Raw genomic sequence first — 288,358 nt, 5'->3', positions numbered from 1 at the left:
TGCGCATTGGAATAACATAAACAGTAGTATCGACGTGGAACTGGCTATATTCCAGGCCTCCACTGACTATGCTAAACTTAATTGGGTTGTGTTACCAACTAGCTCAGAGGTCACTGGAAACTTTCTTCTCTGCATAGGAAGTGATCAGCTTCCTTGGCACAGACAAGAAGGGATTCAGTTTTCCAACAACCGTGCAACATGACAACTTTGCTCCTCAGATCAAGAGTCGATCTCTAGGGTCGTGTGAAACAATAGACATAGATTTCACTCAGTCAGTCTAGTGCAGTTTACTTTCACGGTATGTAGAGAATATAGAGACGGGCGTTTATCAATAAAGGGTTAACATTTATTGAACAGTCTTTCTTCTCATACAAGAGAAATGTATTGCCACAATTGCAATAACTGTTATTATAAAAAGTACGTACAGTAAGATAAGAATTGCGAAATAGAACTGTAAAAGCATTGATATGGTTTCTTAGCCATACAATGGTTTAAAAGTAATAAAACATATATACAGTCATATATACATTAGGCTAACATACTCAACTGGTGCTTCTAACTAAGCCTACCCCGGTGTGCCTGACCTAAGCCTAACACGTGAAAAGGGGAGTAAGTAAGTAGCTTAAGTTAAGTTGGTTTTGCCAAGGTTTGTTTCAAGAATTCTCGTCTAAGGGTTTAGTCAACACCATACCTCTGAATAGAATGATGGAGGATTGGTATCTCCTTCAGGGGTCTCTCTCGATATCCCAGTCACCTGCGAGGGTAAACCGGAAGCGCCGGGACTGGATTTCTCTGCACGAGAAATGCAGCGGCTTCTCTCAGCGCGTCGGGAGGAAGGAGGGGTGACAGCGTCCGCGGGCAGCTGGGCTGGATGTCTTCGCAGAGGATGGCTGCACGGCTCCTCAAGCGTACTGAACCACAGTTCGCGCTGTAGCGGCGATAATGGTAATCAGTAGCTTCACCACCACAGGATAGCAGGCTGCAGCGACAGAGTGCTAGTTGTTACCAACACGGGGTCATGCAGGCAGCTGGCATCAGCAACAGGTTCGCTCGTTGCTTAAGGCAACGTTGGTAATATTTATACCTGACAGGTGCCGGGTTTGACGCAAGTTTGCTGGACATAAGACGTCAATTAAAGATGTCACTAGGAAGTGACAGTTATCAGTTGCTCATTAGAGTTCCATTACTAATCAAAACATAGCAAGCGGGGATTTCCAGGTTTGCTAAGTTTTTATCTTGTTGAAGAACTCGGAGTGTTATCTAGGAATATCAGATAGTGACTGCTGCTCTGTCATTGCACTAATTGGTCGCAAAGGAAGTAGCAGAGAGTCATGCTGGAATGTGGCTCTGTTCGTGTGAGGCCAGAGATGACTTTACAGAAAATCGCACTTGAACGGTTATGCCAATATAGGGAATAAAGGGCTTTATAGCCGAATAGGGGCATAAGGTCACAGTATCGATCAGGAACCTAGATAAGCACATAACACCCACTCCACGTATTCATGTCCATCAAAATTACTAAAACTAAGCAATTAGATGCATGTGTAATATTGTGTAACATAGCCCACCCCAAAATACATAAATGCATTCGAAATAGGCGTACTTGTAATACATGGAATTTCAGGTACTGTACGTTTTTTAAAGCATAGTAATCATTCAAAAGGTTATTGCATATAAAATCAATGAACGATTATGCAAAAAGAATTACACATGAAGTATCTCTGACAGAAGAAACGCGAGATAAATCATCACATAAAAATGCATTGTAATAACATGTGTGCTAGAGGCTGGTGTAATGTTGTTATGTCTCTAGATGTGTTTAGAAATAGAAGTGTGAAGCTTCTGTTCTCTAAGAATAGTTTTTACGTTAAGCAAAGAATTGTTCGTGCCAAAAAAGGTCAATATTAAAAAAAATTGTCCAATTCAAAGAAAATAGATTTCCAAAGCTCCTGGCAGTTTTTGTTGATCAAAACTGAAGGCCGAATTCAGAGTTCATGGGAACGCTGTGTGTCGGAAAAGCTTCTCAAAAGTTTAAAAAGTTATTGTTTCTCTATGGGAGAGAACATCGTATCAGACAGGCTCGCAAAGAATTGGTCTACAAAATCAGGTGATAGTTCAACCAAATTAGATAGCGCTGTAACTTGGCAGGTGTGAGAATGATTGCTGTCATCGAAGGCAGGACCAGCAATGCTCACAGAACGTTGTACCTGGATGATGTTGCTTTTGTCACTCACTCCACTGCTACCACTTGGCTGTAGTACAGGAGTCTCCACGAATGCCGTCATCAGGATTGGTAGCCGCTGGGGACAACACAATGCGTGAGCCGTTATTGGACTTAGCAAAGTATCGACGTCCATTGGTACTGCTGATGGAAGTGAAAGACAGATGTCCAACACGCATTCCTCGCCGCAAAGCATACACCGTAGCACAGGTAAAATGCAATTTTGCCATATCGGTCTGAATGAAAGGAACCAGGTCATGTTTAGATCTCTCAGCCTGGCCAATCCGAGGACGTTAGTTATCCTGTCCCTGTAGCGCATTGCTAGGATTGTCTCTTCCATTCCCATGGGAGCTATGTCTGAGCCGAGGCTTGCCATAACGTAGCAGGATGGTCAAAAATAGAATCCCTGCGATGAGTCCCAAAAATAGTGGAATACCACCAAAGATGGAGTGCACAAAATTAGGAAAGATTCCCAAAATTGCCTGGAAGGGTGTTAGCAGTCCCGTAAAGACTGTCTTAAATATGCCTGGGATGCTTGTTGCACTAGACATGTTAAGGAGTTGGCTAAACATTTCTACGAAATGCACGGGGCAATTTGTTGATAAAAGGTCATGGACCTCAGTAGCCGTCCTTGCGACTAGAAGATCATACGTCTCTTTAGATGACGTTATAGGCACTGTTGTCTGTAAAAGCACAGATTTCATTTTGCTTAATGTATCAATTCGTATAGAATAGAGATTCAGACGAGGCCAGAGGGGAGTCACTATGTCTGGAGGCCCGCTCGGGAACAATGCTTGCATACAGCATTTGACCATGGACGTTACTTGTACTAGATAACTTAGTCCGGGCGCGAGGCCACAGCACCTGTGATCCGTTCTAAGAATGTAACTCCCGTTCGAAAGTTGCATAAAGAAGGGCTCTATCTGAGTTGCAGGTGTGACTAGCTGGTGGCATGAGAGGTTGTTTGAATTTCCATCACATGCTCCGTGTAAATTAATACCCTGACACAAAAGTATACCGCTTAGTGAGTGTTTACAGTTGTCACCACTAAGAAATACATTTTTGTCGCTGTCACTATAGCAAGAATGAGTGTATGGTAATTTCCATTCGGATTTAATATATCCCTTACCCAATTGTTCATACTGGCCAGCAGGTATGTACTCAAGGCATTTATGAAATCGGAAAGTTGTTATCGGAATTGTGATAATTCCGTGTATTATCCATTCAATGACAGGGCTCTCTGACATTGTCAATGGTAATCTCTCGAGTTTCTCGATGCTCAAGATTGTATAGTCTGCTCCTTTCTGTGCCAAACTGATCTGTTTATCAGTAAGGTTAAAAATGGAAAATAATGACGTTGTGTTTATCAAACGCCAAGGCACATAGCCTGAACGAAGATTTTGCAGCGTCCAGCCTAGTTCTATAATAGAGCGTAATTGAGACTGGCCATGTTGTAACATTAGCAAATCTCTGTCTATCACATCAAAGGCAGAGGATACAATATTGTCCAAAGAATATATTCTGGAAGACAGAGTCATTAACCCATTGTCTACCACAGAAAGTGATTTCTCCAAATGAATACGATCAATTTCTCGTATTTTTTCAGCAGTTTCAATTTGCTTTACTTTCCAAGCCTCGTTGTAAGCAGCATAGATACTGGTCGCTATGAAACGCTTTTGACGCTGTTTGCGTGGTTCAAGAATGAAATCGCGCAAATCAGCACCATCTTTTAATAAAGACAAGTGTTGCTTAATTTCAGCCAGTGTGGATGTAGTTAGCCATTCTAGGCAGAGTTTCCCTACACTGTATGTTGTTATTATTCCTGGATGTTGTCTCTGGGAATATCTTGAGTCTAATCTGGTCATTATTAATCCCTGTGTTTTATTCAGGAACCTATCTTGACAGTTATTTGTGTCTGTAGGCCAGATTAACCATTTTTTCCAATCAGGATGTGTTCTGTTGAAATGTAAAATGTGTGACACGTCTAAATCATTATCTGCAGTTGCATTCTCAGCTATTGGCTTTGGTATAGACGGTGTTTTAAGGTATTTGATCTTAGCTAGGCCAAGACAAGATGTTTGGTGTACAGTGTCATTTAAAAATAACATTTGTTCTGGTATCATGCGGGTTCTAAACAGTGCTTCTAAGCCTTGCACCTGCCAATCTTTTGTACCCCAAATTGTTTTCGTTTCAATATTATTTTTCCAATAATCAAAACCAAATGTCATCATTTTATCATAAAATGCTTCTGAATATATCAATTTAGAATTTGTCAGCATTGTTTTCATTCCTGTTTTATCTAACAGTTTATAATAAAACGTTTCTGCATCACTTGTGTTAAACCCTGAAAAATATTTGAATTTCTCAAAAAATGCTTTAGAACTGCTTTTAGGTGGTGTAGAACAATGTTCCCATTGATTATACATAAAAACATTTCTAGGCTGTGCAGATTTATGCAAGTAATGATCCCCATAGTGGGTGTAACAGAATAACTGCTCATAACTAGATGAACCTTGTAAATAATCATGATCTGTGAATCTAGCTGACATTACTAAATCAGACATCATGTCATTAATACTGTTAAAGTCCCAATCATCAGAGAATGTACTTGGTGTCACAAAGTCACTTAAGGAAACCTTTAGTTGATGAGGATACTTCAGGATTTCGACCGGACCATAGATCTCATAGTCTGTTTTCTCCCATACTACCCCACCAGATATTGGAATTGCTGTGACATTTACTGTTGACAGTTCTCTTTTCTTCACGTGGGATGATCTGTGTGGTTTCAGGACTAGGTTGATGTTCTGACTTGCTGTGTCCATTGTAATATATTTTCCTTCAATGAATTTTCCCAAACACAGTACCATGATGAGCCAAAGCAGGAGGAAAAATACACCTAGACCGAACCAGAACTCTAACCAAGGGGAAACAAGGTAGATTTCCTTCAGCTGATGAAAGAGTTCTGTTGCTTTATCTTTAAAAGACTTTTTTGTTTCTGGCATCACTTCGGGGTCGTTAAAATCTTCAGAGAAGTTGTCGAAGTTGATGAAATAACCAGAGGCAGTTCTGTCAATTGATGGGATTGTTCTTTCAATCTGTCTCTCGGTAGCACTTTCTGATGCCACATCATTGTAGACTGGTGTTGTTTCCTGACGAACTGTTTCAATCTGTGTTTCAAGAGGCACGAGTTCCATAGCATTATTGCATAGTCCTTCATTGTGCACTGCAGGCTGATCGAATGTGATGAGTCTTTCAGTTTGAACCTCTTGTATTGTTGCAAGTTTGGGTATTCTGTTGTTTCTTGGGAGTCCACTGGGCCTACTGTTGATTATAGGCCACATGCTTGTGGTTTTACCAGATCGATGGACACGATTCTGTTCTCCTTTTTACCAGCAAGGGGCGGTAGCACGACTGATCTTGTTCCGGTGACTGCTAAGACAGGTACTGCTTTTCTGTAAGAAGGCCCAAATTCCTTCTTCACCGCGATCTTTTCTCTGACTAGATCCCCAATCTTTGGAATCCAGACAGGCCTTGCTGGGGCTGTTGCGGGTGGTGCCTCGTCAGTGGTACTTGGCTGTTGCTTTAACTTTATGTTGCTTAATGATTTTCTTGTTTCATTCAGTTCCTGTAAAACAGCCAAACGATCTTTTACATCAAAGGGCTTTGCTTCTTCTTGTACCACTGACATCTGACTATCGAGGTCCTGAACGTTCATTCTAATTCCGAACAATAGTTCGTATGGGCTGAAACCTTTTAGAGAATTTCTTGGCATGTTGTTAAGACTAGTCTGGACACTTATTAAATGTTTGACCCACCCAGCGCCTGAACCTAATACCTTCGCTGTTATAGATTGCTTTATGTCCCGGTTTTTTCTTTCTACCACACTATTCCCTTCGGGATGCGACGGACAAGAATACCGCAACCCAATTCCCATGCTGGCCATGGCCTCCCTATAAGCTCGAGAGCTGAAAGCAGGACCCTGATCAGAATGGAACGTGGTAATTGCGTATGTGCCGATAAAGACTCGCAAATCTTTTATAACTGTTCTAGCGTCAGCCGAGCGCTGGAGGCCTCATTATTTAAGTGTATTTCGTCTTAAACGTTGTACACTGGGACGCGCTTCTCTTCTTTGATTGCGCAGATAGACCGGCTTATGATGTCTAGAAGGGATCCTGAAACTACACTGGCCTGTTCATTACTGCGATCTCTGTTGCAGTCTTCACAATTTTGAGCAAAACATTGAATATCTATACTCATTCCTGGCCACCAGTACTCTGTTTGCAATTCATTCAGAGAGGCTTTGATTGTTTGGTGTTTCAGACCCAACCCCATGTGTGCTTCCAGTAGGAGGAAGCCTCTCCTGCTCCTGTTTGGAATTACTCTGTCCCCCACTCCAGGGATTCGAGCAAAAGGAACGGAGTTTGCATCGATTATGTATGCATAATTGAGTGGATAGTTTACGGGTAGTGCTGCACAGTCGCCTTTTACGGTCGTTCTTACTGCCAGCATGGTTTCCCCGTCTATGTACTTATCTGTACGCTTTTTTGTGGCTACGGAAGCCGGGTTAGTTGCTTCCGCGGTGGCTGTATTAGCCAATGAATTCCCTGCAACGTGAACGCCATCACGTTGAAGACTCTGTGCGTGAATTACGTGAGTCTTTTGTAGTTCTTTGTGTAAAAGAGCTACTTGTTCCCAAAGCAATTTATGCTTTATTGTGGCACCTGTGTCATCTTTGTAGTCGTTTTCGATCCAAGTCTGCAGCTTATTGTTGTAAGAGTTGACGCAAAAATGAGAATCGCACACTATAAGTGTCGGGAATTCACGTTCTGCATTTTCGAGCGCCATCTTTAAAGATCTGATTTCAGTTCTTTGAACCGAACAGTACTTTACTGATTCAGTTTTTGTTACTTTCGGTCTGAATTTACCGCACAGCCAACGACCTTTAATAATCGCACATGCTGCATCGTAGGATTTTCTCTCTACGTTGAAATGCTGTACAAAGCTATCTGTATAGATTATACAGGCGTATTGTGGGAGAGGCAGGATTTCGATTGGCAGAGGATATTCTTCTTCATATTCTAAATCATTCAGTTCTTCGTATTGAGGGGCAAAATAGTATTTCACATCTTCCGCTCCTAGAGAATCTATACACTGTATCCATTTCGGATCCAATGACACAGTAGGCAGGTTTACTGGGCTGAATAGCGCCTCGAAGGCGGATTCCGCTGTAAGGATATTAATCCGTTTGCCGTGTGCTAGTTCTCGTTCATTTGCTAATGCGATCTGCACTGCGTTCACAGTTCTTTCTGTGTGACTGAATGTTTTTTCTGCTTGTGTGTACAAGTGAGATTTAATTGAAATTGGTACCTTTTCTCCCTCATTAGAGGTTAGGTACGTGAATCCGCATCTTCCTGGGATGACTCGGATTACAAGATCACGTGTGTTGTCACGTGTATCTAATTTTGTTTTTGCTAACATGTCTGTTTGCAGTGATCTCAAAATTTCTGTGTGTTTTTGAGTCCAATTGATTTGTTTTAAATCAGGTTTTATTAGTTCGTAGAGAGGTTTAACCCTCTCTGCGTAATTTAGAATGTAAGTTCTTCCGAAATTCAGAAAACCTAGTATTGATTGTAAATTCTTTAGCGTTTTTGGAGCTTGGAGTACAGCGCACTTCTCTAAGAAGTTGTCCGCTAGGCTTTTCCCTTCACTTGATAATTCGTACCCTAAAAACAGTACTGTCAGATGGGCAATTCGGGACTTTTTAAAGTTGAATTTGTAACCCTCTGCTGCGAACCCAAGTATGATGGTGTTCACTCTTTTCAAGTGAGTATCCAAGTCGTCGTCTGTGAGATAAATATCATCTACGTAAGATAATGCTTCATCATCATAGATTTGTAGTAACTCTGTTACCCTAGCTGAGAATAGTCCTGGGCTGTTCTTGAACCCCTGTGGGAGTCGACAGAATTTTTTCTGCGACCCAAATGCGGAGAAAGCGGTCAAGTATCTGCTTTCTGGTGCAATGTTTTGACAAAAGAAACCATTAGAAATGTCTAATGTCGTTTTGTATTTTTTCCTAACTATGTTATTCATTAGGGCTGCACTATGCGAGTTTTGTACTGCAAAAGTTTTGCAACATGTATTAAGATGTCTGTAGTCCAAAACTAGACGATATGAATTGTCTGGCTTGGAGACAGGAAACAAAGGATTGTTCATTTGAGAGGTGCATGTTTCAATCACCCCCTGGTACTCAAGTTGATCTCAAATCTCCCTGACCTGTTTTTTAGCTTCTTGCTTTATGGGATACTGCCGTTGGGCAGTTGGTTCACTTTTTAGTTGGATTTTGTGAGGAGGAGAGTCCTCATCCCATCCTACATGATTTTTATACAATGCAGGTGCCTGGGCTACTGCCCATTTCCTTGCATATGTATATTTTTTGTGAATCGGTATGTGATTCGAGAAGGCAGGCATAATCACTTCTTCGCCACGAGGGCACTCCCTGACAAACTCCGGGGGCCAATCTTTTTCAGCTAACAGAATATCATAGCCTTTCGAGAGCTTATCCCAAAATAGACCCTTAATTTTCCTAGTCTTATCACCCTCCATACGCAATGTTATTTCGTATATTTTATGGGGCTCGCTAAGTCTGGTGTCTGCAGTTTCAACCTGAATGTACTCATTCGTGTCCACTGTCTCCAGATGACTCATCAAGATCTTGCGCGCTATACTGATTTCTGCTGCACTGTCCAACATTGTCAATGCCCACTCCCCGTTTTTCAACTGTGTCCTCAGTATTCTCGGCATGGTTGATTACTCTAATACTAGCTACCTTCTTTTTAGGAAATTGAGATTTCTTATTTTGAGCAGGTTCCTTGTCTTTGGACTTGGTGTGCTCTCCTGGGTCTGACCGTCCTCTTCTTTCCGAATTCTGTGGAGAAGATCGAGAGGGACGTGTATCAATACTTTGATATCTATCAGGTTTTTTTATATTATCCCTATTTCTAAGATTATATCTTTTCTCAGAGTGCTCCCGCTGGGGAGACTGGCGTTCTCGAGTCGGAGTTCTTTCCCTCCGTCGAGGAGACCTTCCTCTGGTCTGGAAAACTTTTTCCTTGGGAGTGGATTGTTTATTTCCATCCCAGCTCTTTTTAGGAGTGTTTAAATTATTTTTAATAAATAATTTTTCAGGATTTTCGAGCAGTTGGGGCTTAACTGGTTTTCCACCCAAGCTGTCTCTACCTAATTCTTCATAGCATTTCTCTATGATTTTTGCAAGCTCAACAGGATCTTTTATATCTGTTTCCTTCAACTTCTGGCGGATCGCCACAGATGCTGCTTCTCCCTTTACGTTGGCTAATAATATAGCCGTGACCTGCTTGAAGTCTTTCAGTAATTTCATACCTAGATTTAAAGCGGGCTCTGGACCGAATTCATTTTGAATCTGTTTTAGCACGTCTGGTATTACCGCCATAGACGGAACACCGTGTGTTTTTGTGTAAATGGAAGAAAAGACTGTACCCCAAGTGTCGCAGTCCTCCACGTGTGGTGCGATTCCCATAGGAAGGCAAATGGTCAAGATTCTGTGTTTCTCAATAGGGGTAGTATCAGGAAATACTGCCTCTATTTGAGTGATTTTCTGGGCTAACCAGAAAGGAATTTGTTCCCGTTTTACGGGTGTTTTACCAAGACATGACTGTATGTTCTGTGGTGTAATTTTATTTGTGTTCCCCTGATGAGGGGTCAGCTGGTGTGAATTAACAGCTGGCTGGACTGTTGCAGTCCGTATTACATATTGGACTAATTGCCTATGTATTTTTATTAATGTGTTTAGCTGTGCTAACAGCTCTTCCTTAGACATTTTTGCAATGTCAGTATGTGGTGTGTAGCTGGCTAGAACCGGCCACGTGGCTCCTGGTCTACCTAGTGGACCGAGCCTGGTAATGTGATCATTGTGTTTTAGGGCGCCATTAAACCAGAGCAGGTGCTCTTGAAATTTAAGTGGAATTTCAACCTCCTCGAAAGGGGCGTACTCATCCGGAGGTTCCTCTATTTTGTAATAGTGAAACTCTTGTGTTATAGCGTTTACCGCTGGAAAGTTTATCCATGAATAGAATACCTCTGTCTGCCGATACTCGTGAGCCTCTATCACGAAAATTACTGTACCACCTTGAGGTGGCAGACCGTTATCTATAAGTTTTAAAGTTATAGATCTTCTTAACTGGACCGGGATGATAATAGCATCCGGGTCTGTGTATTCGGGACCTTGCTGAGTCGCATCTACTGCGGCCCCAGAGGTGCCGTTTTCTGGCATTGTAAAAATGCGAGGTTTGCAGAGTAGGTCTCCAAGGAGACAAAGATTAGGTGCACAATATTTTGGAACACTGTATCCTTCAACGTTGAATAAACCAGAGCTTTACATAGGAATCTCTTCCTACTAAGGTCGGGCGGATTTTAACCTTTCACCCACTCCAGACGTCTATTGGAGTATTTACGGGAGAAAGGGGTGTGAAATATGCACGACTGAGTTACTCTACAAGTCTTACGTTAGTTTATCGCCTTACCAAACGTTGGGCGCCATGTAGTGTAGTTCCTAGTTTCCCACTAGGCCCTGCGCATTGGAATAACATAAACAGTAGTATCGACGTGGAACTGGCTATATTCCAGGCCTCCACTGACTATGCTAAACTTAATTGGGTTGTGTTACCAACTAGCTCAGAGGTCACTGGAAACTTTCTTCTCTGCATAGGAAGTGATCAGCTTCCTTGGCACAGACAAGAAGGGATTCAGTTTTCCAACAACCGTGCAACATGACAACTTTGCTCCTCAGATCAAGAGTCGATCTCTAGGGTCGTGTGAAACAATAGACATAGATTTCACTCAGTCAGTCTAGTGCAGTTTACTTTCACGGTATGTAGAGAATAGAGAGACGGGCGTTTATCAATAAAGGGTTAACATTTATTGAACAGTCTTTCTTCTCATACAAGAGAAATGTATTGCCACAATTGCAATAACTGTTATTATAAAAAGTACGTACAGTAAGATAAGAATTGCGAAATAGAACTGTAAAAGCATTGATATGGTTTCTTAGCCATACAATGGTTTAAAAGTAATAAAACATATATACAGTCATATATACATTAGGCTAACATACTCAACTGGTGCTTCTAACTAAGCCTACCCCGGTGTGCCTGACCTAAGCCTAACACGTGAAAAGGGGAGTAAGTAAGTAGCTTAAGTTAAGTTGGTTTTGCCAAGGTTTGTTTCAAGAATTCTCGTCTAAGGGTTTAGTCAACACCATACCTCTGAATAGAATGATGGAGGATTGGTATCTCCTTCAGGGGTCTCTCTCGATATCCCAGTCACCTGCGAGGGTAAACCGGAAGCGCCGGGACTGGATTTCTCTGCACGAGAAATGCAGCGGCTTCTCTCAGCGCGTCGGGAGGAAGGAGGGGTGACAGCGTCCGCGGGCAGCTGGGCTGGATGTCTTCGCAGAGGACGGCTGCACGGCTCCTCAAGCGCACTGAACCACAGTTCGCGCTGTAGCGGCGATAATGGTAATCAGTAGCTTCACCACCACAGGATAGCAGGCTGCAGCGACAGAGTGCTAGTTGTTACCAACACGGGGTCATGCAGGCAGCTGGCATCAGCAACAGGTTCGCTCGTTGCTTAAGGCAACGTTGGTAATATTTATACCTGACAGGTGCCGGGTTTGACGCAAGTTTGCTGGACATAAGACGTCAATTAAAGATGTCACTAGGAAGTGACAGTTATCAGTTGCTCATTAGAGTTCCATTACTAATCAAAACATAGCAAGCGGGGATTTCCAGGTTTGCTAAGTTTTTATCTTGTTGAAGAACTCGGAGTGTTATCTAGGAATATCAGATAGTGACTGCTGCTCTGTCATTGCACTAATTGGTCGCAAAGGAAGTAGCAGAGAGTCATGCTGGAATGTGGCTCTGTTCGTGTGAGGCCAGAGATGACTTTACAGAAAATCGCACTTGAACGGTTATGCCAATATAGGGAATAAAGGGCTTTATAGCCGAATAGGGGCATAAGGTCACAGTATCGATCAGGAACCTAGATAAGCACATAACAACCCACCCTCTGCTTCATGCATAATCATGTTAACTTGTACACCACCACAGTAGATGAACCTGATAAAAAATGACCTAGCTAATGTTAAAAAGCGGGGACTGTTAAAATCGATGAACTTTAGGTGTACATAAGCTGTGTTCATTTATGTTCACCACAGCCATATTGTTTAAAGTTAAAAGACGATTGTGAACATTTCCTGTGCCATCTTGTTTAGTGGGAATTTCTATGTGCACGTAAGCTGCAGCTATTTTATCCATCACAGCCATTTTGCAATTTTGTATTCTGTTGGTCACCTTTGTTTTACCCTGCCCATACTAGCATCCCTCTGACCAACCTGGTATGTGAGCTGGGGGCTATAAACTCTATTGCCACAACGAACATCAACACCACTTGCTGCCATAAACTCGTTTTTCCTCTCATCTCTGTTTACAGGCAAACCCTTGGACATTCTTACACAAACAGGTTCCAAATACCAAACAGACTCTTGCAAACATAGTTTATTGCACTGCAAACAGCAAGACTTGTTTTTGCCAACAATGGGACCTGTTTTTATCAACAGAACAGACTCTTAGATCTGGCCGGTCTCACATGTTTTAGACCCTGAAGCAAGGTCCAGCTGCAAGATAAAATTGTCTGTTTGGCCTGGGTGGGATGATGAAACAATGTTGGGCTTGTGTGACAACCTGCCCGGGGTGGGGAACTCAAGCTTGTGTAACCATGTTGATGAAAACAAATACATTGTGTCAAACCTGTATAAAAGGAAGAGCCAAAGGTGTTGCCGGCAGAACACCTCCCTGAGACATCCCGGTGTCTGCAGTTGGCGTGGTCTCCTCTTGAGAGTAATAAATCTTTTTCTTGCCTTCCAGTTCCAGCGCATGCCTCATTATTTTGTTAGAGAATCCAAAGTGAATTGAAGGTGACCCTGCGCCGGGCAGCTTTGGGGGTCTTAGGAGACTCGCTGCTTTTCACAGGCTTTTGGCAGTCCTGATAGACTCACACATAAAGTTCCCCATTAGTTATTTATTTTATTTTTATTTAGAAAGTTTTATACAGCGTGAACATGACCCATGACACATGTACAAAAGACAGAGGCAATGGAAATAGATATTGTTCTCCGGTAGAGATGGATGCAAAGATAAGAGCATAAAAACTCTAAATAAAACACCCCTCAAAACAATGACAGCAAGCAATCATCATGCGAGTAGTAGAAGAGAACAAATGGAGCACAGGGGTAGAGATCCTAAGAACTAGGGCAAACATTTGGTCATGAGTAAAGACTTCACTTCTTTCTTGAAGGAGACCGTTAAAGGATTCAGTCTGGTTATTGGGGGAAGTGAGTACCAGATCCTCGGGCGATCCCAGAAAAGGTTTGGTTGTATGTTTTTTTTTTGGAGAATCTCTTTGTAGCAGTAGAGTGCTGGAGTGTCTGGAAGATCTGTCGCAACCTGAAAGCACCAACTTCTGAGCCAGATATCTTGAGGTATTGAAGTGAAGGGCTTTATGGGTCATGCAAGCGATTTTTAATTGAATTCTTGCTTCATAGGGAAACCAGCTGAGAGTTTTATGGTCGAGGGAGATGTGACAGTTTCTTTTTGATCCCATGATAAGTCTAGCAGCGGAATTAAGGGAGGCTGTTATAGGAGCCATTGTAAACCTGGGCACCCCGCAAAGTGTTGCACTACCATAATCAAGCCTAGGGATTACTAGGTATTGCACTACAGATCTGAAATCATTAGAGGGGAGGAAGGGTTTTAATTTCCTCAGTATGTTCATTTATAGGTTCGCTCCTTTGGTTGCTGCACTGATAATCTTCTGCATGTTAAGGTTTTTGTCAAGAGTTATTCCCAGAGATCTTGCTGAGTCTATAACTTGGAGACGACAGTTGAGTACTGTTCTTTGTTCTAGCCATTCCTCAATAATGGGTGACTGGTTGGGTGGATTAATTAGTAAGAATTCAGTCTTGAGGGTGTTTAGTTTGAGGTGGTTTACAGCAAGTCAGGATTGGACTTTTTGAAGAATTGAATTAGGGATCTGGGGCCAGATGTAGGTAGCCCAATACCAGTCGGTAACGGCCCAAAATCGGTAAAATCGGCCGTTACCGACCGGTATTGGGAAAAGAGATGTAGGAGACAAAAAAATACCGATTCGGAAAATATGAATCGGTAAAATATCGAATCTGTATTTTCCGAATTCATAATTACCGGATCGGTATTTACCGATTGTGAGAAGTTGGCCTGATATGTAGTGTTTCCAATTCTGGAACCACTGGGTATCAGTCCAAACAAACCCCAAAGATGTCTGGTTGTAAGTCAACCTTGTTAGACAAGCTATCCTAGTGGTAGCATGGACTAAGCAGCCTAAAGGCTAAACTTAAGAGGTCGTGTTAAGCGAGCTGTTTTACCACATACAATCCTGTAATCAAATGAAAGGACACCACACAAGTATATATTGTAAAAATATATGTATTTATTTCTAAATTACTCCCCAGTACTCTTTATGAGGAAAGGGGCACAAGCGTTAAATCAAAAGCACTGTTAAACATATAAAGTTGGCACAATTATGGCTGAGGGCGGGGGGCCACTCAGACCATATACTAAAAAAATGGTATAAGTAACACTTATCGAGCAATGGTTAGGCCTAGGGCCTAGAGATTCGCTGGGAGCAGTCAGGACAAGCAATGAAGAAGTCGGGAGTAGCCCACAGGATACGGGTGCAGCACGGAAAGTGCGGCGCGCACCAATGTAAAGTCAATGGTGCGTAAAAGTTAGTTAAAGTGAATTAAATGATACTTCCGCTGAACCTAGGAACACAAAACTTTAGACACAGACCCTAGAGGTGTGTACCAGTGTAAGGACACCGGCGTTGCAAAGTTACCTCACCCACAGGCCGTGGATGCATAGGGTCGAAGTGGCGTCGGGTTCTGTCACGCAGGTTCTTGGTGCTTGGAGCTGTTGCAGCTGCAGGCGCTGTGAAGCAGAAGTGTCCGGTGCGATCCAAGGGTGGATCGAAGCAGAAAAGTACCTGAAAGCAGAGGGGACAGAGTCTGGGTCACTCAGCAGTGACCAGGGTGGAACCAGGACGGAACCAGGCAATGTCGGGCGCAATCAGGCGGTTGTCGATAGGCTTCTCTCCGCTGTCACGTGGGCTCTGGGGCATCTGCGACGTCCAGGAGCAGGTCACGATCTGTCCCACGTAGGCTCTCGCCGTCAGCACCGTCGGCTTTAAGATTGTAGCAAACAGCACTTGGCAAAAGCAATCCACGCAGAACCGGGAGATTGCTTATCACTCGAACCAGGAGGGTCAGAGTGGGTGCTCCTTTTCACAGGAGCTGGTGCAGATCTGGAGCAACCAGAAAAGCAAGTCGGATTTCAAGTTTCGTCGGCACAGGGGCCACAAGCCAGCTGGCAAGTGACCGGGCCAACGCGTCGAGCACACACAGGCAGAAGGGCCCCACGCAGCACTCGTCGAGTGTGGAGGGGTGAGCTTTGGTGCAAGTGGAGCTCGGGGCTGGGGCTTCTCAAACCCCGGTGTACAGCTTCGAGGGTCACTCGTGGGCTGCACGGTCAGCGTCTCGTGGCCTTTTCAAGATGGCGTGCCCCACGCTTCCGGTCGCCTCCACGGGTCTCAGCTCTGCAGGGACTGTGGATCGGGCAGGTAGAAGGCAGGCAAGCTTGATCTCGTCGATCTCTGTCGCTCGAGTTCCGGCGGGAACTGCAACAAAGCAAGGGTCGAGGGCTGGATGGTGCCTGTTTGCACAGGGTGGTCACTCCTTGACCACAAGGGAGATTCTTCAGTCTTCTCACGTCGTGTAGAAAGTCGAAGGGTCCAGATTTCGTTTCTTATGTTTCTTCAGGATGATCTGAAGTCCGTTGGGACTGCTCCCCCTCTTATTCGAATCTAGGGGGTTGGACATCCTGCTAGGTCCCCTCCTATGGGTGGGACCCAGGAAGGGGGTGGTTACACCCCTCTCCTTTGATCCTGGCCGCGCTGGGACAGGGGCTGGGAGGCCCCAGAACCGGTTTGGCCGGATCCTGCAAGGGGCAGCCTTGTGCTCCCCAGGCAGTGTCTGGTTTCTTTGAAACCTCCCTACTCCAATCCACTATCTCCTGTCTGGGGTGGTTTGACACCGCCCTGTGACAGGAAACTCTTTGTCCAGGCCTCTTCTGCCGGGTTTCGGTCAGCAGCAGGAGGCCAGACCCGTGTCTGTGGCAGGGGCATCCATTTTGTGGATCTGAGGCTCATTTTAAATCAACCGCGTTTCAGTAAAGTAACATGTCTTCTCCCTCTAGAAGGGTGGAATGCTACCCCCGTCGCCAGAACTGGCGAGGGGGTAGTATTCCAATTCGTATGACACCTTACACGACATGTTTTGATAAAGCCAAACCAAAGTTGCTATATAACCGCGAGGATTATAAGGCGCTTAAGAGTATATGGTATGGCATTATCCCGGATCAGCTTAGGGAGTGGTTCCCGACAGCTGCAGACAGGCTCAGCTCATGCCAGAGCTCCATCTCACATAAAACCACGCACTCTGCCTCCAGGATTGATGGGGCCTTCCATAGGAGTGGCTCACAGGTTATATATGTGTCCAGATATAGGTTTAGATATAGGTATACTATATCTAAGCAAGGGGTGATTACACCCACTTGCCCCAGCTGAGTGATCAGCCAGTTGTGTCAATTTAGATAGCCAGCCAGGGGTGGCAAAAGATATGCTGCAGCCCCTGGTAGGCCTTGGATGCACCTATGCCCTGGGCACCTATAGTGCACTGTACAGGGGCTGATAAGGTGCCCCAAGCCAATCTAGTTATGCACCTAGGGTACATGGAATCCATTTTACAGAGAGAGCAGATAGCCTGGGGCCCTGATTAGCAGGGAACCAGGCCAACTAAGTCGAAAACCAGCTAAACACAGGGCAAAAAATCTGGGGTAACCATAGTCAGGTAGCCACCTTCCTACATAACCCCCCCCCAAACGAAAGGAGATAAGGCTATCCTTGGCCAGGTAAGCCTATATTGCCTGAGTGGCCATATAAGGAAGTACCTGCACTAGCATGGGTACCCCCTGTCTCATGGTCCACTAAGCAGTCCCTCACCCTAGGGGTATTAGAGGGTCTCCACCATAGGGAATCACTACCTTGGGTGTGTTTATGCAAAGTTAAAGGCTGGTTTGGATATGGAGTATTGAAGTGAGGCCCCACTATTTTTGGGCTCAACTTCCTCCAATTATCTTCCACCATGTGTGCCTTTCTTTCTTCAACTGAGTTGCACTGAGCTCTCAGGGTCAACCTCTGGCTACCTAAAGCTGGAGGCTGGGTCCCTCTGTTTGGCTTGCTGGAGGGACAGTTCAGGTTTGGGCCCTTTGGGTCCCAGGTTTGGCTGTGCCCAACAGAATCCATCTGTGGGAGGTCCCTAACTGTTTTTAAGGGGGCTCCCTCAGGAGTTTTTAAAGTTTTCACCTTACTAGGCCTACTAGTTTTGGTGCCCCTAATCTGTTGATGGGGGTGCTTTATTTGACAGGGGGCCCTCTGGGTCTCACTGTCCTTCTTGTCCTCTGCAGCCCTGGGCTGACTAAGGCAAGGTAGAGAGGGGCAGGTTACCTGCTCCAGACTGGATCCCACCTGAGAAGGGTCCACTGCCATCAGAGGCTCTGTCAGGCCAGGCCTAACAACCTCTGGGGCAGTTCCTTCATCAGGGGTAAGATCAGTTCCCTGAGGAGGCTGATCCTGTCCTACTGTCTGGTGAGGGGGAGATTTCTCTTCCTCCTCCATGCTCTCAGTTTGGGTGGAGTGATCCATCATTTCAGGCTTCACAACACACATATCTGTTTGAGTTTGGGCTGTGGCCATCACAGCCCCACCAACCTTTTCAGGAGGAGACTCAGTTTGGGTTTCTGCTGTTATCATAACAGCTTTGCTATTCTGCTTTGGAAGAGCTTCTGTTAAAGATGGGGCAGAGAGTTGCTCAGCCCTACCAACCTTTTCAGGGAGGACATCTTGGATTGGGGCTATAGCCAGTACAGCCCCACTAACCTTTCCATTGGAATTTACCATTCTAGAATGGATTTCCTGTTCAACCTCAGCCCAGGCTGAGATTTCCAAATCATTACCCAGTAGACAGTCTACAGGCAAGTTTGGTGACACTGCCACTCTCTTTGGGCCAGTGACACCTCCCCAGCTGAGGCTTACTACTGCCATGGGATGATTTGTTTGGATGCCATCAATGTTTGTTACCTGGTATGTGGCACCTGGTAAAAGTTGCTTAGAGGGGACTATACAGTCAGCCACCATGGTGATGCTAGCCCCTGTGTCTCTAAAAGCTTCAACTTTCAAACCATTGATGATGGGTTCCTGTCTATATTTGCTCAAGGTATTTGGGCAAACAGAGAAGTTGGCAAACCCCATGCCAGTCTCATAGACAAGATCATTTGGGGATGGAGACCTGGATAGGCCAGGGTCCCCTTGGGCTCCAAAAGTAAACCCACCCAGATTCCTGGGTGTGCTCCCACTTCCTGGGGGATTACTGCTGACAGTAACAGGAGGTGTTGGAGCTGGCTTTGGAGGTATGTTTTCTTTATTGCCATTTTTGGGACAACAGCTGTCTGTTTTGTAATGCCCAACCTGTTTACAGGCATGGCAATAAGGCTTTTTCTCTGTTGAAGAAGTGTCTTGGGACCCACCCCCCTTCTTGGAGTTTTGGGGCCCTGGGGAAGTGTTTTCTTTACCTTTATCCCCACCCTTATCTTGAGGCTTGGTAGACTCCTTCTTCTGGTTATTGTCCTGATTCTTAGGCCTAATCCTGGTTCTGACCCACTTATCTGCCCTCTTTCCCAATTCTTGGGGAGAGGTCAAATCTGAGTCCACCAGGTGCTGGTGTAAGAGCTGGTTCTGACAATTACTAAGGATCTGCTCCCTCATAATCAAATTATACAATCCTGTGAAGTCATGTACTTTGCTGCCATTCAGCCAACCCTCCAGAGCCTTAGTTGCACAATCAACAAAATCAGTCCAGTCCTGAGTCTGTGTCTTCTGGGTATCTCTGAACTTTAACCTGTACTGTTCAGTGGTTAAGCCAAACCCATCTATCAGAACACTCTTCAGGACTTTGTAATTGCTGGCATCCTCATGTCTGACAGTGAGGAGCCTATCCCTCCCTTTCTCTGAAAAGGAGTACCATAAGATTGCTGCCCACTGTTCCTCAGGAACCTGCTGTACCATGCAGGCTCTCTCCAGAGCAGTCATCCATTTGTGGATGTCATCCCCTTCCTGATAGGGGGGCACAATCTTTGTCAGGTTTCTACTATCATAGGACCTGGGTTTTTCTTTAGGAACTTTGCTGCCACCAGTGGCATCTAAGCCACACAATTTTCTTTCTCTTGCTAAAGCAAGTTTAGCTTGAGCCAAGGCTACCTCTTCCCTTTCTATTTGGAGTTGGACAGCCCTCATTCTGGCCCTATGCTCTTTTCTCTGGGAGGAAGTCATTCCTCTTTGAGATTCTCTTGAGGCACTAGAAAGGTGAGAGTCCCCTGATAGAGATCTCTCCCTCCTATTACCTGGGAGAATTTGGTTATGAGATCTGGGGTGGTGCTGGCCCCCCCCATTCCCATGTAGGTCCAAGTTGGCCTGGTTAAGGCTGGCAACCTGTACCTGGTTTCCCCTCTGATCCTGATCTTCAGGCTCTTCTAAATCAGAGCCTTCCTCTTCCTCTTCCTCCTCTACTACATCATCATCTGGAAGATCCTCATTCTCAGGGGAGTGTATCCCTTCACCTGATTCTAAGGGAGCCTGACTCACCTTATCTAGGTCATCCTTTTCTAGGAGAGCTATTAGGGAAGGAATGGTAGGGCCTCTGCCCTTTTTTAGCCCCCTGGCTGTGCACAAGGCACTCAGGTCTTTGTGGCTAAGGTTGTCATATCTGGATGTTGTCCTTATAGGATCAACTTCTACAGGAGCAGAGCCTGAGGCTCTATCTGCATCAGACATGACTGCTAGTGAGGTGTAAGTGGTGCACTTACCTACACTAAGTGGTTTCCTACTGTACCTTGCTAGTGAGTTGTAGTCAGGGTGTGCTAATCCCTTTAATCTACAACTACTAAGTTCAGTAGAACTTAATATGCTAAGCTTTTGATTTATATGTACCTAGAGGTACTTGATGTGATCTTTCAATTTGATAAAGATTGCAATGGTAAAACAAACAGCAAGCTCAAATCCGCACCGCTGCACACCAATGTGAGAAGTTGGCCTGATATGTAGTGTTTCCAATTCTGGAACCACTGGGTATCAGTCCAAACAAACCCCAAAGATGTCTGGTTGTAAGTCAACCTTGTTAGACAAGCTATCCTAGTGGTAGCATGGACTAAGCAGCCTAAAGGCTAAACTTAAGAGGTCGTGTTAAGCGAGCTGTTTTACCACATACAATCCTGTAATCAAATGAAAGGACACCACACAAGTATATATTGTAAAAATATATGTATTTATTTCTAAATTACTCCCCAGTACTCTTTATGAGGAAAGGGGCACAAGCGTTAAATCAAAAGCACTGTTAAACATATAAAGTTGGCACAATTATGGCTGAGGGCGGGGGGCCACTCAGACCATATACTAAAAAAATGGTATAAGTAACACTTATCGAGCAATGGTTAGGCCTAGGGCCTAGAGATTCGCTGGGAGCAGTCAGGACAAGCAATGAAGAAGTCGGGAGTAGCCCACAGGATACGGGTGCAGCACGGAAAGTGCGGCGCGCACCAATGTAAAGTCAATGGTGCGTAAAAGTTAGTTAAAGTGAATTAAATGATACTTCCGCTGAACCTAGGAACACAAAACTTTAGACACAGACCCTAGAGGTGTGTACCAGTGTAAGGACACCGGCGTTGCAAAGTTACCTCACCCACAGGCCGTGGATGCATAGGGTCGAAGTGGCGTCGGGTTCTGTCACGCAGGTTCTTGGTGCTTGGAGCTGTTGCAGCTGCAGGCGCTGTGAAGCAGAAGTGTCCGGTGCGATCCAAGGGTGGATCGAAGCAGAAAAGTACCTGAAAGCAGAGGGGACAGAGTCTGGGTCACTCAGCAGTGACCAGGGTGGAACCAGGACGGAACCAGGCAATGTCGGGCGCAATCAGGCGGTTGTCGATAGGCTTCTCTCCGCTGTCACGTGGGCTCTGGGGCATCTGCGACGTCCAGGAGCAGGTCACGATCTGTCCCACGTAGGCTCTCGCCGTCAGCACCGTCGGCTTTAAGATTGTAGCAAACAGCACTTGGCAAAAGCAATCCACGCAGAACCGGGAGATTGCTTATCACTCGAACCAGGAGGGTCAGAGTGGGTGCTCCTTTTCACAGGAGCTGGTGCAGATCTGGAGCAACCAGAAAAGCAAGTCGGATTTCAAGTTTCGTCGGCACAGGGGCCACAAGCCAGCTGGCAAGTGACCGGGCCAACGCGTCGAGCACACACAGGCAGAAGGGCCCCACGCAGCACTCGTCGAGTGTGGAGGGGTGAGCTTTGGTGCAAGTGGAGCTCGGGGCTGGGGCTTCTCAAACCCCGGTGTACAGCTTCGAGGGTCACTCGTGGGCTGCACGGTCAGCGTCTCGTGGCCTTTTCAAGATGGCGTGCCCCACGCTTCCGGTCGCCTCCACGGGTCTCAGCTCTGCAGGGACTGTGGATCGGGCAGGTAGAAGGCAGGCAAGCTTGATCTCGTCGATCTCTGTCGCTCGAGTTCCGGCGGGAACTGCAACAAAGCAAGGGTCGAGGGCTGGATGGTGCCTGTTTGCACAGGGTGGTCACTCCTTGACCACAAGGGAGATTCTTCAGTCTTCTCACGTCGTGTAGAAAGTCGAAGGGTCCAGATTTCGTTTCTTATGTTTCTTCAGGATGATCTGAAGTCCGTTGGGACTGCTCCCCCTCTTATTCGAATCTAGGGGGTTGGACATCCTGCTAGGTCCCCTCCTATGGGTGGGACCCAGGAAGGGGGTGGTTACACCCCTCTCCTTTGATCCTGGCCGCGCTGGGACAGGGGCTGGGAGGCCCCAGAACCGGTTTGGCCGGATCCTGCAAGGGGCAGCCTTGTGCTCCCCAGGCAGTGTCTGGTTTCTTTGAAACCTCCCTACTCCAATCCACTATCTCCTGTCTGGGGTGGTTTGACACCGCCCTGTGACAGGAAACTCTTTGTCCAGGCCTCTTCTGCCGGGTTTCGGTCAGCAGCAGGAGGCCAGACCCGTGTCTGTGGCAGGGGCATCCATTTTGTGGATCTGAGGCTCATTTTAAATCAACCGCGTTTCAGTAAAGTAACATGTCTTCTCCCTCTAGAAGGGTGGAATGCTACCCCCGTCGCCAGAACTGGCGAGGGGGTAGTATTCCAATTCGTATGACACCTTACACGACATGTTTTGATAAAGCCAAACCAAAGTTGCTATATAACCGCGAGGATTATAAGGCGCTTAAGAGTATATGGTATGGCATTATCCCGGATCAGCTTAGGGAGTGGTTCCCGACAGCTGCAGACAGGCTCAGCTCATGCCAGAGCTCCATCTCACATAAAACCACGCACTCTGCCTCCAGGATTGATGGGGCCTTCCATAGGAGTGGCTCACAGGTTATATATGTGTCCAGATATAGGTTTAGATATAGGTATACTATATCTAAGCAAGGGGTGATTACACCCACTTGCCCCAGCTGAGTGATCAGCCAGTTGTGTCAATTTAGATAGCCAGCCAGGGGTGGCAAAAGATATGCTGCAGCCCCTGGTAGGCCTTGGATGCACCTATGCCCTGGGCACCTATAGTGCACTGTACAGGGGCTGATAAGGTGCCCCAAGCCAATCTAGTTATGCACCTAGGGTACATGGAATCCATTTTACAGAGAGAGCAGATAGCCTGGGGCCCTGATTAGCAGGGAACCAGGCCAACTAAGTCGAAAACCAGCTAAACACAGGGCAAAAAATCTGGGGTAACCATAGTCAGGTAGCCACCTTCCTACACCGATACCTTATTTACAGAGTCCTTATTCACCGAATCGGTAAATAAGAAATCGGAAAAAATGCCCATCGAGATGTAGGAAAGGTAAAAAATACCGAATTCCATGAAATTCGGTATTTAAGAGTCGGTATTTACCATAGACTGAAAGCAGGTGGTAACCATGTGCAGGCTATAAAAAAGGGCCCAAAATGCAACAGTGTTGCAAAAATGGCGGCACTCTATGTGATTGCGATGAGGCGAAGGCTACAGGCTGCAGGTCTGAGGGTATGGCTAAGGGAGGAGCAGGTGTACAGGCAGAGGATCACTCTGTTCCAGTTGACTGAGCCTGAGATACTCCAGAGGTAGAGGCTGCACCCCAGAACCATCATGGACCTAATAAGGGACCTCCACCCATACCTGGACCACCCAACACCCAGGGCCCACGCCATCCCACCCCATGTCCAGGTGCTATATAGCTTACACCTGCTGGCCTCTGGGAGCTACCAGAGTGTGATAGCTGCAGTAGGAAGTGTATCCCAGAGCTGTCTGTCGTGATTTTTCAGGAAGTTCCTGGATGCCATGACGCAGAGAATGGGACATTACATCCAGTTCCCTGACACACCTATGGAACTTGCAAAAACAAAAACTGACTTTTATGGACTGGCACACTTCCCGCATGGGATAGGCTGCATAGATGGCATCCACATTCCCCTATGCCCACCTGCAGCCACCGAACACATATACAGAAACCGTAAGTCTACGCACTCCATCAATGTGCAGGTAATATGCAATGCAGGCAACATCATCACCGACATAGTGGCCAAATTTCCTGGGAGCACGCACGACTCCTACATTTTCCAGAACAGCGGAATATACACACGGCTAGTTGCTGGAGATTTTGGAGATGGATATCTGCTAGGTAAACAAGTGTAATACACCCTGCAATGAATGGCAGCTGCATGTGCAATGTAATTGTAACTCATGTACCTCTCATTCCCTCCCAGGTGATAGTGCATATGCCCTGCGTTCCTTTGTGCTCACACCGAACCTCAACCCAACCAACAGAGCCGAAAGGCGATACAATGTGGCATACAGGTCTACTCGCAACGTAGTGGAGCAAACATTTGGACTCCTCAAGAGCAAGTTCCGCTGCCTCCACAAGAGTGTAGGTGCCCGACAGTACACCCCCATCCTGTGTTGCAAGATAATAGTGACCTGTGCCATATTGCACAATCTTGCCACCAAGGAAGGCACAAGATGGAGGTGACACATCACGAGAACATCGATGATGACCAAGAACATGCAGAGCCACAGGCAACTGGACCAGCAGCACTAGATGGTAGATTAAGACGGACAGAAATCACACTACGATATTTCTAGGTAATGTATGACACATAGACAGGTGTAGTGTCTGACAAGTGTAGTTTAATATTCACTACATCATCATTGTCACATCGGAAAAGGCTTCATACATCAAAGTCAATGTCTCTGGCTGCTCCTGCTCAGTTGCCGTCACTGTGTGCAGTTGTGTCAATCTGCAGCATAGGTCAGTGCTTACGTCCACGCACTACATTGCGCGATTGTTGTGCCTGGCTTTCAGATTCTCTGCTGGGGCCTGACTCAGCATGGCTGCGCCTGCCGCCCCTGCGCACCTCCGGTACAGGTGTGCTTGAGCCACTCCTGCTGCTTGACCCCTCTGTCTCCTCCACACCCGTGTCACCAGCATTGCCTGTGTTAGTGTTGAGCATCAGCTCCATCGCAGAGGTCACTCTTCCCATGCCCCGTGTCAAGTCTGTGCAGCAATGCACAATAGCATCCTGCATGGAAATAGAGCGTCGGCACAGTAGTGACGTACTTGTAGCAAATCTATTCATTGCCTTTGTTTGCTGGCGCATGTTCTGCCGATCCCTGCCACGCTGTAGATGATCCCTGTCCAACTTATCCGACAGTACTCCCATGTATGTGGAGATGTCAGTAATCCCCTTTGATATTTGTCCAGACTCGATGCAATGTGGCCTATGCCCTTGTCCATGTTGGACATTTTATTGTTCATGCTGCAAACCTGCCTATGCATGGCTAACAGTGCTTTGGCCTGCTGGTGCTGTACCTTTACCATTGTGCCCTCCAGGCCACAGAAGACGCTCTCCCCGTCCTGCCCCTCTCCACCCTCACGTGCCCTCCTGCCAAGGACACTGGTGCGCGCAGCGCCTGCTGTGATTTGTGGTCTAGGCCTGTCAGCCACAGGTGCATTGGTTAGAGCAGAGGTCTTCAAACTTTTTTGCTCTGAGCCCCCCCTAAGCAAAATGTTTTACAGTTAGGCCCCCTCCAAAACTTTACTGTAAGGACTGGGTGAACGGGAGGGATAAGGCTGAAGGCAGGGGGCATGGCTTATGAGGTCATTTCAGGAGTACTTTTACTATTGCTCATAAACCACACTAAGGGCCTGATTACGACTTCGGTGCTGCAGCGCCGGGTCCGTTCCGTAACAGCACCGCCAAAGCCGTGGTTGGGCTACTGGCCAGATTACAAGTGTAACTCGTGTCTGGTGGTCTTTTATTTTGATGTTCCCACGGTGATGCCTGATAATGGGCACCGCAATAGGAAAGCCAAAAACAGTTCCCGCACGGCATAGCCTGAAAAGTTCATGCTGTGCACGAACCAGGGTGCATGCACACAGGGGGCACATGTTGTGACCTCCTGCATGCATCCCTGGGTTACAGAGGCACAAGCAGGGTCCTATAGAACCCCTTATGTTTCCTCTCCACCAAGGTTTTTATGGAGGAGGAATCGCCATGAAAACCATGGCAGAGAGGAGACTCCTAATATATTTGGCAGAACTGGCGGTCTCACCAATTATATGGATGCCTCCTAACTGCTGCACCACTGCCAGGGAACAGTGGTTCCCTGGTGGCTGCGGCGGGACGATGGCAGCCCAACCCCCCTAATCATAATAGGGACCTAATGCCCGAAGGATAATACACAGCCATCATTAATGTTTAGTTGGTTCCTCGTACCTCTGGTTCATGGTGCCACTGTACCCTCAGTACTAATGATTCTTTCTGCCCCATTGTGTTAAAGAGAAGCAAACGTTATCTAGGCTCTAATGCTAACTAGGAAAATGGGCACCCACTCCACGGTAAGACAGCTATAACTGTGCAGCAGTGGCGCCACTTACACAGCGGACAGCATTACCTGCTGTACTAATGGGGCCATTTGTAACCATAAAAAATGAAGCCCCTACCCAGTGCTTCCTCTTCTGGACCATCTCTTTGAGTATATTTATGAATCTCATTATTTTTCTCCTTCTCCTGGACCATTACTCTGAGGTCCTAGGGGTCAAGAGGATCAGGGGTCTGCATCTGAATGGAACTCTGTTGACTTCTTCCTTGCCATCCCCTGGACTCACCTTTTACAAAAGCAACTGCCCCTGAATGTTCAATGCTGATTTTGTGGTGCATCTCCCTGAAAGCAAATGTGGAGTGGTGGTGCAGACAGTTAAAAACAGAAACAAGAGTTGAAAAAAAAAGTTTTATACAGCGCAAACTCGACCTGAAGGTATCAGAGCGCTTTACATGAGCACCAGTTGCATTACAGATGGACACGTTAATCTTTTTTCAGGCAAAGGGAGATTAAGGGATTTGCCTAGAATTACAGGATGCTTGAGCCTCCCGCCAAGACTTGAACATGGTTCCCCAGCTTCGAAGTCAGGCGCTCTGGCTGTTAAGCTACATCCTCTTGCCAGCCACGAAATTATTGAGTCACTTAAAGCCAGGGCCACTGGAATTATGAGTTTCTGAGGTAGCAGCGCTTTCCGAATAGTTATGGGTTTACCACATTTGCTACATAATCCATCATCTGCTGCATAATCTGCAGATTTAAACTAAAACATTTGATTCTAATTCAAACTAAGCAAAAGTTACTTAAAAAGTAGCTGGCGACATGTGTTCCGGAGCAGTAGGCCTTAAGGCCCTTTATAAAGGTTGATTGGTCATCTTGCAGTTGCTTATTGATGGATTTAGGTGCTAAACTGGTAATGATGAGGTATAATATTTCCCCTGACAGTGTTACCATTAGTAAAAATGACAAAAAATGTAGTAAACCAAACCACACAATGTGCTGGATTACGCCGCTTAATTTACCTTTTCTCCTTGCATAATTGAGTCAACCTTATATTTGGTAGGAACGTGTTTTTATCTCAAACAGTGCATCATTTTGCAGCAGCCTTTGTTAGACTGTGTGTAATGCAAGGATACAATTATTACGTACATATGCACAGTGCTTTCTGTCACAGGCTGGGACCACGCAGAACTCTCAGTACAAAGGTCACTATTCCCCACAGTGTCAACTCTGGTCCAATTATGTGTTGCTCAGATTTCAGACTCAGGCATCTGCAGTGACAGTATTTGCCAACTACAAAATACTTAATCTACTTACTTATTTTCTTTTTAGCCTTCTTCTTGACACTTGGTGACCCCTCTTCATCCGAATCTTTTTAGTCCCATTTTAAAGGACTGCATGCAAATAAAGACAGCCTGGAAATGCGGCAAATGAACAAGGCAGCAGTTCCAGGCAATCTTCATTTGCATGTAACTGCAGAGGCATTCGTGCCCCCGTTGGAAACCTTTCACGGACCGCTAGGGGGGCGAGCCCCACCGTTTGAAGACCTCTGGGTTAGAGGGACAACATCCTCATCCTCCGATTCAGAGGTTTGCAGGATCCTCTGAGGGGGCTCCTCATGCCTACGTGCCCCTCCCTGCATGGACACCTTGGACATTGCAATGGGTGTGCTTGACAAGTCAGGAGTACCAAACAACAAAGGGGATAGTGGGACAGGTGTTGTGGGTCGGTCTGGTGATGAGGCTTCCTGGGTGGTGTCGTTGCCTCCTTCTACAGTGCTGTGACCAGATTTTCTCTTCTCTTTCTCCCCTCTCTTAGTTGCTGGTGCCCTCTCCTCCCTTGCTGGTGCTGAACTGCGTGAGGACTCTCAGGGAATGAAATTAACATAGGGTCAATGTTGTTGTTCATCTGTGGGTAGTTCTTAAATAAATAGTCTACACACCTTTGCCCAGTGCACATTGTGAGTTTAGAGATGTGTGTGGCATGCCTTGCAGAGTCATGTGGTGTATGCTTTGCAACTATGTATTCATGACTACGTCTACCATGATGCATTGCTGCCACCAAGTATGAGCTGTTATGCAGTGTGATGATTCTACACAGTGGGGTAGGGGGTCAGGTTGATGGTTGTGGATAATGGGTACATGCCTCTTACCTTGTTTCTTTGTAGCTTTTGCTGTACTGTCCAGGTCTCCTATCCCATGGATGCATTCTGGCTCCATGGTGGTTTCCACTAGCTCCTCAATCGCTGTCAGCTTTGGTGCTTTGCTCCTGCCACCTCCAGTCACACCAGCATCCTTTTTTTGGGCTGCAATCTTTTTTTTTGTAACGATGCGCAGGTCATACCACCGCTTTTTTATGTCCTCAATCTCCCGGTGGGTAACACCAATGGCATTCACTTTGCCCTGTATTGAAATCCAAATGTTCCTCTTCACAGTCTCTGCAACATGCAGTGACTGTCTCCCGAATATTTGGCTGTAGTGGCTTACAATTTCTTCAACAGCCACCTGTAGTTCTTCTGGGCTGAACTTGATCTTCCTTTTTCTCTCCCCACCATCCTTTTGGCCTTCATGTGACTCCATTCTGTAGCACTGCTTGCCTGTGGATGCTCTGCTCCTCTCAACTCTGCTAAATTGTTTGTTCTGTTGGTTTGCACCTGCATGGGTGTGGCCACTCCCAGGTACTGGGGTGGGGTGCTTCAATCCGATTGGTTGGAATCTCTGGTCCTTGGTTGTGGGGTGTGTAGGGTGTCCCTGATTGGTTGGCAGGCTCATATGGCGTTTTTCAAACATCCGATTCGGTAATTACCGAATCGGTAATTGCCGAATCGGAAAAATCCGATTAGGATTTATCCGATTCGGTAAACCCCATTCATTCCTATGGGCCAGGAGACCGTGTCACTAATGCCGGCATTCAGGGCGTTGCCCTTGATTGGGTCCGATCTTTCCTCGACGGGCGCTCTCAAGCAGTTCACCTCTCCACCTTTTCTGCTCCCCTTTCCTCCCTCTCCTGCGGTGTCCCTCAGGGTTCGGCTCTTCCCCCCTTCTTTTTAATTTATATATGCAACCCCTTATGGTTTCTCTTCATCATTCCCCTGCTACTATCTATAATTATGCAGATGATCTGCAGCTGATCTTTCCTCTGGATACCTCTCCCTCTTCTTGCACCAATTTTCAAACCACCATGCTATACATTTCTGATTGGATGGCCCACAGCCAGCTCAAGTTAAATCCATCCAAGACGGAACTTGTCCTGGTGGGTGGACCGGCCAATCCGTGGAATGACAACTACTGGCCCCCCTCTCTTGGTGCCCCCCCCTGCCCTGTCAGCTCTGTGAAAAGCCTTGGAGTAGTCATCTCTGGTGATCTATCTATGAAATCGCAGATCTCGGCAGTAACATCATCCTGCTTTTTCCATCTGCGCAGGATCCGCAAGATCTGTCGATTCCTCACCAGAGAGGCACTCATTTTAGTCATCTTGGCTCTAGTCATCTCCAGGGTTGAGTTTGCAAACATCCTATATGTGGGGATTCCTGCTTACCAGCTCCAGAGGCTCCAACTGATACAAAATCAGGCCGCCCGCTTGGTGTTCCACCAGCCCAAACACCAGCACGTCTCCCCACTGCTGAGGAGCCTCCACTGGCTCCCAGTGGCCAAACGGTGCACCTTTAAACTCGGATGCACTATTTTTAAAGCACTTTACAATTTGGCACCCGCTTTTATTTCCTCCAAGTTAAAGCGGTATTTACCAACTCGTAACCTATGCTCCTCCGCCGACAATCTTTTGTGCATCCCCCATATTCACCGCAAGAAACATGGTGGTCTACGCTTCTCCTTTTTAGGCCCTTCCTTTTGGAATTCCCTTCCCCCCTCCTTTCGTCACTGCCCTTCCTATGAGATTTTCCGCAAGACATTAAAAACGTTTCTTTTTAAAGCTGCCTTCGAGTAACCATTGACCCTTGTCCGCTGTGTTTGTTATGAGCGCCAAGAAACCGTTTCGGTGAACGTGCGCGGTATAAGAATTTTTTTAACATAACATAACAAGAGGAAAGCTTGGGTTTCACTGAGTCGGAATTTACCGACTCGGAATTGTCCGATTCGTTATTTACCGATTTGAGTTACCGAGTCATACCGAATCGGTAACGTTTATCGATTTTTTCCCTACATACCATTTACCGATTCAGAAATACCGATTCGGTATGAGTCGGTATTTATGAATCGGTAAATGGGATTTACCTACATCTGGCCCCTGATGTCTTCAGGGGAGGCTTCTTTTTGGTACAGTTCGGTGTCATCCGCATGCATATGATACTGAATGTTGGATGAGCTCAGAAGTGCGGTGAGAGGCTCCATGAATAGGTTGAAGAGAGTGGGTGAGAGGGAGGAGCCCTGAGGGACTCCTAGAGTGACAGGGAAGGACATAGATATAGGTTGATTGACCTTGAATCTTTGAGTTTTATTTTGGACAAAGGAGGTGAACCAGCTTAGGACGGATCCTGATAAGCCCATTCTATGTCTCAGGAGAACTAAGCTGTAGTGTTTACCCATGTAGAATGCCGAAGATAGGTCAAGCAGGATTAGGAGGCAAGATTCATTTTGGTCCAGCATTTTAAGTGCATCATTCACTATGTGAGTCAGAACTGATTTGGTGCTGTGCCCCAGGTGGATGCCAGTTTGGAAATGGTCCAAGAGGCAGAATTGTTCGATGAAGTTGCAGTATTGGGTGTGCACACATTTTACCAGGAACTTTGCCAGAGTTTTAATATTAGTGATTGGGAGGTAGTTGTTTAAGTCTGTGTGGTCTGCTGATGTTTTTTTCAGGATGGGGACGCCTGCCCCAATTTTAGGCAGTCAGGGATGAGGCCTTGAGTAGCAAGGCATCAACAATCTCGGTCCATAGTTGTAATATCGATGATTTTATCTTTTTGAAGAGAATAGATGGCAGAGGATCGCCAAAGTGGTTAGCGGGTATCAATGCTGCAAGAAGGAATTTTGAGGATTTTGCCTTCGTTAAAAGCTTTGAAGGAAGTCCATGAGGTATTGTTTTTGAGAGTGAGTCTAGATGGGCTGGTGGATGAGACCCTATGGGAGGTGGAAAGGATGGCGCTGTGAGAGAGAGAGTATGCTGCTCCAAAGTCCTCTACATGTCGCTCTTCATATTTTCAGTCTTCTCGAGGGTAAAGGAGGCAAATTACTCGCAATTTGGTAACAAACTGGATCCAGCTTGTGGAGGGTTGAAAAGGCCATTAGATTTTAGGTTCAAATAGTTTTTTTGGTCGGTTTTTAGCTTGGCCTAGTTGGTTTCTAAAGAAATTAGCTTTCGACCGTCTGATATTTTTGTAGTAAGAATTCCTAGTTGTTCTTAAAAGCTTGAGGTGATCGAGGGACGGAGAGGATCTCCACCGACGTTCCACTAGTCTTAGGGTATATCTTTTAGGATTGAGCCTGCCTTCGTACCATGGCTTGGAGTCTTTGGTGGATGGTCTTTTTGTAACGGTGCAATGGAATCTAGAATAGTCGTCATGGAGCTGAGGTAGTGGTTTGTGAGAACCCGTACATCTAATATATGCATGGTCGAACTGATACAGTCAACCGCATTCTCAAAGGTCAAGTCAATCTTGGACAAGTTATTTGGTCTAGTCAGCTTGCCCAAAGAACTGAAAACAGATAACAGGCCTCCGTTTCAGGGGCAGGAGTTCCAAGAGTATTTGGCGCCCCTTGTAATCCGGCATGGGAAGGTGACTCCCCAATGGCCCCAAGAGAACGGTGATGTTGAACGGTTCATGAGGACCCTGAACTGAGAACTCTGAATAGTGGTAGAACAGGGGAGAAGACACAGAGTGCTGCCTGCATCGCTTACTGAGGGCCTATAGACAAACACCGCACAGTACCACCAGTTGTGCACCAGGGGATCTCCTGGCCAAAGACCCACAATGGACAGTCTTCTGACTAGCCCGAAGTGGCAACCCCCCATTTTATGCATCCAGTCCACGCAGGAAAAGAGAAGAGCCACCGGAAACCAAGCGAGTCTGGGCAGAAGGTCTGTGGCCCCTATTCTCCAGGTGGGAGATAACGTCATCATGCGGAATGCCATCCATCCTGGAAGCTCCATACCCCCTTTGAAGCTGACACCTGGCAGGTGTTAAGAAACAGTGGCACAATGGTCACTGCCCAGAGGGGATATCATACCACTGTGAGGAATGTGGTGTGGTTCAAAAGGGTAAACAACCCAACAATAGTGTCCGATGAAATGTTGGGTGAAAGCGAAGATACCAATCGAGAAGGACTATTTTGCCAAAGTCGCCAATGGAGGGCACACACGTGAGGGCCCGAGATGCTAAAACCTGTCTGAGTGGCCGCACTTCAGCAGCTCCCAAATACCCTGGCAAAAGGGGGCCTGGATGTTCCTTGTCTGGCGAGCGAGAGTGAGGAAGGGGTCAGAGCCATGATCTTCGCCCCAACCTTGTACCTAGCTAGAGATTGTCAGACTATGTCTGCCAGAAGTGGGTGTCTGGGTAGCCGGGCACATGTGATCGGAGACTGCCACCCGGCACCTACTATAAAATGTTGCCCCATGCAGTCCGATGGCCGTGCACAGCCCACGGATGTAAGGGGACGCACGTGGCCCCTGCTGAGACCCAGTCCGACACAAAGTATGTGTGGAATTATTTATTGCAGCGCGCTGCATCAGCAGTAAACCGATTCTGTGTCCACCAGGCAAAGGACACGACACATAGGACTATATATTTTAAATTGCGAACCAGTGTTTTAACTGATTATTGATGCTATTGTTTGTACCTCATTTTATGTGGGCTAAACTGATCTGCAACTAATTTACCACCTACCTTGGGATCAAATTCCTGCCTATATCCTGTGCTTTTTTGAGATGCCCCGGTCCACCGCAGCCATTCTGGCTGACTGTTGTGGAGGGCGCCCGAACGTTTAGTGGGAAGTCCTCACTTCTGGTTTTCCGGCCAGCCGCCATCTTGGTCGGCGATCTAGTTGATCGGCCCTTCCTGTTTACCGAGTATTTATTCAGACTCAGGACTGGGATCAGGTTGATACTGGTGAGGTGCGCCTGCCTATTGGCGTATTTTAAATTGCGAACCCGTGTTTTAACTGATTATTGATGCTATTGTTTGTACCTCATTTTATGTGGGCTAAACTGATCTGCAACTAATTTGCCACCTACCTTGGGATCAAATTCCTACCTATCTCCTGTGCTTTTTCGAGACGCCCCGGTCCACCGCTGCCATTCTGGTTGATTGTTGCGGAGGGCGCCCCGAACGTTCAGTGGGAAGTCCTCACTTCCGGTTCTCCGGCCAGCCGCCATCTTGGTTGGAGGTCTAGCTGATTGAACACGGGTACCAGGAGCATTTAAGAGGGTAATGGCGCGGGAGCGCAGCGGACGCACGCAGCGGGCGCGCTGGCGACGCGCCAAAGGCAAGCCCATCTGCGCTCGTCCGTGTCCAGGGGACACGCAACATAGCCATGTCATTACTTATTCTCCCGCGAAGCTTAGATCTCTAATACATACCTGTGCCCCCTGCCTGGACCCTGTAACACTCAGCCGTGGCATTCTCAATCACCAGGCGGGCTCTGCTCCCCCTCCCGCTTATGAATCCTTACGTCCCTCTAGCAAACAAGCCTCAGTGACAAAGGACTCTGTTGTAAATAAAACAGCGATAATGTTAAGCATTCGCTGAAGACATGTTATTGTGTCTTCGTTATAGTTTTCCCGCCCATACTTGGAAGTACGGCCGGACTCCATTTTGTTTTCCGGCATCCATCTTGTGGGCTGCGTTCTGCCACGTGCTCGCCACGAGGCAAGTCCTACCTCGCTGACCGTCACCCCTGGAGTTTGCCCAGCAACAGGCTATAAATAGTTCCAGCTTATCTAGCGCATGCCTAGTACGTGTAACATCTGTTTCTGCTTAGAAGGATTTGAATGTGCATTCGGGGGGCTTCATGAACCGTTAACTCCACCCATGTATCGATCATGTTCGAGAAATGACCTTATATGGTTGTAAATCATACTTTTTGAGCTGTAACCGTCCACTTATGAGCCCCTTCTTTGTGTATAAAAGGGGACCGCGTGTTCGAGTTCTTTGTGCTACCTTGTACAATACTGTAGAGTGTTGTGTGGGCTGTAGTACCACCTTTAAACTTTGTTTTTGTATTTTCCAGTTTCCGTGCCAATATCTTATGTAGTCTGAGGACTTATCGTATAGAAGGGCGAACCCTTTTCGCACTCACAGGCCTTGCTGAGGCCTGAACTCATCAATTGGCGCCCGTCACGTGGGGCTCATCGGTGACTCGGATGCTCGAAGGACTGGTCGTGATGAAGGATTGGAACCTTGCCGGGGACGTGATCACTGCCAGCGGCGCCTTTAGTCCTGGCATCCCGAGGTATTCTTCCTTCCCTTCCGATCTGACCATCTGGGTGGCGCCGGTCATCGACTGAGACCTCTTCTGTCGGTTTGCCGCGTAGTGGCCGTTTGGGCGAATTCGGAACTTGGCAGTTGGAATCTGGACGCTCTTGATTGGTAAGAATCGTTGTGCGATCCTTGCTCCGAGCCTTTGATAGTCTTGTTTGGCAAGGCAGTTTTATACGCTTGCATGACTTATTTGATTGATTGTTTGGTAATGACTAGTCATATTATTGATCCTGTGTAAGTTATACGAGTTGCAACCCATATAGGCAGGCAATGTGGGGATATTTCTCCTAATCTGTGATTTTGAGCGGCGCAATGTTTTAAGTGCCATTTAATTATAATATTGCATATTCTGCATTATTTTTAGACATGCCTGTTTTTAGCGCACTCCGTAAGTGGTGCTGCTGCTTTGGAAATGACCGGTTGGTACTTGAAGAATCACAGCCGGCTCCCCCAGAGGGGACGCCGAATAGGGATATGTATGTCAAATTTGGTCTTTCCCCCATAATGTACAGCACGTTGTGGAGGAAATATACAAAAAAGGATCCTGAGTTGCGATGGCCTATGTATGGATCGTTTGATTTGAGAAAGATTGAGTATGTGGAGAAATGTATGTGTAAGCGAAGAGTGAGGCAAGATATGTTTGAATGTATACGAATGTGGGTGAAAGAGGTGCGAGAGCGGGAGAAGCGGGAGCAAACGCTGATTGAGAAAGAGCAACGAAAGAGTGAGCGTGAGAAAGCGCATGAAGCGAAAAAACGCGAAGCGAGAGAACTAGAAGAAAGGCAGGAGAAAGAACGTCGGTTGCAAATATCTGGCCAGTACCCTGTTCGTCAGCCTCTTTATACTGTCCTTAATAAATCTGATGATGATTTTTCGTTACTAGATCACTCACCGCCTCCGTACGTTGGTCCGTCTGCCCCGAGTGGAGGTGACCAAGATTCTGGATCGCCCGGAAAGAAAGTGGATACGCGGTCTATGTTATCAACCGACCGTATGACCGAGCTTCGTAAGATTGCTCATCGGGTTAATAAGGATTCTATTACTCTCGCTGAATTGTTAACAGAACTAGAGTCATGGGAAGATAGGGAGAAATTATACTTCACTGATTATCTCTCTAATGAAATAGTGTCAGCCTTTCGGAAATATTCACATGTTCTAGAACCAGCGGATGTGATAGCTGATGCAAAGGATTTGCGTAAAGGTCTTTTTCTCTCTTCCCAGGTACCCGGTGCAATCCGACGGCTATTTGCGTTACGGAATGAAATGTTTCAACTACGGGATGAATCACAGAAACGGAAATCTGGCGAGGAACAATCAAATCTGAGTGGCGGCGGGAAGCAGTCGTCCATCTTTTATTCAGATAAGATCGATGCAGTGCATGCTAAACCAATGCGGGAGGCGGCGCCTTTGTATGTTCCTCCTAAAGGAGCGGGTACTAGTTCGGATAAAGGGTCTCCTGATGCTCAAGGGTATTTTATCTATAACTGGGTTTATACTCCTTGGAATAGGGCCGATGTTATGGCATTAAAGGCAGCATTACCCGATCCGCAAAAGAATCCTGCAGCCTTTTATGAGGAAGTTGAGGGGGCTTTAAATTCCTGTACCATGACTCTGGCCGATATTGATTTATTCTTTGGGCTTATATTACCCCCAGAAATGTGGAGGTCAATACGAAAGATTGATGACCTTCAGGCATTCAAAGCTCGATGGGTGGATCTTGAGGATGAGGACAGGGAGAGGAAACCACCACAGAAGCCGCCCCAGGCCATTTTACATCTTCCCGCTGCTATTTTAGCTAAATTAAAAACGCTTATTCCCCCTAAAAAGATTGATTGGACTATGTTAGCGTCCTGTAAACAGAAAGTAGATGAATCCGTTTCAGACTTCTTTACACGATTTGAGGAAACTTTTCATGATTTTAGCAGTCAGTCGCTCACGGACGACACGCGTCGACATCTTTTTGTTGATAAATATGTTTCAAATTTATTGCCAAGTATAGCAGCTCGATTGAAAGCGAGTGAAAGTTCTTGGACGACTTCGACACCAGCATCCCTCCTGACGATGGCTCAGTATTACGAGCGTCAGGAATTAGAAGCGAAGGGCAGTGAGGAAAAGAAATGTAAAGATTTGAAAACGAAGGTTATGTTAGCGCAAGTATATGGGCCGCCTCGCAGAGGTAATGATCGGGGCGGCAGGAATTTTCCTAACTCTCCTTCGGGTCGTACTGATTTGGCCCGGGATCAATGTGCATATTGTAGGCAGAGAGGCCATTGGGCGAATGAGTGCCCGTTGTTGCGTGCTCAGCGACAGGAGCGTGGGCAGGGGTCTATGAGGGGTAGAGGAAACTTTTCAGGCCCTAGAAACAACACGAATGACCGAGCTAGATTTGATTCTAATATACGACTCCAAGATAATAATAATAATAATAATAATAATAATAAGACATTTATAAAGCGTCTGGCTGCACAAAACTGTGTGTCCCCACGCTAACTGCTGATACAATACAGATCCAGAGGAGAAGTGGCATGGAGCTCAGAAGAAGAATTACTTGCTAGGGAACAGATGAGTTTTTAGTTTTGCCCTAAATCTCATTTCGGATGGCTCCATCCATAGGTAGAGCGGGAGTGCATTCCAATACTTGGTGGCCAGGTATCAGAAGGACTTTCCTCCCATTTTAGCTCTTGTGATTCGGGGAAGTTTAAATAACATCGTACCCGATGATCTTAAATCCCTAATCGGGCGATGTATGGTTAGGAGATTTTTTAGGTAATCAGGGCCTTTGTTCTGAGCGATGCGGTGGGCATAGCAAAGGGTCTTAAATTTGATTCTCTCCTTAGCAGGGAGCCAATGGAGTTTGGATAAGGCAGCTCTAGCAGATGTTCTTCTTGGGAGACCGAGCACCAGACGGGCTGCTGTGTTCTGTACACATTGTAATTGGTGAAGGCCCTTCTGGCTGAGACCAATCAGGAGGGCATTCCCATAGTCCAAATGGGGTGTTATCAGAGCATGGACTATGGTTTTCCTGGCTTCGGTGGAAAGAAGGCCTAACACCTTACGAAGAACTTTTAATATGCCAAAGCATTTTCCCGTTATCTTGTTGACTTGGGTCTTACCGGAGAGGTCGGAATCCAGCATAACGCCTAGATTTCTAATCGTCTCTGCGGGAGTAGGCAGCTTGCCCAGTTCACTAGGCCACCATGCATGAGACCATGCAGAGACATCTTTCCCCACCACCAGAACCTCTGTCTTATCTCCATTCAGACGGAGACAGTTGTTGTTCATCCAGGCCGCTACCGCCGACATGCAGTCTGAGAAATTGGTGGCATATTCTCTTCGGTCAGGGGTTAACTTGAACACCAGCTGGGTGTCGTCAGCGTAGCTGACAATGCCCACCCCAAAATCCTCTACAATGTGTGCTAGGGGTTCCATATAGATGTTAAATAGCGTGGGGCTCAAGCTAGAGCCCTGTGGAACCCCATGGCTCACCTTCCGAGGAGATGATCTGAAGGGTGGGCAGTGTAGCTGGAAAGTTCTGTCTAATGTTTTTGATCGACGGAATCAGTATCAAATGTCTGACTATGCACCTCCCGAACAGCATGATTCACAGTATGCATAGGATTGCGTAGGATGGGGTAAGGAACCAGTTGAAGTGCCAGTAGATCAGAGGGGTCCGTATGTTACAGCACATGTTTTGGGCTCTACTGATAGGTTCCTGGTTGACACAGGAGCTACCCATAGCGCTTTGTCCAAAAAATTGGTTCCAAGGGCTCCCCTGTCTGGCTCAACGATTACGTCAATAGGGTTTGATAGAAAGCCTTCTGTTAGCCCACTGTCACAACCTCTTGCACTTTATGTAGATCAGTTTGCTGCACCATGTCCATTCCTACTCTCCCCAAATACTCCTGATAATATAGTGGGCCTAGACATGCTCAAATATTTTCGGGCCACGATACGGTGCTCCCCTGAGGGAGTACGTGTTATTTTGAATGATAATTATCCACCATCAGAAAGGGTGTACATGATTACCATAGAGGCTGCACTGGCCTCTTTGCCTGAGTCTTTATGGGCCACGTCTGATACCGACGTGGGACAGATGATCATCCCTCCGGTGCACATCAGTGTAAAGGAGGGAGCTGTGCTGCCACGCCTGCCTCAGTAGCGGATATCACAGGAGGGGGGGAGGCGCTCATACAGATAGTGCAGGACTTGATTAAAGTAGGGGTGGTTGAAGAAGTTCCATACAATGTGTGCAACAGTCCTATTTTACCGATTTTGAAGAAAGGCACTGATACCATGATTTATCGATTCATTATTGATTTGAGGGAGGTTAACAAGATAGTGATCCCTCAATACCCAGTGGTTTCTGATATTACGATACTCCTTACTTTGGTTCCGCCAACTGCAACGACGTTCTCTGTTATAGACTTGAAGAACGCCTTCTTTTCGATCCCTATTCATCCTGATAGCCGATACCTTTTCGATTTCACGTTGAATAATAGATCGTACAGATTCTGTAGGGTTCCTCAAGGCTATACTGAGAGCCCTAGCATTTACAGTCAGGCATTAAAACGGCAATTAGATTCTTTTGTGTTACCTGACGGTGTGGCGCTTATACAATATGTCGATGACATCTTGTTGGCCGCCGACATCCCTGAGCAATGTGAAGAATGTACTTTGTCCTTGCTTACCTTCCTGGCATCCCACAATCACAAAGTATCCAAAAAGAAACTGCAGTATTGTAGACCAAAGGTAACCTACTTAGGTCACCTTTTGTCTAAGGAGAAGCGTGCACTTACACCTGATCGCATTCAAGCCATTCTAGATACGCCAGTACCAACTACACAGAAAGAAGTACGGGCCTTTCTTGGCCTTACATCCTTTTGTAGACAGTGGCTATTGGGGTTTTCATACATAGTTAAACCATTGTTAGGCCTGTTGACAAAGGATACCCCAGTCCCCCTTCCATGGACGGATGAAGTTGAGAGTGCTTTTCACCAATTCCGTCAGGCCCTTTGTTCAGCACCAGTGTTAGGCACCCCTGACTACACAAAGCCCTTCACATTGTATGTACATGAGAGAGATGGATGCGCGTTATCAGTGTTAGTGCAGATGCACGGCGATAAGCAGCGCCCTTGTGCATACTTTTCGGCAGTACTTGATCCTGTTGCCCGAGCATTGCCTGGGTGTTGTCGCTCAGTTGCGGCGACAGCTCTGTCAATACGCCAGAGCGAAGGAATAGTCTTATCTCATAAGCTGTTGGTGTTGGTCCCCCATGCTGTTGATGCCCTTTTGAATCAAACAAAGACACAGCATTTAACTAGTGCCCGTCTGACAGGTTACGAGCTGACATTATTGGCTCCTCATATTACATTGAAAGATGTGCAACATTGAATCCAGCTACGTTGTTGCCCTTTCCAGCGACCCAGCCAGAGGCGCAAGAGACGCATGATTGTGTCTTTGTGACCGAGGAACAGACAAAGGGTCGTATTGATTTACAAGACACGCCCTTTACAGATGTGGATGGAGAACTGTGGGTGGATGGGTCCTGTTTAAAGCTGCCAGATGGAACCACTTCCGCAGCATATGCGATTACCACATTACACACGATAGGGGAGACAGCACGCATTCCACAAAAATCAGCTCAGGCAGCAGAACTGATAGCGTTGACACGAGCTTGTGAGCTTAGTGCAGGATTATGTGTGAATGTCTACACAGACAGCCGCTATGCTTTCGGAGTAGCGCACGATTTTGGCCTGCTCTGGAAGGAACGGGGCTTTTTGACATCACATGGAACTCAGATAATGTATAGAGAATTAGTACAAAATCTCTTGACTGCACTGACGCTCCCTAAAAAGATAGCTATAGTGAAATGTAGTGCACACAAGAAAGTGACAGACAAAGTGGGACAAGGAAATGCCTTTGTAGATCAAGTGGCACGCGAAACTGCGATGCAGCCCGGCTCTACTTTGATGTATGTCGTGAAGTCACAAGCTGAGCGGTGGCATGGCGCTAGGGAGAAGGTATTAGAAATGCAAAAGACTGCTACTAAGGAAGAACGAGAGCAATAGTCCAAAGATGGAGAATTGGACGATGAGGGTTGTTGGAGGAATAAGCAGATGGATAGGTGGAAGTTACCTACCGCCTGTGTGCAATCTATGGTTCAGATGGCACATGGGCTAGCACATGTTGGAGCTTCGGCAATTGTGAAATTGCTTACCCAAGTTTGGGAGCATCCAGAGATTGCTAGCACAGCTAAGAGAGTGATACAGACCTGCATGATTTGCCTTAAATATAATCCAGGGAAAGGGACACGAACTCCAGCAGGAGGATTTGCAACACCCACTGCACCTTTTGAAGTATTGCAAATGGATTATATTCAGCTGGAATGCTGCAATAATCTGAAGTACATCCTGGTTGTGGTTTGTGCATTTAGTAAATGGATTGAAGCATATCCTACTAAGGACAATACTGCAATGACTACTGCTAAGGTGCTTTTGAAGGAATTGTTCCCTCGTTTTAGTGTTTGCAGATTGTTGTGGAGTGATAACGGGCCCCATTTTGTGGCGGACGTTATTAAGTATGTCCTGAAGGGATTAGGCATTGTGCAAAAGTTTCACGCAGTATTCCACCCTCAATCAGCTGGATTGGTGGAAAAGTACAATGGCACGCTTAAATTGAAGATAGCGAAGATTCAGGCTTCCACTTCTCTGACTTGGCCAGATGCTCTGCCGTTGGCGTTGTTGTCTATCAGATCGGTACCACACTCTCGGACTGACTTAACGCCCTATGAGATAGTTTTCGGGCACCCCATGAATATATGGGGGGTGCCCAAACCGAGTTCAGTATATGATGTACCTTGTGTTTAAATGAATGACTATTTGGCACAATTAACTGATAGCTTGGTTTCCATTCATCAACAGGTTCGAGAAGCACTCCCTGATCGGTCCACAGGAGAAGGTCATAATCTCCGGCCTGGTGACTCCGTTCTTGTGAAATCGTTCGAAAGGTCGAACAGTCTGGAACCGAGATGGTGTGGCCCCGAACAGGTCCTTCTGGCCACAATAACGAGTGATGAACCGCAGGAACTGGATCCATTCTGTTCACTGCCGGAAAGTGCAACCCGATCTGGTGGAACCTGCTGTACTGACTGACCATCAAGATATCCTGACTACGGAGAGAGGCTGTGCTGTGGTACCTGACGATACTGAGGAGTTCTTCCCGGACCAAACAACGCCTGCATCGAGAAGATATAATCTGCGACCAAGGAAAGAAGCTGCAATTGTATGAGAAGTTGTCAGAACGGTCCCTAGGTTTGTGAAACGGAGAGCCAATGAGGCAAGAGGGGGGATCAGCCATGCATTAGAGTAGTGACACCCGTCTTGGCCCGATGGTGAAGAAAACAACGGCAACCTAGGGGTAAGAGTTCTGACAACACTTTAGTTTCAGGAAGATACTGTGTACTTTGCTCGAGATGGATAAGAGAAAGATTTTTGGTTCTGTAGGGTTCATTCCCGTTATAGCAGTCATCGCTACAGTCATGTGGTTTGTTGAGGAGAAAGCTCCTGCCCGTGAACTGTATGTTGTTTCTACTCCAGTCCCTGATGAGCACTTTTTCTATACACTCCCATATCAAGAGTTGAAGCATCGGCAGTCATATCTGAATAACACTTTTATTCAGATGTTGCATCATACCCACGTTGCTACAAATGCCACAGATTGCTGGATATGTGGGATGATGCCAGCTCATCAAAAGAAAGGGGGAACACCGTTCATACCACTTCCCTTTTCTCACAATGGTTCTTGTAGAGCGTGGTATACTTTGCTTTTTGCTACAAGGAAGCCTACCGTAGGACGACTGATTTTCAAACTGAACAAGGAATGTCATCAAGATAAAGACGGCTATCCACAAGCCAACGGAACTATATGGGAGTGGGAAGAATATCGACCGGACAATGAATCGACCCCTTATATCTTCACGAACACTAGAGACACTATTGGACAAGAGAAGTTTGTGATCTCTGTGGCCCAAGCACAAGCTGATTTATGTGTACAAAGTGTAGGTCACATTCCTGTAGGTGTTAGCGATTGTACTGTTGTATTGAACATTGAAGGCTTGAATAACAGTACTTTCCTTGCTTCACATAACACCTATTTTGTGTGTGGGAATAAGGGGTATTATCGATTGCCAGCCGGTTGGTCTGGAGTATGTTATGTATTGTTTTTATTGCCACCTGTATTCTTGGCACCCGCCTCATATCATAAAGACTTGAAGTTATTGAATAATGTAACTGTGAACAGATTCAAACGGACCTTATCCATAGATGATGTTGATCAGACGGACACTAGTCTGCAACAATATGTAGATTTTAATTTGGGACTATTTTTCTTTGTGGGAGCTGCTCTGAACAGCAGAAAGATACGGCGACTGACAAGAGTAGTAGAAGCTGTCACTAATCAAACTGCTGCAGCTCTTGGGAACCTTACTGAAGAGCTGCAAATTACTAGAATTGTTGCGTTGCAGAACCGAATGGTTCTCAACGTTATGCTAGTAGATAGAGGTGGAGCTTGTAGAATTATTGGAAGTAGCTGTTGTGTTTTTATACCTGACCATACTCCTTCTGTGTACAAAGCCATTAACAAATTGCACAAAATTGCAGCTGATATTCATCAAGAAAATGGATCTTGGACATTCTCTGGGTGGTTCTGGACCCTGATTTCCACATGGGGTTGGAAGGTTCTTACTGGGCTATGCATAATTGTTGCTATTTTATTCACCTGCTGTGTATGTATTCAATGTAGCCCTATGATATGCTCGTTGTGTGTTTCACTCTGTGTGCCTAATAAACAAGCTGTTGCGGATGCTGCCCATAAGAAAACTATAACTAGAGAGATAGCGGATATGATGAGCATCGATATAAACGATGAGTATTTAGATTATCCAAGGAAACCGAATGTCTTCAGCAAATGCTGAAAGGGTCGTCTGTTGTAAATAAAACAGCGATAATGTTAAGCATTCGCTGAAGACATGTTATTGTGTCTTCGTTATAGTTTTCCCACCCATACTTGGAAGTACGGCCGGACTCCATTTTGTTTTCCGGCATCCATCTTGTGGGCTGCGTTCTGCCATGTGCTCGCCACGAGACAAGTCCTACCTTGTTTGACCGTCACCCCTGGAGTTTGCCCAGCAACAGGCTATAAATAGTTCCAGCTTATCTAGTGCATGCCCAGTACGTGTAACATCTGTTTCTGCTTAGAAGGATTGGAATGTGCATTTGGGGGGCTTCATGAACTGTTAACTCCACCCATGTATCGATCATGTTCAAGAAATGACCTTATATGGTTGTAAATCATACTTTTTGAGCTGTAACCGCCCACTTATGAGCCCCTTCTTTGTGTATAAAAAGGGACCGCGTGTTCGAGTTCTTTGTGCTATCTTGTACAATACTGTAGAGTGTTGTGTGGGCTGTAGTACCACCTTTAAAGGTTTATTAAACTTTGTTTTTGTATTTTCCAGTTTCCGTGCCAATTTCTTATGTAGTCTGAGGACTTATCGTACAGAAGGGCGAACCCTTTTTGCACTCACAGGCCTTGCTGAGGCCTGAACTCATCAATTCCACTCTCTGTTGTCTCTACCTGAACACTCGTTCCTTTGTAAAACAACAACTGGACATCCTCAAGCTCCTTACCTTCGATAAACCTGATGTTCTTCTCATTTCTGAAACGTGGCTTACTGACGATTCTTTGCCGGATATTCTTGCAGCCCCCCCCCTCTGATTACTACATAATGTCAGTCAACCGGCCTTCTGGGAAGCTGGGGGGTGGTGTTGCAGCTATCATTCACAAGGAACATAAATGTACCACTTTGCCCTCCCTGGCTCTGCCTGAGGTGGAGAATCTAGTTGTAAAACTTGACCCAGATGCTGGGACTCTGGTGTTGGTACTTATTTACCGTCCCCCGCATGCTATGCTCACCTTCCCGATCCTTCTCAGCGAGCAGATGGCCGCTCTAGTTGTCAACTATGCCAAGGTTCTACTTGTTGGAGACCTGAACTATTGGTTTGACGATCCTGTAGCCGGGCCTCAGGCCATGGAACTGTCTGAGCTTCTCTCTAACCTGAATCTCCCTCAGCGCGTTCGGACTCCCACCCATGATAAAGGACACATTTTTTACCATATATGGACCTATAATGTCTCCTCTTCTACACCTTTGACAACTCCGTGTATTTGGTCAGATCATCATTTAATACAGTTCTCGCTCACTATGCAGGGCCAGTCAAAGACCTCCATCCCAGCGGGAGGATTGACCAGGAAGTGGAGACTATTAAACAACCAGCACTTTATTAGCACCTTGGCCAAATCAGTACCCATCCTTTGCCATAATGTAAATTCGATGGAAGAGAAACTGTCGGAATGGCTTCTGGCAGCACGTGATGAACATGTGCCACTTGTCAAGTTCTCCCGTGCTCATCAATCTGACGCTCGTAGATGGTTTTCTCTCGACCTTAAAAAACAAAAACTGGAACAGCGTCAATACGAGAGGAAATGGAGACACAGCTACTCCGTTGAAGGCAGGGAGCAATATACGATTGCTCATAGAGAATATAAATATAAAATAGCCACACTGAATACCAAAGCGGTTTACTTTTCTGAGAGAATTTTAAAAGCTCAAAATAAATCTAAGGAAATCTTTAAGGTTGTGTATGACTTATGCAATGACGACAGAACAGCTTCAGCTCAAGTATCCACTCAAGAGCTCTGTAACTCCTTAAATGACTTCTTTTGGGATAAAATAGCCACTATCAAAGAGAGTATACCTAAATGCACTAACCTGGACTCTCTGGAAGACATGCCTGGCAATCCCTTCACATTAGATTCTATCCCTCCCATCGACCCCCCTATATTAGCTGAACTTATGACCCGGGTCAAATCGGGCTCACCCAATGACTGTTGCCCCCCTCATGTCTTAAAAGACATTTTTTCAGCTCTACCTCAAAGTGTACTCCCCCTTCTTAACAAGTCACTTGAGCAGGGTAAGGTCCCTGGCACCTTTAAAAATGCAATGGTGGTTCCCCTTATCAAAAAATCCGGGGCTGATCCCTCCAACCTTTCCAATTACCGGCCTATATCTCTCCTTCCGTTTGGAGCTAAAATCTTGGAAGCACATGTGGCTAGGTGCCTTTCCAACTTCACAGAATCAACAGACTATCTGGAACCCAACCAAGCTGGCTTCCGTTTGGCGCATTCAACAGAGACTGTGATCCTAGCAGTCCTGGACACCATCAGATCCAACGCTGACAGGGGTATACATCAAGCCCTAGTGCTCCTGGACTTGTCGGCAGCGTTCGACATGGTTGACCACACCATCTTATTGCACCGTGTCGCACAGGCCGGCCTGCGTGGCTTTGCACTCAGCTGGGTCAAATCTTTCCTGACTGACCGTACCCAGGCTGTTAGGCTTGGGAACTTCACTGCCCCCAAGCGTGTCCCTACTTGTGGGGTCCCTCAAGGCTCCTCCCTGTCCCTGCTCCTGTTTAATTTATATCTTAAACCCCTATTATATTCTTTAAAAAACAGAAAGGTCGTAATCTTCAATTATGCCGACGATCTGCAATTAATATTCCCTTTGGACTCCCCGGATTCTGTCTGTGAATTTCAGGCCACACTGCTTATATCCAGGGGTGGATGGATCAGAACCACCTGAAACTTAACCCAGGCAAGACAGAGTTGGTGCTCCCGGGGAAAAGCGAGGTTAGCTGGGGCCTGCACTTCTGGCCAATAGAACTAGGGCCACCTCCCTCGCCTTCTTCCTCGGTGAAAAGTCTGGGGATTATCATTAACGCAGATCTCTCACGCAGAGGACAGGTGGGAGCTGTGATCTCTTCTAGCTTCCATCAATTGCGCAAAATTTAAAAAATCGCCCACCTGCTGACCCACTCGGCTCTCATACAGGTGGTGCTCGCATTGGTCCTCTCTCGGCTGGACTTTTTGAACTCCATCTACCTGGGTTTACCGGCATTCTTAACAAGGCGCTTACAAATCGTTCAGAATCAAGCGGCCAGACTTATTCACAAGCAGCCCAAATGGCGTTCGGCAAGACCATTGCTGGTTGATCTCCACTGGCTACCTATTGCCCAACGGGTTGCATTTAAGGGCGGCTGCCTGGCCTTCAAAGCCCTCCATGGGAATAGCCCCAGGTTCATTAACAGTATGATTGTGAAGTATGAGCCTACTCGAAATCTCCGTTCAGCCTATCTTTATTTACTTACCATTCCCTCTTTTAAACGGCAGCGACAAGGTGGCTGTCGCTTCGCCCATCTTGCCCCTAAAGCCTGAAATGCCCTTCCTCTGACAATCAGAAGCTGTGATAATATTTTGGTATTCAGGAAAGCTTTAAAGACCTGGCTTTTTAAGCAAGCATCGGCATAGGTTAACTGTCGGCAATTTTCCTCACCAATAGCGCCATGAAACCCTTGGGTGCCCGTGCGCTTTAGAAGTTGTTGTTAACATAACATATCATATAAAAAGATACAATATATCCTGCTTCTCACAAGCTTTCCTAAAAATAGTAAAACATGGTACATATCACGACTAAAAAGCTATGTACTTAATTTATTTGACTGTGTGTGAAGAATTCGTGGGAGTCGATTAAAAAGGGGATGGTATTTAATTTTAACCATGAAAACATGCTAAGGCACTGATTTATAAAACTCGTATTAAATAAACACATTTGTGGCTGTAAATAAACACATTCGACAATAACACGCATGGGCATAGACTGGAAGCACGCACAACTGAAGGGGAAAAGTCTCTTGGCTACCTAGGATGCAAGTAGACTGGCCTGTAGGTAGCCCGAAGCTTCATCTATCGGCTTAGCGAGTCATCCGTTTGTAAACATTGAGCATTGTGTTAGGAGTGCCGCCTCATCGCATTCTGTGCCTGACTCTAATGTGGACGTCTCTGAAGACTTGCCGCGCTCTCGCTTCTGCGCAGTCGCAGTTCGGCTGGCGGACCCTGAGTGTAGTCGACGGAATGAAGAGGCTACGGTTCTCCGTGATCGGGGCTTTCTCCGCCTCGGGACCATGCCGTGCAGCGAGCACCACGGCCCCTGCCCCTCATGCCCCCGGCGTTCCTCCTCGGCCGCGCACTCTGACCCTGCAAAGCATGAACCCCTGCGTGCGCGCCGTGGAGTACGCGGTTCGGGGTCCCATCGTCTGCCGAGCCGGGGAGCTGGAACGGGAACTGCTTGGGGTGAGTATGGATTGCCCCCCTATCTAAACCCGTAATTCATAGCTGAACACATATCACTCGCCCCTGTGCATGCTGGTGTAGGGACAGAGAGCTGGACGTGTAATGAACAGTGTGTGCTCGCCTTCATTCATTCTTCGTCAGCTGCTCATCACTCCCTGGGTACTTCCTCCGCACGGAGAAATAAATAACATTTGAAAGGTGAATGCGAAATAACATGCGATGTACATTTTTCCCTTCAGCTTTTACTTATCACACCATCACGATTACTAACTAGTTCACACACGTTAGTTGTGGTTAGAGGGGCGTGCCAGTATGGGGAGGGTCCTGAAAGTTGTGCTCTTTTTATGGCCTGAGCACGGATTTGCTGTCACACGCTGTGGTGGTTTCATCATCCAGGCCTCTTGCGCATCCCTTGCTGCGCGTAGGTCTCTGGTGGTATGCAGCCACTGTAGCTTCACCCCATGAGGCTTCCTAAAGGAAGTCAAACGCTCATCAGTTCATCCACATTTTAAGAATGTAAGCGCCATCTATGTCCACAGTGTGCGCTCGCTAGCCCAGTGTATTCTGTCAATTTTATGTACTAGTGAAACTCACTTTTCAAACTTTATGAAACTGTCAAACATTGTACTAGGTAAGCTTTTCCCTGGCAGATCTGAATCCTTTACCGGGAATGAATTGCATGACGGTGCAGACTAGCTCCATCTCTACCGCTATGTTTTTGCAGGTCATTAATAATTTGGTTAATGTTGCAATTGCCAACGCCGTCGTACAAAATACATAACTGACTCTTACTCGATGGCTTGATATCATTAGGGAGGGTATCCACGGCCTACCCTCGGATGTGGTACAAGGAGCAGAAATCCATTTTCAAGTATTACTAGGCGACCGATTTTGACACTGTCTCTTGCAGGGCTCAAGTCCTAACAAGCATTGGCATAGCCAATAGGTCTCGCTTTTGGGACCTTATAAGTGTTTAGCCATGCAACAGTTAGTGTTGTTGCACCAAGGATATTGTGCTGCATAACTAAATACTTTATAAGGTCCCAAAAGCGAGACCTATTGGCTATGCCAATGCTTGTTAGTTTAATGCTGCTGCGATACAGATTTGCCATTAATTGCCCTTTAATTCCTTTGTTGTCATTTAGTAAGACTTGTAGTGGGAGGAAGTTAAAGTATGCTGCCAGTATTGTGCCATATATTTTAAAGACTATTTTTAAGCATTAGCAACTTGGCATGGCTAAATCAACTCTGATTGCTTTCCTAGAATTCCTGAATGTGCTCAACCATTCCCAGATAATTGTTCCTTTGCGTTTTGTTATTGGCAAGTGAAAGGCCAACTTCTGAAGTTCTTGTATGGCATGTGAGTAGTGCACACAACAGTGTATGGAAAAGGTGCTCCAGGGTACAGAAGCATTTAGATAGGTCTCCGTGGAACCGTTGATCATCCACGAGGAAATGCAATGTGTATTTAGAGACATGCAACAACGAAAGCTTTCACCAGTCTAGGATAGCACTAATGTTTTTTATCATCGAGTTTGCATAAACATGTTGTGTGACTGGGAGTTTCTGATGGCATCCATGTGTATTATATTTGTTTATTACGCGCTTATGCCAAGGTGCTTTACATAACAAAGTCAGGTGGAAAAAGGCAGCGTGGGAAAATACAAATTAAAAACAGGTGGAACTATCTCAAGGGAGACTTTGTCAAGGAAGTAGCCCACCTTCCTATATGTGTAATTATAGAAAGTGTTGGGGGCGCAGTTTAGGCATGACCAGCAAGGATTCTAGTATTGGGGTCCTGTAAAGGAATGCTTGAAGCGTAGCTGACCAACTGCAACGAGGAGGGGCACGCACATGGTAAAATGTGTTGTACAAGTGTGGAAAGATGATGAGATGGGCTAAGGATACGTTTAAGAAGCATACATAACAAGATTAGAGTAAGAAAGTGATAAGAAGTGAGCAAATATAAATGAAGTGGGTTCATGAACATGGAGACTGGAGGAGGAGTTTTAAGAGTTAGTGTTCAGTTTTCTGCCACTGAGATCTGCGTGTTATGTACAATTAATGTTTGAAACAATATTTGTATATGTATATGGGCATATGTAATGTACTAAGACATTGAGGCACTCAGAATGAGTATGAGGCCAATAACTAAGGGAAATATGGAGTATTAGGATTAATACATACAAGTGCCTTTTTTAGAATCACAGAGGCCTCTTGGGTGTTTGTTGAGGCTAGTGGTCCATCCAGTACAGAACATAACGCTTGTGACTCTAAAATAATGGGAAACAGTAAACTGTTAACTCCCTATGGTTCTCAATTACAACGGTCAACTTTCTTTGTTGTTACTGTCCGCCTTTAGTGCAAGCTTCCTATCCCTTTCCTGATTGTTGCATCCAGATTTCCGCACCGCGTGTCTGGCCCAGGAGTGAATGCCATGGTGTTCAGGAACATGGTGCACCTATTTTCCGGAACTGTTTTATTGTTTGGGTAGCAGTTGTTTACATGAGCAGCACACCTGTGTGTATGGCGGTTTCTGTGGCCCATTCTTTATCTGGTGTAGCTTTGCACAGCTGCTGCGTCCTGGGTGTTATGCCTGCTGCGTCCTGGGTGTTAGGCCTGCTGTTAAGTCAGGTACAATTTAAGAGTTCAGTAATGGACCACCTTGGCTGGTGGATATCTGTGTTATGGTGATTGAATGCTGTGGTGGCTTACTGCAGATCTTTTAGACTGACAAGTAGTGCCTACAGGAGAGCAGTATTGGCCAAGGAAGAATGGATTAATTAACAAAAGGAGTAAGCTCATACCAAGGAAGAGGTTGTGTGTGGATGTGAGAGCTAAAATCTACCTACATATCCGTGATGATAGGGAATGTCCATTTTAATTGCTGTGCATGAAATATGTGTGGCACGTAGATAAACCTGATGCTTTGGAAACACTGATATTACCGCTTCAAATATGTAGTCGTGAAGATGCTCCTTTTCCTTTTGTCTTTTGCAATGGAAAATATGTTTCCTGTATTATACAGACCCCCCCAGGATATAGCGGCATGGATTAGCAAATTTAGCGGCACAAAAATGAAAATTTAGCGGCTCAAATATGGAAATTTAGCGGCAATTTTACAGCATTTTATGTGGCCATTTTTCCTACAACAAACACAGATATCTTAGTTTTTTTAGTTATTTAACAACATGAACCTATGTATATTTGGTTTATTTACAATGTAGACACTTTGTTTCCCTCGAGCGTGTGCTTCACAATTATGGGCTGCTGTGCATTCTTTTTATATTTCAGACCCTACCATTAACCCCATTGCCAGCGATCCTCCGTAACCTACAACCAGTAATTGACAAGTCGCCTTTCAACAACACTGAGTTCTGTTCTGCAAAATACAAATATACAACCTTGTGATACAATTGGCAAAGTCCTATAGTACGTGCACGTCCTACACCTTCACCAAACTAAACATAGAACAATCCCATCTTAACCTGATCGACAATTAAATTGAACTTAAACCACAATAGCTGTGATCAGACAGACTCCTGATATTCTGTAAGCGCTATGGGGGTCTTCAGTTGGTATCAATGCACTACGTAAAAGCTGGTAACATTGGCAGTGGAGACAAGAAAGCAGACTAACACTGCTTCTTTCTTTCTACCAACCTATCCCTCCTTCCTTTCACTTCCCCTTCTTTTGATGTATACACACTTGTCTTCATTCCTTGTCTCTCATCTTATCTATTTCCTTTGGTATTCCTTCTTCTTCTCGTCTTTTTTTTTGGTGCAACCCGTTTTACTTCTGTCTCTCTTCTTTCACACACTTTCCCCTGCTTCTACTCTCACATTCCTGCCTCTTCCCTTGCACCTTTTTCCATAGTAATACAATCCCATCCTTGGCCACACCTCTATGTTCTCATTTCCCTTGTTCCTCTCTCTCTCCTTTCCATCTCCTTGTCCCCCTCTTCCCAGAGCGACATTCCTTTTTTTTTTTCTATCTTACTTCCTGCCTCTCTCTGTTTTTTATTACGCTTGTCGGCTTCTTCTGCTCCTTACTTCCTTTGAGAAATTGATTTATTTTCCTTTCTTCCCCTATTCAGGCCTAAACACCGAATGTTTGATATTTCATTTGAAGCCACTAATCGCATTACTGTCCTAGACGTTTTACAGATATCATATTATAGGCGCAAATTTGGCAAATTATTAACGGCGTAATGTATAGCTTGTCAAAGGTATTTAAGACGCTAGGAGCCCTGGGCTTATCGGGGGTTAGCAGAGAGATGCTCTCATTGAGCTTCGTAAATGCAGAAAGCCAGTTATAAAACATTATTCTCTTCCCAGACCCTCCCAGGATATAGCGGCTTTTGTAAAAATGCCGCTCAATTTCTACAAAAGTGCCGATTTCGCGGGCACTTTTCTAAAAATCACGGCATTTTTATAAAAGTGCCGATTTCGCGGCAAACCGCGAAATCGCGATATCCTGGAGGGTCTGATTATATGATGTTTCATTTGTGGGGGTGGGATGCCCACCATGTAATCCATGCTTTTCTTTAGTTATCCCAGTATTCCAAGAATGCATGCAGAATGGTTAAGTGACATGCCCAAATACCACATAAATAACAACTTCATGATGTGGGGGCAACCTCTTACCCCAACCAGACGCACAGCTGTATGCCGCCATATTGGCGATCATGTACCTTCAATATAAATGTGTCACTTTGTTAGATTTGAATATTAGTTTGCACTGTAAAATGTATACTCACGATGAGAATATTAATTGGTAATTGTTGTTGTTATCATTTATAGTGACCCCTGATGTAGGGCGCTTCGCAGCCCGAAATGCATTGGGATTTTATTGCATAAAACACTGCTTGTGATGATTTTTGCATTTATCGTATTTTCACAAGATGTCCGGATGGGCACAGTTTAAATACTAGAAACCTGGAAAAAGGCGTAACACTCCGAATGTGGAATTGAATAGAAGAAAAGGAAAAGATGAATAAAGAAGAGAAAATGGATATAAAAATGAATACATGGATTATATTGAAGGTACATGATCGCCAATATGGCGGCATACAGCTGTGCGCCTGGTTGGGGTAAGAGGTTTCCCCACATCATGATCCTGTATTATATGAAACATAAAACATATGATTTGTAAATACGTATTATATGAACATGACTGGTGGTTTTATGAACCTTTTTACAGCAACCTATGTTGGTCACTGAAGATGAGGCAATTCCGTTCTTGATATATAGCAGATGTTACAATGCTTCTAGTAGGAATTCAGTGATTGGAGAGGAGCAACCACAGTGGTGTTGGAATGAGGAGTCTTGAACGCTGAGTCCCAAGAGTTTATCTATTTTTGAATTCTCAGTTTAGGAGGATAAAGGGTATATATATGGGCTTTGTACGCACAAATTATGTGTGTGCGATTTTGAGCAGCTTTGACTAACCCAATAGCATTTCTTAACAGCGTTTCTCAGACTTTCATGTACGATAGGAATTGTCAACGTGGATATTCTTTTGTCAAAAAAGTTAGCGGGGCTTCCATTAACTGTTGAATCGTTGACACCTTCTACTATTTGCTAAAAAGATGTACATCCTGCGGCATGCATGGGTTAACTAATAAAGCTGATAAAAAAAGAATTATGACTTACTTCGATCACTATAATCTATTTCAATATTTTCTGTCTCACTGAAAGCTTCTTGAGCACATAAAAAACAAGGAAGCTATCGGCCTCGGGAATGTGCAAGAAAGCTCTCGTATCTTGAAAGCGGATGACCCATGACGAGAGAGGAAAGCCATATGGCCCCTCTGCTCGTAAGCGCGCGCTTGCCCGCACACATGCACTCAATGTCTAGGCCACAGTGGTAGCATTTTCTGAAGCTCTTACTAAGAGTCTCGCCAGACCAGCGCATGCGCTGGTTCAGACGAGACCTAAAAAACAGAAGTGGGGGGACTCACCAAGTTAGGCAGAATGGGTGTGACATTACAGGAATTGACATCACAACTCATGACCTCACAGGAAGTTACATCAAATCTTAAGACCTCACATATGTTGAGCAGGTCTATCATGAGTACATTTTAACACATTACAATATTTGACAAATTAGATCTTGCATTGGACTTGTGCCAAAATATTGTCAATAAATCAATCAATCAGTTGTTTGTTAAGCGTGACTACTTACCCGTAATGGTCTCAAGGTACTGGGGGTGGCGGGGGTGGGGGGTTAGCAGGCTCCAGTCCATCAAAGTAGGGGTTCTGTCGAAGAGCCAGGTTTTGAGGTTTCTTGCGAAGATGGGGAGCGATGTCTGTCTGAGGTGGAGCGGCACGGCGGGCGTTCCTTGCTCGGGCCGCGAGGAAGGAGGAGGAGCGGCCTCCCGGTCTGGTCTTTCTGGTGTGGGGGACCACAGCGTAGGAGAGCTGGGCAGATTGTAAGGTCCTCTGGGGTGCGTGGAATTTGAGTCAGCTGTTAAGGTATGCTGGTCCGATGTTGTGGAGGGCCTTGTGGGCGTGGGTCAGCATCTTGAAGGTGACTTTAGCTTCGATGGGGAGCCAGTGGAGTGTGCGCAGGTGCTGGGAGATGTGGCAGTGTCTTGGCTGGTCGAGGACCAGTCTTGCGGCGGTGTTCTGGATGTTCTATAGCTTGGGGTGAGGTTTTTATTTATTCCAGGGTAGAGTGCGAGCCGTAATCGAGTCTGCTGGTGACCAGGGCGTGAGTGACAGTCTTTCTGTGTTCAAGGGGGATCCATTTGAAGGTCTTGCATAGGAGACGGAGGGTGTGGAAGCAGGAGGACGAGACGGAGTTGATCTGGCGGTCCATGTTAACCGCCAGAGTCCAGGATGATTCCCAGGTTGCATGCATGGTCTGTGGGGGTGGGCGGGCTTCCGAGTGCAGGGGGCCACCAGGTGTCGTTCCATGCGTCAGGGTTTGGGCCCATGATGAGTGCTTCTGTTTGGTTGGTGTTTAGTTGTAGGCAGTTGTTTTTCATCCATTTGGCGACGGCTTACATGCCTTCTCGAAAATTGTGTCTGGTGGTATTGGGTTCGTTGGATAGGGAGATGAGTTGGGCGCCGCCTGCGTATGACACAATTTTGAGTCCGTAGGTTCTGCCGATTGGGGAGAGCGGAGCCATGTAGATGTTGAAGAGTGTAGGGCTGAGGGAGGACCCCTGGGGACTCTGCAGGTGGTTGGTGTAGGGTCGGAGAGGAAAGTGGTGTAGGGTCGGAGAGGAAAGGGGGGTGTCTGACCCGCTGCGTTCTGCCGGAGAGGAAGGAGCAGATCCAGTTGAAGGCATTGTCTTGGGTCGTGGAGTCTGCGTATTAGGGTGTGGTGAGAGACTGTGTCGAACGCCGCTGAGTTGTCACAACCCCAATGCAAAATCTAAGCCTCAACTTATACATTTTTTGAAACCCCGCCACAATATAATTAAAATGTTTTGAGATTTGTGATATTGGGTACTAAGTGATACATGATTTGAATAATTTCCGTTGGGATCAACTTTGTTCTGTACCAAGTATCACCCAGGTCGTACGACCTACTGGGTTACCCCATTGTTTTGTTACAATGAAATTGGTAACCAGGAGAAACGTAGCTGTTAATCTTTTCTGCTTAATTGGTTGCAATGTCTGTGTTTTAAAATCTCTTATGGGGTTAAGGCACCTGCTGCAGGGATCTTTGAATGGCAGCTAAGTCTCAGGGAATAATAATAATGGTAAGATAACTTTGGAGGATAACGTATTTATTGGAGAGATCTGTGTTTTGCCTAGTCTTGAATGAAAATAGCATAGAGGGTTAATTGGTTAATATGTGTTGTGAAAATCATATTATGTATGTAAAACACAGATGATCGATTTTTATTTTATGGAAATGGGTTACTGCTCTTAAGACACAAATCTTTTTGTTACTTGCAGTTCATAAATTGTAATCTTTCTAATGTAGCACAGTGAGGTATAAAGGACATGTGCTCCTACACCTCAGTACCCACACATGTAAAACATCCTTGTATTGATGTACACACATGTGATGTGAAGCGCTCTGACACCCTGAATTGGTTTGAGTAGTCCTAAAGCTCTGTAAAAGCAATAAAACAAAATACTGGTATTTAAATTGTTATTTGTGTAATACTAGGGCGACCAACACATCTGACATTCGTACAGTGTATGCATGCATGCATACATACAGAAACTGTACAAAATCAAAAGTATTTCTCTGTTACTACCTGTGAAATGATAAGATGTGAGGCTTTGTTTCCCCTCCATTGTATCTAGGTGTGAGGCTCCCGATAGCTCCCATCCAGGATACTCCAATAAAAAGAGGCCTAATGGGGGCGTGGCCAAGATGGCGGCGGAGTAGGACGTGTTGTGAGTCCCCTCCGGCGCCAGGCCCTACACAGCTACGAATTGCATCGACCCCGGGGTCTCCCTTGGGCTGGAGGCTGCTCCGGAGTGACCCGAGAGGCGGTGGCCAACAGCAGGGAACTCTCCGGGGCATCGGAGCTGGTCCGCGCCGCTTGCAGCTGACGGCGGCATTCGCAGCTGGTTGGGCCACTACGCAAGCCCGCGGCGTCACAAGGCCTGTGGAGGCAGGGGAGCGGGGGCTGGAGGAACTGCTCTGGGCGACGTGTCCGGTGTCGCGGAGGCCGCTGGACCTCCGGTAGTGCCCAATCGCTGCCCGGACCTCGACATCCCGGGAGGAGGCGGAGCCTGACGGCCGGGCAATTTTACCGCTGCAACGTGGCCGGCCGGCTACTTGAGGCCGGGGTCTGCTGCCTAGCACGGAGGGTGAAGGAGACGGCCCCCAACCCCACACAACTGCTTGGACCCCTGGCGTGGGATTGGCCCCTGGAACGGTGGACCGGTGCACGCAGAGAGCGTGTCTCCTGGGGGCGCCGGTGAGTGAGGCGGCCCCCGGTGGGGTCCAGAAAGAGCTTGGTTGGCCCCCCTGGGTTGCTGGTGCCGGGCACTGAGGCAGGGGACGGCGCTGGTGGCTGAACCCCCGATCGGGGTCCTGGTTGAAGATCACGGAGGAGCGCAGTCTATGTCGCAGACGCTGAAGGGTCGGTACAGATCACGAGGCATGGTGGCTGGCCTGGGGGGGACACCATTGGCAGCGGGACGGAGATCCCTCACGTGAGCTTGACCCTTCCTCCTCCCCCTTTGGAGCGGGCACAGCGAGCTGGATGGAGTACCAGCATTGAACATTGTGGCACATGAGGTGGTACAGAGTGGTCGACCGAGGGTTGGGAACCGGACAGCGAGGAGCCTGCACGCATGGTGGGCCGTAGAGGTCTGTCAGTCACGGACTCTGCGTGTCTCATACTGGCGCTACTCCTGCATATTGCCGTTTGGATTGGAGCTGCGGAGGCACCCTGAGCTGGGAACGACCTAACTGCGCAAATTCTGGTGCACCGGCACGGTCCCTGGAACCCAAGCTTGGACTAGGATCGATTGGCCTACGCAAGGGCGCAGTGCTGTCCAGTCGCGACGCTTTCTCTGGCGGGGCACGCCTGCTGCACTATCTGGCCTGACTCTGTTCGCTGGGCTTGGCGGCCGACCTGCCTGTGTCGCTTGCCCTGAGCTTGGGACGGCTGAGGGGGAGACCCTGCGCTGTCTTTGTACGCCTTGCCGGACTTAGCTGGAGAGTGTGGAGCACCTTGCCTCGTGCCACAACTGCGGATACAGGATGTCTACCACGCTACGCAAGGGGAGGCCGGGGAAAGACGGAGCCCCTAAATCTTCGCAGCAACCAGCTTCTCCGGGAGCCAGTAGCTCGTCAAAGCAATCGGATGACGAGGCGCCTGCCACTAAGGCCTTTATGACAGAGCTCTTCGCCTTCATTAAAGAGGACATTTCAGAATTGCGAGCGCAGTTGGCGTCCGATCTGAGGGAAGTGCGGAGAGATGTGGATGGCATCGGAGAGCGAGTGGCAACGCTGGAGGATCACGACCTGAGTGTGGCGAACGATATGCATCAACTACAACAAGACATCATCCGCCTCACAGAACAGAACTTGGATCTGCAATCCCACACCGAGGATTTGGAAAATCGTTCCCGAAGGAACAACATTCGCATCCGGGCGGTGCCTTGGGACGGGGAGGCGGGGGACCTGCGTGGCTACGTGCAGGCCCTGTTCTTGCAGATCTTAGATGAGGAGGATGTGCAGGACATAAGAATGGACAGAGTACACACAGTAGGGCTGCCCAGGCGGGGGGGGCCCCCTCCGGACATCCTCGTGTGTGTTCACGACTTTCAAGTGAAGGAGCGCATCCTGCGGAAGGCCAGAGCTATCTCGTCTTTGCAATTTAGGGACCATCGCCCGCAGCTCTACCAGGATCTCGCTGCCACAACACTCCGGAAGCGACGGGAATTTCGTCCCGTAACCTCCTTTCTGCGGGACCGTGGCATCTCCTACTCCTGGGGTCATCCTTTTCGTATCATCTTCCGCTGGCAGAACAGGTTGGCGCAGATTCGCTCCCTCCAGGTGGCAAAGGATCTCCTTGGCCTGGATGACATCGCACCCTCCCAGGAGGCAACCGCATCGCCATCAAGGAGGCGCCATCGCTCGTCTTCATGGCATAGAGTGGGCTCGTCTCCCGGACGTCGGCAGCCGGACCGTCCTGCTAGCCTGCAGGAAAGGGGAAATGCAGTGGCCTCGGTGGCTTCAGTGACGTTAGCAGATTCCCAGCAAAGCTCTGGAGCGGCCTGATTTTTGTTTCTCTAGGGTCTGGCGCAGGAGGGGCTATGTCCATAAGGTACAGGGCTTCGGTTGTACTTTTGGAGAAGACGCCCCGGACCGTGGCCCTGGGGGTCACCGAGTTGGTCCCCCTGCCCCGCTTCCAGTCCAGGAAGGTCCTGTCGAACTATGGTCTACTGGAACTGTTTGGTGATTGGTTCAGGTTCAGTGACTTGCGTTATTTCTTCTTGTTCCTTTTGTTGTGGGGTGAGTTGGGGGGTGGGGGGCGAGGGGGGAAGGGGTTGGGGAGGGTCCATGGTGGTGACAAGGATGCTATGTGGTGTGTGTGGCTGGGATGCGTGTTGATAGTACGGTGTGTTGGGGCGGAGGGGGTGTACCCAAGGTTCAAGATGACCTGTTACCCGGCTGGTGGCGTAGGGGGGGGCGGCGGGCAGTTCCTCGACACTGCCTTTGGAGGGCAAGTTCAGGTTTGGGAGGGGGAACTCACAAGCTGGTATTAGCGGGTGCTGGGATGTTATTACGTGATGCCTGTTAGCATAGGGACCTGGAATGTTAAAGGGCTTAATTCGCCGCAAAAACGACAGAAAGTATGGAAATATGTGATTGATCATCAGCTGGATGTGGTGGGTCTCCAGGAGACTCATCTAGCGCGCAAAGACGAGCTGCGCCTTAGGCATAAGGCTTACCCTCTTATTTACAGGTCTTCTGCTACTACGAAACACAGAGGGGTGGCTCTCCTCTTCCGCGCTGCGCTGCACTTCCAACCTGTGGAGGTGCGCAATGACAAGGATGGCCGCTGGTTGATGGTGAAAGGGGTTGTTCAGGGACGACTGTGTACCTTTGTAGTATTGTATCTTCCTAATGCTGGTCAAAATAAGTTCCTACAGGACTTGCTGCAGAAGGTGGGGGATTTCGCTGATGGGCACTTGTTCCTCATGGGGGATTTTAATTTGGTGTGGGATAAGGTTGTGGATAGCTCTAGGACTCACAGGGCTGATACAGGTGTGTTCTCGGTCACGACACAACAGTTGGTGGGAGATTTGGGGCTGATTGATGGATGGCGATTTTACCACCCTACTTCTCGAGACTACACATTTTTCTCCTATGTACACCACTCCTACTCCCGATTAGATTATGTTTTCCTCAGTCAGGCACTTAGGGGAGATGTCCTGGACTCCACCATCCTCCCGCTTTCAGTCTCAGACCACAGTTTGCTGGTGCTCACCCTTCGCTGGACAACGTCCGGTAATGGACAGCGGAAATGGTACTTCCCAGCCTCGGTGGTCAGGGATGACGCATCGAATAAGGCACTGCGGGAGGCCATTAGGGAGTTTTTTTAACTCAACCCCACAACGGATACCTCGGTAGTTAATACTTGGGACGCCTTTAAGGCATCTGTCAGGGGCACATGTCTAGGCCTTAATGCCAACCTTAATAGGTTGCGGCGGAAAGACCGGGAGGATTTGGAGGCCGAGGTGGCCAGACTCGAACAGGCGCACAAGCTCAATCCATCGAGGGCGACCCTTCGACCGCTTACGGCGGTTCGGGGGAAACTGAGAGCCCACTACAATAACAGGGCTGAACTTACGATGTTGAGGCTGGGGCGACAATCTTACTCCTCTGGGAATAAGGTGGGTAGACACCTAGCGCGTCAGCTGCGTGACAGGAGGGAACGTGAATATATCGGCGGGATTAGGGATGAAGCGGGCGTGTTACAACATAGGGATGAATTGAAAGCGGGCATTTTTGGCCGCTTCTATGCGGACCTCTACGCATGGGACGGTCTCGATACGGAGGCACAGAGGGAGTACCTGCGGTGCCTGCCACTCCCCCAGATTTCGAAGGAGTGGAATGAACTGTTGGAGGCCCCGGTCACCAGGGAAGAGGTACTTGAGGTCATCAAAAATCTGAAACTACACATAGCACCCGGGCCGGATGGCTATACAGCCATCTTTTACAAGGCATACGCCACCAAACTTTGCGACTTCTTAGTGTCCCTCTTTAATGACATGGCCACCTCTGGTTCCTCGGCCGGATCTCTGGCGGAGGCGGGAATTACGATTTTGCCGAAACCGGGGAAGGACATTGCCCAATGTGCCTCATTCCGCCCCATAGCGCTACTTAACATAGACGCTAAGCTCTATTCAGCGATTCTGGCGCGCAGGCTACAAGACCTGATGCCGGCAATTAGTCATCCTGACCAGTCCGGATTCATCAAGGGGCGCCAGACTCACGACAACATGCGGAGGGTGGTGCATCTAATTGAAAAAGCAGATAGGTTCCGCATCCCGGCGGTCCTTGTTGGGTTGGATGCCGAAAAGGCTTTCGATCGTGTGGACTGGGGCTTCCTGTTTAACACAATGTCGGCCTTTGGCTTTTCGGAAAAATTTATTACTATGGTGAAGGCCAACTTTTGCAGTCCCAGATCGCGGGTGGCGGTGAATGGCCATTTATTGGCGTTCTTTCCACACTCCAGGGGTACCAGGCAGGGTTGCCCTCTTTCACCCCTTCTGTTCGCTCTGAGCATTGAACCCTTAGCACTGGCGGTACGAGAACACGAGGGGATTCAGGGCATACCATTCACGGGAGAACAACATAAAATCACGCTATTTGCGGATGACATTCTGTTTTCGGTGGCGGACCCGGAACACTCGCTACCCTGTATCAGGGAGGTCCTGTTGCAATATGAAGCAGTGGCCGGCTTCAAGGTCAACTATAGTAAGTCATATATCCTGAATCTTTCCCTATCGCAAGCGGAGGTGGAGCGGGTCCATCTCTTGACGCCCTTAGCATGGGCCACTGGTTCGATAGTCTACTTGGGGGTCCATTTGACTCCGTCGGTGGGCAAGCTGTTCTCGGCCAAATTCACCCCCCTATTAGCGAAATTACGAGCGGAATTGAATAGGTGGAAACCTAAATTCTTGTCCTGGATGGGCAGAATCCACGCCATAAAGATGGTTCTCCTTCCTAAATATCTATATTTATTTCAGGCGCTGCCCATTCCATTGGACAGCGATTTCTTTCGACGCCTCAGGACTCAGATATTGCGATTTGTATGGCAGGGGGGACGGGCGTGTTTTTCATTTGTGGTTTTGCGTCGGCCAAAATCTGAGGGTGGAGTAGGACTTCCGGACCTGCAGCTCTATTATAAAGCGGCACAATTGAGGGTATTAGTGGAGTGGTCGCAGCAAACGTCGGAAAAGCACTGGCTCCACATGGACCGGAGCGTATCTGGCAGATCGGTATGGGATCTGGCGTGGAAACCAAAGAAAGACGTCCTCTAAACGCTTACATCAGCACCCCTACGGGTACAACATTGGAGGTCTGGGACACACTCGCCTCAGATGAGCGGTGGACTACATTCCCTTCACCCTTAACACCCATACACTTCAACCCAGCTTTCTCACCGGCGCTTCGAGAGGGAGCCTTTGATGCTTGGAGGGAGGGAGGCTGTAGGGCATTGACCCATCTGTTTCATGGGCAAGATCCTCTCTCCTTTACTAACTGTATGAGGGACTATGGGATCCCCCAGACTGAACGGTATCATCACGTGCAGTTGCTCCACTGGGCCACGTCGCCTGGAATACTGGAGGCAGCTACAAGACCCCCTTCACCATTCGAGGCCTTCTTACTGCGGACATCTACCATGAAAGGAACTATCTCCTTCTTGTACCAGCTCTTGCTTCAATCGGCTGTGACACCTAGGCCTCGTTACATGGAACAGTGGGAGGAAATGGTAGGGAGAGATATCTCTGATAACGAGTGGTCTGCACTGTGGCGGGATCTAAATGCGTTTAATCACTCATTGCATCTACGGGAAGCACATCTTAAGACACTTATGCTATGGTATCTAGGCTCCATCGCATATATCCGGCCACGTCCGACAAATGCTGGAGGGGTTGTGGGCTCCTTGGTGACTTCCGCCATATTTGGTGGGACTGCCCAGGGATTCGGCCTTATTGGGAGGAAATTCTCTCGCATATCAGGGACAATCTTCACTACCCCATCGAGAACTCCATCGCCTCTGTCCTGTTGGGCCTGCGGGAACCCGGTCTGGAATATCAGACTCGGGCGGACAAGAAGATTTTGTGGCTCTGCCTAGGAGCTGCTAAGCTCACGCTGGCTGCCGCTTGGAAACAGAAGGGAGCACCGGCGATCTCCCTGTGGCACGCAAGGCTATGGAAGCTTTTGAGTATGGAAAGAATGGCGGACATCTTCCTGGGTAACTTCAAGAACTTTCAATTTCAGTGGGGTCCATTGGTTGCCTTTCTTTCTAAAGGGTTACCCTCAGCTGTTTGTCCCGCATCCATAAGATCACTGCACCTCTTTCAAGTCTAGCGTGAATGATGGAATGTCAGTTGGGGCGTATGGAATCGCCACCATGGGGGGGGAGGGGGGAAAGGGGGGAGGGGGCATGTTTTTGTTCTTTTGTTCTTGGGCCTACTGGGGTACATACAGCAGGGCTTACTGCCCTCTAATTTAGCTGTACAGGAACTTGGGCCTGCATGTCGCTGAGTGGTTTTACTTTTACAATACCATCACCGAGCCAATCGGACTGCTGATCTAAGAACTCTGACCCTGCTTACATCAGCCTGAACTTGACGTACTTCTGTCATTACGTGTTATCAACACTACCGATTTATAATTGTGCCCCTTGCGCGGGGAAATGTGTGGCACCTCGGGGGCCCTTATCCTGTTTCTTATACTGTTTAACTCAAAATAAAAATTTTACAAAAAAAAAAAAGAGGCCTAATGGCCTACTTTTGTTATGTGCGAAGCTGGAATCTGATAAGCCCCTCCCTGCCTGCACGTTGCTGCTTAGAACATAAGCAGACAACATGCAGGAGCTCCTGGAAGTGTCAGGGCACCGATGACATCCGAGCCCTGATGGACAATGGAGAAACAGCGGCCCTCATCCTCCTAGACCTCTCCGCGGCATTCGACACGGTCTGCCACCGCACCCTAGTACGGCGCCTCAGCAACATCGGAATCCAGGACAAGGCGCTGGAATGGATCATCTCCTTCCTGGACGGAAGAACACAGAGAGTCCGCCTACCACCGTACAAGTCAGAAGCCTCCAAAGTCATCTGCGGCGTCCCCCAAGGATCATCCCTGAGCCCCACCCTCTTCAACGTCTACATGAGCCCCCTCGCGGCCATCGTACGCAAACACCACCTCAGCATAATCTCCTACGCCGACGACACCCAGCTGATCCTCTCCCTGACCAACGACCCCGCCGCCGCCAGAGCCAACCTGCACGAAGGGATGAAAGAGGTAGCCGAGTGGATGACGACCAGCCGCCTGAAACTGAACTCTGACAAGACGGAGGTCCTCATCCTGGGCTCCTCACCCTCCGCCTGGGACGACTCCTGGTGGCCTCCCGCCCTGGGCACCGCACCCAAACCGACAGACCATGCACGAAACCTGGGCTTCACCCTGGACTCCTCCCTCTCCATGACCAGGCAAGTCAACAGCGTCTCCTCGGCGTGCTTCAACATCCTACGCATGCTATGGAAGATCTTCTGGTGGATCCCCACAGAGACCAGGAAGACCGTCACCCAGGCCCTCGTCACCAGCCGACTGGACTACGGCAACGCCCTCTACGCCGGGACCACCGTCAAGCTCCAGAAGAGACTCCAGCGGATCCAAAACGCCTCAGCCAGACTCATCCTCGACATCCCACGTTCCAGCCACATCTCCGGACATCTGAGAGACCTTCACTGGCTCCCCGTCAACAAAAGAATCACCTTCCGCCTCCTCACCCACGCACACAAAGCCCTACACGACCAAGGCCCGAGCTACCTCAACAGCCGAGTCAACTTCTACGCTCCCAAACGCCACCTCCGATCAGCCAACCACGCCCTCGCCGCCGTCCCCCGCATCCGAAGAGCGACTACAGGAGGAAGGTCCTTCTCCTACCTGGCCGCCAAGACCTGGAACTCCCTCCCGTCCGACCTGCGCCTGACCCAAGACCACCTCTCCTTCAGGAAGAAGCTGAAGACCTGGCTGTTCGAGCAGTAGCGGCACCCCCCCCCCCCCCCCCCCCCCCCCCAGCGCCTTGAGACCCTACGGGTATGTAGCGCGCTTTATAAGTGTATTTGATTGATTGATTGGGTGTCAGAAAATAACAACAGGATGAGTTCAACGCATTTCTGTGAATTCCGGGAGAAAGAGGAAAGAAATGTGCACTCCGCTGAGTGGCCAGCTTTTCAGCGGGGTAGATGGCTTCTACCCTTTGAAAATAGTGGGTAGACAGCGTCTACCCTTATTTTGAGCCCTGGTCTCTTGCTTTTTTCTCAAGTTGTTTCATTTGCTGTTTCTTGTTGTCTTTTACACATTTTGTAGTTTTCATTGACAGTTCATCTAAATGCAGATTTGCTCAATTTAGCATACAAATATATTGTAGCACTTGGTCATTGTTTTTTGTACTCTAGATAGCAAGCACATTGACTGGTGTGCTACAGGCATCCTGTGGCCTTGTTTAAGAATTTAGGATGAGCGCACAAAATAGCGGGCTCTGCCCACAGTCATTGCAGTAATTTTTTTAAACTAAGTTGCAGATCTCCATTTTGTTTTTAGTGGTACCACTGAGATGTCATCGTTGTAAGCTCTGTCTGAGAAACATTGAATCTTATCAGATTTCTACTTCACTACGCTGTTGGATCTTTGACCCGTTGTGTTCTGCATCTCAGTCCTCTTAAGTGCCAAAAATTGGGGCACTTAAATCCGGTAAAATTGTGCTCTGTAATTAACCGGATAGTCACACCGTTTTGGTAATTTCCTAAATATTATTGTGGTGTTCAGTGGTGCTGTTCGATTTACCTTGTTTCTGTATGGTTGTAAGGAGGTGATTTTGAAGACTAATGCATTTAAGAACTCTGCAGAAAATCTAGAGACTCATTGTATCCTAACGTGTTTACCTCAAAATATGGCCTAGTTTGTTGGCCTTGTATTGCATGTTAACTAGTACCAGTGTTCTTAGTGTTGGACACAATCAATTTTCCCTCTAATTTTTTTCCTCTGTGTGCGGCAGTGGAGGGTCTCTGTGCGCTGCAACCATGGCTATGTGGGCCAGGAACCAAACCGCTCGTGCCTGCGGCGCAAAAAGGCACTCAAAACGTTTACTTTAAAAAATGAAAAGATGGTGCATTTTCACACATACAGCACCGCAATAAGTGTCTTAAGGGCAGTTTACAAAGTTATTGTATTGCCTGTATTTTGATTGTTCTGTCTGTGACTGCTGTTGTCTGTCTACCCCGCTGCCTGTACGTGGTCCGTGCCCCTTTTTCTTCCCTCTGTTCCCCTCACTGTCCCCGTGCTCTCTCTGCCCGGTCTTTTCTTCTGTACCCCTCACTGCCCGTGTCTCTGCCCAGTTTTCCCTTCTGTTCCCCTCGCTACCCCGTGCCACTCTGCCTGTTCTGTCTTCTGTTCTTAGCTGCCCCTGTATTTCTGTGTTCTGTATTTTGTCTCTGTACCATTAGTTTTTTGTGCCCGTCTGCCATCTGTGCCACTCGTTTTTGTGCCTTTCTGCACTCTGTTCCACTCGTTTTTTGTGCCTTTCTTCCCTCTGTTCCACTTGTTTTCCCCTCGTTTTTTGTGCCTTTCTGCCCTCTGTTCCACTCGTTTTTTGTGCCCTTCTGCCCTCTGTTCCACTCGTTTTTCCCTCATTTTTTGTGCCCTTCTGCCCTCTGTTCCACACGTATTTTGTGCCGTTCTGCCCTCTGTTCCACTTCGTTTTCCCCTCGTTTTTTGTGCCTTTCTGCCCTCTGTGCCACTCGTTTTTTTTCCTTGTTTTTGTGCCCCTTTTGCCTTCTGTTCAGCTCGTTTCCCCAGCCGCTGTGCCCCCTGCGGCCCCACACCCTGACTGCCCACTGTGGCCTTATGTTTAAGTATTGCTGTTAATCCGAGCCCCTTCACGGGCTCCGATTAACAGCAATACTTAAACAAAAGGCCACAGTCTGCCCGCGCTTTAATAACAAAAGCGTAGAGACAGTTTTCCAAACACACCGTGTGCTAAAGTACGCGCTGTGTTTGGAAACTGACTACGCTTTTGTTAGTAAAGTGCCGGGCAGACTGTGGCCTTTTGTTTAAGTATTGCTGTTAATCAGAGCCCGTGAAGGGGCTCTGATTAACAGCAATACTTGAACAAAAGGCCACAGTCTGGCCCGCGCTCCCACATAGCCACAAGTCCCACTAGCCCCCGCCTCCTTACCTGCACTCCTCACGACCGCTCCGCCGCATGGAAAAGTGCCTCATGTTCGCGCCGCTTGCTACTTTAAAGCGGCCGGCGGCGCGACTCTCTCTCGCGCGCGCTGACGTGAGGGGAGGTGCGCGTGCCCTAGATGGAACGGTGGTCACAATATATTTTTGTAGTTTTTGGTTGGTACATAACTGCCTAGAACTCCTTTACATGGAAAAAGACTAGAGACCTTTCTTTTTGAAGAGCGTCCAGGCAGTTTGGGGTATGGATCAGTACTTCCAAGTTCATGTGTTTGCGTAGTATCTCAGAATGTAAGGTGTCATGTGGCCTTCTTGGTATGTTTTAACCTTTCGCTTGGACATAGAAGACTCGGGTTCTGGTGTTCCATTAGCATGTTACTGTTTGATTCTTAACAGGATCTGAGAGAAGTTAGCTGTTGTGTTGAATGCACTCACACGGGTGGCTTGTCTCCATATGGCTAAAATAAACTGTTTCTGATGAACTCTTCTCACAAGTGGAGATCAGAACTTTGCAAAAGGAGGCTTAACCTTCCAAATAGTTGCATTACAGGCAATGAAATTTGTAAAACTGCACCCCTCTTAAATGTCGGACCTATAATTACAATGGTACCACCAAAAGTGAGTAATTCAGGACATATTTCTGTTAAAGAGCAGAGAGAGGGGGCCTGGGCTTCACAGTGCACATTTACAAACCCCTCTCTGCAGACTTCCTCGTTTTACCTTAAGAGAGAGCTTTGCTAGCTTTGCACGCATTTAGTAGGTGGAATGTATTAGGAGCATCCTGCTGGATCTTGAGGAGCGCCCTCATGCAGTTGGAGGCCATTGTTGCATAATCGTGCACACGTAATTGATACTTTTGCCACACAGGTAATGTTATTATAACCAAATGCCTATAAAACATATGTAACAATGAGTCACAGGCACGGATGTGTGTGGAATTTCAAGGAGTAAAGTACAGTACAGGTACTAGAATGGATACTGTGTACTGCTTTCTTAGAGACAAGCATTTGCAATGCAATAGATCTCGCATTTGAAATGCAATAGGTCTCGCATTTAAGAGAGTTTGAGCTATTGGCTTTGTAAATGACAATGCCTTTTATTTATGTGTTGTTTTTAAAACAAATATAACAATGAGTCACAGGCACTGGCGTGTGTGTGGAATCTCAAGGAGTAAAGTACAGTACCGGTACTAGAATGGATACTGTGTACTGCTGTCATAAAAAACAAAACGTGTTCACATGAGGCTTGACATCCTCAATTGCTATCTGGTTCCAAACCAGCAAGCCCACCTCTCTCTACCTGTAGGTCCATCTGTAAACTGCAAAGAACACACATTTTAAAGGATCTCTTGGTACCAAAGAAAACCTCAGAGCATCATACTTGTGTTCACTGAGCTTCACCCAGGAAGGTTTTGTCATTTGACTAGGGTTTAAGGCCCGAATGAAACGGAATGTCTCAAACTTTGGTAACAGAGCCCTGCAATGGCATCGTACGGCATGAACAAGCTAATTTTTGAACATTGCTTGCTTGCTCACTGAGCCTAGTTAACAACAATAGAGTGAGGGGTTGTATAAATGACACTCTTGGTCCCCCAAATGAAGTAGTATAAACAACAAAAGAGTGTAACTTCTTTTTATGAAGAAAAAGTGAGAAGAGCGAGCATGAGAAATCTTACTAGATTTTAACCCCTTGCCTGCGGGGCTGATTCCCCCGCTGTGCTGGGGGCACGCACAGCGCCCCTGTGCTCGTGACGAGCTCAGCTCGTCATGAGCCACGGTGGTCGTGTGCTCATGATGAGCTCATCTCGTCATGGCCACACCCGTTTCTGTAGAACGCTCGCACAGCAGGGAAATTAGCCCCGCGTGTGAGCGTTCTAACGGTCATGACGAGCTGAGCTCGTCATGAGCACACAGGAACTGTGGCTCATGACGAGCTGAGCTTGTCATGAGCATGGGAGGGGTTAAAGAAAGCCCACACTCACCAGCCTAGTTGGTGACATGCTTCATCATAGGGCCCCACCGGGAGAGGCTGAATGCCTCCCCGGTGTGCTTCGACGCCAGAATTACTGCGGAGCTGGATTTTTTGGTGATGGGTGAAAGAGTGATAAAGTGGTTTAAAAATGTCTGGATTGTGTCCAAAATAACTTTATGAAATGGCCAATCAGACACGCTAAAAACATAGTGTGGGAAAAGGAGCTAAATAAATTGTTTGCACAAGGTTGCGCCTTATTATCTCCTCTAGGACGAGGTCTGGGTTAACAGTGGACAATTTCCTTATTAACCTCTTGTTTTTAGTATAAGACAAAGGTGATACACTTTCTGACATAGTTGGCTCATAGGTTGGAACCGTTATGTTCAATATTAATGGGTAGTGATCACTAAAATATACTTTAAGTATCTTAAAAGTAATTATTTGTTAAAATAAAATGATCAGAAAAAATAATACAATCAATCAGAGTGCTTTGCCCTTTACCAACGAATGTCACCACATTATTTTTTGTCAAATTTATAAAGTCGAGGGTTAAAAATTGTGAAATTTCACCAACAGAGAGTTGAAAATATTCCCGCATGGACTGTGTTCAAAATGATAGCCCCCCCCCATTTCCCTGGGCAAACGGTGACAAGCCCCAAATTTAGACAGAGAGCATAGTTTACAATTAAAATCAACCCCTCCCCACAGTACTACAAAATACATTTTTATTTCCTCTATATGCTTTGCTAATGCAGTTTCCAGTTTCTGTGCAATAGTAATATTTGGATTTTTAAAATTATTATGATAAAAATTAACAACCACAAACATCAGGTGTTTTTTTAAACAAAATGTTAACAATCTGAAAATGTGGAGACTCCAACTTCGTTTTCCCTATACTGCCATTTAATGTAGTTGAGATTAAAGTTAATAGTCCTTTATTTTGTCCACCTATGGGAGCTCTAGCTGGTGTTTGTATGGAATAAAAACCATTTAAATAAGCTGCATCATAACACCAGGTTTCCTGTAAGCAGACTATATTATATTTCATAACAAAGTCTAACCAATCTAGTTTGCTTTGCAGTCCTGCTATATACCAGTACAAACTGTGCAATAACACTGGTCTGGCGGTGGTGGTCATTCTCTAAACAACAAATAAAGGTATTAACTGGGACATCACTCACTTCCATCAACTTTCTAGTAACGTACTGAGATCCTGCGTTTCGGCCAGTAATATGTCAGAGCGCGCTGACAATAACTCCATGGCATTCTCATGGGTAGTAGTAACAAGATCAGGTACTATCAAATCCACCATACCATCCAAGATCTCATGATGGATTTCACCTATAAATTGTGTTCCAATATTACTACTAATATTGGATAAAACCCTTGGAGTTACTATTGGTGCATGATAAGCAGCTCCATCTATTAATGCTTGTACAGGCGTCAATGGGAGTTAGATCATATTTTGTGCATGATCAGTTTACCCATTTTGAACGTCTCTTGCTATGTGGTGCATACTAGTTTCCTTTTCAGCCTAATGACTGGATTCATCACATATTGACTATATATAGCTATTGTTGACAGATGATGGCTTTCAAACAAATCCAGCCTGTCGGTTTCTTATCTTGCTTATATTTTCTGTGAATCTTAGTTGGCCTTACATTATGAAGGGTAGATCTGATTTTTGTGCCTGGTCAGTGACCCCTTCTGAGTGTTTCGTGATGTATTTTTATGTGGTGCATTCTAGTATGCTTTTTACACGAGGAGTGGATTCATAACATTTTGACTATATATAGCCAGTGTTGACAAATGATGGCGTTCAGTTACAGCCAACCTGCCAATTTCTCTACTTGCCCTAACACTGCAGATTCGGCTCGGTTGCCAAGCCTTGCTTTGCTTTTGAGTTCGTCCCCTTCATTTGCTGCAGGTTTTGCCTTAACATGTGACCACCTTACCTTGACAGAGGCTTCTGCAGGCATAGTGAGCCTTGCTTTGTTATAGGTACTCCTGTAATACTTCAATATACTGAATATCTCTACTCTAGATTGAATTCTGCTTACTTAGGTGCTTACATTATCTTTGAAATGCAACCTCCAGACAAGGATGCTGAGTAGGTGAAGCCATTGATTATTGTTCAGGCTCGATCTGCACCCAAACTTAAACATGGCTTTCCACAATGACCTACTGTTCCTTGAGGCTATTGGCCAGATGAATTTCAAGATATCTTTCCAGTTCACTGGTCTCCAATGCCCTTTTTATTTAGCAAGACCCTAACCCGGACTGTCTTCCGTAATCAGATTGGCACATTGGAGCCTAGTCCTAGCACACTTAGCTTGCCTCTGACTTTTCTCTGAGATACACTCAACGCAATGGTCTGTTCCTTAAAGGATAAAGTGGTGTTTAAAAGTAATAGTCTTTATTCAAGTTCTTGTATGTGACTTTGGCTTCCACAGTCTTATACCTCCAACCTTTTTAGTTTCATTCTAGCGTTGCAAGCCCTTTGAGATTTGCTCCTTTTAAACCAGTGTGGTTCATAACAATAGCTCCGCTTCTTCTCCCTTTTCATGGACTTTTCATGAATCCAGCTTTGTTTATAGTTAATGTTTGTGACACTTAACATGAAAGAAAAGGACCAGAATTTGCTTTCCGAAACGTAATTACGCTTTAGAGCAAGTTGGCATTTTTGTTTATTACAGATGGTGACCAGAAGTTAACAAATTCTCCAACACCCACAATTGTGAACATTTTAATAAGAGGGATGTTGCATGCTTATATGAATCTTTTCCTTTGAGTCATTCTGTTTGACTTCTGGTGTGCATCGCTCACCTTTTTGATCGTTAGTTGATTTTTGCACTGTGAAGGCACCTATTCTCGTTCACTATATGGATGTTATCATTGTGAAGAATGTAAAAACGTGAGAACTAGGTCGCTTGAATTAACCTCTGCCACTGGCACTTACATGGGGCGGCATCCTAGTGCACTGTGTTTTTGTTCTTTGTTTTGTCCCCACCGTGCCATCCCAGAGTGGACTTTGCCATATGCAATTCAGCCTTGGTTCTGCTGCAGTAGGAAAAGTCCTGCCTGAGCACCAAAATAAAGTCCTTTTTTGACTGGAACACAAGCAACCCCAGGCCAGTTTAGGCCTATTTGGGCCTCTTTATACAGTTGCAGCTTGGTTTCAGTGGTACTTTGAGCGTATTACCCACGTCTAAACATCCCCGCCACCCATGGAGGCTTAAACCAGTCAGCGCTCCATGTGGTCCTACTCAGAGATGATCTAGCCTGGCCATTGGACTGGACTGTTCCTAATGAGGAAGGACCTGGTCTGATTTGCTTATAGGTGTCTCCTGTATGGGGTGGCATGGTGGGCAGAAAAACAATGGACTGGATTGCGGTCCAGAGTAATTACCAGTATTTGAGTTGCATTCAACATATCACGAAGAAGGGAAGGGGAAGAAGCAAGAGGCAAGGACGAAGGCCCACTAATTCATATAATCACGCTAAGAATACTCCTTGATAAGGTGTAGAAATTCTGATAACTTATCAAGTGTATCAAAAGGTGTTGTCATTTTCAGGAAGGAAAGCCTATATCTACGTGATGGGTGGCATTAGGGCTCAAATCGGGAGTACACACAGGTACACAGCGTCCCCCCACTCTTTTCACTGGGTGGACGCCGCCCCCCTGCCAAGAAGCGGGGCCCCACAGAAATATGCTGAATGTGTCCCGGTGTAATTTTCAGACACCGGGACACGTTCAGCACGTGACGTCATGAGGTCATTTGCATATTGTCAGCCCCCCCCCCCCCCCCCCCCACTTCTTTTTATAGGACTTGTACCCTGGGTGGCATGCTTCATCACTGGGCCTTTTCTTGTACCGGTCTATGATGATCAAGGAGTGAGCTACTGTCTTAATATAGGGGAGCTTCTGGTGTGTTTTTTGAGTTTAACAGGATGGGTGATGAACTCCTATGAGTTGTAGGGTGTATGGCCTGACTGCAAAGGACAGTAAGTAGAGGGATCCAGGTTGAAACTGCCTATTGTTGGATAAATTCACTTTTATTAGGTCCCCAATATTGGTGGTAAAACGAGGTGGGGATCAATCCAACCCACTTTGAGAATTCAACCTGTTTCTATCCTCATTGCACTCTCAATTGAGGTGTAGGGGCATTTCTAGAAGATATTGCCTTCTCTGCTGTATAATTGTAAAGGGAAAGAGTAATTATTAAGTAAAGTTCATGTTTACAGCCAGATATATGAAAATGATCTTGAAGATCCACCTGGTTGATGCCCAACTCAATATGGGTTTAGCGACCTGTATGAAATAGGAATATAACGAGTTGTAATTGCTAGATTCCATTGTAGCTTTGTCTAAAACCAAAAAAAACATCTTGTATAAACTCTGGTGACAAACTTAGTGAAAGTGTGTTTGTAAACATTACACTTTGAAAACATGCTTAGTCTGTGATCTTTCTGTCTCATCTCAAATGGAGGATTAGGAAAGCAAGATTGCCCAAAGTAATCTCCTGACTAAATCCGGTTAAGAACAATGCTTATGTATAATTTATTTTTCTATTATTTGTAACTATCTATCAAGACCCTGCTTACTGACTCCTCCATATAAGCCGAGCCAGTAGAATAATTTTGGTTTGGTAAGATCACAGCCTGTGTTGTTTATGGTGTGAAGCCAACAGTGATGGCTATACACCTTAGAGGTTCATTGTGAAAAGTTACATAGGATTTCTTAGGAGTGATGTGTTGCTAAAGAAAATTTATGAAAACGCAACTAGCCCTTATTTACTTATTGTGATAAATCTGTATTAAAGAGAATTGGCTTTTTAGGAGTAAAATTACAATGTGCTAAAGGCCGTAGGCAGGTATTTTGTAGGGGTGTACAAAATGTGCATAATTTGCTTTTGCGCAATAACTCATTGTCTCTGGAAAATGGCAGGAAGTTCATTTAGCACAATATTTTAGCGAAAATATGTACTTGTCATTTTTCGTATTTATTTGTATTTGTGTGTGTGTGGAGGGGATGTAAGTAGGGCCCCCTCCCTAGCCCATTAGGGTCCCCGGGACCTCATTTCGAGGGCCGCATATATCGCGGCCCATTTGCCCTCCTCCCCAATCTGTTTTTAGTGCCCAGTCAATTTTTTAAAGAGAGAGAGAGCCACCCACAGTTGTAAATTCCTTGTCTAGAAAGTCATTTAGATGGTGCATCTTCAAGCTTCTGCAGATTTCCATCTCAGGCCTCGTTTATTCATGGCTGGGGCAGTTAAATCTCATACAAAGGACTAGAAGCTACAACAGTCCTTTTTAGTACTAAGTGGATATATGCAAGATTTGCCCCAGAAGATTCATTGATTACAAAGCCACAAAGCTTTATTGAGATAGGGGGCAATATTTGTGTTTGAGTTATTCCATTGAATGAATTATGTAAAAGAAAAATGTATTATTGGCGCTCTTTTTGCAACCTCATCAGACATCAGACGCATAAAGTTGATGGGAGGAATGCTTGCAAGTAGTCGAAACTCTTGGCAATCGCTCTGGGTAGTGTTCCAGCCCATAGTTTTTTCACCCACTGTGGCACTTTAGACAGTGATCCACCTTATGCAACTCAATACTGACCCTCCTTCTTATGGGAACAGTCTGTCCCGAACTGCTAGGCAAGGGCCCCTCCAGAAGGAAAAGCAAGGAACCAGAGACCTATTTCAGCATTGCCACAGATTGAACATGGACTCAAAGTGTTGTGATAGTTGATAAAGACCTCGTGGCCTGTAGTTAGTTCTCTCTGTACAGCTGGCTCACTATACTACTATGGTGTTAACTTTTAGAACTTTGAAAGATGCTAATAAGTGTTATTTTGCGTTTGAGAGGGAATTGTCGGCATGCAGTTGAGTATTTTAAAAACATTTTGGGGGGGTGCTATTTGCAACTGGAGACAGACACGTACTGTGCAGCAGAAGTGCTGGTAAAGACTGCACAGCTTGCAAGGTTAATAAAGAAATTGTTTGAAAACTATTTTTGGGTTAAACCTGTGATGAAAGGAAGTTATGTGAAAATCGACTTCTTTTTTGTGAAGCCAGTATCTGTTGTGAAAGTGTAAAAGATGAAAAGTCTATTTACTTGTGTGGCTTTTTTTTTTTAGAAGAGTTCCTTAATGTGGGGTTATGTGATGAATGGGTGGCGGTGGTCAGAGTTTGGTGCAATGTGGTTGTGATTCGTACCTGCTTCTATCATGTTCCTTCAGCTGTTATTTTTTCACATTTTTATTAGGTTTTATTATCATTTATACCTAAATTATGTATTTTTATCATAATATATTCTGTGTTTGTTTTCGTGCATGGTATTAGTATTCGTACTGTTTCTGAATTTTGTCTTATATACATGTTTTTCAATTGCGATTAGTACAGTTTCGTATCTATATGCCACACGTGTATTTAGAACTAAATTTTATTCGTCCATTGTAAGTTTCAAACATTATATTACTAACAAAACTTTTAAAAACAAAGAAACTAAACTTTAACTAACACAGCAAGCTTTGTGTGGGTGTCTCGGGAATATTTATTGATTTTATTGTTGTACCTTTTGTTTCATTTTATCTTTATTATTTTTTTAGCCCTTTGTAGGTAGAAGCCTTCTAGACAGCTCAGCTATCTGGTTTGCTAAAGACTTTTTGGGGTCATTCTGAAAGCTTCCCTGGAAAAGCATTTCGCTTACCATTGGCTTTGTGTTTTGTAGATCACATTTACTTGCTTTCTATTTGCTGGCTCTATTTTTTTTAGGCTGGCCAGCATGTCTTTGTCCCTCCTGTGGAAAATAGCTTGTTCACCACCCGTCTGACTGACTCGTTGTATTCTTACACATTGCTCCTTTTCTGTAAACCGGCCTTTGAAATTTGTACTTAACTTGTCACTTTTGCGGTGCACTCAAAGAGAGAGGTCAAATGTCATATTCTGTCTTCCGAGGGAGGGTGGTGTTTACGTTTCCTTCTCTGAGTTCAGAGTGAGACGATTTATGTGACAATGCTGCTGAGATAAGGTGGGAAAGGAAAGGCTGTTCTCTCATACACAGAAAAATCTAAATCTCTGTACATGAACTGTGCAAATATTTCTGAATATACCAGAATCAGGAAAGCACCAATGAAGAATTTTTTGTTGTTGTAATTTTGAGGTGTGGTGAAAACAAATGTTTTAATGCAAGCAAAACACCTCAATACACTAGGTGATGCCATTTCCATACATTGTTTGTGTGCTGTGTAGTTTTATCGGTAAAACTATGTCTGTGCAAATGTAATGGCCATTTCAATTGAAGATGTGTTGTTTGCAATGGCTAGTGCGCTACCACACCATGCATGCTCCACTCTACACCCCTCTATGACACTTTGCTCTACATCACTCTAGGCCTCTCCTCCTTTTTACTCTACGCCACTCGACACCACTTCCTCTACCATACTCCACACCACTCCTTCTTCGACACTCTATGATAACCCATTCTGTACCACAACAGTAGACTATACTATCCTCCACTCATTTCCACTCTCTGCCACTCCACTCTACGACACTCTATGCCTCGCCACCGTACAACATTCTTCTCCGTTCTACTCCACTCCACGACACTGTATTCCAATCTACAACACTCCACTCTGTTCCACTCTACTCCGCTCTGTGCGGATCCACTCTGCGATACTCTACTCCACTCAATGCCACTCCTCTGTGCCACTAATATTTAGCCATGTTGGCTTACAGCATGGCTAAAACAGATTGGCAAAACCAATAGCTCTGGCATAGGCAAGACTTTTATTTGCCAATGCATATTCCTTTTTAGGTCTCGCTTAGTGACGCAGCGCCTGCGTTGCTCGCCTTGGCGAGACCTATTTTTGTCGGTTTGGTGGGCGAAGGGGGACAGGACATGTGCTAACGCAGCAAGACGTGCGTGTGCAAAAGGGACAGCAGATGTGCGCGGGCTCAGCTCCCTCAACGCGCGCAGGACAGGAGATGTGGCTCAATGGTTAGAGGAGAAGTGTGGCTCAATGGTTAGAGCGGCAGACCCTGATGCAGAGGTCTGGCCCGGGACCAGGGTTCAATTCCCCGCCTCAGCGGGTCTTGGGCTCAAAATTCCACGGACCTGATCATTCTCGCCTTGGTGCCTATTCCAATCATGGAGTCCCACTCTGCAACTCTGGGCAATAGCTTGCTTAATCTCCACAACGGCCCCCACAACGCTAAGGATGCCTGGCCTCCACCTTGGGGGTGCCCAGGAGTGGACGCCTCACAGGGAAAGCCAGGATGGGTTCCACAGCGGTATTCGTACAAGCGCCTTGAGACCCTTGCGGGTGAGTGGTGCGCTATACAAGTATCAATTTACAATTTACATACGGCTCGGCTCCCTCAAAGCGTGCATGGCATGCTTTCACTTTCCCCTGGACACAGACATGGCCTCCGAGACTGAGCGGCAGGTAAGGGCTCATTCCTTCTCTGTGTCATGGATGTGCATGTTTTTATTTTGCTGAGGCATTTTTCAAGATCTTTATCAAAGGTCTACCCCTAGGAAGTCTCATATGTCAGCATTCCTGGAATATATCAACAAGTGTAAGAGGCGTTTAAGGATTTGACGTATTTTCATAACAGTGCTTAGAGCCGGAGGCCAGGGGGTGCCTTGATTATTTTGACTGTTCATACAAAGCTAGGAGAAAGCTTCGCTCGGATGACCTTCATCTCATCGCAACCCCCAGAATAAAACGATCTAGAAGTGGCGGCAGACTTTTTTCCTTAAATGCAGGCAGACTTTGGAACGCTCTACCTCTCCATCTCCTAAACGAACCGAGTCACTTCTCCTTCAGGAAACAGCTTAAAACCTTTGTATTCCCTTAAATCAATCATCCTGCTCTGTCCACTAGCTCAGTAGTTTTTGCCCAGCGCTGGGAGGCCCCCAGGTAGCCATGCGCTTTACAAATGCCCCTTTCATTTCATTTCATTTCACCCTGCACGAGGGTGTAGAAGCTATGTTCGCTCACACTGGTGTGTTCCTCTGTATGTCACGCATGAATGCAAGCATGTAGTGCAATTGTGTGAAAATCGCTTCACTTTGTAGCAGCTCTTCAGCATGAGATGGCCTCACGGGTCAGGCCAACAGGAAATGTGTGGCCAAAGTGAGGAAAATGGCCACACCTATGTACAAAAGTAAACAGAGAGCAATAACGTTCTTAGCGTATTGTGCTGGTTCTGGAAAGAAAAGAAGCCCTTTGTAAATTAACCATACCAAGCTCTCCAGTTTAAACAGATTTTACATTTACAACAAATAAATAAAAATGTTACATTTGTAATTCTACTGGAGCCCTGCGATTTCTAGAATCCAGATTTAAAAAAGCTGATGTAGATGGAACTTGTTTTCAGTGGGGACATATGCACTACAAATCTGAGACTCTAAAATCATTGTATACATATTTCCACATAACGTTTAGATTTGTAGGCACTGGTCCGAACATAACTAGTTAGAGAGCAGCAGAGTTCTAATCAATGAACGATTTATAGTCTAATATTAACAATTAAGTACTTTCTGAGTAACTCAAGGGTGTTTCACCCCCCCCTCCGAAATCTATTCATGTCCCACGTGATATAGAATAAAATAAAATAGAAATGTTCAACATTTATTTATGATCCCATCCCCAATACATTTCAGGCAGTTTGTAATAAAAACTGATCATAGATTTGAGTGTGTGTACGACATGCTTAATGACGACACTTTGATAACCTGGGGCTTCATAACTGAGCAATATTTTATGTGCATTACCTTTCTACCAGGCCTTTATGTGATAAGGTCACAGATTGTTCAGGGAAACTTGCCTATTTCTTCTTTCTTCTTCCCAGACTTCTATGTCGTAGGTGTTTTGAATCTTTTGTTAATAGTGTAACTTGATGTGGTTGCTTGTTTCATGTTCTATGTTGATGGTTAATTATAGTGAGGGTTCTGTGTGGTAAGTTGCAGTTGGCTGGCCTACAGTTAACCACCACTCGCTGTGGCTGAACAATGGTGGAGAAGTGTGGTTCAATGATTAGAGCGGCAGACCCTGATGCAGAGGTCTAGCCCGGGACCAGGGTTCAATTCCCCGCCTCGGCGGGTCTTGGGCTCAAAATTCCACGGACCTGATAATTCTCGCCTCGGTGCCTATTCCAATCATGGAGTCCCACTCTGCAACTCTGGGCAATAGCTTGCTTAATCTCCACAACAGCCCCCACAACGCTAAGGATGCCTGGCCTCCACCTTGGGGGTGCCCAGGAGTGGACGCCTCACAGGGAAAGCCAGGATGGGTTCCACAGCGGTTTTCGTACAAGCGCCTTGAGACCCTTGCGGGTGAGTAGTGCGCTATACAAGTATCAATTTACATTTTTACAATAAACATCCCTGCACCTTTGCCGTGCCCATCTGTGTTTCTTCCCCATATGCCTTTTACCCAGACATAAGATAGAGGCAAAAATATTCAGTGGATTATTCACTGTGCAATCTCTACATAGATAAGCAATAACATAGCTATGTTATTCCATCATTTCAGTCCGACCCTGAGAGAAAGTGCAATTGGCACATGCCGACTAAACAGGAGCCAGCAAATAAAGCGGACCATGAAACCAACGAAGGGCAAGCAATGGGCGGGCTCCGAACCCCATTTTAATCAACAAAATGTCTTGGAAGTGACAGTGCATGAATATTCTCAGAAGAAACCTAAAAACGAAATTAAATACACCAAATGGTCTAATGCTGCTGCTTTATTTATGTATTTTCAGTTTTGTACAGCTTTGGAGCACTTTAGAGCAGTGGTACAATAAAGTAATTATTTTATACATATAGGCATATAAATAAAAGGCACTGTAGTGAGCATATGGGGAAAATGAGATACAATTGAGTACCCCGAATACAGACAGATTTACACAGTAAGGGCACTTACCATCCTCAACGAGTTTCATATTGTTATAGCATCTCAATCATAACCAAATAACAAGCATTTGCAATGTAATAGGTCTCGCATTAACGCACGTTTGAGCTATTGACATTGCAAATAGCAATGCCTTTTATTTTAATTTTCTTTTTTAAAACATAAATAAAAGGCATTGTCATTTACAATGCCAATAGCTTAAACTCGCGTAAATGTGAGAACTATTGCATTGCATATGCTTGTTGATAGTGGTCCTGGTGGATGCAATGGATTGATCTATATCATGAGCTGCTTCGTGTCAGGTACCAGCTCAGTGGGTCCATATAAGACCATCTTGGGTCTCACCAAAGGATTGATATATGTCAGTTGTGAGCATGGCACAAAGAGATGCGTGACGTAGGATAGTCAGCAGCTATGTGAGGGCTGAGGGGGGCCGCGGAAGCACCAAAGCAGACCGGGTGCACCACTGTCTAAGACATCTTGCCAAATGAAGGCATGCTTTGTAAGGGTGGAGCGTAGAGAGGCATAAGGTAGAGTACAAGTGGGCATTTATGGGCTGAACATGGGGTCACTGCCAGGAAGGCAAGACTCAGGCAGCTGCAGATTGCATATTACTGACTGTTAAGAGAGTCTGGTGTCTTTCTTACTTGTGACCCCCTACAGGGTTCATGTGGTGCCCCTTGACCACCTCTGTGCAAGCTTGTACCCTCAGCCTCCACCCACCTCAGCACTGCGCACAGCCACTGCCGTACTGAAGGGGGTGGTTATTCTTCCAAATAAAAGACATAGAGTGCTTGGCAAACAAGAGAGACCAGTCCAGAAATTTGGATTTCCATTGCAGAATTTTTTGCATTTGCAGTGGCCCAGCAGGTTTCGCTTGACGGCTATGGTGCTTGACTTAACACCAGAAGTTGTACAAGCGTGGGCAGTTCCAGAAGATATGCAATTGGTCGGCATCAGGAGCACTGCATCTGGGGCACTCTGAGTGTGCAGAAGAAAACAACTTTATCAGCTGTTTGTGCGTCAGCTACTCTCAATTGAATGTATTGAAAACCTGACTTGCGTGACAGTTTCAGGGGATATTGTGCGATCTTGATCAACTCAGGCTAATTAAAGGTCCTACCCCTTCGTCCCTGAAAGATCTGCTCCGCTATGAGTTAGGATACCCTTGTAGAGCCAAGTGATCAATTGCCTGCCATTTCCCAAGGTGTAAAGAGATTGTACAAACTAGTGCTCATGTGGCTTGGTGTTTGTGATAGCCCATAGTGTCTTAAAAGCCAATGCCAACTGTATGCATGCTAGGAAGTGGCCCCTTCGGAGGCCATAGATCTGCATGCATGATATGAAGGGGATCAGGGGTCCCTCCTGGAAGAGATAGCCCAATATGCACAACTCCAGTTTTTCCCTTGCAACAGTGATGTTCGCAGGGATTCCCTGCTCAGAGTTGCGGATGCAATAAAGCTGGATAACCTAAACCAAGAGGATGGGTGCCCAGTGATGGACAAGCACTGGAAACAGCAACATAGCATGATACAAAGCAGGTAATGAGGGGCTCTTAGGAGGAGGTTTGCTGAGCCTGTCAAAAACAGTCTCAACTTCTATAGTGAGGACTGGAATCTTCACTAATAGTCTACTAGCCGACCAGCGAGAGACCCATTGTAACTGGTCTACCAGATAGTAAACTTCAAAATTAGCAGCTCCGAGGCCCCCCTGTTGGGCGATAGCCTCAGTTTCGCTGGGAGACTATATGGCTACCTAAGCCCCGGTTAAGTTCGCCCAACAGTTTGTCCAGTGATTTAAAAAAAAAAAAAATTAGAAAGCAGAAGAGGGAGGTTCGAGAAGTCATGAGTAGTCTAGGCAACTTCTTAGCTTTAGCGATTTTGCCAATGGTGGTGATGGAGAGTGAATTCCAGACTCCTACTTGTGCACTCAAGGCTACTGCCATTCTGTTAAGGTTGGTTTTCAATAATGCACTGTAGTGTATGCTGATGATTCCAAGACACTGGAACAAGGACAGTGTCCAAGGAATGCCCCCCCCCCCACCATATGTCCAGCACATGGACATACATGGCTCAATTATGGGAGAAGAGGAAAAGAGTAACAGAGTTGACTTAAGCCAGTTAACACCCAGGCCTGACACTTCATGAATGATCCGAGATCGCAAGGAGAGGTCAGCACATATGCATCTAATGTATACAAGCAAGCCATCGGCTTACAGTATGACTGCGTGTGTGACATCAGGCAACGGGATGCCATTCTCCTAATCCATTGTGCACAATGACCAACCCAGTGGCTCCATGGCAAGAGCGAACAACCGGGGAGAAAGCAGGCACCTCTACCACGTGCCCCTATGGAAAGGAAATGCATCAGAAATGCGTGTGCCAGTTGTGACCCTTGAAGTAGTAGTGCGAGGGTGGTGCATTTCTTTCTTTATTTAGAATTGCAATTGTTGCATTACATGTTTGTGTTTTGTATTAGATCTCAACATTTTGAAAAGAAAAATAGATATAGGATTGTGCAACAATTGAATCCAGTGAGTCATCCTGTTGCCCTTGCTGAATTATTTCATCACCACAAACGGTTAGGGTTTCTGTAGAGTGTCAGACTCTTTCCACAGGTCCGAAACTAAGTAAACGTGGTAGAGCCACAAACAGAGAGGCGTCAGCATAAGGCAAAGTAACCTGCATATGTCAGAGGTTGAGGAGTTAATATGACAATCCAGCACATTTGATGCGGCTCCCCAGAATTCTTGTGTTGTCTGACTGTAAGTTCCAGCATTTCTAAGGCTTCCAGCTGCAAAGGCAGTCTGTGCGTGCACTGCAAAGTTGGCATGGCACTGTCCGCTAGGATGTTATCCATCCTTCGTTTTTAGGGCTCGCCTGCTGATGCGCATGCGCATAGCTGGCGAAGCTCTATAGTGACTTAAATAGAGTTTAAACACTGGCGATTCCATGGAGTGCATGTGCGCTTTTTAGGTCATTGCGCAAGCGCAAGCCCTAAAAAGCGCATGCACAATGCCACCAGCCACCTGCCTGCCTGCCTCGCATTAACACATCAAAGACAGCCCAGCCTCCCTCCCACAAGCTTATCAGCGTACGCTCATCTCCTAATTATTCACGGCCGGCCGGCCGTACTTTCAGTTTCACGGCCGCCGGCCGTGTCTCCTTTTATGCATCTACTTTGGTTTACATTTCTCTTCTCGTGTTTCCCTTTGCTCCCCCTCCCACGGAGCCTTGTCCCTCTCCTCATTCTCCACCTCGTCTCTCCTTTCCTCCCTCACAATTCCCATGCTCACTCTTGCCCCTGTCCCCTAAACCGCTCCCTCCGAATCGGCGTGCTCCCTCTGCCCCTTTGCTTTTCAGCCTTGTTTTACTAGCACTTTCCTGGCTGATTTGTACTTTAGCACTCCTTGAGCTCGGGATAGCCGAGCAAGCTTCGCAAACGTCACACCTAACATCCTGATCGCGCCCACTGCGACCGGAACACCTTGCTTATCGGGCGGCCGACACCGTGGGAACCGGCTCCTGGCAGAGACCTGATTCATGTTTATCTGCGAGGCCATCCTCTCCAAAGGCCACCAGTCGGGCCCAGAATCCTGTCCTCTGCGCCAGCCCATGCCCACCACCACACATCAAGGTTCCGCGTGTAGGAATATTCCATGGGGTGGTTTGTTTTGTTGCTCTTTCTGGCCAGAGTGCAGCAAGCTGCGATTAATCTAACAGATAACTTGAGGTCAGGCCAGGCGAGTGCAGACTTCCGGTACATGCTGACTGCCAATCACGAGTGCTAGCACACAATCTTCGATCTCGTGCCACGTTGAGCAGGTAGGGTAGCTCTGTGGACGGAGTGTCTACTGCAGAGATTGTGTAGCCGAGTTCACTAGATTATGCAATACGAAAAGACAAATAATGTGGCACATTCTGTGGTTGTATTTGCTATTGTTTATATTTTAAAACACAAAAATGCATTTTTGGCAAAAGTGTCACCTCCTTACTACCATTTTAACACCTGCATGCATAATTTTTAAGGCGACCAGTTCGTCTTTGATAGAGGCCTACCATGGACGGCATTCACATAAGTTACACACTTTTAAGTAGCGTTTGATCCGTTTGTGCGCAAAACCTTTTTGTTGATATCTGAAAGTTATGCGGTAGATGATGGATTACATGGCAATTGCAGTAAATCCGTAATGATGCAGGGAAGACCTCGGTTGCAGAATGGCAGATGCCTATTGGCCTTGTCTAAAGGTCACAGGTTGGCTCCAGAGTTCATGTTGGTAATGCAGAGATTTGTGTCTGAACTTCTGCCCACAGTTGGAAAACCAACCCAACGAGACCCCTTAAGTAGTCTACTAGATGAGTCTGCTAGATGAGGGTTTTGTGTAACTTTCTCACTGGTTCGGACCATGTGAAGTAAGCCAGCGAGTTAATGCACCTGCTGCAGGGATGCTCGAGTATTCTTCACTCACTGATCCCATTAAGATAGCACAGAGACCAGTGCACCTGTGGCAGAGATTTCTGTCATACATTTGCTGCACAGGGTCCCATCACAGCAATATAGCTAAATGGTTTGAATGCCACTAGCAGAGATCTGTATGTCCAAGGAAGATAGTTCAGGTATTTGTAAACCCGTCTCTGCCCTGTAGGTTCCAATCGCTGGTGGCTTGAGTGTCTGTGGCGAGGACCTGTGTATTATCTGCAGAGCCCAGTTTCTAATTTTGGGAACTTCTGTCGGTTAAAACACCTGCTGCATAGATCTGCGTGGTACTTGCAGGTCAAAGGTTCCTGTCCTAGAAACGTATCTCAGTTGGTAATCACCTGAACACGACTGTGAGCGGAAGTCAGTTTAATAAAATCCAGATAAGTCTAATCGCTGTATTTTTCTGTGATTTTTATCCATCCTTTAAATAAAGGACTTGATTGTATTGAAACTGAGTTAAGGAATGCATATCTGCATACAATTAAATAAATGTTCAGCATATCCAACCCATTGCCTTACAACCAATCAGTGTAAGTATGCCTGATTGTCAATCCTCTCGCCTATCTCTGTAGTATATCAAGTAGTTTCATTTTTAGGTACTTTGCTGATGTTTTGTTTTACATTTATTGGCAGAGCGCCTTTCCACTCTTCGTCTCCAGTTTCAAGCTGGTTGGGCAGGGACTGAAAGACATAGTTTAATGACTGCTTGCTGGTCGTCATGAATTCTGTGTGGTGGTCCTTTTTAGGTTTTGCCTACACAGCGCTTGTGAAATGTCTTGTAACAGGGGAAAAAATCTTAAAAGGGACTTAGATCTCACCATTACTTACCTTTACTTACCATTAGTTGGCTCCCATGTCACTCTCCTTTTTTTTCTTTTCACATCTTTGCCCTTGCTGTAGAGCATGGACCAAGTACTGATTGTAACATACTTTTTAGGGCTCGCCTGCTGATGCGCTTCTGCGCAGAGCTGGCAAACCTCTATTGTGGCTTATCCAGAGTTTAACCACCACTGGCGATTCCACTGGCGATTCCTTGCAGTGCATGTGCTTTTTAGGTCATTGCGCAAGCGCAAGCTCTAAAAAGCGCCTGCACAATGCCACCAGCCGCCTGCCTGCCTGCCTGCCTCGCATTACCACATCAAAGGCAGCCCAGCCTCCCCTCCACAAGCTTCTCAGCGTGCGCTCTGCTTAAGGCCGGCATTTCTCCTCCCCTAATTATTCACTGCACGGCCTGCTGCTCCCCGTGCGTCTCGTCACCCCTCCTCCCTTGTAATTATTTACCTCACAAAGCAAGCCCATGTTTACTCACTTCTTATTTTAATTCTAAACGGCAACGCTTTGACTTTTAGAGTGCCTTTAATTGTTTAAGATCGGAGTCGCTTTCACTACATATTTGCATTTCTTTATTTCACAAACCAATTGATTTGCTTTTCCAAAGGTGTTGAACCAACAGCCAGTTCTCCCGTACCCAAATTACCCCCCTCCCGCTGTTCACTGTTAATCCAACTTGTCTCTCCTGTCCCAGCTTCTCATCTCCCCACCCCAAACGACTTCCCTTGCCGCAGTCTCCTAAGCGCTGATCGCTTGATTTACAACCACAATAAGTATAACTCTAATTTCCTCGGAAAAATAAACAAAAATCCAAACTGAAAACAAAATATCACATGTAAAAACATTACCATTTAAAACACGAGTACCTCTAACTTTCATCAATACAACACTGATTGCATTGCAAATTCTTGTATCTCAAGCATTCAGTCTCTCCTGACACACCCCACCAGTACTTAAAGCCTGTCTTTCCCCCTCTCCTTGACACCCTGTCCCATCTTTAACCAGAGGCTCTCTGTTTCTCAGCCCCTCACTCATATCATCTCAGTCTTACAGTCTCTCCTTGAGGCACACCCCACCGGTATTTCACAGCTATCTCTCCGGTCTCCTTGTTACCCTGTCTCTCCAATCATCAGTCTTTTTCTTTCTTACTCGATTACTCATTTCATCTGTCATTCGCTCGGTCCTTGTGGTACCCCCATCCCGCCCCCAACTGTACTTCACAGCTGCCTCTCCGCTCTCCTGGTCATCCTGCCCCTTTCAACACTAGAGTCTCTGCTTTGCCAGACTCCTCCTTTAATCTCAGTCTTTCAGTCTCTCCTCTCTCCTGGTCATCCTGCCCATTCCTTCACTAGTCTCTGCTTCTCGCCGGACTCCTCCTTTCACCTCAGCCTTTCAGTCTCTCCTAATGGCATTCCCCATGGGCTGCCTCTCCGTGTCTACTGTCCCTCTTTTCCCCACATGGCCTCAGTTTTTATCACCCGGCCCCTCTTTCATCCCAGACTTTTCACTCCCCTCCATCTCATCCATTCCTTCTCATTAAGGCTCTACCACCGGTACTTCACTGCTCTCTCTCAGCTTTCCTGGTCACACTGTCCCTCCTTTCACCAGAGGCTTGCGACTGCTTACTGGACTCCTCCTTTCACCAGAGTCTCTGCTTTCACGCTCTTCTAATAGCCCCCCACCCTCCCCTCCGGTACTTCACGTACTATCTCTCCCCTCGTCATTCTGTACCTCCTCTCACCAGAGGCTCTCCATTTCTCACCCAGTCCCCTATTTCATCACAATCTTTAGGTCTCTCATTGTGGCACTCTCCACCGGCATTTCACGGCCTCTCCTTGTCATCCTGCACTTTCCTTCACTAGAGTCTTTGCTTCATACCGGACTCTTCCTTTCACCTCAGCCTTTCAACTCTCCTATAACACTCCCCACCGGCCGTCTCTCAGCTACACCGATTCAGCCACCACATAGCTCCACCGATGCAGCCACCACACAGCTCCACCGAGGCAGCCACCACACAGCTCCACCAATACAGCCACCACACAGCTCCACCGATGCACCCACCACACAGCTCCACCGATGCACCCACCACACCGCTCCACCGAGGCACCCACCACACAGCTCCACCGAGGCACCCACCACACAGCTCCACCGATGCACCCACCACACAGCTCCACCGATGCACCCACCACACAGCTCCACCGATGCACCCACCACACAGCTCCACCGATGCAGCCACCACACAGCTCCACCGACACAGCTCCACCGATGCACCCACCACCGATGCACCCACTACGCAGCTCCACCGACACAGCTCCACCGATGCACCCACCACACAGCTCCACCGATGCACCCACCACACAGCTCCACTGAGGCACCCACCATACAGCTCCACCAAGGCACCCACCACACAGCTCCACCGATTCACCCACCAAACAGCTCCACCGAGGCACACAGCTCCACAGATGCACCCACCACACAGCTCCACAGATGCACCCACCACACAGCTCCACAGATAGTTCCAGCATTTCTAAGGCTTCCAGCTGCAAAGGCAGTCTGTGCGTGCACTGCAAAGTTGGCATGGCGCTGTCCGCTAGGATGTTATCCATCCTTCGTTTTGTCTCATGGCTGTAGGCCCGTATGTACCCTGCAGCGGTCCTCTGCTGTGTCTCCCCAAGGGAGTGGTCCAATCCACTGCAAGCCCAACCGGTATAACCTGTCCCCATGAGGCCGGTCGCACGACAGGAGCTGATCGCCAAACCACCATACACCTTTAATGACTCAGCCCAATATAGTGCAGCCGTTGCTCTAGCCGTGACAGCTACCCACTCATTTTGAAGCAACAATGGGTGGCTCTCCAGGGTAACATACCTCATTCATCCCTCAGCAACGCTGTGATCTCAGAACACATGGATGGGAAGGCCTCAGTCTAATTGGGGCGTAAGATCTCCTTTAAGGAGGTGCTTTTCGGTGTGCTTGGATCAGCAGGGTTTGCTCTAGATATGTAGGGCTTTTTCTGCCATGTTCATGTATGCTGGTTGCCGGATTATCCTGGATGGTGGGCTCTGGCCTCAGGAGCTCAAAGCAGTGCAGCCATGTTGGTCTGCTGTTATGTGGCACCTCCAACTACCTATTTTGTTAATTGATCTCTAGACCTCTGTATCTGCCTTTAAGTACTCAGACTAAAGACTACTTCTTGGTAGTTTATAGCAATTTACAAAACCCCCAAATAAAATAAAATGAGCTATACATAAACCAAATATTTTGGCTTTGTTAGTAATAATATTTCGCTGCAATTTGGGAGCAATGTTTACCTTCCTTCCTGAAAACTCCCCATCCCTTGGACTCTGCTGAGGGCATTTCTAGTGTATGGATTATTTCAAGCCCTCTCCTTCAGTGTGTGGGTGTTTCTCAGATCGCCGGATAGCTCGCACGATGCTGTAATGTCTCCAGATGAGCTCCACAGGAACATGACATTTAAAGCAGTATTTTTAGATCATTGTTTCACTGCACCATGTTCTTGCTCAGATTGTCACTTGTGGATATGCAGTTATTTTTCATCCAGTTTCTCCTTATATGGCCAGACTCCAGGAGAGAGGAAAACGGTGCTGCATCTTTATTGTGATCTTTTGGAGTAGCCTTGTTCTATGATTTAGAAAATTGTGTTCTTACACCGCTGGGAATTGAAGGGAGCACAGTGAACTGCATGCATGTCAGTGTGTAGCATCAGGATGGGAGCTCTTTCCAGGAGTAGCAGATCTGTCTGCATCCATGCATTTCTTTCTTTATTTAGAAATGCAATTGTTGCATTATATGTTTGTGTTTTTTATTAGATCTCAACGTTTTGGAAAGAAAAGAAATACAAATATAGGATTGTGTAGATACCATCTGTAGAGAAGGGATTCTTTCCAGTTTTCGAGATCACGATAAACTACATTTGATGCTAAGCATCTAGTTTTGATGTCAGATAGAAAGCTCCAAATGTGCAGGCCAGATCTCAGAATGGGAAAATGGTGTGCCCTCTACAAGCGTAGGCGGATCAGTGTTTTTCCCTCTAATCCCAGAATGCTTGGTTGTAGATGTGATGTTAGGTAATTTGATGTATGTTTGATATTGCGTCCAAGATGGTTGAGAAAGGCGAAATGGAAGAGAGATCTAGAGAAAGGGATGGTGGGGTCATGATAGCGGGATTGCCAGTGGATCCTTGTGGAGTGAGTGGTCTTTTCAAAATACTAGTCTCTCGCTTGGTGAGGGGTAGCTGCTTTCAGCCATGTAGTTGGCCGGGAGGGAGAAGGCAGGGAGGGAGAAGGCTGGGAAGGGGAAGGAGCAGGAAGAGAAATGGGGGAGAATCCAAGAGGGTGGGAGAGAACTTGAGATGGAAGAAGCTAGAAGTCCAGCTAGTTAGTGAAGTTACCGTCTCAAGAATTTGGGTATGATAAGTTAGAAAACTTGGTATATTCTATTTGAGGTACCCGGGTGGATGAGGGAGGGATGATCGTGTCTGTAAATCACTACTTTTAAAATGCTCTATACAGAGGGTACACTTTTTCGATTCTCGGCTACTAAATCTGTAAGCTCTGTTAGCATGCTTGTTCACCTTGTTCTATAGGACCATATATATATATATATATGGGTAAAATTTCTTCATGTAGTCGTAAATTTGTTTTTCTTTCTAGGGCCCTGGTACTTTTTGCTCCCTTTTAGTATTGTCACTTTATTGCGTAGTGTCTAGGAGTCATTTCTGCCAAACCTTTCTCCTCCTCCATTGCCAGACAGAGCATGATGTAACTTCCACTGCTTACTTAAACTGAGACGAGTAGCTTTCTTTGAGGTGGAAGAAAGTATGTTTTAGGTTCTCATACTCGGCACACATGCACACAGAAAGGGATCCGCCTCTAGGCTCCTGCTCCACCGTACAAAGTTTCTCCTTGTTCCCCATAGGAAGTAAGGATCAGGGACATCCTGATCCCCACAACACTTTAGATGTTCCAGCTCCAGTCAGCCTGGGCTAATTAATTTAACATAAGTCACCACCCCTCGTGTGGTAACTACACTCCAGAACCTTTAAATCCTGCTATGAGTCAATGACTGTGCAGAAGTCGGAAATGAGCACTGGAACCATTTAAAACAGTGACAGAAGTAACATGAATGGAAAGCCAGCAGAATTAGCTTTATAAACTGTTACATTTAGGGTAGCACATGATTATGCATACCCCTTACTCCCGGGCATGGTTACGCATACCCCATACTCCCTGGCATGGTTACCCATACCCCTTACTTCCTGCACATGATTTTGCATACCCCTTACTCCCTGGCATGGTTACCCATACCCCTTACTCCCTGCACATGGTTATGCATACCCCTTACTCCCTAGTTATGGAAAACAAGGGTACCCCATTGTTCAAACCAGGGGTTGAAGTACATGTAAGAGAGACAATGGTTCAGGGGTGACCTAATAGGTCCAAGTGAGAGCAAGGAGTTATTTGGTCTAGAAACTAAATCAAGAGGGAGCAGGATAAGTAGGGCAACATGTGTAGTTTTAATCATCGCATTTAAACAGTCAATTTACGGTTCAGGTGTTCACATAAGTGACAAGGTGTGTAACGTGACTGAGTGGAAGTGAACAATATACGAAATATATCACATAAGCAACAAAAAAAAATCCACAAGTAATATATACAATGAGGGGATTTTCATTGGGGGTCGACGACGTTTCGATCTTTACTTAGTTAATATCATCATCAGGACAGGGTGAGCGGTCTGAAATCAGGTTACAGTTGAGGGAGTAATTAGGAATGCAAGCTGGGTCGGTTTTCTAAGTTAGATTCAGTCCGATCGCGAAAAAGGCCTTAACGCATTGACAGCGTCGGAGGAATTCGCCGCGAATGCCAGGAAGTCAATTGCTGCCGCGTAGCTCGAGGCTCAAATTAAAAATACCCGTGATACAATTTCGCGATCTGACTGAATCTAACTTAGAAACCGACCCAGCTTGCATTCCTAATTACTTACTCAGTCACGTTACACACGTTGTCACTTATGTGAGCACCTGAACGTATCTTCGTAAAGTTACTTTATTTAAATGTGATTAAAACTACACATGTGCCCTACTTATCCTGCTCCCTCTTGATTTAGTTTCTACCCCTTACTCCCTGGCATGGTTACGCATACCCCTTACTCCTTGGCATGATTACGCATACCCCTTACTCCTTGCACCTGGTTAAGCATAACCCTTACTTCCTGGCATGGTTAGGCATACCCCATACTCCCTGGCATGGTTACACATACCGCTTAATCCCTGGCATTGTTACGCATACCCCTTACTCCCTGGCATGGTTACACATACAAAGAAAAACCAAAGGGGATGATGGACGGAGCGTTGACAATACAAACACTACCCCCAGTCAACTGATCTGGGTTTAATCCATCATTGTTCTTTAGCTCACTCCGACACCCCAGTTCAGACATGGCCATATGCAAATCAGTCTGACCCTGTGCCTCATGGGAACAGTCCAGCCCGAACTGCCCGCTCCATCCATCATCCCCTTTTGTATCCCCATGGCCATGTCTGAACTGGGGTGGTTGAGTGAGCAAAAGAATGGTGATGGATTCAACCCAGATCAGTTGACTGGGGGTGAGTGTTTGATTTTCTCAAACGCTTCGTCCATCATCCCCTTTTGTATCGCTTTGTTTGCCCTAAGTTGGCAGGGTATGCTCAGACGTGGGTCCCTTGCTTACTTGGCCACTGGATTCAAGATAGCCTCGCTGATGAGCATTATGAATCCGAAACCGGTCTCAGGATGCTTGTTTCCGGTCCAGGGAAAACATGGCTTGGCAGTTCGGGCTGGACTGTTCCCATGAGGCACAGGGTCAGACTGATTTGCATATGGCCATGTCTGAACTGGGGTGGCTGAGTGAGCTAAAGAATGGTGATGGATTCAACCCAGATCAGTTGACTGGGGGTGAGTGTTTGATTTGCTCAAATGCTCCGTCCATCATCCCCTTTTGTATCGCCATGGTTACACATACCCCTTACTCCCTGGCATGGTTACGCACACCCCTTACTCCCTGGCATGATAAGCATACCCCATGCTCCCAGGCATGGTTACCCATACCCCTTACTCCCTGGCATGGTTACGCATACCCCTTACTCCTTGGCATGGTTGTCCATACCCCTTACTCCCTGGCATGATAACGCATACCCTATGCTCCCTGGCATGGTTACCCATACCCCTTACTACCTGGCATGGTTACGCATACCCCTTACACCCTGGCATGGTTACGCATACCCCTTACACCCTGGCATGGTTACGCATACCCCTTACTCCCTGGCATGATTACGCATACCCCATGCTCCCTGGCAAGGTTACCCATACCCCTTACTCCCTGGCATGGTTATGCATACCCCTTAATCCCTGCACATGGTTACGAATACCCTTACTCCCTGGCATGGTTACGCATACCCCTTACACCCTGGCATGGTTACGCATACCCCTTACACCCTGGCATGGTTACGCATACCCCTTACTCCCTGGCATGATTACGCATACCCCATGCTCCCTGGCAAGGTTACCCATACCCCTTACTCCCTGGCATGGTTATGCATACCCCTTAATCCCTGCACATGGTTACGAATACCCTTACTCCCTGGCATGGTTACGCATACCCCTTACTCCCTGACATGATTACGCATACCCCATGCTCCCTGGCATGGTTACCCATACCCCTTACTCCCTGGCATGGTTACGCATACCCCTTACTCCCTGGCATGGTTACGCATACCCCATACGCCCTGGCATGGTTACGCATACCCCTTACTCCCTGCACATGGTTACGCATACCCCTTACTCCCTGCACATGGTTACGCATACCCCTTACTCCCTGCACATGGTTACGCATGCCCCTTACTCCCTGCACATGGTTACGCATACCTCTTACTCTCTGACACGGTTATGCATACCCATTACTCCCTGGCATGGAATCACATACGTGTAAAAAGATTGAGAGAGACCCCTTGACACACCATCGGAATAGGGTACTTATCAACAGTGAAATCAAGCGACTTCCCTTGGCAGAGGTGCTGAGAAATAAAGCCCAAATACTAGTATTGGACATAAAGCTAATTAAGCATAAACATAAGTGTAAACATTTTTGTATGTAAAATATATGAAATTTATTAAAACAAAACCTCTAAAACATATAAAAATACATTGTCATTTCATAAAATTCCTATACAGTGTAATCACAGTCATAATTCATCTGAAATTCACAAATTCTCATACTATAGTCAATCATCTAAATGAGAATCATCAACTAAATTAAAACAAGAGATGCAATTAGAAAAAGGGGAGAGACAAAGACAACAACAATTTGTCATAAAGATTTGCACATCAAAGCCCTCATTTGAAGCTCAATCCTAGACCCGCTTCATTTATGTTGTTCTCAGGATGAGCTAGATTATTTGATTGTGCGATATTGAGCGTCGACGCGTTTCGATGGACTCTTTCAATAGTGTGCCATCTTTGTCAAGACTAGAAAATATGTCTCCTATTTTGCGGCACTGGATGGTTGCCTCATATATGGAAGTCCTGTTGGTAAACATATTGAAATCAGTGTATTTCATAACAACCACAGGGTATCATCTTTATGTTGCATCTGTTCACAATTGGGGCTTTACAGATTTCCAATTTTGCTCACAATTCGTGCACAATGTCAACAGTACTACTGCTTATTACCAACTATCCACTCTTTCATATGTACATTTCATTTTTCTTCAACCTCTTGATACTGGTTAATTTTAACTGGCATGCATTATTTACAACATTGCTCTTATTCACATCTCTAATCATACATGTTGGTAAGGTACTAGTATGTGGGCTTCTAAACTCGTATTTACAGCCACGTTAGAGAACAAACCTCCCATTCCCATGAATTGTTATATTAGGGGTTCTGGTTTTATTGCTGCATCTCCCCTGGAAGCCCATGAACTGGCCTAAATTTATATACCCTCGGATGTTTTGATGTTTTACCTTATTACATTTCCATTTTATACTGCTCTGGATCTATTTCCGTTTTTGTATGTTCGCATCCCTGTTTTTAGTTTGGTCTGAAAAATAAGTTGATTTGTATATTTATGGATAATCGATCTGTTTTCAAGTTTTTTCTACATTTATTGTATTAGTTCATTACCTGAGGGTCTTTTTATATTTCACTCTTTGGTACCCTTGTTCATATTCTTCCAACTTGGCATAAACGTTTTTTTCCTTTTTTTCTCCTGTAGAACAATATGCAAAACGTTTGGTTTTATTTAAAATACACTGCTTAAAAGCTCCACAACCTCATTTTATCCTCCTATTGGGTCTTGTGAATATACCTTGTTTCAAATGATAATTCTTCCGTATTTTCAAGTGTTCTACACGGCAATGGGGCACGACATCCTCCACCTTGTTGGTCACCTTTGTTCTTTAATCTAAATGTCCCACTGGCATCGTTTCATTGATGATATAATTTTCATCTGGAACGGTGCCAGTGAGGACTTAGTGTCCTTTCTGGAGTGGCTTAATCTAGGCGACAGGAACCTTAACTTCACAGCACACTACAGTGCGAATAGCGTTAATTTTCTGGACGTTTAAATTAAAGAATCGGACGGGCAATTAGAAGTAGAGCTCTTCACCAAACCAACGGACAAAAATACCCTTTTACAATATCAGAGCAATCACCCGCGATCCCAAAAAGATAACATCCCCTTCGGGGAATTTTTGAGACTACGGCGCAACTGCACAAATCTAACTGATTTCTACAGGCATGCAGAAATTATGGGAAACAAACTACGTGAGAGAGGGTATCCTAAAAAATTGGTAAAGCAATCTCTGAAACGTGCAAGGTTCTATGATCGAGATCATCTGCTAGATATGAACAAAAAGAAAACGAATAGAGTACAGCATAGGATTGTCTTTGTATGTCAATATTCCGGTTTGAGCAATAAAATCAAAAATATAGTGAATTGGAAGATCATTGATAGTGGTTTGACTGTACCATTACCAAAACCGCTATTTTCATTCCGGCGGAACAAAACAATTAAAAATGCCTTAGTGAGCACATATAAAAATCCTGCTACTACTGTCCAAACAACCATGACTGGAAACACAAGGGCAACAGGGAATCACAAATGTGGTGCATGTTCCATCTATTCGAACTGCATTGTGTCAAAGAAACTAATCTTCAATGGGAAAACATTGGTCCCCAAGAGCCTAAACAATTGTAGAAGTAAAAATTTAGTTTACCTGCTCGTTTGCCCCTGTGGTCTAGGCTACGTGGGGGAGACGGGCAGGGAGCTCCGAATTAGACTTCTGGAACACAGATCATCAGTCAAAAATAAAAAAGAAAACACGCCCCTTACTCAACACTACCAAGAATGTAACCATGGTTGTGATGACTTCACTTGGTTTATTCTGGAAAAAATAAGCGTGAGTAGAAGAGGGGGTAATCTGGAACTAATAAGAAAAAAGCGTGAACAGTGGTATATGTGCTATCTGGACACTATAGATACTTCACCCCAAATTCAAATATCATCGATCCACCCAACACTCAGACAAAACTGAACTTTACAGCTCTAACGGAATTCACTAGGATACATCCACAATACATTCATAAACTAATTCTGTCAATCAAATCTGGTTCCCCATTGGACCCTTGTCACCCCTCTATACTCAACACTATTCCAGATATCATTACTTTACCATTGACACACATTTGTAACATTATGTTTTCAACAGGTTCATACCCAACTATCTGGAAAAACACTGTAATTAGGCCACTTCTTAAAAAACCATCCCTTGATCCTGCATTACCTTCCAGCTACCGTCCTATTGCATCTCTGCCGTTCCCAGCTAAGATCTTTGAATCTGTCATGAACAAACAACTGTCTGACTACATTCAAATTAACGACCTTTTAGATGACACCCAGTTCGGTTTCCGACAAGGTCACGGAACAGAAACTGTCTTGATTAAGGCTGCAGATGAAATTAGGACCACGATGGATAACGGCGGATAGGCTGTCCTGATTCTGCTGGACTTATCGGCGGCTTTCAACACGGTCGATCATTCTACCTTGATCGGCCGTGTCGAGGCCATCGGTATTAAACACAAAGCCAGAGATCTCATTACATCTTTCTTGGCTGACCGCAAACAGGCAGTTAAGTTAGGTACATTCACTTCTCCTACCTTCAGCCTTCCTTGTGGTGTTCCACAGGGTTCCTTGCTAAGTCCGACCCTTTTTAATATCTATGTTTCGGACTTAGCGAGGGTAATAAAAGCTTATAACATCAACCTAACAACATACGCCGACGATACCCAGTTGGTAATATCCATACATAAAAATGGTTCCAAGATGGCAGCTAACTTCAAAGACGGCATTAGGGCCATTAGCAGTTGGATGGCTTCCAACTGTCTAAAACTTAATTCATCAAAGACGGAGGTCATGCTCTTCGGTAAGATTCAGCCTCTGTGGTCCCCCTTATGGTGGCCGGAGGAAATGGGAACTCCACCTCAACCTGTCAGTAAAGTCAGAAACCTGGGAGTAATATTTGATGATAAACTCCTTTTCCATCATCATGCGAACGCTGTAGTATCATCATCTTTCAACATCTTAAGGAAAATAAAGAAACTTCTCCCATACCTTCCTACAACTACAGGAAAAACACTAATATCTACACTGGTGTTTTCACGCACTGACTACTGCAACGCCCTCTTCCTCAACGCACAAAAAAAGGTTATCTCGAAACTACAAATGATACAAAATGCCTCTGCCAGAGTTTTATTGGGCATCCCAAAATTCAGCTCTGTCTCTGGACATTTGGACCAACTGCACTGGCTTCCGGTCAGAAGTCGCACGAAATTCAAGGCCCTTTGTATTGTCTACAAGGCAATAAATAACAGGGGACCTAAATTCCTTAGAAGTTCCCTTAAGCCTTTGGCAACCCCCAGAACGCTTCGTTCCAACACTGCTCATCTGCTTCATATACCGAGAACAAGGAAAGTTAACTGGGGAGACAGATGTTTTACCATTGCAGCTGCAAAACTATGGAACTCCCTTCCTTTTAATATAAAATCCAGTCCATCCCTGATCATCTTTAGGAAACAGCTAAAGACATGGCTGTTCTCCCAACAATATGACTATCCTTAAATCATGTGACTACTGCTTCAGAGATCTATTTTATTGGTATTCAGCTTTAGCCTTCAGCGCCGAGACACCTAAGGGTAATTGCAGCGCTTTAAAAATTGCATAAATAAATAAATAAATAAATAAATAAATAAGGGCTTGAACTCGAGGGAGGAATGGATGAAGCTAATAGCCAGTCAGTAGAATAAATCGGATAGATAATCTAGTCTGTGAAATCTGTGAAATTGATAGAGCATAAAACAATCCAAACAATGAAAAAATGATGCTCTTTTTTAATATTAACAGTCAAGGTAAAACCAAGCAAAGAAATAAGATGTACTGTCATACAAGTCTATGTAGCATAAATGGGCCAATCGCATACCGACGATTGCAAAAAGCAACAATTACTCGCTAGGAGAATAATGGTTGCCAGGTCGGGTAAATATGTTACCGAAATCAAACCAATTTACTCCCTGCACATGGTTATGCATACCCCTTACTCCCTGGCATGGTTACGCATACCCCATGCTTCCTGGCATGGTTACGCATACCCCTTACTCCCTGGCTTGGTTACGCATACCCCTTACTCCCTGCACATGGTTATGCATACCCCTTACTCCTTGGCTGTAAATGGCTTTCTCTGTGCTGGACTTCTGTTAGTTCAAGATTCTGGACAGCAGATTAAATATGTACGATCACGAAATCCTCAACTTGAAACATCGTTGGCGCATTAAAAGGTAACTAATTAACAGCCTGACAGTGCTGATGACCTTTTGCTATATAGTTGTGTACAGTGTGCAAAGCTGTGCCAATAAAAGAAAACGCTTATTAATCTACAAGGTATCTCTTTAAAGAGTTCAAGACTGTCCCTAAGAGCCATCTACTAATCTAAACGTATATTAGCGAACTATGCTATTTCGGGTTTATTTTCTCTGTTTGTGGTGTAAACTTTTAGAAACTTTGACTCTGTCTAATGTGTATTATTCACTCGCTGTTTAAGTTCTATTATGTTCCCCAATATGTAGAGCAAATTGGCCCCCAGCAAGAGTGAAGTGGTGTATACAAAAAAGAGGAAGTATTCCTTGAGTCCATGGATTCGTCCAGCCACCAATCCTCATTTATTCAAGCTTGACATGCAGAGCATCTGGGCCATCCCAGCTGGTGGATTGACTGACACAACTCATTGATGCATGTATCAAGAGAGAGAGAGAAGACTAGAAAGCTAGTCCGAGTCCCCGTAGTTTGTATGTGTTATCAAAAGAGACTAGCTTGAATATGACCAATATTGTTAGGACTCTGATTAGATTTGTTATGGGCACCTCGTTGGTGAGTTCATGAAGCCCTCACCCACCAACCTGGTTGGTGGCATGCTTCATCATCGGGCCCACCCAGTGACACCTAATGTGTCCCGGGTGTCCTGCGACGCCTGATTACAGTGGAGCTGGTATTTTCCTGAGAGTGCAGTGTGAGGTGTAAAGTGAAGTGTGAGTTAAAACGGCTTGGCGAGGGTCCCAGTACCCGAGGGTAAATTACATTTTAATAACTGGGCCCCCGTCAGCGGTTAAAATAAGGCTTGGGGATGTTTAAGGGAGGCGAGTTACTACCTCCTACATCCATCAGTTGTTCTACATGTTTTAGCCAGTGCCTTAAACTAAATCTGGCTTTCCTCCTTTTTAACAAGCACTGGCGTTGCCAATAGGTCTCGCAGTAGGAAAGTTGGAGCTATTGGTTTTGTGAGTGGCGTTGCGTGTGTGAGTGGCGTTGCGTGTGTGAGTGGCGTTGCGTGTGTGAGTGGCGTTGCGTGTGTGAGTGGCGTTGCGTGTGTGAGTGGCATTGCGTGTGTGAGTGGCATTGCGTGTGTGAGTGGCATTGCGTGTGTGAGTGGCATTGCGTGTGTGAGTGGCGTAGTGTGTGTGAGTGGCGTAGTGTGTGTGAGTGGCGTTGCGTGTGTGAGTGGCGTTGCGTGTGTGAGTGGCGTTGCGTGTGTGAGTGGCGTTGCGTGTGTGAGTGGCGTTGCGTGTGTGAGTGGCGTTGCGTGTGTGAGTGGCGTTGCGTGTGTGAGTGGCGTAGTGTGTGTGAGTGGCGTAGTGTGTGTGAGTGGCGTTGCGTGGGTGAGTGGCGTTGCGTGTGTGAGTGGCGTTGCGTGTGTGAGTGGAGTTGCGTGGGTGAGTTGTGTTGCGTGTGTGAGTGGTGTTGCTTGGGTGAGTGGCGTTGCGTGGATGAGTGGCGTTGCGTGGATGAGTGGGGTTGCGTGGATGAGTATGAGTGGGGTTGCGTGGATGAGTGGCGTTGCATGTGTGAGTGGTGTTGCTTGGGTGAGTGGCGTTGCGTGGTTGAGTGTGGTGTTGCGTGGATGATAGTGGGCTTGCGTGGGTGTGAGTGGCGTTGTGTGTCTGTAAGTGTTGCTGTGTGGGTGAAAGTGGCACAGAGCCTTTGATGTGACATTTCAGGTGCAGAGCATGAGATTGATGCAAGGAGCAGGCATGGGAAACAAAACCTTCCTGATGTGAGAGACGATAACGGGTGCATATGCATAGGAGGAGAATACAGGTATATGGCATGTGAAGATATCAGGTGGAAAGATTGGGTAGGGAAGATAATAGGTTCAGGGCTTGCAAGGCATGAGTAGAGTAAAGCATGACAAAATGGTGCAAGGCATGAAAAGAAACTAATGCCAGGTGTGGAAATTGAGGAGTAAAAATAACGATACGGCATGAGATGTCCAGCAAGAGAATATAAAATGTGTGCCAAATTCAGGTGGCATGGGTAGGTAATGTAGTTCAAGCAACTGTGATATAAGTGACATCACAGGCTTTGGTGTGCAAGGCTAGCGAAGGGCCGTCACTGATGTAAGGCTTAGGAAGAGAACATAAAACGTTGAAAACAAGGACAGCGAAGAAGATAGCTGTCTGACCATAGCTGATCCGAAAGTAGCCTTGTTTGCTATGATTACAAGTGCAAAGAATGTCCCGAGAAGGTAGGGAGTGCAAGGCATGATACAGGAAATTATGTGTGCCTTAAACCATGGTAATGTAAGCAAACTGATACAAGTTGATCGGCCGGGAAGCGGCCAGGAAACACAAGTACGGACGGCCACATAATTAGGGGAGGAGAAGCCGCACAGCACACGCTGGGAAAAGCCCTTTGATGTGCTGTGCGGCCGCGATGCGCGCTCTGTGCTGGGGGAGGGGGGAGGGCCATTAGGAACAGGAACAGATGGCCATGAAAGTGTATGGGCCAAATGCGCGTGGCTGTACGTGCACTCGAAGAAAACGCCACGGAAAAAAGCGGTGGTTTGACTATCCGATGGAGCACATGAATTCTCCCCCATTTCCCATTGCTTCATTGTTTTGTTTCAAATATTTACGCACAAACAAGAACCAAAAAAAAAAAGCGAGGTCATTGAAACCAAAGCGGTCATTCGTCTGCACGTGATCAGATGACTCAAGGGATCTGTTTTTCATTTGTGGCTCTTTTTGACTGTTATTCAAAGAGACTGGCTCTTTCTGTGCAGTTGGCTCGGCGCTTCGTACATCTGCAGTTCAGAACAAGAACAAGTCGGGTTGGGGCGGGGCGGGAGAGTGAGAGAGTGGGAGGGAAGAGCTGGAAAAGCCCAGGCTCGGCTGTGCAGCATGGCTGTGATTGCGTGGAGAGAGAGGGGAGGTGCTGGTGTGGGAGGGGGAGGCTGTGATTGCGTGGAAAGAGAGGGGAGGTGCTGGTGTGGGAGGGGGGAGGTGCTGGTGTGGGAGGGGGAGGCTGTGATTGTGTGGAAAGAGAGGGGAGGTGCTGGTGTGGGAGGGGGGAGGTGCTGGTGTGGGAGGGGGAGGCTGTGATTGCGTGGAGAGAAAGGGGAGGTGCTGGTGTGGGAGGGGGGAGTTGCTGGTGTGGGAGGAGTGCTGCTAGGGGAGGAGAAGCCTGATGCCGGATGGGGGCGGGAGAGGCTGGGCTTGCATGCGATGCGCGTGCTTGTTCACGTGAACTTCATGAAAACCGCGGGCTGAAAGCCCTTTGGTTTGACTTGTGTTTTGCCGACATGAATTCTCGCTCCGCTCGATGCGCTTGCGCACATCGATAGGTCGCGAGACCTAAAACTAAGTGTAGTGCAGAATAAAAAGGAGTGTAATCTAGGCTATGTGTTACACTCACTATGGTGTTTCTCCAAGTGTGAGAGGGGATTCCCTTCTCATATATGCGCTTAGATTTTGCAGCCAATGTTTCCAGGAGTGAAGCAGTAATGGGTTGACCAGCTTTTCTGGTCAGAGCCTGCCTTGTACCTGTTGCACCGTCCTCGTGCTCCGGTGTACAACGTGCTACACGTCTTTCCTTATGTGTGTTTTCTTTTTGCAAAGCGCGCACAGTGGAATATCTAAGCTCCAGAAAAGCCTAAATCCCACACCCTAATTCTTTTTCCACTGACACATCTTTCATTTCTTTTTTCCTTACAATCAGTTGTATTCCCTCTGCTTGCCACTGTCAAACAGATCTAATTTGGATGCAGCTCAACTACCTGTGAGATCTTGTAGTGCCGTTTTCCTTATTAACAGGCATATTCTCTCTTTCTAATAGGGTATAAAAAAGCCTTTCAGTGAGGTCATCAAAGCAAACATTGGTGATGCACATGCAATGGGACAGCAGCCAATCACCTTTCTCCGCCAGGTAAGAGTGTCCGTTCATTCCTGGCTCCTGGTGTTGCTTTCTTCGTGTAGAAGTAAATGTTTTTTGTACTCGAGGTCTGCTCAGGATTTATTTGTACACATGATTTTTTCACCCAATAAATAAACCATTAAGATGGGCTCTTTTGCTACAAGTGCTTTGTTTCTTTAATGGTGTGCAAAACCTTTTTTCTCTGAAACATTTGATTCTGATTTTAGTAAACTGACTGTTTCACAACTGGCAAAAACCTCATGTTTGTAGATGAAAATTGGAATTCATTTTCGTCATTTTTGTATGGAGGGTGTACATTAATGTACTTTTAACCAATGTAGGGGGGAGCTTTTGCCTTACCACCCACTACCCATGAGTTCACATTTGTTCTGAAATTGTTATTAGGGCTGGGTGTAGTTTGCGAAGTAGCACTACGCGAACTGCTTAGTAGCATGTTCGCACTGTGCAAGATGCCGTTTTCAATGCACAGTGCGGACAAGCATCTGGCACTGTGCAATCATTGAAAACAGCATCTTGCACAGTGCGAGCTGTAGTTTTCTGCCGCTCGAGGAGATTTTTACCCGAGCGGCAGCTTTCTCAACGCGGACTGGTAGTTTCTCATCGCGAGCGGTCGCGAGCATACGCGACCACTCGCAATGAGAAATCAGACCTCCCCGCGTTGAGAATCTCGCAGGGAGGTTTATTTTCCACGCTTGCGATCAGCAACTTAATGTTGCTGATCGCGAACGCGGAAAAAGTCTCGCCAGGATGTCATTTTGCTTGCTCGCGGTCGCCAACTTGACGTTGTGGACCGCGAGCAAGCGTGTTCGCACTATGCTACGTGCAAACTTCGCAAACTATGCGAGCGTAGCTTAGTGCTTTGCCCAGGCCCAATTGTTATGTCTATGCTGATTCTAATGTGCTAATGACTTTTGTTGTTTTTGTTTAAATCCACTCCCCATGACCGCCCATGTAACATACCCTTAAAATAAGGGTCTTTAATTAATTTTTTAATTCTAATGACATTGGTGCTGTCCAGAGAGTCAGATGAAGCTTATTTCAAGCGTCGGAGGCTCAGAAATGAAAAGCACTGGGTTCTGACCTCTGGGGTACGGAGAGATATTACACGTAGACTTTGCTGCGCCAACCTTCAGGGGCAATGTTATAAGGGAGAAAGGAACTATACACTTTAAATCGTACTGTTTGTGTTGAGGCTTGACCAATCAGGTAATGATCTCAACTTCTGAGCTATGGAAGCTTTCGAGGAAGAATTCAATTTCCTTTAACCCATACGCCTACAAGGTGCTCTGTAAGTGATTGACTTATTTCAAGAATGAATATATCCAACAAGAGCAGTATTTGCGCTACCTGGCCTCACATGCGTTATTTCCATAGTATAAGTACAATTGCACTCAACCGTCTAATGGTTCTACTGCTCAGAAACCATGAATTCAAATAAACAAATATACGTAAAAAGGGAGGGCTTAGAGGAAGTCCAACATTTTTTTAATCTAAATTTAAATGAACTCAATACAATTTCAGTCAAATTCTTATTCCAGTCATGCAACTTCTTTCAGGTCCAGCCAATGCCATGGGCTGCTGTTGGATTTTGTAAAGAATACGTTTGCTTTGAAATATCAGTCATTGGCTTCTGCATTATATTGAAATCTATGAGAAGAATCTCGGTATTTGAATGGTCACTACATCAAGCCAAATTTGGAATAATACTTACTTAGCTTCCCAAGCAATTTTTGTGCATTGTCTGGACCTGAAAGAAGTTGCAGGATTGCAATATTAATTTGGACTGACATTGTATTGAGTTAATTAATTTTTTTGGGACTTCCCAAGTACTCCCTTTTAATGTATATTTCATTTCAAGAATTACTTATTTTGTGTTGGAGATAGAACAAGACCGTTCCTCTATCGTCACCCATCTACAGACAAACTAACGATGATCTGCTGTGCAAACAAATATTGGGAAAATAGACTTATGTAGACACTGCCTAATGTGTATGCTGTTCTGTGAAGAGGATCCTTAGTTTGTTTATTTCTCATGTTCATTTGTATAAAAAAAAGTTTGGTAAGTGCCGCCTCCCCAATTTAACCTACTAAAAAAATTATCAAACATTGTTGTACGAAAGATTAATTTAGGGCCCTTGCAGAGGCACTGGTCCTATCACTCACTTTTAGATTCTGAGTGATCCCATTTGCCAAGGTTTACCTGTGTTCTAAATAAACGCAGTTTTCATGATTTGCAAATATCTCTGCCCAAAAATTAAATTTTCGCTGGAAGTTATTTAGTCAAGGTAGGAACAGTAGCTTGTGTGTCATTTCCTAGCCATAGTCAAATTAGTGTGTAGTAGCTTAGTGTGCTGGGTACTGTGCTTAACTCACCTTTATCCATAGGTCTCCTATGTTTACATGAATTTAGGACTACATTTACAGCAACTGCCAGCAGTATATTAGGTGTCAAAAGGGAAAGGTTTTCATCAATTATGTCTGCAGAAAGTGTGGACCATCATTCACTAGGCAGTTTGTTCCCATTGAAGATTGGTCAATGCCTACAAGGGTACCTTAGGACTAATCATCCTTCTGGGTTGTGGAACATGTGAGTATTATTGAATGGTAGAGGCCTAGCCATGAGTAGAGCTAAACTTCATTTCGTGGAAGAGTCATTTACATTATAGTCCAGCCCAGCCTATAATCTTCAATACCTGGCAAACGCTATTCTAATGTACGTTTTATAAAGTATAGTCCAATCCACATCTTTATAACTTGGTAAATGCATTATCTTCATTAGACAACCCATCCATTTAATATACCTGATATTAGGTTCACCTTCATCAAGACTAGCAAGTGTAGAAAAGTCCTATGTAGAACATGTTGTTAAGGGAGTTGTACATTAGGCAGAGAGATGCAAAGAATTTCATAGATTGTTTGCAGACTACAAGATTAAGACCCTTGTCTAAATAAGTTCTTGCTGTAGAGATCATTGGTTAGGGATCATTGGTCTATAAGAAAAACATTACGCCATGAAAATTCATAGGTCAACAAGTGGCAAAACTTGCAGTCAGTGAACCATTGACATTTGATGTGGAAGGTGGTGACCAGGATGATGTTATATGGTTCATACGAAAGTAATAGGACTGGGTAGTAGGTCAACCAAAGTTCACAATATAGAGACTGAGTCTACTCACATCATCAGTAAATGTTGGTTCAGCTAGCTCACAATACCACATCTAAACTTCCAGAGTTATAGATCTGTCGGTAACCTCGAACGTGACCACTCTGATTCCCAACAAATTTATGGAAACGGATCTAACCCTTTAGTTTGCACTTCTGCATGCCCAAATGATTACGAAGCAAAGAAAGCGTTAATACATTTTTAAAATGTTTATTGAAAAGATCTAATCCTTGTAAGTAAAACATGAGCTAAGAGTATTATACAGATGAGACACATCATTGTTATAAGCATTGTTAGAATATGAAAAAACATGAACAATTCAACCATATTCATTGTTCCCAAATGACTCCTATCCATCACTATTAGTCTTACACTTGTGAGAGCGTTGTGGAAGTTAACTTCACTGCCAGACACATTTGGAATAATCTAACCACATACGTTGGGGTGATGTCTCAGGAAGCCTTTCTCAGTGCATTAAAGAGTGTGCCGCATATGAATGTGCAAGCCTGCACATATCTCAGCTTGCGCAGCTATCTTCGTTCTTAGGATGAAGGTCGGGGCCTGCAGGGCTGAATCTCAATCGCTGGTCTCTGCAGCAGTCAAGAATACTCTGGTGAGAAGTGCCTCTCATGGGCTTCAGCACGGGCATGATTTCAATAATTAAACATCAGCCTTATTGCTTTCTCCTGGACATGCAGAATTTATTTGAGAAGCTTTTTTGAGAAACTTATTTGAGAAGGAAGAGTTGCCTCCTACGAACCCATAATAAAACAAGGACATTGCATTCTGTTATGTGCGTCCCTGAAACTAACGGTGCAGACTACAGTACAACAATGTCTACTAAAAATAAATGCTTGCATGCATGATACATTCTCTCGTGTTAGTGAAAAGTATGTGCAAACCACCAGAGCCAAGTTAAAAGGGAAAACTAGATTGGAGACTACATATAATCCCTAAAACATTAACACTGTTGCATTCCTGTGGTCTGTGCTTGTAAATGGATCCAAAAGATATGGTCTGTCTTGGGGGCCAGCCCATTTGGGCGGTCTATGTCTCTAATTTTTACGAGAAGAAATAAGTGTAGCGATACCGGTAAATAGGATATTAAAGCCCTCCATTTTTTAGGTCTAGCCTAGCGTTGCAGTGCGCATTTGTTGCTCGCTCTGCGAGACATATTGATAGAGAGGAGATTTCAGAAGGGGGCTTGAAGCCCCACCCCTCATTTTCTTTGGAGGGTGTCATCGGTTATGTAAAACGGTGGCCTCCGATTCGAACGGAGGCTTTTTGGTTGCCGCCCTTTCCCCTTTTCGTCCGGCCCATCCGGACTGGATCGTCTGCCTTTCTCCTGTTGTGAAGCACTTTCTTATCCTCAGGAGGCGTGTCCTGCCGGATCATGTTTCCAACAGCTTTTGTTTGTTTTGGATCAAGATTTTAGGTCTCTTTTCTACCAATGAAGTGTTGTTGGATAACTTGTATATTAACTTGTATGTTTGTATTGGCTGAATGTATGTATTTTTATGATAATGAACAGTTTTGTATTTTAATTAATGCACACGTCCTGAGGCTTACTGCTGTGCTTTATATATCAACACCTTTGCTGACGCGAGTCGCTTGGCTTCCTGGAAAGCATTTCATGGAGTGGGTAAACCTGATATAACGGGGTCGGGACAGGTCTGTGAGGCGCTCGACGGGGAATAGCATTTTTCTGTTCAAATATTAACTTCTAGTCCTGTGTTTTCACCCTTAAAATATCAGTGGTACCAGCACATCCCAGCGGACTTGCAGGGGGCACTGTCCTTAGCTGCAAGCAAAGACCCCTGTGCACCATCATTACTCATGGCGGATTGAGAGTCCGTCCTTCGTAAAGCCATGCGCTGTCATTTGCGCCTCACTCGCTGTAGATTAGGTTTTAACCGAAGTCAAGCGAGAGACCCGCCTTCTCCCCACCCCTCCCTTGTCGGAGCTTCGACCGAGTCCGGTTCTGCCACTGGCCCCCTTGCCCTGGCGATGACCTGAGGCAGCGGCGACGGATAACCGATCTTCACTTCTGAGGGGGCTTACTTAGGAGGTTGGATCAACACATAGCTCTGTGTTGAGGGGGGGGATGACACTGTCCCTTGCTGGAAGCTGGACTCTACCTAGCAGCTGTGGAAGTGTTCATTAGGCTGCGGTGAGGTGGAAGACGGTTGCCAGAAAGGAGTGGGCTTGGTGGGAGGCGAGGAAGATGGCTATTGGGGAGAGGCATTGGTCATGCAGGGGAGAGGGCTGGGAGGAGAGCGAGGTTCGGCAGACCCAGCCGTGAAGGAGGGTGCAACACGAGACGGACTTGTTGCAGACTGTGAAGATGGGACTGGCGGGCAGGAAGCGAGGAGTGAAGGGTGTGTGCTCAGTGGAACGGAGAGGGCTGGGGTGCGACTGAGGGAGAAGTGTAGGGGACGTTGCTTGTGGACAGTGGGGATGGCCCCAAAGCTGTAAGAGTAGAGGGCGTGGGTGGTGGTAAAAAGAGACCCTGGGCAGGTTTGGCGGGTGAGCTAGGATGTGGAGTGGAGCACGGTAAGCAGCAGTGGCTGGCGAAGAAGGGGGTCGCACTGGGTACTGCCGGTGCAGGAGGTGGTTTCCAGTTCTGCTGTGTGTAGCCAGTCTCTAGATAGGAGAGGCGGCTGGGAAACCGAGGAGCAGCAGCGGTCTGTGGTGGAGGAGTAGGAGCTTCTTAAAGGGGCAGTGTCCGAGTGGACTAGCACTGTATGTTGAAGGAGTGAGGCAAGGGGGGGCAGTGGGGGCACAGACTCCTCCCAGCACTGCAGACCAGTAAGTGCCTGTGGTAGGTATGTCCGCCTGCCTTCATGGAACTCTGGAGAGGAGGACACACCAGCAGATGGAGAGGGGTATCTCACCCCAAGGACATCGGGGCGTTTTCCTCTCTGATACAGGAGATTGGGGGGCTGTTTCATCATCACAAAAACTGCAGGGTGGGTGCCTTTTTCAACTCCAGGATATGCGGGGCAATCCCAACACATTTTGGGGGAGGGGAGGTCTACGCTACACCAGCTCATGGGGATGTTTGTGTACTTCTCGGCCCCTGCCATTTTGATACTGGGTATCAAACCAATAGAGCCTGCGGGGACCTAGGGATGGGCTATGTTTTTATATGGAGCACAGACATCGCTGAGCTGATGGGAACGGTCCCCCCCACCCCCCACCCCAGTGTAGGGCGGTGAGGGGTAGTGGGAAGAGAACCTGTATCACACTGGTTTAGAGTGTTACCGTAAATCAAGATTATGTGGTTGGGAGAGGAGCCCTTCACCCTTGCACCACCCAGCACAAGGGGGACCATGTTCTGTAGTAAACTCTGGATGGAAGGGGGTGGGCTGGTTTTTGTAGCCTCGCCAGCCTGCTGCATTCCCCCCATGCAGGGCAGAACGTGGGCAGTGGGTTGTAGGGTGCAGCTTCATCCCTGGTACACCATGAAGGAGTGAGGTAAAGGGCGGGAGGGCGGGAGAGAGGGGCCTGCCTAATTTTGCTAGTGAGCCATCATTTTCAGGCCATTTAATTTTTACAAACTTCCTTGGTAGCTGACTGGTGCTGGTTGTTTTTTTTCTCCTTCTCTTCTTGGCAAAGACTAATTTTCTCTGTTTCCCAAAATAGCTGTGAGGAGTGAGAGGTAAATATGGGGGAAGGGGGAGGGGCCGTTTTGGGAAGTTTTCTGCTCACATATGCTGCTAATACAAAGCAAACAATACGTTCCAGAAATGATGAGTTTTAAACTAAAATACTCACCAAACCCATCACCGGAGTAAACAAAATCTTCAAGCGTTTGTCTCCTGATCTCATTGGGCAGTGATATTGATCTCACACCTAAATCTGCAGTGAAGGTAATCTCACACCTATATCTGCAGACATAGTGATCTCACACCTATCGAAAGTAATGGTAACCTCACATCTATATCTGAAGTGATACTGATCACACCTGTATCTGCAGTGTTAATAATCTCACACCTATATCAAAAGTAATGGTAACATCACACCTATAGCTGCAGTGACCGTAATCTCACTCCTATATCTGCAACAATGGTGATCTCATACCTGTATCTACAGTTATAGTAATCTCACACCTATCTAAACTAATAATGATCTCACACCTATACCTGCAGTAATACTGATCTCACACCTATATATACAGTGATAGTGATCTCACACCTATATCTGCAGTGATAATGATCTCACGCCTATATCAAAAGTAATGTTAACATCACACCTATAGCTGTAGTGACAGTACTCTCACATCTATAACTGCAATAATGGTGATCTCACACCTGCATCTGCAGTGATTGTAATCACACCTATCTAAACAAATAATGATCACACACCTATATCTGCAGGAATACTGATCTCACACATATATATATGCAGTGAAAGTAATATCACATCTATATCTGCTGTGGTAGTAATATCACACCTGTAACTGCAAACATAGTAACAATACATGGGCATATGCAATATCCACTCAGAGTCCTTATTCCAAAATGAGTAGGCATTAACATCTTTTATGAATTACATTAATGTGATAAAAAATAAAAAAACATTAATAAAAGCCAGTACCATTTACAATACAAAACTCATACCAGTACAAAGGCATTGCAATAGATTTCACAATTACAATAAAGTAGGCTATTGCCATTTTGCATTACACCATTTGATTAATGCGTCACGAAGGGGAAAATAAAACAATGACATTTACAATGCCAATATCTCAAAATAATGTAATTGCGAGACCTATTGCATTGTAAATGCTTGTTTCGTCTTTACGTCAGTAGATGTACTAGACTGTCATTGTGAGAGGTGGAGTGCCAGCCTTTAAGTACGTTGATATAGGCACCTTCAATTCATGTTCTTGACATAGTTGAAAAGGTGCAGTATTACCTTGTACGTGTCTGGGATGCATTTTTCTCCAAGTCTGGCACTTGAAAAATGGTCCCTTAAGTTGTGACTTCGGAAAGCTAGAAGGTCACATTAAGGGGTCTATTACGTATCACACTTGGTGTGTGAGCAGGTACCTGTAAAAGCTTCCCCTTTCTACCCGAGCAACAGGTCTTCCCGCTTCTTGCTGTTGCCTTTTGCCTGCTTGACTGCCTCCTTATTCCCTGTGTTTTTGTTTGCGTGTTCTGCTCACTTTTTTTGTATAATTTCCTGTATTCTCTACTTGTTTAGCATGTTTTGCTTAGTATTATGTCCTGTGTTTCTGCTTTTTTCCGGTTTTGCTTAGGTTTGTAGCATTTTACCCACATTGCCTCCTTTTGCTGCCTTCCAGCTTTCCCTCCCGTTTGCCAGCACTCTCTCGCTGCTTCCCGCTAGCCCACCCACTGGCACCCAGCGCCCCTCCCTCCTCCCAAGGCCTACTTAATGGAGCCACAGTAGGAGCGCCAAAGGCAAGCCTTTCTGCGCCTGGTCCAGACCAGTGCCAGGAACCCTGATTCTCCTGCCTTACACAGATACACCGCCACCGAGCTCTGAGCTCTGGTCTCAGGACCCCGCAACAACAACTGCTGCAGCACTTCTCTACAATCAACGGGTAGGACCTTTTACCTGCCGGCTCTGTCTCTTCTCCTGGAACACCAGAGCACCTGCATGCACAACGATCACCATGACTGCTTCGGAGCAACTAGACTGCCTCTTCCTCAAAACGCGATCGTTCTGCAAGCATGCCACAGAGATCTGGGGCATAATCACTGCCTCCACCCGATTTCCTCTTCCTCACCAAGACCTGGCTCACCCCAGCATCCGCTCTCGACATTACCTCAGTAACAACAGGTGGTTACAAGATAGCACACCAGGACCATGTCAGCTAACACGGAGGCTAAATCGCCATCCTCCACAAAGAAAACATCCACCGCACCACCACCCCATCCTGATCATGGAACGCCTACATTTTAAACTCTCAAAAGACTGCAAATCTACCATCAGAGCCACCCTCTCCTACAGACCTCCAGGACCACCCACCAGCTTCTGCAACACAATTCCCGACTTCATTACCCCACTCACCATAGACTCCAAGGGCTACATATTCTTCTAAAACCTCAATTTCCACCTCGACAACACCAACACAGCCAACCTTCTCTAAAGCATGAACAACATCGGCATCACCCAACTAGTTACCATCCTCACACACAACACAGGAGACACGCTTGGTCCGTCTTCAATGCCAGCGACGGAGTCCATCACACTCACACCACAGACCACTCCATCACCTACTTCATCATCACCAATGCTTCCAGCGCTGCCCTAGCCACCCAGCACTCTCCACTTCAGCTGGAGAGCCAGCGAACAGACACCATCAGCACTTCCCATCCTGACACTGCACTCAACCTGGAACAGGCTGTCAAGAACGTCACCTCCTGGATCACAGAGTGTGCCAACAGAGTCGCCTGTTCAAGCCCAGCATACATAAAAGATCCACCAAACAGGTCAGATGGTAGAACCATGGAGATAAGAACTGCAAAGCGCAACTGCAAGCAACTAGAAAGAAAGTGAATTGCCATAATGGATTCCGCAGACAGAGCCACCTTCAAGACCACCCTCAACCAATACCACCAGCTCCTGAAGGGAACGAAAAAGTATGCCCCGCGAACCTTATCAAAGCCAGCTCCAACCACAGCAATAACTCTTCAATATTGTCCCAGAGTTCTCCAACCCCGCAGCCACCGAAAACATTGTTACCCCTTCCCAGGAACTTTGCGACTCTCTACCAGACTGGAGATCTCCACCATCTACAAGAACTTCAAACCTCAGCCCACCCTCACCGACTAACTTGCTCCCACAAAAGCAAGACCCAACCACCTACTCACCAATTGGGAGCAGCTTACCACACAGAACACCAAAGCTATCCTGAACTCCGTCCACTCAGAAGACCCCTAAGACCCCTGTCCCCAATACATCTTCAACCTTGGGAGCAAGAAGATCGGCAACAAGCTCACTCCCCTCTTCAATGCCTTTATCACCCCTACCACGTTCCACAAATAATGGAAACATGAATAAGTCAAATTCCTTCTCAAGAAACTGTCAGTCGACCTTAACAAACTCAAACTCAAAAACGAATGCTCCCCGCCAAAGTCCTTGAAAAAGCCATCAACTCACAAACCACTTGGAGAACTACCATCTTCTGTACACCTCCTTATCCAAATTCTACACCAACCACAGCTCCAAAACCACCTTGGATCACTGCCATCGACATCAGAACCCTTCTAGACCAGTGAGAAATGGCAGCCCTGATCCTCCTCAACCTCTCGGCAGCGTTTAACACGTATTCCATCACATCCTGATCAAAAGACTACATCGCATGGGAAACCAAGGAGACACCCTCAAGTGGTTCGCTTCCTTCCTTACCAGAAAAACCCCAAAAGTCCATCTACCACATTCACCTTGAAACCCAAGAACATCTGCGGTGTTCCTCAATGCTCATCCCTCAGCTCCACGGTGTTCAACACATAAATAGGCCCCCTGGACCAACATATAAATTCTCCCACAAGTAACAGATAAAAATATTTAAACCAAAAGGTGGAAGATGTGATGTTCCTCAGCGGGGCCTGTGCTTAATCCATGGGCTCCCTACCGGGGGTTCTTATCTCAAAGGGTAAAATCCATCAGATAGTAATCCTATTACTGGAGGTTCATTCCGTCTTAGATTTTTGTTGCTATAACTAGTAGCCAATAGATAGAGGTGTTTCTCTGGGCTAAAAAGAGTAACGTAGGGAAAATGTTTCCTCCTTACGATTTTAAATGTAGCCTCTTACTTTAATTTCCAACTTTACAGGAGCAGCCTGTTACCTTCAGGGTTTGTGCTGTATGGACACCAATATGTGTTGCAATGTTTACATGGACTTGAGCCTCCGAGATAAGCCTTATGGTTTAAATAGTTGTATCTGTTATATGAAAGAGAATTTATATATTGGTCCTGAAGAAGGTGGTAAAAGCTAAAGAGATCCATCGGAAAGCGTCGGCGAAATTAACAGAACTGAATCTGTACAAATTCTTGATACAATAGATGGTGATTTTTTACATTACGTCAAGTATCTTGTATTATGACCGAACGGATTGAGCAAGACAGTAAAAATAACTACCGATTAGTTAAAAATGCTTTAGAATGGATTTTGCTGAAGGACTCTAGAGTGTTCTAAATAATCATGTTACGAATGACTTGTTGAGCTTCTACAGTCTGACTGCAATGTTGGATATGCTGAAAATGAACTGAATATGGGGCTCCCGCTAATGAGGTGAAGCACTTACTGGTGTTTGGCTAATTCGCACCTGTTTGCTAAACTGATCTGCCTTAAATTTACATCTGCTTGTTCACTGATCTGTGTTGCTGTACTCATGTGCAAACTTACTACTTCATATTTTTGTTGCCCCCTGAGGATTGCTGTCAAGAGATTGAAAAAGTTTTGTTTATAATTTGGGCTATGTTGGACAGGGTAGTACAATATCAGCTCCAGGATGATCATGGTGCATTGAAAACCTATCTGATCGCAACAGTGTAGCTCAAAGGACTCCCTTTTTTTTACAGGCCCCATAGATAGACTGGACCATTTTTAAGAAGCCTTCTTAATTGGGAAGCTCAATCATTGTTGGAGATGGATTGTTAGCTGGCCCAGTCTGCTAACACAAGATATGTTACACAGGCAACACAATATAAACTGGTCAGGCGGGATAATGATAGATTGCACCTCACTGCAGCAATAAGCCAAGAGGTGAAGAAATATTCAGGAAAAAAACTATATTTGTTGAGAACATTATCAAGATCTGTATGGATCTCTTCCTATATTAAATCAGAAGACGTTAAGAGACTATTTACCAGGGGTATGCCTCCCCACACTGTCTAATGTGAGTCAAGACCATCACATATTCGCTGCACCTTCCACTTCTCTGAACTGCAGAATGGGCTGATGCGCTTGTGGCATACCTACTTGCTCACATTTGGACCTGCTCCCTTCCTTCTGTTTCTAGCTCCTGAATCGTGAATACCTAGTTGACACTGGGCATGCTATTTTTTGCCTCTGCCTGACTTTCGCACTCTTTGAGTATACACTCCTTTGCACACTTGTGAACCCACTAGGTTTGCTTCATACTACTACTCCACTTTGTTCCTCTTCTCTTATTTGACTGGTAGCTAGGGGTGTAGAGGTGTACAAGGTGATCTGGTGGTTTGCGGGTGAGATGTGTGGTGTGGTCTAGCCAGGCAGTGGTGTAAGGGAGAATCGAGTGGCAGAGTGGCTTGCACTGTATAGAGCACAAAGGTCCTTGGGGGTAGTTGAGATCAAGGAGCCAAAATTGTCATACAATAGATTGAGTTGGCAGTGCTACACAACTTACCGCAACAACCTGGAAAACCATTTTATTATTTGTAAAAGTAACCGCAATGTTGGGATCTGACAAGATCGGAGCAGTAGAAAAGCAGACCACAGGATCTAAAAAGCAAATGAAGGAAAAGTAAGAAAATGTCAATGATAAAGGCGAGTTAAAAAAAGGAACTGATATAAGGCACATTAGGTAGTTCTATAGTTGTGCCACTGAAAACATCCAGTAATGTTTTTTATCAAGCTTAACTATGCTAACGAGCTTTGGGGTTACAGATGAAGAAAACCATATTCCTTAGGAATCTCTTGACCCCCAATGCTGATAGTTTTGTCTATTTAGCTAAATATTGGGAATATACCTCGCTGAATGAGAGCTTTATCTTTAAAAGTTGAGCTGATTCTTGAAGGGACTTAGTTAACTTGATTGAAAGCAACAACTCTTTAGATGAAAAAGGGTTAAACATTCCGAAGTCTGTGTATTTGAGGGATCAACTAATAGTAGATACATTGACCTTGCAGGCATTGATGGAGACCTTATACTCAATGCGAGGATATAGTTGTGGCTTTCAGAAACCTTGATCGCTGTGGCAAAGGGACAAACAATTCATACTACTTGACTGACTACTATTGAAAATGCTGTAGGGAGACCTTCTGTAGAGACTATTGACTCTTTCCAATGCACTACCCTATTTCTCACCCTATATCTCTATCTATATACCCTCTACATCCACTCTCTCATTCATCCCAATCCCTATACCACTACTATGGTCCCCAAATTAACCCTTTCTGGACTCTCCCCTACTCTACCCCTCCTTGCATCATCTAACACCTCTTTACTATACCGATCCCCCAAAACAAGCCTTTCTAAACTCTTCCCTCTGACTATTCCCCTCCACATCCCTTTTAACTCATTCCAAACCTCAACCTACTGCTATGACCTCCAAAACAAACATACAAAAAAGTATAAATCATTCACTTTTTTATCCCTCCACTATCCTTTTCAATCAAAATAACAGACTAACATGTCCACTTCTAAAATTTCATATTTCACTATTCACCACTAATTCTTTATGGGTTCCAGAGCAGCATGCTATTTGATGAAAAGGCACATCAGCACCTCTTCAGGGGTAGAAGCACTATATAAATGGATCGGTTTCCCCTCTTCTATTCCTTCCCTACCATTCTCAAGCCAAATAACTGACTAACATATCCACCACTCAAATTACTTTCATATTTCACTATTCTAGCGTGCTACTTGCCAAAAAAGCGCTTCAACAAACCCATCGGGGGTAACAAGTGCTATATAAATGCAAACCTTTTTCCCTCTTCTAACCCTTTCCTACCCTTCTCAAGCCAAATGACTGACTAACATATCCACCTCTCAAAGTACTTTCATATTTCACTATACTAATTCAACACTAATCCTTTATAGGTTCCGAAGTAGCGTGCTACTTGCCAAAAAAGTGCTTCAGCACACCATCAGGGGTACCAAATGTTATATAAATACAAACCTTTTTCCTTCTTCTATCCCTCCGCTATCCTTCTGAATCCAGATAACTGACTAACCTATCCACCACTCAAATTACTTTTATATTTCACTATACTAATTCAACCCTTATCCTTCATGGGTTCCGGAGTAGCGTGCTACCTGCTGAAAAATCGCTTCGATGCCTTGTAAGGGGTAGTAAGCGCTATATAAATGCAATTACAATACAATACATGTCTTTTCTTTATGGATTGGTTCAAAAGGAGGCGGTCAGTCGTGCTGTGAGGTGGAAATCAAAGACTGTCTGGGAAGCAGGCTGCTTTCCCAGCTGCAAAGATAGTAATCGCTGTAGTAAACAACGTGTTATGGATTGTAAATCAGTTCTTTTAAGTTAGCAAATCATGTAAACTGCCTTTTTTCCCTAGTCTAGAAGTGAACTGTTGATGAAATCTGTTTAATTTATTTTTTATTCCCATTAAAATCTGCTTCGGCACAGTCCTCGCACTAAAATATTTGTGGACTCGCTCTTCCATTGTAAAATAACAATCCCCCCAAAAATGCAGCTGTTTCCCTTGTGCTTTTTTTAATTCAAAATATTTCGTCTAATTTGCTATGCAGCAGCAAAACCAAACATCGCAAAATTATAATAAAATACCTAATGCAGCCGTTGAGCAGGGCATGTATGTATTAATTAAGGTAACTTCGTCATTAAAATTAGCTGAAGTATTAACACGAACGCATTGCTGTAAATGCGAGTAGTTTAAAAGCTCAAACTTTAGAAAAACAAAACGAACTACAAGAAAAGAGAAAACTGAAATAAATACATTAGAACGCAAGAAAATCAGCACGCTGCCAGACAGAAACCTAAATAATCGCTTTGAAAAGCAGACACACAAAGAAAGGTAACTACAGTGTCTCTACAAGCACTTGCAGGAAAATAAATCTCAATTTGAATGCAAAATATTTATAAGCTTTACTACACACGCTGCCTTGCGGGTACGTGTTTTAAAACCTTACAAAACGCAACACAAAATAAGTAACTGAATAAACTAAAGTAATTTATTTAGAATGCAAAAAGTTTTACGTTCTAAAAAGCCTGCATACGGTGCGGCTATTAATGAACAACAAACTAAAATAAATCGATTATAATTACGGCTCCCGGTTTTATGGTATTTATTTTTTGCCCATTTCTGATTGTATTTATCCATATTCATTTTGTGGCCATTTTATTTGTATTTAGCCATATATATTTTGTGTTTTGCGTTTGAATGAAGTTGTAAACCTGTACATTTCCATATCTATTAACTGATTGACATGCACTCCTACTTTGATGTCTGTCGTGTTTTAGCTAAATAAGCTGCCAAATGCTACATAACAATACATCTACTGGTAAATACTAGCATTATACCATAAATGTATGTTGACTATGTCGTTTTTTAAAGAATTTCATCCTGTTTTGTAACTTCCCATGCTGTCTATCTGCTCAGCTGCTGGCCTATAATTCATGAAAGACCGCTTGGAGAGTCACTTAAAAGAAGCACAATTTTCTGTATCTATCCACTTTTAAGATTAAATGCAGACAGAAAACACATTGTTTCTGTCTGTATTCATCTGTAAAAATCCATAAAAACTGAAAACAGAGCCTTAATTATAATGCAAGAAAGGTGACATACGCTGCCAGATAGAAACTAAAGAAATAGCTTTGAAAAGGCAACACATGAACTACGATGCTTCCACATCAAAAATACCACCATGGGCCACTGATCCCCCCCCCCCCCCAAACATCAGAGAGATTCCTAGCCTTTCCCCTAGCTCGTTAACAGGCTGTGTGCTGCAAAGAAGTTGTGTGAAGTGGAAACTGTACAATGTAGTCACAGCCCTGCGAGTCTGTTAACATTCTGCTTTTGAAGATGCCTTCAGGACCACTAAGATGAGAGGTAGCAAGTGCAGTGCCCAGAGCACGGAAGGGCAAGCAAAGGAAGCCTGCAACACCCCTGTTCGATTGATGGCCAGGCTTAAGCACTAATTTGCCAGTGACCTAAAACATTAGGTTTTGTGTTAAGGTAATTTCAATGTGAAATATTTGGGCTAGAATGGCGTTTTCGTGCCCTAGTCATCGTCATACTGATGAGCAGCAACCCAAGTGTGCTAAACTTCTCAGAACTAATATTTTTAACAAACAACCAAGCTACATACAAGCTCCATCTCCAGGGGTACCCAGACTTATATTACGGACTGTCCCAGCCAAATACTTCAATGCCACATGCACTTGTGCTTTGTGGCTCCAGCTCACTGCATGCTTTCCAAACCAAGACGACGAACGCTGTTCTTTACAAAATTAATCTTTGACAAAAGGAAGAGGCACGCTAATTCATGTATGGCATTCATTTATACAAAAAGAACTGATGATGGACAGAATGCTGAACAAATCAAATATTCACCCCTATTCAAAGATTTGGGTTAAATCCATAGATTTTTGCTTGTCATTCCATTTTGGACCCAGCCATATGCAAATCACTTTTGACCTTTTCTCCCCATGAGAACAGTCCAGCCCGAACTGCTAAGCCAGGTCCTCCCTGGACCAGAAACAAGTATCCTAGGACCGGTTTCAGGGTATTGCCTCTCATCAGCCAGGTTAGCTTGAATCCAGTGGCATAGCGAGCACTGGCATTTCTGTATACATCACGCACTGCATATTCTCGTGAAATATTTCAAGCACCTGCCACTTTATCTAACATCCATACATACAAACAAAAACAGACCATTCAAGTCTACTCTACCCAAAATTCATACCTCATAAATTTACTTTTGTGCAGGTCAGCAATCCTGTAAAGTATACTGCAGCACTACATGCTTACTCATGCATGTCTCCCCATGAGAGTACACATTAGCAGAGCACAGTGCCTGCAGACAGCCAAAGCTGTGAATACTGTTAACATTCAAATGCACCGCCATAAAGCATGCAGGCTCAGCCTAAAAAAGGAGCAGGAGGCAGGGAGCTGCAAGGTAGTCAGAATAGACCCTCCTAGGGAGGCTCCATTTCAACGGGCTAATGCTACTTGTCATTTCACCAACTTCTCTTTCTCGTTTGAGTTTTAATTATGCACAGCATGTGCTATCTGAGCAGTACAATTTATAAAGCATTGTGGTAAAAGCCATAGATGGCATGAAAGATTAAAAAAACAAATATTCGTCACATTAGGTTAGCGCAAAAAACCCAGCTTTGACTGGAGGCAAACACAGGGCAAACAGCGATGACTGAGGGGGTGGGGGGACGGGTTCTCTCACTTTGAAGTCGGAGAACGAAGAAAAGAAAACTGGAGCCCCCGGGGAAACAGTGTCTGACATTTGATCTTGGTCTTTTAATTAACAACAAATGCAACGAAATAACAAGAATTACAGCCCTGTTTACAGAAAAGCTGAGAGCCTGTGATTTCGTAGAGCGCTTATTTGAACTGCTGTTAAACAAAGAAAAAAAAAGTCCAGTAAGGCTACAAGTAATGTGGCAAGCTCAGTGATAGGGACCAACCCATAAAAATGAGCGACAAATATGAAAGAAAACCACTTGGAAGCAAGGCTTTAAAAGGGCACTCGAAGAAACAAATGACAAGCAATGGGTGGGCTCTAAGCCCACAAACTAAATACAGCATGTCTCGATTAGACAGTGGATACCTAAAATGCCGTTGTAAGTGCAAAATCTTACATAAGCAGAACTACAGAGGTGCTGCCTCTGCCTCTGTAAGTTATTGAATGGTGGGCACTATCCAGTATTGTATGTATAGACTGCTCCCTAGTGTAGTAGTACTGAAATTATATACAAATATTTAGCTATTTGTTTTGCAAGAGAACGAAAATAAATAAGAACAATTTGGATGTAGTCCGATGTAGGAGCTTAATAGAATATATTGGTGATGCTATTGGAAACTTGGCGCAAGTAAATGAGATCCTGTGAGCTCCCATCTGTATTTGAGGTAATGCTATTGAATGGTTTGCATGAGAAATGACTAATTGCAACTGTATTGGGTCAGCAAACTTTAATCTGAGTGACAGAGGAGAAATACCTGGTTTGAGCAAAAGTGCCAACAGAAGCATAAAGACTCTAGAAAAGTTTAAAAAAATGAATGTTGAAGAACCACTTTAGCAAAATAATGGGTCAACATACAAAACCAAACAGAAATCTTAAAAATGCTTGTCCTGGAGGAAAAAGGGAGGTAGCCTAAAGCCTGGGCAAAGTTGGTGTACTATAAAGTGAAAGATTGAAAGTGCTTCAGGTAGGATTGGGTTGACTGATGACTAAGCTGATTAGTATAGACTCTAAACTGAAGACGGAAAGTCGAAGCACACTTTATGCTCTGCATGTTTATACCAAGTCATAGAATGTAGAATATGAAATAGATGAGTGGCTGTTATAAAATTACTACATCACAAATTATTGGTATAGTTAAGGGTCTTCATATAACATGTGTATTTGTAAAGTGCACGTTCACCCAAAGGTATCTTGACGCTGAATGACAGATGTTTACTGTTACCCAACTCAGTGGTACTAATTTTATCGACCTCAGAAGGATGAAAGACTGTGTGGAACCGCTGGTTTTGAACCTGTGACAATGAGGTCGAACTCAGGCCCCAAACAGTGAACACATTGGTCCACTAAGACACCAGACCGAGCTTTTAATAATAGCCAAGCACCAGGACTGGATAGCATATGGAATGTGGTCCTTTAAACAAGATGCACAGTTATGGGCACATACTTTCTCTAGGTTATTTACCTCCATTCTCGAGAACAAAAACCTAGCAGGGCACCAGTATACAAAATAACGAAGGATAGCCTATTTGTTTTTAGGTGAATATTACTTTTGGATACTTCATTAAAAGTTTTTGCCAACGTTTTTTACTGTCACCTTAAAGACTGAGTGGTTGAAAAGAATCTAATCCTGATTAAGCAAGCAGGTTTCCCGCCAGAAATCGGTATGCTGAAACAACAAACAAGGTGTCCAGGGAAATTATTAAATTCGATTCACCTTAAACCTTAGACCATTAATTCTAAAGTTTATAAGCTTTATTCAGCTTAGTTTAATATTTTCAAAACGACATTCAAAAGTCAATTAAACATGTCTTTTAAAAGGAATAACACATTAGTAAATCATACAGTAGGACATGACTTTAAAACATAATCTATCATAAATACATGTGACAAAAAACGTTTTTGTGAGAAAATTACAACGCATAAATGGTGACAAACAAAAACAATACCTCCTATGTACAAGCCTGAAATTCAACCAGTCCCAAGTTCAAAATGATACACTGGGCGGACACCTACTCAATTTTAGACACATGTCTGCTGTCCTGCCTGTGAGAGAATGGGGATACAGATACCACTGCCGGGTGTTGTCAACACTAGAGAGGGAGATTTTATTTAACCAATTCCCTCGTGCCACACCCTATCGACGTTCCCCCCATGCTCAAAAGGCAACACGTTTCGAATCCCTTGTGGTTCCGAGATTCTCTTCAGGACTCGGACTCGGTCTTAGGCTCTATGAAATTAAAAACAAACATTGCTGTGAAACCTACCCCACCGTGTACTACAGTAGTTAAGTGCCAAGAAAATATATATTATCTGTACCTTAGTCGAAGTGTGGAGTAAATCTAAAAGGGGATATTGTCTTTGCTTCTACTCTTTTTTTGGTAATGAAGCTGCAACAGGTTAGACATTAGGGCATTAGATTTACAATGTACTAAAACGAAACAGGCTCATCACAGTGAACATGAGACAGAGGACTTGGCTATTCCTACCTTGGAACAATCAAGCGTATTGGAGCTCTGTGAGATGTTCTGATGCGTGTCCAATTTCTAAAAACATTTGCAGTAATTGTAAGGGCTCTATGTGGGTTTTAAAACCATGCGCGCGTTGTTGTGCGCGATGCTGAAATGCAAGCTTGACTACAATGTTATCGAAATTGGTATGCAGCATCATGTATTTAGTTTAAATAACATTGTATGAAAGTCCACCCAACAAATTGCTCACTGCCCATCTTTTATGATAATTTTAAGTATGCTTTCAATGAAATCACTGTAACTTGTACTGTAACTTGCTCTGCAAAAACTAGTCTCAGATGGCTTCCCTGGGGACCTTTTCTCAATAATTATCTCCCTTCATAAAATCACTTGAGCAAAGGCGTTACTTGGTTTTAATGGTGAGTTGAGTAAAAAGATCCCCATTCTTAATGATCTCAAACAAATGTGCCTCCTTACCCTCTTTATTTTTCTGCATAACTTGCCTGAGGCTTTGAAGAAGGCAAGGAGTTACCCTCCAAAAATCAATGGGCAAAAATAAACACTCTATTTAGTCTTAGGTTCGATATTGCTCCCCTGCTGCAGTTATTTCTTGTGATGTTTCTTGTTTTATCTATGGACACATCCCAGGTCTCCGTTTGTGTGGTGGATGCTGGGCTTCAACAGCTGACATCAGCCATTGTTTAATCTACAGCTTTATGCTTGGCTCTAGCAGATGTGGTGCTCTTGTGGGAAAACATCGTTTACATCACATGGAATATATTGCATGCCATTACAAGGCGGTTGTTACAACAACCGTGTTGGTACACCGCATACCATTATAACGCAAGTCGTTACAACGATTTACTGTAGGGGGCAGAAGGTGTTGGATCTAAAATCCAACACCTCTCCTACTGTTGCACTGGTATACCATTCTACAAGGGACTTGCAAGTAAACTAAATATGCCAGGCATGCATGCACCAATGTCATCATGTTTAGAGGGGAAACACATGCACTTTAGCACTGGCCAGCATTGGTAAAGTACTCACAGTCCTACGGCCAACTAAAGAAATCCGCAATAAAGGGACGTATGCAGTCAAAATGTTTGGGGAAGACCACCCTAAGGATAACAGATCTTCATATCACTGCTAGATTCAGGGTTTGGTCCCCAGTGAGAACCTGTGTGTAATTAAATGTGCAGTTTTTCATGTCAGTTCTAGAATTTAGATGTTGCTCCAAAGTGCTTTTATTTTATTGTTAACCTGTTTTGGAGCATTAAATCCAGAGCAGATCACTGTTCCATCAAACGTATCTACAAACTGTCATTTGTTTATATATATATATGTTCTCTCGACAGGTGGTTGCTCTTTGCACATACCCAGACCTTCTGGATAACCCACATTTTCCCAAAGATGCCAAGGAGAGGGCGAGGCGGATTTTGCAAGGATGTGGCGGACAGAGCCTAGGTAAACCTTATGATTTTTAGTTTGTATTGTTTTCCATTCATGGGTTCCTTTCCCCTCTATGGTGCTTCACTCATGCCCCTGTTTCTTGGGGAGCTTGTACATCCTTTGGATGTACAGCACAGTTGTAATAATGATCTAGGACTTGTCAGTTATCCACAAATGGTAGATTTGGCAAATTTTTGGGGGATGGAACAGGACTTGGAACAAACAGCACCATAGAAAACAATTTTCACACCAGCTCAAGTTTGAGGCACTCTTGAGCTGAACAGGCGTATCCTTCAAAGAAAACTTATGAAAAGTTCAAGCCCAGCAGTGCTTTTTGCCGCACAATTTTGGGTCGAGGACCTAAAGGCTGCGCTTGTGCAGTCTCCGGTCGGAGAATTAATATTTTTGAGTACGGGGCTTGAACCCGCCTCTCTCCTCCATCTCTCCTCCATTGGCTGGCTTCCTAAACGGAAGCCAGCCATTGGAGGAGTCACTCCAATCAAGCCCCGTCTCTTTCGGATTCGGGGGCGTATTTTTGGCGTTCTTTCCACCTGTGACGTCATCCGCCACTCAGAACGCCAAAACACGCCCCCGATTCCGAAATTGTTTGGATGTTTGCGGCCGCCATTTTTTTTGTGCCGTTCACTTTCTAGTACCGCTCTGCTATTTATCGGAGACTCACTTGGTCCCGACGCGCCTCCGGCACCGTCCCCGGTGTGCTTCTGAGTTTGGGTGCACTTTAAAAGATCAACGCCGGGCTCTGGGCTGCCTGTGTGCCATTTTGGATCCATTTTGGATCCAGTGCACATTATGATGTGCGGAGGAGAGAGAGGGGGGTCGGGGAGAGAGGGAGTCAGCTCCACAGTCCTCAGGGAGACACGTCTCTCTGCCTTCTCATCAGCCGGCAGCAGCTAGCAGCACTCGACTCCTCCGCAGCATAATCTGTTTCCTAGAGTTATTCCGAAAGAGTCTGTGCGTGGCGAAAAGGCATTTTGTGCAATTTGTTGCTCGGGTTTCCCGCAGCCTGGCTTCCTTCCCACGATAAGTTCACTTTGCCAGTTAAAGAATAATATCGGATTAACCTCTTGGCTGCTGTTCGGCAAAAGCTGTAAAATAAACTGCGGGGATACTGAGAATGAATGGGCCATTCCGGAGAGAGGACATATTTTGAATGGAGCACAGAGCTGCCAATCCCGCCCACCCCGGGAACCGATCCCTCTGCATTAAAGACAGTTTTGGGCCCAACGAGAAGACCAGGACTTACATTTTACTCCTACAGAGAGGATTTCAAGTGGGCCTCGGTGTGCGTATAGTGAGGAATAGAGAGGGATGGCACTACTGAGTGCCAGGTGGACAGGTAGGCTGCTGCTCCTGTCTAAGGTGAGCTACTGCACCTGTCACTAGAAACGTTACTTTGGGGAGAGATACGTAAAAATCACTTTACTTTCATGCTGTGCAAGGCACACAGCAAACAACCGCCGCTATCATAACCACCCTAAAGAAAGGAACTTCTTTAAATGTATTTGTCTTGGGGAGGGTTGCATATTGCATTTTGTTTACTTCGAAGAGCTACGAGATATAACACAGTCGGAGCAGCTTGATTTCTGTCACAGGCGATAGTTCAGCTGTAGGTATTGTTAGGTCACAGTTTGCATTGACAATGCATTAATTATACTGAATAACTATGGTGCCCTTCAATTAATTTGCACAAAGCGACCCCAAAAAAGTACATCTACTTTGAGTTTTCCATGATAATTTTGAGCAGATTCAACAAACTGATCCTTAAAATAAAGGGCATTTCAAATGTGACATATTGTGACTCCCATAGGATATTCTGATCCTTGATAGAGAAAAGCAGCTGAACGGAATTGCATTGAGCATGGCATATAAACAAAACGTTACACACATGAGTTCCTTTGCGTAGTTTGGTGTAAATCTGTTCAGTAGTATTGAAATATGAATATTTTAAAAATGTTCCAGTCTGGGAAGGAAGAGGTTTAATTGTACAGACATCTGGACCTTTACTTCCAAAGAGGATTTGCAAATCCAATAAAAAAGGCATGCCCTAGGACGAGTTAATGTTTTTCCCACCCTACATTGTGGATGTGTGAATCCAGCTAACAAATCTACCACGCTCTGTATGGCTGGCCTTCAGAAAAATGTCCTAGTATTCACTGAACACAGTGTTGGACAAACAAAGACAAACATTGCCAATGCTATTCAGTCTCACTGACTTTTTATATGTATCTTTATTGATTTCAAACATAAGCAGTTACCATATAAGAACATCAATAAAGAGGGGGCTGTTGTGCCCAACCGGCTACCCTGAGCACGCTATCAGGTAGCCAGCCTTGCACTCATATTGTAATGAATCAATTTCTGCAGAATGTGAAAGCCTCAGGGCTCAGTTCAGTTAATGTGATGGCCTTGTAGTGGAATGTGTGTGGCTCTGTCTGTGTGTGTGTGGCTCTGTCTGTATGTGTGTGGCTCTGTCCGTATGTGTGTGGCTCTGTCTGTATGTGTGTGGCTCTGTCTGTATGTGTGTGGCTCCTTCTGTGTGTGTGTGTGTGTGGCTCCTGTGTGTGGCTCTGTCTGTGTGTGTGTGGCTCTGTGTGTGTGTGGCTCTGTGTGTGTGTGTGGCTCTGTGTGTGTGGCTCTGTGTGTGTGGCTCTGTGTGTGTGGCTCTGTGTGTGTGGCTCTGTGTGGGTGGCTCTGTGTGTGTGGGTGGCTCTGTGTGTGGGTGGCTCTGTGTGTGGGTGGCTCTGTGTGTGTGTGGCTCTGTGTGTGTGTGGCTCTGTGTGTGTGTGTGGCTCTGTGTGTGTGTGTGGCTCTGTGTGTGTGTGGCTCTGTGTGTGTGTGGCTCAGTGTGTGTGTGGCTCTGTGTGTGTGGCTCTGTGTGTGTGTGTGTGTGGCTCTGTGTGGGTGGCTTTGTGTGTGTGGGTGGCTCTGTGTGAGTGTAAATGCAATAGGTCATGCATATGCGAGCAATTTAAGCTATTGGCATTGTAAATGACAATGTCATTTATTGAACGATTAAGTTATTGGCCATGTAAATGACAATGCTATTTATTTATGTTTAAAAAAAAAAAAGTCATGAGCAATGCCAATAGCTCTACCTTTAATAATGCCGAGACCATTGCATTGAAAATGCTTGTTTAAATAGATGGGCTAAAAAGCTCTAGGGTTTTACAGAGGTTTCTAAAGAGGAGCTAAGGAGTTGTTCCAGTGCTTCAGACTCCTATATTTCTCAGTAGTGTATCATGCAGAGTTCCATGGGAAAGCTGTGTGCTCAACACAAAGTGCTAAATGCACTGCAGGTCACAACGGGTTGCCATGCAGTTCTGGAAAGATCTACGCTGATATCACTTTACTGATACATTTACAGAGCTCTCGCAAGGCACTTCTATATTGAATTCATTCATGCACCACTGCATTACATCCAGGACATCTACAAAGCTTTCAAGCTGTTTATCTTGCAGCATTTACCAATATTCCAGTGTTGAATCATTTGACGATCTCTCACAATTCACACCAATACACATCTGCCACAGCCATCACAGGTCTTCCAATGTAACCTATTCCTGCCTTGATTCATACATTATTTTGCCAGTACCTGAACTTCTACTGTGCTCCCAGAAGACTGCAAGAATCCTAATTTGTATCTACACTGTTAACAAAGTAATCTAACATCAGAACATTCCTTGCACAACAACTCTGTCTTTGGCCGAAAAATGCAGTGATGTGTTGTTTCGCACTCAAAGGCTCAGTGCAAAGCTGTACTGGTCACCCATTTGTTTTTTAATGCTATATTCGGGTATTCCCAGTGACACTGCCCAGCCATAACTCTGGCCTTTAATGGCCAATCCGTCGGCAGCTGGCTGTAACGCCAAATGCAGTCCTGTTCGTTTTTTTTCTTCTTTAAAGCAATAGCGCTGGCACCGCGTGATAACTAAGGCACTGTAATAGCGAGGAATTACTTCCTGCCGTGTGTCTTATACCTGGGTGTTCTGATAGTGGGTTTTTACTGTTAGCAAAGCTCTGCTTGGGTTGGTTCTGAGTATCTGCTTCTGAGCGAGTTGTGAATGCTTCAAGGACTGCTAACTGCTAATGGAGGGTGCGTTGCAGAGAGGCCTGCTGCTTGATGTTTTGGACTTTTGCGAGGTTAACAATAGTGCAGAAGGTTTAGTGGCACCGGCGATTAGGAGACCTCTGAATCCCCATGAAGACTGTATTTCAGCACCTCAGACGTTGGAGCGAGTGACATTGTGTTTTACCTTCTGTTTGCTATGCCACATGTGTGTTTGTGAGACCACGCCTGATGCAGATGGTTTCTTTGTAGGCTGGCCTGCTAATGAATGAGCTGTGAAGGCGGGACTGTTCGTTTAGTAAAAGGTGCCTCGCGTGAAACGGTGGTGAACCCAGGCCTCCAGACATGTTGCGTGAAGAGGGGGGGACTCCTTTATCTGCCCTGAGAATGCGTCTTAAGAAATGGCCGCTTTATAAAGTGAGCTCTTAGAACAGCATTGTTCGGTGAGGGCGTGCTCAAATGATATGGTAAAGACGATGTTGTTTCTGTAGATGCCTGGGTGCGAGCCCAGCCGGCCTTTAACACCTTGGCTGCTAGGGAGATTTTTCTCCTGTGCTGGAAAATCCCTGCTGCCATTGTTTCATGACGAGCTCAGCTCGTCATAAGCACACAACCAGTGTACTGCATGACGAGCTGAGCTCGTCATGAGCAGGGAAGGGGTTAAGGTGGGCGTGTTCAGGGAGACGAGCCCTGGGTGCTGGTGATGATGGAGTGTGCCCCACAGCCATGCCATTGGACAGCCTCCTCCCCGGGCTCGCCGGGCCTTCTTACAATGGCCTGTTTACTCTTCGCACTGCTTCCCTTGGCGGAACTGGCTCTTCCCTGCCAGATCTGGTTTACACCGCTCCTGGAGCCTGTTTGCGAAGATTGCGCACAAATGCAGCTGTTTATGGCGCCAGCGTGGCGTAGATCGCTTATAGTCAAAACTTTTCTGATCACGATGCTTACCAAGTAATATAATATTGTATATTACGTGGTAAGCATTTCTTAATTTCTGCCTATATAAAAATAGCGAAATACACTTACCCTCCGTGTAAATCCTGTAATGACCCATACGTACGAAACATATAGACTGTGTCTCAAAAATCCAGTTTGTCAACACAATAGAAAACAAAAACTCGGCGAAAAAGACGATTTTTGTTTACTATACGAACTTTGTAGACTACAAAACCATACTACATTCGCATGAATAATAATCGACTCGTTTTATAAATGTTTGGGTTCCAACTGTTCCCATTGCTACACATGGTAGCGTTAATGTCAGCAGTGACTGGCAACGGCGTGCATGCTCTTTGAGTGTAGGCAGTATTCCAGTAAGAATAACTATAATTTAGTTTTCAATATATTTTTTGCTTCTCAGATTCTTTGCGTGCTACACGAGGTCCTCTATCAGAATGTGGCAAAACTCGGCATGATGCACGTCACACAACACAAATAAATATTGTTTCACTATGTATTCCTAATAAATATTAGACTCTTAGAAACTTTGTTAACAAATATTCCAGACGCGGGTTGGGGCGCTCTGGGGCGGGAGGCGCGGTCAGTCAGAGGGGGAGGGGTGGCAACACCTGTGGGCTTGAAACGCGAGCATGTGAGAAGCTTTTTGTAATCAGGGAGGGAATTAAACTAAATATAATTTTGCAGAAGCAAGAGGGCTCAGTAATGTCGGGATGAGTTGACAAGCATGTTCTTGATTAGAAGAGGGGGCGGGGCATTCATTAATTTTCGTTTAAAATATAATTTCCTCACTACATAAACAAGCATAATAGCACGACCAGCTAAAGCAATCTCGGCACAATATAACAGCTAATTGCTTAAATCTTTGAAAGTCTCAACAACAAGTTCTGCAGGACACGTTTGCATTGTTCTGTCAGATGTAGGGAGGGGGTGGGCAGGCTGATTAGCTGCGGAGCGGATCTCTTTGAAGTAGCTCACGGCCTTGAGGCCGTGAAAATTAAAGCAATTAGGGGGGAGGTGGGAGGGAGGCTGATAGGCAGAAGGCTCGGGGAAGATGTCAGATTAGAGGGAGGGGGTGGGCTGCCTGCAACTCGAGCGACCATATGGAGAGGGAGGGGGTGGGCTGCCTGCTGGGAGAAGCTTTTGTACCTTTGATGATCGAATACAAGCTCGTGCACGAGGAGCTTGTGGTCACGGGATTCACGTGAACTGTTGAAAATCCTCATCGTAAAAAGTCAGCTTTGTGGATGGGTGGCATTAGGTCTCTCTGCGAGACCTAAAAAGGAATAGCCTCGGGCAAAGTAGAATACCAAGTGTGCCAATTGATAAACATTAAGTAGCATATAAGGAGTGAGACAAGATTACAGCATACCTCTACATAAGATGGCGGTACATTACAGAGCTATATATTCTCAGTAGAATAGATTCATGGTGGTTCAAATGATAGTGTTGAGGCATCTAGGGATTTCCACAGTTTCCGATGGGAATTGCGCCAAGGGGAGGAGTGGAGAGCCAGGTTGTCTGCACCTCTTAGAAAGGTCAGAAACTCCTGCCAGACATTAAAAGACACGTTGATAGCATTTTTCCAATTGCACAATATAACCTTACACGGTAAGGTGAGCAAGAGGTCCATCAAGCGACGGTCGTTGTCATTGACCAGTGTAGGATCCAGGACTCCCAATACAATATATGAGAATTCCCTGGGGGGTTGAGTGTTAAAGATATGACCTATGCATTTGAAAATTTTATCCCAATATGACTGTAGAGTGGGGCAAGTGAAGAGCATATGTGTGAGATCGCCAACAGCAGAATTGCAGTTCCAGCAACTCGGACTGTCTCGTAAATGGAGTTTGAAAAGTTTTTCTGGATTCCAGTATGACCTATTGAGCAACATGAATTTAGTCTGTGATAAAATTGGGGCTATTTTATTCGAGAAGGCTGTGTTGTAAATTTTTCCCCAGTCAAACGTGATGGTAGTGGTATTAGGTTCGGATTCCCATTTAGCTTCATTTCGTTTATATGCTGTCCTTGGGTTAGGTGACAGGAGCTTGTATATCTTGGATACGGTATGGCCAAAATTCAATAACAGTGGTAATTGGGTAACTAGCGATGGGACGTAGGGTTTAATTGAACGCGAGGAGATAAGGGCTTTCAATCTTAGAAATTCATAGAAATCCATGGGGGTTAAGTTGTACTGGTATTGAAGAGTTGAGAAAGGTAGCGGTTGTGTACCTGAAAAGAGGTCTTTAATTAAGTTAATACCTTTATGAGACCATGATTCCCAGTACAGCATACTACCTTCGATTCGTAGCAGATGGTTTTTCCACAGAGAGGTCATGCAAGACTTGTTTATTTTGAGCTTAAAAAGGTGGTCTAAACGTAGAAGGGCTCGTTTGGTGTTGAGGCAAACGTATTTTGAGTGAGGAAGGTGGGATAGGTCCATGGTGAGGAGAGCAGATAGTGGTATTCTGTTAATGAGTGACCTTTCTATTTCCAGCCATATTGGCGTATAATCTAGATGCCATGTAAGCCAATTAGCCCCTTGTTTACATAGAAATGCCGTTTGATAGTTCCCAAAGTTGGGCAGACCCAGACCGCCTTTGTTAGAAAGATGTGGCTTACTCAATGATATTCTGGGCTTCTTACCCTGCCAAAGGAATGAGTTAAAAAGTTTATATATTTTGCTTAAAAAATCAGAAGAGAAAGACATCGAGAGCATGCTAGCACGGTAATTGACCAGGGGGGTCACCATAATTTTTAGGGTTTCGGGCCTACCCCACCATGAGAGGTATTTGGGTGACCATCCTTCCAGTAACGTGGATATCTTTTTATAGACCGAAGCTTCATTGACATGGAGTGTGGATATTAAGTCTTTCTCGAAGTCGAGGCCTAGCTATTCAAAACTTTTGGGTTGCCACGTCAAGCCGGAGTTGCCCATAATTTCTTTACCTCCGCTATTTTTAGGAGTTTCACTTCAGTTTTATCCTTATTTAATTTATATCCCGACACCCGTGAGAAATTGTCTATTGTGGACATCAGTGCAGGGATGGCCTTATCAGCCTCCTCAGAGACAACTAGGAAATCATCGGCGTAAGCCGTGATCTTGACCGTGTAGTAATTAAAGTTAATCCCAGAGATATGTTTATTGTCCCTGATGTGGCACAGGAACGGTTCAATGGCAAGTAGGAAAAGTGAGGGGGAGAGGGGTCAGCCCTGTCTGGTTCCCTGTTTGAGTTGAAAGGCGGACGAGATCGCGCCGCCGGCCCGGACCCTGGCCGAGGAGCCGAAGTAAAGTTGTAGTGTAGTTCCTAGTTTCCCACTAGGCCCTGCGCATTGGAATAACATAAACAGTAGTATCGACGTAGAAGTGCGGCTCTTCCAGGCCTCTACTTACTATGCTAAACTTAATTGGGTTTGTTACCAACTAGCTCAGAGGTCACTGGAAACTTTCTTGACTGAAATAGGAAGTGATCAGCTTCCCTGGCACAGACAAGAAGGGATTCAGTTTTCCAACAACCGTGCAACATGACAACTTTGCTCCTCAGATCAAGAGTCAATCTCTAGGGTCGTGTGAACAATAGACAGTTATTTTGCTCAGTCAGGTTGGTGCAGTTTACTTTCACAATATGTAGAGAACAGAGAGACGGGCGTTTGTCAATAAAGGGTTAACATTTATTGAACAGTCTTTCTTCTCGTACAAGAGAAATGAATTGCCACAATTGCAAGACTTGTTATTATAAAAAGTACATACAGTAAGATAAGTATTGCGAGATAATACTGTAAAAGCATTGATATGGTTTCTTAGCCATACAATGGTTTAAAAGTAATAAAACATTCATATATACATTAGGCTAAAATACTCAACTGGTGCTTCTAACTACGCCTACCCCAGTGTACCTGACCTAAGCCTAATACTTGGGAGGGGAGTAAGTAAGTAGCTTCAGTTTAAGTTGGTTTTGCCAAGGTTTGCTTCAAGAATTCTCACTAAGGGTTTAGTCAACACCATACCTCTGAATAGAATGATGGAGGCCTGGTATCTCCTTCAGGGGGACTCGGTATCCCAGGCACCCGCAAGGGTAGACCAGAAACGCTGGAGCTGGATTTCTCTGCAGGAGAAAGGCAGCGTCTCTCTTCAGCGCGTCGAGGAGGAGGAGAGGGGACAGCGTCCGCGGGCAGCTGGCATCTGCTGGGCTCTTCGCAGAGGGACGGCTGTTCAGCTCCTAGTTTCACCACACCATCGTTCGCGCTTTAGCAGCGATAATGGTATCAGCGGCTTGCATACAGCAGCTTCATCGAGCGACGGGCAACAGGCGGTATTGCTTAAGGCAACGTTGGTAATATTTATACCTGAAAGGTGCCATGTTTGACGTAAGTTTGCTGGACATAAGACGTCAATTAAAGATGTCACTAGGAAGTGATAGCTATCAGTTGCTCATTAGAGTTCCATTACTAATCAAAACACAGCAAGCGGGGATTTCCAGGTTTGCTGAGTTTTTATCTTGTTGAAGAACTCAGAGTGTTAATCTAGGAATCTCAGATAGTGACTTCTGCTCTGTCATTGCACTAATTTGTTGCAAAGGAAGTGGCAGAGAAAACTATTCTGGAATGTGGCTCTGTTCGTGTGAGGCCAGAGATGACTTTCTGAATATTGTACTTGAACGGTTATGCCAATATAGGGAATAAATGGATTTATAGCCGAATAGGGGCATAAGGTCACAGTATCGATCAGGATCCTAGATAAGCACGCAACACCCACTCCACGGGTTCATGTCCATCAAATTACTAAAACTAGAGCAATAAGATGCATGTGTAACATTGCCCACCCCAAAATACATAAATGCATTCGAAATAGGCGTATAATGTAATACGTGAAATTTAGGTACTGTACGTTTTTGAAGCATAGAAATCATTCAAAAATTATTGCATATGAAATCAATGAACGATTATGCAAAAAGAATTACACATGAAATATCTCTGAAACAGAAGAAGGGCGAGATAAATCATCACATGTAAATGCATTGCAATAAATGTGCTAGAGGCTGGTGTAAGGTTGTTATGTCTCTAGATGTGTTTAGAAATAGAAGTTTGAAGCTTCTGTTCTCTAAGAATAGTTTTTACCTTAAGCAAAGAATTGTTCGTGCCAAAAAAGGGTCAATATTAAAAAGTGTTCAATTCAAAAGAATTATTGCCTGAACGGGGAAATAGAGTTCCAACGCTTTTAGCAGTTTTTGTTGATCAAAACTGAAGGCCGAATTCAGAGTTCATGGGAACGCTGTGTGTCGGAAAGCTTCTTCCAAAGTTATTGTTTCTGTTCGGGTGAGAACATCATATCAGACAGGCTCTCAAAGAATTGGTCTACAAAATCAGGTGACAGTTCAACCAAATTCGATAGTGCTGTAACTTGGCAGGTGTGAGAATGATTGCTGTCATCATAGTCGGGATCAGCAATGCTCACAGAAGGTCGTACCTGGGTGATGTTGCTTTTGTCACTCGCTCCACTGTTACCACCTAGTCGTAGCACAGGAGTCTCAACGAATGCCGTCATCAGGATTGGTAGCCGCTGGGGACAACACAATGCGTGAGCCGTTATTGGACTGAGCAAAGTATCGACGTCCATTGGTACTGCTGATGGAAGTGAAAGACAGATGTCCAACACGCACTCATCTCCGCATAGCATACATCGAAGTACTGGTAAGATACAGTTCTGCCATATAGGTCTGAATGAAAGGAACCAGGTCATGTTTAGATCTCTCAGCCTGGCCAATCCAAGGACGTTAGTTATCCTGTCCCGGTAGCGCATTGCTAGGATTGTCTCTTCCATTCCCATGGGAGCTATGTCTGAGCTTTGGCTTGCCATAACGAAGCAGGACGGTCAAAAATAAAATGCCTGCTACAAGTCCCAAAAATAAGGGTATGCCGCCAAAAACAGAGTGGACAAAATTTGGAACGATTCCCAGAATTGCTTGAAAAGGTGTTAGCAGTCCCATAAAAATCGTCTTAAATATGCCTGGGATGCCTGTGGCACTAGACATGTTAAGGAGTTGGCTAAGCATTTCTACGAAATGCACGGGCAATTTGTTGATAAAAGTTCATGAACTTCAGTAGCTGTCCTTGCAACTAGAAGATCATACGTCTCTTTTGATGACCTTATGGGCACTGTTGTCTGTAAAAGCACAGACTTCATTTTGCTTAAAGTATCAATTTGTATAGAATAGAGATTCAGACGAGGCCAGATGGGAGTCACTGTGTCTACAGGCCCGCTCGGAAACAATGCCTGCATACAGCATTTGACCATGGATGTTACTCTTACTAGATAACTTTTCCCTGGCACAAGGCCACAACATCTGTGATCCGTTCTAAGAATGTAACTCCCGTTTGCAAGTTGCATAAAGAAGGGCTCTATCTGAGTTGCAGGTGTGACAAGCTGGTGGCATGAAAGGTTGTTAGAATTTCCATCACAAGCTCCGTGTAAATTAATACCCTGGCACAAAAGTATACCCCTTAGTGAATGTTTACAATTATCACCACTAAGAAATACATTTTTGTCGCTGTCACTGTAGCATGAATGTGTGTATGGTAATTTCCATTCTGATTTTACAAATCCTTTACCCAATCGTTCATACTGGCCAGTAGGTATGTATTCAAGGCACTTTTTAAATCGGAAAGTTGTTATCGGAATAGTGATAATTCCGTGTATTATCCATTCAATGACAGGACTCTCTAACATTGTCAATGGTAATCTCTCAAGTTTTTCGATGCTCAGGATTGTATAGTCTGCTCCTTTCTGTGCCAAACTGATTTGTTTATCAGTAAGGTTAAAAATGGAAAATAATGACGTTGTGCTGATTAAACGCCAAGGCACATAGCCTGAACGAAGATTTTGCAGCGTCCAGCCTAATTGTATAATAGAACGTAATTGAGATTGGCCATGTTGTAACATTAGTCTCTGTCTATCACATCAAAGGCAGAGGATACAATATTGTCCAACGAATATATTCTGGAGGACAGAGTCATTAACCCATTGTCCACTACAGAAAGTGATTTTTCCAAATTAATACGATCAATTTCTCGTATTTTTTCAGCTGTTTCAATTTGTGTGACTTTCCGAGCCTCGTTGTAAGCAGCATAGATACTGGTCGCTATGAAACGCTTTAGACGCTGTTTGCGTGGTCCAAGAATGAAATCGCGCAAATCAGCACCATCTTTTAGTAAAGACAAGTGTTGCTTAATTTCAGCCAGTGTGGATGATGTTAGCCATTCAAGGCAGAGTTTCCCTACACTGTATGTTGTTACTATCCCTGGATGTTGTCTCTGGGAGTATCTAGGGTCTAGTCTGGTCATTTTTAACCCCTGTGTTTTATTCAGGAATCTATCTTGACAGCTGTTTGTGTCAGTAGGCCAGATTAACCACTTTTTCCAATCAGGATGTGTTCTGTTAAAATGTAAAATTTGTGAAACGTCTAACTCCATATCTGTAGTTGTATTTTCAGGTATTGGCTTTGGAATAGACGGTGTTTTAAGGTCCTTGATTTCAGCTAGGCCAAGACAGGATGTTTGGTGTATTGTGTCATTTAAAAACCTCATTTGTTCTGGTATCATGCAGGTTCTGAATAGTGCTTCAGGGCCTTGTACCGGCCAATCTTTTGTACCCCAAATGGTTTTTTTTCAATGTTATTTTTCCAATAATCAAAACCAAATGGCCTCATTTTGTCATAAAATGCTTCTGAATATATCAATTTAGAATTTGTTAGCATTGTTTTCATTCCTGTTTTATCTAACAGTTTGTAATAAAACGTTTCTGCATCACTGGTGTTAAACCCTGAGAAGTATTTGAATTTCTCAAAAAATGCTTTAGAACTGCTTTTAGGTGGTGTAGCACAATGTTCCCATTGATTATACTTAAAAACATTTCTAGGCTGTGCAGATTTATGCAAGTAATGATCACCATAATGTGTGTAGCAGAATAATTGCTCATAACTAGATGAACCTTGTAAATAATCATGATCTGTGAATCTAGCTGACATTACTAAATCAGACATCATGTCATTAATACTGTTAAAGTCCCAATCATCAGAGAATGTACTAGGTTTTACAAAGTCACTTAAGGAAACCTTCAGTTGATGAGGATACTTCAGGATTTCGAGCGGACCATAGATCTCATAGTCAGTTTTCTCCCATACTACCCCACCAGGTATTGGAATTGCTGTGACATTTACTGTTGACAGTTCTCTTTTCTTCACGTGGGATGATCTGTATGGTTTCAGGACTAGGTTGATGTTCTGACTTGCTGTGTCAATTCAATTGTAACAAACTTTCCTAAAATTAAAACTAAAATTAGGCATAGTAGGAGTATGAATACCCCTGAGATAATCCAATGCTCAATCAACGGTGAATCCAGATATAATTCTTTGATTTGTTGAAGGAGTCCTGTTGTATTTTCTTTAGAATACTTTTTTGTTTCTGGCAATACTTCGGGGTCGTTTTGATCTTCAGAGAAGTTGTCGAAGTTGATGAAATAACCAGAGGCAGTTCTGTCAATTGTTGGGATTGTTCTTTCAATCTGTCTCTCGGTAGCACTTTCTGATGCCACATTATTGTAGACTGGTGTTTCTTGACGAACCGTTTCAATCTGTGTCTCAAGAGGCACGAGTTCCATGGCATTATTGCATAGTCCTTCTCTGTGCACTGCAGGCTGATCGAATGTGATTAGTCTTTCAGTTTGAACCTCTTGGATTGTTGCAAGTTTGGGTATTCTGTTGTTTCTTGGGAGTCCACTGGGCCTACTGTTGATTATAGGCCACATGGTTGTGGTTTTACCAGGTCGATGGACACGACTCTGTTCTCCTTTTTACCATCAAGGGGCGGTAGTACTACTGATCTTGTTCCGGTGACTGCCAAGACAGGTACTGCTTTTCTGTAAGAAGGCCCAAATTCCTTCTTCACCGCGATTTTTTCTCTGACTAGATCCCCAATCTTTGGAATCCAGACAGGCCTTGCTGGGGCTGTTGCTTGTGGTGCCTCGTCAGTGGTATCTGGCTGTTGCTTTAACTTTATGTTGCTTAAGGATTTTCTTGTTTCATTCAGTTCCTGTAAAACAGCCAAACGATCTTTGATGTCAAAGTCTGTTGTTTTTTCTTGTACCACTGACATCTGACTATCGAGGTCCTGAATGTTCATTCTAATTCCGAACAATAGTTCGTATGGGCTGAAACCTTTTAGAGAATTTCTTGGCAAGTTATTAAGACTGGACTGGACACTTATTAAATGTTTGACCCACCCAGCGCCTGAACCTAATACCTTCGCTGTTATAGATCGCTTTATGTCTTGGTTTTTTCTTTCAACCACACTATTCCCTTCGGGGTGCGACGGACAAGAATACCGCAACCCAATTCCCATGCTGGCCATGGCCTCCCTATAAGCTCGAGAGCTAAAAGCAGGACCCTGGTCAGAATGGAACGTGGTAATTGCGTATGTGCCGATAAAGACTCGCAGATCTCTCTTATAACAGTTCTAGCGTCAGCCGAGCGCTGGATGCCTCATTTTTTAAGTGTGTTTAGCCTTAACTGATTAATAGGATGCTGAATGAGGTGTAGACAGCGTTACGCTGTTTCTGATCGGTAGCCGGTAGTATGGTTCACCACTGCGATCCCTATTGCAGTTTTCACAATTGTTTGCATATATTTGGTGTTCTACACTCATTCCCGGCCACCAGTATACTGATTGTAATTCAGTCAGGGATTCCTTGATCTGAATGTGCCTTGGACCTTCACCCATGTGTGCGTCTGCTATTAATAATATTCTCCTGTTCATGTTTGGAATTACTCTGTCCCCCACTCCAGGGATTTGAGGAAAAGGAACAGAGTTTGCATCGATTATGTATGCATAATTGAGTGGATAGTTCACGGGTAGTGCTGCACAGACGCCTTTTACGGTCGTTTTTACTGCCAGCATGGTTTCCCCGTGTGTCTTTTTCTGTACGCTTTTTTGTGGCTACGGAAGCCGGGTTAGTTGCTTCCGCTGTGGCTGTATTAGCCAATGAATTCCCTGCAACGTGAACGCCATCACGTTGAAGACTCTGTGCGTGTATCACGTGAGTCTTTTGTAGTTCTTTGTGTAAAAGAGCTACCTGTTTCCAGAGCAATTTATGCTTTATTGTGGCACCTGTGTCATCTTTGTAGTCGTTTTCAATCCACCTCTGCAGTTTATTATTGTAAGAATTAACGCAAAAATGAGAATCGCACACGATAAGTGTCGGGAATTCACGTTCTGCATTTTCGAGCGCCATCTTTAAACATCTGATTTCAGTTCTCTGAACCGAACAGTTTCTTACAGATTCAGTTTTTGTTACTTTCGGTCTGAATTTACCGCACAGCCAACGACCTTTAACAATCGCACAGGCTGCATCGTAGGATTTGCTCTCTACGTTGAAATGCTGTACAAATCCATCTGTATAGATTATACAGGCGTATTGTGGGAGAGGCAGAAGTTTGTTTGGCAGAGGATATTCTTCTTCATATTCTAATTCATTCAGCTCTTCAAATTGCGGAGCAAAATAGTATCTCACATCTTCTGCTCCTAGAGAATCTACACACTGTATCCATTTCGGATCCAGTGACGCTGTAGGCAGGTTTACCTCGAAGGCGGATTCCGCTGTGAGGATATTAATCCTTTTGCCGTGTGCTAGTTCTCTTTCATTTGCTAATGCGATTTGCACTGCTTTCACAGTTCTTTCTGTGAGACTGAATGCTTTTTCTGCTTGTGTGTACAAGTGAGATTTAATTGAAATTGGTACCTTTTCTCCCTCATTAGAGGTCAGGTACGTGAATCCGCATCATCCTGGGATGACTCGGATTACAAGACCGCGTGTATTGTCACGTGTATCTAATTTTGTTTTAGCTAACATGTCTGTTTGCAGTGATCTCAAAATTTCTGTGTGTTTTTGAGTCCAATTGATTTGTTTAAAATCAGGTTTAATTAGTTTGTAGAGAGGTTTAACCCTCTCTGCGTAATTTAGGATGTAAGTTCTTCCAAAATTCAGAAAACCTAGTATGGATTGTAAATTCTTCAGTGTTCTTGGAGCTTGGAGTACAGCGCACTTCTCTAAGAAGTTGTCCGCTAGGCTTTTTCCTTCACTTGATAATTCGTACCCTAAGAATAGTACTGTCAGATGGGCAATTCAAGACTTTTTAAAGTTGAATTTGTAACCCTCTGCTGCGAACCCAAGTATAATGGTGTTCACTCTTTTCAAGTGAGTATCCAAGTCGTCATCTGTGAGATAGATATCATCTACGTAAGATAATGCCTCATCATCATATATTTGTAGTAACTCTGCTACTCTAGCTGAGAATAGTCCTGGGCTGTTCTTGAACCCCTGTGGGAGTCGACATAATTTTTTCTGCGACCCAAATGCTGAGAAAGCGGTCAAATATCTGCTTTCTGGTGCAATATTTTGACAAAAGAAACCATTAGATATGTCTAATGTCGTTTTATATTTTTTCCTAACTATGTTATTCATTAGGGCTGCACTATGCGAGTTTTGTACTGCAAATGTTTTACAACATGTATTAAGGTGTCTGTAGTCCAAAACTAGACGATATGAATTGTCTGGCTTGGAGACCGGAAACAAAGGATTGTTCATTTGAGAGGTGCATGTTTCAATCACCCCCTGGTATTCAAGTTGATCTAAGATCTCCCTGACTTGTTTTTTAGCTTCTTGCTTAATGGGATACTGCCGTTGAGCAGTTGGTTCACTTTTTAATTGGATTTTGTGAGGAGGTGAGTCCTCATCCCATCCTACATGATTTTTATATAATGCCGGTGCCTGGGCTACTGCCCATTTCCTTGCATATGTATATTTTTTGTGAATCGGAATGTGATTCGAGAAGGCAGGCATAATCACTTCTTCGCCACGAGGGCACTCCCTGACAAACTCTGGGGGCCAATCTTTTTCAGCTAACAGAATATCATAGCCTTTTGAGAGCTTATCCCAAAATAGACCTCTTATTTTCCTAGTCTTATCACCCTCTTTACGCAATGTTATTTCGTATATCTTATGGGGCTCGCTAAGTCTGGTGTCGGCAGTTTCAACCTGAATGAATTCATTAGTGTCCACTGTCTCCAGATGACTCATCAGGATCTTGCGGGCTATACTGATTTCTGCTGCACTGTCCAACATTGTCAATGCCCACTCCCCGTTTTTCAACTGTGTATTCAGTATTCTCTGCATGGTTGATTACTCTAATACTGGCTACCTTCTTTTTTGGAAATTGAGATTTTTTACTCTGAGCAGGTTCCTTGTCTTTGGACTTGGTGTGCTCTCCTGGGTCTGACCGTCCTCTTCTTTCCGATTTCTGCAAAAAAGATCGAGAGGGACGTGTATCAATACTTTGATATCTATCAGGTTTTTTCAGATTATCCCTATTTCTAAGGTTATATCTTTTCTCAGAGGGCTCCCTCTGGGGAGACTGGTGTTCTCGAGTCGGAGTTCTTTCCCTCCGTCGAGGAGATCTTCCTCTGGACTGGAAAACTTTTTCCTTGGGAGTGGATTGTTTATTTCCATCCCAGCTCTTTTTAGGAGTATTTGAATTATTTTTAATAAATAATTTTTCAGGATTTTCGAGCAGTTGGGGCTTCACTGGTTTCCCACCCAAGCTGTCTCTACCTAATTCTTCATAACATTTTTCTATGATTCTGGCAAGCTCAACTGGTTGATCTGTTATATCTGTTTCCTTCAACTTCTGGCGGATCGCCACAGATGCTGCTTCTCCTTTTATATTGGCTAATAATATAGCCGAGACCTGCTTGAAGTCTTTCAGTAATTTCATACCTAGATTTAAAGCGGGCTCTGGACCGTATTCATTTTGAATCTGTTTTAGCACTTCTGGTATTACCGCCATAGACGGAACACCGTGTGTTTTTGTGTAAATGGAAGCAAAGACTGTACCCCAAGTGTCGCAGTCCTCCACGTGTGGTGCGATTCCCATAGGAAGGCAGATGGTCAAGATTCTGTTTTTCTCTATAGGGGTAGTATCAGGAAATACTGCCTCTATTTTGAGTGATTTTCTGTGCTAACCAGAAAGGAATTTGTTCCCGTTTTACGGGTGTTTTACCAAGACATGACTGTATGTTCTGTGGTGTAATTTTATTAGTGTTCCCCTGATGAGGGGTCAGCTGTGGTACATTAACAGCTGGCTGGACTGTTGCAGTCCGCATTACATATTGGACTAATTGCCTATGTATTTTAATTAGTGTTTTTAGCTGTACTAACAGCTCTTCTTTAGACATTTTTGCAATGTCAGGATGTGGTGTGTAGCTGGCTAGAACCGGCCACGTTGCTCCTGGTCTACCTAGTGGACCGAGCCTAGTTATGTGATCATTATGTTTTAGGGCGCCATTAAACCAGAGCAGGTGCTCTTGGAATTTTAGTGGGATTTCAGTCTCCTCGAAAGGAGCGTACTCTTCCGGAGGTTTCTCTATTTTGTAATAGTGAAACTCTTTTGTTCTAGCGTTTGCCGCTGGAAAGTTTATCCATGAATAGAATACCTCTGTCTGCCGATATTCGTGTGCCTCTATCACGAAGATTACTGTACCACCTTGTGGTGTCAGTCCGTTTTCTATAAGTTTTAACGTTATAGACTTTCTTAAGTGGACCGGGATGATAATTGCATCCGGGTCTGTGTATTCGGGACCTTGCTGAGTCGCATCTGCAGCGGCCCCAGTGGTTCCGTTTTCTCCTGGCATTGTATAAATGCAAGGTTTGCAGAGTAGGTCTCCAAGGAGACAAAGATTAGGTGCACAATATTTTGGAACACTGTATCCTTCAACGCTGAATAAACCAGAGCTTTACATAGGAATCTCTTCCTACTGAGGTCGGGCGGATTTTAACCTTTCACCCACTCCAGACGTCTGTTGGATTATTTACGGGAGAAAGGGGTGTGAAATATGCACGACTGAGTAACGTCTTGCGTTAGTTTATCGCCTTACCAAACGTTTGGCGCCATGTAGTGTAGTTCCTAGTTTCCCACTAGGCCCTGCGCATTGGAATAACATAAACAGTAGTATCGACGTAGAAGTGCAGATCTTCCAGGCCTCTACTGACTATGCTAAACTTAATTGGGTTTGTTACCAACTAGCTCAGAGGTCACTGGAAACTTTCTTGACTGAAATAGGAAGTGATCAGCTTCCCTGGCACAGACAAGAAGGGATTCAGTTTTCCAACAACCGTGCAACATGACAACTTTGCTCCTCAGATCAAGAGTCAATCTCTAGGGTCGTGTGAACAATAGACAGTTATTTTGCTCAGTCAGGTTGGTGCCGTTTACTTTCACAATATGTAGAGAACAGAGAGACGGGCGTTTGTCAATAAAGGGTTAACATTTATTGAACAGTCTTTCTTCTCGTACAAGAGAAATGAATTGCCACAATTGCAAGACTTGTTATTATAAAAAGTACGTACAGTAAGATAAGTATTGCGAGATAATACTGTAAAAGCATTGATATGGTTTCTTAGCCATACAATGGTTTAAAAGTAATAAAACATATATACATTCATATATACATTAGGATAAAATACTCAACGGGTGCTTCTAACTACGCCTCCCCCAGTGTACCTGACCTAAGCCTAATACTTGGGAGGGGAGTAAGTAAGTAGCTTCAGTTTAAGTTGGTTTTGCCAAGGTTTGCTTCAAGAATTCTCACTAAGGGTTTAGTCAACACCATACCTCTGAATAGAATGATGGAGGTCTGGTATCTCCTTCAGGGGGACTCGGTATCCCAGTCACCCGCAAGGGTAGACCAGAAACGCTGGAGCTGGATTTCTCTGCAGGAGAAAGGCAGCGTCTCTCTTCAGCGCGTCGAGGAGGAGGAGGGGGGACAGCGTCCGCGGGCAGCTGGCATCTGCTGGGCTCTTCGCAGAGGGACGGCTGTTCAGCTCCTAGTTTCACCACACCATCGTTCGCGCTTTAGCAGCGATAATGGTATCAGCGGCTTGCATACAGCAGCTTCATCGAGCGACGGGCAACAGGCGGTATTGCTTAAGGCAACGTTGGTAATATTTATACCTGAAAGGTGCCATGTTTGACGTAAGTTTGCTGGACATAAGACGTCAATTAAAGATGTCACTAGGAAGTGATAGCTATCAGTTGCTCATTAGAGTTCCATTACTAATCAAAACACAGCAAGCGGGGATTTCCAGGTTTGCTGAGTTTTTATCTTGTTGAAGAACTCGGAGTGTTAATCTAGGAATCTCAGATAGTGACTTCTGCTCTGTCATTGCACTAATTGGTTGCAAAGGAAGTGGCAGAGAAAACTATTCTGGAATGTGGCTCTGTTCGTGTGAGGCCAGAGATGACTTTCTGAATATTGTACTTGAACGGTTATGCCAATATAGGGAATAAATGGATTTATAGCCGAATAGGGGCATAAGGTCACAGTATCGATCGGGATCCTAGATAAGCACGCAACAAAGTGACATGACCATGCAAATGAAATTTTCACCTAATCCAAATTTATTCAGCGTCGCTTCTAGATACGTCCAGTCCACTTTATCAAATGCTTTTTCAGCATCGAGTGTGATGGCTACTGTGGGCGACGTGGTTAATTTAGCTTTTTCCAAAACATGTGCCAGGACCCTAGTATTGTCGCTAGATAGTCTATTCTTTAAAAACCTCACCTGAGATGGATGGATCAGTTTAGGTTAAAAAAATTGTAGGCGGTCGGCTAAAATCATGGCATAGATCTTACAGTCTAAGTTAATGAGGGAAATCGGCCTATAATTTTTGGAGAGTGTAGTGTCTTTCCTTTCCTTCCTTTGGAAGCACTGCGATAATAGCTTCGGCCAGGGTACCCGTGACTTTGCCTATCTCGCTGAATTCGTGGAATATGTTCAGGAGGGGAGGAACCAGTAAGGAGGGGAAGCATTTATAAAATTTTGCACTAAACCCATCAGGGCCTGGGGCCTACCCACATTTAAGCTTCCTAATAGCCTTTTCAATCTCCTCGGCGGTTATTAGACTGTTAATTTCCAATCGTTCGGAATCTCCCAGGGCAGGAAGGTCGCACTCATTGAGGTAGTCCTGAATTTTACTCTCATCAATATATTTGTTCTTAGAGTATAAAGTATTATAGAATATTTTAAAAATATCCGCAATTTTATCCTGTTCTGAATGAACCTCGCCCCTATGGTCTCGTACACTATTTATCATATTTTTCTGGACTTAAAACTTAAGATATGCTGCATGACTTTTACCAGCCTTGTTGGACTCACAGAGCCTGAACTTCTTCTGTTTATTAAGCCACACCCCAGCTCTATCGCTTATTATTTTATTATATTCATATTTTTTGTTCACCAGATCGTTCAAAATTGATGCATTTCTGGATGCTACATGTTGGGTTTCGAGGGCTACGATCTCCTTTTCTAGTTCGTCAAGTTTTTTATTGTAATTCTTATTGATGGCTGATCTGATTTTGATGATTTCCCCCCTGATTGTGCTTTTCATGGCCTCCCAATGGGTCAGATCTGATGTGTCATTCCGTTTGTTATTCAAAAGGTAATTCTGGAGTGCTTGCTCAATGGATTTCCTATGTTGCTCTTTCTCTAGTATCTCATCATTGAGTCTCCAGAGGGACTCAATGATTTTTCTCTGAAAAAATTGCTAGAATAGAACAATCCTTCCTCCAGACTCCGACCCCTACCTCCATTTTGGACATCTCCCCTAACTCTCCCGCATATCTCCCACCCCCCATGCTCCCTCCATGATCGTACATAAAACTGATCTCCCGTTCCCCTCCGTTCCTTCAACCCTCCACGATTCCAATCCCACTAACACTCTCCTTAAAAATAACGCCGCCTGGCATAATTTCCAGCCAGTTACTGAAAGAGATGTCTTTGACATCATTGCAAAACTTAAACCCTCCTCCCACACCAAAGACCCCCTCCCCTCTAAACTTGTCCAAAACCTCAAACACATCATTACCCCTTCCTGGACCTCAATCATTAACACTTCCCTAGCCACCGGCTGTGTCCCCACATCCCTACAACTGGGCCAAATCACCCCCATTCTCAAAAACCCTACTGCCGACTCTAATGACCTCAACAACGGCCGTCCTATTTCCAATCTGCCCCTTCTCTCGAAAGCCCTTGAAAAATGTGTCCTTCAGCTTGACAGACACATTGAACTTTTTAACTTACTTGACCCCTCCAATCAGGCTTCAGGAAAGGTTGCAGCACCGAAACCGCCATGCTTAACATTGTAGATGACATTCACCACTCCCTCGACAATGGCGAATCTAGCCTATTGATCCTCCTCGATCTCTCCGCAGCGTTCGATACCGTTAACCATTCTGTTCTACTCAAAGTCCTTAGAGAACGATTCGGCCTTAATGGTATGACTCATAATTGGTTTGTCTCTTGCCTGCAACACCGTGCTCAACAAATTAAAATCCACAACTGCTTATCGAACCCATCCCCCATTTTTCTTGGAGTTCCGCAAGGATCCATACTCTCTCCCTCTCTCTTTAACTTCTTCATGGAACCCCTCACCCTCATTCTCAAACAAGCCGGGATCAACTACCATCTTTACGCTGACGATACACAACTCTACCATAAGATAAAATACCCATGCTGACATCCTCCACCTCAACAACACCCTCATCAAAATTCAAGCCTGGTTCCACTCGAACCACCTCAAACTTAACCCTAAAAAACTGAAATTATACTTTTCTCCCCAAAAAACAACTAGCTCCCCATTCAAAATTGGATCACAGACCTTAATGCCCTCAACTGCCCCTTGTCTCTAGCCACCTCAGTCAAATCCTTGGACATCTCCTTGACAACCGCCTAACTCTCACCGTACACATCAAAAACTCTGCCAAAGGAGCCATCTTTACCCTCCGTAACCTTAACAGGGCTCGAGAAATCTGAAAAATGGTACCAGTCCTGCAGGTCTAGTACTTTAAAAAAACTCCTCGACCTAACAGTAACCTACTTGACCTCCGTCTCTGAAAGCGGAGCAAATGTGACAAGATAACAAGATTTAAAGGCATCTTTATTGCTCATTTGCTTTGTGAGCAAAAAAAGACCTTTAAATCTTGTTATCTTGTCACATTTGCTCCGTATTCAAAGACGGAGGACAAAATATAGCATTTTTTCCTACTCGCCAGAAAGGGCGAGTAGGACCTAAAAATAGCTCGACCTCATAAAATTTGCCTCGCAAATGCGAGCGGTCGAGTGGATTTGTCGAGCCCTGCTTAAGAGAATTAAGCCCTTCATCCCAATTGATGATTTTAAACTGGCAGTTCAATCTCTTGTTCTATCGGTCATTGATTACGGCATTGCCATCCTCACCGGAATTCCCAAAACCCACCTGGCACCTCTAAAATCAGTGCTCAACCTCGGTGCTAGGCTTATCACAGACTGCAAATGATTTGACCACATCTCTCTCGCCCTCAAAACCCTCAAATGGCTCCCCATTGAAGGCAGATCCACTTATAAAACCACCTGCATTACTCACAAAATCCTCCACCAAAACACACCGACATATCTTGCTAACAAATTGACCAAAGCAGGCTGCACGCGATCCCTGAGAAGCTCGAACACCCTCCTACTTATCCCCCCCCCTTCAGAAAAAGAATTCCACTCAGTCGCACTCCTTTTCAGGCAATGCCCCACTTATTTGGAATGCCCTCCCAACAAAACTCCGTTGTAACCCGTCCTACCCCAGCTTCAAAAAAGAACTCCAACTTCTTCTCCTTAATAAATACGGGGGCTTCTAATCCCTCCCGAGTGGCCACGCCCTCTCCCCATCCCCCCACCCAGCAGCTCCACCTACGGCTAGTGACCCTCCTCCTGCCCCTCCTCTCCTTCCCTTCGCCTTCAATCTGATCACCTTACCTCCCCTCCTTTACCTCCCGTTCCTTACTACACTTTGACATTCAGTTTTCTTTCACGTTTGTATCCTTCCTGCTCCTAGGTATCCTATATCGAACCTTCCCACCAAACTGCGACCTCTATATTGTATATCTTGTTGTGTTTAGCAATTGTTTTTTACTTTTTCATCTAATTTAACCTTTATCCTATGTGAACTGCTCATTTATGAATCAACTTTCTGTACTTATACACACTGTACCTATATTTAAACACCTTTCTGTTACAATTGTAAAGCGCTCTGATACCTCTGGGTCCAGCCAGCGCTATATAAAACCTCTAAAATAAAATAAAATAAATAAATAAAAGATAAGGAGATGCAGGAGTGGTCTGAAATTACTCTAGGTTCTATTGTCGTCTCTGTTATTCTAACAGTGGCATTACTGGTAATAAATAAGTAATCTATGCGTGAGTACGAGTTGTGAGGTGGGGAGTAAAACGTGTATTCCCTACCAGTGGGATTTTGTAGTCTCCATGAGTCCAACAGGTTGAATCGGGAACAGAGATTAGTAAAGGCCCTGTGGGAATTGCTACAGCGATAGGAACAGCGGGAGTCCCTGCCAAGGCAGGGTCAAAGGGTAGGTTAAAATCTCCCGCCAGTATATGCATCTGAGAGTCTGGAATAGTTTCAATCTGTTTGGAGAGATCACTCCAGAAAACTAACTCACTAGTGTTATGCGCCTATACGTTGGTAATAAAAAATTTGGTGTGGTCTTTAAGCAATTGGTTGTGACCCACCTCCCATAAGCATCAGCCGTATGAGACGCTATTTCAATGTTTGATCTTTTTGCAACTAGTGTTAGGACACCATTTTTCTTGCCTACCGCCTCCGAGCCAACAACTTCGGTGTAATATCTATTCCTGAGTGTGCTGAATTGTTTAGCATCAATTTTCGTCTCTTGTAAGAGAACGACATCCCCTTTCAATCTCTGTACGTAAACCAAGATCTTTCTTCGCTTAACCGGATGATTAAGACCTTTTACATTAATCGAAAGTATTTTCAAATCATTGAGAGAGGAGGTCCCCGTCTGGGACTTGCGTGTAGTGCTTGACATCATAGCAAGTATCCTCACTTTAACTTCAAATAATGATAACAAAAACACTGCCTACTTTTTAATCCGTTCCAAGAATTCCAATTTGGTCCGACCACTTTTTCATTCTTTTTAAAATCCTGATATTAATGCATCTTTCACCTACTAACCCAGAGACTGAAATTGTAAAACCTAGAGACTTCAAACAATTTGACAACAAGCATTGACAAAACAGATCTTTAATGTGCTTACGCCCACAAATACAGACTCCGGTTATGTGTAGTTTTTCCAGTCAGCCTGTCTTTTTCTGTCATCCCATGTCTATCCCCTAACTTTTAATCCTGACGTTTGCAAATTTTGATTTTCTTTATTTCCTGCGCTTACAGTGCTGATGTTCGAAAGCACTGCAAGCCTGCGGAAATAAAAAACAAAATAAGGCACACAGTAAGAGGAAGGTTGCACAGAGGCATAGCACAAATAGCCTGTGCGTATTTGTCCATTCCTTTGTTTGTATATGTTTGCATATTGAAGCCAGTTATATTGGCTTTACCGGTGATTGTTTTTATTGGTTTTAGTTGAAGAGGATTTGTCCGAGGGATGGTCAGAAATGAAAGCTAGGAGGTCGTATAGGTTGAGCAATGGTGGCAAAGGTTTTATTGTTATTCTCAGAATAGGATGGCGGGTAGTATGAAATGGGTAATACACCGTGAAAGTCTCAAGGTCGATGTGCAGTCCGTCAATAGTATGGGAACTTCAACTTGCTGTCCAAGGGCAAAGAACTTCCACCTTCGGTGTCTTGGATTCTTCCTCGTCGGTGGTGATTCCCCAGGATACGCCAATGCCGTAACTCTCCTGAGTTACGGCGGCAAACTTGTGTCTCCCCGAGGTATCCACCAGTCCTCGCTCCACGTCTCCGCTTCTTCTTTGGCCGCGGCGTGGTCCGTCCTTGGGGTTCCCGGTTCCTGTTCTCCTTGGGTCTCTCCGCGTCCAGGATTCTTCCCGATTTTCCTCCTTGGCGTCTCCAGATGCACCGTCTTAGTCTGCTTCTGGCCCGTTCTCTCGCGAGAGGTTCCTTTTCGTCGCCCATTCCAGCTCTGATTGCTCTTCCCCGTGGGTAATCTCTGCGTCATCCTGTAGAGGAGAGGGTGTGAGGAAATCATTAACCCTATGGATGCCGGACCCTTTTTCCTCCACAGTCACGGGCCGAGCACCAGGGTATACAATACTCTGTTCCCATCCGGGCTCTTCCAGACAGGATTACTTTTACTACATTCCTAAACGGCATCCAAGGACCTCTAAAATCCTCTTTGGAATATGTTCTAGTAGTTCCCTCTACATGGAACATAGCAGGGATATACTGTTTGCCTAGGTTCAGTGTTGTCTTAGTATATTGCAAGATCATCCAAAGGTACAAGTTGGGATGACCTTCCTTCATTCATTTAATTGCATATCTTTCTACATGAAGGGTGAAAAATCGTGTAGCAGTAAAAATTCCACGGTTCTAGAATCTACAAGGAGATGGAAGCCAGTCCGTTCAGGATCGTAGTTGGCCTGCATAGATCTCAAGAAGGTGACCAAAGTCATCATGTGCTGCATTGGAAGATGCACTTAAATAATCTTCTAAAATGTAAATATGACAAACCTTGTCACTTTTCATCAAATCTCCACATCTAGAATTCTATGCTTTTTTTTTTCAGCGTCTATACCTTTCGGTTTTTTTTTTTATTAATGCAGGTAGGGCCACGCGCATATACCACCGTTTAAAAAATATATATTTGGTTGTGGTTTCTTGACAATTTTTTTTATCCTCAGCATTTTGTGTTTGCACTTGTAGAGTCCAATTTGGTCTCCTTTCATAATGTTTTTTTCTCACTTCTTAGCGCACATTTTAAAACTGTCAAAAGCAGAGTCATTGGACATCCTTGTAAAATGGTCAGCAAGGCTGAGGAAGGAACTGGGTTCAATAGCCAACCCAGAAAACAGTGCATGCAGCTGCTTCCTTTATATTCCTTTTTCTGTGCATATCATTATCCACTTCTAGCTCCGTTTTACAATCTGTGCAGAAAATGTGTGCTGCAGCAGTAATGTACTCCAGTAATAGCCTGTCTCTGAAACTGAGAGCTTTCTGCCAGGCCTTTTGTAGGGCTTGACCTCATTTCTAAAGTGAGGACTGAGTTGCTTGAAAGGTGTAAAGAAGGAAGCAGTTATCGGATCCCCAGCTACTCTTCTCCTGTTCCATGGATGCCATGGAGCTGCCGCTTAGAACGAGGATCAGCATGCTTGTTTCACTTGCTGCTGGCCGCCCTCTGTCTGCTGAGCATTTGGCCATGTCGTTGTGTCTGCATTCCCAATGAAAGTGCTTGTCGTTGTAATGCAGGACAGAATAACACTCTAGCTATATTTTTGGTTTCTTCGTGTAGATCTCTTAACTACTAATGGTGGAAAGCAATACTCTATTGAAGCCTTAATAAAGTCATGGCAGCCTTGAATAATTCCTTGACGATTCACGCTGTACATGTCTCATGAGTATAGTGTGTCATAGTAGTGATGTTGGCCAGAATCGCTCTCCTGGGCGGTCTAGTATGAGGCCGTACTGCTCTTTCATCACTCACCACGAACCAGGTTGGAACGCTCACCGGTTCTTAGCACTTTTGACGTCTTTGATGGCTCTAGAGCATTGCTGAAGGACTATACACGTTCACCTTCAGGCCAGCCGGGACGGAATTACAACCGGCTTAGAGATTCCCGTTGTCCTCGATTTGTCCAAGCACTGATGAAGTCTTGGTTTCATTTCCCAGACGAAACACGTATTGGCCGGGCAACCTTTCAAGATTAAAGCAGAATATAAAAGAACTTCTGAAATGTCTGTTGTTTCTTAAAGTATTTGCATGACTTACATTTATGGTTTGGAAAGCCACATATAGGGTACTTACTCAACTAGAGAGTTCAGACGTGTGTACAGGCTCTTTCTCAAAAGAAATTGCAGTTCCACCCTTCACCCCTACCATTTACCAAATTACAGCTCCTAAGAGGAACTAATCAGCAGCTTTTGCTAAGGAAGTCTTCATGGGCTTTTTAAAAGTAACCTGGTCGTCATCCTCCTCACTTCAGTGTCTGGATCTCACCCAAAGAATGCAGACAGTACATTTCAATTTTCTGGAGAATCTGTTGTCATACACCAATTTAGCTATGCTTAACCATGGGCATCCAAAATGGATTACAATGGTTTCAGTACAAAAACACTCATACATACACTACACATGCCATATGCAAAGAATATAGGCAAGAGGTTCTGGATTTTCATGTAAGAGCAGAATTTTAAATGAGAGGCTAGTAGGCTAAACTCTCACTGAGACAGGTAAAAAGATCTGCCCAACATACTAGCTAGCAAAAAACTGTATGCTGCCACCATCGTCATATGTACTAAACTCAAGCATGAGAAAATCATTTTTATCCTCTCCGAAATTATACTTGGTGCTCCAAATCCTAGATCTCCTATTGTCATGGACAGCCTAGACCTCTGTGCTCACGCTAGATTAGCGTGACTCCATGGTCAAAAATAAGTCCGGATTTAAGGACACACATTTAGTTCGGCACTCCGTGCAGGGGTTCCCGCCTGTATACTATGCAGAGGACATTCCCCTCTCAACAATGACCATTATGTTTCTCTAATGATTTACACCATAATAGTTTTCCTTTTTTAGTTTTACTTATTCTTAACCCACAACATGTGCACAATCCAGATCCCCGTAATCAACCCCCTTTAGGTTATGTTGAAGCTCGTTGTGGCCAGGGCGGCCACTACTTTGCCCTTTCCCTCATAAAATGAAGGGCCGCCACAGATTGATTTCTCGACACAGCTATCTTCTCACAGTGCATGTTCAGAGGTATGTCACATCATCGACCCTGCCCCACCATATTAATTTACATACATATAACAGTCAGGATGTCACCTTACAAAATATTGTTAAAGTAAGTGTAGATTTACTGCAGTTGCCTGTGACATGGTGATATTTCAAAGTACATACACAGTACACATACTGTATATGTTTAGGTCGATATTTCATCCACAATAATGTGATACAACGCCATGGGACCATTGAGAGGCAAGTAACTTTCTTTTTGCTTTCTCTTTTTTTCTGTTCCATTGTCTGCTTTTGCTGTAGATCAACAATAGACAACAGCCAACACCTGCAGATTCGTCCATCTGAACTTTTACCGGACTAGTAGTTTCAATTAGCTACAATATTTTGTACAATTGACCAAGTCCACTGGAAAACAATGCGGTCAGTTTGTAGTGTTACGTGTAATGAAATCGGTATTTAACACCACGAATGCTGCATCAATGTCTTTACATCAGAGGTGTTGATACAGTAAGGCGAGTCATGAGTTTCAAAGTACCTTCTAGTAGTGTCCCTTCTTAAAGGCAAGCAGGCTGAAGTGACTGAATGGTTCCATTGCAGTTTTGAGGGCAGGAGTGTTATGCCCATGTGTTTGCAGCGGTTCTTCATCTTGTCTTTAAGTGAACAAACTCTCCAGCATGCGTTTATTACAATTTGCTATTTTTGGTACATCTGCATTAGCCTAGTTGTACACAGTATTTTCTATCTTTACTGTTCTGCTTCACATGTGGGTAATCTTTGCCATCTGCTCTTCCACTCATGTATTCTTGTGTTCTATAAACACATGGCAGATTTGAATCATGCATGTACTTCAGATAACATCATCCAGTCGTTTACCTTTGTTAGTCTTTTTACATCTGTAGAATTCTTCAAATTATAAACAAACGTTACGGGTGACGTAGGGTGGGAAAGATGTGGGTGGGTGCTGGCTGATCTGTAAGGGTCGAGAGCACCTGGAGAAAGTGTGAGGTACACCCCTCTGCCTCCTGGCCCCTCCCTGCCCCCTCTTCTCTTCATAGCCACGCTTTACCGATTATATGGAAACATTAGTAGGCTTAATGGATATGCAGGCCTTGGCCACCTTGGTTTTACAGCTGGCATTTATTCGTTTATCTATTTACCCCTCTTGATGCTTTGAGGTTTCTGTCCATAACCTTAACTTTGCCCATCGCTCCAGATCGCACTCCAACCCTTTTACATTTGTATCATTTAGTTTTCAGTTTTTGTTTCTCCCTCCTGACTAAGATCAGTACTCTCTGTATGTTACCCAAGGGCATTTCTTCTCGTGCAAATAGTGATGGGTCAGAAAGTACTGCTCTGGAGAGTATTTGGTCTATCCATGAGATGTAGTTTGCCACAGTTACGTTTGTCCATTCCTGGGTTTGGAATTAGCGGTGTACTTCCTTTATAGTTTTCGTGGCCTTACTTAGCTTTCAAAGCAAGCTGTATTATTCTTTCTGATATTTAACCATAAAATCCCATTTTTGTGATGAAAAGTAGTTCGTAAACCTTCGGTGTCAGCTGCTTTGAATGAGTGCCTAAGTGGCTGCCTCCCTCAGTTGTCAACCTTGAATTTAGCTCTTATTTTGCATTTTTCTTGCAGAAGCGACATATCTCTAGTCATTCTACCACCCTAAAATGTGCTCAACAGACGTAACAAATTCTGCCTTTTTTCATTCTTGGCTACTTTTAATCATTTACCTTGATTGCTTTTTTAGGCCTCGCCTGTGACAATGCATGTGCTGTCGCTTGCAAGACATTTGTTACCCTAAAGGGGACTTAGAGCCCGTCCATTGGGTGGCTTCTTCATCACTATTATTACCATGCTTTTTTTGGTTAGGCCATGCTGGTTTTATTTCCTTTTTGTTTGCTTGTCCATCTTGTGACCCTAGGCCAAAATACTCCTCCGATAGAGTGTCCTTTCACTGCTTGCATTTTGACCGCTGCCCTATGTTTTTTATCTTTTGGAGGAAGCGCTTCATAATCCTGCATATGTTTGTAGGCCATCAATTTCCTTACTGCTCCCTCTCCGACTTGAAATACTCTTCACTGTGGCAGATTTTTTAAAATTTTCAGACTGCATGTGATGATTATATTTTTCTGAATTCTTTTGTATGATTGACATCTGCTTCCATGTTGCATTTGCACCCTCCCTCCCACCTTCCTTTATTGCGTATGTGTTGACTTTGCCACACCTCCATCCCACTCTCTGTCCCTGGGGCTTTTGACCACTTTCTCCCGTCTTTGCTACTGCTTCAAACATGCTACATCACAGTTAACAGTTTATTTTCGAATTTCGCATGTCGCTTATATTTTTCTGACTTTTATTGTTTTAGTTGTATTTAAGATATGATATTCCTTTGTGTTGACCTCTCTCCCTCCGTATGTCTGCGCTTTCATTACCCACTACCTCTCTCCTACCCTTTGTCTGTGCGCCTGTTACCTCATCCCTCCCACCCTCCATCCCTGTGGCTTTTAACTCTTCTTTCTGATATCATACCATAGCATACAATGATTGTCCATACCATACCATACTATACAATGACAGGCCATACCCTACAATACATTGACAGACCATACCATATAATACCATACCAGGCCATACCATACAATGACAGGCCGTACATAACATACATAACTACATTTTGTGCAAAAATCAATACATTGATCGAGACGGAACACAAATGAAAATCTCACAGAAAAATTTGTTGATGCATTCTACACAGTAGACAGACATACTAAACGTTACATACATTACAACAAGAAGACATACTATACAATCGATATGCCCTATTAACTGCTGTGCCACTTATTTTATGGAGTGAATCATGTGTGCCCTAATAAATTCTGAAGTCTGGACCTATCAGCTTTTTGCCTTTCTCTAATGTGGGGTCCTAGTAGAGGTCAGAGTAAAAGTGTAGAGGTTCTTAACTAAGCCATCTGAATTGAGCTTAGATATTTGGTGCTTTTACACAATATTTAATTGTAGTGACTCTTGGCCTCAGAAGATGTATGCTGACGTGTTTCGACCTTCATGGTTGGACTGGGGGAACTTTTTTGATAGAAGGTCTTTCTCAGGGCTGGAAATCTGTGCAGAATCTACAGAAATCTAGAGAAAAGAAACTGGAACTATTGAAAAGAATTTACAGCTTTGAGGAGAGACTGTAATTAAAGGAGCTTTATGAAAATAAACAGAAGAAACTAAACTAAAGAAAAGAAACGCCTTGCTCAAACCCCACCATTTCCATCTTGACAGCCTGCAGCCCAAGGCGTTTAACCATCTAAGGAGCAAGTACAGCGAAGCAGACACAGGGAGGGCAGAAGAGTCACGGAGGGCAGAAAAGTCACGGTTCATGTGTGCAGCCCTTGTCTCAAGATTGATGCCTTCCACCGTTGTGAGTCATCCTACTGACTTGTATCATCAGTGCTAATTGGTGCTTGGGAAGTGACACCAGCGACAGGAGAGAAACCGGCATTCTTGTGAAGCACTCTAGTGAAGCGTTACATTTAAGGAAATCGGCGGTTGCTGAGGGTGATGGATTGAGTATATGAGCATATCGCTCCTTGGCACTGCAGAGGAAAGGGAGCGAACTGTTGATTGGCACGGCGGGCAGGGTTTTCAATAACTGTGAGTATTTGTTTTTTGTTTTTGCAGACTTTTATTATTATAACTAGCAGCCCGCCCCAGCGTTGCCTGGGGCAGAAAGGGGCTGGGGGCAGCATTTGAGGCTTGCGTGCACTTCTGTCCCCGGCCCACTCTCGCCCCGGCACCCTTCCGCCCGTGTCCCGGAGATCCTTACCTCAGCCGCCGGTCCCGCTCCAGGTGCCCCGCCCGCTCAGGCCGCCACTCTCCTGGCGCCCCGCCCGCACAAGCCGCCACTTCGCACAGCAGCAAGCAGCAGTCCTCCCAGCAGGTCACGATCTTCGGCGCCATTTCCGGAAGTGTTGCCAGGGAGCGCAAACGCAAATGATGTCATCACGCAGACGTCGCGGCCGGCGCTACTTTATTTTTATTTCGAAATTTTTTAAACAACGTATATTTTTTATTTTTAATAGCCTATGTCCTTCTGCTTGCCCTGAGGTTTTCAAAGATGTCTTGGGTGTTTTGATTGGTGGTGTACTTTTCGAGTTTACCTGGCTCAAAGGTTTGTGTTCTCTCTTTATAATAGTAGTATAGATTGCGCCATAGCAGTTAAATCGCTATCCCATTTAAATCAGTCACGAGCTGCCAACTGAGGACACAGAGCGCGCAGCCTTACCTGACACTGGTTTCGGGCGCGTGTGGTTACCGTGATGATTCATCCCGCGCGGAGAGCTGTTGGTATCTGCTGCTGAGAAACGCGCTGCAGCTTAAACGTGCCGTGAGCAAGCCGGCACAACGTACTTTACGTGCAGCCATCTTGTACTTTGCTGAAGATGTTTGTTTTTGCCAACCACGCATCGTCTTTCCTGTGCCCATATAGTTATTGGACACGTTGTCGCTTCATTGGAGTTTTTCTTCATCGTTAAAAGCAGCGCTGGTGATTTTTGATGGGTTAAGTGATGTGAGGCTTTGATTGATTCTAATTTCCATTGAAGCTATACGCAACACAGCGACAAGTTTGAACTGAATTGATGTGTGGAGCTTTTGGTGAGGAGCTCGGGTGAAGGGATCGTTCACGGGAGTGAAAAGCTTTCTTGTTCTGTTTGCTAAAATACTGTTTTGTGGGGGGAGGTGTCTACCTTTGTAGCGTATGCTCGGTTTGGTTTGAAGGGGGATTTTTTTTTTTTTTTTTTTCTCTATTATGTGGAGATTGTGGGGGCAGAGTGCTACAATTTCGTTTTTCTTTGTGTGGTAATGCGTGCCTCAGTTTTGGTTTGCCCTTTTGGCAATAAGGTTGTGGGAGCTCAGTGTCCCAATTATGTTTCACAGGGCATTACGTACCATGTTACTTATAGGTTGCGGAGCGATAAGTGCTCACATTTTGGTTCACAGGGTGATATGTACCCTGCTACATGTTTGGTTGTGGGGCAATGTGTGTCCTAGTAATATTTCACAGGGTGGTGTATACCCTGTTACATGTTTGGTTGTGGGAAATGTGTGTCCCAGTAATGGTTCACTGGGTGGTGGGTACCCTGTTACATGGAAGCTATATGCTCAAATTTTAGTTCATGGGGTGATGTGTACCCCGTTACATGTTTGGTTGTGGGGCTATATGTTTCCCAATTTTAGTTCACAGGGTGATGTGTACCCTGTTACGGAGAGAAGAGTGCTTCAATTATAGTTCACAGGGTGGTGTGTACCCTGTTACATGTGTGTTGATGGAGCAGAAAGTACTCCAATTTTAGTTCACAGGGTGGTGTGGACCCTGTTACATGTTTGGTGATGGAGCAGAAAGTACTCCAATTTTAGTTCACAGGGTGGTGTGTACCCTGTTACAAGTTTGGTGGCGGAGCAGAATGTACTCCGGTTTTAGTTCACGGGGTGGTGTGTACCCTGTTACATGTGTGGTGACGGAGAAGAAAGTACTCAAATTTAGTTCACGGGGTGGTGTGTACCCTGTTACATATAGCTTGTGGGGTATTCTTTTTCCCAATATTAGTCCTTAAGGTGGTTATGTTGTATTGTGTTTCCCAAGGGTGGGGGATGGGACTAATTATCTGAGAATGTAATGTCAATATTTTCTTTTGCAATGTAAATGCCTTATTTTCAGAAAGTATGGTGTACATTGATGTTGACGTGTACACTGATGTTGATGTTACTTACTCTAATTTCACTTTTGTTATTTCCCTTAAGAAAGGAGATGTGTTATATTTGATCTGTGTCTCTTTTCCCTGGCTGGGGTCTTCCCTGTAGCTCACATGGTGTCACTGCTAGAATGCTTGGTGACATCGTGGAATGTTGAGGGCTTGTCCTGTGTGTTAACTGGCAGTTGGTGGCAGGCAGGCTGAGCGACAGGGAGGTCGCTCCTGGTGGGGTTTTATATTTACATCTTAAGGACTTGACCTGCAACTCAACTTGAATTAAGCTAACCTACTTGTACTCCTGGCTCAAGGATCTTTTGTGTATAACCGTGTAATACCAGTGATTGAACCCGAATTGGGTGCATGAGGGATCTGTCTCTGGGGGCAGCGGAGACTGAGCTACCCCTCTATTTTTGTTCCGTTGTCTGTATTCAGTATTACATATGGGATATCACAGTGGGAGCAAGGGTACTTGCGGGGCTGCAACTTCCCTCAGCAGAGTTTAGGCGCATCCGGGTTGCTAGAGAGTAATCTCGCGCCCGGGCGAAGCCGGTTGTCTAGCACAGCAACAGGTACGATAACCTACCCGTGTAATAGGCGAGGCCGGTCTACCTTTCTACCTTTCTGCCTTTGACTTTCTGTGGGGGGAGCTAATGTTTATATCAGGTGGGTGGGGGAGGTTTGGGGTGGTATGTGCTGCTATTTGTTTGGACTACAATGTATGCATCAATGGTAATGCAACTGCCCAGTGGGAGGGGGAGGGACTGTTTCACTTTCAGTATTCTTCTAGTTATCACTTGGGTTTCAGGGTCATGGGAAATTGCATATAAGTCACATAAAACTCAGGGAAAGGAAAATTGTTCATCTTTGGTGGAAAGGGACAAAATGATTCGTACACATCATCCCAATCATGTCAATACAAACACTGAAGATACTTAACTGGAACGTTAGGGGGATGGCGGTTCTAGAGAAGCGCCGCAAAGTACACTTTTCTGAAGAGATATAAGAGAGCGATAGCTGGGCTGCAGGAAACTCATATCTGGGGAAATACTAACTCGAGAATACGGGGGTGGAGGGGTCAGCTATATGCTGCCTCGTGCTCTAGCTTTGCATGGGGGGCTGATGTGTGGTTGGCACCGGGGGTACCGTTCCAGCATATGCATCATGTCCAGGACAAGGACAGGCGGTTTGTTATCCTCCATGGCAGATAGCAAGGCAAGGAAGTCTGCATAATCAATGTATATGCCCCTAACTTGGATTGCCCAGGCTTTTCCCCAGTACTCCTTACCTGTGGGCCGAAGTTATCCTTTTTGGGGACTTTAAATGCATCTTTGATGTTGCGTTGGATAGGGAGACCACCAGAGATAACACCAAACCTCGCATGCTCAGGTCACTACTTACAATAATGCAGGGTATGCAGCTCAGGGACGAATGAAGGGGAAGATACTTCTAAAGGGCTTAAAGGCAATGTGAAGCGCTGAAGGTTATTATAAATATAATAAATATAAAGTATTTTATAATTTGCTGCAAAGATGTTACATTGCTCTTTTTCTTTGTAGAGCAGGGATTCTGTCCTTTCACTATTAAAACGTAAGTGTCATGGAACAAAGCGTTTCACAAACTACATTTATATATATTTATTAATTCATTTTCAATTTGTGTAATTCTTTTTTATATTTTTTGGGGATCCGGCATGGTTTAAAGTGGGTCATACCCTGTAGACTGAAACTGCAAATAAGGTATACCTGTAGGCTTCATAGTGAAATTGTTGTTTCTGAATGGGCTCAGACATCAATACATTTCCAGCAAAATGCAGCCTTCTCAATCGTCGCCAATGGCATGTGTGAAAAGGACCCTGTCATCTCTCAGACCTCAATGGGTAAAACACTTCTAGCATAATTTCTCACCCTCCACAGAGCAACCATTATATCAATTACCTGTTAGCAGGATAATGGGGGAGAGGTCAGACTCTGGGAATAGTATCGTTTGTGGATAGGATAATGAGAAGGTGAAAATAGGTGGTAGATGTGGTGTTAATGTAGGTAGCTCTCTGAAGCCCGCCACTAGAGGCTACCTCTACCATTTATACCTGAAGAGCAGCTGTATGTGGGCCTTCTGGCCCTGGCTTGAGGAGACCTGAAACTAGTACAAATACTGCTGATGGGACTTGGGTGGGGCTGGGAGGAAACTGCTGACAGGCCTCAAGACCTGCGCGCTGATCCCGAGTTACAGGGTCTTGGCATCATTTAATTTCCAGAGTGTAGCCTGGACAGCCCCAATAGTTGGTAGCTCAGTAACCTACACCCCAAGATAGCCCAGATGCGATATTGAGTACTTAATGTCAAAGCAGATGATTCCCCAGCGGTAACTGGGGGCAGAGGCACACTGCAAGTTTCAATGCTGTATGACTGCAGCCTGACTACTGTGGCCCCGGACACTGACCTGCCTCCCCATCTTATTCTGGATCCATTTAGTGCTCTGCATGATACCTACACCTGAAAGACACTTCAAAGGTATATTGACATTCAGCTATATGCTGGAGAGATCAGGGTCTTCGAGGCAACAATGGATGATGATGAGGCGAGATTAAGTATGAGAGTCCTGCAACAAAACAGAGTTGAGAAATAAACTTGCTTGCCTGCCTGCATCTGCTGTGAAAACACTGCAGGATGCAGCTCCTGAGGACCACTGTGAACCTGAAACTCCTCCTGAACCTATGTTGTTTGATGTACTGGCAGCAGACATGTAGCCGTAGATCTTAATCGCCTGCGAATGGATGTGCACACATTTTAGGAGAGAAATGGGATGATGAAGAAAATATCTATCAATACCCCAGCTGGCGTGAAATCTCCCCATGATGCTGTTCCTAGACTAAAGTTTCTCTCCCAGCAATTAGCGACGAAGGTGGAACATTCTGAGGGTAACTCCAGACTTAATAACATATTGTCGTGAAGAGCCAAAGGCCAGACTCCGTTTTGTGTCTGAACGTTAAGTTAGCCTGGCTACCTTTGACTAGACACCGCATGCCCCTATCTTTCTGGGAACCTGTGGAAGTGTCAAGCCATCTGTCAGAGGTACTGCTGCAGCATCCATTCCTAGGCTGAGAGCTGATTCCTAGCCAGTTCTGAGAGGAGAGGTGCTGAGCCCAGCTGGTGGGGTTTACTTTCTGGGTAACACCCTCTCCAGGCGAAGTCTTTTAACCACTGCTTCTTTGATGTGAGCAAGCTTACAGTTCACTGACTCATAGAAAAGCGCATAGAAATAGTCTTTAGAGTATTAGTATGCCATACATTTCAAACCATGTTAGAAACCTTCATAGTGCTGTTCTAGTTGTATTCTATGTAGTTATTACTCGTGTACTAAGCATGAGACTGTTGAAATAAATACTCTAAAATGTAAAGTTTCTTTTCTTTGTGCAGTACTTGTGTGCATTATTCTAAAGCACCAAATTAGGTTTGAGTTACCACTGCGCCCCTGACCCTTTTAAAGAGACTTTTGGTAACTCGGAAAGCTCAGCCACCACATCGACAAGTATGTTGGGCGGGGATGTGTGGGGCAACCACAACCTGGACTTTCCCACTCAAGCATTGGTGTGCTGAACCAAGTTCAGGCACCTGTAGTTGGGAATGCCAAACCTTGTAGAACTGAGCCAGAGCCACAATATGTTTTGTTAGGGTCCCAGACCGTGCCAAGAACCCAAGTGTTGAACTGTTCATTGATGAGTTGATCTTGTAGAAGTTGCAGACTTAGGGTCTGTCTCCTCAGTTTTTAGGGCACAAATGTCCCTTGTGCCACCCTGGAGGCAGGGTCACTGCCTAGGTCTATAATCGCTGTTCTCTGATCTCCCTGATAAAACAGTGTGCTCACATCTTAAGACACTTAATGTTTGTCTTCATTCGCATGCTAGCTCCAGTAAGTCGATATTGAGAGTTAAGCATCCCTTTCTGCTTCTAACTGCACTTGTCCTTAGATGCTCAAGTTGACACAAGGGAGTGCTCTCTCTCACGAAAATGCTTTTATTGAGTCAACCCGCTTCCCCCTTGTGAAGTTACTCCATGCATGCAAAATGGCAATGCATCATGCCATTCAGTACACTATCCGTAGACCGACTTGAGTCCTTCTGCAGATCTGCTTATGCGACATAGGTCATATGCTTCCTTCCTGTTCCTTCTGTATGTAGTCACTTAGTCCCCTGCCTCTCTGCCTGGCCGTATATCGTTGTAACACCGTTCTGCTTCTCATTGCATCATGTCTATTTAATGTCAATAATGATTTGAACTTGTATACACCAGTTCTGTAGCTCTCTTTTTGAGACCCAGTAAGTCTGAAACATGCCTCAGGTTGCATAAACACCTGTTCTGAGGGCATATTGCCTAGCCTTTAGGGGCTGGACTTTCCTTTTGGTGCAGTCTGGGACTGGTTCGCATGTGGTTGTTCTCTATCTGTATTGACACAAACAGTGGAGCGTTGTGTGTCCCAGGATATTCATCAGTGGCTGAGAATAATTCAAGTTTGCATCAATGACATTTTATTTTTCACAGTGCGATTGGCCCATTCTGTGTCATTAGGGCATTGAGAATTTATAATACGATTAGCTTTAATCCACATAAATCAAATATCTAATCTAGAATATTTAATGATTTTCCTTCCTAATATCCTGCATCCCAATTCTGTTTATTTGGTTATATATAACAAACTGTATGACTATAATGAGCTATAAATTGATGTCAGTTTACAAAAAAGCCTGGTAGTGGAGGTTTGAGATATGACTGCTTTATTATTTCTTTTAGGGTCCTACAGTGCTAGCCAAGGTGTGAATTGCATTCGAGAAGATGTTGCCATGTATATCGAGAGGAGAGATGGTGGTGTGCCTGCAGATCCTGATAATATTTATCTCACCACTGGAGCTAGTGACGGAATTGCTGTAAGTCTAAAGCATCTTTCTAGTTACTTAAATGCTGTGTAGCAGCATCTATGAGGCATGTATACACAATACTGACACTATGATGGACACTTCCTGAAGATCTCGTTACTAGTTTGAGGCTGTAGTTTTGCACCTTTCGTCTGAATTGAAGTCTTTAAACCTTGTTGTGAAGCTCATATCCAGCAGAATTCTTTGTTGCATTCATAGAAGTAGAATCTCTAAAATGTCTTTAATATTTAGAATATGTTAACAAGGCTTTCACCTTCTCTAGCAGTAGAGTTAAAAAGCACACTTTAGTGCCAGGGTGATCCCTGCCCGTTTGTCAGTTGTTCTCAAAGGATCAGTGGCCAGTGTTCAAGAGAGCCTTGGCTAGTGTTGCTATCAGTGCTAGTCCTACGAGGTAGATTCCTCCTGTGCTCATAGACTTCGGTAGGTTCCTATTTGCCAAAATATGACATTAATCAATAAAGGCACGACAAAGCATTGTTCACAGAAAAGCCCCATGCGTTGATGGTCATATATCAAGAGATGGATACCATTTTGGTTCGAGATATCAAGCCCTTAAGTGAGATAAGCAAAAGTAATTTGTTTAGGAGTAAAGCTAAGAAGTAAAGGCAAAATAGAGAATAAGAATAGGAAAATTATAATAGAACAAATATACGATAGAGCTTAACATGCAAGTTAAATTAAGATGTAATCCAAACAAGTATGCACAAATCTTGGCAGGTCTTAAATTTGTTGTGAAGTCCATAGTGGGTTGGATGTTACAATATTGAGGTCAATAATATAGATCTCCATGCAGTAGTTAATTTGTAAAAGACTGCGAGCCCAAAGCTCTGCTCAGGAGCCCTCGGGTGGTGCTAATGAACGTTGGTACACCGAATACCAAGGCTGCATTGTTACAGATCCACCTCATGCCTCTTTAATCCACTAACAGATACTCCCTGACCCTTCATCCCCCTCTTACAGGTTCCTGCTTTCTCCCTTGTGATGCTTTTCCGTCTTTCTCTTCCTCGCCCCTTTGTGTGTTTTTACCTTCTTGATCTCGGTACATGTCTGATGAGGAAAAATATGTGCCGGTGGGCCCCTCCTGCAATCACTGGCTCAAATTATGCAGTGCCTTTACGTAGATCAACTCCACAATATCGACTACCAACATATTGTCAAGAAAACAATGTGTTTGTAGATGATATTGTTCAGTCAGTAGAACAACAGGTCGAGTAAAACTTAAATACTGTTGTACATGGTGCAAAGAGACCAGTGGTTCTTTTTGTGTTGTAGGTAGATGCTGTGGTGGGTGGCAGACAGGCCACCTAGTTAGCACATTGTGAGGGCTTTACAGCTGTGTGGTAAGGGGGAGGTTATTTAGAAGTGATATTGTGAGTCCATCTATCCACAGTTCCTAGAAATATAGCTCTGTAGCTCACCCCGTTAGACCTTCCCTAAACCAGATCTCACCCTTCTATTAGGTAGCGTGATTGACTTATCAATGCTAGGGTTGTATTCTAAAGCATGGCCGTTGCATGAGCATTTATTTAGAATAGTTTTGTGTGTTTCTCTCCACTAAGGCCTAGCTTCGAAAATGTTAAAGTATTCTGAAGATGTTCTTTAAATAGGACCAGTTTATAGTGTTGCTTTAAAGTAAAAAATATCACTGGTGTTTGTTTTCTACAGAGCATACTGAAGATCCTAGTGTCTGGAGGGGGGAAATCCCGGACCGGTGTCTTGATTCCGATCCCCCAGTACCCCCTGTATTCTGCAGCCATATCTGAACTTGGTGCAGTGCAGGTGAATTACTACCTGGATGAAGACAATTGCTGGGCACTGGATGTTAATGAGCTTCACCGTGCTTTTAAAGCTGCTAAAGAATACTGCAATCCAAAGGTGCTCTGTATTATTAACCCAGGGAACCCTACAGGTGAGTGTTGAGCGTGGCAAGTAGATTTACAACATCTGATTGCTTGAAATGAGACTGTATGTTATTCATACTGTAGTGCAGGTTTTACTCAAGTCTGTGGTGTATCAAGATGTTTCCATGCAGATTAGTTTTTATTGAGCTGTTGCTAGACAAAATACTTTTTTGGCTTTTTGTGTGTCCATTCTGCTCCTTGTGCATCTTACCCCTTTTAGCACTGCTAATTTCTTTTAATCTTTTGGTCTCTTTCCTCGTTTTTTGGTCGTAAACTGATCTTAAGTTACGTGGATCCTTTTAGATACACTGGGCGTGACTCTGTTAGTACGTAATTGTTGTTTTGTAAGCAGTTCTTTCCGTATCTAGTCTATTAAATCTGGCACCGAAGTCAGATGAGTAGGTCTAGTCTTGGCTGGCGGAGGCTTTTATGCTGACAGCTCGAAGCACCATTAGTGTGGTGTTTGAGCTTCTTTTGTGCCTTTCATCAGTCGGTGAAGGCAAGTGCTTAAGCACCCAAAACGTCTAACTTCATTTTTTGTGAAAAAATAATATATTGTACATTTTGTTTCACTAAAGCGAAGATCCAGTGCAATGGTAAGCAAAGTGAACGAGAAAACACATTTTAGCACCAGATATTAAATACAATCCTTCAATAACTGGTAAACACACACCAGGTACAGTACCTAAGAATGAATAACCCAAGAGCCCTGTTGTTGGATCTTACAATAGTAGAATGTCTTCCTTCCTTCCTTGGAGGCCGTGCACAAAAAACCAAGCTGACCTAGTAGTTTGTGCGAGAGTCCAACACTGAAAACGTATGATCCCGTGCAGCTAAATTGATGTTATAACTGAGCGACTGCTGAATAAAGCTCCAAGCAATTCTGGGTTTTAGGGGAAAGCCATAGGCTTTTAACAGCGTGTTGCAATTCATTTTAGTCGGTGGAACAAAATGGGGGATGGTTTAAAAGCAAGTTCTTCAAATTTGAGTCCTCTGTGGGCTAGCCTTTGAAGGAGAGATAGAGATCCGGTAAAAGTCTTTGCAATTAATTGATGTAACTCAATAAAGGGCAGAAATAAAGATTTACCTCGAATTAGAAGGCCACCAACAGGACACTTCACCTTAGCATAGTTATGGATAGTATAGTTCACCGTCTGATTCGAGATTTTCATGGGTTAATTCAGGCATTCTAGATACAGATGCTGGTGGCCGAGCACGAAGGAGGATATGAAGGTGTTGTGCTTATTGAGCTGGCATGATGTCACCTTGCTGGATCAGCATGCCATTCATAGCCATCCAAGCAAGAAGAACTGCGTCTCTCATTGGTGAAACAACATGCAGTGTAGTTCATTTAATTGTGAATATAACTGTTACTATATAATACATTACATAAGTCTCTCAATTCATCACTTAAAAATACTATAAAGACAATTGATTACTAGCAACCTTAAGCACAGCATAAAAGAAACTGCCACTCAAGGCATACAATATAAAAATAATTACATGATGCAAATGCTTTACATGAAAAATTGGTTTAGCCTGGTTCTTCTGATTTAAGCCCAGACATTCCTAGCTCCTACAGAGTAATAGAGGGGGGCGGGGGGGGGGGGGTGGTTAGTCAATGTTTATGCGAATTAGCATTAAGCCAGAAGAATACAATAATTGCAGCTCTGTGTCATGGCTTGTACTATCACTCTTGCAGAATACTTCAACACTTTTTCCTGACTAGATGTTATAGCTGCAAGTGATAAGGTTCCATATCGAGGCATGGTATGAAAACTTCTCCTATCTGTAGGGGTAGGAGGAGTGCACATTCCTCAAAGTAAGTTTTGAGGCACCACTCCATCTTCGTTTCTAGGGACTACTTCAACCTGCAATAAAATCTTCCAGTCTACATGCTCCCACTAAACTTTCAAGATTGGTTTGGCTTGAGAAGAAAAGCGATGTGGTGATTCCCTCATACAGCTGAAATTGAGCTTTTCAAGTATAATAGCAATATGTCTGAATCAAGGAAGGCACAAGATGTGATCCAAGGCTAACACCGCTTCACTGAAGACCAGAATACACTTGAGTTTAGGTAAAGAAAAAATCCAGAGCATAAGAGCTTTTGACCCATCTGCTACTTCCGGCATTTCCAAGACAAGATTAGTAATTTAGTGAAAAGGCATTCTCCGCTGTATAACTAAAAGTTTACAGTTTAAGGCACCACACATATTAGCTCCACAAACTACAACCAAGATTATTACCTTAGCTAGGTGGACTTCCAGCACCTCTGCTACGGAGATTTCCTGGTTAACCCAGCCATGAAGCCTGGTGCCTACCTATGTTGTGCTGCTGAATTCGACTTGCTGACTTCATGAACTGGAGGAGGCTAACCTGGTACCTACCTCCAAGTCAACATTGTTAATCATTTATTTTGGTATTAAAGTCATCAATTTTGCTGTGCTGCTGTTTACGGGAAGATTTGTATTTTCCTTGTATGCCACAAAAGTCTGAAAGAGGAAATGAATACAATTTCCAGAGTGAGATAATAAAAAGTGCAGTATCTGCTACTAAAAGCGTCACAACTAATGGTGCTGTACTTGAACTAGGAACCACTGGGAAATCGTCCAAATACAGATTTAATATTGCAGGAGCAGAACAGGCGCTTGCTTGTCCATCTTAGATCCTGACATAGTTTGAATAACTCCACTTCAGACCAAAACCTGCTAGCATGGAATTGTCCTTGTTCAAGTTTACAGTGCTGTTCACAGAGTGAGCGTACCATAGAAGACATCTTTCTATGGAATTGAACATGGGCCAGAGTTCTACTAAACTCATGAATACCTGCTTCCTTATTACAATGGTGTGGTTCATGCAGAAAGAATGACCTGAAAACACGGTTTTGTTTTTCCTATCCCTGACCTAAAATCCACCCAGACTTTGAAGAGAATAAATACCATTTTCATCCTCCTTGATGATGCTATTTCATAGCGTCTTCCCTAAAACATCAGCTGTGGCATCAATTAGTGAAATTGGACCACAATTACCAGTGTGAGTCCAACACATTTTTTGTGATTGATACGTGAAATGCAACCTTCCTCTATGAGAATATTCTGCCAGATACCAAGATGGCATTACATTGACCATAATAACTTGATCCCAAAAACTGGCATAATGGACAGTAAGCTGGCTATCCCACCGGCCATTTTAATTTATAGCTACAGTAATTGGGAAGTGAGAGCCCGGCACGGTAATACTTTTGAAATGTTTGGATAACAGTGACCAAATCTATTGTAGTATGTATTTACATTGTTAAAATTTTGTATCTTTATGCTGTTGCTCAGATTGATGGCTGTATTTGTTTATAAGGTGCACAGACATTATCATGTGGGATTTCATGTGTAAAAATCCTTACCTTGCCTGACCTCTTACATGTGGCCAGCTAAAAGTTGAATTGTCGAAATTTTCTGGTTTTACTTTTTGAGCAATTGTCTGTTTTCGGTCACTATTTTTTAATGCGTATGGAACACATCTGTGTTTCAGGCGGCATCCTTAAAGGCAACTTAGCGCATTGATGTTAAAGCGCAGTGTATCACAGCAAATGCCTCCTGCAATGTAGTCACATCTCACAAAACTGAAGGACAGGCACATGATGTATTCCTGTCGATCTCATTTATTGGGCCTCCTTAGTATCTACATATCAACACTAAACGAAGTGGATGTGCCTAAGTAGACTTCCCTTGTTTACAGATTTCTGAAGCACTGTATTTGATCACAGTGATGACCTAAAAAAGAGCATGGACAACCCAGGTCTCCTAATGACCCGTAACAGTCTCTGTAAAGCCTAAGTGGCCATACCGGACATCATTCCTTTGTCTACTGATCAGTTCTCAGAATCCAAAGCAGGATGGCGATGGTGGAGGCATACAGTCACACTTCTTGTCCATTCAGCTTGAAGATTCATCCAGTTCTGCTGATGCAAATCATTATTTTCCCCCATTCTCAAACATGCCAGTAAGCTGTACCCATCTGTTCTCCACTAGACAATTTTTACACAAGCTTGTGTCTTCTTGCCAAATTGTTAGTGGTTTCTTCAGTAGTATTTTTTGCTTCTTTTGCACAGTTCTTTCCCATATGGATTCTGAACTGGTCTTATTTATATCAAATGAAAATAAGTTTTTTACCATGATTTACTTTTCTGTGATTGGCTTTTCTTTGCTTCTCTTCTTTGAAACTTTGTATGTTCCTTTTCTGTTTCTTCTGCTCCTCAGGACAGGTTCAGAGCAGACGATGCATAGAAGATGTTATTCATTTTGCCTGGGAAGAGAACCTTTTCTTACTTGCGGATGAGGTAATTGATAATTTGCATTGCATAGAAAAGACCATAGGTAAATATAATTTGTTTTCGTCAAGACATTTTGGAACAGACACATTAGGTACCCACTACTGTAGTTTAAACGATGTCCCTTCCCACCCTAGGAAGCCTCACCTCATTGAGGGGACATCTCCAACATGCCACATCTTTGTATATACAGCTAATAAAGCTCATGATTTTACCCTGCAACACTTTCTGTGATTGTCTCTATGAAGAAAGTGTTATGATCGAATACCGTTGTAGAGAAATCAATATGAGGAAAATTATTTATAGGTTGATTTCAAGGGTGAGGATGGTTGAAATGTATTTTCATTATAATGGAATCATCATAGTCCGTTTTAAGTAATGATATTTATGTATAAAAATCTCTTTATTCCAATAAAGATACTGGTTGCGTAGTATCTTTTTTCCCTTCAACAAACAAATGGACACTAATTATGGTCTTCCTTGTTCCTCAAACATCTTCACTGATGTTTCTAACAAAGATAATAACAGCAGAAGCAAGTGACTGGAAGCTACTAGTCTTTTCCCTTGTTTGGTATTAGTGGGATGTCCATAGTTGTATGTATATGGAGTCTCATTCATTGCTCAGTTGATCAGTAGGTTAGCAATAGATGATATGTTTGAGACCAGTGCCCTTTGCTCTTCCCCACAGCCTTCGTTTGACAGCCATTCTGAACTAGAAGCATATTTATTTTTTACTTCCATTGGAATCGGACAGTCAACAACTCAGTCTTTACATTATGTCACAGTTCAGCTTGATAGCAGACTAGCTTCACGCTGGATGTATCAAGTATCAACATCTGATAGTTAGTAGATGTCTAATATCAGCAAGTGGTGGAATCTCTTCTTGGCTCTTAGTTTAGTAATGCAATTACATGTGTAAAGATTGTGTTTGAGGCATGTGAGCTGTAGATCACATGCTTTGCATACTCCTGCCATCTAGTGTTGGGTCCAGATGTTTACAAGTTTTTTTCTTCAAAGAAGTCTTTCCAGTCACGAGGTAAGGTGACTCCTTTCGGCGATAGTGCCCATGGGCATCGACTCCACTGTTAAATTGTTTTTCCGCCATCGGGTTCGGACGTGTATTGCTGCGCTCCAGTTTGAAACTGTTCTTCGGGTTCCCCTCAGTGCGCAATCCACTCTACCCACATTGGTATTGTTTCGTACAGATATACCACTTCTCCACGTATCGTGTCAGTCAAACAAAAAATTTCTATTTTGATCGGAAAACTTGTGGAAGGCCGTCGGGCCTAACCACGTCGGTCCAGTAGATGGAACGGACTCCATTTAAGCTCTGTCCACGGTGCCACGCAAAGCATCCTCGCACCCACTCGCACAAAGTTTGCAACTTGTGCTTATCTTCCAAGCAGAACGAATAAGACTGCAATGTGTGCAAATCGTTTCAGTCCAAGAAAGCTCTCTGCGATCGTTGGGCTTGATATCATGAAATGCAATGCCACAACATCGAATACATACCGGACATCTTCGGTGTAGGGTCTGAGCAAGAAGAATTTGATGCACAAGGGACCGAAGAGGAACAGGTGAAGCAGCCCTTATCCGTGCCGGAGTCGGATTCAGAGATGGATGAGAACATACCTCACGGTCAAGGTTGCGCGAGTACAGAATACCCCTTGACCCGAAATCCAACTCAAATTAAGCATAAGGTTTCAGTTCTACCTCCGCCCTTTGGGCCAAGGTTGGCAAAGAGATGACATTTCTGATGCCCTGCCTCCCAGCTCGGCACCGAAGACTTCGTCAAGGTCTCCCGCTAGGGATCAAGTTGGCCAAAGTCCGTGTCAGAGCCGAAACCTTTGAGCTCGAAGCTGAAGACCTCTTCGGAACGCCTTCGGAGCCAAACTTTTCTGCACCGAAAGGTCATTCCAACCCGGTACCGAAGTCGTTGGTCCCGAAACCGAAAGATGTTCCTCCCAAAACTCAGGATCCAATTTTCGACTTCCCAACTCCCTAACCAGATCCTAAACAAAAGGATCTTTACATTTATCTTGATACAGGACATCTTCTTACCAAACTGCTGCGCAAACAGAAACCTCAGAGTCGGAGGACATACTATACAAGATTCCTTTAACCCCTTAGCTCCGTCGGCTATTCCGCCGCAGCGCTAGGGGGAAGGGGGGTGGGGGGGCGCTGCGCTCCCGTACTCGTGACGGAACCGCTCCATCACGAGCCTTGGTTGGGCTGTGCTTGTGACGGAACGGTTCTGTCACGGCCCCGCCCGCTTAATAGAACACGCCGCGCAGGAGCGGCGAGCGGGCCGTGACGGAACCGTTCCGTCACCGGCACAGCCCACCCGAGGCTCGTGACGGAGCGGTTCTGTCACGAGCATGGAATGGGTTAAAAAAGAAGAATGTCGGTACTAACCCTTCTCCTCCTCTTCCACCACGTTCCCCTACACCTCCACCACCTTCTCCAACATCAGAACCATTACCAATCACACCGCAGGACTCTCCACCCTCACAGCAGCATGATGATGACGATGATGGGGTATATTCAATTGCCTGTAGATTTCTGGTAAGACTGCACTATTAATCCACCTACAGATAATGTTCTAGACCTTTACCCTGCAAAGCCTTCCCCTCATGACAACAATGTAGGATATTTAGAACTGCTTGCTAACACAGCACAATATCACGGTGTACAGCTACACAAAGAACCCTAGAAGAAGATTTCCTGTTTGAAACTGAGTAGTATGCACAGGTCTAGTATTCTACACAATTCTGCAACCTGCACCCATTTCTCACTCTTATCTCCTGTAATTCACCGACTGCTACCCCATATAGTGTAGGTCGATATTTTATCAAAACTACTCCTCCAAGTATACTCTGCACTACTTTGCACAATGCTGCAACTTACACCCACTTATCACTTTTCTCTCATGTAATTTACGGACTGCTAATCTCATAAGGGCCTGCCTATTTTTGCAGTCTTCTACCTCAACTTGTATCTTGTACTTTGCTACTTACAATCAGCTTGTGTACTTTGCTACTTACAATCAGCTTGTGTATTTAAACACTCGTGTGACTAAGTGCCTGCATTTAGTGCAACATTATACCTCTATCTGTATTGTGTACATTTTCGTTTTTGTAAACTTGCACATTTCTCACTTTTCTTCACTGTCAATGTACCGAGCGCTACCTCAAATTGTCCTGGCGAACAACTAGTATTAATATTGCTCGATATGCACCGTTTGACACCATTTATATTTTTATATTTTTTATATGTACCGAGCGCTACCTCAAACTGTTCTGGCGAATAACTAGTATTAATATTGCTCGATTTGCACCGTTTGACACCATTTATATTTTTATATTTTTGTATATTTCGTTACATTGTGTAAGCTGTACCGTCTGCTACCTCACATTTCTTCATTCATTAGTGTACACTGTGTAAGCTACACCCATTCACACTGTTTATTTTTGGTTGGCACAGATTGCTACCTCTTTATCTTTATCCTGATTATTTTGACTATCTTGTTACTCACTAGTGGCATTCGTGTACCACGCAATTTACTGTCGGCATAGGGCTTTACTCAGATTGTTACCCCTATATGTTGGCTATTTTTGTTACTCACTAAGGTCACTTGTGTACCATGTAACCTACTGTCTGCACTGTTCTTTGCGCACGTGTCACACTATCATCTACCCTCCCACACCCACCTTTGCCGCCACCCTCACCTACACATATACCGCCATCCCAGCATGGAGCCCATCGGCAAGCACACATATAAAATCAACTACCCATCCGCACTCACCAAAAAAGCCGCTAAACGCTTTAAACACAACTTCCTGAGGTCTCACCCTGAAATCCCCTTTGTTGACACCTACTTCTCACCAGTCAATGGATCCCTTAACATTGATATCATCTTCCACACCTCACGCAGAGCTCAATGGAGAGAAACGTTCCTCACCCTACTCACTGTCTCCACCACCAGGAAATCCGCACACTGCTTAACTCTCTCCATCACACCCTCTCAACTCTTCCTAGGCAGAACCACTATTACTATCTACAATAACGGGATTGTCCTAATTCAATCCACAGACAGGAACCTGGAACTACTAGACAACCTGTTCCCCACTTTCAAAGAGAACCTCTCCAACCATCGGACCTCCATTCACATCCCCTCCAGTATTATCACCCCAGACCTCACAACCCCCACCGACAACTCTTGTTACTTAGCTCAGCACCAGAACGACATGCACCTCACCTCCTCCCCCAACACACCAGTCACTCACCCACCTGCTGCAACCACCCCACACCCCGCAATCACAGACATAAATAACCTCCCATCACACACTAGCCGACCCCACACTCCTACCCCGGTGACCCCCTCTCATAATACTCACACCCATCCTCTCCCCCCTGACACCATAGCCCCGCCCACAACCCCTCTAACCTAGTTCAGCACCAGATCGCCACACATAGCGACAAATCCCACACCCTGTCCCCCCCCTCTCTCAGCCCCCACTTCCACACGCTAACTAATCATGCAGAGCACACCACATCTACCATCTTAACTCCCCCGCCCCACGACAGGACCATCTCCAACCTCAACTCCCCCCCCACTCTCAGCCCTCACTTCCCTTCAGGCTCCCCTTTCACCACCATCATACACTCCACTTCCACCCCGCTCTCTCCGCCTGCCATGAATCCTCGCCTCCACGCCTCCAACCTCCTCCATACTTCACCCACTCCCATCGACCCCGTACCCTCTCTCCCTAACACCAACCCGCACGACAACACGGAGCCCTGCATGAACACTAACCCTCCCCCTAACACCAACCCGCACGACGACAACACGGAGCCCTGCATGAACACTAACCCTCCCCCTCACCCGCACGCTAAGTCCCAGGTCATCCACCCAACCATGACTTCCACCCTCAGCACTAATACTCATCCCACGCTAGACAAGATTATGTCCTTCCTCCTACAACTCAAGAAAGAAATTCACACCATCAAGGAAGACATGCACACCATCAAAGAGTTGCTCACCACACCCCCTAGATTCGCCGCACGCACCACCACCCCCCCTCTCGACCTGCTACCCTCCCGTCCCGACGACGCTCCTAAGCCACGTCCCTCACACCGGACCGCGATCCATGCCCACAATCGCAACAAGCACAACCGCCGCACTCACTGGACCGCGATCCCCGCCCACAATCGCAACAACCGCCCCCGTCGTACATGCAACCCTCTTTCGGACCTCGACACCCTCTCCCTCCTCCGCTCCTACGACCAAGCTCCCCTAAACCTCACATCTGCCTCGCACTTCCCCATCCCCACAATACACTCAAATCCCCGTAGATCCTCCACTCTCAACAACAGAACATTCGTCCCAAATAACCTTAGAAAAGTTCCCCTCTCTCTAGTACCCTCATCCTCTCCAGACACACCCCATCTCAAATGCACTCTCCTAAACTGCAGATCGGCTTCTAAACACTCCTCCGCCATCGCTGATCTCATCCTAAGACTGGACCTTGACCTTATCATCCTGACTGAAACCTGGTTAACCGAATCCTCTACACCTATAATGGACATTCTGGTTCCCCCTAACTACCACATCATTAGGCTTGACAGGTCTGGCAAGATAGGTGGCGGAATCGCATGCATATACAGGAACAGCCTTTCTGTACTGACAGTTTCCGTGCCGTCCCTACCCTCCCCAACTTCCTACGAATACATCTGCCTCGATATCATCAGTGATGGCAAACCGATATGCTCTCTCCATAGCATTTACCACCCTCCCAGAGACCACCTCATCTTCGCCCAGCAAATGATGGACCTGATTTCAACCAACGCAGGACGACAGCTCACCCAAATATACCTGGGCGACTTCAACCTCCATTGGAACGTCTTAACGATGCGGTGGTAAATAGTCTTAAAAGCTTCCTTAGCGCACTGGACCTCACACAATTATGTAACAGCCCGACCCACGAGAAAGGCTCTATCCTCGACCTTATCATCGCCAAAGAGGGCGCTACTCAACTTGAGACTATTCAACCCTGTGACTGGTCAGACCATCATATTGTTACATTTCACATCAATGAAAAAGTCAAACTCAACTCGGTTCAACCCACCAGAACTAAAGTCTGGAAAAGAGACCTGAAAAAACTCAACCCATCATCCTTACCCCCAAACAGTTGCGACCTCCTACTCCCCCCTACTGGCGTTACAGATGTCCAATCCCTGACTGACCACTATCTTAGCGCCGTGACCTCAATAATTAATGAGGCTGCTCCCATGCAGCTAAAAAGAGTCTCCACTAAAATCTCCAACCCATGGTACGACGGGAGTCTCAATGAAGATAGACGAGTCATGAGATTGGCAGAGCGCACCTGGAGGACAGCTCCCTCTGCACTACACCTGAAAACCCTGAAGAAAAAGAGAAACGCCTACTTCAGGAAAATAAAGCGCTCAAAAGCAAACTTCTTCAGCCTCCAGCTCGACCAAGCAAAAAATCGCCCTAGAAAACTCTTTGAGTTAATCAGAACACAAGCCAAGGAACAACCCCAACCTCTCAGTACCTTGCACGAAGCACCCTCCTGTGAAGACTTCGCCACTTTCTTTACCCAAAAAACTGACAACATAAAGAATGATCTCCGCGCTGACGCAAGACTCTACAACACACTCAATTGCACAACACCCACCGAACCTAAAAACAATGCAATATGGTCAACCTTTGAAACCTACTCCGAAGAAGAAATAGGCAAACTGCTCAACACCTTGAAACCTTCCAATCACCTCAAGGATCCCCTCCCTGCTAACGCTGTCAAAGATTTCATCCCACTGCTCCTTCCTCTCTGGACTAAAATCATCAACAGCTCGCTCCAAGAAGGAACCATCCCTGACTCCCTCAAAGTTGGACAAGTCACACCTTTGCTAAAGAAACCTACTGCCGACCCTTCCGACCTAAACAACTACCGTCCCATTACCAATATTCCCACTCTCGCCAAATTATTGGAAAAATGCGTTCAACTACAACTGACTAAACATATCGACCTGTTTGATCTCCTCAACCCGCATCAATCAGGCTTCCGGGCAGGACACAGCACTGAAACTGCTATGACTCACATAATTGACGACGCCCTTCAAATCCTAGATCAAGGTGATACCTGCCTCCTCATCCTGCTTGATCTCTCTTCGGCATTCGACACTGTCAAACATGAGAAGTTACTCGATCTCCTGAGCACAAGAATGGGTCTTTCTGGGACTGTTCTCAAGTGGTTCACCTCCTTTTTACACAACAGGTCGCAGAAATTCAAGAGTAACAACCTGATGTCCTCTCCAATACCTGTGTCGTTAGGCGTCCCCCAAGGATCTTCCCTATCACCAACCCTGTTCAACCTAGTTATGGAACCTCTCACCACCTTGCTTCAAGCATCCAATGTACTTTTTCACATGTACGCAGATGACACCCAACTATATCTCAAATTACAATCCCCCAACGACATTTTACTACGGAACTCTACGATTAGAAGCACCCAATCCTGGCTTGCTGATAATCATCTCAAACTCAATGCTCTGAAAACAGAATTCCTGCTGATCGCACCTCCCGCGAAGATCCCCATCACGCAAACCTGGCTTAAACAGTTAACGGCACTCAATGTCCAACCCATCATAGTGGACTCAGCGAAATCTTTAGGCATAACCCTCGACTCCAACCTTAACATGCAGCAGCATATCAGCAAAGCCACTAAGGGAGCGAACTTCCAAATCAATACACTGAGGAAACTTAAACCCTTCCTACCAGCCAAAGACTTCCAAACTGCAGTACAAGCTTTAGTAATCCCGCGAATTGAATAAGGCAGCACCGCCCTCTGCGGTCTCCCGTTAACCAGCACTGCACCCCTAAGAGCCTCTCTAAACGCTGCAGCCAGACTCATCACTGGATCAAAAAAACACTCGCACATCACACCTGATCTGAAAACGCTGGACTGGCTGCCTTTTGAAGCCAGAATACACTCGGAACTATAAACCCCTGAACAAAGATCCCACTGAGGAACTCCAACTAAAAATCAACCGAATCGTCAAAGAGGCTGTTGATGCGGAACACATCTCCAAACAGGAGGGCGATTATCTTTGCACCAAGAACGCAAGGGTACCATATTTTTACACCTTACCTAAGGTACATAAGGGTAAAAATCCGCCACCAGGGAGACCCATAGTGTCGGGCATTCAATCTCTGCTCGAACCACTCTCACGCTTCTGCGATTTTTTTCCTCAATCCCCTTGTACAAAAAACTCCATCCTACATCCAGGATACTAAACATCTACTCAATGTCATTAAAGATATGACATTCAATCCCGAATCTCAACTCCTATTCGGACTGGATATCGAAAGCTTATATACAAGCTTACCCCAGGATGCTACTTTCAAGTACTGTACAATGTCCTAATGGAAACCACTTGGGAACACCACACCCCACGTAAATTCATTCTTGAGTGTGCGGCACTGGCTCTCAAAGATAATTACTTCGAGTATGAAGGAAAATTCTACCTCCAGACCAATGGAACCTCGATGGGGAGTGTTTTTGCCCCGAGCGTGGCAGGACTGTACGTTCACCATTTCGAACGTAGCCACATCGAATCTCCCACTAACCCATACTCGGCCAACATAATTACCTGGCGTCGTTACATTGACGACATCTTCATTATCTGGGAGGGCAATGAAAACACCCTGAAGCATTTCCTGACGTGGATTAACGATCGGGATGCTTATCTGCGCTTCACATGCACGAGCAGCCCCACTGAATTGGCTTTCCTGGACCTTAACATTAAAGCACAGAACAATGGCTTAACTACCACCACCTACTACAAACCCACCTCACGGAACTCCCTGCTGCGCTTTGACAGCTTCCACCCTAGGCCTCTCAGAGAAAACCTCCCGTTTGGCCAGTTTTTAAGAATAAGGCGCAACTGTAGTAACATTCAAGACTACAAATCACAGTCCGGAGCCTTAGTCCATAAACTGGAAGACCGTGGTTATCCAACGAGAATCATCTCAAAAACCTGTAAAAGGGCACGCAACCTGAACAGGGATGCACTCCTGGAAACCACACCGAAACCAACGGAACTTTCTGTGATGACCTGTGTCACCACATACAACACGGCCTCGAATCAGGTGTCCAGCATTATCAAGAAGAACTGGAAAATAATCAATTCTGGTACCAGAAAGTGGGATCTCCCTCGCTTTGCCTTTAAGAGAGCTAAAAACCTAAGAGACCAGTTGGTCTCGACAAGACCCAGAAAAAACCAACGCCCCTCAGGCAACACTATTCTCAATGCATGGGGGCTGCCCAAACTGACTGGACATCAACCTTGCAACAATTGCAGTGTCTGCCATCTGACCACTCCATCCAGAACACTCAATCTTGAAGATGGCAAAGTTTGGACACAACGGCAGTTCACCAATTGCAATTCTGCTAACTTGGTGTACTTAATAACATGTCATTGTGGCCTAAGATACGTCGGGATGACGACCAGAAAAATAAGGACAAGGATGACCGAACACAGGAGCACCATGAGGTGTGGCAAGAATATCAGTAAATTAACAGAACATTTCCTGTCGCACAATCACACTCCTAATGATTTTACATGGACAGTCATCGAGAAATTCGACAACTGCGATGAGAGAACTCTTCACACAAAAGAACAACGGTGGATTTACCGCCTTTCCACCCACTTGACTGGACTTAATGATTCCATACCATGGAATTCATTGAATTGCTGAACCCTGTTTCCGTCTGGACTCGTGGCCCAGTCCCTTTCTGTAGTCCCTCTGTGCTACTCTTGACAAATGTAAACAATGTAAACAATTAAACCCTTCTGCGCATGCGTAGCCCAAGAGCACTTGACACTGATCCTTCCACATGCGCAGCTACGCCCCTTGCTCCACCCCTCTGCAGGTACCGCCCTTCCTGAACGAGTATAAATACCAGAATGCTCCTGATCTCTACTCACTCGGGACACCGCAGCAGGACTACAGGTTCACGGAGCACGGAGGCCGGTAATCTCGTAAGTACTGAGATACAACCTTCACGCCGAAATAGGTAAGCTACTTCCTCTCCCAACAGGTTCTAATCCCTGCCTCCCTAAAAACTTTTAGGGTCCGCTCTTCCCTGCCTGGTGACCTTTGAGGCTTTAACAGCAAATAGCATGTGTGAGGAAACAGAATTCCTATGCTTGACTCTCACTCATTGACTATTTTCCGCTGTTTAGTCCACCACTTTCACTCCGCTTAGAAACGCCTTATTTCTCACTGCCGCCATACAATTTCATGGCCACGTTAATATCCCGCCGGTAGAGGTCGTTCACACACCTTTAACTTACCGGCAGTGCGTTGTGTTTTTGGTATAAAATACTTACCTGACTCTACCATGTACGTCTGTCTTCGTCCTTTATGTTTTGTGTACAGTAAAGCGGAGGGAATCCCCCTCCACACACGTATAGCACCTTAGTGTGTGCGACACATTTCAAAATCACTTCACTTAATATTAATTTTTTTCACCCACACTCTCATTGGTCCTGAGGAAAGCCAGTTTTATAACAAGAAAAGGCCTGGCTGAAACATGTCGACCACATAGGACGCGGGAGCTCATAATTCGCTCCACCACGTCCGCTTGCCTTTTTATACGCTAGCGTGGGCCCAGCTATTAAAGTTTTATATATACCCTCGGGCACTGGGACCTACAGCATAGCTTTTAAATCACTTTCTTATACACCCCCTCACAGCACACTCAGAGAAGTATACCAGCTCCTCAGTAATCTGGAGTCGAAGCACACCCGGGACGCATTCGGCGTCACTGTGGTGGGCCCGATGATGAAGCATGCCACCGACTAGGTCGGTGGGTGAGGGCTTAACAACCAAACCAAATGGTTTGCCATCATACGTACTGAGTCTCCCTTTGTAAACACAACCTAGCTAGTCCTTTTTTGATAATTACATACATTTGAAAATCGCCTGCATGACACACAAGGCTCTACATCTGAGCTCTCCCAGATACCTCACTCAGAAGCTGTCAATCTCTGGCGGCTCTAGAAACACTAGAGGCACAGACAATCTTCTGCTAAAACCTCGAAGATTCCGGAAGGTAAAAACCTATAAACGCTCTTTCTCAGGAATGGCATCCAGGATCTGGAACTCACTCCCTCCTGAAACCAGGCTCATCTCCTCCTTCACACTTTTTAAGAAAGAAGTAAAAGCTATTTTTATGGCCAAATACACTTGACCTATTAGCTTGGATTTGTAAAGACCCTACTCTGACCTGTATTACTTTGTTCGAATTCTATGACTATGTATTTCACCTTGAGCCATTTTGAGTTGGAGTAACACCGCGACTATGTATTTCACCTGAATTATTGTCGCTACTATCTATCTACGCACACATTTAACTCGCTGCTCGAACTCTATGAATATGTATCTTACCTGTATTATTGATGCCACTGACTATCTATGCACACATTTAACTGTTATACTTGTATTATTGATTTGCTGTACTGCTTATGTGTAACCCCACTCTCTTGCTGGCATTCCCAGCCGTGTAAAGCGCTCTGATATCTGCAAAGATCCTGTTCGCGCTATATAAAACTTTCAAAATAAATAAATAAAATAAAATAAATAAATTCCTCTCCCTATGCTCAAAGGCATGCTGAGACACGCCGATGACCTCTTTGAGTATCCTGTTTGGGCTCGTATTCTGACTTCCAGAATAGATATGAAGTATAAACCTGCTCCATCTGATCCAGTCTTCATTAAGGGGCAGTTAGCCCTATACTTTCTTGTTGTCTCTAATGCCCGTAAACAGGCTAATTCACAAACCTCTGGGGATGCTCCACCTTCAGACAAGGAGTCAAAATTAATAGACGCCTCTGGCAAATGAATAGCTGCCCAGGCGGCAAATCATTAGCACATTGCTAACACCCAGACCCTTTTAGCCAGTTATGATAGAACGCATTGGAACGAAGTGGAGCAATTACACCAATATCTCCCAGATGAGCACAGGATTTAATACAGGAAGGAAAGCTCATCTCCAATTCTTCTATTAGATGTGCTTTAGATGCTGCTGATACAGCATCTCGGGAGATTTTCACTAGTGTGTTACTTAGGAGACCCACCTTGTTGAGGATTCCCGGTTTCAGACCTAAAGTCCAGCAATTCATCTTAAACATTTTGTTTGATAAAGAGCATCTCTTCTTGCCTGAAGTGGATTAAGCATCTGAAAGAAACACGTTAGTGTTAGATTCCTTACCTTAGAATATCCCCAGGCGTCAGTCTGGATCCGGAAACTTTTGCGTAGCAGTACCCTTGCGCGTCGGTCGGCGTCGTCTGCAGGCGTCTCCTGCGGCTCCGCGTCCGTCGTTGGCGTCGTGCGCCGTGATGATGTCGCTGGAGTATATAGACGCCGCCTCCGCGCGCTGACGTCAGTTCTTCTTTTTTCCGCGCCAGTGGACGCAGATCTGAAGAGCGGTACCCGGTCTTTTGACCAAGTTATAATTGTATTTTCTATCTTTGTGCCTGGTAAGGATGCCCGGTTTCAAGCATTGTGACGGGTGAGACCGCACGATGTCGGTCACGGACCATCACCGCCTCTGTCTCCGGTGCCTGGGCCCCGACCACGATGTCGACGCCTGCGTCGATTGCCGGGCTCTGACTGGCAAAGCTAGGCGGGAGCGGTCCCGCAAGCTGCTCGAGCTCCGGGTGTCGGCCCCGCGTCGAGAGCGGTCTCGGTCCGGCCGGAGGTCCAGGGAGCGTTCGAGGGAGCGGTCGCGAAGCCGCGCCGGACGCTCCGGAAGTCGACATCACGCGTCGGGGCCGACTCCCCCCCGACGCTCGCGCGATGCGGCCTGGGGTTCGGGTGACCCCAACCCCGCGGCTCCGCGAGAGTCGCCGGCGCGGCCTGCCCCATACCCTCAGGTCCCTGGGCAAGGCGCGACGCCTGATGAGATAGAGGCGTTCCTCATGGCCATGAGGGCCCTCTCTTCTCCGGCGGGTTCCACAGCGCCTACGGGCCCAGTGAACCCGTCCGGAGGCCCTAGCGGTTCAGCTGACCCTACCTCGACGCCGTCGGATGCTCCGGCACCGGCGGCGGCGCCGACCCCAGCGCCGCTAGGGCCTTCGGGATCGGCGCCGGATGGACGTCCATCCAATCCGGCGCCGCTTCCATTGGGGTTACCCCCGACGCCGCCCCCGCGCGACGCCGGTTCCTCGGTGTTGGCTTCGGGCGGCACCGGGGCTCCGGCGCCGGCTCCGGGCGGCGCCGTCCCCATACCCTCACCGAACCCGGACGCGGAGTCGGACCGGCGTCGCCCGACGCCGGGTTCGACGCCGATGGGGCCTGTTGACCCCGTGGAGCCGGCCTACATGGTTGACACCGACTATGGTGATGATGTAGAGTACGGTGAAGGCTGGGAGGGGTCTGAAGACCCTCTGTCACGCGAGTGTCAGTATGACATGGACTGGACAGGTGATTTGGGGGACGCCAGTGGATTAGATGACTCTCCTAACCCTGGCTTTGTCTCTCCTCCTTCCGTGGCATCGGAGGAGGGAGCTGCCTATTCAGTGGTGTTGATGAGGGCTGCCAAGGCCTTAAACCTTGAGCTCCCCGTCGCGGCCGTGAGGCCTAACATCCTCACTGAGGTCTTCAAACCGCGGTCATGCCCACAGGAGCCTCTGCTGCCATTTAACGAAGCCTTGTCAGACGTTCTGTTGGGCACTTGGTCCAGGCCCTCTTCAGGTGCGCCTGTTGATCGGAACGTGGCCAGACGCCACCGTCCTTGTCCGGACGACCCCAAGTTCCTGTCCACCCACCCCACCCCTGAGAGTCTGGTGATCCAGGCCTCTACCTCCCAGTCCGCATTCCCGTCGGCCCCGCCCGATCGGGAATCCAAGAGGTATGACCAATATGGCAAGAAGGTCTTCTCGTCCCTGAGCTTAGGACTGCGGTCTTGCAACACCGCTTGCCTCTTGGGCCGCTACACCCACTCTGTGTGGGATACGGTCGCGGAACTGCTGCCAGAATGCCCCATGGAGGTGCGGGCAAAGCTCGGCAAAGCTGTAGCGGAGGGCCGAGATGCAGCTAGGTATTCAGTTCGATGTGGCCGTGATACGACCGACTCGCTAGGCAGAGCGATGTCCACGACGGTGGCGATTCGTCGCCACTCCTGGTTGAGATCCGCCAACTTCTCGGCAGATGTCCAGAATACCTTAATGGACATGCCGTTCGATGGCTGTCATCTGTTTGGTGACAAGGCGGACCACGCGCTGGAACGCTTCAAGGACTCCAGGGTCACGGCCAAGTCCTTGGGTCTCTCGACCCAGCGCCAGCAAACGGGTTCGTTTCGCTCCTTTCGTGGCCAAGGAAGGGGCGTCCCCACACGTGCTGCCAGCCACGGCCCGCAACAATCTTATCAACGCGGTGGCGGCCGTGGAAACCGCCGTGGAGGCGGTCGGGGTCAGAGGCGGGGTCAGGCCACATCCCCCCCCGCAGCATCTGCCTCAAAATCCTCCTAGTCCGTGCTTTCAGGCCCACGTGACGCCAGTGGGTGGCAGGGTTCGCCATCACCACGCCCGCTGGCGCACGATCACTTCGGACAGGTGGGTGCTGCAAATCGTCCGAAGGGGCTACTCCCTCCCCTTCGAGACAACTCCTCCAGCCATGCCACCGCAGAACCACCGTGTGTCGGGGGACCACTTGCAACTTCTGCAGGAGGAAGTTACGGCCCTCTTGGCCAAGGGGGCCATCGAGCGCGTTCCTGGGCCAGAAGTAGGGCGTGGTTGTTATTCCCACTACTTTCTGGTGCCCAAGAAGGACAAAGGGGGCCTACGTCCTATCTTGGATCTAAGGAACGTCAACGGCTTCCTCCGGAAGGAGAAGTTCAAGATGTTGACGTTAGCTCAGGTCTTGGCTGCTCTAGACCCGCAAGACTGGATGGTAGCGTTGGACTTGCAGGATGCGTATTTTCACATCCCCATCCTGCCGGCCCACCGGCGTTACCTGCGGTTCACGGTAGGCCAGGAATACTTTCAGTTTATCGTGCTCCCCTTCGGCCTTACCAGCGCCCCACGGGTGTTCACAAATTGTTGGCGGTGGTCGCAGCCCATCTGCGCAGGTTAGGGGTTTCAGTCTTCCCCTACCTAGACGACTGGTTGTTGAAGGCGGGCTCGCCCCAGACAGTCGTCCACCACCTCCAGATTACGGCAGACCTCTTGCACGGCCTGGGGTTCTCCATCAATGTGCCGAAATCACACCTGTGTCCCTCTCAAAAGCTCCTTTTCATCGGAGCGGTTCTGGACTCGGCGCAGTTTCGGGTCTATCCTCCGGAACGGCGGATCCGGGATATTCAGGCGTTGATTCCCATCTTTCAGCCGCTATCCCGGGTTTCGGTCAGGTTGACGCTGCGGCTGCTGGGGCTGATGGCTTCCTGCATCCTTCTGGTGCATCACGCCCGGTGGCGGATGCGGGCTCTGCAGTGGGACCTGAAGTTTCAGTGGGCCCAGTATTAGGGCAACTTGTCCGACCACGTCTTGATCTCGGAGGGCACTGCGAGACAACTGCAGTGGTGGCTTACGGACCGCGATTGGGTCAGGGGCAAGTCCCTCTCCCTTCCTCAACCGGAGCACGTTGTCGTGACGGACGCGTCCCTCCAGGGCTGGGGAGGCCACTTGGGAGAGGCGGAGATCAGAGGCATCTGGTCTCCGGCGGAGTCCCGGCTCCATATCAACCTGTTGGAGCTGCGGGCGATTCGTCTAGCACTGAAGGCATTCCTCCCCTTTGTCAACGGGAGTGTGGTGCAGGTGTTCACGGACAACACCACCGCCATGTGGTACTGCAACAAACAAGGCGGGGTGGGGTCGTGGACCCTTTGCCAGGAGGCTCTGCGCCTCTGGCAGTGGCTGGAACGTCAGGGCGTGACTCTGACGGTTCAACACCTGGCAGGTTCTCTGAACGCCAGGGCGGACAAACTCAGCCGTCGGTGCTCGATGGATCACGAATGGCGTCTGAACTCTGACGTGGCGCAAGGTCTCTTTCAGCAATGGGGAGAGCCTTGGTTAGATCTATTCGCCACAGAAGAGAACGCGCAATGTCATCAGTTCTGCGCGTTGGAGTTTCCAAGACGGCACTCGCTCGGCGACGCCTTTCGGCGCGAGTGGAGTTGCGGTCTGTTATACGCCTTTCCGCCTATACCACTTCTGCCCAGAGTGTTGAAGAAGATCAGGCGCGACCGGGCCCAAGTTATCCTTGTGGCTCCGGACTGGGCTCGAAGGTACTGGTATCCCGAGCTACTCAGCATGTCAGTCGGTCCCCCGATCCGCCTGCCCCTTCAGGAGGACCTTCTGTCGCAGCAACAGGGGACGGTCCTCCACCCGAACCTGTCCAGTCTCCACCTCCATGCTTGGAGATTGAGCGGCGGCAGTTGAGGCCATTTGACTTGCCTCCTGAAGTCTGTAATGTAATTCTGGCAGCCAGGCGTCCCTCCACGAAATCGGTATACGCCTGTCGGTGGAACAAGTTTGTGGCATGGTGCACAGCAAAGGCTGTGGATCCCCTTTCTACCCCTCTCTCCGAGGTTCTTCTGTTCCTTCTCTCTCTTGCCCAGCAGGGCTCTGCTCTGGGCACTATCAAGGGCTACCTTTCTGCCCTTTCAGACTTTCTTAGGCTTCCGGATCAGCCTTCTTTGTTCAAGTCCCCCATTGTCACGAGATTCTTGAAAGGCATCACACACATGTTTCCACCTGTTCCGTTTGTGATGCCTCAGTGGGACTTGAACTTGGTTCTAATCTTTTTGATGTGTGCTCCCTTTGAGCCCCTTCATTCTTGCCCTCTTCGTCTCCTGACTTTTAAGACGGCTTTCCTGGTTGCCATCACCTCTGCCAGGAGGGTGAGTGAGCTCCAGGCTCTTTCTGTCAAACCTCCTTTCTTGTCCATCCATCCTGACAAGGTGGTTCTGAGGACTAGACCTTCTTTCCTGCCCAAAGTAGTTTCTGCTTTTCACATCGGGCAGTCCATCACCCTCCCTTCCTTCTTCCCGCCTCCGCATCCTTCAAAGGATGAAGAGCGGCTCCACCGTCTGGACCCAAAACGTGCGCTTTCATTTTACATGGATCGCACACGCCAGTTCCGGGTGGATGACCAACTGTTTGTTGGCTACGTGGGTGCGAAGAAGGGACGGGCGGTACACAAACGGACCATCTCTCCGTGGGTCGTTCTCTGCATCAAAGCGTGCTACTCTTTGGCTCGGAAGGAGCCTCCTGTTGGGCTGAGGGCCCATTCCACTCGGGCCACGGCGGCTACTACTGCCCTTGGTCGGGGAGTCCCCTTGCAGGACATTTGCCAAGCGGCTACGTGGGCCTCGCTGCACACATTTGCGAGGCACTACTGCCTGGACAGTCAAGTCCGGAGGGATGGCTTCTTTGGCCGTTCTGTCCTCCAGGACTTTCTGGTGTAGGAGTGTATTGGTTCGCAGACCCACCACCGGGGTTAGTATTGCTGGGGTATCTATTCTAAGGTAAGGAATCTAACACTAACGTGTTTCTTTCAGATGAACAAGTTACTTACCTTCGGTAACGATATATCTGTAAGAAACATTAGTTAGTGTTAGATTCCTCACCGAACCCACCCATCCTCCCCGTTCTGCGAACTGATACCTAGGGTTAAGGACATCGCTTTCAGGGCCCTAGTTTCTAAAGGCACCAGTGTTGGTTCTCTCATGGCTCTGCGTCTTCTGGCGCGGAAAAGCTGTGTACAAAGAACTGACGTCAGCGCGCGGAGGCGGCGTCTATATACTCCAGCGACGTCATCACGACGCCAACGACGGACGCGGAGCCGCAGGAGACGCCTGCAGACGACGCCTACCGACGCGCAAGGGTACTGCTACGCAAAAGTTTCCGGATCCAGACTGACGCCTGGGGATATTCTAAGGTAAGGAATCTAACACTAACTAATGTTTCTTACAGATATATCGTTACCGAAGGTAACTAACTTGTTCATTAGGGAAAATGAAAAAAGACACTGAGGTCGCTCCTTTTACCATGGGGGGGTCCAAGACCATATCCTCAGACATCAGTGTTTCCTCGTATAAAGGCAACTATCCATCTTCCTCCACAAGAGGCTTCTTTCGAGGAGGATACAGAGGAAATAATGGCAAGGGTAGGGTAAAGGGTTCCACACCCCGTAACTCCCCATCCAAGCAGTGACTTACCTACCTTTCCCTGATCATTTAACACCTGTCTGGGGACTTCTTCTACAATTTCTCCCTATTTGGAAATCCAAACCAACAGACAAATGGGTGTAGGAATTATCCAACATGGTTATTGCCTGGAGCTTACCCCCAATCATCTAAACATTCCACCTCGTTCTCAGGAACTGTCACCAGAACATTTGCACCTGCTTAAACAGGAAGCCCAGTATCTCTTGCTAAAAGGAACCATAGAGCCAGTACTATTACAATATCAAGTGTCAGGCGTTTAATCCCTGTATTTTCTAATTCCCAAATAAGTACTGCTCATTAAGACCTATTCTGGACCTCAGAGAACTGTACCACTACATACTGTCAGAACATTTCCACAGGGTGACACTTCAATAAGTGCTCCGCTTTTACAACAGGGCGATTTTATGTCTACTCTAGACTTAAACAGCGCATATTTCCACATTCCAATTCACCCCGCTCATCGCAAATATCTCAGATTTGTGAGAGCAGGTCAACATTACCAATTCAAAGTAAGAACGTTTGGAGTCACCACCGCTCCCATAGTATTTACCAAATGCCTGCCAGTAGTCTCAACTCATCTGAGAAGACAGCACATCCACATCTTCCCTTACCTGGATGACTGGCTCATAAAAGCTGCCACTTACCAGAATTGTCTCTGACACACTCAATCTACAATTCACCTACTACATCAATTAGGGTTTACAGTGAATGCTTTGAAGTCACATGTGCAGCCTTCAAACACACAGCCTTATCTGGGAGCCACCATAGACACTCAAAAAGTTTTAGTTTCTCCCAATGCAGCCAGAATTCACAGTATTAAGTCTTGTGACACTCAGTTTCAGCCCAACAACTCATTACCAGCCAGAGTGTTCATGCAACTGCTGGGTATGATGCAGTCTTGCATCATAATCCTACCCCATGCTAGACTTCACATGCGTCCCCTTCAAGATTGCTTAGCAAGTCAGTGAAACCAGTCTCAGGGATGATTAACCGATCTAGTGTTGGTACATGGCCGCACCCATCGCTCTCTGCAGTGATGTAACCCACAACATTTATCCAAAGGGTCGCCCTTCATCGACCCTGCTGCACAGACCGTGCAAACAGCAGACACATCGCTCACTGGTTGGGATCCAAGGCTTGTAGAATCTACAGCACAAAAATCTCCATGTAAATCACCTAGAGCTACTTGCAGTGTTTCTAGTCTCAAAAGCCTTTCAAACTCACCTCGTAGGCAAAGCTGTCCTAGTGTGCAAGGACAACATGACAGCTATGTATTATATACAAAAACAGGGGGGGCACCATCTCCAACTGTCACTCCTAGCACTAGACAAGCCATTTGGAAATGGACCATAACCACAAGATTTATCTCCTGGCACAATACCTTCCAGGACTGAACAATCAGATTGCTGACTTCCTCAAACAGAAAGAGGCAGCAAATCCACCTGTGGGAACTTCAACCTCAAGTTCTCCTCCCCATCTTCCAGGAAGGGGGATTTCCACAGATAGATCTGTTTGCCACAGCAGAAATCGTAAAACTGGCCAAGCTTCGCATCCAGGTTCCCACACCCACTCTCCAAAGGCAATGCCCTATGGATGAACTGGTCAAGGATATTTGCCCATGCTTTTCCGCCTCTCTCGCTCATTCCACTGATAGTTCAGAAGCTCAGGCAAACACCCCTCACACTAATTCTTATAGCTCTCACATGGGCCCCTCAACCCTGGTTCACCTTCCTGCTGGAGCTGTCAGTAGTTCCACACCAAATGCTGCCTCTCATCTCCAGTCTCCCCATTCAGAGCCATGGAGAAATCAGGCATCCAAATCCCTAAGAACTCAACCTGGCGATTTGGCTCCTGTAGTCACGGCTCACCTGCCTCGAATGGAGAATGTTACTACCCAGTAAGCCTCTGTTCTTGGCATGTAAAGCTGTAAATTCACATGCGCCCACCCGCCTCCCCGGTCTCCTGTAGTTCTTGCAGTACTCAGTTTACAATCATACGCATGGACACCTCTGTTCTACACTTACTAACTCCATTCTCACCCTCTGTGGGAAAACAATCTAACAATGAAGGCGATGCCCAAACGCACTATCACCAAAAGGAGGAGTCCACTTACCTTGTGACTGGAAAGACATCTTTGAAGAAAAACAAATTGCTAACATCCAGACCCAACACTAGATGGCAGGAGTATGCAAAGCATGTGAATCTACAGCTCTACATGCCCAGAACAGATGCTTACTGGGTAAGTAACATTATCCTTCTACCTCGTGTTGATGTTTAGTAGAAAAAAACGTGGCACCATTACGCACCATTACGCACCGAAAAACGCTGATGGCATGGGTGCTTCAATAGTGACACTTATTAGTAGAACTCATTCTCTTGTGGGTTTTTGCTCCACGTCTCTTTTCATGGTGTGCTTTCTGTGCTAGCTTCCCCTTTCAAGATGTATCTGTTCTGTTAGCTTATTAAATATAATGTAATATGTAACATCATCACATATGAGGAGTACTACTGTGTAAAGGACACTGGAATCTTAGTTTCCTCATTGCATAGGGCATTTTCCTGAATTAGTATGACCTTGTAGCACTGTTCATTGCCTCAGTATCATCCGTATCATTTCAACATTTCAGTCGCAGACGAGTTGTACTCATTTTGGAGCTTGATGAGTCAGACTTGTGGCTGCCCCCCTCAAGACCTACAGCTGTCAAAACGTGATTAGAAACTTTTAAAACTCTTGCTTTTTTCCTCATTGTCTGACTCACATGAGCCAGATATTTGGGAAAATGGGAAATTTTTATCTACCCATCTACTGCATAACTTTCACTGTTGCTAAGTTGTAGGGGCAACCTGTAAAGTGCAGTGCCCATGTTGCCATTGTCTTGCTCCACAAGTTAATGGCAATACAAGTAAGAAGAATACTTCGTCCACTACAGACTATTTGAGAACAAGAGTTCAGTTGTTGACCTGATGGACTCCTAAACTGAATATTTGGGTCAGGTACACAATTTTGTTTAAAGTTTGTTATTCTGCGTTCTGTTATTCTGTGGTATCCAACCCCGTTCAAGAAAGGTGAATACTATAGGCACAGGCCCTAAGCCACCTCTCCTCGCAAACAAATAATGGAAGTAGAAGTAGGCTAAGGTGTGTGGTATTCTGCACTGGACTGCTTCGATCTTGACAAATTTTCCATGTTTCGGAATCCACGTCCGATGAGCCACCACTGCGAAATTTCCTACCCTTTCAAAAGACTTTGACAAAAACTTGAGGAGGATCGGAGTGTAACTTGCCAGCTTTGTATCCCTAATCTGGATTTTAAAAATCTCATGTTCTCTGTACACAGGAGAGAACTTCCTTTGTTTTGATTTTCTATGCCACTGCGGAAGTCGTGGAATTTATATTTCCTGTGGTAGAGATTAAGCCACACTTGCTCCTAGATATCCTTCAGCTATGCCAGGCCATCTTCTCCTGAGCCTCTCTTCCCTTTTAATAATGCCCTAGTGGACCCCATTTTGGTGATTAGGCCCATGCCCTTCCGTACATCTGTGGTTAGATGTCAAATTCCTAGATGTCACAGACTGACTCCTGGATACCCTGATTTCTTGACTTGACGCAATTCTCTGGAAAGACCATTGGTGTAGGCTTTTTCAGGTACATAAACTTATAATGTCTGCCCTTCACTCCTTGGACTTGGAGTTAAACAAATTAATGGCAGGAACAAAAAAATATTTTCCTCAGGCAGTTTGGCGTTGCACCCAATGAATGTCTCCTGCTTCTACTGTCTCCCTCTTTGGGAGATTGTGCAAGAGATTCGTCCTGCTGTCCTGGAGGACCTACTCATTTTATTCATCACAAACTTTACAAGATGGCTGAGATGCGGCCATGGAAATCTTGTGCTGTGCTCTGGACATAACTGAGTCAGTCGTTCGTGCATCGGAATCGATGCGCTACTCTGATGGACATGTCCATTGATACCAGTCAACTTTTCAGTGATGAGGCTGATTGTACTCTGGAGAAGTTCAAGCAAAGTCATCCTGTGGTTTCTTCACTGGGCCTTGCTTCCCTCATGCATTACTTTCGCCAATAGAGGTTCTAGGGCTACTCTAAAGGCTTCCCCTTCTCATCAGAAGCAGCAGTTGCAGCCCATTTCAGATCTTCTACAAATCTTTCAGAGCTTCAAGCGTACAGGTGGTGCAGAAGGCCAGGGGCAGAAGTCATTTTCTTATTTCTCCCTGGGTAATGCAGCAAAAATTCATGGCTTCGCCCTTGTGCGAGCACATATGCGCAGAGGGGTGCATATGCCAGTTTTTAAATCACTGGTGTTCGATTTACTTTGAATAGTCCTACAGTTTGTTCAGGTTGGGTATGCACTGTCCTAAAATGGCCCTCCTCACCACATCTCACCGGTTTACTAAGAGGTTTCTGCAGACCACTCCAAGATCCTGTCTAGGAAGGTGTTGACTTTGCTTGGCAAGGGTGCAATCGAGTTTGTTCCAAAACTGGTGCTAGAAGCAGTGTTTGGACTTGTCTGGTAGTATGACTATATTCTGGTTCCCAAGGAATTTGGGAGTCTGTGTTCAATCCTGGACCCTGTGGTCTTAAGGTGAAATTTAGGATGGTATCTTTTGCTCGGGTTCTGCTGATTTTAGATTGAAGGGATTGGAAGGTGTTCGTTGACTAGGCTTTGAGCATGTGCCACCATCACCAAGGTAGAGTGATAACCGAAACTCTAACTTGATTTTCATGTTATGTTATGTTATGTTAATAACTTTTATTCGGCGCACAGCTGCCCCAGCGAAGGGGCGTCCTGGCCATGTGTGGAGCTTGAGCAGGACCAAGTAAGAGATCTGCCATCTGATGTGGTGGAAGTTCTTTTGGCTGTGCGTCTCCCTTCTACCAAGATCATAAATTCTGGCTACTGGGCACACTTTGTTTCGTGGTGTTCACACAAACCAGTTTATCTCTACTACCAACGTTATTGGCTATACTACTTTTTGTTCTGTTAGCTTGGTAAGGTTTTGAATTGGACAGTTAAAGGCACAATTTTGGTCATGTTTAGTTTTCATCATTTGCCTGACCAACCCATGCAATTTAAATCACTAGCTGTTATAAAGTTCTTAAAGGGGTTGTCCCACGTTTCCAGTGACACCGTTATTGTCATCTTGACCTTCCTAATGTGTGTGTCATATAAGCCACTTTAAAGCTGTAATGTTCTGTTTCTTACACTGAAACCCATATTCCTTATTCCAGTCCCTTTTTCTCTCCATGCCAGCATGGTTCAGCCTCTAATGGTTCATCCTTCTTATATGGCTTTCTTCACTGAGAGGTTGGTTCTTAACACGTGTCTCTTTTGAAATTTGTGTCACTGTTCATGTGGGATAGTACATCACCCTTTTCACAATCTTCTCTCCTCCATATCCATCCCAAAAGTAGGAAAGATTACAATGATTGAATCTGCACCATGTAAGTAACTTTTATATTGATAGTGCTAAGGAGCAACAAGTTGATGATCAGTTGTTTAATGTGTTCACCATAGCGAAAAGGTGGTCCGGAAGGAAGCTTATTTGGCTGGATTGTCCTTTGTGTTAAGCTGGGTTATGGTCTGACCAAAAAGGAGCCTTCTGAAGGTCTTTGGGCTCATTCCACTAGAGCAAAGGCTGCAGCGTTTGCTCTAGCTCTGGGGGTTCTTGTTTTGGACATCTGTCAAGCTACTATGTGGTCTTCTGTTCATGCCTTCACTAAGCACTGCTGCATTGATTCTCAGATCCACAGGTAGGATCATCTTGTCCTTTCTGTCCTGCAAGACTTCCTGATTGAAGTCCACTTATACTAGATGGGGTACTTAGTACTTTGTTACTGATTCAATAGGTGAGGAATCTGTAGCTAGTGGTATCTATTAGAAGAATAAGGTTCTTTAGGTACCTTAGGTAAGTAAGAATAGGGTACTTTAGGTACCTTAGGTACGAATAGGGTAGTTTGGGCACTTTAGGTAATGTTTCTGGTGATACTCTTATCTACTTGCAGATTCCTCACCACTTTTCCACCTACCTGCCCTGCGGAGTGTACTTCAGTGGTTTAATAAGATGCCAATCTTGCACTCTGGCTGTTTCACCTCAGTTGTTGTCATGTTTGTCTCTGTGCTTGAGGGTATGGAAAAAGGAGAGCAGACGTGCACATACAGGGGTAGCTCCTTTATACTATTGTGTCATCATATCTGGAATGGGACAGAGCTGTGGCTGAGGTCGATGGCTCCACCTACAATTGCGCAGGAACTGTGGAAGCTCTTCTGTGGGAGATGGGTCCTCCATCTGAAACACCATTACTAAAAACAAGTAACATAATTTGTCTTTTACCATTGCTTCTTCTTGAAAGTAATAGTGAAATGAAAGGACATGCCAGAGGCTATCATTATGGATGTCTCATCCCTCCTCTTAGTTGTCAGTCATAGGGATCCAGGAGATATCCTTAGCATAGTTCAGTGGTGCAGAGCATTATAAATACTTTGTGCTGCCGGTAAGAGTTGTTTGCTTTGCTTGATGCCCCGTTTGAACACTGCTTGATGCCCCTTTGAGCCCTGACAGTTCCATCCAAAAGTACATTTAGGTATTATGGCAGTCAGTATCTCCCTAGCGCTCATGAATCTGTGCATTTTCTGTAGCAAATGCTGCATATGTTCATGGATGAGGCGCCAGCCAGAGCGTATGCAGAATCAATGTGTTGAAGCCCTGGGTTTGAAAACATATAGCCACTGATTATACTTACAGATATATTTCTTTTTGTGAGGGATTACTTAGTAGTGGAGACCGATGTCTCCTTCTAGGGTTTTTATTTTAAATTGAACCACCATTCTGCTCAAGTTTTCTCTTACCCTTGGAAGACAGTTAACATGCATCAATTCAAACTGTGCAGTTGGACTTTGAATGCAGTTATGAATACAGTTTCATTCATGCCTATACAAATTCATGTTTCGCCGCCTTTTCTAGTTGTAGTGGACTGCCTGAATAAAAAGCTGCTTCATAGAATGGAGATACTAAGCAGCAAAGATTTTTTGGAGCTGTTCAAAATAATTAAGAATCCATATAAATTGTATTATCAATAATAGTGTGGAACAGCTACCAAAAGGTACGTTGTTAAGTGTTCATCAAAGATTATGTTACCAATATTGGGCAACCATGTAGCAGTTGTGTGGCTCTGAGGAAGATAAACATTTAGGGAAACTTTTCAGGGGTATGTTGCTTTCATTTACAGTCAGTTTAACATAACAGATGTATTTGTAAAGTGCACATTTACCATTTGAGGCACCTTGAAACTGCAGAATAGGTGTTTCTTACCCAATTCAACAGTATTCCTTTTATCGTCCTCGAAAGGATGTCAGTCTGAGCGTGCCGGCTGGCCATGAGGTCAAACACAAGTTTCTTGGGTGGATGAATTAATCAGTTGAGCCCCCAGACCCACACCTGGGTTTCCGTGCACCTAGTGGCTCTCACGTTTTGTGCAGCAGAGTAACATAGGCCTTAAACAATAGTAACCACCTAGAACTGGTCCAACCTTGTCACAAATGGCTAGAATGAATATCTGATAGGATCTGTTACAAAAAAGCATTCATTGGGGCGGTGCTATCGGTGTTGTTTTCCTCATTAATAAATAACTTGTAGACACCAAATGAAGGACAGGTTCTGTTTAATCAACTCGGCCATCAACAGCAGTACAGCAACTGTCAACTTGAGAACCAGAGCATTGAGAGATTCCGCATAGAACCCCAGGCAAAGTTCTATGCTGAACCAGGCTTGATGTCACACATCTCCCTTCTTTACAACCAAAAGAAAGCTTAACTAAATAAGAAAAAAAAACATGTATTTAGAAAAATTACAAGCAATAGAAGACACATCAACAGGTGAAGTGAACAAAACCGAAAAGATAAATTCAGCAAACATAATCCTTCATATACACTGGTAATTTGTACACTCTCTGACTCCTCTCTCTGACCTTAGCAGAAAAAGAACTAGACTGAACCAGAGAGGAATCTGCATCAGTTATTGAGGAATCAAAATGGGCACAACCCCATGGACTAACAGCTGGTTTATTATTTGAATTAACCAAGACTACGCAGTTTTTGTTCCAAATCCTTCCATCTTCAGTCATCACCGCATTCTTGAAAATCTTGACAACTCTTCTTACCTTAGAAAACTTTGACCAGGGTTGACACCCAACAGGTGCCCTAATGTTTACACGGTCACCCACATTCACCTCACTGGTTTGAACACCTTTTTTATCATCAAAGTACATCTTCCTTGACAACTGCTTATCATACTCTCTCCGTCTCCAATCACCTATCTGATTGTCTTTCAAGCCCTGGTTAAGACTCATCCACCCTGGACATAGCTTAGAGTTTGGAGCCCTCCCCTTGAATAACTCAAAACGAGTTCTTCTAGTGGACATGTGAGGAGACAAACGATAAGCAGTAATTCTGTCTTGTAGAACAACTTTCCAGTTCAAATTGCTTTCTCCGGCCAAGTGTATGCTCTCTTTAAGAGTTTTGTTAATCCTTTCCGCAGCCCCATTAGTTTGTGGCTGGTGAACAGAACTACATCTATGACTAATGCCACAATCTTTCAAGTATGACTGGAATTCAGAGGAACAAAACTGAGGTCCATTATCAGAGAGAATACTATTAGGAAAGCTTTCTTTATTAAATACTTCCTCCAAGAACTTTATGACATTAGCTGATGAGATATCTCTGACAGAACTTACTTCAATCCATCTGGAATCAGATCCAAAACAACAATCAAATAAGGAGTATCACACACACCATGCAAAGGTCCAACAATGTCAATGGCTATCTCATCCCATGGATGTTTAGGTAACTTCCTGCAGACCATGGGCATCTTCTTAGTTTTAAGTACTTTGTCACTGAAACAACACTCCATGCAATCACGCACCATCCTCTCAATCTTCTTATCCATCTCTGGCCACCCGAATTGCAATTTCCAAAACTCTTTTGTCTTCAGTATGCCAAGGTGACCAGAGTGTGCATGACAAAGAAGCTTCTTTCGCACCCCCAACGGCGGAACAAGTTTGGTACCTCTAGCGAGTACACCATCCACAACCGACAATTCCTCACAAATCAAGGACCATGGCTTCTCAAGATGCTTGTTTTTACCCAACAAAATCAACTCTATAACTTTTGTAATTTCTTGATCATTCCCAATTTCAGTTTTCCACTCTGACTTATCGACAGCACCCAACATGACTTCACAAACATTAACCACTTCATCCACTAGACTCACATCGTCCATATCATTTATCTTGACATCAACCAACCTAGATAAACAATCAGAAGATTTGTTGATGATCCCTGCTATATAGTCCACATCAAAATCAAACTCCTGAAGTGAAATGAACCACTTCTTAATTCTTGAAGAAACTGAATCTAATCCTTTTTTCGAAAATACTTCTTTCAGGGGTTTATGGTCCGACAAAACCTTCACCTTGGTACAGCAAATAAAATTTCTGAACTTCCTTAGTGCCCCAAAAATTGCTAATGCTTCCTTCTCTATTACCGAATAGTTAAGTTCCGAGCCTCTCAAACACCTGGACGCACGTGCAATCAACCGTTCAACACCACGGTTCTTTTGAAGCAACACTGCTCCCAAAACCCTTTGCACTAGCATCAGTCAAAATATGAGACTCCTCGCCAGGAACAAAAGCTTGCAAAGAGGGTGCTTTTGTTAATTCCTTTTTAATAGCAACAAACTCACTGGCACACTCAGTGCTCCAATCAAAAACCATAGTCTTCCCAGTAAGCCTCCTAAGACATTGCGTCTTGTCTGCATACCTTGGTATGAACTTACAGTAAAATTCTACCATGCCTAGGAAAGACAGCAACTCCTCCATGTTGGTAGGCTCACTAATCTTCACAAGGGATTCAACCAGTTCTTTCTTAGGAAAAACACCCTGCCCAGAAATGCAATGTCCTAAATAGTTTACTTCCTCCACAGCAAACTTGCATTCTTCTATTTTGAGTGTCGAACCAGCCTTTCTCAAACGTTCAAAAACTGCACATACTCTAGAGTAATGCTTTGCCTTTGTTGTTCCAAAAATCAATAAATCATCTTGATAACACATCACCCCTGAAAGACCATTAAGTATATTAGACATAGTCCGTTGAAAAACGGACGCAGCGGAGACGAGACCAAATGGCATCCTACGAAATTAAAAAGTTCCCGTAGCTGTTACAAAGGTTGTTAAATCCTGTGAAGGTTTGTCTAACTCCACTTGATGATATGCTGACGCAAGATCTAGGGTGGTGAAGTATTTATCACCCAACAAAGTGCCAACCAGCTCGTCAAAGTTGGGCAAGGGAAACCTATCCACAACTACCTCTTCGTTGAGCAAGCGTAAATCCATGCAGAAGCGTAACTCACCCCTGTCTTTCTTAGCAATAACTATGGGAGCCAACCACTCTGTTGCGTTGACAGGTTCAATGACTCCCACATCAACCAAACGCGCAATCTCTTTCTGAACACCTGCTTGTTCATTCAAAGGAACTCTCCTAACCTTTGCCACTACAGGTACTGCACCTTCTCTCAATTGTATGTGATGTTTGTAACTTTTCAGACACCCTAGTTTCTCTTCAAAGACATCCGTAAATCGTTCAGCTAAAATAGCAACAGAATCATCCACCACCTGAACTTGCATTGGGATTAAGAAAAAACCCAAGCAAACGTTGATGAGGCCACCCTAAAAGTGTGTCTCCCTTCTTTGCCACATATATTTTACCATCAGTCATACAACCATACATTTCGATACAAGCTCAGTAACCTAGCATTTTTATGGGTAAACCGCCATAACCAGCAGGAGAGACATAATTTTTGATGAGTGACTTTGTCTCTAAAATGTGTTTCAAAAGTTTCCTTGCTTATCATGGTGAGATGTTAGCAAGAATCAAACTTAAACTCAAGCTCAATACCTTCAATAGAGACGACATGAGAGGGATGTTTTGCATTATGCTCATCAACTTGATACATTATTTCTTTTACCTGTGGTTGATCCTTAACTTGAGAATATTCCCTCCTTTTCACCTTGCTATTACAACATTTGGCTACGTAACCCTTCCTACCACAGGAACTGCAATTGCCACGCAGTGCAGGACAGAATGAAACATTGGCTCAATGACCTATTCTATCACATCTGTAACAAATGGATTTGTTGTCCAGTGAAGAGTTACCTTCTGCAACTCGAAAAGATTTGTCTCTGTCACTGTCAACAGATGTTTTACTTTTAACAAGACATACACTTTCTTCAACAATTGTGCTCAAAGCATTAGATTTGTTTTTTACAGTACTCAACTCTTCAACACATTTCATCATCTGTTCTACACGTTTTGCAATTGCCAGAACATCATCCAAGGGAGGCTCGTCTTTTAGCCACAATTCCTCTCTAATTTTGTCATGAGCACATTTCAAAACAAGCTGGTCCCTTATCCTTTCCTCCACAGCACCACCAAATTTGCGTGTAGAAGAAAGCTTTCCTAAAGCTGAGACAAACTCCTCAACGGACTCCTCTTTCTTTTGCTCACGCAACCCAAAATGATATCTCTCCATTATTGTGCTTAGTCGAGGGAGATAGTGCTGATCCAACTGTAGGATACAAATTTCATACTCCTTTAATGTTCTCTGGTCAGCAGTACTGAGTTCTGGCAAATGCTCAAGAACCTCTTGTCCTTCTCCCCCTAGACAGTGTAACAGTAAAGAATGCTTTCGTTCTGCACTTAAGTTTGTCCCACAAACTCTTGCATAGTTCACAAAGATCTTATTCCACTTTTGCAACTTTATGGTTGGTTCTTCTGGACTTGTCAAAAAGAATGGTGGCTGGGTTAGGTATTGCATCAGGAAGCAGTATCAAAACAAGGAAAAGTAAATGTAGTTTTCAACCTGCAGCAAACTACCATAAATATAAAACTCCTTATATTATAAACCAAAATTGACACCCACGTTACCCCGTTGTGGATTCCTGTGGCTCTTAATATTTTTTTAATCAAACCAACCCCATAACACACTTTAAAATGTGAAACAGAAAACTGTGAGTTTCAACTGTGCTAAAAATATCATACACCCAAAATACAAGAAAATAAACTTTCATGGCACATAATCCATCAAAACCTGCTCCGGCTCTCACAGTTTTTTCTTTTCCAATGTTCTCAAGCACCATGAAGCAAGAAGCATACTTAAAACATTTTATGATCCGAGGCTTACTACTCGTGAATGTCTTCAAAGGTGTGCCAGTCACTTCTGTATTTTCAAATGGCACAAGAAATGTGAAGCTTGTCACCAACAATGACATTATTAAAAATGAGAAAGTGCTGGTAAAATGATGTAAAAGCACACAAAGACTAAATGTGTGCTCTTCACCGAAGCTCTTACAAAAAGGGATGGTGATGGACGGAGCATCTGAACCAATCATGCACTCACACCGTCAACAGATCTGGGTTTAATCCATCACCGTTCTTTAGCCCACTCTGCCACCCTAGTTCAGACATGGCCATATGCAAATCAATCTGACCCCGTGCCTCGTGGGAACAGTCCAGCCCGAACTGCCAAGCCATGCCTTCCCTGGACCGGAAACAAGCTTCCTAGGACTGGTTTCTGGCATTACAGCCATCTTCAGCCAGGCTTGCTTGAATCCAGTGGCAATGTGAGCAAGGGACTCACGTCTGAGCATACCCTGCCAGCTTATTGCGAACAAAGCGGTACAAAAAGGGGTGGTGATGGACGGAGCATCTGAACCGATCAAACTGAACTGGGGTGGCAGAGTGGGCTAAAGAACGGTGATGGATTAAACCCAGATCTGTTGACTGGGTGTGAGTGTTTGATTGGTTCAGATGCTCCATCCATCTCCACCCCCTTTTGTACTCACCGAAGCTCAGCTTGACCTTAATAATACCGATAGAAACCAATATCTGCCAGTCACTGTTAATTACGATTTTAATAAAACATTGCACCGGTAAACGATGCACAAACTCCGTAGCACTGAACAGCTTAAGATCACAATATGAATGTTCTCAAATGTGATCCTTCCCAAAGTAACAAAATGTCCTCCGTGCATGATGGCGCTCATCAGAATGCTGCAAATGAGCTTCCTTTCTTTTCTTCCCAACCATACAAGATGACAGCTGTGTGTGACGACGGATGTGGACACCCTGAGTTTTCTTCTGCAATATGAAGGCGAATGCGTTCCAGCAGTTTTGTAGGCCTGTAATTTACAAAACCGGTGGAACGCAAGTGCGTTGCACCTCACAACCCTCCTGCGGCCCTCCTCACCAGTCTTGCCTGGAAACAGACATGTCATGAATTCCGCTCACTGCCGCTGGAGAAGTGCCAACACCTTTGCATCTGCAGTACTTTCAGCCGCTGGAGGAGGAACAAACCACAATTCTTCTTTTAAGATGAGGGAGATAACAGGCTACGTCGCAGGATGTTGAGGTGAGCACCACGCTCGTCGCCAAATTAATGTGGTGTTTTCCACATTAATAAATAACTTGTTGACACCAAATGAAGGACCGGTTCTGTTTAATCACCTCAGCCATCAACAGCTGCACAGCAACTGTCAACTTGAGAACCATAACCTTGAGAGATTCCACATAGAACCCCAGGCAAAGTACTACGCTGAACCAGGCATGATGTCACACTATCTACCCCATCGATCCCTCAAATGTTACAAACTTGCTTCATGATCAGACATGTAAAATATTACCAGATTTAACTTTTACTGTTTCCCTTGCCTTCAGTTACAGAGTTGCATGGATGCATGAATTCACCCTGTCAGCAGCTTGAATAAAATCAGCTGCAAAAATTGCTTTAGATAGTCTTGCTGATCAGGTCTCTTTGAAGAATAAATTGACTCATGGTGGATAATGTACACTATAACCAAACGCTTTTGTGAAAACAGAATATAAAGTTTTCAGGCTATATCTTTTGTTTGTTTGCATGCAGCACACACCTGCTATCTAGGATTGGTCTTGGACAAGTGAAATTTGTTTTTCCAAAAATGTTTGTATCAGCTTTGGACATGACTTAAATGACTCCTCCCTTTATCACCCTGAAACACACAATGCATGGGGACACAGACTGCATCTTATTTTTCCACCTTTGGGTCCGAACGTGTTAATGTAAGTTCTGGAAAATCCCAAAAAGAATTTCCATGTTAGACACTGAAGCTGCAAGAGAAATGCCCGAGGCCCCTGCCCAGTGACACCATAGATATCACAATTGTTTCCATCTGAAGAAGGAACTTTTTAGTAACTATCAAATAGACTTCCAGCCTCCGTCTTCCTTGCCTGTCCATCCTACTTCCTGGGTAAAGGGCTTTTTTGTATGCCATTAGAACATTGACCGCATATCTGTATAGAATGCAGACTTATAAAGAGCAAGAATCCGTGGCATATTCAAGCTTGCCAAGAATAACATTAACCGGCCCTCTCTAGACAAAATCTGTATCTCCGTATTGAATGCAAGTACAAAGCTATTTCTCACAAAACAGTTTAAAATAGTGGAGAACCTGACTTTGGTTATCAGTGCTGCATGTAAGTGATCTATGAATAATGCGGCTGCTGATTGATACCCTCCGGTTAAGGAAGGAAACCTCATAAACGCAGAAGGAAATGTGTGGCAACGGAGGAGGCCATGAGTTGCCATATAGCATATAGAAAAGATCAATTATAGTGGGAGGACTTAGACATATACACCAGGGAAAAGCTATTTTGAAAGCAACCATTTACACTCCATTAAGTGCAACAGACATGACCGGCTATCTGCTCACTGCCAGCTTTCTGTTACATTGTCATGCTTCGCTTTCTCCACCGGTTCAAATGCACTTGCTCCTTTTGCCACTGAATCCTTGTGTAGATAGTAGGTGAATGTGATTTTGGAGACACTTAAGGACACTGAGACTTGTAAGTCAATGGGGCACTGCAGCAGCATCCCCCCTTAATCTTGCAGGCCACAGAGGAGATGTCCTGCCTCAGATCAAATATTTCCTCTCTAGCGCCACCAGGCATTTACACAGCCAGGCTTCAGTACTCTCAATACTAATGAGACAATTTGCCACACTCTCACATTCTCTCAGGATGAAGCATGGTCTGCTGCCTAGCTGCTCTTTAACCACCCTGATCAGAAGACACCTAGTGAGTGTTGGATACAAAGAGAGACAGATGCAGAATTTAGTTCAACCAGCAAACATGTTATCACCCACTATTCAAAATCCTTTTAAGGCTCCATGAGTTACCACTCCTCTAGAGTTGCTGCATTGTAGTAAAAGGACTCAGTCATGTGTGAAAATGGATGTGACATACTCACTGTGCTTCTTCAGCCCGAAGAAGGATGTATCGCTTAGGCCAATGTCTGATACCTGAGGACTTTTCAGTATGACCATTGGCCAGCAGGTTATTATATTCCTACAGGAAGGAAACTCTATGGTAAGCTGACCTTCAGGATGCATACATACTCCTTTGCGTACCACACAAGTGCAATGCCAGAGCTTTCAAATAAATGGAAATGTTTCATTTGGAATAAAGTCTGCATCAATGTTCTTTACAAAATATTAGCTGCTAGCTGTATCCCGCTTGCACTGCAAGGCCTTCCATGTATATCCATATTTGGATGACTGACTGGACAAGGGGAAGACGTTTCTTGAATGTCCGTACCAAACCAGGAGAAAGAATTAATTGTTGCACAAACCAGGGTTTACTATAAATCTTTCAAATCTTGTGCCCAAAAATAATTTCTTAGGGCCAACATCGATTCACATGTGATGTAGGCATATCCTACACAAACTGGTGCAGTTATTTCTGAACATGATTCCTCTTTATCAGATTTCACGATGAGTTACTTTTATTTGGAGAATAATGGTTAGAGACAGAAAGGTCATGCACATATCGGGCCTGGTAACCTTGTGCTTTACACTGGTATCAACACCACACTCCCATTTAAAACTTCACCAGGCATGACTATCCTGGCAGTGGGAAGATGTGTCCAGATCCCGGGAATATATGATGTTGGATATGGCCAATGTTCAGAATAAGTTAGTAGTGAATCTCTCAGAACCTCTATAGGGCTGTACCTTTGCAGAACCTCTGCCAATGGCTGTTATTACAGACTTACCGTAGGTGGGTTGCGGTGAGCACCACTATGGTCTCTCAGTAAAGGCCAGGTAGACCTCAGAAGAGGTGTCTTGCATATCAGTTTGTTTCTTTGAAAACCGCAATCTCTGCTCTAGCAGCTTTTCAAATTCAAATCACACGTGGACCTTTTCTGAGTCAAACAGCCAATATGACAGCTATGTATTCCTTACAAAAGGAAAGCGTAAAATCCTCTTCAGTTTGCATCGCTGGTGAAAGAGATATGGCAGTAGGCTCTTCGGAAACATGTGCATCTTCTGTCCCAAATGCGTGCCAGGCAAGGGTGATCTGCAGACATTCCAAATAACATCGGCAATGAACACACATGGAAGATTTATTCAGTCACAAGGAGTGTTGGAAGGGAGCACCAGACACAAATATGTTTGCTGCAATAGAGTATGCAGCATTTCACCTCATTGTATCTTTAACCCCAGTGTAGAGGGACTACTCTGTGTACAAAATGATCCTTAGTACATACACATTCTTTCCCTCATTGCCAAGCTTTTCTTATGTAGTCCTCCTTAATTCAAGGGGCTTGAAAGGCCATAGCTCATTGAAAGGTTGGTAAATAGGTGCAATAAACTATCTATGCTCCACAGCCCACTCAGCCGGCAATGATTTGTAATATCCTTCTTTCGCTACACTCTCACCACCAGTTTATTACCTACAGGAATTGTTAATAGTCTGTGCGCCACTTGTAACTTCACAATCAATGCATTCTATAAACCGAAATTGTTACTTACCTTTAACCATTGTTGTCAGATAGTTCTGTTGTTGGTTCATGTGTCCCTCAATTGTAGCACAAGAAGAGGCTTACACTTAAACATTGTATTCATTTCTTAGGAATGCAGACCAACGGTTTGCCAAGATAAAAACTGATCTGATGTGCAATGTATGTTCTAATGCATTGTAGTCTTAAGGGGGTGTAGAGATCATTCATTCAAGTGATGCCCAAAGTCAAAACCATGTTTTTGATTGTAGCAACTTATATGTGGCCAGATCTAATACTAACTAGATTGTTGAAGGGTTCACATCATGTGCAGCTGCTGCACAACCAGCTGCAAACTGTTTGTTACACCTAAGAAAAAGTTTCTTTATAGGATGATAAGTAGCCAAAATCCTGAATATAAATGCAGATTTTTTTAAAATTGTATGTACCAGTGTCCTTTTGATCACTAAGTCACATTACTGATTACTGCTGGAATATTGGTCAAAATGACTTACTAGCATGCCACACGAGCATGTGAATGGATCACAGGGTTTCCAATTAATTTTCTGCATAACCGAGGGGAACAGGCCTGAAATTAAACAGGCTACAGTATCCATTCTCTATTTTTGCTGTATTTGGCTAATGAAGACGCTGGTCCCATGTTCTCACAATTGAATGTTTTTTTTTTGTTGCATAGGTCTATCAAGACAATGTGTACCCTGAGGATTGTCATTTTCATTCCTTCAAAAAAGTTCTGTATGAGATGGGACCAGACTACTTTAACAATGTGGAATTGGCATCCTTCCACTCTACCTCAAAAGGCTACATGGGCGAGTAGGTCTTCCAAACCTTTATTTGCTTTTTCTCCATGAAGATAATATTGATTGCATGTAGTTCGGTATAAGCATTGCTTCCAAACCACAATAATTAAAAGCACTAACTTAAATTGGTCGCACATGAATCTGGAAAGCCAATCTCAAGATTACTGCTATCTTGAGTACTACAGCACATCTACTAACTGTTTATAATCTTGAACAATGACAGTATATATTTTCTACACTTATTCATGGGTCACATATCGGTCATTGTAATGTCTGCTCTAAAAAAATAAATATTTGGTGTGCTACTTGTTCATTTTGTATAAAAATCATATATTTTGGAAGGGAAGATTTAAACAGTGACTTTTCAATTGGAAGTTTAACATCTGTTTTGTATATGTTTTATGTGAATGTTTTGCCGCAGTTGCAAATAGCTTCCAATACCTGTAGATTGAGCTTTTAGATACTGTGTGTACTGCCAGAATTTAGGCATGTATCCTGTGTTCTTGAATATCTGGGTAGCCAGTTGCACCTGTAGCTTCTGCTACAGTGAATTAGTAATGGAAATGTGTCCAATGTTGATTTTTGTGAAATCTTTTTTTAAATTCACAAGATTGATATAATATCTCCCAGATTTAGATGACTGTCATTACATATCTTTGATGTTGATGACCTGTTGAAGATGATTTTTTTCAATGTAATTCTAAGAGCAGATTCCTGGTTCACCAGTGCTGGCTTAACGAGTGATTATTGATATCATTCTTTCTGAATATAACTCTATTTGCCACAACCAGTTATGTAGTAGTAGCAGTGGCCACTACAGTAAGCTGTGAATTGATATTGCTTACAGTCCCACTTTTTCACCTACAATACTCCTATACTGTCTGCTGAAGCCCCCTCCCTTGTCACTGAATTGATTCTGGTGCATCTGCCACTTATGATCCCAGTAAGTTAGCCTGAAATCCACTTTAATTAGGACAAAAACAAATAATTCATCCTGAAAGTCTCACAAATACCATACTGCGTAACTTGGTCAGAATGTACTAATTTTATTTTTTTATAGAGAATAATTTTATTACTGTGTACTATTCTTTTTAGTACTAGTTTTTTTGTCAGCCGGGTTAGAATCTCTCCTTACGATCAATAATACGTTTTGTACCTTTCTATGCACCCTCTCCCATTCACCCGTCACTCTCTGGCAGTCCTATCCGACAATTACCTAAACAATCAGGAATACAGGAAAAAGACTCTGTTACCTAAGTGCTGATGAATCATTGATTCCAAGCAAGTCACCCAAATACTTATGTACCTCAGGGTCCATCGCTCATCCAACAATGCTCGGAGGAAGGGGCGCGGCTCACTGAAATTTTGTATTTGAATTTGCAGAATCTGGGATCTGTCTCTGGAAAAGCCAGACAGAGGCCCCAGTTAACTCTCTTTATTATGTGCTACCATTGGGCAACTGTCCATATGAAAGCCTTAGACAAACTGACAAATGCAGGGGTGGATTCTTTATGTCTCAGGTGCTAGAGCAGGAAATGGCAAACACTTCTATTGCTTGTACTTTGGGTCTTTTTTTAAACGTCATTGACACCAGTATCTTGTCCTCATCCTTTGTGTCTCTAAGCGTGAACATCAATGCTGACTCCTCTCTCGCCTAAGCCTAAACTGATACTATGAGCAAGCTAATATGTGAATACTTGCCTACATAAAAGGTTTTCTCCTCTGTCCAGCAAAACACTTCCGTTGTGTAGCTTGCTTCACTGTCAACCTTTTCAGGTAGGCCCAAGAATCCTGGTTGGTTTTGTCAGCTGTATTTTTAAGCCTCTCGGTCCCTTTCACAGTGTCTGGCTTCCGTTTCTTTTTTAATATTTATTAGCTTGTGTGCTCCTCGGCGTGTTGCTGAACGATTCTGTCTACTCTGCATTCAAGGTTGATTGTTTAACCCTCCAGTTAAGTGACAGTATCTCCTAACTTGTCACTTTTTCCCTCAAAGTATTAAATATATTTTCCCTTCGTCTCTGCTGCAGTGCCTGGGTCTCTATCCCGGGTGGGTACACAGTCTGGTGAAGCATTTGTTCAGGTTCTACCTCAGTGTAGTACTACAAAGGTTCCTTTCCCTTCAGTTTGCACAAGGGATTGTCACTTTTCTGATGCAGATTTCTTGCTATCTTTCAGCTGTCCATCTTTGTGACTCAATTTCCTGGATGTAATCCACGTTAGGCTCTAAAATGAGAGCCCTATATGGTGGTCTCTCTCAAGTTTCTTGAGGATTAATTCCCTTCAAAATATGGTTGCCATTGTTATCAGCTACCAATTTCCTGGCAACACCCCAGCATGATACTGTCCTTGTGATTCAAGGATGTTAATCATCTGTGACCACCAATCTCCATGCACTTAGTCTCTCAACTCGTCAGTCCTGTCTCTTATCTGCACCTCTCATTTAATTAGTGTTCTGTTCACTACAGCTTCTATCAGTCAACACTGAGCTCATTAAAAGTCGGTTAACACAAATTCAGTTCCTTGTAGCCTCTGTTATTTCCAAACCCTGCTGCCTGATCCCTGCACGACATGTATGGCTTCTTGTGCCATAGCAAAGAGGATCTTCCTTATTACGCAGGCTTGCTCACATGTCGAGTTTTATTCACCACAGTTGGGGATACCCCAATGGCCCTAACTGTTCCCGTACAAGCCCATCCTCAAGCAGCAGAAAATGTACCCAGATCTTTGTACCTCTTTCTGTGTTTCTCCCATCATTAGAGCCCTTCTTTTTATTCCAAAGTCCATTGGTAGGGGAATCCTCTCCATCACTCATCCTTCAGAATGTTTCTCAGCACAGGCACTCTGCTGAATACATCTAAACACAGATTTATCACCTTAGAATATCCCCCAGGTGCGCACTGCTAGGTGGCACTCTGTTTTGACTCCATGCTGCCCCAGAAGTGACATATGCGGCGCAACATATAAGTGCCAAACCTGCACGCTGACATCCGCTACTTTCTTTCAAAACCTCCCGACACGTATCCAGAGCACCTCTCCCAACTTTGTCTTCTGATGATTCCTAAAGCTTTTTTCCCAGTGTGCTAGAGAGCTTTTCCGTGACTGCAGACAGCAGGTCTTTGTCACAGACCCTCATAAAATGTGTCTGTGGGGCCTGTGTTCCAGACAGGACTGTGGTTCATTTGACAAGTGCGCCTGAACATGATTAGGGACTAGGAGTCGAAATTGTATATTGCTGAACACAAGAAGTTGCAACCTTCTTGCACACCCCGCTCCAAGTCGTGGTCTTTCTCAAGTGGCACCTCCCGTGAGTGCTTCAAGTCCTCCCATAAGTCCATCTAAGGTTAAACACAAGAAAGTGAAGCAGGACTCTACCCCATCCTGCCCTTATGACTTTAAAGAGAAGGTGTAAGGGTGTAAAGAAGCACACTCCATTAATGTCTCTGGCCATCGAACTGAACGATGTTCCTACCTGCCTGTTAGCCAGAAGGTAGGCTGACGTCATAGACCAATGCCTGGTGATCCGGACTGTCTCACCAAGCAACCTACTCCACAGAGTCTTATTGTACAAACCTCGACCAGTAAAGTGAACCCTAACTTCTTTCCATCAACCCTCTAAATAGGAAATCCAAAAGGACTGATGCTATTAATAAACATAAGTTTTCCTCTGATAGCTAGGTACTGCACTCTGAAAATGTGGTGTGGTGTTGGGCTGCTACGTGCATGCCCTTCAGGCATGGCCAGCACATTTTGCGAGTAGTCCCAGCAAACTTGTGGGCCTCTTTGGCTCAGAAGAAACAGGATGATCTCTGCATTTTGACTTTGTTCAGTATATTTGTCATCTTTAAAGCATTTCCTCCTTTTATCACATTTGGAGGGGTGAGTTTGTGCTTTCACTCTATGTGGCTCTCCTCTGGCATGAAGATATGAGCTCCCAAATTATGTGGTCTATTTATCACCATTCCATTAAAATAGAAAGCTGTGTTTTGCCAGAAAATGACAAAAAAAGTCCTGAAACCGGACTCAAAGGCAAGCTGGAGTATCTTGGGAGAAGAAGACATCTAAAAGGATGGCCAGGGAAGGTGTCTCTTCCACTGAGAACATGTTTGCAGTGCAACCCATTCCATTCTCAGAATTCCTGCCACCCTTCAGATTCCCAGTTAACGCTGAAACGAGGTACTGTGGTTACATGTTCTCCGTGAATGAACACAACAGCCTCTTGGTCGATGTTGAAACACAATCCACCAGTGAAGCACTGCATGATATTGATTTGTTTAACCATGCACCACTCGATGTTGAGATCAGTGTCTTTATCATCCTCACTAACTCCAATGAAGTGCTTATGACTATAGTCACCTCCTTGTCAAGTGCATCCAGCGTCTCCACTTATGACCATTTCAGCGGCAGAGCCTGTTTAAGTGCAGATGCAATCCCTAATTATGTCTCCGCTGCCTCATCCTAATCTAGGCATGATCAAAAGACAATTTCTATATCACCAGTCGAGTGAATGAAGGTTCCTCCATTTGAGCCTCGTCAGCCCATTGGTACTCTTTGCCACACAATGCAGAGGGCAGGTAAAATAAATCTTATACTGGAAGCTCCTCAGACCTCCAGTAGTCATTCTGGAAACCTCAGAGCCAGGTTCAACACCATGACACCTATTGTCTTTTAAATCCAGGTTTTCTAGAATTAGTCGACCTGCTTTTAGAGAATTAGTCAACATGCTACCATCTGCCACTACTAAGGTTGCCATCCAAAGGCTTCCTACGTAATGCAGACCTCTGGAATCAAATCTGGCTCATCTCAAGCTTGACCCCATATCGCTTTCTGTAATATAGTTTGCAGTGTGGAAGAGACTGACATCCGCTCTGGCAACTCCTGTTTCTCTAAACAGAGAGAGCTCAGCAATCAATGCATGGACAGAGAGGTGTGCGGAACTTCCGTAAAAGCTTTCAGACAAGTCAGGGTCACAGCTCCTTTAGTGAAGTGTGATAAAGCCTTGTCAGAAAGCAGCAGGTATTTTGCAGTACAACTCCCTATACATCGCAGACAATATTCTCATTTGATTTTGCAAGATGGCTTACTAGTTTCATACAAATTGATCAAAGCATCTATATATGCAGTGGCCTAACCAACTGAATTTTGCTATGGCCTCGCGTTGATTGGGTCTTCCTCATTGTGACTTAAATCGCTGAAATTTGATATACAATTAAAGATGATGAATTTTCCTTTTTTTAAGGGTGAAGGTGGGGTCATTGGTACCCATACAGACAGATGCAAAAGATGAAGACCGAGGATGTGACTCTCAAAGCTATGGGTTTTGAGGAAAAAAGGAAAATTTAAAATTTTAATATTAACATTGAAACTGCTATTACCAATCCAGATAGAGGGTCCAAAACACTTGTTGGCCTCAAAAGACAACTGCACAGCAACAGTCCTACAAATTGAGATCTGAAGGGAGAGATTTTCAACAGCAGCATTCCTTGTAAAGAAGGCCCTCTTAGCCTGTAGGCAGTGACTCCCTTGCTTCCTCTCATTTGTATGCCACTGCAGTAGGAGTGATGTCTTCAGTCATGGTTGGGAGTGAAATACGATTACTGGTGACAGATAGGTGCTACATATAGTGTAGAAAGGTATTGCCATTCGGTTCATGACAACACTGCTGTCCATTCTACTGAAATCTGCACCCAATCATCAAAACTGCTGAAAAAGGAGACATTTGCCTATTTCTTCATCTCAAGAAAATTGTATTTATTCAGGATAATTTTGGTATGGAGAAAATGCCCAAAGATCATTCTTGACCTCTTGACAGGGCTCAAGAAAGGGTCCACATGCTTTCCCTTCATCCATGTTGCTTGCAGCTGAAGAAGGGAAACTAGATAACTGCTATGGAGTTAAAAGATGGATCTTCCACATTTCATTTGCGAATAAGCATATAAAATGTCCACGGTTCTTGGTAGGGTACAATGCAACCCTCTCTAACTTTCGCACTTTTTTCAGATGCATGGCAGCTTTTCTCCTTACTCGAAAAAAAGCCTATACCTCTTTGAAAGCAAACACAAGGAGATGATGGACGGAGCGCTGAAACTTTTCAGACACTCACCCCAGTCACAAATCTGGGTTGAATCCATCATCATTCTTTAGCTCACTTTGCCACCTCAGTTCGGACCCAGCTATATGCAAATCAGTCTTGACCCTGTGCCTCATATGAACAGTCCTGCCTGAACTGCCAAGCCAGGTCTTCCCTGAACCGGAAACAAGCATCCTGGGACCGGTTTCGGGTTAATAGCCCTCCTCAGCCAGGCTAGCTTACGTCCAGTGGCAAAGTGAGCAATGGACCCACGTCTGGGCATACCTTGCCAACTTAGGGCAAACACAAGGAGATGATGGACGGAGCGCTGAAACTTTTCAGACACTCACCCCCAGTCACAGATCTGGGTTGAATCCATCATCCTACTTTAGCTCACTTTACCACCTCTTTGACTGGCACACTTTCACTTATTTCCACCATCATAGTAAAAGCACTCGCATACTTTGAAGCCACCTCAAACACACATCTAGGAAATGTCTCCTTTGTGAACATATCTGTAACTTTTCAGACATGCCACCAAATGCTGTCAGCTTTTTCTCAACAGTTCGTCAAAATCACCTCTCTCAGTTCAGTGGCATCATGTGTCTTTATTGTTCCTAATACAAGGCTTCACATGAGGCACCTTCATCAGTGCCAGGAAGATTAGTGGTCTCATTGGAAAGGAGACAAGGATGCCAGGCTTTAGCTTGCTACTATTGTAACAGATACGTCCTTGATAGGATCGGGAGCTCACCTACAGAAACTGACAGTGCAGGGTCATTGGTCAGAGAAGGAAGGCCTCTAGCATATCAATTCTCTGCACGTGGGTGTAGTCCATCCAGCTCTCAAGGTGTTCTCACCATCTCAAGTGACGGGCGCAATTTTGATTCTGACAGTAAGGTACCATAATATCTCGGCATAAATATTGTCTGATTAAAATAGTGTCCTGGTAGAAACCTGGCTCTTTATTATATATATATCAGTTATCTGATACACTGTGTAAAGAGCCCAGGCTTTCCCTTACTCGTGGACAGGGCTTGCTATGCAATCACAAAGTGTTCTGTTAAGGGGTAGCGTGGTCGAGCAGCCTTAAGCTTAACACAGAGGAGTGTGAGACATTTGCAACTACGCACAATGCTCAATAAATGACAACACGACTCAAGAAGGAGATCCACACCAATTTATAAAAATAGCAATATATGTTTAGGCATCGGAGATTTTTTTTCCAGGTAAGTACGTTTTTATTATAAATTCTTTTCACTTTAAAAAGTGGACGCAGTGCAATTCTGAGTTCTGCAACGTTATCCCAAGGAAGGAAGAACAAGTTCTGCAAAACAGGTACATTACATCGACTTACCGGACCAATCTCCAGGAGTTAAGGTGAGTGATGGGCAAGGCCCAAGGCAGCACCAACAGTGCAACACCAGCGGCATGGGAGAGGGAGGCCGGGTAGGTGCAGGGTGGAAATCAGCATAGGGAGCCCAATGCGTTTCAGTAGAGCCTAACAGCCAGAGCGGTTGACCTTGAAGCTGGGGAACCGGGTTCAAGTATCTGCAGGGATTCTCAGCATCCTGTGATTTTAGGCAAAGCACTTAATCTCCCAGTGCCTAACAAAATTAATGTGTCTGTCTGTAACGCAACTAGTGCTAATGTAAAGCTCTCCTTTACCTTCGGTTCGAGTTTGCGTTATATTAAAAAAAAAAAAAAAAAAAAAAAAAAAGGGATCGGTCTCTGTAAAAAGAGGCTGCAGGCTCTGGCTAGGAAACCTGTCTGTTTGATCAAGTTTGTCAAATGAGCTCAGGCCGTGCGATGCCCGGGGAAGAGGATGGCACCTTTGGTCCTCTTCTTCAAGGCCCAGGGGCGATGGTGCCGAAGCGTCTCGTATTTCCTTAACGGAGCAGTCTCAGTAGAGGGGTCTGGAGTGCAGAGTCTGCAGGTGATGTCAGGGAGTTCAGGAGGGGTGAAACCAGATGGACTCGAGCTCTGAAGGGCTGGGGAACCTTGTTGGCACCGTTGGCCCACTTCTCCCCGGGCTGGAGGGGAAAGGTGCAGTGGTTGCTTCAGGTGTCAGGTTTTGGCGGTTCCGGAGGCCTCAGTGGCTTCTTTTATGGAGATTCTGCTGAACAGGTTTGCGGTTCACTGAATGTCTTGAGTATTTTTTGAAGAGAGGCAGTCTTCTCAAGTTTTCTGGATTCACAGCTGCAGGACGAGTCTACTTTGGCACAGTTTTTGACGCGGGCTGCAGACAGGCCGGCGGGGCTTGGGGCCAAGTCAGGGGCTCCCTTTAGTCTTCTCTGATTTTGTGGCTCTTTGGTGTCCTCTCTGTTCTTAGGTTGCTAGGATCTGCTTCTCTGGTGCTAGGGACCCCCCTAAATTCAGTTGGATGGGGGGGGGGGGTAGTGTAGAATCCAATGGGCTACTGACCACTACGCACACTATATGACCACTTCCTGTGGGAAGTGGCATAACCCTGACCCAGAAGTCTTAGGTATGCCATCACATAGATTGCTACCTCTGAAAATTCTTGTCCACCTCGCTATTAGCCCACCTCGGGGAGGGGGTGCAGGGTGGGGGCGGGGGGGCCTTCTAGCCTGGGAGTAGCACGCCTACCTGACTAGCTAATTTTCCTGCCTGCCCAGGTGCCAAGTGGGCTCTGGAAGGGGGTGGTGGCTTTGTCTTCGGTGAGGGAAGCCTGATTTGCATTCCAAAGGTGGTGGCTCCTTTAAAGCTCTCCAGCCCAAGGAGGCCAATCAGCAGATCATCCTGTGAGAGGGGGTGTTACACCCTCTTCCCGGACAGGCTTTTGTTCCTAACTTCCTGAGAGCAAGACGCTCTCACCCTAAAAAGTCAGAAACTTTTATCGGGTGGCAAGCTGGCAGAATCCGGTCAGCAAGCACACCAGAGGTTGGTAGGTTTTCAGGGGGCACCTCTAAGGTGCCCTCTGAGTGCATGTTTTGATAAATTCAATCCATCAGTGTGGGTTTTGCAAGACGAGATGTTGGGTACCAAGCTATCCCTATTTTCAGTGAAGCCACCATATATCCGGGGAACTTGTTTTCACCAGTGTCCAGTACAGAGCTTAAGATGGCTTCTCTGATCACTTGCACTGGCAGCAATAGAACTAACCAGCACAGGGGCTTATCTGCTCATGCAGATATGTCCTCAAATATAATGTTAAGCACCCTGCCTTAGGGCTGTCAGGCCTGCTATAGGGATGACTTACAAATATTTATATGCAGTGGCAGGGGACATGGCATAAAGGCATGTGTGACATGTTGTGTTTTCACTTGTGTCTGCACCAAGACCCGCCGCCTGCAATGGCAGTTGTGCATGTGCTTGGTGAGGGGTCCCTTAGGGTGGCACAATTTGTGTGCAGACCTGAGGAGCCCTCTTCAATACCTCAGGCCCTAGGTACCAGGGTATCATTTACTAGGGACTTACAGAGAGGTGCTAAAGGTGTGGCCAACTGGGGGAACAATTGCACATATTTAGGGAATGAACACCGGTACTGGAGACCTGGGTAGCAGGAACCCAGCACACTTCAGTTAAAGTTGCATCTAATACCAGCCAAAAATTGTGTGTGTGTCGGGGGGGGGGGGGGGGCAACTGCACCGTAAAACCCAATTTCCTACAGTCCAAAATATTGTTTCCAGAAAATATCCGACATATGGATTTTATATTAGAGAATCTACACCCACTGAATTGATTTGTGTAAGCTATATTTAGAGAACAATTTTTATGTCGGAAGATATTTAGCAGGCAATATTCTGAAATGCAGCTGATTCAGACATCATGACCACAGTGCCAACTAGGGAAGAGGCAGATTCAGAACTCTCTCACTGGAGGCTCAAGCGATCTGGAATTGGCTTGTGGTGAGGAAACTGTCACTCAAAGCATTACACTTCGAAGATTACTAAATCAAATCGCTACTGCTAAGTAGGTTCTACATGAAAATCGCAATAGGATGCTCATTGACCACATGGTGCTAGACATCTTTTCAAAATGGCGTTTCTGTGAATAGATATATCAGCCTCGCAAAATGCCCAAACTTTGCCTATAGACTAAAAGAAACCTTCTCGATGGACTATGCACTTTTATTAGATTGATTGGGGACATTTCTATATCACTTTTCCACCAGTTTTATTGAGACTGTCCTCCTGAAGCTGAAACATTCCATAGCAAAGATGATTCCCATTGCATCAGAAGTTTCCTTACCTTATTCATCTTTCCTTAATACCACATAGATGGCTTCCATGCAAACCAAACTTGTTTTCTAAGGCGCAAAGACAATAAAATCATTCTAATGTGACAGCCATTAGTTTAACAATAAGGCTCCAAAGTTCATAAAATATGGGTGTCTAAGCCTTGTATAAGCATATATGATAAGAAGCCAATATGCTGGCAGCAAGATTTTATGCTTTCAGTTGTAAAATATTTTACTTGTGTTACTAGGAAAAGAATTTCAATTCTATTTGATAGCAATACGTCTGTATATAGTCTTTACGTCACTTGGCACAGTCAAACCTGCAGTTGTCCTCGATCAGGGCTTATTTTTGTTTGCAATTACCGTGTCTTAGAACTGCTCCCTTCTTTTATTTTTAACTTTATATATTTTTTTAGGGCTCGGCTGAAGCCGTCCTAAGATGCCTGCCAACACTTCCTGGTTGAAGTGTTGGTAGCTAGACCGTTTTGAGCACGGGGACTGTCAGATCCTTGCCTCTGTGTATACAAATTTGGATTTCCCTTTCCCTTAATATTTCCAAAACTACTGAACATATTTACTCGAAATCCGAAAAGGTCACTTCTCTGGACCAATATCTACCTTTCTGCCAAATTTGATGTAATTCCATTCAGCAGTTCGGGCTGTAGCTGTGTCTGAAATCCAGATGCAGCATGTTGAAAATGCGTTTTGGGACTCCCCCCACCCCTTTTTTTTTTTTCTCAGCCCCCACATGACGGATCATCCCAAAACTCTCAAGACAGCTGCTGAAGTGAGCGGCAGACTAGTTTTGCAATATTCTTAAGACCTCATCAGACAGCGACAAAGTTAATGGCAAAACAAAAAACGCTTTTCCTATTGAAACTAGGTCCTAACTATAACTGCCTACTGGCGACTGCCAGTAGGTAATATATGCACATATATTGGCATGGATAGCACTGTGCAAATCCTATGCTTAAAGACTTTTCTGTAGAAATGGCAAAATACTTTATCCTTTTAGCTCGGATTGGATAGCACAGTGCTAATCCTATGCTTAAAACTTTGCTAGAAATACAGTCATTTAAGGTGAGCAGGTCAAGATTGTCGCTGATTTTGTAGGGTGCCCTATACAGGAGCTGCTCTCCACTTAAATTTGGGAACTACCCAGCGTTCTCTGCTTCTTTTTTGCATAAATAATGCATCACTCTAACCCTGAAAGGGATTCGTTTTGACTTGTATTGGGTGCTCCCTTATGTCTGGACAAATCTAGAGCTCTCTGAAGAGCTATAATGATAGTGAAATACGTGTCAGGTTGCTTTTATTAATTTCAGGTTGGCTTGGATGATATTTATACCAATACAAAGTTGTAATATTGTGCCTGAAGTGGTAAAAGGCTTTTGTCATTTTACAGCGCTGTGTGGCTGGCACTATGTAATCCTATGTTTAAAGACTAAGGATGTAGGAATGGCAAAAGACTTTGTCCCTTTCTAGCTCAGCGTGGATGGCACTGGTCTAATTCTAAAAACATTGCTAGAAAAACAGATAAATAGGGTGAGCAGATTCAGAGTGCTGCTGATGTTGTAGGCTGCTCTATAGAGGAGCTGCTCTCCACCTAAACTTGGGAACTACTCAGCGTTCTTCTTTTTTGCATAATGTTGGCAGCACTCCAACCTTTTTTTTACACACACACATATATTCCGCATTATTAATGAATCACACTCACAAATAGGTTGGTATGATTCAATTGATTTCAGAAAGGTTAAAATCTGACAAATAACTTACCTCTCGGCCTCGCCTGCCGTGGCATGGGATCGTAACATCCAGCCGGTGTGGGACAGGGTCCAGGTTGACGTTAAGACCTGGACGCGTATGCCCCTCAATATCTATGGCCGGTCGGCCATTTTCAAAATGGTGGCCCTGCCTCGGCTCCTCTACCAACTACAGAATCACCCGTATAAAATAGACCCGCAGTGGTTCCGTGGTGTCAACTCGGTGCTGGGCAGATTTCTGTGGGCCGGGGGTGCCTCTAGGGTGGCACTGCGTACCTGCTTTCTCTCTACCTACTGTGGCGGCTTGGCGGCCGCGGACCTGCTATCGTATTACCAGGCCTCCCACCTTCTAGTGCTCAACGAGTGGTGGTATGGGGATCGTAGCGATCCGGCCTATGCACTGGAACACTCCTTGATGGGCGGTGCCACACTCCACACTCTGCTGTACTCGGCCAGGCGGAGGAGGGCTTTGCCAAGGGTCACCCAGGTGGTCTTCGCGATCTGGCGGCAGGCTCTGCGCCGTATGGGGTGGTGGGGCAGGCTGACGGCCGAGACGCCGCTGTGGCATAACGGTCTACTACCAGAGCTGGCCTCCTTGTCCGGGTTCAGCGGCTGGGACGCGATCGGGATTTCGTCCCTTGGTAATGTTCTCAACGGAACCACACTTAAATCCTTCCAGGACCTTAGTTCCGAGTATAATTTGTCCAGGTCCCAATTCTTTCGCTATCTTCAGTTCCGCCATGCCCTTGGCCCCAGCCTGGTGGGGTTGGAACAGCTCCCCGACTTTAGTCCTATTGAGGCTAAACTGTTTATGGGCGACCTGGGTGACAAGAAAGTCTCTCAGATATACCGCTCCCTGGTCGTGAACTGCTCCCCCTCCCTCTCGACTTTGAAGGCCTCCTGGGAGAATGATGTTGGCCCCTTGGATGATGACGATTGGCGGGAGGCCCTCGAATCCCCTCGTGGCGCAGCTATAGCCGTCCGTCTTAGGTTCATTCAATTTAAATACCTCCATAGGGCCTATTATACTAGGGAGCGGCTGTGGCGTGCGGGCCTCATAGCTGCCCCTGAATGTCTGAGGTGTGGTGCTGAGAGGGGGACGCTTTTCCATACCGTATGGTCCTGTGAGAGGCTGACCCGATTCTGGGTGGGTGTGTGGGACTGCCTGTCGGAAGTACTGGGGTGGGACGTTCCCCGTACCCCTAGGCTGGGTCTCCTTCATATTTTGGAAAATGTTGGGGGTAACATTTACAAACGCCACCTACTGCTGTTGGGACTAGTGGTGGCTAAGCGTGATCTGGCCCAAGCATGGAAGTGCGAACGTGCCCCCCCCCCCTGAGTGCGTGGAGGGCAGGATTAGACTATCTGATGGGTTTAGAATTACCCGTGTTTGAGGCCAGGGGGTGCCCCCAGAAACACTATGAGATCTGGAAGCGGTGGGCAGACTACAGGGGTCTGGACCTCGATCCCCCAGCTGATATTGATGATGTACTGGCCCTTGATGTGGACCCCGGGCCCTAGGCTATTAGCCGACTCTGACTTCGCTTCCGTCTCCTGTTGCTGACTTGCGATCACGTGCACTGGGTTAGGGTGGGATAAGGGGTGGGTAGTTGGAAGGGGTGTTGGGGGATGCTGTTGGGGATGGGTGGGTCGGGGGGACTTGGGGCGTGCCCCTTTTGTTTCCATAAAACTCTGAGTTCACTACCATGCTTTTATCTGTATGTGTTGTTGACAGTCTCCTCCTGACTGTGGAGGGCTGTCCTGAATCTTGATTGAACTCTTAATAAACACGGTTTTGGAAAATCTGACAAATAACGAGTTTCGGTTCATCCGGACCTTGTTCAGTTCTTAGTATTCCCTTATCAATCTGGCTTCATCCCACAATGCTCCACCTCCATTAATCTTCATACTTTAAGGGTCATACTACATAGGATGGACCGTCAACTAACATCTGCTGCTATTCTCTTAGACACCAAGAAAGCTTTTGATTCTCTTGATTGGTCATTCATGAGCAACGTAGGCTGGACCTTAGAGAGCTAATTCTTGTTGCTCATTTACCTTTTATATACAACGCCAACAACGAGGGTCTGTGTCGACGCTTTGCACTCAAACTTCTTCAAGCTTGGCAGGGGCACCCGAATAGAGTGTTCCCTGTGCCCCCTAATCTTCGCCCTAACAGTAGAGCCACTGGCCCGCTACAAACGGGAGTTGCACTCATACCATGGCTTATCTCTTGGAAATATGTGTCTACTAATCTCACTGTAAGCTGACAATGTTATACTGTACATACAGCATCTGGCACCCATTATCAGAGATCTAATCCAATTTGGGGGAAAGTCCTGGTTACAGATTAACTGGTCTAAAACTGAAGTTTTCCCTCTGACTGACACTTGCACTGACGCTGGAACACCCCTTGTGGGGTGCACTACCTGGGATTCTGATTCACTAAGGATTTTGACGAGCTGACCTGCAGTAATTTTGGTCCTGCCCTAAGCTCTTACACTTGTTCACAAATATCCCTGTTTACCTCCCACTTTTTTCAACAATTGCACCAGGTCCTCTCCCATCTGATATGGCGAGGGGGGCAACCTCGAATAAGCTCGGAGATAATGAAGTGAATAATGCAGCTCAAAGGTATGCACATCCTGATTTTTGCATATTTTACTAGTTGGCTCAGGCATATGATCTGAAAATACTGTGCACCTATGCAGCACACATCTATGCATGTCAGGACGGAGCGAACACTAGCCTGAACACAATCGCTTTTGGGTATGATATGTGCGCCAGCTTGAGCGGCTCAGCAGTACATAGATGTGCTTGCCTTGACGAGCTATGCATGGTGGGAATTGGCCCGGAAACTGCAATATGATATCCCATACTCAAAAGTATTGCCAGTTGCTGACAATTCCCTCTTACCTCCTGACACTGAGAAAACAGTCAAAGGGCTGCTGCTGCAGACAGATGTACTCACCATGGGGGATATACTAGTTTCCATGCCTGCACTGGAGCGACCCCGCTTGCAACCTACTGCTATCTCAGGCTCAAGTCACTTACCCTGCACAATATCCAGTCTTCTCTCGGACACTAGCTGACTGATAAAGTATGAAGATACTGCTGTGCAAAAGTTAAGAATAGCCCGCTCACCTACAAAAACAAACTCATACATTTTAAAATTTTGCATCAGTACTATTGTACTTCTGAGCTAATACCTAAATTCAGCTGAAACACCGACACAAAATGCGCTAGATGTGACCTACCTAATGTTAATTTTCTTGATATGTCCTGGGATTTCCCAGAGCTCACCACCTACTGGTAGATCATATTCTCTGTGGTCTCTTAGATTGTGGGTATACCAGTTGACCCTGAATCTCAGACCGCCATACTGGGAGACACTACAACTTTACCCCTCGCAAATCACCATCTTACCTCCATTCTGCTGATATTGGCCAACAGATGTGTGACCGTGGGTTTGGTGCAGAAGACGGTGCCAACTGTGGGGGGGGGAGTGTGGCTACGGGACACTGCTTACAGCCAAGAGATGTTGAAGCAATATGCTGAAACGGTACGTACTACTGCTCGACTCGGGGACTTATAGGCACCATTCTGTCTACTTGCGGTGTAACAGAGGGTCACCACTTCCTCACTGCACACCTAGGGAGTTTATGCGCTGTCCCCTCACAGTCTGTTCCCCTTGCCGTGGAGAACTGGCCCTAAGCATGTACCAAGATATTTGCAATATTTATGACTGTTTAGTAATATCAGTACCGTGAGTGCCATATTAGAGACAAAATGTATGTACTGTGTCTGTTTCTCTTTTATGCTACATAACTTCTGTTCACATTTTTTACTTGATGTTACTGTGTTGAAACACCAAAATAGAAAGTTCACTTTTGTCCACTTCAGACCATAGACTGGAGGGTCTTAGGCTTAATTTTTCAGTTTCTCCTATAGAAAGTAAAATGTATTTGTTACATTCTCTTAAGAACACTTGTAGAGCGGGCGTACACCCAAGGGTTTCTTGGTACTGTGACAACCAGGAGGGACTGAGAGAAGGCTCAGAATGATCAAAAGTTTGCGTAAACAGTCAGGCCTTCAAAAACGTCCTGTACTTCAGGAAGTTAAGTTCTAGCCTGAACGAGGAAGGGAGAAAGGTCCATTAGATGGGGGCAGTACAGAGAATCTCCTGCCCACTGCTCTGTCGCTTTAACAGAGGAATCCTCAACTGGTTGGCAAGAGAGGATCTGAGAGCTCAAGAAAGAACATATCTCTGAATTCTGCGTGTTATAAAGGCTGAAGCATGATCATTAATTTTGTAAATAATATAAGCTTTTTATATTCTGTTTTATTCAGCTTCATGCCCTCCACTCTGCAGTATGAATGCCTAGTCTAGTCTATTTAGGTTGGACTTAAAGAAAGCCTTAGCTGTTTGGCCGACCTCGTGTTTTCCCAAAACAAAAGTTCATGATAGTATAATATATATGTTTTATGCAAATGTACAGGGGCTCGTAGTCAGCCCTGGACTATTCGATTGTTATTCTTGTTTTGCTTTCTCCCACCGCAGAATTTAACACGAGTCGGTTATTTAGCCTGATTAATGCACTGGCTGTCTTGCACGGAGAGTGACATCATTTTGCATGCACTCCTTTGCACATTCACCTGAAAAAAGTGCACTTAAGTGACAGGTTTTGGTGTGCCTAGGCTGCTGGCCTACTCCGTTATTTTGATATGTTTGCCATTTGTTGCATATGGCATATGTTTGAACACTGGGCACATTTGCCAGGGCCAGATCTGCTGGGGTTGCCAATGCTTGTACTCTACTGTACCCAATTCTATGGCCTTAGTCAGGCTGCCATGGTTTGTCTACTTCATAAATCTGTGGTGGTTTTATTCGGAGCAATTGTACAACCCCATATGTCTAAAATAATCTGTTGCAATGTCCTCTGTAAGTATTCATTGGGTATTATTACTTTGCTTTAACTTGAAGGGAAGTAGATGATAGTACTTTCCTTGTGTTGTGCCATTACATATGCACGCCAGCAGATTGATTCGTTTGTTACTTAAAGTGCATTATCAGAAAGGGTGACAATTGTTAATGCTTCCTATTTTTGGCTTTAGGTGCGGATACAGAGGTGGTTATATGGAAGTGGTCAATCTGCACCCAGAAATAAAGGAACAACTCCTCAAGATGCTCTCTGTTCGTCTGTGTCCTCCAGTGTCGGGTCAGGCAGCTATGGATGTGGTTGTAAATCCGCCCAGACCCGAAGAAGAATCGTATGAACAGTTTATCAGAGTCAGTATATTAGATCTTTTATTTTTGTTTTTGAACCGCCATCAGTAACAAAGTCATGAGTCTAGGTACGCTCTATAAAACCAAGTCTAAATCACCCACTTCTGTATTATTGCTTTAGTTTAACTAGACCAGGTTTATTGATAGTCCATCCAGGCCCTTTTCAGACACCTTCATAGTTGTGGCCTCATGTCTTAGCCGATTAAACACAGCGACAATTCCGCCGCGGGCGGTGGTTTAGCGCAGTGGGCGGGCCGCATTGGCCAACAGACATGACAGCACTACGAAGGCTGTGCGCGCGACGGCTGTTGACCGACAGAAGCATGGAAGGGGCTAAGCCCCTAATTTGTGTTTTCATAAAAACTTGCTCCCTTCACTGGTAGCATTTATTTGCTTTGCATTAAACTAAAACCATAGAAGTGGTAGGTGTTATGAAGTGAAGTAAAAGGAGAGTCTAGCACAGTTTCTGAAAGCCGAGATGATTGGGTGCCCCTCCCTGCACCTGCATCTAAACCTTAGACACCAAACATTAGAGCATTAAAAGCAGTCATGCCAGTGTATCTACATGAAGTACTATGTGTCCCTCTTCCACTTGAATTGTGTCCAAACAAATAGAATAGCAAGGAAGGAGAAAGTTGTTGAGTGCAAAATGTTAGCTTTTAAAGCAGAAAAAAGTGAGGCACGTTGCATTAGAAAAAGTAAAATGGCGGGATGACTCTTAGAGTTTGGACTGGGGGCCACAAAGGTGGTGAAACCTCCCATGTAATAAATGGATGCTAATAAGCAAGCATGCTTGTGTTAGTGTTCGTGTGGGCGAAGGTCTGGCAATAAGCATGTAACAACCCTAATTATGGTGATATGGTATCATTCATTTCTTTTCAGTAGTTGGCGCATATTTTGTACTCCTATTGCCGCAGGAGTTAGATCTTTTACTGTTCTTGAGTGAATTTGACATGCAATTCTATTTCACCAGGAAATTAGAAATTACTTTTGTCCTTTTTAGCAATAATTCATGAACTATGCTTATGTCTAAACGTTGTGCTTTTTTTCACCAGGAAAAAGAAACCGTTTTGAGCAGCCTGGCCACAAAAGCTAAATTAACCGAAGACCTATTTAATAAAGTTCCTGGTATCAAGTGCAATCCTCTTCAAGGTGCAATGTATGCCTTCCCTAGAATCTTCATCCCTCTCAAAGCTATCCAAATAGCAAAGGTTTGTTGGTTGTCACCCTATTGTTCACTATTTCATCTGAACATATTTGTTATTTCTCTAGCTCTAAGCACAGTCTATAAGGCAATTTAACGTATTCGTTATTTATTTATGGTCTTCGAATAGCACGGCTATATTCAGTGAAATGTAAAGTATGTTTTATAAATTACTAGATGGAAGGAGTGCTGCCGAAGAGGTATACAAACACAACTTAAAATTGTAAGGTGAAGAAAGGGTAGGCGCGACAATTGGGCATTATAGCACTAGTTATGAGGTTGAAGCGGGAAAGGTGAGTTTTTCTAACTTCTGCATTCTTACAAGTTTGATTGAGTTCTGACTGAGGAAGGTAGGGAGTTCCAGGGGTTTGGCAACTCCAAAAAAGACTGAGTGTGGAGGAGGTGGTTAATGCTGTGTTTGAAGGAGGAATTCGTTTTTGCTCCAGAATCCTCTATCACCATTATAGATGGTGGAAAGTCCAGCAAGGTGCCTAGGGTTCTTGAGTTGAATGGCCTTATGAGAGAGAATCCAATTTCGCATTGTATTCTGATGTGAAGCCAGTGGAGGTCTTTCAACTTTGGAGTCATGTGATTAAATTTCCTTGATGAGATCAGCTGCGCTGTAGGATGTAAGACCTCCTAGATGAAAGCGAGAGAGGGTAGTGGAACTCCCGCAAGAGTGCGTTGCTGTGGTCCAGGCGGTAGATGATTAGGACATGACCCGCTGGTGGTAAGAAGGTGCTTTATGTTTTCCAGGGTTTGAAAGATGCAATTTACAGACTAACCCAGTTTGATGAATTGTGGTGCTGGAGACTGTGTGCTATCAATAGTAAAGCCTAAGGATTTTACAGTTGGAGGAAAATATTCTTTGTTTTCCCTAAAGGTATGGATACTGGTCAGTTACACAGCTATTTACACATTCATAGCCCAAGATATTGTGGTGATATTCATTGGATCAGAATTGCTACAGTTGTTTGCTCTATGTCTTTTGGTAGGGCTTTGATGCATAGAGGTGTGCTTGACAGAGTTGGCTCTTTATCAAGACCTGAGCAGATGATGGCCTCACATCATGTTGACATGGTGATGCTGCTGCTCCAGCAATTGTTTTGGAGCTCATACATGGCCATTATTATTTATTTCATACTTGCATTTAAAGATGCTTATTAGGTTTGGACTCAACTGCTCTTTCAGGGTGCATCGAACAGTCATCCTAACAGATGCATTAATCAAAAAGAGACTGTAAAAAGACTACGTTAGCGAGTGGAAGGTTTACATACTGTCAGATATTCAACAACACATCATGGCATTTCTGGGTACACAGCCCCTTCCTTGCATGCAAACATCAGGAGAGCATTGCTGAAACTTGTATTATTAACACAGGTGGCATGTATATTTGTCACACAAAGCCAATCTTTATTTATGGTCTGGTGGTCTTGCCACTTTTTTAGCAAGTGCACGGAATACTTGGTGCAAGTATAAGTAATGGCTGTAAAATTGTCCAAAATTGCATGCTTGCTTACTTAATCAATTCCCTCCATTAGTAATTTTATGACATTAATTGGAAACGTGTTCTTGCATCGTCTGCCTTATGAAAATGTCTGAATCATTTACTGTAAAATCAAATAGAGTTGGTGGAATTAGGGATCCGTCGCGTGACTTGGAAGCAAACAAATGTTAAGATTAAGTGTGAATTTATGACTATATCTTTGCTTGTGAGGTGTGGAATCAATATAAGTGCTGTTTGTATAGCACAGACGTAGCCACAGGCAACATAGTGCTTCACATATAGCAAGAAAGTACAATTACAGGAGTAAGGCAGGCGTAGTTAACAGGTGATATGACTAGAGAATTGGCATTTACAATTTCTTCTGAACAGGTGTGTTTTCAGATCTTTGATCATATCAGGGTTGTGTTTTATCAGAGTTCCTCATTTAAGCAGTTCTAGAGTGTTCAAGCTTGTAGCCTAAATTCTGCGTTTTGGACTTTTTGGCCGCCTGGTTTTTATACAGTTATGTTTAACTGATCCAGAAAGATTAGGTGGATGCTTTGTCAAGATGTTACTCCGTTTAGCTTTTCCTTTCTAATTGTTACCAGAGTTCTACTTATCCTCAGATCCTTATCCTCAGATGAGTTATTCGCATCAAAGTCCTCTGTAAACATTTTTGGTCTCAGACAGGTGTCAAATTCAAAAGCCTCTGATCAAGGAAACAAGACGCTCAAGAAAGCAGAGGAAAGCTGTGTGCAAATAATGTTGCAGCAGCCTTTATTAAACACGGTTGAAGGGGGAAGAAACGCGTTGTTTTTACTCTTCTATTAAAATGAGTATTAATATGACCCAAAGAACACGTTCATAGCAATATATATTAGCACCCTAACTTGTTTTTATTTTGTTGCTGTCACTTGAATACCCCTCTACTATTTGGTAAATCAGCCCTTTAAGTAGAAGGGCTCAGAAAAGATAATCACATTTGTAGAATTAAAACATCTGCATTTTCCATCTTTTGATTTTCTTTTTAGGGCTCGCCTGCTGATGCGCTTGCGCATAGCTGGCAAAGCTCTATAGTGGCTTATCCAGAGTTTAACCACTGGCGATTCCATGCAGTGCATATGCGCTTTTTAGGTCATTGCGCAAGCACAAGCCCTAAAAAGCGCGTGCACAATGCCACCAGCCGCCTGCCTGCCTGCCTTGCATTACCACATCAAAGGCAGCCCAGCCTCCCTCCGACAAGCTTCTCAGCGTGCGCTCTGCATTTCTCCTCCCAGCGCATTTCTCATCCCCTAATTATTCACGGCTGGCCGGCCGTACTTTCAGTTTCACAGTCGCGAAGGCCGTGTCTCCTTTTATGCTCTCTGATGCTTGTTTTCTACAGTATTCGGACTCTGTCTCAACTTTAATACACACTTTAGCTCCTTCTTCTTATCTCTTTTCTCCTCCCCCTCTCGCCAGCCACATTTCTTTGCTTCCCTCTCTACCCCTCCCTCCACCGGCTTTCCTTCTTTTTCTTTCCTCCCACATCTCTCCATCCCATTCCCTCCCCCTGCTGCTTTCTGTCTTATCTCCTCCCTCTTCCTTTATCTCCTCTTCCTCCCCGGCACAGAAAGCTCTCGTGACCCGCAGTCCCTTCCCTCGCGCCCTCTCCCTCCTGTCGCCCTGATATCTATCACCAGTCCCCGCGCTTACATCATTCTCCTGTGTCTGCCCGCCTTTTCTTCTCACGGTCTCCTCTTTCTGTCTCCATCTTTTACGAACAGCCGTCTCCTTCCCTGCCCTCTTCCCGCAGTCTGCCTCTTCCTCCCCCGCCATGATAAACTGTTGTTTTCCATGATGTGCAGAGCAGCAACGCCCGGCCCAGCCCCACTCCCAATCTGGTGTCTAGTTTCACCGGTGCAAAGTGTGTCTGTACTTCTCTCACGTTAAGCTTTAACTGCGTTTCTGCACTGTGGCCCACGGCTGTGTCCGTCCTGTTTTCAGAGCACAATTTTCACAATCGCATGTCCACTGTTGGTGCTGACGGTTAATCATTCCTACCTTCGTTCTGTGCTCACCCCGACCCCTCTAGCTCTCCATTTCATCATACTCTTGTCTCTTATTTTCTTGCCCTTTGTTTCAAGCTTTTTTTTAAGTTTTGTTTTTATTCTTCTGTCTTTTTCCTGTTTTGCATTTTCTCTTCAAACCCGTTTCTTCTTTTGTTGGTCCATTTTTCTTTCTTTTTTTCCTTATTTGTAATATCAATACATCTAAGTCACGTAAATACAAAACATGTTGCATTACAAATGCTATAGGTGTCACATTTGAGAAAGTTATAACTATTGGCATAGTAAATGACAAAGCTATTAATTTAGCTATTTTTAAAAATAACACCTAAATAAAAAAAAATTCATTTATAAGACCAATAGCTCAAACTTTCCTAATGCGAGCCCTATTGCATTTCCAATGATTGTTTGTTTTAGGGTCGATTAGAACCAGAGTGCGAAGTAGTAAATAAAAGGGCCTAAAAATCTGGTCTCCAATTCACACTAAAATTTCGCCCTAGAGCAGGCTATCCATGCCTTCTCAAATTGCAATGGCTTCTTTTATTGATTTGGCGACAATTTTTAGAGTAGTTTTAGCAACACAGTGATACTTTCTGATCTCTGTTGTTTGCAGCATTTGTCACTATAGATCACACTGTGCACCCTCCTGCAATCTATTGTTGAGCTCGATTAGTATAAGTTTTTGTTCAAAGAAATGCCTGTTTCAACATGACTTTGGTACCACCACTGAAATACACAATGCACTAGGACACAGACTCCACGTCAGATGTTTTCTTCCATCATCAGGCTCTGATGTGCCTTAAGTGCTTAGTCACAGCTGTGACTAAAAACGTAAATCTTTTTACTGCACTACTGGGAAAAGATATCAATCCATCACAGACATCTTTTGACTCTTAACAACCAGGATGCATGAAAATATTTTGTTGGAGGGGAAGTGTGTGTAGAATACTTTTAGTTTAACCCACATTGCAACAGGAATCTCTCACAGCCAACACTGGTTCTGTAAGCTCTTTTTGCTGAGGGACCACAAGTAGACTACCTTCTAGGCTTGTAATTCCTTTAGGTCAAAGAAGACCATGTGGAACTCATAGGACCAAAGTTGGATGCACTGCTCAGAAATGCAGCACCAGGACTTTTGTGAGTCCCTGTCTGGAGTCGAAGACTCCAAGGAAGTTCTGCCTCCAAGGCCCCCATTAAGGCCTACACTGAGGAAAAAAATATCCATCTCACCCATTAAGGAACTCAAAAAGATACCCGATCTCACACTAAGGAAACTCTCTCAAAGGGATCAGCCTTCAAAGGAAAATCGCGACTCCAGTGAAAGGAACCGCCTAGAGAGCACCTTACTTTGTCCAAAGAAGTAGTACTGAAAAAGACTTGACAGTACTGTAATCTGGACTGCTCCATACTGAACGACACACTCAAAGCTAGAGGAATGCTGTACTTGAGGAGACAAACCTCACAGCTGAAACGATTCTCGAGATTATGCTGGTATATCCTTGATAACGAAATCCACTTTATAGCACAGTAAGACTTCATGCATATCCCACAGGTACAGCAAGAAGGTTCTGAAGTGCCTGATGTCAGGCAGAGAACCATATAATTTGACCCTGCCATAGGAGGTATTGTTGCTGGAGACATCAGGCCTTCCAAAACAGGCTTTAAAGCATATTTGAGGAGTACATTTCTGAAAACATTAGGCATTTTTCTATACCCAAGAAAAGAAAAGCAGGAAGTCCATCTACCTTTCCAACATCCAGGTCACCACACTCAATGCACTCCGAGGAGACTTCGTACCAGAGATCATCATAACCAGAACAATGACCAACTGATAAGCAAGAATTGAAGATGCTTGGAATGACTATGCAGTAGATACTCAAGGTGACACAGCTTTAGAGCTATATATATGTTCTTGTATTGGTAGTACGACTCCACACTGTCCAACTGCATATGGAGGAGAAAAACGACTACCTCAGCAAGTCTTTCTCTGAAACTGAAGAAAATACTAATTTTAAGCTTTTGAATTGTTTTTACTACAGTAACTTTCGATGACAGAACATGCATGCTGTAGGCAAAACCTAAATACTGCCTGTGCTATGGGTGTTGTACTACACCGACAGCAAAGGAGAGGTTTCTGGAAACCGCAGGCATATCTGTAGCAAAGGCAGTTGTGGCTGGAAGTAAACCACCATACCAACTGCAACAGTCCTTTATAAAACACAGCAACAATATAGACAAACACTGTACATCAGAAGGAACATTTTGTTGTGGAGGTAGAGCATGGGGTGTGTAGGGAACAAGTAGCTCTGCCACCAAGCAGTTACCTTCCCAGCAGTTCCCCAAATCACTCAACACCAGTTGGGGTAAGATCGGGGTTATACCTGCTAGTGTGAGTGTGTCATAAACTCAGATCAATGGGCGTTATCCACCATTGACCACAGTTACTGCTTGGAGTTTCATACTGTTCCTTCAAATTTGCCCCCACCAAAATCAACAAGGGGCCCCCTCAGTCTTTTATTAGAGTCAATGTTGGCCCTTTTAGTGAAAGGTGGCATTGGAATAGTGATCAACATGTTCAAGGAGAGTACTTACTCTCTTTGCTTCCTAATCCCAAAAGATGGATTAGACTTTAGGAATAGTTTTGGAACTGAATGTATTAAACTGCTAGATAATCTCAGAACACCAACATGATCACCCTGCTAGATGTCACCTGCGTCTAAATATGGGAGGCAACTTGACAAAGCCCAGTCTAATAGATGCACACTTCCCCATAAATAAAGCCAGTACCTCAGTTTTGTGTTAAAAGGAACACATCAGCAATCCAAACTTCTGCAGTTTAGAGTAACAATAGCTCAAGTCTTCCCATACTTAGATGATTGGCTGAACAAGGGAAAAGGTAGATCATATTGCCTTGCCCATGCTCAACAAATAAGATAGGCCCATCAAAAACAAAGTTTAGAAATCAAGAGCTAAAAATATACCCAGGCCTGAAACAAACTCGGTTTTCTGGGAGCTTACTAATTTCAGTGGCAGTGAAAGCTTACCTCAGCTGTGAGACAGTGATTGCACTTCAAAAGCTTCACCAGACGCGTTCGCTGACAGTGAGAATGATTATGAAACAGGAAAGATGACGTCCTGTCTTGGGTCAGAACTCTCTGCAGTATATGCCATCTTTAAAAAGAATGCCTAGCCCGACAATGGTCACACGCGACTGAGGAATGGGATATCTAATGTTGGTAGAGCCCAGTGTTCAGCACAAATAGCAACAGTGGGACAAAGGTATTTGTTACTGGGCTGATCATTGTGGACCCCAGCCACAAGTGACTTTAAACACAAATGCTTACCTCACAGGTTGTGGAGGAGACTATCGGAATCCAATCATTCAGGGAGAGTGGTCCACTCTGGAACAAACTCTAAGCTTCAACGTATTGAATCTCAGGGCTTTACATTTAGCCCTCTAAGCGTTTCAAACATTGTTTCAGGACACAGTTGTCCTAATTCACACAAGCATGACCACAGTGTGCATCTACAGAAACAGGGAAAAATTCACTATCAAAGTTGGCTCAAGACATTTGGCCTTAGGCAATACTTTACAGGAGATATATGTTGTTGGAACACCTATATGGATGCACAGCAAGCTTGCTGCTCTTCTAAGCATGTAAACTCAGGAGTCGGAAATATGCTCAACAGCTACTGTTGGAAGACCCCCAAAAGTTAACCTGTGTGCCATGCACCAAATGCTAAATGGCAAAACTTTGCCTCCAGGAACCTGCACTGACAGTCCGTATGGAATACCATATGGGTCATTTGGTCAGGGTTATTTGCTTCCGCCTTTCTTTACAATCGCGCATCCCTTTTGTTGTGCATAAAATCTGTCAGACTCCAACAGTGGTGGTGTTAATTGCTCCAACGTGCTCGTCAGCCATGGTCCTCTTTACTGTTAGTAATGGCCAGGCGTGGTGGTACATTACCTGTGTCCCTGCCGCTGGGGCATGGCTGGGCTAGCAGTTTTCTCAGTTAGCCACTTTGAGTCCCCACTGCCAATGATGGTGTCATAATGGAAACTATTAAGGATTTATATTCACCCATGCGAAAAGATTCTAATCCATCCAGCCTTGCTCCTTCAGCATTGAGGTTTGGATGCTGCAACCACCCTTCAGTCAATCATCTATGCGATTTGGCAGCTTAGGTCCTGAATTTGGATACTTGCAGTTACCAGAGGAATGCATGTAAGTCCTAAAGAGACTAGAAAACCTACTACTCACATGTGCTATGCGGCTAAATGGAAATGCATTGTGGTTTACTGAACCAATCACCAGATTTGCTTTAGTAGCTATCATAGAACACATTATCTGTTACCTCCTACACCTACAAAAGTTAGGGTTAGCCTATGCTACTGTAAGAGTTCTTCTCACAGCAATTGGATACCCACAGAATAGGAAACCTCAATCAACATTTAAAGTTACTGTTATTAAAGCTTCTATGCCAGGTCTTTAAGACTCCCTCTTGAGATCTTAACATTGTTCTCACCAGGTTGCTTGGAGCTCCTTTTGAGCCCACAGCACTTGTGTTATCTGCAGTTTATCTTTTAATAGGTAGTTTCTGTATTAGCGATCACCTCCCTCAGAAGAGTGAGCTAATTTCAAGCGTTATCAGTTAAGAAACCTTTTATGCAGGTACACAGTGACTATGTGGAACTGCAGGCACACCCACAATTCTTTCTTATAATAGTGTCAGTATTTCGGTCAGCCAATCTATAGAGTTACCCTTCGTCTTTCCACTCCCACTATCACGTGCATAAAAATCTCTGCACTCATTAGATATCCAAATAGCTATTGTGTTCTGTGTTGGCTGGACTTGGTTCATTATCAAAATACCAGCTTTATGGGACCTTTGCACAAGTGCATCTTGTAAGTCCTAGTTCAGAAGCTCATCTGGCAAGATGGATTGTTAGATGCATTCAAATATGTTATGCCAAAGCCAAACGTAGCCTAAGTGTTACACGTAGGGCGCATTGCACTCAGAAGAAGTGAGCCAGCATGACATTCTTGGAAACAATCCATTCGCAGATGATTGTAAAACTGCCACATAAGTCTTCATCCACACTTTAACTAAACATTACAGTGTTGATATTCATGCCAGACAAGAGATGTACGTTTGATAAACTGCACTTAAAACTGTGTTCCACGCAAGACTATTTCTTCTCACACGCCACTGCATTAAGGACTTAAGTCCTGCTTTTCAGTCTATGCTCTGAATGTAATCTACAGCTCCATATGCTGCAAACGGAAAATGTCACCAGCACACCTGTAGCACTCGGCAGTCTGTAGTGCTGTAGGTTTCCACGCGCCCTACCCACCACCTCAGAAGGAGGGATAGTAACACATTATATGAGTTTTCGGATTATATAGAATCATTTTTCTAGTACACACATTATTTTTGCTTGGCTTTAACAAATCCAGTCACCCCTCTCTCGTTCTCTCTCTTAATCTTGGGGAGAGGAGGGGCACTATCTGAGGTAGAGCCTATGTCCTCTGATGCATTGTGGGTTTCAAGGGTGGTATCTCTGTTCACCTTGAAATTGAAACTTGAAATTTGCAATTATCTGGGCCCAACACTAGATGGCACGAGTGTGTGCAGCATATGAATCTACCATTAGCAAAAATGGGGTGACCCTGTGTCCCTCAGAACCTGGGTATGTATGGTATATAACGAAGTGATTCTGTTGGGAATGTGTCCATTTCTTTGTTCAATGTAAACAATATATCAACAACATTCAATTTTTTGTGAAGAACATTTATGAATTTAAATGGAAGAAAAAGGTTCAACTTCACTTTTAAAGAACCAAATATGAACACTTGGAACACACCACAAAGACACACTATTTTTCGGTCAGAAATGACACTTTGTATTGTATGAGTGTTATGAACACAAATTATTAAATATGTCTGTTCATAAAACAATACAATGCAAGGCAATAAAGTGATTGAAGTGCAGGAAAAGTGACTTTGAGGTGATAAGTTGAAAAAAAGTGCTATACATATATTATACAAATAGGTGACACGTAAGGACAATAGTAGTTATTCTGTACTGCCCAATTTCTCAATGCATGAATACACGACCCAAGAGTGACTTTATGTTGGGGTCACGGAAGCTGCATGGACTGGTGTGACTGCAACGTCGACGTTTCGCCCCTAGGTGATAGCATAGCTTAATATGCGTCAAGGGCGGGTCTTCATCAAGACGGGGCTGGGGGGGGGAGGTAGGAAAACAATAGTTGACAGCCGCAATGAATGAATGATGGAGATCCTATGATGAAATTAATGTAGGATCCAAATTAATTCCATTTACGAAGCACAGGTAGACCCACACTAGGAGGTTGTGGTCTGAGCAAGCGATGAAAAATCTAATGATCGACCCCCAGCACTTCTGATATTGAAATCCACTTTTTCTAAGAAATGTAATGCAGTATCTATGTCTCCTTTGATCAGGATCATGAAATGACTCCAGATATGTTTTACTGCATGCGACTTCTAGAGGAGACTGGAATATGCGTTGTTCCTGGCAGCGGGTTTGGCCAGCGCGAGGGAACCTACCATTTTAGGTACAGTATTATCTTAAGCATACCCGAGAATGCTTACGTTGTGTGAAGAGTTCAAAAGAAATCAGTTGTTTTAATGTAGCATCAATGATACTTGCTCCGAATTATTGTGGTGACAAAAGCTGAAAGAAATATTGAAGGCATCACGAGTAAGAATGGTGTAACCTCAAATGTGTCCTTTTATATCTGGTTGTATTTTCTGAAGATATTTTATATAAATACCTCTTGTATGACATTTAGGCATTTACAGTTTCATTTACAAGAAAGTGCCGCAGCGCGGCACCAAAATCCCTTTGGCTGTGCCACACCGCAGCACTTTCAGAGCACAGGGATGCGTCGTATCTACAAGGATATGACGGATCCCTTTGCTTTCCTCTCTGCTGGTGCACAATTTGCTGCCATGGGCCGATGCAGGCACCCTTGCGCCATTTCTGATTGCTTATGTGCAGGAAGGTGCCCCTCCCTGCACATAAGCAATCAAAAATGGCATTTTTCAACACCTATGTGTGCTGCATTAGCACACATAAAACTTGCGAAGCGTCATTTTTTAATGATTGTTTATGTGCAAGAAGGGACACCTTCTTTCACATAAACAATCACCAGAGGTGACTTCCTCGTTGTATGTGTGTTGCAGAATGCATCACGCATAAAAAGAGGAAAAGAAGGAGGAGAAATTAATACATTTATCCTCGTTGCACCTCCCCTGGTGAGGCGTAGCATTCAGACGCATTTCCAGGTTTACGATTTCTCGCAAATCTAGAAATGTGTCAGGTTCCATGGGTGTTGTGTGGGAACACCCACAGCAACGCCCATGGAACGCCCATGGAACGCCCCTTTAACGCAAAGTGCTTTATGTAAAGGGGCTGCATTTTCGAAAACCGGAAAAGCCACACAAGGTGGCTTTTCCTGCCCTTGCGAAATGTGCAGCCGGTGTGTCACAAGAAGTGATGCACCGGCGTCGCTCGGGCATTGTAAATAAGCCCCTTAGTCACAATACAAGGCTCCATGCCTGTGCTGTCTAATGCTTGCTGCTGCTCTCTTTTACTCCAGTAAAGTCGTTTTATTTAGCAAAAAACAGCATCATATACATTTTCTAACCATGTCTTTTTCCATCTACTTTCGTAGAATGACCATTCTTCCCCCTGCCGAAAAGCTGGTGATACTCCTTGAAAAAGTGAAGACCTTCCACATGAAATTTCTGGAAGAGTATGCCTAAGGAAATCTGGTCACTCTGTGCACGGATAGCTACACTTTGTGATGCTTGCAATTGTGCTAGCCTCGTATACAATGCACTCTTGAACAAGGATGGAGTTCTCGAACAGTTTGGCTAGGACATTTTAGGGAGGGAGTGTCGTAAAGTGGAAATTAGAGGGGATTTGAGGAATGATTAGGTAATGCTAGAAAAGTTATTTTGTGCCTTGCCGCTCAGAAAGAGGCAAATAGTTAGGGCTTGATATTGCTCACACTTTTGTACTTCTTCCTTTTACATGTTTTTTTCTGTTTTCAGTTCTTCTAAAGTCTGATTTTTTTTTTTTTTGTCATTTATTTTTTCCGTGATGCATGTAGTTTGGGCAGATCTTTGTTTTACTTTGGTTCAGGTCTCTGGTAAGACACTGTTTAAAATACCTCGTTTTTTTCCAAAAACACTTTTAAGACTGGTGTTCTAGAAAACAGCGTCGACCATCATGCCTGTGTTTTGTTTTGTTCTTTTTATTTTAATTTGTGAGAGTGTTGGTTAAGAGGTGGTGATTTTTAAAATTGTTATTTTGTACCTTAAAAGTGGGGAGAAGAAAACGTATCCATGCAATTTTTTAATCTGCCGGTTACAGGCAATGCTGTTCTATTGAGACGCACACTAACTTATATGACCTCATGCTTATGTTCCTGAAAGGTACGGCTGTTCTGGTGTGTATGTTTTGGGATGAGTGTGTGCGGCTTTTTGTGCCTCAAGCAGTGAGTGAGTCAGTGCCATACATAGTCACAAAAGGTGTTTGCCATTATGAGATGCGCACAATAATCACATTTTCATATCTTCATAAAGTAATTCTTGCTGCTTACCTGGTAGTATTCAAAACCTGGGTCCTCCATAAACCTCTAAGTGACTCAAAAATAGAAACCTTCTAGATTTAGCAGCAATGAGAAGATTTTTGGTCAGTAGAAAATGCAGCATGTTAGGCATGCTCTGTGTCTCCTCTGCCGTGTGCAGTAAATTCTTGCATATCCGGTATCCGCTTCAGTGAACTGTCAGTGGCATGGGTCAACCAGTATATTTTCTTGACTTTGGTGACCTGTGTACTCTGATTTGGTAGTGTAAGCAGAGCACTGGTTCGTTGGTGGACATTGTAACACACCATTGTGCTACCATAGCTAGGGTTGATGGCAGGAATCGCTGTCCTAGTTCTCTCTATGGGTTCCGTTTGATCTCCCACCTGTGCCTATTTGGTTTATCAGCTTGCATCAGCAACATTTTGCAAGTGGATGCCTTTCTGCTGCCATCACATGACCTTTAGAGGTCATGTAGCATAAAGTTGTACCTTAGTACCTACAGCTTCGAGTCAATGACCAGTATCCACGTGCTAAAGTAAAAATTAGGTTTCTCACACAATGATTGATCTAACCTGTCTGTCGTCATATAAATAAGTGATAAAATGGTCCTGCGACAGTATATGGTCTGGAGACCTGCTTTCCTATGGTTTGTTTCAAATTCGGTGCCAATGTTGAAGTGAAATGTTTGACTGCCTTTATGTTGTAGGTTGAACTGGTAGTTCCTTAGCCAACATTCAGTCCAGGTGGAGCAGCGTCAAGCGGGCATATAAGCAAAAACCACATGCTTACAGACCACTTCAGCATGAAGATACACAAGTCTTTGCTGTATGTTAGTTGAGATCTTTAGAAAATAGGAAGGTATGAGGGTACTCTAAATTAGTAAAAGGCTCCTTGTTCCATGTCAACGCCAATTGTATTAAATACACGTGTAACACAAGCCACTGAGCAGAATTGGGGCCCTTTTTCAATGCCCAAACCGGAAATACTCCACATCTTGTATTGTTTTACTGGACGTAGTTATTTACAAAAAATACCACTAGAAGAAAAGTGCATTGTTCTGTTAACAATTAAGTTTCCTCTGTTTTTTCTTTTTAATGAGGTTGTATATCTTGTGTACATAAAAAGGGAGTTTCTGTTTACGGACTGTATCTGTTGGTTGATGAGGACCCAGTGGCGGCTCATTTACATTACACGTTCTTAATGTTTTAAAGATTTGGTCGCTGATATTTTGCAAAAACAGACCTCCTGCTTCTCAGTGACTGTTTAAATGAACAGAGGAAGCGAAACTGTATGTAAAAACATGCATTTTGCTTGTTTGCCTTTTAGAACAAACTTTTCAGAAACTGACGTTTGCTTGTTTATTGTGCCAAATGCTGGCAATAAGACGAATAATGTCAGATTTCAATATTGTGAGTCTTGACAATTCTTTTGTTCCAATGTCCAGATAGTGCTGTTTTTGAATCAAAATACAATAGAGTGTATTAAGAGCCTTTTTGGTGACCTTGTGGCTCTGAGCAGTGTTGTGAACTCTTACAGTAGTTTGGATCATGTCTGCCGTAACTGCAGTGATGGTATATCGTACTGGTCTGGCATTCGAGACCTAGGTACAATTGGAGAAGTATGATGCTACAGGAGCTTCACTATCACCTAGACTGATTTGTTTGGTGACTAGTGCTCCTCCAGAAAATAGCGGAAGGCTGGCGGATAATACTCGAAACGCCTGGATACAAGTACCTCTTCTCATCCATCATCTGATGATCAGTTCTGGGCCTTGGAGGAGACAACGTTAAAAACACAAAAAGAGAGCATCAAATGCACTGGATAAAGCAAGACATTCTATGTGCTTAATATCCGATTTCCTCTTTCACCCGCAGCCGTAGAGCCAAAAGAAGTACACAAACTGACCATGTGGAAAAATATATTTTCCAGGACAGGATGCACTGTCATGTTGGGTGGATTGTGGTCAGTTGAGGCAAGGTCATTCGAGATTGTTGCCACTTACTGTTTTTCTGAACATTTTATTTCTTTGCTCTCTACTGAAGCTCATTGTGAGATGACAACATGAGAGCAGCAAATGCTAGTAAACATTGCATTACAAAGGTGACCACGGGATCCAAGCTTGAACCGTAGAAAATCATGTTGAATTGTACATTAAACAGAACACTGGGGTTTTACATTTGAAACTAGATGTTAGCAATTTTCTTTTTTGGTTGCAAGGTGTCAAGTAAACACAACGATTTTGTTTTTTTAATTAATCTTGTTCAGACATTAATTGACGGTTAGTGTGATTTTTTTAAAATATTTTTCTAACACAGCTAATAATAGGGCTACACGTGATCCTTTAAAGTGTTTTTTAGAGTTCTTCACAACTCATGTATGCAACCGATGACACTTAGTTTGGCTTTCTCTTTGACACTAAATCACAGAATTGTGTTGGGTAGCATATTGAACTGTTCTTTAGTTTGCAGAAATTTAAAACACAAATAAATTTATTTCATGAGTACAAGTAATACCCGACTAAGAGCCCTCCAACAAAGCTGTGAAATGAATTTCGGAGTGTAGTTAATAAGGAAGTAAATATGCGACATGTCTCTAGGGGCACCTTTTCTCTTGTATTTTGCTGCCATTTTTTTCATTTTGTTAATTATACCAATGTGCCATAATGACTGTTTTTACTTTAACAGCAACCAGGCTTTCTAAAATGGAAGAAACTGATTAAGACAAGTGCATCAAATCTTTGTAATGTAATAAACAAGAAACAAAGTGCAAGTCTAAGCTTGACTGGGTTTGTTCTACCATTTGTCCAAGATAAATCTGTTGCTAGTTCGGCTTGAATCTTAAGTCTCTTCAAAGAGAAGGAGCTAATGCACATACGGTCACACCCATAGCTGTTGCTTCTTTGTACGCAATGTGCCCAGTAGATTTTCTGAAAATATATTTTTTTTACCCAGGCTAATCAGAACTTTTGCGGTTCTGTTGCCTTCAGGAGTGCAAAGTGAAAGTTCACCACAGTTTACCGGATTTTTGTTATGTGCGGATAGTCGATTGACTCATGATATGTCGTTTTTGATTTTGTGTGGAGCCGCTTTTGAGCTCGCCTTGGGTGGTAGTTTCAGTTCATTCAACTAGTGTGGGGCTTTATTCTCTTGTATCCATTCTGTAAACGTAGCATGCTAAAGGCTTTAACAAGCAATCTGTTCTGTTGGGGTATGTGCCAAATCAGATTATTCTCCTTGTATTTTGCAACTGTCATTTGATAAATAAAGGTTAAGTTTTGTTTCTATTGAACGTTGTTATTGTTTATTTGGCTTATATTAACACGTTTAACCACTTGCGTGCACGCAAACTTTTCGCGCTGCACTGTAGTTTTTAACAGTGGGCGGGATTCGAACGGCCAGGGGCGGTCCTCCGCGCACGCCCACTGTGACGGAGCCGTCACGACCATGCAAGGGGTTCAGAAGTGTTCTGCAAACTACGCTATGGAATTAGTTGGATCTTGTTTTGTTTGCATATGTCCCAAGAATTGCACATTCATTGCATAGTTGAAATATATATTTCTTTCTTGTCTTTGATAATTTCCTGAAACTTAAGGAATCATTTAAGGTTTTTACAATGACAAAGTAGCAGTTTTTCTAAATCTCATTCCAAATTGACTTTTTGAAAACACTTAATAGCTGATTTGTATCCATTGTTTGGGAGGGTTTGGCAAAAGTATGCAGTCAATTCCCTCCCCCAGATCTCACAAATCTCCGGCTTCTACGTGTGGGTATCCGAGCCAGTCCGGTGTTTATATTCCACTCTGGACTAGATATTCTTGATCTGATTTTATAAAGGTATAAATAGGACTACAAGTCCCAGAATGCTCAGATAAAGCCAGAACTGGCCAAGCCACTCTTGCATGGGCCAGGGAAACTTGGGAGCTCTTTTCCCCTCACCCCTTTAAAAAATGTTTTTTTGCTGAAACCTCACCACTAAACAAGCATCTTCACTGTATTCCTTGGCCTCTGGTTTTTAATGTTCCCTAATATTGTTCAGTAATTTGTGATCTGATAGAACTTGGAATCCTGAAGATTCCAATACATCTCCAATGACCCTTTACTCACCCAGGTCGGAGTCCTGTCAGGAGCCAAGAAAATGCTTAATTATTCTACTGGCACAGACAGGCTTCCATGCAAGAGAATGCTCCAGTTTTAAGTTGTCTAAAAAAATATTTCGCAGCAGGAAAAGAGCGAAAAGGTGTCCTTATGTTTTTATGTATTTGTTTCTCGAATGGAAATGCCGATTGGAGATGTTACAGCCCAAACTTTACTCTTTACATTTACCTCTTGGCCATTTACAAACCTTTTGATTGGATGACTTGTATCCTTCCACTGCTTACTTTTAGGGAACTACTTGTTTTCTTTTTTTTATTAAGTTCTCTATGGGTGTTAATGTGTTTTTCAGCTCTCTCCATCGTGTGGTTCTCTCTCCCCTTCAAATACCAGCCCCGTGCTCAGTGTTGCTCTCTCCCTCTTGTGCTGCTTTTTCTCCCCCCCCACACAAGTTTTATTTTTAATTCCTACCTCTCCCCATTACTTCTTCCCATCATCTGCTCCTCGGTTGCTTGCTTAAATAGAATGGTACTGCAGCTTTTAGTAAGTGCATCATGAGTGGTGACCAGTGCTTAATTTAAGCTGGTGGTTTCTGTGCTCAGCACTAGCACTTAATTGTCAACACCAAGGCCTGTGACAGACTGCCACAAGGTGGCGCTGTATGCCTAATTTAGAGAGGACCACCACATCAGTTAATTATTAATTCAATATATATTAAAACCGACTATTTCCTGCCGCCCAAGCCATTCTCAGATCTTTGGGGGTCTGAAATATTCATCATTTTCACACTTGTAGGCATGTGATGGATAGTAATTGAGTTATTACTATCCTCGGCCCATTTTATGAGAAAGCAACACCTTAGGCCTTTTGGCATTAGCATGGCCATCTTCCCAAATAATTTGCCCATTTTGGGTATATACCAGGGCCTGGTGTATCAACAGTGTTCAGTCCAGCTGCCCACACAATGGTCCTTTCAGCCCTTTTATGTGTAGGGCTGTTGGCCCAACAAACAATGACTGGGTCATCAGGGACAATGTACATCCCAAACCTCTGGCCCTCTAGCAACAACCTCCACACGTCTTTAGTGTGCACTCTTAGTGGAACACCACCATCCAGTAGGAGGCAAGGATATCTACTTCATTTCATGGTGGTAGAGCCTTACATTGGACAGGTGGATCCTCCAAATTGGCGATGAGGGCTACGCCCTGCCATTCTTTTTAGATCTGTAGCACCTGCTGCCTACATCAGAGCAGGTCTTGGAGGACCTATAGGTCCATTTTGTGTCAAGAGCTGCAGGCTTCTTTAGCCTCATGCTAAAGAAGGATGGAAGCCTTGTTCCGGTCAGTGCCTTCCTGTGCACTGACAAATTCTAGATGTCTCTCTGTACTAGATCACAGAGACTGGATATTGGCGTTGGATCGGCAGGATTCCTATTTTCACATCATCTTTCTGCAAGCCCTCAGTCGCTATCTGTGGCTCAAGATGGGCCAAAAGCAATTTCAATTTGCCGTACTTTCTTTCAGTCTCAGTAGTGTCACTTGGGTGTTCATGAAAGTGATGGCACTGGTGTCTTCCGACCTGGGATAGTAATGGGTATGCGTCCGCTCTTGCCTCCACAACTGGCTGTGGAAGGTAGGTTTACCACAGACTGTCCCCGCCACCTTCTAGATGACTGCGAGCCTATTAACATCCTTGGAGTTCTCAATCGACTTGCCAAAGTCACACCTTTCTCCTTACCAGAGGGTCCCCTTCATCTAAGCCATCCTGGACACAGTGCGCTTTTGGCCTGTGAAATCTATTTGCTTGGTGCTGAAGGCCTTCCTGGAGACCATCAAGGACACGCTGATTCACCTTCACAGGGCCAACACAGTGCCATGTGATACAATAACAAGCAGGGCTGGATTGAGACTTTGGTCCTGTACCGAAAGTCTCTGCGTCTCTGGAACAGGCTGAGCCATCGGGGCATTTCCTTGGAGGCACAGCAACTGGCAAGATCTTTAACTCCAGGGAGGGTGAGCTGGGCCACATGCATCACGAATGGCGGTTACACCCAGAGCTGGCACAGGGCATCTTCCAGCCATGGGGGGAACTCTGGCTTGATGTCTTTGGCAGAGACATGCTATGTTAGCATTTTAGAGCTCTTAAGAAGGCTCTCTTTTTGAGACTCGTTCAGCCTACAGTGGATCTTGGGGCTCCTCTATGCCTTCCAGTCTCTACCCCTTTGGCTCAAGTTTTGAAGAAGATCAGGAACAACAGTGTCCAAGTCACCTTAGTGGCTCCAGAATGAGCCAGGAGAGTGTGAAACCTGGAACTTCTAGACCTGAAGATCTGCCCTCCAATCATACTGCTGATCTTTTGTCGCAGCAGCAGGGAAGGATCTTGCTCCCAGGCCTGCGTAATCTGTACCTCCATGTGTGGAGATGGAGTGGTGGCAGTTCATCTCCTTGACAGCCAAGCGTTTGTCCACAAAATCATTTTATGCTGGGATATGTTTTTGGCTTGCTGCGGCGTCCGCCAAACAAACTCATTGCAGGTCAAACTATCCAATGTATTGCTTTATGTTTTGTCTTTGGCACATCAAGGACTTGCTGTGGGCACAGTTATGTTGGCCTTTTTAAGTTTGCTAGACCTGCAGTCCTTGTTCTAATCAATCACCCTTTTTTGATGTGTTTAATGAAAGGTTTACAACATACGTTTATGCCAAACCCCTTTGTAGTCCTCACTTTCCTCATATGTACCCCCTTCGATCCAATGCACAGTTGTCCATTGCACCTCCTTACCTTGAAAACTGTTTTTCTGTTTTTTATAAACTCTTATATATAAGCTTCAGGGTCTCTCAATCCTGTCCCTTTAAACCACCTTTTTTCCAAACTGCTGCTGCTGATTCGAGCAGTGTACCTACTGAAGGTAGTGACACCTTTTCACGTTGGACAAGATATCACTCTGATGACCTTCTTTGCCTGCCTTATCCCTGGAAGAGTAAGAGATTCCATTTTTTGTACTCCAAGAGTGCTGTGCTTCTATATCGATCGCACAAGGAACATCGGGCAGACAATCATCTCTTTGTGAGATTCTCTGGTGCAAAGAAGGGCTAAGTGGTGCAGAAACAGGCCGTCTCCAGATGGATAGTTCTCTGTATTAAGGTCTGCTATACATTGGCTAAGAAGCAGCCTCCAGAAACCCTGAGGGCTCATTCTACCAGAGCTGTGTCTACTACCATTGCATTGGCACGCTAATTGCTTGTCTTTGAAATCTGTCTAGCTGCTATGTGGGCATCAGTGCACACATTCACAAAACACTACTGCCTTAACAGCTGTGTACAGTAGGAATTGCATTTCGCCTGTTCTGTGTTGCAGGATTTTCTGATCTGAGCCATTCCACATACTCACCACCAAGGTGAGGAATCTGCAGTTAGAAGTATCCATCAGAAGAACTAGCTACTTATCTTCGGTATGCTCTTTCTCACTGCCCTCCCACCTCGCCCGTCTGTGGGTTTCTTTTCTATCTAAAAAGGTCCCAATTTAAAAGTGTGCACACTTTTCATTCCAATCTGCTGTTGGGCACCACATCTAAAGAGGGGATGGTTGGTACTTATTTGCTGCTCTGTTTGCCACTTCTAGAATGGAACAATGTTAACGACTTTGAGTTTCTGGATCAAGTTTTCTGCCCGGGGATGTTCACAAGGTGAGGAATCTGCGGGTAGATAGAATATGCATGAGAAAGACCATTACCAAAAGTAAGTAACTTGTTTCTTTCAAGAAAGCCAGTACATCAGTCTGATTTGGGTAGGCTTTGTTCTGTTTGTTGCATTTTAACAGAGAGTGCCTCCAGGTTTGCTTCCAGTGTCTTGATAGCCGTTTTGCTGTACAGTGACTGAATAGACTGCAAAGTACATCATCACCTCCTACCCGCTCTCTTCAGCAAATGTTAATTATCACTCAGGGGAAGTTCAACTAGAAACTGAACACTTTGTACAAATGATTCGCGAATGCTTAAGGGCTCCGCGTTTTGGAGCTATCGATGTTCCGCACGTGAGTCTGTGTACGCTGTGCTATGCGACACTTAATAAACGTAGATGCTCATCAAAGTGGCCCCTGTGCGACGCCGAATCTCGCAGTCCGCCCGATTCGAATCCATCATTTGTACAAAGTGTGCAGTTCCTAATTGAACTCCCCCTTAGTGATAATTTAAAAAATTTGGATGGGATACCCCTACGAAGAGCCTTTATCATATTGATCTGAAACACGAGCAGAAAAAACTATATTGGTTTGACCATATTCGATGCCCTGAGAAAGCCCCATTTGGGCGAAACGCGTTAGATGCATGGTGAATGTTGAATTTGACCATCTTGCGGCGAGAACATTTCCAGGATGTATTAAAGAGATAATCTGCTTGACATCATTGAAGGACATTTTCATTTCTTAGTGTACCACAGCATTTTGAAAGACATCTGCTTCGTTGCTTCTCTATTTTGCTTGTATTTAGGGTAAGATGATGAACTTGGACCGTTGATTTTTTTCATTTCGATTGTAATTCTAATTTCACCCAGTATGCACATACAGCTGTCTTTAAGGTCTTTCCTGTACACATTGCACATAGTACAAGGGTCATTATAGTATTCTAAATGGCCTATTTTGGATAAAAACATTTTAAAATATTCTAACCATCTTATTTGTTTGAGCTTGTCAATCCCCATAGCGTCTTTCAGTATATGGCGATTAAAAAACATCTCCTCTGCAGTCCAAATTTTATGCCACAGGAGGACGGGCTGAATCTTAATCATGTCCTCTAAGTATGGCATACCCAGTTCCGAGTGACAGAAATAACTTGAAGTGCTTATAAACAAACAATAATCCGGCACTCCATTCAGTAATGCAAATATTATAAATGACACATTTTTCAGAAAACGAATCAGCAGGTCGGTGTGTGATTTCTTTATTCAAAACTCTTCTTTAAAAATGACACGAAGTAGCCAACACTTTTCGTCCATACGAACTTCTTTAGGGCAAATTTATTCTTGTTCGGTCCTTTTTCCAAAATATGAATGAAAGTTTTTCAAAACACGAAAGAGAGTTGAGATAGCGGTCTATCAATTGATTCCAATGATTTCCTCAGTTTATATGTGATGTCAGATCCCAAGTGCTATATTAGCAAGTTTGATATTCTCATCCATCAATGATGACGGTACGGTGTTTAAACCTAGTTTAACTTGTAAAGGTAACCATGTCGGTCCTCGGCTGCAAACGTCCTGGCCGTATTTCACGAAATAGATCATTTTATGTACAGTGTAAAGAGGAATGGGGCAAGGGCACAGCTTTGCCTTACACCTCTCAACACTCTAAAGTGCTGGTTGAATCACCGCCCGTCCCGTAGCGGACCCTCGCCTTTGCCCCTGAATAAAGCTGCCTTAAAAAGGAAATTATTAAAACATTAACACCCATCCCCTCTAAAATCAGCCACAGCTTATCCTGAATGACACAGTCAAATGCCGCCATTAAATCAACAAAAGTCAAAAATAATCTTCCCCTTTTTGCCTTGGTGTATTTATCTAATAAGATATGTAAATTAAGGCCCTGTTCAATCGTGCCCAGGCCCTTTGCGAAAACCATATTGTAGGTCACTTATAATAGCCTGTTCCTCCGCCCACACCTGAGGTCTGTCTAACAAACCTTGCCCAATAACCTTGACTGTAGAATCCAGCAACGAAATTGGCCGGTAACACGCTGGATTCGCCTGTTCCCTTTTTTAAAATCGGGTACAATTATCGATTCATATCAAGTTTATAAAAAACCTTGTGAACTACATGCGTTCAAAACCTGTGGTTAAAGTTGTCCCCGTAGTGCTAAATTGGATTTAAAAAGGTACACCGGGATGCCGTCAGGCCCTGGGGCCTTTCCACCCATACTTGAGTTTATAGCTCTATTAACTTCACTAAGGGTAAAATGTAATGGTCATTCTTGAGGTGTGGAAGGAGCCTCAAATTCAGCCGCAATCTACAAGATTCCCTGATCATCTAGCAATGGATTATTGAACAACTGTGAGTAGTGTGAAATCCACTCTGATTTAGTGATGGCAATCTCTATAGTTGCTTTATCATTCTCAGCCAGAAAGGGTGCATTAACCGTCTTCCAAAAGGCAGAAGAATCACAATTTACCGAGGCGTCATGTAAAGTACGCCAAGCTTCCTCTTTTAGTGCCATCTTTCTGTCTTTTAATGCCCACTTATATTCTCTTCTTGCCTCTAATAATATGCTCCTGATTTTTCACTGTAGCATGTAGGGAATGTTTGAGATTAGAATGAGCCTTTGTACAATAGGTGTCAAATCACCCTTGTTATTTCCCCTCTCACTCTTACGTAAATGTTAAATTATAGCGGTGAGAATGGGAAAGCGTGTCAGAATATATGACGTTACATCGCAGTGTTTACACCGCTATACCTTTACAATGCATGTCGTTACAGCAACTTGCGTTGGAGGGCGCTGGATTTAGAAATAGTATGATTTACTATTCTAACTCCAGCCTACTTACAGTAGGGAAGGTGTTGGAATAGTAAATCATACTATTCCTTAGTTTAGAGCGCCATCTACTGCAAGTCATTGTAATGACTTTCGTTGTAAAGGTATTGCGGTGTAAACACAGCGATGTAACCGATGTTTCCCCATTGATCTCACTCGACCCCTCATATTTTATTTATTTATGCGTTTTTATATAGCGCGGACTCAAGTAGAGCCGAGCGAAACATTACCACTTCATCCAGGTCCAATTTATTACAATCACAAGTCTTGTCTGCTACGTGCAAGGATTTCCCCTATCATATTCCCCAGGTATTGACAATAAAAAAAGAATCCTTCTGTACAAGTGGCTAGTCAAAGTTCCCTTGATAATGCCTCTCCTTCCGGTAGACTAAGAGGAGGATTATACACATTTGTTTTAAATCTGTGACATGAACCAGAGTTCTTTGCCTGTCTTTCTGTAAGTTTTTGTATTGTTTTATTTAACATGTTCTTTCATTCAAATAGGCCTCTTCTAGTCACCTCTCTTCTGAAAGATGCTATAGGTGTGTTTGTTACCTCGGGAAGTGTCTACTAATTTATTTACTAATGGTGCGCTGTCCAAGTGGCTCCTAGCCACGTGCGTGGATCAGGGGCTTATTTATTTGCCAGGTTTAAGGGTTTTTTAGTGTCCTACACTTGACCACTAAAAGATTGGGAGAAGTGGTGAAGCTGTGTCTGACGCGGACCTGCTTCCAGCATGCCCGTGCTCCCCCAAGAGTTTCTGATTGATGTGTATTTCTTTTGCTGACTAACAGGAATCTTAGGGGTTTCGAATTCCTAGCAAGAACGCTGACTTTGTTAGGCAGTGTTACCGTGCCCTGGAAGTAATCCGGGAAGGATAAGCATGCAGGTCTGCATCTGCAGGAGACGAGGCGCCACATTACTGGAATGTTTTACCCTCTATAGGTGTTGAGCAGAGTGTGATAAATCAGGCTGGTAAAGATGGTTTTCAGTGCAGAGTGGTCTCTCCCTCTTTAAAGAACAGGCCATGATGCTGACGTTTCTGAGGATAGAGTGGAGGGGAGATATTTATTTATTTAGTGTGTTTTATATAGCGCACAGCTACCCCAATGGGGTGTCCCGGCGCTCCTGTGTATACTGAAGCTAAGTATAACTCAGATGGAACTAGCAGAAGAGGAAGGTTTTTAAAGCTCTACGAAAGGGGAGTTCTTCCTGTATCGTCCGGATGGAAATAGGAAGCTTGTTCCAGTGGGAAGAGGCACGGACTTGGAAGGTTTTGCCCCCAGAGCGTACTTTTTTAAATCTGGGGGTGGTAAGAAGATGTTTTGAGCTGGAACGGAGGAGTCTGGTGTTGCTGTAGGGGCAGAGGCAGGAGGAGAGGTAGGCAGAGCCCTTTCCCTTTACTGCCCGGTGGGCCAGAGTTAGCGCTTTAAATTCTGCTCTTTTGTGAATTGGTAGCCAGTGTAGATTTCGCCGATGTTGTGTGATATGCTCACGTGGGGAAATGCCACAGACCAGACGTACTGCAGCATTCTGGACTGTCTGAAGGCGATGGTAGAGACCCGAGGATAGTCCTATGTACAAGCCGTTGGCATAATCCAAGTGGGAGGTGATCAATGCCTGAACGATTGTTTTCCTGGTGTGGCTAGGGAGGAAAGGATGAACTTTTTCACCATCCTGATTTTGGAAAAGCAGGCAGCGGATACCGTCTGAACTTGTTTATGGAATGAGAGGTTGGAATCCCAAATTACCCCAAGGTTTTTTACTGATTCCTTTGGTAGAGGGAGCATACTCAGTTCGAGGGGCCACCACAGGTTGGAGTCTAGTGGCGTGGGCTGGTGAAAAAAGAGGATCTTGGTTTTACCGGCGTTAAGCCGGAGGGAGTTGTTACCCATCCAACGTGCAATGTTACAGAGGCAGTTTTTTAAAGGATTAAAGGTAGTTTGAGAGGGGGTGTCGTAGGAAAACAAAAGCTGAATGTCATCAGAGTATGAGGTAGCCTTGATTCCTGATTGAGCAATAATCTGGGCCAGGGGGGGAGAAATAAACGTTGAACAAGAGGGGGCTTAGAGAAGAGCCTTGAGGGACTCCCCACCTGAGCGGGCGGCTATCCGAGGTATATGGGGGGGTGAACACTGCCTGTGTCCGATTAGACAGGAAAGAAGCAAACCATTCCAAGGCCTTGCCTTGAATGCCTTTTGCCTGAAGACGATCGAGAAGGACGGGGTGGGAGACGGTGTTGAATGCTGCCGACAAGTCGAGCAGCACCAACACCGCCCTTGATCCCTCGTCCATTTTCCATCGTATGGCATCGGCCATCTCAATTAGTGCGGACTCGGTGCTGTATCCGGGTCTAAACCTGTGTTGTGAGTTATGGAAAGCGCCATGGGCCTCCAAAAAGCTAGCTAGTTGTTGTTGTACTAGCTTTTCGAGTACTTTGGCAGGTGCTGGGAGTAGAGAGATAGGTCTGTAATTAGCTGGTTCGTTAGGGTCTGCATTGGCTTTTTTAAGGATGGGAACCAGTCTGGCGTGCTTCCAAGAGTCGGGGTAGATGCCTGTCTGCACGGAGTCGTTCCATATACCGTTGAGAATGGGGTTGAGCAAGGGCGCCAAGGATTTGTACTGTTTAGCCGGCCAGGGGTCAGTGGGGGAGCCAGATCTGCATTTTAATAATTCTGCCAGAGAGCGGTCTAGGGTAATCACATCAAAATTAGTGAAGACAGGGGCAGAGCCGGGGCTGGCTGTGCATATTTCGTTATTGCCTGAGTTGGTATTACTAGGGAAGGAATCATGTTTGGTGGCAATTTTGTCTTCGAAATAGTCAGAGAGGCGGTTGCAAAGGGTCTGTGACACCGGGGATTGTCGTTTGAGGACCAGTGGGTCAGTGAAGGTTCTGACGGTACTGAAGATTTCTCTTGACGAGCCTTGTGCCCGATTGATTTTCTCCTCTAGATGGATTCTTTTATGGTCGGTGATCCTCTTCCTGTAGCCTTTAAGGGCAGATTTGTATTTAAGTTTGCTGTCCGGGGAGTAGGATTGTCTCCAGCGTCTCTCCAGCTGTTTACAGACCGATTTGCTGTTGTAGAGTACGTCCGAGTACCAGGGTGCGGAAGGGGTGGCTCGGAAGGATTTAATAGGCCTGATGGGGGCAAGTTGGTCAATAGTGGAGGAAATCCAGCAGTTAAAGTTGGACAATCTAGTGTCCAAATCTGTAGCTTCCTTAGGGGCAGCCGAGGGAAGGTGAGCAGCTAAGCTGTCTGGGGAGATCTTGCTCCAGTTGCGGCCAACTGGTTTGGCCCGAAGTCTAGATCGGTCTTGGTGGTGGAAGGAAATGGAAAAAGGGATACAAAAGTGATCAGACCAGATCACAGGGATAGGTTCACTTATGAAAATATCGGTTAAATTAGTACAGATAAGGTCCAAAGTGTGTCCGGCCTTATGGGTCAGGCCGGAAATGAGTTGATTTAGCCCACCATCCGATAAGGTGGAAAGAAAGTTAAGAATGGTGGGGTCGTTGGCGTTAACTATGTGGAGATTGAAGTCCCCAATCAAAGTGAAATTTGCGTAGTGGGAGGTTGCCTGCAAGACATAGTCAAGGAGAGCCGGGAGATGGGCAGTTTTAGATTTGGGGGGACGGTATACTAATAAGCCTGAGCATGTAAGGTTAGCTGCCAGTTTAATACAAAAAGGTAGTGCTTCAATGCATTCGATTTGGGAATAGGTGAAGGAGGAGATGGACCATTGTGATCTGTAAATTATGGCTACTCCTCCACCAGGATGGGAGTTCTGTCTATTGGCGCACAGGATGTTGTATTCTGGCGGAATGGCTAGGCATAGTGCAGGGTTGGTTTCATCCCCTAACCAGGTTTCAGTGGGAAAAAGGAGATCCCACTTGTTGTCCTCCAGTGACTGAGCAATGTCTAGGAAGTGTTTCACTAGTGAACAGCAATTGATCAAGCCTGCTTTAATGGTAATATTTTTAAGAGCAGAGGGGTGACGGGTGGGCGCCTGTAAGAGGGTATATTGTGTCCTAGGGTTGTTGTCACCGTTTCGTGCGCTACAGGGTTTGTAGGGTAGTGACGAGAGGTCAGAAGAAGGAATATGCGTAAAGGAACAATTTTTAGAATCGAGATTTAGAAGTGTTTCCCTACCGTAGGAGGAGATAGGAGGAAGGCAGAGATGAACAGAGTTTTTGCCTGCCGCGGCCGCGTCCTGTGTGCGGACGGGCGCAGACGGGCAGGACTCTGGCATGACCCCGGCACGCTTCCGGCACAGCCGCTGATCGCGTCCGCTGCGCGGAGGCATGCCCGTCCCTTTTTATGCTGGCCACTAGAAAGCCTCTGACGCTTCCCCCACCTAAGCTGGCCGCTGCGGTTTTTGAGCTCGCCCGGGGATGTTGAAATGCCCTCAGTGTCTAAGTTGGCTGGGACTGACCCGGTGAGTGTAAAAATACGGGGGTGGGGCGGTGCTGAGACCGCGCTAAGTGGGTCGGGAGGAGAGCAATGTGCAGTTCCTGGTTACCGAAGGAAAGAGGCTTAGGGAATCAAGCCGAACGTGTACATACAAATTAAAAGATAAGCTTAGTTAATCAAGCAGATCAGAGCATACAATTTTAAAAAGTCGATTTCAGAGCTTAGTGAGTCAAGCGGTGGTAACAGAGTAAAATAATAAAATTCTGAGCAGAGTGACACATCAACCTCCCGGCTTCCGCCTCAGGAGGGAATCATATACACAGTGAGGTCGATACCTGACTCGGGTGCCCCTTTTATGCTGGCCACTAGAAAGCGTCTGACGCTTCGCCCACCTAAGATGGCCGCTGCGGTTTTTGAGCTCGCCCGGGGATGTTGAAATGCCCTCAGCATCTAAGTCGGCTGGGACTGACCCGGTGAGTGTAAAAATACGGGGGCGGGGCGGTGCTAAGACCGCGCTAAGTGGTTCAAGTGGGGCAGGAGGAGAGCAAAGTGCAATGTGCAGTTCCTGGTTACCGAAGGGAAGGAGGCTTAGTGAATCAAGCCGAACGTGTACATACAAATTAAAAGATAAGCTTAGTTAATCAAGCAGATCAGAGCATACAATTTTAAAAAGTCGATTTCAGAGCTTAGTGAGTCAAGCGGTGGTAACAGAGTAAAATAATAAAATTCTGAGCAGTGACACACAGCAACCCCCCGGCTTCCGCCTCAGGAGGGAATCATACACACAGTGAGATATGTATATGGTTCATACCGGTCAGAGATGGTTCAACACCTGCATAATAACTTGAGTTTCCTGTGACCTCTTCTCAAGAGGATAAAGATTATTTTTTCCCGTCAGTATCAGAGGGACGACCCAGGCTCTCTTCTCGTACATATTTTTGTGCGAAACATTTTGTGCATAGAGTGGAACGATGTGGAAAAGCTGAACTTTCCAAAATTGCCAGCCCTAGATACCCTGTGACAAATGTCCATAATTCTATCCCGGCACAGGTGAAAGTTGATTCATTATTGGTGTGACTGGATTCACAGGGAGATGTCATTTCTTAGGATCCTGCCCATCCTGATACTGTGGATAAAAAGGTCAAACGTGCCATCAATTTGAACCTATTTAGTGGCTAATTCTGTGGTCAGGACCTGTCTTATGCCATCTATACAGTTCATAAATACAACAAAGAGGGGGGGAAAGAGAGACAAGTGGATTCGGTCTCCCTTGGCAATATGCTTAAACAAAATGGAATCCACTCAGAAAAGTGGTTGTGATCCCTAAAGTGATGGGGAGCACACAGTGTTGTTTAAATGCCCCTCACACACCAACAGGCCCCTTGGCTTCATGCTTCATCATCGGGGCCTTCGCACCCCTCTACGGAATGCGGCGTGCTACGACTTACGGCTACGTAGGAGCACTTGGTAGTGAACTATGTGAGGGTGTGTGTTTAGGGAAGAGATGTGAGTTAGTGAGGTGAGGTGAAAAAAGTGAGGTTAAAAAATACCTGGCTCGTAGGAAAAAATTATTTATTATGTCCTCGGCTGGTATTATTAAAAAGGTGCAAAGTGAGGTTGGTTATATACGTATTATGGTATATCAACCGGAAAGTGTCAACATGTTTCGGAGTGCAACGACTCCTTCTTCAGGACAAGGATATGCACGTTATCCTCACCTTACTCACATGGGATGTCAAAGTGTATTCTACAAAAATATGAACTAGGTGAAATATACCTATCAATGTTATTTATTGGATAAGTTCAGTAGCGCCCAATTCGCGTTGAAGATAACTTATAGTTCAAGGTTAGGAAACCTCATGAGCCTTAGCGTGGTATTGGGGGATTCCTTCCTCACTGCTCAGTAAAGCAACGGTTACTGCATAGCCAAATCGATCTGGCTACTTCCTGAAGACATGGGCTCATACTGAGATTACTTGAGCTGTGATCAGGGAAGAGTGATATCACCAGCTGAATGTCTTCAGCATAAGAAACCAATGACTGTGCATGGGAGCGCACAATTTTAGCCAGGGGGTACATATAATGGTCAACAAGAGAAGACTCACGGAGGACCCCGTGGGGCACCGACAAATAAAAGGAAAACTCATAACAGGATTGATCCAAAACCCGAAAAGTTCTGTTCTCCAAAAAGGAGATGAGCCATTTCAGTGCTCTGCCATCGATACCCACATTCGACATTCTTCGGGTAAGTGTGGCATGATCTACCATATTGAAGGCCGTACTAAGGTCTAAGAGAACTGTGGCTGCTGAGCCACCTTGATCCAACACTCGTCTTAGTCCCTCAACCATTGCCAGCAAAGCTGTTTCTGTGCTGTGGTCTAAACCCCATTTGAGTTGGGTAGAGGACTTCATTGGATTCAAGAAAGGACAAGATCTGTTTATTGACTTGCTTTTCCATGAGCTTGGATGCTCCTGGTAACAAGAATATCAGGCATATCTTTCCATTGCCTGCTGAAAAGTAGCAGCAACGTATGTTAAAGTCGGGGCACTTTTTTGTGTACAAATCACCGGACAAGTGTGCATCTCCAGTGCCCTTTCCATTCTACAACCCTTTCATTCTAGTGCAGCACAGCGAAGGAGCGAGCTCCTGCAGATCCACATTTGATTTGCTTGGTCTTTATCCAAGTCTTACATTTGAATTAATGTAACCCCTTAGCCAGAATATTAAAGAATTTTGTTAACAAGATTACATTTCGTGGAAATGTTCAAGAAAACGTTTGTGATTTCTCAACAAGAATGCACGTTCTTACTTGTTTATCCAGAACAGTAGCAATTTGACTAGGATTTCCTCTGAAGACCCTGGAGTGCCAGAACTTGTCCAATTTGTTCACCATTTCTTCGTTGATCTGCTTGTGAAACCATAGCGAACCAATGAGGGTCACAAAACTTTTGATTTTATTGGTAGCATTCGATTAAACTAATTTCTAACCCGCGATCTTTCCAAATCCTGCCTGTAAGTAGGTCAGGGAGAGGATGGGAGTAGGTGCATCTGAAATTATAGCGCTCATATTCCCCAACTACTTTTCAAGCATTTCACACACATTCCGTAGTTTAATAACACATGATTAAATGCCAGTTTAGCCTCTTTCTCCTAAAAGGCATTTTTTGGGCTTTACATTTAGAAAAACTTTCACAGGTGCAGAATCTGAATGAACAATGGGAGACATTAGGAAATTAGCATTGTTAGTAAATCACAAGCTACTACATATAAGGTAGATCCTGGAATTTCGACAATACCTATGAGAGGGAATCTCTGTCCCCGCAACCCCCAACTGACTCTCCCCCCACCAACTATTCCATCACCAAATGTCCGTGGTCATGCGAACTCCTCATATTTTCCTTTATCGTTCCCCATCTAATTTTTTCCCCATCTAGAGCTGGAGTGGGCATATACAAGGTTGAGAGCAGAGTCTAATATATATAGCTCATATGTATTTAGGAAAGTGCCCTTTTCTTATGGTCCCCCTACCCCACATTTTCACCAAATGCTGATAGAAATGACTCTAATAGTGCACTGAAGTCTGCTGCCCAGACCCTGGTGCATGTGCTCTCTCCCAAAACTGTTATGTTCGATTTGGTAATTCCAAATTGGTAAAGACTTTACCCCCTTAAAAGTCACTAGTATATGGTACCAGGGGTACCCAGGGCATGGGTGGTATGTATGTATGTATGTATTGGCATTTATATAGCGCACTACTTACCCGTAGGGTCCCAAGGCGCTTCGACCGCTGCGAAACCCTTCCTGGCTTCCCTGAGAGATGGTCCCTTAATGTGGTCCCCAGGGTTGCACCATGATCTTGTGGCACCATGAGTGATCCAAGCAAATTACTGACAGCCGGCCTGCCTTTGCAGATTGCAGGAGCAGTGCAAACTGCTCAAACTCGACTGTGCCCTCAACCATGTGTGGCACAGCCAATACACTATTTTATAATATATGTCAGACTCCCCTATGGAAGGCCTCCTGAGCCCAGGAGGCAAGGTGCAGTATATTAAAGGCGAGGACAAGCCTATATGTCCCTATAGTGGCATTTCCCATTGGAAACTACTATAAGTGTTAGCAGTCTATAGGTTGGCAGCTCTATTATGGTACTGCTGAAATGTCATGTTGGGTATCAAACAACGTGCCTTCTCACCCCTTACACAAATCTCGTGCCCTAGGTGGTGTGGCATGCACCCAGGTGGCTACCTTATATGTTATCCACCTGGTTGCCCCAGCTTCTCTGTGCCGTGGCTGGCTAGCCCACACTTCCCGTGCTTGTTGCTGCTAAGACAGAATTCTGACCTCCTGCCAGGCAGTGTGATCACTCCTAGGAGTCCGGAACAAAGGCTTGGGCAAGAAGGAGGTCACACCCTCATCCTCCAAAGCAGGCTACTGAAGTGGCAAATCAAGGCGTTGAGCTTCAAAGGCTGCACCGCCTCTGATATGCATCAGGACTGACTCCCAGTGGAGGAAACTGCACCCCACCCCAGGCACATGTGCCCCCAGGCAGTCAGGGAGAAAGTTATGCAATGAGGTGTACACCCCCATAGGGCTAGCCACACCCCCAGGGTGAGCAGCCTGGTCTGTACACTAACATTATTTTCTGCCATCTTCTTCCTGGCAGAATAGAGGGATCTGGGTAAAAAAGGTGTCTCACACACCTGGATGAGATCACCTCAGGGGCGGACTAGATGCCCATTGGCTACTACCTCCCACACCCCTAAGTCCCCTAAATCTAGGATTTAAGCCCCACCCCCATTGGCAACAGAACCTTAGTTCTGGACAACCTGCATCGAAGAGGACAGAAGAAGAACCCTCAACCAGCAACAAGACTTGCCAAAGCAAAAGAGGGATACACCCTGCACCTGTGGCAACACTCTTTGAGACTCGTTCTAGGCTATCTCTCGGATCCCCCAGTCATGCATGTGAAACCTGAAGCACCCTCAGGCTCCCCTGGACTAGTGTCACTAGTCCCCTGTAAACTGCATGTAAGACAACACTCAGGATCAGAATAATTGACGACCACAGGGCCCTCCGTGGGATTGCCCAAATCTAGATGGTCTAGTGCATTGTGCGAACTGCAGTCCTGCCATCCACAAAGTTACAAGCAGCTACCCTCTTCCCTTGGGCCACCGTCGTCCGTTACCTTTTGCACTACTTACCACTGCAAAGGCTTTTTGGTCGCCCGTACGGCAACCGACCCCTTTACTTGATACTGCATAAAGAGAGAATTCTATCAGACCTTCAACTGACATTCGCAAACACACTGTTGTTGTCTTTTTACATCTTTTCCCCCCGCAGCACCATTTCAGTGGTAAAAGCAGCTTTCCTGCGGCTCCTGTTCAGCACCAAGGACAGCCAAAATAACTCTGTGCCTGATCTCCACGGGCCAGGTAAAATTGAACCGGCTATCATGGCTTGGTCCTGAGACCCACCTCACCTTTATCCTGCAAGGGTGCAATGCAACTATACCTGGAAGTAACTGATTGTCACTTGTGTTTCCCCCCACTGACTTCAATGTTATATTTTCACTGCATTATTTTGGGTTGATTTTCTATTGTTTTAGAAATCTATAACTCCGGTTATATGTCTGCTATTCAATTCGTTTTGGGGTCTATATTAAGATAAAAATACAAATGTTTTATTAATTGGTGTCAGATTTCGTCCGAGTCGTGTTAATTACTTATCGACTATGTGGGTACTCTGAACAAATGTTCCTCTAGTAAAGCCAGATTTCCCTTTGCTACACTACCAGGACTGAGCTAAAGATTTATTAGTATGTATCCAAGGAAAATATATATAGGTCACAATTGGGATATAAGTGGTCTATGGATTGTGTAATAATGATAATACTCCTGTGAAATAAGATAATTCCACTCACAATAGACTAAAACAATTTAGAAATGGTCTAATACTAAACAGTTCCTCTAATTCAAAACTATAGTGATTAGCAGCATTAATATCATGTGCACTAAAAATTAAACTCTGTAAAATAACGTGCAATATATTCCAATATCAAACCTTTTAAAATGTACTGTGGTCTTTACATTTCCTAATAGACTGTCGGATCTTGTTAGTTAGACCACTATATTAAGATTCCTAATACCCTATGAACTGTTAAAAGGTTTAAAAATATAATATTCATTAAATAAGTGAAATGTAAGATCACACACAATTCTTTACAGCTAAGAGTTATTTCCATTATTTTATGGGGAGTTTCATCTTCCTACTCCCGCCCATCCCCCCCTCCCCCCACCCCCCTCGACTACGGAGTCCAAGCACCATGCACCATGTCCGACACCCGGTGGTGCTGCTCTGTTCAACTAAAGAGGAGATTAAACTTGGTTCATCCCCGTTCCGTCACCTACTCAGCTGGACTTTGGGCACAGTTTCTCTCCGTCTCCCTGTCTCACACGCACCCCCTCCTCTTTGTATTTCTACAATTTTGCTTTCTCCTTATATCCTCTTTGTTTATCCCTCGTCCCGATGACCATTGGAGCTACTTTGCGTGCTATAGGGGAGACTGGCTGCCGATTACCTCATCGTGCCATCACCTACCCACTCGGTTTCTGGGCAAATCTCACTCGTACCCAATCTGTGTATCCAACTCTTTATGTACTTTATGAGCCACGGGACATTCCCTTTGATATCTAATGCCATCACGTCGAGCAATGATTGTTTCAGAGGAAGTGGTTAATTATTTGACCATACTCAAATCCAGAACGCAAGGGGCATAAAAGCAAGCAAGCGCTACATTTCTTAGCTCAAATCTAGGTGCATAGGAGTCAAAGGGGCATTCTGGGGAAGTTCCAGAGCTGCACTCATAAAAACACATTTTTTTCAATAACCCCAACATTATTCTGGCCCCATAACTCTGCGCCATATACTGCGGCTCCAACACCCTAGTCTTGATAGACTTGGATAACAGGGGCAACTAGCCTGTAAATTGACATTTTAATTTTTTTTATTAATGCAAAGCTTACGTGTTAGAGTGATAATTTGCTCTTTGCAATTTGTGGGGTCCATGATAATAGATTTGTTGACCTGACCTCCAAATATTTGAATTGCTTCACCTGCCCCAATGGGATATCAACCAATTTGACCGTACCCCTAAAGGACTTATGAGGATTGAATGCCATAAATGTAGTTTTTGTGACATTTATTTCCAGCCCAAATTCCCTACAAGATGCCAAAAAACGATCCAGTAAATTTTGAAGTCCCCTAGGGGTCCTAGAAATAAATAGGGTATCATCTGCAAAGAGCACAAATGCCACAACTTGACCAGTTAGCTTAAGAGGGGGGGTCACCTCTTGGAGTTCTGGACTTTTTGGTTCCGTCCAGAGGTGTCAGGGAACAACACCCGAAGACCCCGGAGTTCCACCTGCCTTGGTGCACAAATAAACAGAAACACGGGCTTCTCGATGGTGGCGTCAAAGACCAAAGGTTTATTACTGCAGGGACACAGAAGTCACAGAAACTACGCATGGGCAGTATCTAGGAGCCTGTTCGATTTGTACAAAGTGGGTTGTTCCTTATATACTAAAAATTAGGCTTCGGGCAAATTCTTTACATGTTAGTACATTCCCAAACCTTTGTGTCCTAAACAATAAATATTTGGCGTTGCACAGGAATCGTTGACAATATCTGATGTCAAAACATTACGAACGAGGGGTTCCCACTTTTCCATCATAATCTCATGTCAACTTTTCATTCAAGACCTGGACCGCCTCATCGTAAAATTCGTTACCTCCCCCTAATAAAGGCCCAGAAGGAAAGGAGCAGAGCCAGGTGTAGAAGATAGAGAAGCAGGATAAGGGATGTTTGTGGGTTGTAAATAGGCAAGGCTACCAGCTTCGGCCGCCTAATCATGATCAGGCCAACGACCACGAGAACCAGTATAGCAGGACTAGCCTCGGGCAGAGGAGGTAGCCTTTGTCGAGTCATGCAGCTACAGCGTGTTCTGTTCTAAGGTGCACGTGTCACTAGAGAGGTGAATCGCCGGTTAAGCCTACGTGTCCTTAATTGAAATGAAATGATCAGAGGTTATTGCGTATGTGAGGGCAAGAAACACAAAATGGCTGCCATGATCTAAGATGGATGCCATGGGTAGATCAGAAATGTGTTTATAACAGGAGTACTCTTGCTCGTAGCATAGCGAAAACACCAGGATATGCTAAATGGATCATTTGCGGTTCGCTGATACCAATATTATGTATTTCCGACAATATTGAAAACACGGGTCCAAATTGTCTCGGAACCTCAGACCCTCCTTTTGCCCTTACATAGGCAATTACTCAGTCTATGTCAGAATCTAGTTCTATGCTCATCAGGTCAGTGACATGTTGTTGTATCATCATCCTTTCTTGTGCCTTTTCTCCAAACGCAGGTGGTTTTCTAAAACAGGTTGCAGCACAAAGACTACACAAAGCTGGACCACACTGGATAATCAGGCAACATGAGAATAGGAATACTAAGATGACACCAATGACCATTAGAACCTTCCATCCCCACGCTGATATCAGAGTCCAAAACCACTCCATGAAGGACCAGTTTCCCTTGTCTACGTGTATAGAGTCGGAAATCTTGTGTAGCTTCGAGATCGCCTCATAGACTGTTGGAGCATTATTAGGAATAAAGACACAGCAGCTCGATTGGATCATTCTGCATACCCCACCTCGGTCTGCAAGTATTACGTCTAGAACCATACGGTTCTGCAACGTCATGAGTCTATCCGCCTGAAGCTCAGCTGTCAAATTGCTAAGGGCACCAGCAGTTTCGGTGATAGTAGATTCAACTACCTGTGTTAGCTGACGTATGTTTCTACTATTGGCCATAGGTCCCCAGAACGGAAGGAAACCTTTGAAGAAGTCTCCAGCTTCCTGACCAGCGGTATCTTCCTTGCTGAAGACACCTCTCGCTACTCTGGTCCTGTGATAATCGGATGAAGCAGTGTATGTTGGAGGCAACAGTCGAGCAATATAACATGAACCTGAAAAGTCGGCAGGCAACCATGTATACGCTCTGTCTAGACAGATGAAGTAAGTACCCCTAGCAGTAAGAAAAGCAGGGGAAGAGTTAGCCGGAAACACGTAAGTCTCTACGCACTCACTCCTCTCTAGCTGAGCTCTCGGATTTCTCCCATTACCTTGCAAACAGACCTGACCTCGGTGAGGTACGACCCAAATTGGAGTTGAGCTTTTACGCTAGCTTTCTCCCAAACTAAGGCGATACTCTGAAGAGTTCCAACTCAAATATACTCGCAATTCGTCTCTAGGGTAAGATGGAGTATTATTGACGTCCTTTATCATGTCAATAATTCCCTGGACTAAAGCTTTGTTGGCAGAGTTATATTTAGTGGAACGTGGTGGACGCGGAGGATAGGTTTCAAGGGCATAAGCAAAGATGGTTTGAAGGGCCTGAAATGATCCATTATAGCTGAAAGGCAAAACCAGATAGGGAATACCTTTATCCATAGTGTGGGGTATCAAACCACACACCCAGCAGTCTGTAGTGTTAACTACCAGTTGGTGTTGGTGCAAGAGCTGTACAAAAGTATTATTAATGAATTCTGAGCGTCGAGCTTGCTCATGTTCAGGAAAGGAGTGAAATGAGTGAATAGAAGAAACAGTAGAAATAGCAGGATCAAGGGGAGGTACTGTAGTTACTGGCACAAAGATCAAATTTATACCAAAGACGATTCCACCCACCAACGTTATCAAAACAATTAGAAATGTAATAGCACATTGCATTAGGAAACATTTACTATGAAGAATTCTGTAAAGTCTGTTTCTGCGAACATAAATCACATTTTCTCGTTGCAGCGCAGGAAGCTCCATCTTCTACAATCCGCTCGCGACCACTGATGATGTGTACGTAGATGAAAATGCCTCTATCAGCCCTGGGAGTTCCCAGAACCAACAGAAAGATCGACCTTGTGTCAGACCCCAGCAAATTCAACTAGGCACACAGCCACGACCCTACGGCTACCCAGACGGCAAGGCAATTTTAAAAACAATAAAACAATAGCAAACTTCCTGGCTGAAGGCAAAAGTTCAATATTTCAAATATCATAATAGGCAGTTTCCTGCTTTATTTGTCCATATTACGAGGTCGTAGGTTATATCTTTGCTTTGCGGGAACTGTTTGATCGGCAAATAACGTATCACTAGTAGCTGTTGCAGTGTTCAGGTTCGCAGATGACAAAGTTTTTTCTGATGCAGAGGACAAATGTTCAGAGATCAGAGGAGTCTTTTCAGGAGGAGAGTCAGAGTTCGGAGTGTCGGTAATCAATTCGGCATCGTGAAAAGGGATGAACTTTGGCGTTTGTTCAAATTCGTAGGCACCAATTCCCTTCTTCACCCAGTCGTCGTAAGGAAGTGGTAAAGGTACACGTTTGACATGAGATGCATGAATCCAGTGCTTGCGGCCAGCTACACGAACAGCGGTTCTCGTTGCAAGCAGCACCTGGAAGGGGCCAACAAACTTCGGTTGAAGGTTCTTTGTCCTCGCAAAGTTTCTGACCACAACGTGGTCGCCGGGTTTCAGCTGATGCCCTGGACTCTCCGGAGGCTTTGGCAATGCATCGAAAACCTGTTGGTGAATAAGACTCAATTTAGCAGTCAAGTCGTAAAGGTAATCGATCAACATAGGATATTCTAGGGAACAAAACTCCTTTGGCCTAGGCACACCCCAAATATTTGCCGGACGACCAAAAACAATTTCATAGGGGCTAAGCCCCACTCTAGAATGTACAGTTGCTCTCGTGGATAACAAAGCCAAAGGTAATGCGTCTGGCCAAGATAAACCCGTGGATGCCTGTATTTTAGCTAATTTTAGTTTGAGGGTGCCATTGTAACCCTCAACTAAACCAGCAGACTGGGGATGGTTTGCACTGTGGAACTTCTGTTTGATGCCCAGACCGACACACACACTCTGCATAACTTTCCCTATAAACTCACTTCCGTTATCTGACCATACAATCCGTGGCATTCCATATCTAGGGAAATATTCCTTGAGAAGAATTTTGGCAGTTGATAGGGCAGTATTGTCCTTTAGTGGATATGCTTCGATCCATCTGGAAAAAGCACAGACTACCACCAGGACGTATTTTAAATTATTACAGCGATCCATGTGTATGAAATCTAGCTGAATCACTTCAAAGGGGCAAGTAGGTGGAGCGAAGTGACCAGCAGGAGTTGGAGTTCCCTTGCCAGGATTATGCATCAGGCATACCATACAATTTTTCACCACTCTCTCTGCACATTTACTAATCCCATCATTCTTCCAGACTGGAGCCAACATCTTACAGATTCCTTTAGAACTTATATGCGCTACTCCATGCGCCATTGTCACCACTGCAAGCACATACGCATCAGGCAACATCCAACGCTGTTGTTCCGACAAGTCAATCCAACACCCACTCGAATCCAACTTGCCCGTACTTTCTTTCCATGCACGTTTTTCCTCCTCAGTTGCCTCTTTCTGAATCTCCTTCACACTTTCCACTGTATCTTCACACATTCCAGATTCAGAAACCCATCTTGCAGACGTAGCAACATACATTCTACTCATCATATCTCTAGCTGTCTGTTTAGCAATTTCATCAGCAAAAGCATTCCCACGACCAACATCATCCGTGGTTGCTTTATGAGCACTACACTTCACAATTGCAACTTCAGTCGGCAAGGTTAGAGATTCCAACAAGTCGTTAACTAGCTGACCATGTTGAATCTTAGTCCCATGGGACGTAATGAAGCCTCTTTCTTTCCACAAACGGCCAAAACTATGGGCCACGCCAAATGCGTACTGACTATCTGTGAACACATTCACTCTCTTTCCCTTAGCTAAAACACACGCTCTTGTTAGAGCTATTAATTCTGCAGCTTGGGCAGAATTCTGACTCACTCTTGCAGTCTCCACAATCGTTCTCAAAGTCGTTACCGCATAATCAGCAGTCACATCACCATTCTCCAATTTAAAACATGACCCATCCACATACAACGTGCCATCTGGATCTAACAATGGGGTGTCTTTTAAATCAATTCGTCCTTTTGTCTCTTCCTCGGTTCTAAAACAGCAATCATGGGGCTCGGAATCACTCGACTCTTGATTAGCCGGCAACAGCGTTGCTGGATTCAATACATTACATCTTTTGATCTGAATATGACTCGCTAGCAATGTCAGCTCGTAACCAGATAATCTCGCACTGGTAAGGTGTTGTGTCTTGGTTCGATTCATGAGTGTATCAACAGCATGAGGAACCATAACCACCAGCATGTTGTTCATCACCAAACCAGCAGATTGTCGAATGGAAGCCGCAGCTGCCGCTGTAGCTCTCAAACAACTAGGTAACGCTCTAGCTACCGGATCCAATGTTGATGAAAAATACGCACAAGGGCGTTGGTTATCACCAAATTTCTGTGTCAGAACACTCAACGCGCAACCTTCTCTTTCGTGAACGTATAGCGTGAATGGCTTGCTGTAATCAGGTGTACCCAATACAGGAGCTGAACATAATGCCTTTCGTAATTCAGAAAAACTCTCTTGACATTCATCAGACCACGGTACCGGACTCGGAACATTTTTCCCAGTCAAGGCTACCAATGGTTTCGCTAAAAGAGAAAAATTTGGGATCCATTGCCTACAGTAAGAGGTAATACCTAGAAAAGCACGTACTTCTCTCTGTGTGCGAGGAACACTCATCTGTGTAATTGCTTTTATTCTCTCTGGGGTCAACTTCCTTCCCTCCTTTGACAAGAGATGACCTAGATAGGTCACTTCTTGGCAGCAGTATTGCATTTTCGAAGGTGACACCTTGTGATTCAGATTGGACAAATGATGTAATAACGAAATCGTAGCTGCTTTGCAAGTTTCCTTGTCATCGGCAGCCACTAAAAGATCGTCTACATACTGCACTAGTGCAGAACCTTGAGGAAGGACAAAGGAATCCAACTGACTTTTTAACGCTTGACTATAAATAGATGGGCTCTCACAATAGCCTTGTGGAGCGCGTTTAAATCTGAAGCTTCGACCTCCTAGACAGAAGCCGAAAATATCTCTGCTTTCTTCGGCTATCGGAATGCTGAAAAAGGCATTCTTCAAGTCGATGACTGAAAACCATGTGGCTGTAGCAGGAATCAATGTTAACAGGGCCGTAATGTCTGGAACCACAGGAAACTGCGGGACCACAATCTTATTAACCTCCCTGAGATCAATGACAAACCTATATACTGGAGGTTTCGTAGGATCAGTTCGTTTCAAAATCGGTAATACAGGACTGTTACAGACATTTCCTCTAGTTTCTTTAACCACACCTTTCTTAATCAAATCTTGCACAATCAGTAAAAGTGCACGTTCACCTTCACTAGAAATTTTATATTGAGGTATTCGTGGAAATTTGACATTTGCTTTTAAAGTGACTACATATGGTGGTATTTCCAAAATGCCTACATCATTAGGACCAGTCGCCCAAAGAGTATCAGGGAGTGAACGCAGCTCTGGCGGTAGTGCATCCATTGACAAGTACATCGGAGAGGTGATTCTTTTGCCCAATGTAAGCTGTACTCCTTCCGGAGAACAGTACAATGTCGCATATAGGCGTTTTAACAAGTCTAAACCAAGCAGATTTTCATTACAACCCGTCGTCAAGATCAAGGGTGCTTTCAATTGACACGGTCCAACAGAAATAGACAAAGGACCAGATATGGGGTTGTAAACAGGGGCGCCTGAAAAACCTACGGAAACATTTGTTAAGCCGGACAAAGGTGCGCCTGGGAGTTTCGCATGAATGATAGAACTTTTTGCGGCACCAGTATCCAACAGAAACGGTTCGACTACACCTGATGTTGCTACTGCGACATAAGGCCCACTCTGATCGACTGGAACTGATACTACTCCCTCTCTCTGTCCATGGCTGTCCTAGTACCCATTTTGCTGAAATCCCTCATCCACTTCACAATAGTCTTCAACATGATACTGTTGAGATCTATTTTGCTGGGCAGACTGTCCATTACGTTGATCAAAGTGATTTGAAGGGCGATCATTCGTCTGTGGAGGCATAGCACCTCGTCCTCGACCTCTAGAATTCTGCACAAAACCACCACGACCTCTCTGAGCTGCTGCTGCGTTATTTTGCGCTAAAACTGGACACTCATTCTTATAGTGACCCTCTTTCTTACAGTATGCACACTGATTCCATTGATATTGTGGCCTCGGTGAACTATAATCTATCCTTTGATATGACCCTTGTTGTGTATTAGTCTGATTCGTGCGAGGCGGATACGCCTGTTGCAAAAGAACCTTAGTTTTTAAATCTTTCGTTTTCTTATCCGATTTCTCTTTCTCCTCTTTATCTCTATTTTCATAATACTGTGCAGTTGCAAGTATTTGCGCAGTTGTAGAGACAGCCCACGCACTCTCGGAATCTTTCAATTTGTTGCAGAGCTCTGGTAGCAAGTTGTGTACAAATTTATCGACAAATAATCTCTGTCCTCCTTCTGTGCTCATATCCTGACCACTATGATCTACAAAAGTCTCTTCGAACCTCGTGAAGAAGTCGGAGACACTTTCGTCTTTCTTCTGCCTGCATGCGGACAACTTGTCCCAGTTAACGCGCAATGCTGGCATCAGAGTCTTCATTAAGTCAATTATCCTACCTGGAAGATTAGCAACTAGAGGTTCGGGTTTGGAACCACCTGTTTGCTGACCGTCTGCGGCAATAATAGCTGCCCAATCACCACCTAGGGCAACTGGATGGTTCTCTCTACGAATTTTAGCCCAAATTGGTTGCGGAACTACATTCCCAAACAACATGTCTATGTCCGCTAGATTCATGACACAAGCCTCAACTGTTTGTGCTAACTCCTTATAGTATCCGGCAGGATTCTTACGCGGATCTGGCAAAGCCTGTTTTACTGCCAATACCTCAGCTCGCTTCCAAGGAATGTGTATCCACACTCTCTGGAATTGCGCCGGAACGGCTGCAATACCATGGACCGCATCAGCTTGCACAGCTTCGCGCCAAATTGGAGGAACCTCCCTCCTGGGATATTGGCCAGTCCGCTTCGTACTACTTTTCTCTAAGTCTCTCGGTGAACGAAGAGATGGATCATTTCTAAAACTTAAGATCAGTTCCATCGCTTCTTTTATATCTTGACCCACTATCATACCCGCAGCAAACTCTTTTTAAACATTAATTAATTCTTCTAAGTTCGATTCAGAATCATCTTCTTCTAATTCATCACGCAACAGGGAGCACATCTCATCAAAAACATATTGTTGCGTTGGTTCCTTCCACTGCATAAAAGTATCTAGTACATCCCTCGTACTATATCTCCTACTCTTCGAAATCCATCTAAGAGCCGTGGAATCCAAGATTCCTCGTTCCTCAGTACTTGGAAGCTGACTGCGTCTCTGTACAGAGTCAGAGGCAGGAGTCTTAATTAAGGTTTTATAGAAAGGAGACAGAATATTAGAGACGGAATCAGTGATTCTTCGACGAACAGTAAGCGAAGTCATAATACTAGCAGAGGCAGAGAACACAGAGGCAGTAGGAATAGATAGCGGGACAGTAGGAGTATCAGGTAAGACAGCTTGTGGAATAGTAGGTGTAAGCGATACAGGTACAGGTAAAGAAGTTGGCAACCCAGGAAGCGGAGGTGCCGAAGGAATATTCACATTAATTATGGGAGATACAGGAACTTGATTCTGAGGGGCAGGAGCAGGAATACCAGGTTGTCCGGCAACCGGAAATTGAACATTCTGTACGGGTGGAGCCGTAGCACCCTGTGCATACGGTGGAGGTGACTGTAACAAGTAAGACAACAGAGGATCGTTTTCGGGATCCTCTAGTATCTTAGTTGTACTCGATGGCAAGGCAGGATAGCACTTGTCGATCTTCAAATTATGCTCTCTAATGGCCACCTCTACGGCCTTCTCAGATTCGTTGACTTGCAGCTGCTTAACAGCCTGCTCTAGAGTCAACTCTTGCTCTTTTTGTTCTTTCTTTAACCTTTTAATTTCTATCTGTTTGGATTCTTTTCGCCAGTAACGGAAAGAATCAAACATTGCCGGCCGGGCTTTCTTCCTAAACAATTTCGCTTCTAAATTATCAAGAATTTCTGATTCAAAACTACCATGTAGTGGCCAACTAAGGACACCATCCTTTTCAGTGTATCGGACCCACACCTCATTATAAGATATAGGACCCACACCATGCTTACAGTACAAATCATATAGGGGAGTCCCAATCGGAGGAACCAGACATGAGTCCTCCAATCGTGAATCACTGTTGCAACCAAAACAAGACAACATACAATTTTTCCGACTTACCATTTTGTAATCCGGAACACAGAACAAACAAAACAAGAAACAGATATGCGCACTTGAACCAAGAACTTAGGCCTACCAAAAACGAACTGATGTATCGATACCCAAACTAAACCAAATAGATTATCGTAACCAGAATAACCAGTGATAATCTTACGAAACCAAACCAAACCAAGAACCAAAAAGGATTTTAACAACCCTCACGAAGTAACCAACGAGCAACCACTAAATACTTAACTGAGGTACTGAAGACGTCACCAAGGAGAAACCCGTCACGTTTCGCTGTACTAAGGACTGCACCTCGGGTCCAAGACAGGGCGACGGTCAAGGCAACGGCCCACTGCAGCCGTCCTGAACGGGAACCCTCGTGGAAGAGAACTTCGGGCCACTTTTGCGATATGCCGGGATCGATGAAGTGGGGCGCCTCCCTCAGGAATCTTCACACGAAGCTTCTCGAACTCTTTCAGGCTTTTGGACCGGTACCGAATGACGTCGCCCCTTGTTGGGCGCCAATTGGAGTTCTGGACTTTTTGGTTCCGTCCAGAGGTGTCAGGGAACAACACCCGAAGACCCCGGAGTTCCACCTGCCTTGGTGCACAAATAAACAGAAACACGGGCTTCTCGATGGTGGCGTCAAAGACCAAAGGTTTATTACTGCAGGGACACAGAAGTCACAGAAACTACGCAAGGGCAGTATCTAGGAGCCTGTTCGATTTGTACAAAGTGGGTTGTTCCTTATATACTAAAAATTAGGCTTCGGGCAAATTCTTTACATGTTAGTACATTCCCAAACCTTTGTGTCCTAAACAATAAATATTTGGCGTTGCACAGGAATCGTTGACAATATCTGATGTCAAAACATTACGAACGAGGGGTACCCACTTTTCCATCATAATCTCATGTCAACTTTTCATTCAAGACCCGGATCGCCTCATCGTAAAATTCGTTACCTCCCCCTAATAAAGGCCCAGAAGGAAAGGAGCAGAGCCAGGTGTAGAAGATCGAGAAGCAGGATAAGGGATGTTTGTGGGTTGTAAATGGGCAAGGCTACCAGCTTCGGCCGCCTAATCATGATCAGGCCAACGACCACGAGAACCAGTATAGCAGGACTAGCCTCGGGCAGAGGAGGTAGCCTTTGTCGAGTCATGCAGCTACAGCGTGTTCTGTTCTAAGGTGCACGTGTCACTAGAGAGGTGAATCGCCGGTTAAGCCTACGTGTCCTTAATTGAAATGAAATGATCAGAGGTTATTGCGTATGTGAGGGCAAGAAACACAAAATGGCTGCCATGATCTAAGATGGATGCCATGGGTAGATCAGAAATGTGTTTATAACAGGAGTACTCTTGCTCGTAGCATAGCGAAAACACCAGGATATGCTAAATGGATCATTTGCGGTTCGCTGATACCAATATTATGTATTTCCGACAATATTGAAAACACGGGTCCAAATTGTCTCGGAACCTCACTCTGCAGTCAGCTAATGTTTCAATCAATCCATTAATGTATAGGGTGAACAGGCTAGGCGCAGGTACACATCCTTGGTTCACTTCTCTGTTCACCCTTATCCGGTCACTCAGTTCACTATTCTTCTCTCATCTAATTTGGGCATCGTTGTCTGTATGGCGTCTGATAAGAAGCAACAGATTTCTCAAGACGCCAATCTTATGTAGGGCTTACCACAGTTTTTCTCGGGGGACTAGATCAAATGTGGCACGTAAGTCCACAGACACAACATATACATGTTCCTTTTTAATGAACAGATATTTTCATAGTATTGTTAAAAACTGAACAGTTGGTCAACCGTGCTAGTGTTTTCTACAAAACCTGCCTGTAGGGGAGACAATATCTCCACCTCTTATCCAATCTTGAAGCCTATCCAGCAAGTGCCTGCAAAATATTTTATGTGCTGTATCAATCAGGCTAATAGTGCTGGATCATTTTTGTCCCCCTTTTTAAGTATGGGTACTACCTTTGCACCCAACCAGGAATCTGGAAATTCTGCCCCCTTTAAAATCGCATTAAAGCTATGATTGAGAACCACACACCAGATTTGAGGTTCGGAAAGATATAAATCACCTGGAATTTTATCTAAACCAGCAGCTTTCCAATTTTGAAGCATGACGAGTGCCATCTGTGTTTCTTCTAGAGTAAAAATAATCAAGTCTGCATCCAATACTATGCCAGGAATGACCACTGGGAATAGTTCACCAATCCCTGACCTTGTATCAGTCACCCATGCTTATAACGAGCTAAAATGATCTACCCTGGTCTGTGGTTATATATGGTAATCTTCCTCTACAATTTGATGTTTTGATCCATTGGCTAATATATGCCAAAACTGCTTACTGCCCTTCGCTTGTGCTACAGTATACAAATCTATCCAAAATCCCTCTTGCCACTTTCTTTTTGCCTCGCTTTGGACCAAATTGTTTTTTTTTTGTATTCAAGTCATTTTTATTGAGAGAAAAATACAAGTAAAAGAAATACATATATGTATGGACACAGGTAGATGAACACAGATTAGTAAAATAAAAAATAGAGAATGAGAACAAAAGAAACAATAAAAACAATAATAAAACAATAGAAATGGGTCCGACCTAAATAATACATACAGATGCGTACATGATGGAGCACTCAAGCACTAAATGACTACACCCAGTATCCACATAATGGTCATATACATTGAGCTTATCAGCAGACAAGAAAAGCTATTACAATTGGCCAAGTGGTCAAGCATTGTGGTTACATTCGATACAGGACTAGTTATTACACGTGGTTAAGCAATCAATTAAGCAAACAAGTAGCGTGGATACCTTCAATACATTGAAGTTGCAATAAGAATACATATGCTATTGTGGTAGAAAAGGGCTCATGGAGGATCAAATGAGAATGAAGAAGCGTCTAGGGACTTCCAGAGTTTCTTGTGGGGTCTACGCCAAGGAGAGTTGTGAAGGACCAGGTTATCTGCCCCTCTTAGGAAGGACAGCCATTCTTGCCAAATTCTAAAGGACACATCCTTAGCATTCTTCCATTTGCATAATATGACTTTGCAAGCTAAGGTGAGCAAGAGATCCAACAGATGCCGGTCATTATCGTTGACTAGTGTTGTGTCTAGGGCGTGCAATACGATGTATGAAAATTCTCTGGGGGGGATTGATGTTGAATACGTGTTTTATGCAAATGAACATTTTATCCCAGAACACCTGTAAGGAGGAGCAGGTGAAGAGCATGTGGGCGAGATCACCGACAGCGGCGTTACACTTCCAGCATGTCGGATTATCTTTTAAACGTAGTTTGAAGAGTTTTTCAGGAGTCCAATATGACCTGTTAAGAATCATAAACTTGGTTTGGGACAGGATAGGAGATATTTTATTCGCGATTGGCTTAGCTGTATATTTTATCCCATTCAAACGTGAGATTGGTAGAGTTGGGTTCTGATTCCCATTGGGTCTCGTTACTCCTGTGTGACTTTCTAGAATTGGGTAGGAGGAGTTTATATATCATGTTCCCGGGGCCAATTTTAAATGCTACCATTAGTTCTGACTGTGCTACCTTGCAAAGCTCATCATACCACACGTTTTTGTTATTATTAATTACCTTACTTTTCCAATTCTTATAAAAAGACTTTTTAATCTGTCCTACTAGCTGGCTAATTATGCCCAATGAGGGTTACACTTCCATGCAACAGGTACTTAGGTCCACGAATGAATGAGCTACAATGTTATACATTTGTGCGAGGATATAATCTCTCCTTTCAATCATGAGCCACTTGGCCATCCTATTGTTGCTAACAACAATTGGATTTAAGAAACTTGCTTCTGGGAGGGGCTCGAGTGGTAATAAACATGTCCAACAATTCTAATGATAGGGCATTATGGTCACTATCTGGTCTCTCAATAACCCACATATCTGATAATTTGCACCACAAAAGTACATCCACTATAATATAGTCTATTCTTCTTTTGCAGTTAGCTCTTTTCAATGTAGATCTTATTTCCTTGCCAGAGGTTGAGTGACCATTACAATCCTGGAGAGCATACTTAATAGTGAGAGATGCAACTTGAAATGCTACCCTCACATTCTTGACAGGTCTATCTTGTCTCAAGCTCGGACTACCCCATTCAGCATCCTCTTCTTCTGTAACATTCAAAGTTCTTTCTAAGGGTTCTAAAGCAATATTCATATCCCCAGCAAGCACTAAGTTGTTGGGAGGCCCCTTCCATTTCTAGGAACTCATAGAGTCCTGATGCGGAGAAAGAAATCTGTTGTAGAAATTGACCAAACGCACTGTGTTCTTACTTGTGGTGCTTTTAATGTTCAAGGCCAGGAGATTAGTAGAATTTGTGTCGAGCCTTTTAATGGTGCTTTTTAGATTAGTCTTAATCCAGATGATAAGGCCCCCAGCAGGGCGGCCCTTAGATGATGGCACAGCTTCTTTGCTGAAATTGGTAGAGCCCACTCTATACATTTTATCTGTGGCCCATATCTCCTGCAAAAGGCACATGTCGTAACTATTGACAAACTTCCCCCGCTCCTCACAAATAATTTTGGAATTAATGCTTGCTAAATTCTAAGATAATATCCTTACATTCTTAATGCGCTTCGGATTAGCAAGGGATTGCCTTCCCGCATCACTGGCCACATTGATTATAGTGGGTTGCACTAGATCTATGGGTACACAAATGTAAGGACCTTCCTCCATCAAGGCGCTCTGGACACATCCGGATGGCACTCCCTCTTCCTGTCATATGTTGCCATCCACAGTCTCCTTTACTGACCGACCCTCCTTTAATACATTGTGGCTGTTATCCGGTTGACAGGCCTTAAGCCTCACATTCTCTTTCAGGCACAAGTGCCTTGTTAGGTGGAGTATATTTAAACTGGATCATAGATCCATTAGGAGGTAGGGTACGCAGGTATAAATTGACAAGTCCGTCCCCTAAGGTCCTACTAACTAATTCCAAGATGATATAATCATGTTCCATTGTTAAGGGACAACGTTTTGCAGCTACTATATCAGATCTTATTATTGAGTGGCATTGTCTAACCCGTCTTATCCAGTGAATTAATTTATTAATCAAAGTTTCACTAATTCCTCCTGGGACAGCTGTCAGTTTGGATACGTTTATCATAAAATTCGATGTCTACACTCACTCCGTGGGGCCATAGAACCTTTGCATTGATTCCCATGTTTACATCTAATGATCTCATCCATTTGCTCTGTCTGTGTGTGTGTGTACCTGTCATTAAGATCCATCTGTATAGGAGATGGTAATGGTAAAGCCACCCTAGCTCTTCCCAACATCGGGACCCTCTCAGCGATTTCAACATGATCCCAGGGGTCAACACGTGAAGTAGCATGGGCTGCCCCCCAGGATTTAGACCATAACGACTCCTTATTTTTGAAATGTCGCATAGGGTCATAACAAGCTTTTAAGGCCTTGGGAGCTGCCATATACCTAGATTGCTAATCGACATATGACCAAGAGTTTCCAAGCCCAATAGCAACCTATTATTAGTCTGAGGGTTGGTATTTTCTACAGCATCACTGCTCTTTCCAGGTAGATATCTTCTGCTAAGTTGTTCAGTAAGTGTTCCCACAGTAGCTCTCGAATAGCACACCTCATTAACTAGCTGATTGACAAATAATTTGCAAAAAGAACAATTGATGGGCAGAATGCAGAACAATGTCTTACATTCACCCCAGTACAGATATCTGGACCTAAATCCATCGTCATGTCGTTCGAGTTTGGACTCAGCCATATGCAAATCAGTCTTGACCCTGCGCCCAATGGGAACAGTCCAGCCCGAACTACCAGGCCATGTCCTCCCTGGACTGGAAATAAGCATCCTAAGACCGGTTTCGGGGTTTCACCCCATAAAAGCCGGGATAGCTTGACTCCAGTGGCATGGAGAGCACGGGACCCACGTCTGGGCATACCCTTCCCACTTAGGGAGACAAATGCAAAAAGAACAATTGATGGACAGAATGCAGAACAATGTCATACATTCACACCCAGTACAGAGATCTGGGCCTAAATCCATAGTTTTTCTTGTTCAGCATACCATTCCAGTTTGCACCCAGTTTATAGGGTGGTGTGGTGAGCAAAAAAATGATGGATTTAACCCAGATCCTTGTGACGGGGCTGAATGTTTGCATTGTCCAGCATTTCGTCCATCAAATGTTTCTTTTGCATAAGTCGTCCTAAGTGGGAAGGGTATGCCCAGACGGGGGTCCCGTGCTCACTACATCACTGGATTCAAGCTAGCCTGGCTGATGAAGGGTGATACCCTGAAACCGGTCCCAGGATGCTTGTTTCCGATCCAGGTAGGACCTGGCTTGGCAGTCCGGGCTGGACTGTTCCCACAAGGAGCATAGTCAAGACTGATTTGCATATGGCTGGGTCCAAACTGGGGTGGTGTGGTGAGCAAAAGAATAATGGATTTAACCCAGATCCTTGTGACTAGGGTGAATGCTTGCATTGTCCAGCATTTCATCCATCAATTGTTTCTTTTGCATATGTCAAATAATTTGAGCGTGCCTAATTCACTTAAAAAATTATCAGTGTTTGATATTCAGCCCTCGTACCATTTCTTATCATCCCCTTTGACAGAAGCACATGTATCAACGTTAACAACATTGTCAGCGATCTCAAGTTCAGTGCTCAGGTGTGCGAGGGGTTCAAACGGATTAACACATACAATATCAGGGGTCACCACTTGGCCAGTTATATTATTGGAGACAGAGTCACACACATATATATATATATATATATATATATATATATATATATATATATATTCACTGAAAAAACCATAGGTTTCACACCAGTTATAGTTAGGAATTAGCATTTAAAAAACCTATTAAATTCACTGAAAAAAACCATAGGTTTCACACCAGTTATAGTTAGCTGGAAATTTTTACTGACATAAAACCATTGAAACTCCACGTTATAGTTAGTTGGACTCACTATAACGTGCGCGTGTAATGCACTGCTGATGACGTCACATATTACATCACTCATGACATGGTCAGTGACATCACTCATGACATCACTGATGACACCATCCAGTGAATGTGTGTCTTTCTGAAAAATAAATATGTTTTATATATGTATATGTAAAGGTCGATGGAAGAATAAATGTTCAAATAAGTGTTTTAATGAATGTTTTAAAAAAAAAAAGAAATTGAATGGTTAACTGGCTTATTAAGTGTATCTTAGTGAATACATATATTAGCGAGTAATATTTAAATATATGTATCAGTGTTTCACTTTGTGTATAATTGGCTGCAAGGGTTGGTGAGTAGCTACATGTGTGTGTATATGGGTTATTAGATGTTTTTTAGTATCAGTATGAGTCTCTGTATGGTTTAGTGGGGGTATTACTTAGCACATAGATGCATCAATGACTGACTCACTGTTGTATGTGTTTTGAAGACAGCATATGTGCAGGACTGTATGGGTGTATGAGTGTGTATATGTGTGTGTTAGTGAGTGAATGACTGTCTCACTAGTGTCTTTATCAGTAACGACATAAGTTTTAATCTAGTATATGTGAGTATTGATGTTTATAAGTGAGTATATGTGAGATTGTAAGAGTTCCTGTTTAAATAAGTATGTGTTTCTATAAGTGATTGTTTAAGAGAGTAAGTATGTGTCCTTAGAAGTAAGGTGGTAGTGTGTGTATAGTTGTATATGCAAATAAATGGATGTTCAATAGTTTATTTGCATGTGAGTATGTGGGTGAGTAACTTTTGGAAGACTGTTGGTGTGTGTACATATGATGAGTGAGTATATGTATGAGTGACTATATAGAACTGTTGGTGAATGAGTAGATGTGTATATAGATGGTGATATTACTGAATTGGTTGTTGTAACTGGTATGGATATCTCAATTTTTTTGAAAATGTTAATTTCTATTTTCGAATATATGTTTTAGGGGTTACATTACAATGAAAGGAGGTCTGTCACTCTGTCACAAAGATGGTGTCATCAGTGATGTCATGAGTGATGTCACTGACCATGTCATGAGTGATGTAATATGTGACGTCATCAGCAGTGCATTACACGTGCAAGTTATAGTGAGTCCAACTAACTATAAAGTGGAATTTCAATGGTTTTATGTCAGTAAAATTTCCAGCTAACTATAACTGGTGTGAAACCTATGGTTTTTTCAATGAATTGAATAGGTTTTTTAAATGCTAATTCCTAACTATAACTGGTGTGAAACCTATGGTTTTTTCAGTGAATTTCATAGGTTTTTTAAATGCTAATTCCTAACTATAACTGGTGTGAAACCTATGGTTTTTTCAGTGAATTTCATAGGTTTTTTAAATGCTAATTCCTAACTATATATAAGGCCCCAAACCTATGTTTTTTCTTTGAATTTCAAAATTTGGTTAATAGCAAATCTCTATAGCTATGAAATGTAATATTTTTGAAAATGATTGAATCCTATATTTTATTTGTATTTTAAACAAATTTTTTTTTTTTGACCCTGGAGCGCTACCGGGGCGCGCCCCGGTGAGCGTAGTCATTTGAAGCGCCCCGGTGCGCAAACCGGGAAGCGTCCCGTTAGCGCCAATGTCGGGAACGAAAACATGATCGTGACTTATCTCGTAGCCGCGTCCGCGTGATACGCACGGCGTAAGCGCACCCGGAAGCACTCAAGCGAATACGCTCGCGCAACGTAAACATCCGACGCACTTACGCGACACGACCCGGAGCGCGTCGGTCATGTGACCTGAAAATAACACTTTTAATTGGTGCAGAACAGTTTTAGTTTCATAATGATGAAATCCCTGGTCTTGTGACCTGAAAATAACACTTCATTGGTTCAGGCCTTTTTTTTTCCCAAATGATGAAAGACCCCACCTTTTTTCCTTATTCTGACTTTGTCCTTTGACTGAGGAAGACCTGATTGTACATCTCTGTACCTTTTTGATCTATATAATGGCTTCACTAGTAGCAGCAGCAGCTGGTGCATCTGCACCACCACCACCACCACCACAACCACCAAGAGGACCACCACAAGACTACATTGGTGGTCAACAAGAGGAGGAGGAGGAGGAGGAGGGGGGGAGAAGGAGAAGATGGCTTGAAGAACACAATACCCCATACCAGCCAAGACCACACATTATATGGGAGTTTTTTTCGATCCCAGAGGGGAAGAAAAAAGTAAATGCAGCCAAGGTGACTTGCCTAATATAAAAAATATTCATTCGGAAACAACACAATGATTAGACACATGCAGCGCAAGCATCCAATAAACTATTCTGCTGCAGAGATGAGGGAACTGGCCAGAAACCCTCCCCAAACTACAAGCACCACCTCGAAAAGAAAGCAACGCACTCCGTCGGGATAAGAGGCAAGAGAGGCGATGCCTTGCATTCAGCCACGGTTTGCAGATTTCAGAATAACCTGTAAATATTGTGGGAAGACCATCTCCTACGGAGAACAGAGCGTAAAGCTCATCGTCCTTGCTGGGGACAACCACAAATGCCCCAATAAACCCTAATTATTTCTTTACTTTTTTTTTTTTGCTCCAGTTGAGCCATTTTCAATTCCCTGTTTTTTCGTTTCTCCCCATGAAAAATACAAAAAAAATATAAAACTGTTCAGAAAACCCAAAAAAAGTTAAAAATGTTCAAAAAACAATTAAAAAAATATAAAACAACAAAAAGAAGAAAAAAAGTTCTTTTTAGAACTACCTCCAATTTATAAAAAAAAAGGCTACATTTTTTAAAAACTCTGTCATTCTTTTTTTCCCCATGGTCCGCTCCCCGGTGCCCGTACCGGGAGATTCCCCCGCACAAATCAAAAAAAAAATTTTTTGCCCCCGCTGGGCCCTTTTGTGACCCCCACATCAAACCTAGGGGGTCAGGGGGTGTCTATCCCTGCCCCCTTATGGTCATTTCCCCCTTTTTTTTTCCACCTCTTGTGTCTTGATCCTACCGAGACACAAGATGGCGGCCGCTCCGGACTGTTTCAAATGTTTACAGACACCCGAGAGCCAATCAGCTTTCCGTGCGCACCTCGATATATATATTTTTTTGAACCTAAATTACTCAAAATCCACTGGAGCACATATCTTGAGACATAGCAAAGGCACATCGGGCTACCAGTCCCTACAATTTTGCCAAGTTTGGTGGTAATCCATTCAGCCGTTCGGGCTAAAAGTGAGTTCGACCGCCCTATAAAGATTAACATGGGGAAAACACGTTTTGGGACCCCCCTTTTATCTTGGCCCCCGCTTGACGAATCCCCCCGAAACTTTCAAGGAAGGACCGGAGCTCCGCGAGGCGAATTTGAGGAAATTTTCAGGCAGATTCGTCAACCGGCGCCAAAGTTATTCCAAATAGAATTTTGAGATTTTGCATTGAAAAACTATAACTACCTACTGGCAACCGCCAGTAGGTTATATATATATATATATATATATATATATATATATATATCACTTCAAGTCGTACCATTAACTTCCCAAAACTGCATAAGAAATGACGAGGGCAGACCTTCTTAGTGCAAATTCGATTTATTTCACCAGTGTGCCATCACGACGCGTTTCGGCCGTCCCAGCGGCCTTGATCACTTGACAACGCCTAGTTCTCAACCCTCATTTTTATAGTGCTAGTGCAAGCCTGATTTAGGAAACATAGACAAAATACTACCGCACTTGCGGGAGTCTTATGTATATACCATGATATTCAATACCAAGCTGTTACTATTGCTGCTTGAATGCTCGCATGTTGTAATAAATTATTTTACAAACATATCATATACTTGTTTGTAGCAAAAACATTGTGATAGTACATGACAAATAATAACAATTCTTGCTTAAATGCATATTATAGACCCAACTTGTAATGCTTCTCCAAAACAGGCTAAAAATATAAAGTGAAAATTATACATTTAAAATTCTGCTAAGCTCGCCTATGGGTGTGATGAACTCATAACTCTTCATTTGACACTGTAGTCTACAGCCAATAACTCTTATTCCAGGGCAGGGTTTATACCTTGATATATGCAAGAATGACAATTTCAATATTACATAGACTGTAGCATATAAATCCCACTTTGGCCTAGAGCTATATGCATATAGCTCCCCTATTCAACATCCACTGTAGGAAATCCTATACATGTGTCAGTGCAAGTTAGCTGATACTTTCAGCCGAATAATTTTTTAGCAAAAATACTATATACAGGAAATTCCTCATAAGGGGAAGAAGGGTTAAAGGGACTGTACTTGAAGACATTGTGCAAAAAAAAAAAAGGACTATGTTGGACAGATCTAAAATCCTAAGCAGTTCAACTAATCTTCATTTCATTTGAGGAAAGGAATATTCACAGGGGATAAATTCGTTGTTATACATACCCAATCAATATCCATATCAGATACACAGCAGTAACCAATCTAAAATGACCAGTTAAAAGACACAAAGATAAAACTACCCTCACGTCTAAAAACCTATCACATAAATCCGGCTAAGCGCCCAGTATCAATATATTGGTTTTCTGATTGCCAGTACTAATATCTTGATGTTGCTGCCCCATCTACTGTCCTTAACTTTTTTACGCTAGGAACCCTTATGTTAAAAGTTGACATCTCAGTTCTATAAAATATCATTTTTATCGAAGTCCCCACAGGGTATGGAACAATAGATACAGGGCTACCAGTTAATGGGGTGTAGATTTCTTATAGAAAGGTGTGAAGGTCTTCAGTGGCGTTTAATCCTCCCGCCGACTTAAAGTCAAACTCTAAAATGTAAGATGTCTCCAGGCGTCTGAGTTTAGCCTCTCTATCACCTCCTCTTCTCATAACAGGGACGGCTTCAATCGAATAGTACAGCAGGTACTGGGGATTGCTGCCATGCACCGCCTGAAAGTGCCTTGCAACTGGATATGTCTGATCCTTATTGGTTATTGCCCTTAGATGTTGAAGGACTCGTTTGTGTACTGCCAGTTTGGTGCTGCCTATATATTTTAGTTTGCAATCACATTCCAAGACATAAACGCAATATTCAGTTTTACAGGGGAGATGTTGCTTAATTTCCCTGATGTCATTGGAAAAGGCAGTTATATATGTTTTGGTATTGCAACCAAACTGACAGGCTTTGCAGGTTAGACATTTATAAAATCCCTTCCTAGTGGTCAACCATATTCCTTTCCGGGCACATTCCAGGCTATTCTTGCCTAGCATGTTTCCCATACTGACTGCTCTTCTGAAGGAGATGGATGGATTGGCGGGCATCTGGTCACCTATTACCAGGTCTTCCCGGACAAAGTGCCAATTGCGTCTAACGATGCTCCTAAGTTCTTTCTCCTGCTTAGAATACGTTGTGTTTCTGGAGCTAGCTGCGGGGTCTGAGCTTTATACACAAGGAGATTCCCCCTGGGCTTCTCCCTGGATTTGTTTATAGCAGCATCCACCATCTTCTTACTATAGCTCCTGGCTAGAAATCTGGCACCACTCTCCTTCTGTTTGATTTTAGCATCCTCCGGATCACTGCGAATGTGACTGATCCGGAGCATCTCCCCGTAGGGGATGCCTCTAATAAGATATGAAGGGTGGGCACTCGATGCGTGTAAAAGTGTATTCCCCGCAGTCGGCTTTCTAAAAAGGCTAGTGGTTAAAACATTTTTATCAACCAAGATCTCAAAATCTAAAAAGGTTACTGTACGTTTACTGATGTTAAAAGTGAATTTCAAATTAAAATAATTTTCATTGATTTCATTTATGAATTCCAACGCACTTTCCTCACTTCCCCGCCAGACAATGAAAAGATTGTCGATAAAATGCAACCATGTGACTACATTCGTGGCATATGCTTCTTGATGCTTGCACATGAGGACCAGCTCCTCCCGCCAGCCCATAAACAAACAGGCATAGCTGGGGGAGAAGCTTGCCCCCATCGCAACGCCCTGAACTTGATGATAAAATTGACCATTAAAGATAAACATATTGTTTTCAAGGCAAAAGCGTAACATCTCTAATAACATTCGTGAGTGCTGTGCAAATATCATCGACCTTGTACTCAAAAAATACTCCACTGCTTTCAGTCCGTCTGGGTGTCTTATGCACGTGTATAAAGAACACACATCCAACGTTACAAGCAATAGGTTAGGATCCCAGGACAAGTCCTTGATGTGTTTAGAAAGTCACTGGTTTCCTGTACATATGACCTAAGTTGTTTCATAGGTACCTGTAGGAAAAAGTCAATGTACCTGGATAAATTCTCCAGGGGACCATCACAGGCTGCAATGATCTGTCTACCTGGTGGTGCGGTCATGCTCTTGTGGACTTTTGGTATGAAATATGTATATATGGTACCAGGGGATGTTCCTTCTTGACACATTTAAATTAATTCAAACTCAATAGTCCACAACTTTTCCAGGCCAATATATTCTTGAATAGACAATCTTGTATTGCTTTATATTTAAGTGGAGTACTTTTCCGATAACACGGCACATCATCCATATATATATATATATATATATATATATATATATATATAAATTATTTATTTGGTAAATATGTTAATATTGTAAATAATGTTTTTTTAATTTAATTGGGGGTTATGGAGGTAGAGGGTGGAAAGTAATTTAATTTTAGTTAATTCATGTAAATTATTTCATTGATCATTAATTATGTTAATAGTGTAAGTAAAAAAAATGTAATTGAGCGGGTTGCGGGATTTATGGGTCGGTTGCAGGATTTATGGGTGTACAGGCTTGAAGTTATTTAATTGGAATTATTCGTTTGTCAATTGATATGAATTATTTAATTGATAATCAAGCTATTTGTGTTAGTAATTTTTTGTTTTAGGTGTGGGTTGTGGGGTTTATAGGGTGGAAACTAAATCAATTTAAAGTTATAAATATTTATAATATTTGAATTAATGATTACTTATGTTATAATTATTTATGTTCATGGTGTAATTAATTTATTATATTTTAGGTGTATATTTTGTGGGGGTATATTGTGGAAAGTAAGTTACATTTAATTGAATAATTAATAATTTGTAATTATATATAATATTTATTGCCAATACATATTTAGGTTAATATTGAAAAATGTGTTTTTATTTTTGTAGGGGTATAGGGTAGAACGAAATTATAACTAAGCTTAATTTATGAATTACATTTATTCATAGTTTAGGATAATTGTTAATGTGTAAAATAATATTGCATTCAATTTTTAATATTGTTTGTAATATTATTATAAACACTTGTAGCGCGCACTGTAACCCTACGGGCATCCTGGCGCTAAGTATGTTATTTTTATGAAATGTTTTAATTTATTATTTGTTTAAATGTAATATATATTAAATTTAATATTTATTTTTAAAATGTTTTTCTTTTTGAAATTAGTTTTTGTATTTGTAGACATTTTGCTTTTAATGTAGTACTGACTGTAGTAGGAATAAAATATGTTTTTTATTTTAAAATCCAGCACTTTTTCTACTGTTGCACTGACTGTAGTGGAAACACATTTTTGCCCCTCCGCAATCCAACACTTTCCCTACTGTTGCCCAGACTGGAGTGGGAATAGTAAATTTTTATTTTAAATTAAAATGGTTTCCTTTTTTCATATTTGTTTTTGGTATATTTAAATATGTATACATTATTATTATTTTTGATAATGTTGCATTATTTATATTTTTTTAATTATTTAAAATATAAGTATTTTTTATATATGCATATTAAATAGATATGTGTTTACTTAGTTTAAAGTTTGTTATATTTGGCTGTCAGATAGGGGGGAGAACATGGCGGCTGTGAGCTAGCGGCCGCTTGTTCTCGGAATCACCTGCTTCCGCCGCCCGTCCTAATGCAGCATATCAGCTTATAATTTGCTCACCGGCTTGGAGTACATGGCCCCAGGAGTTTTTTCGTGACTTTCTTCACCTCCTTAGTGTTTTCTCTCAGCCCCGGCTCGAGAGGTCGCGGGGCCGCGGTTGCTGCTTCTCCGGTAGGGGTGTTTGGCTGATTCCCCTCTCGCATCGGGGACTGCTGGTTGCCCTTCACGCACATCTGGCCTGGTAAACTGGTGTAGACTTTGTTGGGTTTTTTTTGCCACCTGTTTGTCGTTCTGCCGGCATCTAGAGCCATCTGCTGCTTTCTCCTCGCTTGGTCTCTGTGTTAGCTGGATTGCGCCCCGGCTTCTCGGCCGGGGATGTGTGCTGGAGAGGCGGGGCAGCTCTCCCTTCTCCCACGTTGGCCCCAGGCCGCCCTGGAGCTCTGCAAGGGACGCAGAGCGGCTGCCCGAGGCCAGCTAAGGGGGAGCAGCTGGCACGGATAGTGGGGGCCGCCCCCCACAGGTTCGTGCTGCGGGGCACCTGCTCCAGGTAGACTATAACGTGATGCAGGAGCAGCAGGAGAACTGTGGTGAGATACCGGAGCCCTCTGTGTCAGCAGGTACAGGGGTTGCTGGTGCTGCAGGAGGGGCGGGCGACATCCCTGAATCAAGGCATGGGGGGGGGGGGGGTCTGTCACTGTTTGTAGTGCCGTGCAGCCTGTGTTTGTGCCGAACAAGGGCTCTAAGAAGAGCAGGAAGGGCGCGAAGAGCACGGGGGGGCCTTAACTGCAGTTAAGACCCAGCAAACACAACACAAAGGTTGTTCCAAAACAGGCACTGGGAGCAACCAAAATCCCCCTGAGCCTCGTCAAGACTCTGTTTTGAACTTACATGAAACGAATCCCTTAAGTAAGTCATCAGGCCTTATCTCCGGCATCTCTCTCTCAACGCAAACTTCAACCTGCACTTCTGCTATTCAGACCCACCAAGTCAAGGCCAGATCTGTTAAACCCAGGAAGGCGAAGCATACCCCTGTTTGCACCAGTGGCAAGATAAACGCTTCTTTGCACTCATATTTTAGAGTGCTACCTGAGGTTTTGCGTATTACTGCGCAGGGGGGTGTCGCAGGGAGAGTTCCGGCGTATCAAGTACTAAATCAATCATGCCTCCTTCGGAGAAAGATATGGAGCCTGAAAAAGATATAGAGGTAAATGCAGGCTCGCAGGTGAAAACTAGTGGGGCCTCTGACCCTATGGCAATCATAAGTCTTTCTAGCTCCCTAATTCCTTCTATCCCGCCTGGCAGCTCTTCATTGCAGCCCCAGATGTCACTCCCAGCTAGTCTTGTTTCTGGGTCCGGGGATGTCTCTTCACCTCCAGCCTTGGAGGTCCTCTTTGCTAAATTATCGGAAGATATAAAAAAAGGGGTAACATAGCCCTGTATAGAACCTACAAATATTTCCAGGCTGGAAGGTTTTTTCTTTCTTTTTTTTTCTCTTTTTGCTCGTTTGTACACTAGGTGGTGGGGTGGGGGCCTCCGAGAGCAGCTTCTGGACTTTGTCCAGATTTCCAGGGTAGGGGTTCTCCACAGGGGGGGGGGGGCATGGTCGGGAGGTATTTTAAAGTTAAAAATCTAATAAAAATGTCCTCATTCTCCTTTTTTTTTAAACAGTACCAATCTCATTATTCAGAGCAATCATGGAATTTTTAGGGAGCTTTACTGGTTGTAGGGTTGGTCTTTGGTGTTGGTCTCTGAGGTCGTACTGGTTGGATCCACCATGAGTGATTTTCAGATCTTGTCCTGGAATGTCAATGGTCTGCGTACAAGACCAAGAAGGGATAAGATCTTGCAATATCTTGGGGACTCCCCCGTGCAGGTCATTGTCCTCCAGGAAACTCATCTTCGTAATGCGGAGGTTACCGCCCTTTTAAAAAACAAAAACTGGGTAGGATCATATGCCTGTACTAACCAGACAGCTAATATTAGAGGGGTCCTAATTCTTTTTAAGAAATCGGCTAGGGCACGTTTCTTGTTCCAGTTAGCTGACCCAGGTGGTAGGTGGGTTATTGTGAAAGCTTAATATGGGGTTCCAGCTCACCCTGGTTGGCTATTACGGGCCAAACCAGGATGACCCCCTCTTTTTTAAGACAATTTTTTTCCACTTGATCGACATACCTGATTCAGTAGTACTAGCCGGCGATTTTAATATTGTGTTGAATCCCCTACTTGATAAGACACCAAATAACAGAGCTGGGGCCCCATCTAAATCACGGGAATTTTTATTGAGCAATACGCCCTTTCAGATATTTGGAGAGAAAAATCTGGTCAGCAGATAGGAGCCTCGTTTAGAGACTTAAGTATCGGCATACTTCTAGAATAGACTACATATTGATTAGTCAGGCAATAAGAGTAACAAAGATTTCTTACTTGGCTTCCCATATGTCTCACCACTCCGGTGTCTTGTTGGGGTTAGAGCCTCCAAAACTTGGTCTCACTAGGTCATGTTCTTTTGACCGTACCCTTTTACTGGAGGAAAAGGAGATTTTGTTTATATCTCAGGAAATAGCTTTCTTTTGGGGGATTAATGTGGATTCGGCTCCTATTGCTGTAGTTCGGGACTCCTTAAAAGCCTACCTGCGGGGTCAAATCACTAGTAGGTCAAGCTTCAGTAATAAAAAATACAAAGACGAGGTCTCATCGTTAGTAGCCAAGCTCAAGGCAGCGGAGGTTGATCTAACCGGCCAAGTCTCGCCCTTAATCCATCAAGAGCGTCCAGCCAAGTATGATAATCTAAAGGGCCAGCTGGAGAGGGTCTTACCCACCAGGCTTACTTGAAGATGGAAAGCTAGTAAGATCGCCCACTTCGAGTATGGTGAAGGGGCTGGGAAACTCCTCACCTGGAAGGTGAAATCTGATCAGGTAAGGAATCACATTAAAGAAATCGTTAGGGGAGACACTACCTTTTCCACAGATGAGGATATATGTGATGCCTTTCAGACTTTTTTCAGAATATCTATTGCGAGGACAAAAGGATGGTGAACTCTAGTGTCCAGAATTGTCTCGAGGGTATTCCCCCTCCCAAACTTGAACAGCAGCAACAGCTAGACCAGGAAATCACCCAGGCAGAGGTCAGGGAAGCCATATCATCTTGTAAGAGAGGGAAAGCCGCAGGCCCCGACGGGCTCCCAGCGGAAATCTATCGAGCAGTGAGTGATACGATTGTCCCGACCCTGACACAGCTCTTTAATCAGATCCTACAAAAAGGGCTAGCGCTTCCTGGAATGATGCCACAATTATCTTGATTTTGAAACCAGGGAAAGTCTGTTCCTGCTGCGGGTCATATAGGCCAATTTCGCTTTTGAACGCGGATTATAAGATCTTTGCTTCAATCTTGGCAGCTAGGCTAGGACGTGTGGCAGGCGATATTCTTCATCTTGATCAGAAGGGCTGTGTCAGGGGACAACAGTTGTCAGATCTCACCTATGATCTCATTGGGGCCATTGATGTGGCATATGCGTATTACCTTCCTTTAACAGCAATGACCTTAGACGTTACTAAAGCGTTTGACAGGGTGAACTGGATATATTTGACCGAAGTCCTGGGGAAATTTAATTTAGGGCCAAGATTTATTCGATCGGTCCAGCTGATTTATCAGAACCCAACGGCCAGACTTTTTTTTTAATGGGAACATCACGGAGTCCTTTAAAATCTCAAGGGGGGGCAAGACAGGGTTGCCCACTCTCCCCTCTCCTTTTTGATTTATACATCGAAAAGGCTTGATGGCTGAGGGATGACCCTAATATTCGGCCATTCAAATTTGGAGAGTGGGAGAGGAAGGTCGCCCTGTACGCTGATGATATCTTAATTATGTCAGCCAATTTGTTAACAGCCCTCCATGCAGTGATAAGTCAGGCACAGGAGTTTAGTCGGGTTTCAGGTTATGAGATCAATGCTGCTAAAACTGAAATTATGGTGTGGAATCTTGAGGGGACACAACACTAGTATCAGATCAGCCATAAAATGAGATACTTAGGGTTCAGGACATCACCAAGATAGCCGAGACCAATTTAGCTGGGGGTGACTAAGGATTGTCGGATGTTGCTGAAATCTTGAGCCCTGCTTCCATTATCCATCTTAGGCAGGGTAAACATTGTTAAGATGTCAATACTCCTCAAGGTCACCTTTCTTTTTAATTGTATCCCTTTACATTTTGAAAAATCTGCGATTGACAAGCACCAGCGAGACATAACCTCATTTGGCTGGGCTTACAAAACACCAAGAATAGCCTGGAAAAGTTTGAGGCGGAGGAGAGACAAGGGTGGCCTTGCCTGGCCTGGTTTTCAGTTATACGCCTGGGCTTTCCAACTTACCCATGCCTGTATGCTGTTGAAAATGCCAGTTAACACAGGTGCAGGGGTCATGTTTCTTGCTATGCTTAGAGGTGCCAGTTTAGCTGAGGAAGGTTTCTTGTTTAAATTTGGGGACCCAAAATTTTTTTAAAAGATCAAGCTGAAGGTTCTACAAGGATTCGCTAAATCCTGGGCAAAACTTAGGGGAGCCACTAAACTCAGCTACTTTTCCAGCCTGTCGCCATTATGGGACTCTCCTAGTACTCCAGATTGTTTGAGAGACAGGCTGGCGATACCTTTGAGAGATGCTGGTTTAGTTGTTTGGGGGTATTGGCCCCCGACGGTATCCTCACTTCATGGGATCAACTTAAAGATAAAGTTGGTGAGGGTCTCTCCAGGTTCAAATATCTCCAGTTGGAAAGCTGGGTCCATTCTAAGTTAGATCATAGGAATTTTGTGGGGGACAGCACTTTTTTAGAACATCAGTTGGTATCTAAGCCATGTGGGAAAAGGGAGGTTTCATTTTGGTATCAAGCTATTACTGACACTGTAGACAGTGAATTTAGGCTTGCGGAGGAACTGTGGGTGGGTTCCTTACCTGCACAAAATTGGGATCATCTTTGGCAGTGTTCTTGTAAGCTTTCATATGAAACGGTAAAACTTGCATGGCCGAAGAGAAACCATCTGTATACCATCCATCGGGCCTACTTCTCTCCACTCAAGCTTTCCAAAATTTCTCCCGGTAAACCCGGCCTATTGCAAGAAATGCGGGTTGGCCTCAGCTTCGGACATCCACATGTTTAAAGAATGCCCCACTCTGGAGACATTTTGGCTGTTTTTGACAAGGATCTTGAGTTGTTCAATCCCTATTGAGTTGTCCCTGGTTATTTTCGGACTTTCAGAAGTAATAACGGGCCCTTCTAGATCATTGCTTTTTTATCTTATCTTGTTAGCCAGGAGAGAAATTATCAAAAGGTGGACAGATCCTTCCCCTCCTATTTTCTCAGACTGGTTGTCATCGGACTTAGCGGTCTCTAAGCTAGATCTGGCATCAAGAAGAAGCTGGCATTCTGGGATTTGTTACAGTTCGGACTGTGCTCAGGAAGTTTGTGAGGTTTTTTTTCCTTTTCCTGAGTCCTATGATTATGCCACCTTAACACTCCGGGGTATGCCATGTTTTTTTCCAGATCACGGCAAGGGCCCCCCAGCTCTTGGAGCTTGGTAGAAGAGCTTTCTCAGTTGATCTATCACTGGCATCCATGTAGACCTCTGTTACCTCTAGATGGGCTTTTATACTAACTTGTCCACCATTTTCCAGTTTGCTGAGTTTGGTACTGAGATCACTGGTGCGTAGTGAGGTGAGATTGGTGGCGAATGAGGATACATTTTTTTTAAAAGTTTGTTATATTTGTTAACAAATTAAATATTTAAATTTGTATGTTATCAATTGATGTTAGTATTTAATATATGTTGATTTTAATAGATATATATCTAAAAAAACAATATTTAATTCAACTACATTATTGTAAACGATATTTAAAAAATATATATTTTTGTACTTACCTTATATATATATATATATATATATATATATATATATATATATATAAAAATAGGGCACCCGTTGCATAACAAAATAAAGCGTTTAAACAATTTGAGGCCGTGGCAACAGTGTGGAATTCTTTTTCGTTACCTGGTTGTTGTTCGATATATATAAATACACATATATATATCGACACACAAATTCTCTATAATATAAGAATAATCCAAGATACTCACGGCTGCTTCATGAATTTTATTGACTAGATTCGCTCAATCCATACGCTTTTTGCCTTTCACAGTACCGTGAAAAAGCTGAAAGGCAAAACGCATCGATATTGAGCGCATCTTGCCAATAAAATTCATGAAGCAGCCGCAAGTGTTTTGGATGATTCTTGTATTAAGGAGAATTTACGTTTCCCATAGGAAACTTTAGACACGACTACAGCTCGAACTGCTGAACGGAATTACACCAAATTTGGCATAAAGGTAGCCCTTGCCTCAGAGGGAACTCTTTTTCTTAAATGGTGTAAATCCATTCAGTAGTTGCTGAGAAAATAAAAAAATAAAAATATCGATTATATAGAGATGCGGTGGATACGCGCACCCTGCCGAGCATGAGCTGCAGT

At 44.6% G+C, this 288,358-nt stretch overlaps 1 protein-coding gene across 1 annotated transcript; it reads left to right on the top strand.

The window, feature by feature from the left end:
* The first annotated feature begins 47,801 nt into the window (after nucleotides 1-47,801).
* GPT2 (glutamic--pyruvic transaminase 2) lies at nucleotides 47,802-238,943 on the top strand. Its single transcript, XM_086945128.1, has 11 exons — nucleotides 47,802-48,053; nucleotides 101,897-101,986; nucleotides 123,122-123,230; nucleotides 162,629-162,762; nucleotides 164,437-164,680; nucleotides 168,926-169,005; nucleotides 204,829-204,965; nucleotides 222,102-222,276; nucleotides 223,329-223,484; nucleotides 233,503-233,615; nucleotides 234,738-238,943. The coding sequence occupies exons 1-11, from the start codon at nucleotides 47,835-47,837 to the stop codon at nucleotides 234,826-234,828; spliced, it is 1,548 nt and encodes a 515-aa protein (XP_086801254.1). The 5' UTR covers nucleotides 47,802-47,834; the 3' UTR covers nucleotides 234,829-238,943.
* Nucleotides 238,944-288,358: the final 49,415 nt, after the last annotated feature.

The sequence above is a fragment of the Lissotriton vulgaris genome, chromosome 12, assembly GCF_964263255.1.
Source record: "Lissotriton vulgaris chromosome 12, aLisVul1.2, whole genome shotgun sequence".
Taxonomy (NCBI): Eukaryota; Metazoa; Chordata; class Amphibia; order Caudata; family Salamandridae; genus Lissotriton; species Lissotriton vulgaris.
Note: the sequence above shows the minus strand (reverse complement) of the source record. Positions and strands in the feature narration are given on the sequence as shown.

Bases quoted from the DNA above. Each gene is read 5' to 3' on its own strand.
- GPT2 (XM_086945128.1), top strand. From the start codon at position 47,835: ATGAAGAGGCTACGGTTCTCCGTGATCGGGGCTTTCTCCGCCTCGGGA. The intron at 123,231-162,628 runs GTAAACCTTATG...TATTTCTTTTAG, and splicing joins ATGTGGCGGACAGAGCCTAG to GGTCCTACAGTGCTAGCCAA. The intron at 222,277-223,328 runs GTCAGTATATTA...TTTTTTCACCAG, and splicing joins CGTATGAACAGTTTATCAGA to GAAAAAGAAACCGTTTTGAG.